Below are 245,081 nucleotides of genomic sequence, written 5' to 3'. Positions count from 1 at the left end.
AGAGCGCTGGGGCCCCCTGCGATCTCCTGTACGGAGCCCCTGTACTGTAGCACAGAAGTGCGTCATGACCCCCGCCCGAAGTGGAGGCCGCCACACCCCCTCCATTAAGCTCTATAGGAGAGCCGAAGGTTGCCGAATGGCTCTTCCATAGAACTATATGGGGGGGCGTGGAGACCTCCGCTTTGGGCGGGGGTCATGACGCACTTCTGTGCTACAGCACAGGGGCTCTGTACAGAAGATCGCAGGGGGCACCAGCACTCGAACTCCCTGCGATCTAAAACCTATCCCCTATCCTTCGAATAGGTGATAAGATTTTATGCATGAGACTTATTCTTTAAAGGACAAAGACAGTTTCATTTTTGCCTATTTTGTTTTTAACTCCTCACCTTCTAAAATCCATAACTTTTTTTTATTTTTCATCCACAGACCCATATAAAGGCTTGTTTGCTGCGTGACGCTGTTTACTGTATGGAATAATTACCTCTAGATTGTGATAGTTCGGACATTTATGCACGCGCTGACACCAAATATGTTTATTATTTTTTACGCTTTTTTTTTGTCAAATGGGGGAAAGGGGCTATTTAAAGGGGTACTCCGGTGAAAAACTTTTTTTTTTTTAAATCAACTGGTGCCAGAAAGTTAAGCAGATTTGTAAATTACTTCTATAAAAAAATCTTTATCCTTCCTGTACTTATTAGCTGCTGAATACTACAGCGGAAATTCTTTCCTTTTTGAAACACAGAGCTGTCTGCTGACATCATGAGCAAAGTGCTCTCTGCTGACATCTCTGTCCATTTTAGGAACCGTCAGGGCTGCCATCAGAAATTTCAGGGCCCCTCACACAGCTCAAGGCCTGCCCTCCCCGTTCCATGTAGAGATAAATGGAGGGGGTGTGCCGGCCGCAGCCTCCTGCGGGGTACAGACGTCAGCTTCCAGCAAACTGCCGGGACCTGTGCAGGAGATCACGGGGGGGGGGGGGTCCCAGCACTTGGACCCCCCTGCGATCTATAACTTATCCCCTAATCCTTGGATAGGGGATACGTTATTTTTCACCAGACTACTCCTTTAACAGAGGGGCCTACCCAAACTATATGGAAGCAACTATTAACAGAGGGGCCTACCTAAACTATATGGAAGCAACAATTAACAGAGGGGCCTACCCAAACTATATGGAAGCAACAATTAACAGAGGGGGCCTACCCAAACTATATGGAAGCAACAATTAACAGAGGGGCCTACCCAAACTATATATCGGACTCCATATAGTTTGCGTAGGCCCCTCTGTTAATAGTTGCCCCTATAGTTGTGGTAGGCCCCTCTGTTAATAGTTGCCCACATAGTTGTGGTAAGCCTGGGCCCCTCTCAGAGAGGCCTACAACTATATGAGGAGAAAACTATTAGCAAAGAGGGGCCTACAATAATTATATGGGCTGGGGCACAATTTGCCACTATATGGATGTTGCACGCTCCTTTCTGCTGTTAACCGTTGCCCCCAATGCTGTATCAATGCGCAGCGGCCGTGCTCAGGGGTGTAGCTAGAAACCACAGGGCCCCGATGCAAAAAGTAATAAGCAGCCCCTTTTTTTGGTGGGGGTCTGACAGCTGAGACCCCCACCGATCACCTCGGTCGGAGTGGTTCTCCAGCTGTTGGAAAGCTAAAACTCCCATCATTCTGGAGAGCCTCAGGCAATGGGAGTTGTAGTTTTGTAACAGCTGGAGAGACACAGATTGGACACAGTTTCACCCATCATCACTGCAGAACTTATAAGTGACTACAACTCTGATGGGACAGTCAGGAGAACACACAATGATACTGTATCAGTAACCTGAGTGACGTCTTCTGACTTGAGTGATTTCTTCTCTGTTATCTTTTCTTCTTCATCTGGTCCAGAGACCAGGTCTTCATCCAGCTCCATCTTCTCTGCAGAGTCTGATATCCAGACATCATTGGCTCCTCACTTTGTCAGCAGATCCTCATCCTCTACATGAAGACAGTTATCATTATAACCTTGCCAGAAAGTGTTCCCTAAATAAAATACAGCCCCACACTGTACCCTGAATATAATACTGCTATACACTGTACCCTAAATAAAATACTGCCCCACACTGTACCCTGAATATAATACTGCTATACACTGTACCCTGAATATAATCCTGCCACACACTGTACCCTGAATATAATACTGCCCCACACTGTACCCTAAATATAATACTGCTATACACTGTACCCACTAATTATAATCCTGCCACACACTGTAACCTGAATATAAAACTGCCACACACTGTACCCACTAAATATAATACTGCCACACACTGTACCCACTTAATATAATATTGCCATACACTGTACCCTGAATATAATACTGCTATACACTGTACCCGCTAAATATAATCCTGCCACACACTGTACCCGGAATATAATACTGCTATACACTGTACCCACTAAATATAATCCTGCCACATACTGTAACCTGAATGTAATACTGCCCCACACTGTACCTTGAATATAATACTGCCATACACTGTACCCTGAATATAATCCTGACACACACTGTACCCTCTGAATATAATACTGCCCCATACTGTACCCTGAATATAATACTGCCATACACTGTACCACGAATATAATCCTGCCACACACTGTACCCTCTGAATATAATACTGCCCCACATTGTACCCTGAATATAATACTGCTATACATTGTACCCACTAAATATAATACTGCCACACACTGTAACCTGAATATAATACTGCCACACACTGTATCCACTGAATATATTACTGCTATACACTGTACCCACTAAATATAATACTGACACAAACTGTACCCTGAATATAATACGGCTATACACTGTACCCACTAAATATAATACCGCCACACACTATACCCACTAAATATAATACTGCCACACACTGTATCCACTGAAGTTAATACTACCACACACTGTCCCTGAATATAATACTGCCACACACTGTACCCACTAAATATAATACTGCCACACACTGTAACTTGAATATAATACTGCCACACACTGTATCCACTGAATACTGCTATACACTATACCCACTAAATATAATACCACCACACACTGTACCCACTAAATATAATACTGCCACACACTGTATCCACTGAATATAATACTACCACACACTGTACCCTGAATATAATACTGCCACACACTGTACCCACTAAATATAATACTGCCACACACTGTAACCTGAATATAATACTGCTATACACTGTACCCTGAATATAACCCTGCCACACACTGTACCCACTAAATATAATACTGCCTCACTCTGTACCCTGAATATAATACTGCCATACATGCATACACATCATATATACATATACACTATCCTCTGTGTCCTCATCACTCCTCATCACCCCCATAAACCCCCTGCATCTCTCATCACCCCCATAACCCCTCCTGCACCTCTCATCACCCCCATAACCCCTCCTGCACCTCTCATCACCCCCATAACCCCTCCTGCACCTCTCATCACCCCCATAACCCCCCCTGCAACTCTCATCACCCCCATAGCCCCCCTGCACCTCTCATCACCCCCATAGCCCCCCTGCACCTCTTATCACCCCCATAACCCCCCCTGCACCTCTTATCACCCCCATGACCCCCCCCCTGCACCTTTCATCACCCCCATAACCCCCCCTGCACCTCTTAACACCCCCCCCTGCACCCCTCATCACCTTTATAACCCCCCACCACCTCTCATCACTCCCATAACCCCCCCTGCACCTCTAATCACCCCCATAACCCCCCTTCACCTCTCATCACCCCCATAACCCCCCCTGCACCATTCATCACCTCCATAACCCCCCACAACCTCTCATCACCCCCATAACCCCCCCTGCACCTCTCATCACCCCAAAAAAAACCTGCACCTCTCATCAACCCCATAACCCCCCTGCACCTCTCATCACCCCCATAACCCCCCTGCACCTCTCATCATCCCCAAAAAAAACCTGCACCTCTCATCACCCCCCACCACCACCACCACCACTCATCACCCCACCACTCATCCCCCCCCTGCACCACTCATCACCCCCCCCTGCACCACTCATCACCCCCCTTGCACCACTCATCACCCCCCTGCACCACTCATCACCCCCCCCTGCACCACTCATCACCCCCCCTGCACCACTCATCACCCCCCTGCACCACTCATCACCCCCCTGCACCACTCATACCCCTCTGCACCACTCATCACCCCCCTGCACCACCCATCACCCCCCCCCCCTGCACCACCCATCACCCCTCCGGACCACTCATCACCCCCCCCTGCACCACTCATCACCCCCCCCCCCATGCACCACTCATCACCCCCCCTGTACTACTCATCACCCCCCCTTGCACCACTCATCACCCCCCCCTGAACCACTCATCACCACCCCCTGCACCACTCATCACCCCCCCCCCCCCGGCACCACTCATCACCCCCCCACCCCCCCGCACCACTCATCACCTGTCATTCCCATAACACCACCCCTCCCCGGCACCACTCATCACCCATAACACCAACTAACCCCCCCCCCCCGCGCAAGTTCACCTACCTTGCCGGGGATTGGATAAACCACGTGAGGCTTCTGCTGCTCCTGGTGCTGGACGGGGGAGGATGAAGGAGATCATGCAGGGATGTTGACAGGTCAGGTGATTGGAGAAGACATGCGTGCCTGCGCAGGGCACGTGACGTCTGTACTCCAATCAGCCCTTGGCCTGTCCGGCTCTGCCATAATTGTTAAGGGGCCCGCACCCTAGAAATAAATGTGTGGGCCCCCCGGCCCGGTCATAGTCCTTGCGGGCACCCAGCGGTCAGTGAGTGACAGTCGCAGTCACTCACTGACAAGCAGGGCCACCATCAGGGGGGTGACAAGCCATAAAAAAAAAAGGTCCAGGGACGTCCGGGCCTCCTGAAGCTCCAGGCCCCATACAAGTGTATGGGTTGTACCCCCTGATGGCGGCCCTGGGAACTGTCCAGAACAGCATATGTTTGCTATGCGGATTTCCTTTTACTCTGGACAGTTCCTAAAATGGACAGAGATGTCAGCAGAGAGCACTGTGCTCATGATGTCAGCAGAGAGCTCTGTGTTTCAAACGGAAAATAATTTCCACTGTAGTATTCAGCAGCTAATAAGTACAGGAAGGATTAAGATTTTTTAATAGAAGTAATTTACAAATCTGTTTAACTTTCTGGCACCAGTTGATTTAAAAAAAAAAGTTTTTCACCGGAGTACCCCTTTAACCCCTTAAGGACCAGGCCATTTTACACCTTAGGACCAGAGCGTTTTTTGCACATCTGACCACTGTCACTTTAAACATTAATAACTCTGGGATGCTTTTAGTTATCAATCTGATTCCGAGATAGTTTTTTTGTAACATATTCTACTTTAACATAGTGGTAAAATTTTGTGGTAACTTGCATCCTTTCTTGGTGAAAAATCCCAAAATTTGATGAAAAATAAAAACATTTTGCATTTTTCTAACTTTGAAGCTTTCTGCTTGTAAGGAAAATGGATATTCAAAATTATTTTTTTTTTATTCACATTTCCAATATGTCTACTTTATGTTTGCATCATAAAATTGACGTGTTTTTACTTTTGGAAGACACCAGAGGGCTTCAAAGTTCAGCAGCAATTTTCCAATTTTTCACAAAATTTTGAACCTCGCTTTTTTTCAGAGACCAGTTCAGGTTTGAAGTGGATTTGAAGGGTCTTCACATTAGAAATACCCCACAAATGACCCTATTATAAAAACTACACCCCCCAAAGTATTCAAAATGACAATCAGTAAGTGTTTTAACCCTTTAGATGTTTCACAGGAATAGCAGCAAAGTGAAGGAGAAAATTCACAATCTTTATTTTTTACACTCGCATGTTCTTGTAAACCCAATTTTTGAATTTTTACAAGGGGTAAAAGGAGAAAATGTATACTTATATTTGTAGCCCAATTTCTCTCGAGTAAGCACATACCTCATATGTCTATGTAAAGTGTTCGGCGGGCGCAGTAGAGGGCTCAGAAGCGACAAGGGGATTTTGGAGATTACGTTTTTCAGAAATGGTTTTTGGGGGGCATGTTGCATTTAGGAAGCCCCTATGGTGCCAGAACAGCAAAAATAACCCACATGGCATACCATTTTGGAAACTAGACCCCTTGGGGAACGTAACAAGGAATAAAGTGAGCCTTAATACCCCACAGGTGTTTCACGACTTTTGCATATGTAAAAAAAAAAAAATGTTTTCACTAAAATGTGTGTTTCCCCCCAAATTTCACATTTTTGCAAGGGTTAATAGCAGAAAATACCCCCCAAAATTTGTAACCCCATCTCTTCTGAGTATGGAGGCACCCCATAAGTTGGCCTGAAGTGCATTACGGGCGAACTACAATGCTCAGAAGAGAAGGAGTGATATTTGACTTTTTGAGAGCAAATTTTGCTCGGGGGGCATGTCGCATTTAGGAAGCCCCTATGGTGCTAGAACAGCAAAAAAAAAAAACATCGCATACCATTTTGGAAACTAGACCCCTTGAGGAACGTAACAAGGAATAAAGTGAGCCTTAATACCCCACACGGGTTTCACGACTTTTGCATATGTAAAAAAAAAAAAAATGTTTTCACTAAAATGTGTGTTTCCCCCCAAATTTCACATTTTTGCAAGGGTTAATAGCAGAAAATACCCCCCAAAATTTGTAACCCCATCTCTTCTGAGTATGGAGGTACCCCATAAGTGGACCTGAAGTGCACTACGGGCGAACTTCAATGCTCAGAAGAGGAGGAGCACCATTGAGCTTTTGGAAAGAGAATTAGTTTGGAATGGTAGTCAGGGGCCATGTGCATTTACAAAGCCCCCCGTGGTGCCAGAACAGTGGACCCCCCCCCCACATGTGACCCTATTTTGGAAACTACACCCCTCACAGAATTTAATAAGTGGTGCAGTGAGCATTTACACCCCACTGGCGTTTGACAGATCTTTGGAACAGTGGGCTGTGCCCCTGTGGGGTGTAAATGCTCACTGTACCCCTTATTACATTACATGAGGGGTGTAGTTTCCAAAATGGGGTCACATTGGGGGGGGTCCATTGTTCTGGTACCATGGGGGCTTTGTAAACACAAGTGGCCTTCAATTCCGGACAAATTTTGTCTTCAAATTCCCAATGGCGCTCCTTCTCTTCTGAGCATTGTAGTGCACCCATAGAGCACTTTACATCCACATATGGGGTATGCTCTTACTCAGAAGAAATTGGGTTACAAATTTTTTATTTTTTTTTTATTTTCCCTTGTGAAAATGAAAAATTTAGGGTGACACCAGCATTTTTGTGAAAAAAATTTTTTTTTTCATTTTCCCATCCAACTTTAATGAAAATTTGTCAAACACCCCTTGTTACGTTCCGTGACGGGTGTCGTTTCCAAAATGGGGTCACATGTGGGTATTTATTTTTTGGGGTTTATGTCAGAACCGCTGTAAAATCAGCCACCCCTGTGCAAATCCCCAATTTAGGCCTCAAATGTACATGGTGCGCTCTCACTCCTGAGCCTTGCTGTACGTCCGCAGAGCATTTTACGCCTACATATGGGGTATTTCCGTACTCAGGAGAAATTGCGTTACAAATTTTGGGAGTCTTTTTTTCCTTTTACCTCCCGTGAAAATAAAAAGTAAAGGACAACACCAGCATGTTATTGTAAAAAAAAAAATTTTTTACACTAACAGGCTGGTGTAGACCCCAACTTTTCTTTTCATAAGGGGTAAAAGGAAAAAAAGCCCCCAAAATTAGTAGTGCAATTTCTCCCGAGTACGGAGATACCCCATATGTGGCACTAAACTGTTTCCTTGAAATACGACAGGGCTCTGAAGTGAGAGAGCGTCATGCGCATTTGAGGACTAAATTAGGGAATGCACAGGGGTTGACATAGGGGTATTCTACGCCAGTGATTCCCAAACAGGGTGCCTCCAGCTGTTGCTAAACTCCCAGCATGCCTGGACAGTTAGTGGCTGTCCGGAAATGCTGGGAGTTTTTGTTTTGCAACAGCTGGAGGCTCTGTTTTGGAAACACTGCCGTACAATACGTTTTTTATTTTTATTAGGGGGACAGTGTAAGGAGGTGTAAATGTAGTGTTTTACTCTTTATTATGTGTAAGTGTAGTGTAGTATAGTGTTTTTAGGGTACGTTCACACTGGCGGGTTTACAGTGAATTTACCGCTAGGAGTTTGCGCTGCGGTGAAAAATTTGCCGCAGCTCATACTTGAAGCAGAAAACTTACTGTAAACCCGCCCGTGTGAATGTACCCTGTACGTTCACATGGGGGGGCAAACCTCCAGCTGTTTCAAAACTACAACTCCCACCATGTACTGACAGACCGTGCATGCTGGGAGTTGTACTTTTGCAACAGCTGAAGGCACACTGGTTGGAAAACCTTCAGTTAGGTTCTGTTACCTAACTCAGTATTTTCCAACTAGTGTGCCTCCAGCTGTTGCAAAACTTCAACTCCCAGCATGTACTGATCGCCGAAAGGCATGTTGGGAGATGTAGTTATGCAACAGCTGGAGGGATCGCAACTACAACTCCCAGCATGCAGAGACAGCTGTTTGCTGTTTAGGCATGCTGGGAGTTGCAGTTTTGCAACATCTGGAGAGCTATAGTTTAGAGACCACTGCACAGTGGTCTCCAAACTGTGGACCTCCAGATGTTGCAAAACTACAACTCTCAGCATGCCCAGACAGCAAACCCTTTGCAGTGGTCTCAAACTGTAGACCTCCAGCTGTTGCAAAACTGCAACTCCCAGCAAGCCTAAACATCTCTCTGGGCATGCTGGGAGTTGTAGTTTTGCAACATCTGGAGGGTTACAGTTTAGAGACCACTATAGTGGTCTCAGACTGTAGCCCTCCAGATGTTGCTAAGTAACTCACCGGCTTCCGTTGGATCCAGAGAGCTGCGCCGCGGTCCTCTTCTTACGCCGATCGTCGCCCGCTGCCGTCGCCAATGGGTAAGTGGATCTTTGGCGCCGGTCCCTGTCGGTTTCCCCGTCCTGCCCCACCTATTGTGGGTGGGCAGAACAGGGAAACCGAAAGTAAACCCCTCCGCCCCCGATCTGCTATTGATGGTCGCGTCTAGACCACCAATAGCAGAGATAGGAGGGGTGGCAACCCTGCCACCTCACTCCTATCGCTACAGGGGGATCGTGGGTGTCTAGGACACCCGCGATCCCCCTTCTATTCCGGGTCACCGGGTCACCATAGACCCGTAATGACCCGAAATCAGCGCAAATCGCAAGTGTGAATTCACTTGCGATTTGCGCCGATCGCCGACATGGGGGGGTCTAATGACCCCCCTTGACATTTGCGCGGGGTGCCTGCTGATAGATATCAGCAGTCACCCCGGCCGGGTCCCCGCCCGGCACGCGGCGGGGACCGAAATTCCCACGGGAGTACAGGTACGCCCTTAGTCCTTAGGTACCAGGGAGAAAAGGCGTACCTGTACGCCCTTGGTCCTTAAGGGGTTAAAGTTTTATTGGAGGAGGGCTTTTTCACATTTTTTTAAACTTTTTTTCCCCCACATTTATTTTACACTTTTTATGTCCATATAGTGGACTATTTATAGCTATCATTATGTCCCTATAGAGGCCGTTTCAAAAATGAAAGAAGCGATCTGATTGGTTGCTATGGGTAACACAGCAACTTTACCTCTGGACAGGTTTTGATAAATCTCCCCCGTAGTTTTTACTGTTATGAGGTGGGATTGGTTAAGATGGGATTTTTTTAATCTCTTTCAATTTATTATTTCCTGAAATAATATAACCAAAAATCTGCAATTATGTATTTTATTATTTTGTTTTTACTTACATCATTCACCAAATGGAAATATGCGGCAATATCACATATGTTTATGTTTTTATAATTTTTTTTAAATAGGAAAGGGGGAGTGATTAGATTTTTTATTGGGGGTGTTTATTAAATTTTTTTTACACAGTTTACCTAACTTGCATAGACATTGATAGTAACTGAACAAACAGTGCAGCACTGCAAGTTAAAACAAGGTGAAAACCTTTTTTCTTTTAAATCAACTGGTGGCAGAAAGTTAAACGTATTTGTAAATTACTTCTATTAAAAAATCTTAATCCTTCCTGTACTTATTCGCTGCTGAATACTACAGAGGAAATTCTTTACTTTTTGGAATGCTCTCTGATGACATCACGAGCACAGTTCTTTCTGCTGATGTTATTATAATAATATTAACACTTTATTTATTGTTGTCCTTAGTGGGATTTGAACCCAAGTCCCCAGCACTGCAAGGCAGCAGTGCTAACCACTGAGCCACAATGCTGCCCTTAGCTTATGTCTGCTGTGCATGGTTGCTAAAATGGACAGTGATGTCAGCAGAGAGCACTGTGCTCGTGATGTCATGAGTGTTCCAAAAAGAAAGGAATTTCCTCTGTAGCATTCAGCTGCTAATAAGTACTGGAAGGATTAAGATTTTTTAATAGAAGTAATTTACAAATATGTTTAACTTTCTGCCACCAGTTGATATAAAGAAAAAAGGTTTTCACCAGAGTACCCATTTAAGCTGTTTTAGTATCATGGGCTTCCTTTTTTATTCAGACAATGTTTAATATACATTTTTGTTCAGATATTTTATAGAGAAGCCTAGTGAGAAGCCTATAGGAAAACACCTTAAAAAACGCCATACATAGTGCATGCTGTGTTTGGATAAAAACACCCATAAGATACAACAAAAGTGAAAAATAATGCATACAAAAAAGCATTTCCCTCAATTGTTTGCAAAGTGTTTGATGTGCTGACTGCATTGTGCATTTTTTTTTTTTTTTTTTTGTGAATGAGAAATAGTGAATTCCCCCCAGTGTTTGTAGTGTGTTTAATATTTTACTATTGACTTTTGTTTAACAATTGGCTACTGTAATTTTTTTGGGGAAAAAAAATCCATGAAAAAACTGCTGGAAAATATTGCTAATGTGGTAGCTTGGGGGTGTAGGGTAGGTAGTGTGTAGCTGTGCAGTGATGAAAGGGTGTTGGATTAACCCTTAACTGTCGTGACGCCAGGGTGCGGGTACCTCTCTGTATATATATATCCTACCGCCACCCGTCCCAGGAACGATAGGGAGGAATAAAGGATTGTCCACAACCGGAATCTTAGTAAACTGAAGATAACTTTACTGCCGATTTTATGCAGGTTAAACGTAGTAACAGTCTTTACAGAGGACCGGACTTTAGGTTCCTCACAGGTTTGGTTGGGACCGTATAGGGAATAAGCTTGAAGTAATTGCTTTACGCTGTTCCACTGGATTTAGGGGAATTGTTTAGGTCCAGCAGTCACGTAGGATTAGGATTGAGTTAGATTGAACTTACGGTTTTGTATTCGGCTGAAGTTAGCAGGCTTCAGGCCTAGATTTGTCTTGCACGTATACACAGAACTCCTCTCTCTCTACTAGTCCGGAACCCAAGAGAGAGATGATTGGGTGACAGCGCCCTTATATTTCAAGGGGCGGGCTTCAAGCTTATTGGTCCCCCAGACCTGTCAGTCCTAATACAAAGCAATGTGGTACAACATGTGACATGAGCACATGACCTGAAAGGTCCTTAACCTTAGCAGAACAATATAATTATTAATCACGTGACCTAAGGTCCTGGAAGCAATATTTACACTATACCATATATATATATATATATATATATATATATATATATATATATCACAAACACATACAATTAAAGAAGGAAGAGGTGACTAAGGGTTATCCCACTATGAGCATCCGATCAGTACGGAGGAAATCTGACTTTGTGGACTTAAACCACAAGGTACAGTATGTGTACAGTACCGGGACACCACACTAAAATCTCAGAATTTTGGTGGGAATAATTATCTAGGGCTACACTGTGACTTTCTGTAGTGCTTCTGGTTGACAGATAGAAGCTGAAGGGGACAAGATTGCAACTTAGTGTATTTCCTTAGACTGAAGTTTTAGATTGATAGAAAAAATCAATTACTAGCACTATAAAAAGTTGCAGTGTAGACCTGGCTTTACGTAGCGAGCAGTGAGCTCTTGAAGTTCATGCATTGGAAGCAGGAATACAAGTGTAATGCTTGCTGAGTTCACTTATGTTCGGTGTCATTCATAGGTGAGCTCAGCTTAAAGGAGTACTCTGCTGCTCAGGACAAAATATTCCGAAGGCTTAGAGCCGGTGGGGGGCTCATGACATCATGGCCCCGCCTCCTCAATGCATGTCTATGGAAGGGGGCGTGGCAGCATCACGAGGGGGCGGGGCTGAATTCTGAGCAGTGGAGTACCCCTTTAAATCCCCATGCAACTGATGCCACAACTGATGACAACATGCATCAGTTACATTAACCCATCAAGGACATGCGCTGTAAATATACGGCACTGCAGCGAGTAACTCTGCGCACAGCACCGTACATGTATGGCGCGGCTATGATGTGAGTGCAGGAGTTGCGCTCACTTCATGCGTGGCGGGTCCCAGCAGCTGTCAGCAGCCACGGAAATGCCGGTAATGGCGGACATCAGCAAACACACTGATGTCCGCCATTAACCCCTCAGATGCCATGATCAACACAGTTCACGGCATCTGCGGCAGTGTGGCATCTTTAACCCCTTAACCTGTTCAGGACCCATGACGTATGCATACGTCTTCACACCCTGGGTCTTAAGGACCCATGACGTATGCATGCGTCATGGCGTTTTCCGGTCTCTGCCGCTCGCCGGGCAGAGATCGGAACTGGATGCCTGCTGAAATCCTTCAGCAGGCATCCAGGGCAAACGCCGAGGGGGGCCATGTAGGCCCCCCATGTCGGCGATCGCCGCAAATCGCAAGGGAAATCGCCCTTGCAATCTGCGGCGATACCGGGCTGATCGGGTCTCTGGGACCCGACCGCCCGGTAATTTCGCATGATCCCGGCTGTCGCAGACAGCCAGGACCATGCTGGAGTATCGGAGCGAGGTGGCAAGCCGGCCACCTCCTCCGATCCCCTGCGATCTGTCGGTTAGTTAACCGACCAATCGCAGGAGGGGGGGCGGTTACTTCCTCCCGTCCTGCCCGGTGCATTGCCGTGGAATGAGATTTGCCATAGAATGAGATGGTCCGCCTCCATCACATCCTATTGGCTCTCTCTTGTCACGTGACATATTTAAACGTCACGCATCGATGCGCACAGCAGTGTCAGTTTGGCTATCACAGGGAGAGGATCTCCTCATCCTGTGATAGCTGAAGCTGTACGGAGCTCTCATGGCCTCTGTGGCCCGACAGAAGTTCACACATGTACGCAGCTCATACGGCTGCCTCATATACATTTACTGTTGATCCACAGCGCTATCGGGATCCCGATGCCCGATGCCGCTGTCATCAGTGTGCGTCCCCGCGAGCGCCCCACGCCCGCAGCCGTACTCCCCATCCCGTTCACGCTCAGGGAGCGGGGAACAGAAAGTAGAGCATCGGGCGCAGGTTAAGTTATTCGCGTAGTGCTGCGCATGCGCAGTACTACTTTACCTGCGCCCGATGCTCTACTTTCTGTTCCCCGCTCCCTGAGCGTTAACGGGATGGGGAGTAGAGCTGCGGGGGACGGGGAGTACAGCTGCGGGCGTGGGGCGCTCGCGGGGACGCACACTGATGACAGCGGCATCGGAATCCCCATAGCGCTGTGGATCGCTCCCTGAGCGTTAACAGGTGACGGGGAGTAGACCTACGGGGGACGGGGAGTAGAGCTACGGGCAACGGGGAGTACAGCTGCGGGGGACGGGGAGTAGAGCTGCGGGGGATGGGGAGTACAGCTGCGGGGGACGGGGAGTAGAGCTACGGGCGACGGGGAGTAGAGCTGCGGGGGACGGGGAGTAGAGCTACGGGTGACGGGGAGTAGAGCTGCGGGGGACGGGGAGTAGAGCTACGGGCGACGGGGAGTACAGCTGCGGGTATGGGGCGCTCGCGGGGACGCACACTGATGACAGCGCTATCGGGCATAGGGATCCCGATAGCGCTGTGGATCAACAGTAAATGTATATGAGGCAGCCGTATGAGCTGCGTACAAGTGTGAACTTCTGTCGGGCCACAGAGGCCATGAGAGCTCCGTACAGCTTCAGCTATCACAGGATGAGGAGATCCTCTCCCTGTGATAGCCAAACTGACACTGCTGTGCGCATCGATGCATGAAGTTTAAATATGTCACGTGACAAGAGAGAGCCAATAGGATGTGATGGAGGCGGATCATCTCATTCTATGGCAAATCTCATTCCACGGCAATGCACCGGCCCCTGAAAGTCCGGAGAGGACGGGAGGAAGACCGGAGGACGCGGCGGGGGACGGGGGAGTGCTGGGGACCGGCCCCGGTACTTACCTCGTCCCTGAAGACCCGGATCCAGACGATGAAGACGGCGGCGGCGACAGGTGAGTAGATCTTCAGCCGGGGTCGGGCCCTTTACAGCAATGCACGTCGCCGTAAAGCGACATGCATTGGTGTAATAGGACCCTGTAAACTACAACTCCCAGCATGCCCAGACAGCCCTTGGCATCTGGGCATGCTGGGAGTTGCAGTTTTGCAACATCTGGAGGTACACAGTTTGGAGACCACTGTGCCCTTCCAGATGTTGCAAAACTACACATCCTCAGCATGCCCTTACTGTCCAGGCATGCTGGGAGTTGTAGTTCTGTAACATCTGGCCCTTCAGATGTTGCAGAACTACAACTCCCAGCATGCCTGGACAGTTTTGGCATACTGGGAGTTGTAGTTTTGCAACATCTGGAAGGGCACAGATTGGGAACCACTGTATTAGTGGTCTGCAAACTGTAGTCCTCCAGATGTTGCAAAACTACAACTCCAAGCATGCTGGGAGTTGTAGTTCGGCAACATCTGGCTCTAAAGATGTTGCCGAACTACTACTCCCAGCATGCCTGAGAATGTTTGGGAGTTGTGGTTTTGCAACAGCTGGAGGCACACTGGTTGGGAAACATTGTTTCCTAACTCACTGTTTCCCAACCCGTGTGCCTCCAGCTGTTGCAAAACCACAACTCCCAAACATTCTCAGGCATGCTGGGAGTTGTAGTTTTGCAACAGCTGGAGGTCCCCCCCCTGTGAATGTACAGGGTACATTCACATGGGCAGGGGGCTTACAGTGAGTATCGGGCTGCAAGTTTGCGATGCAGCAAATTTTGTGCGGCAGCTCAAACTCGCTGTAATCCCCCCGCCCGTGTGACTGTACCCTAAAAACACTACACTAACACAAAATAAAATAAAAAGTAAAAAACACTACATATACACATACCCCTACACAGCCCCCCTCCCTCCCCAATAAAAATGAAAAACGTCTGGTACGCCACTCTTTCCAAAATGGAGCCTCCAGCTGTTGCAAAACAACAACTCCCAGTATTGCCAGACAGCCGTTGACTGTCCAGGCATGCTGGGAGTTTTACAACAGCTGGAGGCACCCTGTTTGGGAATCACTGGCGTAGAATACCCCTATGTCCACCCCTATGCAAATCCCTAATTCAGGCCTCAAATGCACATGGCGCTCTCACTTTGGAGCCCTGTCGTATTTCAGGGCAACAGTTTAGGGCCACATATGGGGTATCGCCGTACTCGGGAGAAATTGCCTTACAAATCTTGGGGGTCTTTTTCTCCTTTCACCCCTTATGAAAAGGTGAAGTTGGGGTCTACACCAGCATGTTAGTGTAAAAAAAATAAACTTTTTACACTAACATGCTGGTGTTGCCCTATACTTTTCATTTTGACAAGAGGTAAAGGGGAAAAAAGCCCCACAAAATTTGTAACACAATTTCTCCCGACTACGGAGATACCCCATATGTGGGCACAAAGTGCTCTGGGGGCGCACAACAAGGCCCAGAAGGGAGAGTGCACCATGTACATTTGAGGTGATTTGCACAGGGGTGGCTGATTGTTACAGCGGTTTCGACAAAAAAAAAAAAAAAAACCCACATGTGACCCCATTTCGGAAACTAGACCCCTCACGGAATGTAATGAGGTGTGCAGTGAGAATTTACACCCCACTGGTGTCTGACAGATCTTTGGAACAGTGGGCTGTGCAAATTAAAAATGTTGTACAGCCCACTGTTCCAAAGATTTGACAGACACCAGTGGGGGGTAAATGCTCATTTTATGCCTTGTTACGTTCCTCAAGGGGTCTAGTTTCCAAAATGGTATGCCATGTGGGGGTTATTTTGCTGTCCTGGCACCATATGGGCTTCCTAAATGCGACATGCCCCCCGAGCAAAATTTGCTCTCAAAAAGCCAAATATGACTCCTTCTCTTCTGAGCATTGTAGTTCGCCCGTAGTGCACTTCAGGTCAACTTATGGGGTACCTCCATACTCAGAAGAGATGTGGTTACAAATTTTGGGGGGTATTTTCTGCTATTAACCCTTGTAAAAATGTGAAATTTGGGGGGAAACACACATTTTAGTGATTTTTTTTATTTTTTTTTTACGTATGCAAAAGTCGTGAAACCCCTGTGGGGTATTAAGGCTCACTTTATTTCTTGTTACGTTCCACAAGGGGTCTAGTTTCCAAAATGGTATGCCATGTGTTTTTTTTTTGCTGTCCTGGCACCATAGGGGCTTCCTAAATGCGACATGCCCCCGAGCAAAATTTGCTCTCAAAAAGCCAAATATGACTCCTTCTCTTCTGAGCATTGTAGTTCACTCATAGTACACCTCAGGTCAACTTATGGGATACCTCCATACTCAGAAGAGATGGGGTTACAATGTTTGGGGGGTATTTTCTGCTATTAACCCTTGCAAAAATGTGAAATTTGGGGGGAAACACACATTTTAGTGAAATTTTATTTTTATTTTTTTACATATGCAAAAGTCGTGAAACCCCTGTGGGGTATTAAGGCTCACTTTATTCCTTGTTACGTACCTCAAGGGGTCTAGTTTCCAAAATGGTATGCCATGTGGGGGATTTTTGCTGTTCTGGCACCATAGGGGCTTCCTAAATGCAACATGCCTCCCAAAAACCATTTCAAAAAAACGTACTCTCCAAAATCCCCTTGTCGCTCCTTCGCTTCTGAGCCCTCTACTGCGCCCGCCGAACACTTTACATAGACATATGAGGTATGTGCTTACTCGAGGGAAATTGGGCTACAAATATAAGTATACATTTTCTCCTTTTTCCCCTTGTAAAAATTCAAAAATTGGGTCTACAAGAACATGCGAGTGTAAAAAATGGAGATTGTGAATTTTCTCCTTCACTTTGCTGTTATTCCTGTGAAACACCTAAAGGGTTAAAACGCGGACTGAATGTCATTTTGAATACTCTGGGGGGTGCAGTTTTTATAATGGGGTAATTTGTGGGGTATTTCTAATATGAAGACCCTTCAAATCCACTTCAAACCTGAACTGGTCCATGAAAAATTGTGAGTTTGGAAATTTTGTGAAAAATTGGAAAATTGCTGCTGAACTTTGAAGCCCTCTGGTGACTTCCAAAAGTAAAAACACGTAAATTTTATGATGCAAACATAAAATAGACATATTGTATATGTGAATAAAAAAAAAAATTATTTGGAATATCCATTTTCCTTACAAGCAGAGAGCTTCAAAGTTAAAAAAATGCAAAATTTTCAAATTTTTCATAAAATGTTGGGATTTTTCACCAAGAAAGGATGCAAGTTACCACAAAATTTTACCACTATGTTAAAGTAGAATATGTCACGAAAAAACAATCTCGGAATCAGAATGATAACTAAAAGCATTCCAGAGTTATTAATGTTTAAAGTGACAGTGGTCAGAATTGCAAAAAATGGCCGGGTCCTGAGGTGTAAAATGGCTGGGTCCTTAAGGGGTTAAGGACCGGGAGGGTTTCCGTTTTTACATTTTCGTTTTTTGCTCCTTGCCTTTAAAAAATCATAACTCTTTCAATTTTGCACCTAAAAAACCATATGCTGGCTTATTTTTTGCGCCACCAATTCTACTTTGTAATGACATCAGTCATTTTGCCCAAAAATCTACGGTGAAACGGAAAAAAAATCATTGTGCGACAAAATTGAAAAAAAAACGCAGTTTTGTAACTTTTGGGGGCTTCCGTTTCTACGTAGTACATTTTTCGGTAAAAATGACACCTTATCTTTATTCTGTAGGTCCATACGATTAAAATGATACCCTACTTATATAGGTTTGATTTTGTCGGACTTCTGGAAAAAATCATAACTACTGCAGGAAAATTAATACGTTTAAAATTGTCATCTTCTGACCCCTATAACTTTTTTTTTTCCGTGTATGGGGCGGTATGAGGGCTCATTTTTTGCGCCGTCATCTGAAGTTTTTAACGGTACCATTTTTACATTGATAGAACTTATTGATCGCTTTTTATTCATTTTTAAATTATATAAAAAGTGACCAAAAATGCACTGTTTTGGACTTTGGAATTTTTTTGCGCGCACGCCATTGACCGAGCGGTTTAATTAGTGATATATTTTTATAATTCGGACATTTCCGCACGCGGTGATACCATATATGTTTATTTTTATTTACACTGTGCTTTTTTTTTTATTGGAAAAGGGGGGTGATTCAAACTTTTAATAGGGGAGGAGTTAAATGATCTTTATTCACTTTTTTTTCACTTTATTTTGCAGTGTTATAGCTCCCATAGGGACCTATAACACTGCACACACTGATCTCTTACACAGATCACTGGTTTCTCATAAGAAACCAGTGATCAACGATTCTGCCGCATGACTGCTCATGCCTGGATCTCAGGCACTGAGCAGTCATTTGGCGATCGGACAGCGAGGTGGCAGGTAGGGGCCCTCCCGCTGTCCTGTCAGCTGTTCGGGATGCCGCGATTAGCCGCGGCTATCCCGAATAGCCCGACTGAGCTAGCCGGCAACTTTCACTTTCGCTTTTAGCCACGCGGCTCAGCTCTGAGCGCGCGGCTAAAGGGTTAATAGCACGTGGCGCCGCTATCGGCGTTGCGCGCTATTAGAGGCGGGTCCCGGCTTCACTATGACACCAGGCCCGCCGTGATATGACGCGGGGTTACTGGCTCATCTGATCCACGCGACACTGTTTCGGGGATCAGATCAGCCAAGATGGCGGACGGGGGTCCCCTCACCTGCCTCCACCGCTCTCCCTGGGTCTTCTTCTCTGATTGGCCTTCCTGCAGACCAAAGCAGAAGATCGGCAATAATACTGATCAGTGCTATTTTTGAAAAAATTTGAAAGAGCCCCTCCCCCAATAAAGATTTAAATCACCCCTTTTCCCCATTTTAATCAAAAAAGTGTAAAAAATGCTGAATAAATAATAAAGATATTTGGTATAGCCACGTGCATAATTGTCCGTACTATAAAAATATAATGTTAATGATCCTGTACGGTAAACGGCATAAACGTAAAAGAAAAGTCCAAAATTTCTGCTTTTTGGTTACATCACATTGCAAAAAAGTTAATAAAAAGCGGTCACAATGTCACATATACGGAAGTGGTATTTTAATGTCCCAGTACAGAACATGGTTTAGGCCCAGTCAGGTAGAGACCCTCAGTGACCTGGGGGGCTCCCCTGCACGGTCTCCCCCTGTTGTTTCCAGAATGTTGTGTATACTGCTTTAACCCCTTAAGGACGCAGGACGTAAATGTACGTCCTGGTGAGGTGGTACTTAACGCACCAGGACGTACATTTACGTCCTGTGCATAACCGCGGGCATCGGAGCGATGCCCGTGTCATGCGCGGCTGATCCCGGCTGCTGATCGCAGCCAGGGACCCACCGGCAATGGTCGACGCCCGCGATCTCGCGGGCGTCCGCCATTAACCCCTCAGGTGCCGGGATCAATACAGATCCCGGCATCTGCGGCAGTTCGCGATTTAAATGAACGATCGGATCGCCCGCAGCGCTGCTGCGGGGATCCGATCATTCATAACACCGCACGGAGGTCCCCTCACCTTCCTCCGTGCGGCTCCCGGCGTCTCCTGCTCTGGTCTGTGATCGAGCAGACCAGAGCAGGAGATGACCGATAATACTGATCTGTTCTATGTCCTATACATAGAACAGATCAGTATTAGCAATAATGGTATTGCTATGAATAGTCCCCTATGGGGACTATTCAAGTGTAAAAAAAAATGTAAAAAAATGTAAAAGTAAAAAAAAAGTGAAAAATCCCCTCCCCCAATAAAAAAGTAAAACGTCCGTTTTTTCCTATTTTACCCCCAAAAAGCGTAAAAAACATTTTTTATAGACATATTTGGTATCGACGCGTGCGTAAATGTCCGAACTATTAAAATAAAATGTTAATGATCCCGTACAGTGAACGGCGTGAACGAAAAAAAATTTAAAAAGTCCCAAATTTCTACTTTTTTAAAACATTTTATTAAAAAAAAAATTATAAAAAATGTATTAAAAGTTTTTTATATGCAAATGTGGTATCAAAAAAAAGTACAGATCATGGCGCAAAAAATGAGCCCCCATACCGCCACTTATACGGAAAAATAAAAAAGTTAGAGGTCATCAAAATAAAGGTATTATAAACGTACTAATTTGGTTAAAAAGTTTGTGATTTTTTTTAAGCGCAACAATAATATAAAAGTATATAATAATGGGTATCATTTTAATCATATTGACCCTCAGAATAAAGAACACATGTCATTTTTACCATAAATTGTACGGCGTGAAAACAAAACCTTCCAAAATTAGCAAAATTGCGTTTTTCGTTTTAATTTCCCCACAAAAATAGTGTTTTTTGGTTGCGCCATACATTTTATGATATAATGAGTGATGTCATTACAAAGGACAACTGGTCGCGCAAAAAACAAGCCCTCATACTAGTCTGTGGATGAAAATATAAAAGAGTTATGATTTTTAGAAGGCGAGGAGGAAAAAATGAAAACGTAAAAATGTAATTGTCTGAGTCCTTAAGGCCAAAATGGGCTGAGTCCTTAAGGGGTTAATATATAGACAGGATCCTAATGTATAGATAGAGCCTGTGAGAGGTTGTCTCAAGGACCTGTAAGTCTGTCACATGTTATGTTATGCAGTCACATGATTTGTTGTCACATGTTCTCCCAGAGAGCTTAACCTATTAGTCCATTACATTTCTTTACACAATTTTTTTTTGTCATTACAAAGTACAATTGGTTACACAAAAAAACAAGCCCTCGTATGAGTCTGTGAATGGAAAAATAAAAGAGTTATGGATTTTAGAAGGGGAGGAGGAAAAAACTAAAAACGCAAAAATAAAATTGGCCTGGTCCTTAAAGCGGTACTCCGGTGGAAAACTTTTTTTTTCTAAATGAACTGGTGCCAGAAATTTAAACAGATTTGTAATTTACTTCTAAAAATCTTAATCCTTTCAGTACTCTGTATGCTACAGAGGAAATTCTATTATTTTTTTATTTCTTTTTTGTCTTGTCCACAGTGCTCTCTACTGACACCTCTGTCCATGTCAGGAACTATCCAGAGCAGCATAGGTTTGCTGTGGGGATTTTCTCCTGCTCTGGACAGATCCTGACACGGGCATCAGGTGTCAGCAGAGAGCACTGTGGACAAGACAAAAAATAAATTGAAGAAGAAAATAATTTCCTCCGTAGAATACAGCTGCAATAAGTACTGGAAGGGTAAAGATTTTTTAATAGAAGTAATTTACAAATCTGTTTATCTTTCTGGCACCAGTTGATTTAAAAAAAAATAAAAGTTCCACCCGACTACCCCTTTAACCCCTTGGGGACCGAGCCCATTTTGACCCTAAGGACCAGAGCATTTTTTGCACATCTGACCACTGTCACTTTAAGCATTAATAACTCTGGGATGCTTTCACTTATGAATTTGATTCCGAGATTGTTTTTTCGTGACATATTCTACTTTATGATAGTGGTAAATTTTTTTAGATACTTGCATCATTTCTTGGTGAAAAATTCCAAAATTTCATGAAAAATTTTAACATTTTGCAATTTTATAACTTTGAAACTCTCTGCTTGTAAGGAAAATAGACATACCAAATAAATTATATATTGATTCACATAAACAATATGTCTACTTTATGTTGGTATCACAAAGTAGACATGTTTTTACTTTTTGAAGACATCAGAGGGCTTCAAGGTTTAGCAGCAAGTGAATTTGAGGGTCTTTATGTTAGAAATTCCCCATAATGGACCCAATCATGAATACTGCACCCCTCATTGTATTCAAAATGACATTCAGAAAGTTTGTTAACCCTTTAGGTGTTTCACAGGAATAGAAGAAAGTTTCAAAGAAGTATCTCATGCTTTGGGTTCAGCTCCACTATTTAGCGAGGACGATGTAATAGAGGACAGTCAGCAGCTAATTGGCAGCCAAGAATGTGTGGAGACATAAGTCCCTTGCTCCGCATGGCGGCCAAGTAGTGATGCGGAGAGTGACGTGGGAGGCGGTGTTTCAATTGCTCAGGGTCCTGAGGCAGACATTGTTGTGGAACACGAGGAGGACATCAGTGACGTGCAAACATCTTTTGATGATGATGAAGCCGATCGCAATTGGGAGCCGGGTGCAGAAGCCGGGGCTTTATCATCATCAGGAGAAGAGATTTGCTCTTTGTCTATGAGGCAGCAAGGCGGTAGCACGGTTGGCAATCAGCGTGGTGGTGGCAGTAGTGGAAATTCAGGAGCCAAACTTCCAGGGGAAGACCACCTGCTTCGCGGCAAGCAAAATCTGTCGGCAGAAGGTGAAGCGTTGCCAGGGTCCCAATCTCGGCACCACGGCCCTGCGTCAACACATGATTCGCCACCATAAAGCGGCCTGGGATAACCGTGGCTCCGAGGTAGTGGTCCAGCCTGCCGCATCACCCAGTGGCCATCCGCTCCCTCCGTCATCCAGCCAAGGCTCCACCCCCTCAGCCGAAGGGAGCATTGTGTCAAACCATCCTTCTTGCTCTCCTGCTTCCTCCGCTCGTAGTCAGCCATTCCGCCAACAATCGATCGGCGAAGCCATGTCCAAGAGACAACAGTATGCGCTCACTCATCCAACGGCGCAAAAGTTGAATGTGCTCCTGTCTAAGTTGCTGGTTTTGCAGTCCCTCCCTTTCCAACTGGTGGACTCTGCAGCTTTCAGGGAATTGATGGTTTGTGCCGAGCCGAGGTGGAGAGTCCCAAGCCGTCATTTCTTTGCGAAGAAGGCAGTACCAGCCCTGCATAAGTTTGTACAAGAGAAGGTGAGCCAGTCCTTGAGCCTGTCGGTGTGTTCAAAAGTGCACGGCAGCGCCGACGTGTGGAGCTGTAACTACGGGCAGGGACAATACTTGTCTTTTACGGCCCACTGGGTAAATGTTGTTCCTGCACAGCCACAGCAGCAACTTGGACAGATCACACCGCTTCCTCCTCCACGCTCTCGCTCCCAGGCAGTTGGTCCTTTTACAGTGTGCGCCTCCTCCTCCCCCGTGTCCTCGGTCTCCACTGCACATCCAAATCTCCGTGGCCCTTCATCGTACCACGTGTGTAGGTCACAGCGGTGTCAAGCCGTCCTTCACATGGTTTGCTTTGGCGAACGGAGTCTCACAGGGGAGGAACTGCTGAAGTTCATTAGGGAAGAAATCCGAGTATGGCTTACTCCACGAAATCTGGAAATGGGAACCATGGTGAAGAACATTGTGGCCGCGCTGCGACAAGGAAGTGTGAACCATTCGCCCTGCATGGCACAAGTGTTGAATCTGGTTGTCAAGAAGTTCATCAAGTCTTCACCCCATTTGCAAGACGTCCTGACAATGGCAACTGTGCATGCACTTCAGCCACTCGTACACCGCCAAGCACACTTTGCTTGAGCTGCAGCGTCAGAATGGTATCCCACAACATAGTCTCATTTGTGACGTTGCCACGCGTTGGAATTCCACCCTCCATATGTTGGACAGACTATACGAACAAAGAAAAGCCATCACAGATTTTTTTGATGATACAAGCAGATAGGAGTACTCCCCTGTGTAACTTCAATGTGAACGAGTGGCAGCTCATACGTGACACCTGCCATTTGCTGAGGCCCTTTGAGGAAGCCACATTTTTTGTTAGTCGCTCGAATTACGCCATGAACGACGTAATTCCACTCCTACATTTACTCCAAAAATTGATTGAAAACATGGCTGGTCACGGCAATGGAGATGTTGCGCCTACATCAGAAGGCTACATGAGGTCTGTGGGGGAGGAACTGGAGGAGGATGATGAGGGGCAGAGCGGAGCACAGTTTGCGGTGGATGAGATGGCCGGTGTTTCTGGTCATTGGACAGGAGAGGAGGAGCAGGAGCAGCCAGAGGAGCTGGAGGGTTATTACGAGGGAGGCGAGACAGAGGACCCAGACACCCCGTGGCAGTATGCAGTGGAGATGGAGGCAAAAACTTAGTCAACAGCGCTTTTAGGTCTGGTCGGGAAACCGTATACGGGGCAAAACGGAGCCAACCGGAGGCAGTGTTTCACTCCGGTCGCTCATTGAAATACATTAGATACGGGACCGCATACGGCAGCATGCGGTTGCCCCGCCCACGACTCTCCGCCCCCCTCTCCCCAGCCATATACGGTCCCGTATCTCAAGAAACGTAGTGTGCATGCACCCTTACCCCTTGTGAAAATGAAAAATTTGGAGTAACACCAGCATTTTAGTGAAAAAAAATCACATTTTTTATTTTCCTTTCCAACTTCAATGAAAATTCATCAAACACCTGTGGGGCGTTATGGCTCACTGTACCCCTTGGTACATTCCTTGAGAGGTGTAGTTTCCCAAATAGTATGCCATGTGTTTTTTTTTTTTTTTTTTGCTGTGCTGGCACCAGGGGGACTTCCTAATTGTGACATGCCCCCCAAAAACCATCAAAAACCATTTCAGCAAAATTCTGTCATAAAAATCCCAAAGTTGCTCCTTCCCTTCTGAGCCCTGTAGTGCACGCGCAGAGCGATTTACATCCACATATGAGACATTTCCATACTCAAGAGAAATTTGGTTACAAATTTTGGGGGGCTTTTTCTGCTTATACCCCTTGAAAAAATGGGAAAAAAATGGGGCTACAAGATCATGTTACTGCAAAAAATGTAGATTTTGAGTTTTCTCTTCCACTTTGCTGCTATTTCTGTGAAACACCTAAAGGGTTAACAAACTTTCTGAATGTAATTTTGAATATTTGAGGAGTTCAGTTTCTATAATGGGGTCATTTATGGGGGGATTTCTCACAGAAAGGCCCCTCAAATCCACTTCAAACTGAACTGGCCCCTGAAAAATTAAGATTTAGAAATTTTTTGAGAAAATTTTGAAAATTGCTGTTAGATTTTGAAGCCCTCTAATGTCTTCAAAAAGTAAAAACATTTCAACTTTATGATGCCAACATAAAGTAGACATATTGTATATGTGAATGAATATATAATTTATTTGTATAACACAAGTAGAGAAACATAGCCACTAGAGATGAGCGAACTTACAGTAAATTCGATTCGATTCGATTCAGTAATTGATGACTTATCCTGCATCAATTATTTCAGCTTTTAGGTGCTCCCGTGGGCTGGAAAAGGTGGATACTATCCTAGGAGAATCTTTCGTGGGACTGTATCCATCTTTTCCAGCCCTCCGGAGCACCTAAAAGCTGAACTAATTTATGCAGAATAAGTCATCAATTACCGCGCCGAGAAGTTTGTGACGAATCGAATTTACTGTAAGTTCGCTCATCTCTAATAGCCGCACATCCACCATTTGTATTTAGATCTACTTGCTTCTCAGCATAATTAAAAAAACTAACAGATTGTTAGTATACATCTTGGTCAAAAAGTACAAGCCCACTCGCCACGTCAAGGCCAACTAGTCAGAGTGGGTCCCTAACCTAACACTGGCGTAGCATCGGGCGGCGACCACTGCCTCCAAGACACCAAGCCCACAGGGGGAACGACCCAGTGGCCGGGCAGCCCCACTGCTGCCCGACCAAGCCCCCGGCCTTGGGCCGCATCACCCCACAGACAAAGCATCACAGAAACAATGGCCACCACAGAGAACCACACCAGTGTGAACACTTACCATGTGCTCCCTGCCAGGGGGCTGGGAAAATGTAAGAAGGAAACTCTTATGCAGTCTCCTGCTAATTAAAAACACCTGGGCCGAATGGGTGAAGTGGCGTGCTGGCCATGGAAGAAGGGAGAGACTACAAATGTACAACACAAATAGAGAAACATAGCCGCACATCCAATTTGTATTTTGATCTACTTGGTTCTCAGCCTAATTTAAAAAAAATATATATAATTTATTTGACATATCCATTTTGCATACAAGCAGAGTTTCAAAGTTAGAAAAATGCTAAATTTTCTACATTTTCATGAAATCTTGGTATTTTTCACCAAGAAATGATGCAAGTATCGACGAAAGGGTGAGACCATTGATATGAAGAGGGGAAGCTCATATTCCTGTTCATCAAATTTTAAGATAACAGGAAGCTTTTTCATTTCCAGTAGTTTCAGTCAAAACAGCCTCACAGCTGTCTTATCTTAGAAAGGTTCCGGCTCTCTCAAAAACTAATAAGCAGTAATTTCAGCTCCCCCTCTTTACATCAATGTTCTTATTGTGAGTAGACAGGAGGGAAGGGGGAAGCAGGTATAGGAGCACTGAAGTTGATGTGATGTCACAGCTACTAGGGATAGAGCAAAGCTGAAATGATTTGTGCAGTATGCTGTAGCTTTATTATACAGTGATCCCTCAACTTACAATGGCCTCAACATACAATAGTTTCAACATACAATGGTCTTTTCTGGACCATTGTAACTTGAAACCAGACTCAACATACAATGCTATGGAATCTACGAAATGTGTCAATGGTTTTAAGAACCGACCAATCAGAATGGGCATTTCACTGGTAAAACCCCTGTATTCCTGAAATGCATGCACTGACTGGTGTCTGGTAGCGCCCCCTACAGTACAGGGAGGTATTACATGTTCTGTACTCTTTACCTGTATTACTGAAGTGTATGCACTGACTGGTGTCTGGTAGCACCCCCTACAGTACAGGGAGGTATTACATGTTCTGTACTCTTTACCTGTATTGCTGAAGTGTATGCACTGACTGGTGTCTGGTAGTGCCCCCTACAGTACATGGAGGTATTACATGTTCTGTACTCTTTACCTGTATTACTGAAGTGTATGCACTGACTGGTGTCTGGTAGCGCCCCCTACAGTACATGGAGGTATTACATGTTCTGTACTCTTTACCTGTGCCAGGGTTAGCTGCTCCTTTGGACATCAGGTGAGGGCGGCTTCATTTTACTTTTTTTTTTTTTTTAGGACATTGCATGTACTGTATAAGACCCTGAAGAAGCTTCTATCCTGTACATAGACCAGTGTTTCCCAAAGAGAGTGCCTCCAGCTGTTTCAAAACTATAACTCCCAGCATGCCCGGACAGCCTTCGGCTGTCCAGGCATGCTGGGAGTTGTAGTTTTGCAACAGCTGTGGAGGCACCCTGGTTGGGTACTCCCGTAAAATTGCCAAGTTGGGCGATGATGCGAGGGCCTCAGTGTCAGAGATGGCAACCCTAGTGGATACTGTTCTCCCTAACAGCCGGGGGAACAGCTCAACTAGTAGTGTGGGGGATGGTAACGCAGGTAGGCCAAGACAGTTAGTTGTGGTAGGGGATTCTATAATCAGGAAGACGGATAGAATAATTTGTCGCCAAGACCACCTCAACCGAATGGTTTGCTGTCTCCCTGGTGCCAGGGTTCGGCATGTGGTGGAAAGGGTGGACAAATTACTAGGGGGGGCTGGGGATGACCCAGCTGTCGTGGTCCATGTGGGAACCAACGACAGAATACATGGTAGGTGGAGGTCCTTGAAGAATAATTACAAGGAACTAGGTGCCAAGCTGAAGGGAAGGACCTCTAAGGTTGTGTTCTCTGGAATACTTCCTGTGCCATGCGCATCGCAGGAAAGACAGCGGGAGCTTAGGGAGTTAAATGCATGGCTTAAGTCGTGGTGTGAGGGGGAAGGGTTTGGGTTTTTAGAGCACTGGGCTGACTTTTCATTAGGGTACAAACTCTATTCTACGGATAATTTGCACCTGAATGGAAGGGGGTCTGCTGTGCTGGGGGAGAGAATCCTGGAAGGGGTGGCTGAGTATTTAAACTAGGTGAGTGGGGGGAGGATAATAAAGCAAAGAAAGCAGACAGTGGGATGGATAGGTTAGAGAGGGGTCAGGACATAATGGCGGGTGGAGAGGAGTCCTGTGGGGGGAGGTTAAGAGCAGTGGATAAGGAGATTCATGCGTTACAAACCAGCTGTAAAAATAAATGTAGCCCGAAAAATTGTAATCCCAATAATTCAAAAAATTCCATTAGCCCCAATAACTCAATAACTACAATAAGCCCCATTAACTCAAAAAATAACGTTAGCCCCAATAACTTAAATAACAACGTTAGACGCAATAACGCAAAAAATCCCATTAGCCCCAATAACTTAAATAGTACAATTAGCCCTTATAACTCAAAAAATGACATTAACCCCAATAACTCTGAAAATCCCATTAGTGAAACTACATGTGTAAAACTTAATGGAAATGTAAAGTGTATGTTCACAAATGCCAGAAGCCTAGCAAATAAAATGGGGGAGCTTGAGGCCTTGATACTGGAGGAACATATTGATATAGTTGGGGTCACTGAGACATGGCTGGACTCCTCGCATGACTGGGCTGTCAATCTGCAGGGGTTTACATTGTTTCGCAAGGATAGAATGAACAGAAAAGGTGGTGGAGTCTGTCTGTATGTAAGAAGTGGTATGAAAGTCAATGTGAACGATGCCATAGTGTGTGATGATTCTGAGGATGTGGAATCATTGTGGGTAGAATTACAAAAGGAGGGAAATACTGAAAAAATAATATTTGGTGTAATCTACAGACCCCCTAATATCACTGAAGAGATAGAAGGTCGGCTGTATAAACAAATAGAGAGGGCCGCCCGGGCAGGTACAGTGGTAATAATGGGAGATTTTAACTATCCAGATATAGATTGGGGCCGGGGGTTGGCTAAAACTACAAAGGGGAGAAAATTCCTAAATTTATTGCAGGATAATTTTATGGGCCAGTTTGTGGAGGACCCAACAAGAAGTGATGCCTTGTTGGATCTGATCATTTCCAACAACGCAGAGCTGGTTGGTAATGTAACTGTGCGGGAAAACCTTGGTAATAGCGACCACAATATAGTTACTTTTGACTTAAAATGTAGAAAACAAAGACAGACGGGGAAAGCAAAAACATATAACTTTAAAAAGGCAAATTTCCCTGGGCTGAGGGCTGCACTACAGGACATAGACTGGGGGGAGGTGTTCTCAAATACTGATACAGAAGGTAAATGGGACATCTTTAAATCAACTCTAAATAACTATACAGCTAAATATATACCAAAGGGGAACAAATATAAACGATTAAAACTAAATCCTACATGGCTGACAAATGAGGTTAAAAGAGCAATAAACAACAAAAAAATAGCCTTCAAAAAATACAAATCTGATGGGTCAGCTATAACATTTAAACAGTACAAGGAGCTTAATAAAATCTGTAAAAATGTAATAAAAACAGCAAAAATTCAAAATGAGAGACAGGTGGCCGAAGAAAGCAAAACTAATCCTAAATATTTTTTTAGATATATAAATACAAAAAAACCAAGGACAGAGCATGTAGGACCCCTTAATAATGATAATGGGGAGGTTGTCACGGGCGATCAAGAGAAGGCGGAGCTACTGAATGGGTTCTTTAGTTCTGTATATACTATGGAAAAAGGAGCTGACATTGGCCAGGTCAGTGCTGGTAACACATCATATAATGTACTGAACTGGCTTAATGTAGAGATGGTACAAGGTAAGTTAAGTAAAGTAAATGTAAGCAAATCTCCAGGGCCGGATGGACTACACCCAAGAGTTCTTAGAGAGGTAAGTCCAGTAATATCTGTACCCTTGTTCATGATATTTAGAGATTCTCTGGTGTCTGGTATTGTGCCAAGGGACTGGCGCAAGGCTAATGTGGTACCAATCTTCAAGAAGGGCTCTAGGTCTTCGCCAGGCAATTATAGACCGGTAAGTCTAACGTGCATTGTGGGTAAATTGTTTGAAGGACTTATAAGGGATTACATACAGGAATACATAGGGGATAATAGTATTATAAGTGATAGCCAGCATGGGTTTACTAAGGATAGAAGTTGTCAAACCAATCTAATTTGCTTTTATGAAGAGGTGAGTAGAAGCCTTGACAGAGGAATGGCTGTGGATATAGTGTTTCTGGATTTTGCCAAAGCGTTTGATACTGTCCCTCACAGACGTCTGACAGGTAAGTTAAGGTCCTTGGGCTTGGAAACTTTAGTTTGTAACTGGATTGAACACTGGCTCATGGATCGTACCCAGAGAGTGGTGGTAAATGATTCGTACTCTGATTGGTCCCCGGTTATTAGTGGTGTACCCCAAGGTTCAGTACTGGGCCCGCTGCTGTTTAATTTATTTATCAATGATATAGAGGATGGTATTAACAGCTCTGTTTCTATCTTTGCAGATGACACCAAGCTTTGTAGCACGGTACAGTCTATAGAGGATGTGCATAAGTTACAAGATGACTTGGATAGACTAAGTGTCTGGGCATCCACTTGGCAAATGAGGTTCAATGTGGATAAATGTAAAGTTATGCATCTGGGTACTAATAACCTGCATGCGTCGTATGTCTTAGGGGGGATTAAACTGGCAGAGTCACTGGTAGAGAAGGATCTGGGTGTACTTGTAGATCACAGACTACAGAATAGCATGCAATGTCAGGCTGCTGCTTCCAAAGCCAGCAGGATATTGTCATGTATCAAAAGAGGCATGGACTCAAGGGACAGGGACGTAATACTCCCCCTTTATAAAGCATTGGTACGGCCTCACCTGGAATATGCTGTTCAGTTTTGGTCGCCTGTTCATAAAAGGGACACTGCAGAGTTGGAAAGGGTGCAGAGACGCGCGACCAAACTAATATGGGGCATGGAACATCTTAGCTATGAGGAGCGATTAAAGGAGTTACAATTGTTTAGTCTTGAGAAGAGACGTTTAAGGGGGGATATGATAAACGTATATAAGTATATTAATGGCCCATACAAAAAATATGGAGAAAAACTGTTCCTGGTTAAACCCCCCCAAAGGACGAGGGGGCACTCCCTCCGTCTGGAGAAGAAAAGGTTTAGTCTAAAGGGGCGGCACGCCTTCTTTACCGTGAGGACTGTGAATTTATGGAACGGTCTACCTCAGGAACTGGTCACAGCAGGAACAATTAACAGCTTTAAAACAGGGTTAGATACATTCCTGGAACAAAATAACATTAAAGCTTATGCAGAATTATAAAACTACATCCCTTTCCCTTATCCCCTTACATCCTTCCCTTCAATCCCCTGGTTGGACTTGATGGACGTATGTCTTTTTTCAACCATACTAACTATGTAACTATGTAACTATGTAACTATGTTGGGAAACACTGACATAGACAGTGATTTACAGATCCCAGCAGCTCTTTATTACTTTTATATGTAAGGATTTGCTTTATCTATATTAGTTATCTACTTATTTTTCTTTAATCCTCAGTTTTTCCTATTTGTGGATGACATTTTGGTGGCTTCAGAACAAATTACCAGGTTTCCATAGAGTTATGGTCTCAACATACAATGGTTTCAACATACAATGGTCGTCCTGGAACCAATTAATATTGTAACTTGAGGGACCACTGTACTTTTTTACACCTTACACATATATTTTTTTTTTTTACTGGGAAAACCCCTTTAAAGGGACATCGTACTTCAGAAAAAAATCATAACTACATGCAGGAAAATGTATATGTTAAAAATTCTCATCTTCTAACCCCTATAACTTTATTTTTCCATGTACGGGCCGGTATGATGACTCATTTTTTTTCGCCGTGTTCTGAAGTTTTTATCGGTACCATTTTTGTATTGATTGGACTTTTTGATCGCTTTTTATTCATTTTTTCATGATATAAAAAGTGACCAAAAATACACTATTTTGGACTTTGGAATTTTTTTGCGCGCACGCCATTGGCCGTGCAATTTAGTTAACAATATATTTTTAGAGTTCAGACATTTTCGCATGCGGCGATACCACATATGTTTATTTTTATTTACACAGTTTTTTTTTATGGGAAAAGGGGGGTGATTCAAACTTTTAATAGGGAAGGGGTTAAATGGCCTTTGTTAACTTTTTTTTTTCCACTTTTTTTTGCAGTGTTATAGCTCCCATAGGGACCTATAACACTGCACACACTGATCTCCTATGCTGATCCCTGTAAAGCCATAGCTTTGCAGGGATCAGTCAGATAGGGGCTCGATTGCTCAAGCCTGTAGCTCAGACTTGGAGCAATCAATCCCCGATCGGACGCCGCGGAGTCAGGTAAGGAGACCTCCGCCTGCTTCCCAGCTCATCGGAACATCGCCGATTTTATCGCGATGTCCCGATCAGCCCGACTGAGCTGCCGGGAACCGTTTACTTTCGTTTTCAGACGCGGCGATCAATTTTGATCGCCGCGTCTGAAGGGTTAACAGCGCGCGGCACAACGATCGGTGCCGCACGCTGTTAGCCCAGGGTCCCGGCTATCTTTAGCAGCCGGGACCGACTCAGTGTGATGCGGGGTCACTGCGTGACCCCGTTTTTCACACCGGGACCGGGCTTAGGGCGTACAGGTACGCCCTAAGTCCTTAAGAGGTTAAGCTGGGTTCACACACACAGTATTTTCATCAGAATTTGCAAAAACTAAGGCTCCTTTCACACTACCGTTTGTGCCCGGTAGGTGACGTCCGTTAGGAAGATAGCAGGAGAAAAATTTGTGCATGTCACGTCTTTTTCTTCTGCTAGCTTCGGCCGCAATAACGGGAGTTATAACAGACGTTAGAGAAATCCCATTCAAGTGAATGGGATCTTCTTTGTCAGTTATAACTCAGGCAGTCAAAGGCAAGGTACTGGCGGTGCAGGGGATGCTGATCAGTTTGATGCTTACTGGCTGGGCCTGGATCCACTTGGCTGTTCTGCCAGTATCTTCGTTTTTTCCCTATATGATAATGAAGTGCTAACTGGCACAGGCGCGTTAACTGGCACTCTGACGTCACCGCCGCCCAGCTCATCAATATTCCTTCCCTCCCTCCACTCCCCGCTCTGTAATGAAGAGGGAGAGGGGGCCGGAGGGGAGGAATATTGATGAGATGGGCGGCGCTGTGGCCGGCAGCGGTGATATCAAAGTGCCAGTTACCCTGCCTGTGCCAATTAGCACTTAATTAGCATATAGGGAAAAACGAAGATATCGTCAGAACGGCCAGGCCGAACCGGGCACAGTAAGCATCAAACTGATCAGAGTCCCCCGCACTATCAGCTAGTACCACTGGTTAGTGCAGGGGGAGCAAGCTGACAGTTTTCCTTTAACGTCCGTTTGTAACGGAGCCATTTTCACAGTGTGAAAGTAGCCTTAGAGTAGTACTGACATACTGGAGAACTATAATGGAAATATTTGCAGCTTTTTATTTGTATTTTGAACCCATTCTTGGTTTTGCCTAAAAATTGTGACCAAAATGTTATGTGTAAACCCAGCCTACGGGCACTCTTACATGTGGTTGTACCAGTCACGGTTGCTGTGTGCATTCCCTATTTGCAGGTGACACCTGGACTTACCCACAATTATCAGTGAATGGCAAGCGCTAGTGTCTAGCTGTTGCCACTAATACTTGTGATTCAGCACTAATTTTGGGTGCCAACTGAACTTTCACCTGTATAAGGCCTCAAGTCCAGATGCTGCCTGCAATTTCATATAGCACATGATAAGAGTGCCCTTAGATGGTTTTCAAATACATCAATGTGCTGACATTGCAATGCAAGGCTGGATCCTCCAAATTGGCAGACGCTATTGGTAACTGCTCTGCAAGAGAATAAAATAACTCACTTTAACCTAATAATATATTTGACAACGTATTTCCAAAGCCAGACAAACTTCTGCGCCACGTTCATCTTTAGTTTCATTACTTTTATTATGAATCTATAATAATAAATTGAAAATAATTTACACAATTTGGTACAGATTTGATTTCCTAAAGGGTTTCACCCATCCCCTGTCAGCCCCTAAAGAGCAATAAACACAATGTGACATGAGTAGACGTATGACTGCAGTCTTGTAACCTCCTTACTGAGCATGGTTGTATTCTCATTTTAGCTACTACAGTATGGTATATTTTTACATCAATAATATATTCAAATTATTTCTTAAACAGAAATAAGGCATCCTGTGAAATATATTAAACGTCACGCTAAGTCCGCAAAGAAAAAACGATTTACATGTGATGTTCATAGACGAGAGTGCCCCCCTCCTGCAACCACTACAGTTTCCCCGGTGATATATGAAGCATCAGGAGAGCAGAGGAAAGACACCGCCCCAGCACATTCTTCAGGTTCTCCAATTCTGAAGAAAAAAGAATACAAGAGTACATTACGTGATCATAAACTGCACACAGACGTAGAAATATGTATGGGTAGTGTGAATGGCTTGTGGTGTCAGCATCAGGCATGTAGAAAAGAAAAAATAAATAACATAAGTGCCAGTGGATTTAACATGGCTCCTATTTTTTAAAGGGAAACTGGCGGTCGGTTTATGCACACTAAAGGTTATAGTGCGGGTAAACTGGATTATGACAACGTATCACTCACCATGACTTCAGTCTTATGTCGGAGATACCCATTGTATGAGCCTTCATTGCTAATAGCTGGCTTTGCACAATGAAGGGCTAATACAAGTTCTTGGACAACCCTATATATTAAGATTATATATTAGATTTCTAACAATTAGTGAAATGATTATAAATCCATGTAAGAGGGTTTCAAATATTGTAGCCTTGTGATTAAAGGGGTATTTCCATCTCAAATAGTTATCCTCTTATCCTGTGATAATCGGAGGGCCCCCACCAAAGTGAAATTCACCCAAAAATAAGTAGAGTGTACTGTGTGTACTAACAAGCATTCCGTTTAATCTCTAGGGGGCTTCCAAACATTGGGATGTTGACCTTCAACCTCTATTGGTAATGCTGCGGGGGTGTCATGCTGACAGGCTGTTATGATATTGCAATTACCTTGACAGACACAGTCCTTACTTGCAAACTTAGAACACTTTATTCAGATGGTGCACTTCACTCTTGTGGATGCAGGAAACATATACATGTTATAAATTTTGGGCGATTCTCGTTCAGAGGCATACTCTGGAATAACAATTGTGGCTATAACAATGGTGGCCTGCAGGTTCTGTACAGCAAAGTCTCTGTACTCTGGGAGGTTTTCACAAAACGAGTTTCTTAGACTAGGCAGCCTAAGATTGCACCTAATTTTGACAGTGACTCAGGTTATTTGAAAATCGTGCCCATCTTACACTGTCTATTATATGCATGCACCACCTTTTAGGTGTTATAGTTAAAGAGTACATGTCATCAAACCATATTTTCTAAACTAACTCAGTTTATATTCCCCAACTACTCCTAACACCCCTCCTGCCCTTAAAAATGTTTCTGAGTTTTAAAAAGCTCTGTATCATACCTTTCCCCTTGCTCACATTGTCTAAGCTCCCGGCAGGAGAAAGTGGGCGTTCCCCAGCAGGCGTGTCATCACTGAAGCCTGCGAGAGCTGTGCCTCGCCATGCCCTACAGGCACTTCCTGAGTTTGGACTTCTGCAAGTCCGGGTGGAGACCAAACGAACTGCTTGACTTGTGGCAGGGAACAGAACAGAGCCACCTAGTGGACGTTTTTTCAATCACATTAAAAAATGTAAAGGTTGAGAATTTTAACAGCAAGTAAATAGCAAAGTGTCTTATAATAACATAAGGAACAAATATTAAAAGTTTAGTTGGTGAAGGGTACTCTTTAAGGCCAATAATTTTTTGGCACATTTTAACTGTTTGGTGCAATTTTAGCCCAACCACTTGAGTTTTTTATTTTTATTTATTTATATATATATTTTTTTTTAACAGGGGGTCATTTAATTGCCCATTTATAAATTTGGAGAATTTTTCACAAGTGTCAGTTTTTTTGGTTCTTTTTGCACATGCCTGAAAATGAGCACATAAACTACATCCGCAAAAAAGGGTCTTAAAAATTTTCTTGTCTTAGTGTGTCTTAAACATTAGACATTTCTTAGCCATGCATCTTTTGATGTTTAAAAAAATGACAACTAACGATTAAAAATGTCTACTGTGGTGCATTTTACTATTGTTTTTGGCACAAACTACAAAATAAATGTGTCAGCCAGTCAGTGCACTGTAATTTTGGTGGATGTGAAGCCAAAATTCTGGCACAACAGGAATTGTAAAATTGGGCCAATGTCTTAGTCCAGTACTAGCCCCAGCACTAAGAGGATGTTGTAGGGTTGAAGTGACAGATGATCTTGCTTTAGGCCCTTCGCTGCTCAATCTATGAGCCGATCCACTTAGGTGCTTTTGATGTAATGGATGGTATTTTACCAATCACAATTACACAGCAAGCTCTCCTTCTTAGCCCCACTAACTACCTAATGGCTTTATGGCATGGCAAACTACTCTAGATGCCAAACCCCCACAGATGACCTGCACATATGACACAACCATTAACCATAAGAAGTATACATAACATTAAACTGTACAGTATACATCAGAGAATATTCCTGCAATAAAAGGCACAAAGGGACAACTCAACAATCCATAATATCACAATACACTTTTTGTAGGGGCAACATGTATCAATCTAAAAGGGGTTCCTCAACAGTTTATTGACTCCCTACTGCACCCACCTTTCATGCAGATAGATATATTAACCCCTCAACGACCACGTACGTAAATGTACGTCCTGGTTTGGCGGAACTTCCCGCACCAGGACGTACATTTACGTCCTGTGTATGACCGCGAGCATCGGAACGGTGCTCGCGTCATACACGGCAGGTTCCGGCTGCTAGTAGCAGCCGGGGACCTGCTGGTAATGGCAGAGATCCGCGATCGCCATTAACCCCTCAGATACCGTGATCAATACAGATCACGGTATCTGCGGCACTTTGAATGGATGATCGGATCGCCCGCAACGCTGCCGCAGCAATCCTTTCATCCAGCATGGCAGCCGGAGGTCCCCTCACCTTGCTCCGGCCGTCTCCCGGGTTCTTCTGCTCTGGTCTGAGATCGAGCAGACCAGAGCAGAAGATGACCGATAATACTGAGCAGTGCTATGTCCTATACATAGCACTGCACAGTATTAGCAATCAAAGGATTGCTATAGATAGTCCCCTATGGGGACATAAAAAGTGTAAAATAAAAGGTTGAAAAATGTAAAAATAAAAAGTAAAAAAAAAGTGAAAAATCCCTTCCCCCAATAAAAATGAAAATTATCAGTTTTTCCCATTTTACCCCCAAAAAGCGTAATTTTTTTTAATATAAACATATTTGGTATCGCCGAGTGCGTAAATGTCCGTATTATCACAATATAATGTTAATTATCCCGTACGGTGAATGGCGTAAACGTAAAAAAAATTTAAAAAGTCCAAAAATGCAGCTTTTTTGTCACATTTTATTTAAAAAAAATTATAAAAAATTATCTAAAAGTTTTATATATGCAAATGTGGTATCAATAAAAAGTACAGATGACGGCGCAAAAAATTAGCCCTCATACAGCCCTATATATGGAAAAATAAAGTTATAGGTTGTCAAAATAGGGCGATTTTAGATTACTGATTTTGTACAAAAAAGTTTAGATTTTTTTATAAGCAGTACAAAAATATAAAAGTATCTAGCTATGGGTATAATTTTAATCGTATTGACCGACAGAATAAAGAACACATATCATTTTTACCGTAAAGTGTATAGTGTGAAAACAAAACGCTCCAAAATGTGCAAAATTGTGGTTTTCATTTAAATTTCCTCCCTAAAAAAAAATGTTTTTGTGTTCGCCGTACATTTTATGATAAAATTCGAGGTTTCTTTACAAAGTACAATTGGTCACGCAAAAAATAAGCCCTTATATGGGTCTGTAGATGGAAATATAAAGGAGTTATGGATTTTAGAAGGCGAGGAGGAAAAAACTAAAACGCAAAAATAAAATTGGCCTGGTCCTTAAGGTTAAAATGGGCTTGGTCCTTAAGGGGTTAAATACAATCACTGCCCAGTGGATAAAACTAGTCAGTGTGCTGTGAATACTTGAGTGTAGTAAGGTTGTGAATATTGTAAGCATTTTACAGAAGTTTTCCCACCAACAAATGCTTGATCGCTGAAGACTTAGAACCCCCTATTCTTCTTCACTTGCACAACCATGTTGCGGAGGATTTGTATGGAGTAGCGATGGAGCATTCATGCTGCTGTTCCATACAAACCCAATGGGTCTTACAGAAGCAGATGGGCGCAGCATCTGTAGTAATTCTGTATTTACTGTAAATACTGTAGATCAAAGACTTCCTCACCCCAGCCCTTACCTGGTAATGCCTAGTTTGATTTTTAGTTGATCCAAGACTGATTCATCCTTCCATAACTGTAACAAGAGAAAAAGGAAAGACATTTTTGAATATTTAATAAAAAATGTTAAAAAAAAAGGTCCCCTGAAAATCCACATACCTACTGGGACACTAACCAGTCCTGCATCAGCATCAGACTTGTCCATAAGTCATAGACAAGAGATGACTCATGGACAAGGCTGCATGAGCAGACGCACCAATCACCTTCCACCACTACAAGGGAGGGACACGCCCCCTTCCCCTGAGATGACTAACACTGTGAACTAATGAATAGAGGCATTTTTTATAATAAATATAGGGGATAGAGACATAGATGTACATGGTCAGGATTAGGTACTGAGTAACATAATAATTTTTTTTATTTTTTATGTGGGATCTGACGGACACACTTTAAGCAAAAACCTTCCTGCAAGGAGTAGTGTATGTTCTGAATAGTCAATAGCTGATGCACGATCTCAATCTCATTAGACATAGCATAGTGTCCTACACAAATAAATGCTGATGCAGAACCTCATTCCTTCAGGGCGGAGCACAATAATAGCTCAGTGGGAAAGTAATGATTGGCGTATGCACTAGTGTGAATATCAGTTTACATTATGTAATGGACTACAAAGTGTCCAGCTGATGCAGAACCTCTAACAGAGCAGGATGTTATGCAGAGACTACATGTCATGCAGAATCTCCAGTCCAGTGGCTTGTATGGTGTAGAAGCTTTATTTCATGCATAACAAATCTGTCATGTGCCCTTCCCCTATCAAATCACAGGCAAGCTATACTCCAGAAGATTTACTAGTGTGTTCAAATGGTTTCCCTGTCGTGAATCCATTCCTATTAGAGGTCTATTACTATATGAGGTCATTATTACTGTGTGGTGCAGTATAGATGCAGCGTTAGTATAGAGGTGAGGATTGTGCTGGAGCGAGGAGCCTAAAATGTGTGTCCAGCAGATTCTGCAGAGGCCCAGGAGAAGTCTATCCGGCTTAGAGTGCCATGAAGACACGAACAGGAACAAGTGAACGACTCCAATCAGAAAAGATGCTACTTGTGAGTCACTGAATGTAACTGCACTGTAATCACTTATTTGGTCTGTAGAGCCAAACATATAGCTGGTACTTACCACTGTATAATGGTTGCTTGCAAGAATATTGGTCTATGTATAGTGGATTTTATTCAATAACAATATAGTGGTATTGTGTGTCTAGCAAATATTGTGTGTCTAGAGCAGTGATTCCCAACCGGGGTGCCATTTTGTTAGTGCCTGGGGTGCCGCGAGCTCCGGAGGAGAAAACTTTTATTTATTTATTTATTTTGTATTTCCCTCCCGGCGGAAGCGTCAGCATCATGCGCTGAACCCTTCCACCAGATCCTGCATCGGGGCGCCGGGTGGGGATGCATCCACGTCACTGCAGCGACGATGCTTCCCTGGCATCCAGCGTACCTTACAGCGCACAGTCCAGTGCACAGGTGAGGCTTTGGGGAGTGGGATTTTTGATAAAAATGGCACAAGGGAAGGGGACTGAATGTAAGCAGGGGCAGGGACAGAAGCGGGGCACAGGGGTTTTTGAAAGCAGGGGCAGAAGCAAGGAGGGGGTTTGAACGAAAGCAGGGGCAGAAGCAGGGGGGGGTGTTTGAATGAAATCAGGGGCAGAAGCAAGGGGAGGGATTTGAATGAAATCAGGGGCAGAAGTGGGGAGGGGGGTTTGAATTAAAGGGGTTATCCAGGAAAAAACTTTTTTCTATATATCAACTGGCTCCAGAAAATTAAACAGATTTGTAAATTACTTCTATTAAACAATATTAATCCTTTCAGTACTTATGAGCTTCTGAAGTTAAAGTTTTCTTTTCTGTCTAAGTGCTCTCTGATGACACGTGTCTCAGGAACTGCCCAGTTTAGAAGCAAATCCCCATAGCAAAACTCTTCTAAACTGGGCGGTTCCCAAGACACGTGTCATCAGAGAGCACTTAGACAGAAAAGAACAACCTTAACTTCAGAAGCATATAAGTACTGAAAGGATTAAGATTTTTTAATAGAAGTAATTTACAAATCTGTTTAACTTTCTGGAGCCAGTTGATATATATATATATATATATATTTAAATTAAAAAAGTTTTTTCCTGGATAACCCCTTTAAAGCAGGGGCAGAAGCGGGGGGGGGGGGGTTGAATGAACTCAGGGGAAGAAGTGGGTAGGGGGGGTTGAATAAAACAGGGGCAGAAGCAGAGGGAGGGTTTGAATGAAATCTGGGGCAGAAGCGGGGTGGTTGAATTAAAACGAGGCAGAAGCAAGGGGGGTTTTGAATTAAAACAGGGGCAGGAGCGGTGGGGTGAATGGAAGCAGGGGCAGGAGCAGGGGGGTTGAATGGAAGCAGGTGCAGGAGCGGTGGGGTGAATGGAAGCAGGGGCAGGGGGTGAATGAAAGCAGGAGCAGCAGCGGTGGGGTGAATAGGGGCAGGGGTTGAATGGAAGCAGGAGCGGTGGGGTGAATGGAAGCAGGAGCAGGAGCAGTGGGGTGATTGGAAGCAGGAGCGGTGGGGTGAATGGAAGCAGGAGCAGGGGGCTGAATGGAAGGAGGGGCAGGAGAGGTAGGGTGAATGGTAGCATGGGCAAAAGCAGGGGGCTGAATGGAAGCAAGGGGCAGGAGCAGGAGGGTGAATGGAAGGAGGGGCAGGAAAGGTGGGGTGAATGGACAAAGGAGCGGTGGGGTGAATGGAAGCAGTGGCAGGGGTGGTGGGGTGAATGGAAGCAGGGACAGGAGTGGTGGGGTGAATAGAAGCAGGGACAGGAGTGGTGGGGTGAATGGAAGCAGGGGGCTGAATGGAAGCATGATTTTTAATGAAAACAGGTGCAAAGGAAGGGGGGAAGGATTTGAATGTATGCAGGGGAGGATTGAATGAAAGCAGGAGAGGTTTGAATGGAAGCAGGGGCAGGGGGGGTGAATGGAAGCAGGAGCAGGGGGAATGAAAGCAGTGGGGGTGAATGGAAGCAGTGGGGTGAATGGAAGCAGTGGGGTGAATGGAAGTAGGGGTGGGTGGTTGGGTGGCTGCGCGTGAATGGAATCAGTGGCAGGGTGGATGGAAACAGTGGGTGGCTGTGGGGTGAATGGAAGTAGTTGGTGGCTGGGGGGTTGAATGGAAGCAGTGGCAGGGTGGATGGGGGGTAAATGGAAGCAGTGGCAGGGTGGATGGGGGGGGTGAATGGAAGCAGTGACAGGGGAATGAAGTAAATGGTGCTGGGAGCAGGAGGCTGGAAGCAACGTTGGTGGGAGGCTGAAGGCAAAAGGTGTGTTTTCGTGGTTGGCTGGGAGTCTGGGGGCAATAGGGGAGTATGAAGGCAATAATGGTAGCTGGCTCGGAGTCTGGAGGCAATAGTGGTGGGTGGATGGGTGTCTGAAGCAATTGGGGTGGGTGAGAGGCTGGAGGCATTTGAAAGGTTGGAGGTATTTGTGTGTGAGAGAGGCTGGAGGCATTGTGTGTGAGAAGGAGACTGGAAATATTGTTTGTGGGTGGGGGAGAGAGGTTGGAGGTTTTTGGAGGGATGCTGGAGGTATTTTGTCTGAGGCGGCTGGAGGCACTGTGTGCATGTGTGAGGCGGCTGGAGGCACTGTGTGCATGTGTGAGGCTGCTGGGGGCACTGTGTGCATGTGCGAGGCTGCTGGGGGCACTGTGTGCATGTGCGAGGCTGCTGGGGGCACTGTGTGCATGTGCGAGGCTGCTGGGGGCACTGTGTGCATGTGCGAGGCTGCTGGGGGCACTGTGTGCATGTGCGAGGCTGCTGGGGGCACTGTGTGCATGTGCGAGGCTGCTGGGGGCACTGTGTGCATGTGCGAGGCTGCTGGAGGCACTGTGTGCATGTGCGAGGCTGCTGGAGGCACTTTGTCCATGTGTGAGGCTGCTGGAGGCAGTTTGTGTGTGTGTTTGACAAGCTGCTGGGGGCATTGTGTGCATGTTTGAGGCTGCTGGGGGCACTGTGTGCAAGGGGAGAGAGAGGGGGGGAGAGAGAAAGAGAGAGAGAGAGACTGACTGCTGGAGGCATTGTGTGTGGCTGCTGAAGGCATTGTGTGTGGCTGCTGGAGGCATTGTGTGTGTATGAGACTGGAGGCATTGTGTGTGTGAGATAAAGATAGGATGATGCTGGAAAAGTACGGACCTAATATGTTTTTCTTGTCTTTTTTTTAAGGTTCTGTGGTGAAGAGTTGTGACTGAAAGAAACCCTCATGATGGTCTGGGCCAGATGGAGAAGAAAAAGAAAAGTGAATGACTCCGATCAGAGAAGAAGCACTGTAATCTACATAGCTAACAGATATATAGGTGACGTGTATAGCTTCTTTTTAGCAATTTTTTGTCTCGCGTCGAATATTATCCTGTAGGGGCGCCCTGCGGAAATTTTTTTTTGCGAGGGGTGCCACTAGCCGAAAAAGGTTGGGAGCCACTGGTCTAGGGGGACATATGCCTTGTGGCTTGTGCCACTGATCTTTTAATAAACAAGCAACACTTATGGCATGCTGCCTCCAGAATAAACTAAATGTGACAGACTTACAATATTTCAGTTTTTGGGGCCCCAAGTTTGATTTTACGCAGTATATATGTGTGTGTGTCATGAAAAAACAATCTCTGAATCAAATTCATAAGTACAAGCACCCAAGAGTTATTAATGCTCTGGTCCTTAGGGTCCTTAGGGTCAAAATGGGCTCGATTCCCAAGGGGTTGAAGGGCTGGTGCACACAAGTCTGAAAGAGACGGCGTACTCAAATCTTCTTCACGCGTCTCCTACAGATGTACCCAGTCCTACTCCTGTTTGCCGAGGAGGTTTGACCTAACCTGAGGGTACCAACCAAAGTGCCTCGGCCTACTCCAACTGATGCGGAGGTTTGGCTGGACCAACAGTTCATCCCCCAGTGGCACAAGCTGCTGCTGTACAAGTGGTGGTCACTGAGAGCCCGATCATCACTGAATCCCATTTGTCCCATGTCTCATGGACCACACATGTCAACACCATGGAGGGGGTCCAGTCTTGTGGTCCTAGGTATATGCTACAGCCTAGAAAGCAGTTTGACCGACGAGGTTGGAGTGGAAGAGTACCTATGTGAAAAATGTTCTATTTGTGTACTCATGTACAGTAACTTCACTAGACTTGGTCGTATGACTAACTGACTTCTGTGTGCAAGCACAATTTTTGTTGTTACAGGTTTCTACAGCAACTTTTAAGCATAGTGTCTGGAGAACTAGTCAAGAAAGTTTTTGCAGTAACCAATCTCGTAAGTGTTGTGCCCGGCTACGGCTGTGATTCTCAGGAACCTGAACTCTATAGTGTATCTGGACTACTGAACGATACATGGACATTTGTGTAAATATGCCATAGTAATATATTTTGCTCACCGTTATGCACAAGGGAAATGTTTGCGGTCCTGCTCTATAATTGTTGTAGTGTAATAAAAATGTATATAATTTGTTGTACACCAAAAAGTCATAGTGTATCATATTTCTGATGTCTGGTAGTTTTCTTGTAGGGGTTGTCCTGAACTAATCAGGAGAAGCAACATTTCACCCCATCACCAACATCATGTACAGTCAACAGTAAAGTCATGTACTACACATAGTCATAAGTGCACATAAAGTCATGTACACATGTTTCATGTACAGTAGGACTGTAACACTCACAACCACACAGTCCATAAAAATGTCTAATATGTCTAAAATGTCAAATGTGATATTTCTTGTATCCATCAGGATACTTTGCTGGCCAGAAAATATTCCTGTTACCCACAAAAGCATGCAACAAAAAGTCAAAGGTAACAAAATGTAAAATGTTATCTAAAAAAATGTCTAGCATAAGAAAATGTCTAGCATAAAAATAATTCGTGTTCTGGGGAGAAGTGTGTAATGCCAAGGGACCTCGGTAGCCAAGGCATTGGGCAGAAAGCCTCCAGCAACCCAATCTGCCAGTGTTAAGTCTAGTAATGTATAAAAGTGTTGTTATGCATAGTCAAATGTCATAGTATGCATAACCATAGTCTAATGTTATGATATACATAGTCATAGTCCATAAGTCGTGTCATACCATAGTCATAGGTATGTTGTTAATATCATACATAATCCTTGTTCTCCAGTAATCCTTGTTCTCCGTTAATACAAAATCTACCAGAGCATGTATGGACATTGATACAGAAACTCTATTGCGTTATCAGTTCTTGTCAACAAAAACAGCCTGGAAATGGACATTGGATACAATGCTCCAGGACTGCATTTGGCCCCACGGCCGTTTCCCTCGCTCAAAGCTTTCCAGGACGGACGTCGAGGGTGACTTTAGTTAAGTAGGGGGGTTTGTTATGTCCCGGTACGGGATATGCATCTCACAGTCCTATCAGCTTGAGTCCCAGAACGTCCTCAGGGCTCATTTGCATTGTACCCATATAATCTGTATAATTGTATCTTATGTGTAAATGACCTTTGAAATGGTCACATGATTATTGATCACGATAATGATTGTCACGTGTTAAAGTCACATGTTTTGTTACCCAGAGAGCACAAGATAACCAAAGGACCTGCAGGTAGCCTATGGGCTCCTTACACAGCCCCCCCCCCCTTTATAAGGAAGGGAGGAGATGCAATCTGCCTCTTTTTCTTTTCCACCACACTTTCTGCTGAGGTCAAGTCCAGTCCAGACGTCTTAGAGCCAATGTCCAGCACATCTGGAGGCCTCAAGCCTAAATTCCAGCCACAAGTCAGTAAGTCAAGTCATCTCTGTCTTCTGTCACTACCTTCAGTCAAGTCAAGTCTTTTATAGTCAACATGGCTGTCCTAAAGTCTGTCAAAGTCCCTGCAATTCCCAGAAAGCTGTGAGGTCCCGTGTTACTGGTCACCTCTCTGGGATCCTGGCCTAGCTGTAAAGACCCACCATCTGTCTACCTCAGTAAAACCACCGTTAACCCTGACCTGGCCTTGGACACAGGCAGACTGCCCAGCATCTTATATGTTCACCCCACAAAGCACTGGCTTATATGTTCACCCCCCAGCATCATAAAGGCAGACCACATCATGAAAAAATATACTAGACATGATAAACATGAGATATTAGTTGATATTTTGGCCTAAATATTGTCAGGGGTCCTCTTGCGAGTCCTTACACTAACACAAAAAAAAAAAAATGAGTGTGAGTAAACAGCAGGCATTTAGAAGTTATGGCTCCAAGTAGCTGCATTGCTAAATGTCTTTTGTGCGCAATGGAGGAGGGGAGCTGGCTTGCCGAGCTTTCCCGCCTCTTTTCTATGCTGTGCATGCCTGCCCTTCGTACGCATGTTTAATTTTTCTGACTCACACCTCCCAGTGACGTGAGAACCTTCGGCCATGTGAGCGCTGTGCTATTGTGGCAAAGTGCAGGTACCGCTCCCTCGCTACAAGTTGATTTATTTAGATGTACATGGTTTTTATCATGCGAAATGGTCTTACCTATGTTAATGTTTACATATATATATATATATATATATATATATATTTTTTTTTTTTAATATATACATTTATCCTGTTGACTTCTAAGAGATAAAAATGGTAACATTACAGATCTCCTGGAACATGCTGCATAAAAAAATAAGAATAATAATTTACATTAAATGCAATAAATAAAAACTGAACTAAATAATTAAAAACTAAAATATTAAAGTGGGAATAAGCCTTAAAGGGGTACTCCCGTGGAAAACTTTCTTTTTTTTTTTTTTAAATCAACTGGTGACAGAAAGTTAAACAGATTTGTAAATCACTTCTATTAAAAAATCTTAATCCTTCCAGTACTTTTTAGGGGCTGTATACTAAAGAGTAATACAAAAAAGAAATGCATTTCCTGTGATGTCCTGACCACAGTGCCCTCTGCTGACCTCTGCTGTCCATTTTAGGAACTGTCCAGAGCTGCATATGTTTGCTATGGCAGTGTTTCCCAACCCAGTCCTCAAGGCACACCAACAGTCCAGGATTTAAATTTTTCCCCGTTCTATTCCAATGGAGTAACTAAAAAAAAAACGGAATGTTGGTGTGCCTTGAGGACTGGGTTGGGAAACACTGTGCTATGAGGATTTTTTCCTGTTCTGGACAGCTCCTAAAATGGACAACAGAGGTCAGCAGAGAGCACTGTGGTCATGACATCACAGAAAATGAATTTATTTTTTGTATTTCTCTTTAGTATACAGCCCCTAAAAAGTACTGGAAGGATTAAGATTGTTTTACCCCTTAAGGAAACAGACCATTTGAGCCTTAAGGACGCAGACAATTTTATTTTTACGTTTTCGTTTTTTCCTCCTCGCCTTCAAAAGATCATAACTCTTTTATATTTTCATCCACAGACTAGTATGAGGGCTTGATTTTTGCGTGACCAGTTGTCCGTTGTAATGCCATCACTCACTTTACCAGTAAATGTATGGCGCAACCAAAAAAATACTATTTGTGTGGGGAAATTAAAAAGAAAACAGCAATTTTGCTAATTTTGGAAGGTTTCGTTTTCACTCCGTACAATTTACGGTAAAAATGATATGTGTTCTTTATTCTTTGGGTCAATACGATTAAAATGATACCCATGATAACATACTTTTCTATTACTGTTGCGCTTAAAAAAAATCACAAACTTTTTAACCAAATTAGTGCGTTTAAAATCCCCCTATTTTGAAGACCTATAACTTTTTCCTTTTTCCATATGAACGGCGGTATGGGGCTCATTTTTTGCGCCGTGATCTGTACTTTTTATTGATACAATATTTGCTTATATAAAACTTTTAATTAATTTTTTATAATTTTTTGGGGAATAAAATGTTATAAAAAAGCAGCTATTTTGGATATTTTTATTTTTTTTACGTTCACGCCGTTCACCGCACGGTATCATTAACATTTTAATAGTTCAGATATTTACGCACGCGGCGATACCAAATATGTATATAAAATATTTTTTAACACTTTTTTGGGGTGAAATAGGGAAAATGGGACAATTTACGTTTTTATTGGGGGAGGGGTTTTTTCACATTTGTTTTACTTTATTTTTTTACTTTTATTTTTACACTTTAATAGTCCCCATAGGGGACTATTTATAGCAATCATTCGATTGCTAATCCTGTTCAGTGCTAGGTATAGGACACAGCACTGATCAGGTTTATCGGTCATCTTCTGCTCTGGTCTGCGGGAAGGCAGATCAGAACAGAAGACTCCCGGAAGACAGCGGAGGCAGGTGAGGGGACCTCCGGCTGCCGTGCTGGATGATCAGATCGCCGCGGCAATGCTGCGGGCGATCCGATCATCCATTTCAGTGACCGCGTTGCTGCAGATGCCGTGATCTGTATTGATCACGGCATCTGAGGGGTTAATGGCGGACATCCGCGGGATCGCGGGTGTCCGCCATTACTGGCGGGTCCCTGGCTGCGATCAACAGCCGGGACCTGCCGCGCACAATCCGGGCATCGCTCCGATGCCTGCGGTTATGCTTAGGACGTAAATGTACGTCCTGGTGCGTTAAGTACCACGTCACCAGGACGTACATTTACGTCCTTCGTCGTTAAGGGGTTAATATAAGTAATTTACAAATCTGTTTAACTTTCTGGCACCAGTTGATTAAAAAAAAAAAAAAAAGGTTTCCACGGGAGTACCCCTGGTTTGGGTTACTCATGGGAACATGGCCACCTACAAGTTGCTGTAAAATCATGGCATAACCACAGCTTTTTCCAAAGTAAAGTGACTTTGAGGCCATCACAATAAGTTCCTATGAAGCCTATGCCTACAACAGTGTTTCCAAACCAGCCAAAGGCTGTCCAAGCATGCTGGGAATTGTAGTTTTTTAACAGCTGGAGGCACTAACCTAAAATAAACATAAAAACACTTACAGCGGAGCTGAACTTGGTGCGGATGAGGCCAGGTGCAAGGCAGTTCACTCTGATGTTTAGGGGCATTAATTCTGGAGCAAGGGCCTTGGTTAGGCCCAACAATGCTGTTTTACTGACACTGTAGGGACCCAGAGCCTAAGAGGGAAATAACAAAGATGTCAAATTGAGCAGCTATGTAGGAACATCACATGTTCTGGACCTTTATACTGGAATCTCTCACGCAGCTTTTCACGCAGGTTTTAGAGCCAATGGAAGGAGTGGAGTACTCCAGTGAAAATTTATTTATCCCCTATCCACAGGACCGCTGGGGCCCCCCGAGATCACCAGGATGGGACCCTGGCACTCTCAGTGAGAGTGAGGAGCGCATGTCATCTACTGGTAGACAGCACAGGCTCCATTCATTTCTATGGGAGCATCGATGATGCCCGAGAGCTGTACTCTGTACTTCGACGTTACCGTAGGAATGAAAGCAGCGCGTGCCGGCTGCAGCATGTGCTCCTCACTGAGCGCTGAGTCCCGTCTTGGTGATTGCGGGGGGCCCCTGAGGATAGGGGATAAGTTGTTTTTCGTCAGAGATCTCCTTTAACAGGATGAGGAAGAATAAAGAAAATGAAGTATAAAGAAAGGGTTTTAGATGTTTCTTTCCTGTCAGATCAATTTCTGCATAAAACCTGCACCTCAAACTGCATAGGTAGTAACATTAAAAAGGATATTTACTTACTGGAAAAGGGGTAAACCCTCCAACAGAAGAGACAATCACAATACTGCCACCTCTGTGGAAACAGAAACAACATATATTTTGGCTGTAGAGCCAGGTAAATGGTGAAAATGAAATATCCACAACAGTTATGCATTACAAAGAAAAGGCTATCCATAATGTTACTAGATAAATAATGGCTAGACACCCCCCTATGGCTATGGCTCTACTTGAGTCAGTACTGATCTTTTCAGCTGAAATCATAGTACAGTAAATGCAGCTTGGATAAAATAGGCCATACTTGTTTGTCAGGTAAAGAAAACCCCTCCTCACACAACAAACGTCTTACCCTCTTTCCTGCATTTTGGGCACCACAAGTTTCACCAACAGGAATGTTGCTTTAACATTAATATCCAAAATCTAAGGAGAGAATAGTGAGCAGAGTTACTACGTGAGTAAGGCTATGAACAGACACTACTTTTGTTTGGCATTTTGTGGCCTAATAAAAAAAAAAAAAACACCACAAAAACTGCCCGCTCATCTTCAAGGACTGACACCCCCCTCCCCAAATATTAGTTGTATGTAACATTAGTCAACAGGAAACACATGCTGTGTACACTAGTGATTCACTACATGAATCATACTGTAATTACATATGACATAAGAAAAAGTGATATTACAACCATTCTTACCTTTTCCCACACTTCATCTGTAGAGTCCATCATGTTCCCAAAAAAGGGGTTAACAGCAGCATTAGAGACAAGGATATCAACTCCTCCAAACCTTTGCACGGCCTAGAAAATAGTTTAAAGTATAAGAGTGTATTCACATACACACTGGATCCACAATTGTGGATCTGTCCAGTTTGCTATGGATATTCTGTCTTGTCCCCCCCTCCTGTGTGGCATCAGAGAGAGTGTACAGCATGGCAAGTGAACAAGATTGTCTAGCAGCAACATGTTTGCTAATATGAATCAGGCATGGATCAGTGAGGAATTTATAACTCCTGTGCCAGATGCCCCTGATTAGACAGTACTATTACCACCCCTGCTGGTTACTACAACTCCCACCAGCCTGCCACTGCCAGCTGGCTACTACAATTCTCACCAGTCCACCACTGCCTGCTGTCCGCTGGCTACTACAATTTCCACCAGTCCACCACTGCCTGCTGTCCACTGGCTACTATAACTCCCACCAGTCTGCCACTGCCTCCTGTGCACTGGCTATTACAACTACTACCAGTCCACCACCCTCACTGTTGCTGCTGCTACCAGCCAGGCTCACACATGATGCCATAAAAATGGGCACATTTTTTGGCATTTTATACAAAAGCTAATTCTTCTTCACTATTTTGGGACACCAATCCTGTTGAAACTCCAAAAAGGAGCATTTTTGGAATGATTGGAAAAAGCCATTGTGTCTTCCGATACTTCTGAGTACATTTAAACACCAGTATCTTCCAACAAACAGGCATATTTTATGTTAAAAAGGATACAAAATCTACTAATGCAGTGTGTTTTCAATCAAGCTGTTAGTTACGGGTTACTGTTATGGGTTACTGCATGTCGCTGTAACTTTGTCATTAAAGGATAGGGGATAAGATGCCTGATCGCGGGGGTCCCGCCGCTGGGAATCTTGCACGCCCATGATCTTGCACGCAACACCCCATTACAATCAGTCCCCGGAGCATGTTCGCTCCCTCCCATAGGCTTGCATTGAGGGGGCGGAGCGTGACGTCACCCGGGGGCGGGGCCGTGACGTCACAATGCTCCGGCCCCGTGATCACCAGTAATCAGACCCGGAGCGAAAACGCTCTGTGAACTGATTGTAACGGGGTGCTGCGTGCAAGATCACGGGGGTCCCCAGCGGCAGGACCCCCGCGATCAGGCATCTTATCCCCTATCCTTTGGATAGGGGATAAGATGTGCTTAGCGCCGGAGTACCCCTTTAAAGGGGTACTCCCCTGGGAAACTTTATTTATTTATTTTTTTTAATGAACTGGTGCCAGAAAGTTAAACAGATTTGTAAATTACTTGTATATAAAAAAAATCTTTATCCTTCCAGTACTTATTAGCAGCTGTATGCTATAGAGGAAATTCTTAGCTTTTTGAATTACTTTTTTGTATTGTCCACAGTGCTCTCTGCTGACACCTCTGTCCGTGTCAGGAACTGTCCAGAGCAGCATAGGTTTGCTATGAGGATTTTCTCCTGCTCTGGACAGTTCCTGATATGGGCATCAGACCTCTTCATGGTCTTATAGGGGAAATACATTATCTATTCTTTCAGATTTACTGTATTACGTACTTACAGTATTCACTAGTTTTTCTCTGTCTTCATTCTTCCCCACATGACACACTGTCCCTTCTACATCCAGACCTTCTTTTTTGAGTTCTTGAACAGCCTTGTCCACATTTTGTTGCTTTCGGCTACTGATAAGAACTCGTGCTCCATCCCGAGCAAGTTGTCGTGCAATAGCTAAGCCGATCCTGTAACAGCATTTGATATTATGCAACTCAAAGTTCATTAATATACAGTCTAAAGTACTATGCACCTAAAGGGAATTGCTTGGCTAAGCGTGCATGCTCATTTCAACATGCCTGAGACACATCCTCTCCTTTGACACAGTGGTAATTCTAAAGCATACGATTTATCATTATAAAATCTAGTTTATAGTATGTGATGTTAGTAATGTGCAAATCTGTACTGGCTCAAATGCACACGTTTATATCAGGAGAAATAGAAAAAGCCTGGCTTTTGGTAAACTACAAAACTTACATAGTTACCTAGTTACATAGTATGGTTGAAAAAAGACATATGTCTATCAAGCGGATATACGTCAGTCAAGTTCAGAGAAAATTTTATAGGATATAATTTTTTTAGACCATTTGGAGCAATATTTTAACTAAGTGTTGCTGATAAAGTACAGACCGCTTTAAACAGAAATGTGCTTAAAGGGGTACTCCAATGGAAAACTTTTTTTTTTTTTTTAAATCAACTGGTGCCAGAAAGTTAAACAGATTTGTAAATTACTTCTATTAAAAAATCTTAATCCTTCCAGTACTTATTAGCTACTGAATACTATTTATTTCCTCTGCATGGTGGCTTTACATGTGCCTGCTCGGAGCAACAATACGCTGCTATGAGCAGACACATTGCTATGTGCGAGTCGCCTTATACTCGCACATCGCAGCTGCTCTCTGCCCAGCTCATGGAGCAGGGGGAGTGGCCGCGATGTGTGCAAGTACACCGCACATGTGCGGCGACTCGCACATCGCTTCAGTGTGTCTGCTCGTAGCGGCGTATTGCCGATCCGAGCAGGCACATGTAAAGCAACCATGCAGGGGTCCTTCAGCGGCAGATCCGCTGTGTAAAATACGCTGTGGGTCTGCTGATGTGAACGTACCCTTAGACTGGATTCACATCAGCTCTATTCAGAGGAGCTCCAACTCAGAGTCTGTTCCAGTAACAAACAATGGACCTGGATGGTCGGTTGCACAATAGTGCCCAGTGGGTCCTATTGACTTTATATGGGGTCTGTTGGGTGTTCATCTGATGTCTATTGTTTCACAGGAGTTGAGTAGTAAAAAAACAGACCTGCAGTATTTTCTGTCATTTGAACAGAGCTCCCCTATTCTTTCAGCGGACTCAAGAAACTGCCACGGAAATTCCACCGTGTGCACAGTACAGCAAAATCCCACTGAAATCAATGGGACCCTGCTGCACTGGAATTCCATGGCCTTACTATACGCCCAAGCTTTAGTCAAGAGGCCTGTACAGTGGTTACCTGCTCAACTATGACAGGTGTGAATGATAAAAGCTAAATGATGATAAACATTTACAAATCTCGCAGCTTTAAACACCAGTTAAACTGAAAACGGAGTGTCACGCCAAAAATATACATTACCCCTCTGATGATGCAGTCACCAGCGCCACTTTGCCTTCAAGTTTTCTTGGAGTTTGTATTCCTCTTACACTCTGCATTATGTAAGATCCTCCGCCAACAGGTGACACGGAGAACAAACGCTGGAGAGACAAGCGAAACATTGAAGAAGAGAGTGAACTGTGCACCTGCAGGAGAAAACAGATAGGAGGAGTGTCGCATAAAAGCTCAAAGTGCAGAACAGTTCATGAATCTGGATGGACAAAGGAGATTTATTTAACCCTTCAAGTGTAACTTAATAGTATGGAGAACTACAAAAATGTGTCCATTCTGGAGACATCCCTTTTTAAAACATGATCTTGAAATGTACAGACCTTAAAATATATCTTTCCACAATTTGTATATTAGAAGTCACTATATGATACAGACCCCCACCCATTAGGGGAAGGTTCACACTACAGAATCTCTCCCCTGAGATTCTGTCTACAGCCTGCACCACCTAAATCCATCAGTGCTCGGACTGCACAGACGTGTCTACAATACAGTCTGCACAGATTTCAAGAGTCCAGAATTTGAATTCCTGTAAGAAAAGTGTCTGTGGCAGAAATTCTGCAGTGTGCAATGTGCTGCAGAATGCCTTTGGACAAAATGGGAGGCTGCTTCATCGAAATTTCTAAACAGAATTCTCAGCTCGGAAAGTTACTGTACCCTAATATTTAAGTCCATTTAAACCTTTTTAGGCCCGGGTCAGAGTTTTTGTTTTTTTGTTTTGTTTGAGAGATGAGGCTTGACAGCTACGTAGACATGAATAGAGGGGGCGTGGCTTGACATCACAGACGCGGAAGCTCCAACTTTCCGTGTTCTGGACACTGACAGAACAGAGATCCCAGCAGCTCGACCCCCGTGATCAGACATCTTATCCCCTATCCTTTGCATAGGGGATAAGATGTTTTTTGGCCAAGTACCCATTTAAATAAAGCTACAACTTTGGATTCAGGAGAATAAAGATTTGGTCACTGTCCCTTTAATTAGTGCTTTTATAGCAGATTTGCTGGATTTAGTAATCTTTTGATCATTTTAGCACTTGTGTAGAGAAAAAGTGGTGCAGTTGCCCATAGCAACCAGATAACTTCCTTTCCGAAAAATTTAAGGACAATCTGATTAGTTGCTATGGACAACTGCACCACTCTTCTTTTAAACAGGTTTTGATCAATCTCCCCCATAATGTTTACTGCTCGGTGGAACTGGTACAGATTTACAACACAGATTCTGAAAAGCAAAACCTCAGACACTTACAATTCCCGTGGACGTACAATACCCGTGGATGCACACTGTTAGGAGCATGCTGTGGATTTCGCAATCCACGGCATGCTCGCTCTTTTGCAGAAACATGTGCAGAATTTGCTGTGAAATCACTGTGCATTCAGCAAGGATTCACACCTGCAGTTCTTTGGCGTCGATGCAGTTTTCTGAGCTAATCCCTCTTTCACACCACGTTTTGTACATGCGGGTGCCGGATCCGGCGGGGGGAGGGGCAAACCGGGCGCTACCGTACCCTGGCCGGATCAGCCCGTGACTCCATTTACTTTAATGGCCCGACCGGAGTCAAACGGTGACTCTGGTTGGCTCAGTTTTGACCCGTATGCGGTTTCCTGACCGGACCTAAAACCGTAGTACAAAACCGCATACGGGTCAAAACTGAGCCAACCGGAGTCACCATTTGACTCCGGTCGGGTCATTAAAGTAAATGGAGTCATGGGCTGATCCGGCCAAGGTACGGGAGCGCCCGGTTTGCCCCTCCACCCCGCCGGATCCGGCACCCGTATGTACAAAACGTGGTGTGAATGCACCCATAGATGTATGTAGGCTGCATTCACATGAATCACTGTAAAAAGTGCAACAAAATCTATTCAAATAGATTCATTCTTAGGGTACGTTCACACGTAAAGGATCTGTTGCACATTTTTGAAGCTGATTTTGCTACCCATGAAAGTTTGCAAAATCAGCTGCACAAAATATGCAGCAGATCCTGTACGGAATGGACCCTACACTATAAAAACCTCTGAGCATTCAGTATCCTTTTTTATTTTAGATAGATAGATACAACATTGGTCTCCAAGTGTAAGGGTTAAGGACCAGAAACCTAAAAACCAGGTGTTTCACCGCCAATAAACAATATAACAATAAATTGCAGCATTGTGTTTAGGAACTCAGTTCTATATATATATATATTTGAGCCCTTTATGCTAGAAAAAAAAACTGTGTATATATGCTATAGGCCAGTCTGTGTGCTGTGAACATCAGCGAATCAATCTTCCATAGACCCTGCATTCTCTGTATGAAGGTTAGAGGTAACAAACCTGCACCTAAACACCAATGTTATGTCCTCACGGAACTCTGCTGTCTTCTCTTCCTGTGCTAGGATAGACAGTCCCGCCTCCTCTGCAGACCTCTGTCTCCCTCTTCTGTCCAACAGCTGGTACTGCTGTGTCCCTTGACAGCTTGTTATTGCTGAAGGCTTGAGGAGCATACAATATGATGAGGACTGCAGTTATACATCAGTGGTCTCCAAACTGTGGACCTACAGATGTTGCAAAACTACAACTCCCAGCAGGCCCGGACAGCCATTGGCCGTTGGCCGGGCCTGCTGGGAGTTGTAGTTTTGAAACATCTGAAGTGCCAGAGTTTGGAGACCAATGTTGTAACTATCTATCTATCTAAAATAAAAATAAAAAAGGATACTGAATGCTCAGAGGTTTTTTTTTATAGTGTAGGGTCAATTCCAATGAGGTCACCTTATCATGGTGGGATGGTACACGCTATTTGGCCAAATGGTAAGCCAAGTACCTAAATTTTTCACTATAGCAATATAGCATTTCATATTTCATATATATCTTTGTGCTAGCAGTTTGCTGCTGTATTCTCCTGCTTATCTATCTATCTGTCTATCTATCTATCTTGATAGATGCACTGCAGCACTCCGGAGTAAAGTGATCAAATGGTGGCTTTTATTCAGAGAGGTGACCGAAACATCGCTACACTTTTGTGATTGAATAAAAGCCATCATTTGATCACTTTACTCCGGAGTGCTGCTGTGCATCTATCAATATATCCAGTGGGGACCCAGGACCAAGGTCTGACCTCAGCTTGCACCCGTTCACCTGCATACAGTGGGGATCAAAAGTTTGGGGACCCCATCTAAAAATTTGGATTAATGTGCATAAAGAAGCCAAGGAAAGATGGAAAAACTCCAAAAGGCATCAAATTACAGATTAGACATTCATATAATATGACAACAAAAGTTAGATTTTATTCCCATCATTTACACTTTCAAAATAACATAAAACAAAAAAATGACGTCTGCAAAAGTTTGGGCACTGTCACGATGCCGGCTGGCAGGTAGTGGATCCTCTGTGCCAGAGAGGGATTGGCATGGACCGTGCTAGTGGATCGGTTCTAAGTCACTACTGGTTTTCACCAGAGCCCGCCGCAAAGCGGGATGGTCTTGCTGCGGCGGTAGTGACCAGGTCGTATCCACTAGCAACGGCTCAACCTCTCTGACTGCTGAAGATAGGCGAGGTACAAGGGAGTAGACAGAAGCAAGGTCGGACGTAGCAGAAGGTCGGGGGCAGGCGGCAAGGTTCGTAGTCAGGGTGGATAGCAGAAGTACTGGTACACAGGCTTTAGACACACAAAACGCTTTCACTAGGCACAAGGGCAACAAGATCCGGCAAGGGAGTGCAAGGGAGGAGACCAGATATAGCCAGGGAGCAGGTGGAAGCCAATTAGCTAATTGGGCCAGGCACCAATCATTGGTGCACTGGCCCTTTAAGTCTCAGGGAGCTGGCGCGCGCGCGCCCTAGAGAGCGGAGCCGCGCGCGCCAGCACATGACAGCAGGAGACGGGAACGGGTAAGTGACCTGGGATGCGATTCGCGAGCGGGCGCGTCCCGCTGTGCGAATCGCATCCCCAACGGCCATGACAGGGCAGCGCTCCCGGTCAGCGGGGCCGACCGGGGCGCTGCGGAGAGAGAGACGCCGTACGCGCTCCGGGGAGGAGCGGGGACCCGGAGCGCTAGGCGTAACAGTACCCCCCCCCTTAGGTCTCCCCTTCTCTTTGTCCGGTAACTGCCTCCCCTGGGATGAGGGCACCGGGAAAGGATGGAGGGATTCCTCAACGGCAGGCAGAACAGCAGGAGTAGGAATGGGGAGGGAGGGCAGAGGGCGAGACTTGGCACGGGGCAGTGTGACACCAGGACGAGGGCCATGAGGGGACACAGAGGCTTGCCTGATGGAAGTGGGAGGGGGGGAGAGGCATTTCCTGTGGCAGGCAGAGTCCCTAACGACCTTAGGGGGACCGGGTACAGGAGGAACCACAGGGTCACGGCAGGGAGTACTGGGAACCGGTTTAAGGCAGTCCTTGGAACAAGAGGGACCCCAACTCTTGATCTCCCCAGTGGACCAATCCAGGGTTGGGGAATGGTGTTGAAGCCAGGGTAGTCCAAGGAGAATTTCGGAAGTGCAATTGGGAAGGACAAAAAATTCAATTTTCTCGTGGTGAGGTCCGATGCACATTAGGAGGGGCTCCGTGCAGTAACGCACGGTGCAATCCAACCTGGCTCCGTTGACCGCGGAAATGTGGAGTGGCTTGACAAGACGGGTCACCGGAATGCGGAATTTATTCACCAAGGACTCCCGAATAAAATTCCCAGAGGCACCAGAGTCCAGGCAGGCCACGGCTGAGAGGGAAGAGCTGGCTGAAGTAGAAATCCGTACAGGCACCGTGAGACGTGGAGAAGCCGACTTAGCATCAAGAGACGCCACACCCACGAGAGCTGGGTGCGAGCGTGCGTTTCCCAGACGTGGAGGACGGATTGGGCAATCCACCAAAAAATGTTCGGTACTGGCACAGTACAGACAAAGATTCTCTTCCTTACGGCGATTCCTCTCTTCCAGGGTCAGGCGAGACCGATCCACTTGCATGGCCTCCTCGGCGGGAGGCCTAGGCGCAGATTGCAATGGAGACTGTGGGAGAGGTGTCCAGAGATCTAAGTCTTTTTCCTGGCGGAGCTCTTGATGCCTCTCAGAAAAACGCATGTCAATGCGAGTGGCAAGATGAATGAGTTCATGCAGGTTAGCAGGAGTTTCTCCTGCGGCCAGAACATCTTTAATGTTGCTGGATAGGCCTTTTTTAAAGGTCGCGCAGAGGGCCTCATTATTCCAGGATAGTTCTGAAGCAAGAGTACGGAATTGTATGGCGTACTCGCCAACGGAAGAATTACCCTGGACCAGGTTCAACAGGGCAGTCTCAGCAGAAGAGGCTCGGGCAGGTTCCTCAAAGACACTTCGAATTTCCGAGAAGAAGGAGTGTACAGAGGCAGTGACGGGGTCATTGCGGTCCCAGAGCGGTGTGGCCCATGACAGGGCTTTTCCAGACAGGAGGCTGACTACGAAAGCCACCTTAGACCTTTCAGTAGGAAACTGGTCCGACATCATCTCCAAGTGCAGAGAACATTGCGAAAGAAAGCCACGGCAAAACTTAGAGTCCCCATTAAATTTGTCCGGCAAAGACAGGCGGAGGCTAGGAGTGGCCACTCGCTGCGGAAGGGGTGCAGGAGCTGGCGGAGGAGATGGTTGTTGCTGCTGTAGCTGAGACTGAACTTGCTGTAGCTGTGACTGTTGCTGCTGTAGCTGTGACTGTTGCTGCTGTAGCTGCGACTGGAGTTGCTGTGTCATGGTGGTCAAGTACGACAGCTGGTGCTCTTGTCGGGCGACCAATGTAGGGAGGTCGGCGGCAACTGGCAGAGGAACTTCAGCGGGATCCATGGCCGGATCTACTGTCACGATGCCGGCTGGCAGGTAGTGGATCCTCTGTGCCAGAGAGGGATTGGCGTGGACCGTGCTAGTGGATCGGTTCTAAGTCACTACTGGTTTTCACCAGAGCCCGCCGCAAAGCGGGATGGTCTTGCTGCGGCGGTAGTGACCAGGTCGTATCCACTAGCAACGGCTCAACCTCTCTGACTGCTGAAGATAGGCGCGGTACAAGGGAGTAGACAGAAGCAAGGTCGGACGTAGCAGAAGGTCGGGGGCAGGCGGCAAGGTTCGTAGTCAGGGTGGATAGCAGAAGTACTGGTACACAGGCTTTAGACACACAAAACGCTTTCACTAGGCACAAGGGCAACAAGATCCGGCAAGGGAGTGCAAGGGAGGAGACCAGATATAGCCAGGGAGCAGGTGGAAGCCAATTAGCTAATTGGGCCAGGCACCAATCATTGGTGCACTGGCCCTTTAAGTCTCAGGGAGCTGGCGCGCGCGCGCCCTAGAGAGCGGAGCCGCGCGCGCCAGCACATGACAGCAGGAGACGGGAACGGGTAAGTGACCTGGGATGCGATTCGCGAGCGGGCGCGTCCCGCTGTGCGAATCGCATCCCCAACGGCCATGACAGGGCAGCGCTCCCGGTCAGCGGGGCCGACCGGGGCGCTGCGGAGAGAGAGACGCCGTACGCGCTCCGGGGAGGAGCGGGGACCCGGAGCGCTAGGCGTAACAGGCACCCTGCAGAGTTAATATTTTGTACTGCCCCCTTTGGCAAGTATCACAGCTTGTAAACGCTTTTTGCAGCCAGCCAACAATTCTTGTTTGAGCTATCTTTGCCCATTCTTCCTTACAAAAGCCTTCCAGTTCTTTGAGATTTCTGGGCTCTCTGTCACGCACTGCTCTTTTAAGGTCTATCCATAGATTTTCAATTATTTTGAGGTCAGGAGATTGTGAAGGCCATTGCAAAACCTTCAGTTTACACCTCTTGATGTGATCCCCTGTGGATTTCGAGGTGTGTTTAAGATCATTATCCATTTGTAGAAGCCATCCTCTCTTTAAGTTCAGCTTTTTCACATATGGCATCAAGTTAGCATCCAAAATTTGCTGAAATTTTATTGAATCCATTTTTCCTTCTACTCGTGAGATGTTCCCTGTGCCACTGGCTGCAATACAACCCCAAAGCATGATTGATCCACCCCCATGCTTAACAGTTGGACAGAGGTTCTTTTCATTAAATTCTGTTCCCCTTCTTCTCCAAACGTACCTTTGCTCATTCCGGCCAAAAAGTAAAGTTTTAACCTCATCGGTCCACAGAACTTGTTTCCAAAATGCATCAGGCTTGTCTATATGTTCATTTGCAAAGTTCAAATGCTGATTTTTGTGGTGAGGATGTAGAAGAGGTTTTCTTATGATGACTCTTCCATGAAGACCATATTTGTACAAGTATCTCTTTATAGTGGAATAGTGGAATACCACAACTCCAGTGTCTGCCAGATCTTTCTGGAGGGATTGTGCAGTCAAACGTGGGTTTGGAATTGTTTTTCTCACAATCCTGCGAGCTGTTCTGTCTTATATTTTTCTTGGTCTTCCAGATCTTGCTTTAACTTCCACTGTTCCTGATGACTGCTATTTCTTAATTGCATTCCGGACAGGGGATATTGACATCTGAAAACGTTTTGCTATCTTCTTATAGCCTTCTCCAGCTTTGTGAGCGTCAACTATTTTCAGTTTCAGATTTCTAAACAACTACTTAGAAGAACCCATGGTGCTGATTGTTGGGACAAGGTCAGATGAGTTTGGGCATTTAAAACCTTTGAGATTTACATCACCTGGTATCCCAGATGATGATTGAGAACAATCCATGACACTGGCAGGTCTCAGCTTTGCAAAGGGGGCTTTTATTCAGACTTATAAAAATAACCAGATTTGTTAATTACTTCTATTTTATTGCCTTAATCCTTCCAGTACTTATCAGCTGCTGTATACTACAGAGGAAGTTGTATAGTTCTTTTTCTGTCTGACCACAGTGCTTTCTGCTGACACCTCTATATGTATCAGGAACTGTCCAAAGCAGCATATGTTTGCTATGGGAATTTGTTTCTGCTTCCAGACAGTTCCAGACATGGACAGAGGTGTCAGCAGAGAGCATTGTGGTCAGACTGTAAGGAACTACACAACTTCCTGTGAAGCATACAGCAGCTCATAAGTACTGGAAGGCTTAAGATTTTTAAATAGAAATAATTTACAAATCTGTTTAACTTTCTGCCACCAGATGATTTGAAAACAGGTTTTTCCTCTAGAGTACCCTTTTAATGCAGATACCAAAATGTAGTACTCACACACAATTTGATCAAACAAGAATCCAAGTTCTGGCAAAGTACACACATGAGGTATGATTTCTGTGTGGAAAGGGAGCGCAAGTGCTCAAGGTGCCGGGATGTACCACTAAAGGCTACTAGTTTTGTATTACCCGGGCGCTAGTTCTTGCCAGGTGGTCATCATCTCATAGTGGTACTTGCAGTCATGTGAAACAAATATGAGATAACTATAGTGATAACATTAAAGGAACCATAACAAAGACACATATTAAAAACTACTAGAAATGTGATTTAAAGAAAAGGGGACAGACCGTTGTGCTCATTTAGCCCTAATGAACCATTCAAAAAGCTTATTTACGAAGCAAAAATAATGCAGTATGAAATTAACTTGTTTACTAAAATATTGTGACCCCCAAGTGTAATGTCCCAGTACAGAACATGGTCCTGCACTACACTTAGGCCCTGTCAGGTTGAGTCCCTCAGTGACCTGGAGGCTATCCTGCAGTGTCTCCCCTGCTGTTATTATAAGTGTCCTTTATTGTCATAGGATTCTAGTCAGTGTCCTAATGTATAGCTAGTCTAAAGAACATGTGAGAGGTCTGAAGGACCTGTGGAGTGTCACATGTTATGTTCTGTTGTCACATGATGTTACCCAGAGAGCACCAGCTTAACTTATGACCCGCAGCTTGATCAATGGGCTTTAGTCCAGCCCCCCACTATATAAAGGGGCGGCCATTAAAATTCTCTCTCTTATCTCTTACCACCTGCTATTGAGCACAGCAAACACCAGAGATCTCAGTGCTAGTGACCAGCATCTGGAAGGCCGCAAAGCTACAGTCATTCCAGTAAGTCAAATGTCTGTTGTCACTACAAATAGTCAAGTCCTGCCTATAGTCAAGCCTGAAGTCAAATCTCTAAAGTCTATTACAAGTCTAATCAATCCCAGCAAGCTGCAAGGTCCTTCTGGGTTCCTGGCCACCTCTCTGGGAATCTGGCCTAGCTGTGAAAATAATACCATCTGTCTTAACTCAGTAAAGCCTCTGTTAAACCATAACTGGTTGTGGACACTCCTTTTACTAACTAGCCATTGGAATAGCGGAGATACCGTTCGTGTTGTTCCAGTACCCGAAAACCACTCTGGCCTCACGAACACTAGGGGTTAACAACATCTTGCCCCAGGGGTTAATACCATCTGGCCGCACCACCTACACCGCTACACCCCATGGTCCCGCCATACACCATAGGTCACCACACAAGGAAAAAAATGTTGTTTAGCTATATTGTATTTGCAGTTTCCAATTACAGTAATGCCAAGTGAACAGTACAGCATAGAGGGAGGTCAGGGGACAACTGTAGGGGGTGCAGTGACATTGCATGGTACCTCTGTTACTTAATAGAGCAACATTACTTTAAAAAACACTTAATAGTTAAGGGTCCTATTACAGATTTTACACAATTTACATTGACCTATTGTACTCTTTAGGCTAAAAATCTAACTAAAAACAGAGTGAAATATTTGATGCAATGGACCATGTTATTAGACTGTGTTACAATGAGTCTATGGTGTACTCTTTTAAGTGTTTTAGATTGTGTGCTCTTGTATTTGCATTTGTGATAAACCTCGGGGGGTGTAGGGTAGCTGGGGTGTTGCTGAGCAGGTATCAGGGGCTTATTAACCCTTGTCACTCGTGACGCCAGGGTAAGGGTTAAATGCTGAGGTAACGTTGGGCCTATCGCCACCCTTCCCAAGACCTATAGGTGAGTGCAGAATAACGGATTGTCCACCACCAGTGCTTAGCTGAAAACTTGTAGAAACTTTACTAAAGATTTTCTGTAACATGCAGCAGTAACAACAGTCCAGATAACAAAGTCTATATACAGCTGAAGCAGCGATTGACAGGTGGTTGGGACCTTGTAAGTTCTCTTTAGTTTAGGAGGATTTTGTAGCATAGATCAGCTGGATTTAGGGGTAGGTTTAGGTCCAGTGGTCTTGCGGAGATAGCGGGGAATGATAAGAACTCATAGTCTTTAGCGTAGGCTGAGGCCGCAAGGCTTTGGCCTAGTAATCGTCTTTGTAAGTTGCGGAGGTCCTACCTCATCCAGAGTCAGCAACCCAAGAGAGAGATTAATGGCTGCAGCTCCCTTATATGGGCTGGGGCTGAGCGGTTTTGGATTGGTCCATACAGCTATCACTCACCGTTACACTGCATTGTGGGCGTACACCTGACACAAGAACTACCAAAGGTCCTTCAACAAACCCTAGAGTTCTGAATACCGAGTCACATGACCTAAGGTCCTGCAACGCTAACAGGTAGGCATTTAAATATACTTATTTACATTTATATTTAGATGAATATTAACTAATTGAGGGTTGACAAGGGGCTAACTAGAAAAGAGGGACCCCACCGTTCCTAGGAACTCTGACTTTGGGGACCTCTACCAAGGTACGGTATGCAATACGGTACCGGGACACCACACATTAATAAACTAGTATTTCAGGTTTTGTAACACAATATATTGGGGTTGTTTTGTGTTGCTCATCCTGATTTCTTGTTTTGAGTAATCTCCTGAGCTCCCCTTTCTTTGTTCTCAATACAAATTACTTTAGCTGTGTCCATCCACTTGCTTCTCGAAGATTTCTAGACTAGAATGATGCCCTAAGAAGCTGACATACACACATACTTTCTTCTTTTATACAGCGCTGCACATATTTCAGATGGCCATGGGTCTGTTTACGTAGGTTATGTCTCTGTCTTCTGCTATCCCTCCTCTGCAGGGCATTTATGAATGCTGTAAAATAAGGAGCTCTGACTGTCCCATAGTGTTTACAAGAGCTATTTGGAATGACTGATCTTTAAAATCTCTTCTGCTGTATCTAGACTTTTGTTTAAAAATGGTTTGCTCTATTTTTTTGACATAGTTGACCATATATCCAGATGGATCTTTTATTTTAAAGACTTGCAGGCAAAGTTTAGTTTACCCCTTAGAGTTCACTATCTTCAAAGTACAGAATACGCTGTTATTGTCTTTCAGAGATATAAGGTTTCCATCCATCTAACATTGTAATGTTCATGTACATCTTGCAAAGTGCATGAAACTGTTTTACAAATGATGGAAATCACATTAAAATGTTATGAAATAAATGAAATAAAATGTATTGAAAATATGCATTTTCGCTATGTTTGCAGACTTTAGGGACACCATGTATAATAACTTGACTACCTCAAACCCTGACCAAATAGAGACCTAGCCCGATGCGGACACTTCAGCTAGTCCCCATTTGACCTGTTGAAGATGTGACCTCATATCTTTACTGAGATTGCTTTGGTCTCAAGTTAAGCTTCTCATCCATCACATCAGATTCTAGGCCATTAGACCTATTTCCTTAAAGGGGTACTCTGGTGGAAAACTTTTTTTATTTTTTTTTTATCAACTGGTGCCAAAAAGTTAAACAGATTTGTAAGTTACTTCAATAAAAAAAAATCTTAATCCTTCCAGTACTTATTAGCTGCTGTATACTACAGAGGAAATTCTTTTCTTTTTGGATTTCTTTTCTGTATGACCACAGTGCTCTCTGCTGACACCTCTGTCCATGTCAGGAACTGTCCAGAGCAGGAGAAAATCCCAATAGAAAATATATGTGGCTCTGGACAATTCCTAAAATGGTCAGAGGTGTCAGCAGAGAGCACTGTGGACAGACAGAAAAGAAAGCCAAAAAGAAAATAATTTCCTCTGTAGTATACAGAAGCTGATAAGTACTGGAAGGATAAGGATTTTTTAATAGAAGTAATTTACAAATCTTTTTGGCACCAGTTGATTTAAAAAAAAAAAAAAATATCCACCGGAGTACCCCTCTTTTCAACTCCAGTTGGGAAAAGACCTAAAAGGCTACTTCTGCATAACTGTCACGATGCCGGCTGGCAGGTAGTGGATCCTCTGTGCCAGAGAGGGATTGGCGAGGACCGCGCTAGTGGACCGGTTCTAAGTCACTACTGGTTTTCACCAGAGCCCGCCGCAAAGCGGGATGGTCTTGCTGCGGCGGTAGTGACCAGGTCGTATCCACTAGCAACGGCTCACCTCTCTGACTGCTGAAGATAGGCGAGGTACAAGGGAGTAGACAGAAGCAAGGTCGGACGTAGCAGAAGGTCGGGGGCAGGCGGCAAGGTTCGTAGTCAGGGTGGATAGCAGAAGTTCTGGTACACAGGCTTTAGACACACAAAACGCTTTCACTAGGCACAAGGGCAACAAGATCCGGCAAGGGAGTGCAAGGGAGGAGACCAGATATAGCCAGGGAGCAGGTGGAAGCCAATTAAGCTAATTGGGCCAGGCACCAATCATTGGTGCACTGGCCCTTTAAGTCTCAGGGAGCTGGCGCGCGCGCGCCCTAGAGAGCGGAGCCGCGCGCGCCAGCACATGACAGCAGGGGACGGGAACGGGTAAGTGACCTGGGATGCGATTCGCGAGCGGGCGCGTCCCGCTGTGCGAATCGCATCCCCAACGGCCATGACAGAGCAGCGCTCCCGGTCAGCGGGACTGACCGGGGAGCTGCAGGGAGAAAGACGCCGTGAGCGCTCCGGGGAGGAGCGGGGACCCGGAGCGCTAGGCGTAACAATAACTTTTGGATCACACATCATCTGTAGATATCTATCAGATGTTTCCTAATACTTTTTGTTTTTACTTATTGTCCATTTTGACAAACCATAATCAAATACAGTTAAAGAGTTCCTCCCATCCATAAGGTATGCCATAACTGTCTGGATGTCTGGTAGATGTGCCCCCCAACCCCAATCCCAACCAGTCAGAATGAGAGGTGGCAGCGAGAGTAAAAGAAAGCATCTGTGAAGGCTGTTCTATACCATTTCATAGACGTGAATAGGAGTTATAGAAACATTTGTAGCAAAGTAAGAATTACATGAATTACAGAAACTGCGTTTCTTGCTGTGCTACTCTATTCATATTTCCTGCCACCTCTGGCTACTGCTGGGTATTTCCATCTCACTCATGATTGTCTAAGGTGGGAATACACCTTTAAACAAAGAGTTTTGTTGTGAGGGAAAGATTCCCACAATAGAAGTATTATGGAGAATTCCTGTAGACAATACATGTCCTAGGCAACTAAATGTGAATGTATTATATTGTCCTGTATCTGCTATCCCTGTCCGGTTGTGTCCATGAAGTATACAAGCTGCTCTGCAAGTTTTGCCTCGGAGCACAAGGGAAGCACAGAGCTGTAAGAGCAGGTGTCACACTATCTTTCAGGAAGTAAGAAACTGGCACAAAGTGATCCAGGTGAGAAACAGGAAGGTAAGCTACACCGACAGGGAAACAGGTGCATAGGAGGACGCAGGAAGGCTGACACATCAAAGCTGACTGAACAGAGGTAAAGATTTAGTGGGGTCACAACTTGTCTGTAACTGTTTATCATGTCTCCTGTCCTGTGAGTGTACTCTTGTGCTTTCTTGTGTTAAAGTAGACAAGATGGGCCCTCCTTTGAGGCTGCACGAGCTGATCCGAGCCATTCGTAGTGTGAAGACACAGAATGAAGAGCGAGAGGTGATCCAGAGGGAGTGTGCTGAAATCCGATCTTCATTTCGGGATGAGGACTCAGTTTACCGTGGACGAAGTGTGGCTAAGCTCTTGTATGTGCACATGCTGGGGTACCCCGCACACTTTGGACAGGTAGGAAGTTTTCATAGAAGTCATTGTTCTGCATTAAGGTGCCTTATTTACCAGAGCTTTCCTGGTTGTCACTGTGAGGCAGTCTGTATGTGACTAACCAGAATACAGATATATACTGTAACAATCACTTAGGCTTCTATTATGGAGACCTGAATGCGTGTGGATGCCCCTTAAAAATGTGGGCTACTATGCTTTTTAGACCCACATTACAAGCTTGGTAACATATACATTTTTGTAGCATATTTGCCTATGTTTCTACCGTACATTATACGATCAGTTCCTTCTGTAGGGAATAAAAGATACAAATTACAAAAAATTAAGATCTGTGAAAAATATATTAAAAAATTACAGGGTAAAAATACTCCTCTGGTGTAGGGTGAAAACAAGATATGAACATAGCTTTGCGTACATACTTGCAAACCTTATCTGGTATGCTTAAAGGCGTTATCCCAAGATTACAACTTATCACCTATCCACAGTATAGGTTACAAGTATCTCATCGGTGGGGGGTCTAACTCCAAGCAATCATAAAAGCAGTGGTCCCTTGTTCCCCAGAAATTGGAGGGGTGCGTGTTGCTCCATTTACGTACTAAGGGACTGGTGAAGATAGCCTGGCACTGTATCTCTGCAGCATCTATATTAGTCCCAAAGAAAGTGAATATAGCGGTATAACCCCCTTTCTTTCCACACGGAAAACAATGAACCACCATTCCAGGGGATTGGTGGTTGTACCCGCACCAATCATATTGTTGTCACTAATCCTGTGGATAGGTCATAAGTCAGAATCTTGGTATAGGAACAGTTTAAAAACAATACTGGCTTGGAATAGGTCTAGGTCTTCAAACCTTGATGGCTGTGTATAGTAATCAGAACCTCTTAGGCCTCATTCACATTGCCATCAGACTCCGCTATTCGGATTTCCGTTGGCAATCCAGCCAGAAGGACGGGAGTTTAGCAGAAAAAAATAAATGGTGCAAGCACTCTTTTTTTCTCTGCTAAATTCCTGTAAAATTACCAGATCCCCGACAGACCCCAAGCAAGTGAATGGGGCCCGTTGGGACCCGATAGTAGCCTTTCGCATCCGACCCGTTTTAGGAACCAATCGGACCATTAACGGGTCGGATGCGAACAGCAATGTGAACCTAGCCTTACCTACTCTGTGAGACCTACGCAGAAAGAAAGAGAAACATTGTTTATATAATGTTGTGAATATTTTGCATGTTAAAGATGTATTTAAATAATGTGGCTCTTTGTATTTCAGATGGAGTGTTTGAAATTGATAGCCTCCCCCCGGTTTACAGACAAACGGGTTGGATACCTTGGTGCCATGATGTTGCTAGATGAAAGGCAGGATGCTCATCTATTGATAACCAACAGTATGAAGAGGTGAGATACTGAACAAAAAGTCTACAATAACACTAATGCATAATCAGATTAAACATTAGAATAGACCTCATTTACATGTCAGAGCCATATAGTGCTACATGTAAACAGCAGAGCAATGTGGTGGTCTCTGGTCCTCGATATATCCTTTAGAAGCAATACTGTTATTGTCTGACGGAATATGGCATTTTTTTCCCCTGATTTCTAAAAAAAATAAAATAAGATAGAAGTTGAACATACCCATAAGGCTATGAACTGATAGTTGATCTTAAAGGGGTACTCCTGTGGAAAACCTTTTTTTTTTTTTTTTATCAACTGGTGCCAGAAAGTTAAACAGATTGGTAAATTACTTCTATTAAAAAATCTTAATCTTTCCACTACTTATTAGCTACTGGATACTACAGAGGAAATGGTTTTCCTTTTGGAACACAGTGCTCTCTGCTGACCTCTGCTGTCCATTTTAAGAACTGTCCAGAGTAGGAGAAAATCCCCATAGCAAATATATGCTGCTCTTGACATTTCCCAAAATGGACAGAGATGTCAGCAGAGAGCACTGTGGTCATGATGTCAGCAGAGAGCTCTGTGTTCCAAAAAGAAAACCATTTGCTCTGTAGTATTCAGACCCTAAAAAGTACTGGAAAGATTAAGATTTTTTAATAGAAGTAATTTACAAATATGTTTAACTTTCTGGCACCAGTTGATTTAAAAAAAAAAAAGTTTTCCACGGGAGCACCCCTTTAATCTAATGTGTCACAGTGCATGACCAAATCGGACACAGAGATATGCATTTCACTTGTTGCACCTATATTCCTCAACAATATACTTTTAGCTCCAAAATTGTTCATTATCTGTTTCTTCTCCAGAGATTTGGAGCACAGCTCAGCAGTGGTGCAAGGTCTGGCTCTCTGTACTCTTGCATGTTTAGGATCTGTAGAGATGTGTCGGGACCTGGCTGGAGAAGTTGAACATCTTCTACAAACAGCGAATGGCCATGTGAAGAAAAAGGTGTTACATAACAAAATAATGCAAAGTGAAGGAGTCAGAAATTGTTATGATTGTTATGAAAAGTAAACTGGGGAAGGAGTAGGATAAAGGCAGAGGGAGGCAAGCAATAGGCTGACCGAGGAATATAGACTATTCTTTTTTATTTTTTTAACCTGCCGCCCATAATTTATTTATACATTAATAACCCTTCAGCCTCTTCTACTTGTTCCTCATACCTAGTCTCTGATCACTGATGCTCAGCCAAGCCTTGCATTGCCTCCCTTTTGCATTGCTTATCTTCAATTCCCATCCACAGGCCGTTTTGTGTGCCGTGCACATCATCAGGAAGGTCCCGGATTTAGTGGAAATGTTCATCCCAACCAGTGAAATGCTTCTTGCAGAAAAGAGGCATGGTAAGTTTATAGAGTCTATAGAAACTGGAAACATTCATTTTATGGCAGTTCTGAGCATGAATAGCATACATGACTGTCTGACTGAGATGAATGTAGGGTAGCGGATACTGGGCTGATAAATAATTGAGATATAAGTCATTTCTTAAATATGCAAGATTGATTATTTATTTTAGGTGTGTTCTATGGAGCTGTTCTTTTAGCGACAGAGATTTGCCAGCAACAACCTGCAGCCATTAAAGGTTTCCGCAAGGTGAGATTATGTGTAGCATAAAATGCTTGGTACCATTTAAACATTTTTTTATGTTGGGTCAGGTTCACATTACATTTGTGCCATTGTGGCATGGATACATCAACAAAATGTCAAAATGGCATGTCTGTCCATGCACGGACAGACACAAGTCCTATTGACAGGTCCAATTGATTTCACCAGTCTGAATGTAGTCAGCTAGTGACTACATTCTTGTAAATGTTTGAGCATATATATGTTTTGTATCAGACTTAAAATCATGGCTTGCTGCACTTTTGAGTCCAAGCAAAACGTATACATTTACAAATGACAAGAATGTAGTCACTAGCTGACTATGTTCAGACCATTGAACATCATCCTCTTTTGTTGATGTATCTGCGCTACAGAAGTGAACTAACCCTTAGATTTAGAGTTAGCCTTAATGCAATTATCAAATGATATCAGGTTTATTATAGTTTAACAATCGATAGTGAACAGATGTTACCGTATCCTTCGGTGTAGTATAAATTTATCAAGGATAGTTGCTGACAGTGAACAGTTTTTTTTTGTTTTGTTCTGTTTTTAAAGATATCATTTTTAAGTTTTAAATGGGTTGTCCAGTGAGAAATAACAGCATCTCTGTCACTCCCTTAGAAATGAATGGAGTGTGTGGCATCTACACTCTCTGAGAGCTAGGGCTCATTCTGCAGGGGTCATGCCATCAAAGCCCCACAATGGGATATTTATACCCCATCTTCTTCATAGAGGATAAGTTATTTTTCACCGGACAACCCTTTTAACACTGTTACTTATGTCTAAAGTCACATCAGGTTCACATGTGTTTGGCAATTTGACATAGCTGCCATCGTGCCTAGTTAAGCTAAATAAATACACTTGCAGCGTTTATCGATCTGGCACAACAACACCAAAGGGCATCTATTGGCATACCTATGGTATTAACGCTGTGTCCCACTTTAGTAATAGGGTGCCAGATGGAACGGTTGCATCCAGTGTTTCTGACCAGGGTGGCTACAGCTCTATGGACATATGTGAAGCCGGCCTTACTGATCATCGCATATCATATATCCAATTGGACCAACATTCCACTGTATATATCGATTTATCAGTTTAGCAAATATAAAGGGCAAAGCTTGTATAGCAGAGGTCTTAAACATTGTAAGGTGTATATTTATTTTTGTTATATAATTATGCATACATTTATTGCTAAAACTGTGATAGGGGGGCGACATTAACCATTCGTGAAAACCAAGATTAAAGTTGCAACATTCATTTAGATAATCATGTTTCTTTAATATATTACAAACTCAAACTGCAAGTAGAGTTGTTCTCCAGCTGAATAATTCCATTTTGCTTCGAGCCATTAATAAATGTCCACGGCAACATTGTTGTCGGTTAGGTAGAGGAACTAGTATAAAGCTGAACACAGAGATAGCAGTTCTGATTTAAAATAGACTAAGAAGTTATAATCATTATGTTCAATGTGCCTTATGCTGTGTTCACATCACAACTTTAGAACATTTTGACCTATACACAAGGGAAAGCTGGATGTATACCTCTGACAGAAGGCTGCAAAGTTTCACACTGTTTAGACTTATTGGGGAATACGTTGTCCATAGGATCCTATTATAAAAATAAAAAAATGTATACCATGCGGTCTGCTCAGGAGTGTAACTAGAAACCCCTAGAGCAACTTTTGCAGTGGAGCAGTGGAGCAGTGGATGTCAGAATGAGTGAGCAGCAGAACAGAGGGATTTGTGAGCCAAATACAGAAGCTAAGACATGTGCATCTGCCCAATACCACCTTTACAGTGAAACATGGTGGTGGCAGCATCATGATATAGGGTTTTTTCTGCAGCTGGGACTGGAAGACTGATCAGGGTTAAGGGAAAGCTGAATGGAGCAAAGTGCAAAGATATTGTTAATGAAAGCCTGATTCAGTGTGCTCTGGATTTCAGACTGAGCCGACAGTTGAAATAAGAAAGTGACCCTCAGCACACACCCAAGGCATCACAGGAGTCGCTTAGGGTCAACACTGTGAATGTCCTAAAGTGGCCCAGACAAAGCCCTGACATGAACCCAATTGAACATCTTTGGAGAGACCATGAAATGGATGTCCACTGACAGTCCCCATCCAAGACAACATATCTATATTACCAATTACCAAAAAATGCAAGGATACAAGGAGTAAATATTATGACCATATGAATTACCATCATACATGTTACCATTATACTGTACTGTTACTAGCCAACTAGTAAACCAAGACCAATATTACCACTATACAGGGGCTAATAATACCGCCACACCATAGCTACATATTACTGACACATAGGGGGAGATTTATCAAAACCTGTCCAGAGGAAAAGTTGCTGAGTTGCCCATAGCAACCAATCAGATCACTGCTTTTATTTCTCAGAGGCCTTTTCACAAAATGAAAGAAGTGATCTGATTGGTTGCTATGGGCAACTCAGCAACTTTTCCTGTGGACAAGTTTTGATAAATCTTCCCCATTGTGACTGAATAATGCCATCATACTGCTAATGAATAAAAATCACTGCACACAGACCAATATTACCACTACGCAAGGGACAATAATACAGGCACTCAAAGAATGCACTTCCATTATATAGTGTCTTAATAATTTTGCATAGTGTTACTGAATAAGACACATTATACACAGACCAATATACCATATAGTGGTATATACCAGAACTACATGGCATATAAGTGATAACTGTGCAGTTATATCTAGTGACTCTGATCAGAGAAGCTGTCTTTACTTTTTCTTCTTCATCCGACCCAGACCACCATGATGACTTCTTCTAGCTGTGACTTGTTTCTGCAGGATCTAACAGAAAAACATCTTAGGCTCCACACTTTTCCAACATCCATCTGTGGTGACCCATGGGTGTATGGTGGGACCACAGTTGTGAGTGGTGGGATCAGATGTTATTAACCCCGGGGGCAAGATGTTGTTAACCCCCAGTGAGGTTTTAGGGTTCCGGAACACCACACGCCCGGTTCCTCCGCTATCCCAGTTGCTAGTAGTGAAATGAAAGTCCACAACCAGTTATGGTCAAACGGAGGCTTTACAGAGTATAAGGCAGATGGAATCATCTTCAAAGCTAAGGCCATGTTTCCCAGAGAGTTGGCCAGAACCCAGAAGGACCTCACAGCTTACTGGACCAATATACTTGTAATTAACTTGACTCGAGATTGGACTTGACTATATGCAGGACTTGACTAGTTTCAGTGACAGCAGACATAGACTTGAGACTTACTGGAATGACTGTAGATTTTGGGGTCTTCCAGATGCTGATCACTTGCACTGAGATCTCTGGTGGTTGCTGTCTCAGTAAAGACTGATGGTACAAGAGAGTGAATTGTAATGACAGCCCCTTTATATAGTGGGGGGCTGGACTAAAGCCCATTGGTCAAGCTGCAGGTCATTGGTTAAGCTGGTGCTCTCTGGGAGAACATGTGACAACAAATCATGTGACTGCACAACATAACATGTGACAGACTTACACAGGTCCTTGAAACCTCCCACAGGTCCTTTGTACTGTCTATACATAAGGATACTGTCTAGGCATTAAAGTGATACACACAACATAATGAAACAACAGGGGGAGACCTTGCAGGGGAGCCCCCAGGTCACTTATGGTCTCAACTTGACAGGGCCTAAGGTTAGTGCAGGACCATGTCCTATACTGGGACATCACACATCCAACCTATATAAATAGTAATGGGAATAGTAATGGTAATACATGGTAATAATGCCCTATTTATGCTATCATGTCTGAGAAAGGTTTCTAGGATTCACAGCAGGACTTCTCAATAAAAAGCTGAGTAAGTCCTGACTGGACCAATGGAAGTCCTATTTACCCCACCCACAAAGGCTGATTGATCCTTCTATGTGAACACACTGATATAGACAAAAGCTGTCAATTATCTGGTATGGGCGGGTCAGCAGGACTTTAACTCTTTCTTTTAACCCCTTAACGACGCAGGACGTATATTTACGTCCTGCGCCGGCTCCCGCGATATGAAGCGGGATCGCGCCGCGATCCCGCATCATATCGCGTCGGTCCCGGCGCTAATCAACGGCCGGGACCCGCGGCTAATACCACACATCGCCGATCGCGGCGATGTGCGGTATTAACCCTTTAGAAGCGGCGGTCAAAGCTGACCGCCGCTTCTAAAGTGAAAGTGAAAGTGACCCGGCTGCTCAGTCGGGCTGTTCGGGACCGCCGCGGTGAAATCGCGGCGTCCCGAACAGCTGATCGGACACCGGGAGGGCTCTTACCTGCCTCCTTGGTGTCCGATCGACGAATGACTGCTCCGTGCCTGAGATCCAGGCAGGAGCAGTCAAGCGCCGATAATGCTGATCACAGGCGTGTTAATGCACGCCAGTGATCAGCATTAGAGATCAGTGTGTGCAGTGTTATAGGTCCCTATGGGACCTATAACACTGCAAAAAAAATGTAAAAAAAAAGTGTTAATAAAGGTCATTTAACCCCTTCCCTAATAAAAGTTTGAATCACCCCCCTTTTCCCATAAAAAAAATAAAACAGTGTAAAAAAAATAAAAAATAAACATATGTGGTATCGCCGCGTGCGTAAATGTCTGAACTATAAAAATATATTATTAATTAAGCCGTACGGTCAATGGCGTACGCGCAAAAAAATTCAAAAGTCCAAAAAAGCGTATTTTGGTCACTTTTTATATCATTAAAAAATGAATAAAAAGTGATCAAAAAGTCCAATCAAAACAAAAATCATACCGATAAAAACTTCAGATCACGGCGCAAAAAATGAGTCCTCATACCACCCCATACGTGGAAAAATAAAAAGTTATAGGGGTCAGAAGATGACATTTTTAAACGTATACATTTTCCTGCATGTAGTTATGATTTTTTCCAGAAGTGCGACAAAATCAAACTTATATAAGTAGGGTATCATTTTAACCGTATGGACCTACAGAATAATGATAAGGTGTAATTTTTTACCGAAATATGCACTGCGTAGAAACGAAAGCCCCCAAAAGTTACAAAATGGCGGGTTTTTTTCGATTTTGTCGCACAATGATTTTTTTTTCCGTTTCGCCGTGCATTTTTGGGTAAAATGACTAATGTCACTGCAAAGTAGAATTGGCGACGCAAAAAATAAGCCATAATATGGATTTTTAGGTGGAAAATTGAAAGGGTTATGATTTTTAAAAGGTAAGGAGGAAAAAACGAAAGTGCAAAAACGGAAAAACCCTGAGTCCTGTCTTTTCTAAAAATAAATCCTTCTTCAAATCTCATAGACCTATAGATAACAGCTCAGTATCTCTCCTTCAATTTTGCATTATTTTCAGATAAATCCCAATTAAAGTTTATTTGGCATTTTTTTAAAGTTATATATTGCTGGGGCCTCATAAAAAAAAAAACTATACTTACCTACCTCTGGTCTTCTGCTGGCCCCCACAGTTCCCATTCAACACAGGACCTGTCTGCTCAGCCTATCTTTGCCTGCAGGGATTTCCTTTATTTTTTTTTCAGTTGTGATACAAAGTTGTCAGTGCCTTTTTACTGTGTGCCTATTATTGCAATAAATATGCCAAATTGATGGTATGTTTATTGTTCTTCCCTTCAGATACTTCCACTGCTCCTACAGAAACTCAAGCAGATCATGTCTGGTTATTCCCCAGAACACGCAGTATCTGGTGTCACCGACCCCTTTTTACAGGTCTGTTTCCATAGTTTAAGTGATTTATTTAGTTTTACAATCTTAATCTGTAATATTTTGAGGTGCATTGGTCATTTAGTTGACATACCTTCTGCCATGCTTTTATGGTTTTTAACCTGTCTCTATATTTCTCCTCACTGTAACTGTGACTCCAGTACATACAATAATGTGGCTCAGCAGGCTACATATTATCGCTTTCACATTTTTCATATTTTCTAACCAACCTATTTAATCTCATATTTTTCCAACCAGGTCCGTATTTTACGACTATTGAGAGTGCTAGGACAAAATGATGAGAGTATCTGTGATGCAATGAGTGACTTGTTAGCCCAGGTAAGAGAAACTTTATGAGGAATGATATGAAGCTGAATTCTTCCTATTTCATGTTTTTAACATGATATGTAGGTTTATTTTTTTTATAAAGGTTTCCCCAAAAATGAACCTGTTTGACATAACATATAAGTAACTTGAGAGAAAACTCGCTAATTCGTATTTATTGATAGATAAATTATTTAATATACTATATCAGGTAATTTCTATGACAATTATATCATAACTATAAGTGAATAAATTTCTCACATTTTTGTAAGGCAAGAAACATTTGTCTTTGTACTTCTCAATTGGTTGCTGCCACACATGCCTCACACCATCTGAATCAAATACATTTATCTTGGTCTTATCGGACTAGAAGTCATGGTTCTAGTGATGCATTTCCCTATTCTGCTTCAGAAAACTGTTGGCAGGCTTTCTTGTGACCAATTGAATGCAGTATTCTGTGTAATGTTTAAGCACTGACAGACTGCCCCCTCCCCCCACCCCTTCAGCCTCTGCAGCATTGCTGGCAGCATTCACACAGCTATTTCCCAAAGGCAATCTCTGGATATGACGCTGAACATGTGCACATAAAGGGGAACTCTGGTGGAAAAAAAATGTTTTCAAATCAACTGGTACCATTAAAATATAAACAGATTTGTAAATTCTATAAAAAAAAAATCTTAACCCCTCTAGTAGTTATCAGCTGCTGTATACTACAGATATACTTCAGAGAAATTTGTGAAGTTCTTTCCAGTGCTCTCTGCTGACACCTCTGTCCGTGTCAGGAACTGTCCAGAGCAGGAGAAGTTTTCTATGGGGATTTGCTTCTAATCTGGACAGTTCATGACACGGACAGAGGTGTCAGCAGAGAACACTGTTGTTAGACTGGAAAGAATTTCACAAATTTCTCTGTAGTATACAACAGCTGATAAGTACTCGAAGGCTTTAGATTTTTAATTAGAAGTCATTTATAAATCTGCCAATTGAACGAAGTAGAAAAAAGTCGCACTCACCAACCAGGAGCAGTGTTCAGAGTCTATTCTTTATTCACGCCTCTGGTGGTGTGCCCCTGCATCTCGAGAGCGGCAGCTCTCGCTCCCCGCGTGTGTGACCGTCTTTTATTGTTCCACTGCCGGTGTGAATAAAGAATAGACTCTGAACACTGCTCCTGGTTGGTGAGTGCGACAATTTTCTACTTCGTTCAATTGGCTGATATTAGTTACCTTTATCTATCCGTCTGCACCTCCACGTAGCAAGATTGTTCATCACACAGTCACAGCAGCGTTATCCATCCCGGAAATCCTTACTGGCTGATTGGATATAGCAGTGACGGGTGCTACACCTGTTCTTGCAAACATTCTAATTTTTAAATCTGTTTAACTTTCTGGCCCCAGTTGAATTGAAAACACTTGTTTTCCACTTGTTTTCACCAAAGTTCCCCTTTAAATTTTCAGTCTACCATGGTAAGGCCTGTTCTGAATGGAACCTGTCCTGTGAAACCTCTGTATGGTCTTGCCCATTGTGCTACAGCTCAATTTCAGGGTCTTGGCAATCCTAGGATCCTAGGTCATCTGTAGAGCAACAAATATTTTTTCAGATACTTAGAGAGTCCTTTGCCACAAGGTGCCATGTTGACCATTGTTTGAGAGCGAGTACACCAACCTTAAAGGGGTACTCCCATGGAAAACTTTTTTTTTAAATCAACTGGTGCCAGAAAGTTAAACAGATTTGTAAATTACTTCTATTAAAAAATCTTAATCCTTCCAGTAATTTTAAGGGGCTAAATACTACAGTGGAAATGCTTTACTTTTTAGATTTCTCTTATGTCATGACCACAGTGCTCTCTGCTCACCTCTGCTGTCCATTTTAGGAACTGTCCAGAGAAGCATATGTTTGCAATGGGGATTTTATCCTGCCCTGGACAGTTCCTAAAATGGACAGCAGAGGTCAGCAGAGAGCACTGTGATCATGACTTCAGAGAAATCTAAAAAGTATCCTCTGTAGTATACAGCCCCTAAAAAGTACTGGAAGGAATAAGATTTTTTAATAGAAGTGATTTACAAATCTGTTTAACTTTCTGTCACCAGTTTATTTTTTTTATTTTTTTAAGTTTTCCATGGGAGTACCCCTTTAAGACACCTGCTTCCCCTATTCACACCTGACACATTGTAACACAAACGAGTTAGGGAAAATGGCTGATTGGACACAATTTGGACATTTTCACTTAGGGGTGTACTCATTTTTGTTGACAAGTTTTAGACATTAATGGCTGTGTGTTTTACTGTTATACAGGCTGCGTAATCACTACTTTACACTCCAACAAAGTATTTTTTTTAACTATGCCAAATGAAAGAATAGAATAAAATATTTACATATATGTTATCGGTCTACTAACTTATGTGAGATACTGTATGTTTACCAACTAACACTGGATGTCTGTACCCATACTGGGGGGGGGGGGGGGGGGCATTCCTTCCCAACTACAAATATGGTAATCAGAATGAATCCCAGGATCAACATTCTGTCCCTACCTATAAATCTACTACATCTGTTGAATATTTGCATGTATAAAGTAACCTTTTGTAATTGATAAGATGATACAAATCTAATTCAAATGTATGTAAAGCTGTGTTCCCATCACTTGTTCATCCATAAACTCTGGGTATATGATGTGGCAGCCTTTCAAAGAAGGTTGCTGACATATACCACGTCATATAGACAGTAGGACAGGTGAGTTTAATGGACCAAACATAGTCAACTAGTGATATGTTAAAGGGGTTATCCAGGAAAAAACTTTTTTTTATACATCAACTGGCTCCAGAAAGTTAAACAGATTTGTAAATGACTTCTATTAAAAAAAATCTTAATCTTTTCAGTACTTATGAGCTGCTTAAGTTGAGTTGTTCTTTTCTAAGTGCTCTCTGATGACATGTGTCTTGGGAACCGCCCAGTTTAGAAGCAAATCCCCATAGCAAACCTATTCTACTCTGTGCAGTTCCCGAGACAAGCAGAGATGTCAGCAGAGAGCTCTGTTGCCAGACAGAAAACAACAACTTCAGCAGCTGATAATTATTGAAAGGATTAAGATTTTTTAATAGAAGTAATTTACAGTAGTAATTTACCTTTCTGGAGCAAGTTGATATAAAAAAAAAAACAACCTTTTCTTGACAGGTAGACATTGTACTGTATTCCCTGAACTTTTGGAATAACATAATCAGAACAAATAGGCATGTATAAGGGTGTCCCACACTGATATGTGTGACTTCTGCACTGCACTTTGTTATGGTTTTACCTCAATAAATCATCTATTGCACCTACATTTCCTCTGCTGGACTTCATTTTCTACATCAGAACATAGTCTCATATATGTGTGTTTCATTTGCCTTTTTTAGTTACTATGGCTTACATTGTCTTGACAGTATACTGTATACACTGGTAACACATGTACCATAGGCTAACATAATCGCTCCTTTTTCCCTGTTAGGTTTCCACTTGTACAGAAACACAGACAAATGCTGGTAATGCGGTCTTGTATGAAACTGTGCTCACCATTGTGGAAACCAAGTCTGCAAGTGGCTTACGGGTGAGGTAACAAAGATGAAGCTATGTGCAATGGATCTGTCATCTACACATGTGTAACTATATCTACAATAGCCTTAGCAGCTAAGGGGGCTCACTTAGATGTAGGAATAGTGTTGCTTTTATAAATGGTAAAAACAAGATAGTGGTTTTCTGCTCCCTATCCTTAAAATGTTGTTCTCCTTTGTGATGCACCTATTGGTTGTTGCTCAAGTAAAATGCATTTTTTTCACAGTAATTGTAGTTAAGTTACTTCTGGGATAGCTGTCATTGTCCCCCAAAGGAGGAAAGTGAAACAGCACCACCTCCTCAATCCACTAAATCCCAACTCTGTAGTGCTCGCGCGGTTGTAAGGCCCCAACTTCATGGCCCCAGCACCATCTAGACAAAAGTAGTCAACTGCACCACTTGATTGTAGACGAAAAAGCTACATAGAGCTTATAAAAAGCTACATAGAGCTTAATTACCATATCAATACCATGACATTTTAGTGGAATAATGTCACCTTTATCAAGTCCTTTATCTTGTCATTGCACCCCCTCATTTCTGGCAGGCTCTGCCCAGTGTACCTTGGGTTGGCGAACACGCGCTATATGGATTAACAGAAAGCCTGAGACTTATTATGCATTTGTATACCGAAAGCTCACTTTTTAAAGGCAAGCCAATCCGAAACAGCTGACCTCGATTGAATAATACATAGGACATGTCACTATAAAAATATTTAAAAAAAAGCTAGCCTTTCTACTAGGTATTCCTGCACAATAGCTTAGATCTAATAGAGACTTTATATTTTTTTTTACCCATCATCCTGACCTGCTGCAAACAAATAATACTATTTTTATAATAAACCATTTCTTTAGTCACACCCATGTCAAGTACCTTGCAATGCAGCTCGTGCAACACACCATTCATTCTTCAGAAATCACCAAGGCTCACCACACCCAATGTGTATGCTCTGCATATACTGTATGCTAGGCAGATTTCTTGATATTTACCTTTAAAGTATCTATAGACTGGGCTTGTGCCAACAGGGTGTCTTTTGACATCCATCTGGTTGGTATAGGTTGGCAATGTTGAAAACCATATGCAATTTTACGGCATATAGTTGCCTACAGCTACAATATTTGTTCATTGTATATCTTGGGGATTATCCAATGTACACACTGTGGGGGAGATTTATCAAAACCTGTGCAGAGGAAAAGTGGTGCAGTTGCCCATAGCAACCAATCAGATTGCTTCTTTCATTTTCCACAGGCCTCTAAAGAGGCCTGTGGAAAATGAAAGAAGCGATCTGATTGGTTGCTATGGGCAACTGCACCACTCTTCCTCTGCACAGGTTTTGATAAATCTCCCCCTGTGGGTGCACACTGATGGTGGTGTAAATCTAAGTGAGGAATTAAAAAAAAAAAAAAAACACGGTTCAATGGTCACCATCACTGTTAACCCCTTCCTGACCAGGTACATTTCACATTTAGACCATGCAGGATTGTCAGGACATCTATAGGCTAATGAATATTATGATAGTGTCTAATATGTATAATCAGTCTCTTTGTCTTTACAACTTAGGTTCTGGCTGTTAACATCCTTGGCCGTTTCCTTCTAAGTAATGATAAAAACATCAGGTATGATTGTTTGGAGTATAATTTTGCACCCCTTGAACTTTGGAGGCTGTGGACACCCTTAGGGTCTATTCACACGTACAGTAGTCTGCACAGATTTGATGCACAGGATTTTCTGCTGCAGATTTCAATGTAAACTGAACACAGCTTCAAATCCTGCGCATCAAATCTGCGCAGAATACTGTATGTTTGAATAAACATTTTATTGATTCTTGATTTGTACTTATATTGCACAAAACACTTTCTCCATAAATCTTTAGCAACACTTTTGCTTTGTTTTGCCCTTACAGTTTGGTGTGTGTGAGCGCTATTCTCTTTCTATACTTGTGCACAGCAAATATGATTCTCCCCACTAGACTGCCTTGCATCTGCTTCCCCATCTCTCTTCAGCCTATGTGAGCTGGGCAACATGGTTTCATTGCTCTCTGTCCAGCTGGTTTGTAACCCCCATTCCTGCTGTTATCTTAGACAGTTGAAACTTCATCTGACAGACTTATCTTATAGTTTTCTTTAGTAGTAAACTTCTAATGAAAACTATTTAGAAAGTTGCTTCATTTTTCATTAAGGAAACAAATCAACAATAATATGGTTATATTTCTGAATCTGTATTAGAGCCCTAAGTCTCAACCTTGACAGCATCTTTGATCCGCAGAGCCGAAACATTTTCATTTTTTCATCTTACCTGTATGAAGGCTTACTTAGAGCAAGATGCATTGTATTTTTGAATGGCACTATTTTGGAAAAAGAACTGAAATTCTGCAATAGCTTGTTTCGCTGCACAAATCTATCATGCAAATATTTTTTTTTAGCCCATTAGGAAGCTTCACACTGTCATGTGATCACTAATACAATGCTTTAGTATGCTCAGTTTCAGTGTAATAGACATACAGCTGTGGCAGACGTAGGGTGTCAAACCACTCAGATGGTGTGACTATTGACCACAGCATATAATGGGTTAGAAGACTGGGATTGGGATTCTCTCAGATACTGGCCTTGGTCCGAGCTTTGCCTGCATGATCCCTTCATTACACCATCTCTTGGATGGCTTACTTTATACCAGTTTTTCCCAAAAAGTCTGCCTCCAGCTGTTGCACAACTACAACATCTGCTGGGAGTTGTAGTTTTGCAACAACTGGAGGCACAGTGTTTTGAAACAATGCTTTATACCAATACTTTTCTCAAAATGATGGTGCACAACATTAATAAATGTGGTGTATGTTGTAACTTCTTAGTCTTGCCGCTTCTTCTAAACATGCAAAAAAGTGTCTAAAAGGCATAATCCAGCACACATCATACAGTCCAGTTTTATAATGCATTTGGCTTAGTAAATCACCTCCAGTAAATGTATCATACTATCATACTTTATAAACTGAAGACTGGAAACAAAAAAGAAAAGCATTATACAGCACGATACAAAACACTAATAGGAACAGTGAAATGCACATTCTCACTTTTTCTTATGTTCTTTATAGATTTGTTGCCCTAACATCTCTCCAACGTTTGGTGCAGTCTGATCATGCAGCGGTACAGAGACATAGACAGACAATAGTGGAGTGTCTTAGACAGACAGACATATCTGTAAACAGGTACTAGTATGGAGAGAAGGGTTCTTCATATCTGTGAGCCATTGGTCCAAACCACGGTCATATTTGTATTATTGCATTGGTTTCCCACAGGAAGGCTCTGGACTTGTGTTTTGCACTTGTGAATGAAACAAACATTCGTGTGATGATGAAAGAATTTCAGAGGTTTCTGCAGTCCTGTGCACCAGAGCTGAAGGAACAGTGTACATCAGGAATATTCCTTTGTTCAGAAAAGTAAGATCATCTGGTAATAATGGAAAAAAATCGGCCACCTATAGGGAATCTGTCAGCTAAATTTGCTGCGGAGAGCTGCTGACACCATTGGATAGTGGGTATAAAAGCAAACTCTACCTGGAGCTGGATGGTTGCCAAACTTATAAAATCTCCTTTCTATTGCTTAGTCAAGTGTCAAAAGGTGGAGCCAGATAATCCACTGTGACAGACTGGCCCTGTACCTAAATCAAGGAGCGGCTGGGAGGTGAAGGTGAGTGAGGAGATGTGCCAGGTTGTGGCACTTAACCAGCTTGGCTCCACCTCCTTAACACTTGCTGCACAATCAAAAGGTGATTTTTTTTTTTTTATTGAGCTGATAAATTCCAATAAATTGCTGAGCAATATCAACCAAAGCATAGGCAGATCCTACTAAGGTTATGTTCACACTGTGGAATTTCCGCAGCAAATGTTTCTGGAAAACCTGATTTTAGCATCCATAAAAAGAATAGACTTGTCTATTGCCTTTCTGCAATTCCGCTCGGTCCTAGCATCTCCTGGATCATTCAAATGTGCAGAATGTTTGCCCATGGTGGACATTTTGCACATTTTCGGCTGTGTGAACCCAGTCTTGGGCACCTATTACATGGTAGGGGATTATTGGCTAAACAGGCCAATATAGCACTGTGCAATAGGCCCAACTATCTGATTGCATCATTTAAGCTGGTTCTTTATTTTAAGAATAGATACCGTATTTTTCGCCGTATAAGACGCACTTTTTCTTCCCCAAAACTGGGGGGAAAAAGTTGGTGCGTCTTATACGGCGAATACACACACCTATCGCGGCGGTCCCTGCGGCCATCAACGGCCGGGTCCCGCGGCTAATACTGATCGCTGTGAAGCCCTGTATTAACCCTTCAGACGCGGCGATCAAAGCTAACCACCGCGTCTGAAGGGAAAGGGACACTAACCCAGCTGCTCAGTCGGGCTGTTCGGGGCCGCCGCGGTGAAATCGCGGCATCCCCAACAGCCTACAGGACACCGGGAGGGACCTTACCTGCCTCCTCGGTGTCTGCTCCGTGCCGGGATCCCCTGTATGGCTGGTGCTCTCCTTCGAAGTCATCACGTTGTCGTGCACGCCATCCCGTCATCCAATAGTAGCGGCGTGCGTAGCGGCGTGATGACGGCGATGTGATGACGGCGACGGAGAGCATGGATCCCGGGGAAGAAGACGTCCGGAGCGTCGGGGACATCACGGGGACATGGCGACAGCGATGGAGTGACATTTAGGGCAGCGGTGATGGGTCCTGAGCGGCGGGGACACGTGAGTATTACCTCCTATCCAGTGGACTTCATCCTGCGGACCTCCAGATGTTGCAAAACTACAACTCCCAGCATGCCCAGACAGCCAACGGCTGTCCAGGCATGCTGGGAGTTGTAGTTTTGAAACATCTGTAGGTCCGCATGTTGAAGATCACTGTTGGGTTCAGAATCATTTTTTTTTCTAGATTTTGCACCTTTAAAATTGGGTGCGTCTTATATGCCGGTGCGTCCTATAGGGCAAAAAATACAGTATTTTGCTGCTGGTTTAGTTCCAGTAGTTCCAGCTGGAACAAAACAGTGACGTATGCTTGGCACAGGGTTACAAAGTTATGACGTATTAACAATGAATATTGAGCCAAGCCATAGCTAAAACACTGTTAATTATTCTATGGGCAAGAGATAAAAAGAAAATTAAGCTATTTTATAAAACTGGGTTTTTCTGCATATAATGCATCAACGGAAGTACCTGAGCCAAATCTAGCCCAGTTTTAGGCTATGTCCACTCGATGGAATTTCTGTGCAGAATTCTGCATTGGGATTCCACAGTGATATCAATGGGATTCTGCAGCACTGTTCACATAGCAGAATTTCCTCACCAGAAATTCAAATTCCGGTGTCCACAGAAAGAATAGACATCTGCGAGACTCCACACACAAATGCATTGCTCTCTGTGAGATGGACATTTCTGAGCGGTCCCGCTGTCGGGGAAATGTCCGTGCAGACATTCCCCCATGTGAACATAACCTAAGGCTTCACATTAATTTAGCCTATTAAGAGGCTACCATAGTTGTTGGTGAAAAGTCGACTAATTCTTTAGATAAGAGCTTGTTTATGCTAAGAATAAAAATAGAAGGTAACTTGTTGGGAGAAAGTTATCTCTTTCTCAATCTTCTCCTAGATATTCCCCATCCAAGCGTTGGCACATAGATACCATAATGGACACGCTGGTCACAGTGAGTTAAATATTTTTTTTTTCTTTGCATATAAAATCATATAAAAGCAGTCAGTTCAGAGATAATCTGGTTATACATGTTAGATTAAGTATTGGTCAGACCTTATGAATAATAGCTGTATATAAATTTAAACAACTTGAAAATGGAACAGGATTTGTTTTTGGTGGAAAAGTATGTTACTTTTCAGCGAAAGTAATGTACCACCTGCTTACATTTTATACTGTTTATTCTGTCTATTGTTTTGCAGGCGGGGGAGAGTGTTCGTGACGATGCAGTTTCACACCTTATTCAGCTGATCAGTGGGTCTTCAGAGCTGCATGGCTACATTGTTCAAAGACTCTACAAAGCAGTGAGAAAAGATATTATACAGGTATCAGTAACAGCATGACACAAAGATCAGAAAAAGTAGAGTTGGTGTAAAGTAAAGATGAGTACACTTTAAAAACACTGCCGACTGGAGAACCAAGTCTACACCCTGTTCCAAATTATTATGCAAATTCTATTTAAGTGTCACAAAGATTAAATATTTTGTTTTTCAGTTTAACTCATGGATGGCATTGTGTCTCAGGACGCTTTTTATCACTGAAAACAATCTCGGACACCTGTGATAATTAGATTGCCAGTTGAGCCGAATTTAAGGAAAAACTACTAAAGGGGGGTGTTCCACATTATTAAGCAGAGCACCATTTTCAAGCAATATGGTGAAGAAAAAGGATCTCTCTGCTGCCAAAAAGAATGAAATAGTTCAATGCCTTGGACGAGGTATGAAAACATTAGATACAGGGTTGGACTGACCGGCCAGTCCGATCAGACGTCATCCGAGGGCCTGGCCGTATAAAAGGGACCGCTGCTGAGGATCCATACAGGAGAAGGCGTCCCCTTTCTGTGAGCCGCAATTGCAGCTTACACAGAGGAGACGTGACCTCCGACTCCACACAGCGCAGGCGCCGATGACATCACTCATTGGCGCCTGCACTGTGGAGGAAGAAGGACGCGGGCCCCTGCTGCGCTCCGGAGGAGAAGATCCGGGACATCAGGTGGGAATTATTTTTTTCTTTTCTCATCCTGGGAAGGGGGAGGGGGAAAAACTCTTCTGCCTATACCTACTAGAAGGGGGGAGGGTGACACTTACTCTGCTGTCTACACCTACTGGGGGAGGAGAGGGGGGACTCTAACTCAGCAGTCTACACCTACTGGGGTGAACTCTAACCCTGCTGTCTGCACCTAGTGTGGGTGAACTCTAACTCTGCTGTCTACACCTACTGTAGGGGTACTCTAACTCTGCTGCCTACACCTATTGGGGGGACCCTAACTTTGCTCTCTACACCTACTGGGGGGATTCTAACTCTGCTGCCTACACCTACTAGGGGGGACTCTAACTCTGCTGCATACACATACTGGGGGGTACTCTAACTCTGCTGTCTACACCTACTGTGGGGGGGGGACTCTAACTCTGCTGACTACACCTACTAGGGGAGACTCTAACTCTGATGCCTGCACCTACTGGGGGGGGGACCTCAAACTCTGCTGTCTGCACCTACTGTGGGGGAACTCTGCTGCCTACACCTACCGTGGGGGAGAGACTCTAACTCTGCTGCCCACACCTACTGTGGGGGAACTCTGCTGCCTACACCTACTGTGGGGAACTCTGCTGCCTACACCTACTGTGGGGGAACTCTGCTGCCTACACCTACTGTGGGGGAACTCTGCTGCCTACACCTACTGTGGGGGAACTCTGCTGCCTACACCTACTGTGTGGGAACACTGCTGCCCACACCTACTGTAGGGGAACTCTGCTGCCCACACCTACTGTGGGAGAACTCTGCTGCCTATACCTACTATGGGGGAACTCTGCTGCCTATACCTACTATGGGGGAACTCTGCTGCCTACACCTACTATTGGGGAACTCTGCTGCCTACACCTACTGTGGGGGAACTCTGCTGCCTACACCTACTGTGGGGGAACTCTGCTGCCTACACCTACTGTGGGGGAGAGACTCTAACTCTGCTGCCTACACCTACTGTGGGGGAACTCTGCTGCCTACACCTACTGTAGGGGAACTCTGCTGCCTACACCTACTGTGGGGGAACTCTGCTGCCGACACCTACTGTGGGGGAACTCTGCTGCCTACACCTACTGTGGGGGAACTCTGCTGCCTACACCTACTGTGGGGGAACTCTGCTTCCCACACCTACTGTGGGGAACTCTTCTGCCTACACCTACTGTGGGGGAACTCTGCTGCCTAAACCTACTGTGGGGGAACTCTGCTGCCTACACCTACTGTGGGGGAACTCTGTTGCCTACACCTACTGTGGGGGAGAGACTCTAACTCTGCTGCCCACACCTACTGTGGGGGAACTCTGCTGCCTACACCTACTGGGGGGACTCTAATTTTGCTGCCTACACCTACTAGGGGGGACTCTAACTCTGCTGCCTACACCTACTGGGGGGTACTCTTACTCTGCTGTCTACGCCTACTGTGGGGGGACCCTAACTTTGCTCCCTACACCTACTGGGGGGACTCTAACTCTGCTGCCTACACCTACTGGGGGGTACTCTAACTCTGCTGTCTACACCTACTGTGGAGGGGACTCTAACTCTGCTGCCTACACCTACTGTGGGGGAACTCTGCTGCCTAAACCTACTGTGGGGGAACTCTGCTGCCTACACCTACTGTGGGGGAACTCTGCTGCCCACACCTACTGTGGGGAACTCTGCTGCCTACACCTACTGTGGGGGAACTCTGCTGCCTACACCTACTGTGGGGTAACTCTGCTGCCTACACCTACTGTGGGGAAACTCTGCTGCCCACACCTACTGTAGGGGTACTCTGCTGCCCACACCTACTGTAGGGGAACTCTGCTGCCCACACCTACTGTGGGAGAACTCTGCTGCCTATACCTACTATGGGGGAACTCTGCTGCCTATACCTACTATGGGGGAACTCTGCTGCCTACACCTACTATTGGGGAACTCTGCTGCCTACACCTACTGTGGGGGAACTCTGCTGCCTACACCTACTGTGGGGGAACTCTGCTGCCTACACCTACTGTGGGGGAGAGACTCTAACTCTGCTGCCCACACCTACTGTGGGGGAACTCTGCGGCCTACACCTACTGTGGGGGAGAGACTCTAACTCTGCTGCCTACACCTACTGTGGGGGAACTCTGCTGCCCACACCTACTGTGGGGTACTCTGCTGCCTACACCTACTGTGGGGGAACTCTGCTGCCTACACCTACTGTGGGGGAACTCTGCTGCCTACACCTACTATGGGGGAACTCTGCTGCCTACACCAACTGTGGGAGAACTCTGTTGCCTACACCTACTGTGGGGGAGAGACTCTAACTCTGCTGCCCACACCTACTGTGGGGGAACTCTGCTGCCTACATCTACTGGGGGGACTCTAACTTTGCTGCCTACACCTATTAGGGGGGACTCTAACTTTGCTCCCTACACCTACTGGGGGGACTGTAACTCTGCTGCCTACACCTACTGGGGGGTACTCTAACTCTGCTGTCTACACCTACTGTGGAGGGGACTCTAACTCTGCTGCCTACACCTACTGGGGGGGACTCTAACTCTGCTGACTACACCTAATAGGGGAGACTCTAACTCTGATGCCTGCACCTACTGGGGGGGAACTCTGCTGCCTACACCTACCGTGGGGGAGAGACTCTAACTCTGCTGCCCACACCTACTGTGGGGGAACTCTGCTGCCTACACCTACTGTGGGGCAACTCTGCTGCCTACGCCTACTGAGGGGGAACTTTGCTGCCCACACCTACTATAGTGGAACTCTGCTGCCCACACCTACTGTGGGGGAACTCTGCTGCCTACACCTACTGTGAGGGAACTCTGCTGCCTACACCTACTGTGGGGGAACTCTGCTGCCCACACCTACTGTAGGGGAACTCTGCTGCCCACACCTACTGTGGGGGATCTCTGCTGCCTACACCCACTATGGGGGAACTCTGCTGCCTATACCTACTATGGGAGAACTCTGCTGCCTACACCTACTATTGGGGAACTCTGCTGCCTACACCTTATGTGAGGGAACTCTGCTGCTTACACCAAATGTTAAGGACGATCTACTATTTTCTTGCCTAGCTAATATGGGGACAAGCTACTAAACTAATAGGAGGGCTACCTATTAACTACATAGGGTTTTTTCATAATGTCCCTCCCAAGACTAGACTCTGCATCCGCGACTGGGTGGAGGTGGTGCTAGCTACCTACTTGACTAACTCCCTGGCTACCTAACTTTGTACCTGGATGCCTAACTAATTACCTGCATACCTGGCTATCTAATTACCTACCTACATACCTGGATACCTATCTACCTACATACATATCTTGCTTCCTACCTATCTGACTACCTAACTATGTACATACCTGACCTTCAAACATGACTGCCTAACTACCTTGCTAGCAACCTACCTACCTACCTGGTTAGTCACCTACCTACATATATGGCTTTCTGATCTACTTAGCTAGTTAGCTATTTATCTTGCTACCTACCTACCCTTTTACTGTGCAGGACACCAAAGAGGGTTTATAACAGTTAGGGGCTTATAGATGGAAAGATTGTGTATAGGAGGGGACGGCACTGGAAAAATTTAGAGTCTAACATGTTTGTTCTGCAGATGTTTAGAGATTGGCATGGCTGTGTGATCCGGATGGAGAAGAAAAGGAAAGAGGACGCCGCCGATCAGAAAATACATAATTGTGAGTCCCTAGAGGTAAATGTAATCAGTTATATGGTGTACAGATCCCGTGTACAGCTGATATCTACCGCCATATGGTCCTGTATATTATCCCTTATATTGTATGCAGATCCTGTATAGTATACTGGTCTGTGTATAGTGGTTTTATTTAGTACAGTATGGCAGTATTATCCAATTATTGTGTGGTGTATATATTTACTCCTTGTATAATGGTATTATTGGTCAAATGATTTTACCAACCTTAAAGTGTTTCTTATATATAAAATGTTGTTTATATTGTGTGTAGGGCTGGTGGAGGGATTTGAGTAGAATAGTGGCAGAAGTGTGACCAGAGGCTGAGCATCGAATGGGGCCCTTACTTTTTTGGGTCCGGGGGCCCTGAGTGTTGTCAGTCCGCTCCTGATTAGATATTTCATGAAAACTTAAGCATGATGATTGCACTATTAAGAGATTTGTGCGCTGATTCACAGCACAGACAGTTCCTGCAAATAAAGGCAAATTGAGGAAGATTTCTGCCAGATCCATGCATCGGATGAAGAGGGCAGCTGCTAAAAAAAACATTACATAGCAGCAAACAGATATTTGAAGCTGATGGTGCCTCTGGAGTCCTATGGACATCAACGTGTAGAGTCCTCCAGAGTCTTGCAACTGTGCATAAACCTTCTATTCGGCCACCACTAACCAATGCCCACAAGCAGAAACAGCTGCGTTGGGCAGAAAAATACATGAAGACTAATTTTCAAACAGTCCTGTTCACTAATGAGTGCCGTGCAATCCTGGATGGTCCAGATGGATGGAGTAGTGGATGGTTGGCGGATGGCCACCCTGTTCCAACAAGGTTGCGATGTCAGCAAGGAGGTGGTGGAGTCATGTTTTGGGCCAGAATCATGGAAAGAGAGCTGGCTGGCCCCTTTAGGGTCCCTGAAGGTGTAAAGATGACCTCTGCAAAGTATATGGAGTTTCTGACTGACCACTTTCTTCCCTGGTACAGAAGGAAGAACTATGCTTTCTGTAATAAAATCATCTTCATGCATGACAATGCACCATCTCATGCTGCAAAAAATAATTCTGCATCAATGGTGGCTATGGGGATAAACGGAGAGTAAGTCATGGTGTGGCCTTCGTCCTCCCCTGACCTAAATCCTATTGAGAATCTTTGAAGCATCCTCAAGCAAAAGATCTATGAGGGTGGGAGGCAGTTTACATCAAAACAGCAGCTCTGGGAGGTTATTCTGACATCTTGCAAACATATTCAAGCAGAAACTGTCCAAAGTTCAATGGATGCAAGACTTGTGAAGTTGCTATCAAATAAGGGGTCCTATGTTAAAATGTAACGTGACCTGTTAAAAAAGTTAAAATGTTGTTAAAAGTTTGATTGAAATAGCTTTTGATTTCAGTAAATATGCTGCAAACACAACAAATGACAATTTTCAGTTCTTTACAACCTATAAAGTGTTTTGAAACTTACTGTGCACAATAATTTGGAACAGTGCATTGTAAGTTTTTTATGTAAAAAAAAATATTGTTATCATTTGGAGGTTTGTTCAATAAAATTGTACTCTTAATAGTTGATAACATGAGAATTATGCTGACTGTTATTTACATATTGTTATTTTCATATTATTTAGGTAAATGAAAAAAATATAATTTGGAACAGGGTGTATAATAAAGATATTGAAACCTGAGTAGATAATCAAATGACAAGAATTACAGTATTGGTACCAAACATTTTTCTCATCTTGTCATTAAGGTAACATATATTATTCTCCAGCAGTAAATGTATTTTTATAGTTGAAATCTACAACTTTCTTGTATTATGTGACAGTTCATTTGTTATAACCCAACGGTGTGGACCTGCTGTGCTACTCAACCATACTGGCACAGGCCACACTCAGGATCGGAGTCTAAGTGCCCTCTAGGACAGTTTTCACCCTTTATTCCACTTCAGCATGTGAAACTGGACTTCTGCTACCCAAGAGTGGTCCAGGTGTGGGTAGCAGGTGACCTGGCGGACTAGAAGACACCAGTGCAAGGCACCAAGGGGTTAGGCAGGGCAAGTCAGGATCCAGTTGTAGGTCATGGGGAGACAGCAGGACAGTGTAGTGAGCAATAAACAGAAGATTTCAGGCAGATAGCACAGGTTCTTAGTCAGCAATCCAGGTCAGGCACCGGAGAGTTGGCATGGTACATGTTAGTAAGGCAGAAGCAAATTTCAGGAGAAGTAGGCATAGGTCTTACACAGATATCAGGATCAGGTATACAGCATGTACACACCTTCACTATGGACACTAGAGAACCACAATATGGCACATGTGCTGGGCAGATATAGGTGGAGGACAAATTATAAGTGCCCCGCTGGTCCTTTTTAGAAGCAGCAAGAGAATGTATGCACATCTTACAGGCCAGACCAGGCATAGCAGCAATGCAGGGCACAGACCGGGAGCCAGAAGTGACAGGACACTAGCGGGTGCCGGATTGTGTTACACCATTATGGGCCCATATGTTATTTCCTTGAAGCTGTATGGAAATATTCATAGTCAAATTTCAAAAATTGCTGGGTTTATCTATGTAGTTTCAGTGCGAGCTGTGTACCTGAGATCTGCCTACACAAATATCTCTATGTACATAAATATATACCTGCTATATTAGCCCAGCAGAGGTGAGTGGATAGTTGAGTGTTAGGCTCAGAATTTGTGCTAGGTTCCCATCCTAAATGAGGCCACCTCCCCGTGGTGGATGGGGGACACGTTTTGATCAAAAAGTGTGCTAAGAGCCTCAATTTTTTTGACCAATGTGTGCTGCTGCAATCCTCTTTTTTTGTATACTCTGATGCCATGGCAGTGTGCACCCGTGTATTAGGCTGTTGTGCCGGCTATCTTTCTTTTTTCTTGTGTGTACCTGCTATATTAGTTGCAAAAAGTTTGCGCAGTGAAAAGGACAAATTCCTTTTAATAACACGAAAAGGACATTTTCTGAGACTTGGGTCAACTCTACCCATTTTAGCTAGTGTTTAAATGGTGTTTTTCTCAGCCTTTACCTCTGCCATGAATGGTTTAGCCCACTGTTGCCTAGGGTGCCTTCAGCTGTTGCAAAACTACAACTTCTAGCATGCCAAAGGCTGTCCGGGCATTCTGGGAGTTTTAGTTTTGCAACAGCTGGAGGCACCCTGGTTAGTAAACACTGGTTTAGCCAGTGCAAGGTACATATGAACACTGCACGTGGGGTGTGTAACATGAAGTCCTTACAATGCAGGTCTTTACAAGCCAATTCATTTACACATTACAATTTAAAGGTAGATTTAATATACATATAAATATGAGATGTCTGTTTTTGAAACACATAGGGGGAGATTTACCACTGCGTTGCTTTGTATATCATTTTAAAGTAAAACTTTTGTTGCTTTTTTTGGGGCGGACACGCACATAATTTAAGTCCACCAAAACTAACAAAATGACTTTGTAAAGTAGATTTCTATGGGGTTTTTTCAACCATTGCATTGTAGCTTTTCATATTTAAAAACAAAATCACAAATGATAAATTAATGAACACTGCATTTAAAGTAGCCTGCATAGACAAGACTTCAGAAATTACTTATACTGTAAGTAGAAAAGAAATGTGCAAAAAAAAAAAAAAAATATGCGAATCCAAAAAATCACAAAAAAAAACATAAATCTCCCCCATTTTTTTTACAGCAACCTTTAGTTCAAGTGGCAGCATGGTGCATCGGGGAGTATGGGGACCTCCTACTGCTTGGAGCTTGTGAAGAAGAGGAACCTATACAGGTGAATTTTAATGGATTACAGAATGCACACCAAATTACTATTCTAAAATACAAAATACAATGTCTGAATGTCTATGGTCGATGTTATTTGTAATATAGAAAACTATAAGGGGGAGATTTAACATTTGAGAGAAATAATTGTGCAATATTTCTTTGCATTTGTGAAGTTTTTTCTGGTGGGCTTTTTGGGCAGAAATGATGACGTGAGCGCAAACTGCAAAAAGTAGCTCAAAACTAAACAATCGTAAATGAGGCGCATGGTCTTTCAAGCTGGAAACCACTCAAAACATGCAAAACGTGCAAAAACCATGATAAATTTTCCCCATAGTGTCTTAAAGGGGTACTCCGGTGAAAACCTTTTTTCTTTTAAATCAACTGGTGCCAGAAAGTTAAACAGATTTGTAAATTACTTCTATTAAAAAATCTTAATCCTTCCTGTACTTATTAGCTGCTGAATACTACAGAGGAAATTCTTTTCTTTTTGGAATTCTCTCTGATGACATCACGAGCACAGTGCTCTTTGCTGACGTCATTATAATAATAATAATAACTCTTTATTTATTGCTGCCCTTAGAGGGATTTGAACCCAAGGCCCCAGCACTGCAAGGCAGCAATGCTAACCACTGAGCCACCATGCATGGTTGCTAAAATGGACAGAGATGTCAGCAGAGAGCACTGTGCTCGTGATGTCATCAGTGTTCCGAAAAGAAAGGAATTTCCTCTGTAGCATTCAGCAGCTAATAAGTAATGGAAGGATTAAGATTTTTTAATAGAAGTAATTTACAAATATGTTTAACTTTCTGGCACCAGTTGATTTAATAGAAAAAAGGTTTTCACGGGAGTACCCCTTTAAGGACAAATGGAAGGACCCCTAAAGGACATATGATGTAAATGCCCTGGTACTTAGTGCTTTACACCATGCACATGAAACGAGCACAAAAACAACAGCCATCGTGGAGTCAGAGGGGGCCCAGCGTGTTGCTTAAAGCCGCATGTTTATACCAATCCGTATGTCGAAATGATGTCAAAATGGCAACACAACAGCCTCAATTTGGGGCTCAGTATAGTGAGCTGATAAGAATTAGTTTGATACTGTCCTGTATCCAGCCTGTCAACCTCCTAAAAGGCTTTCAACTCCACTACATCTGCTACGGACGGCATGGTGGGCTGTATTCAGTCACATAGGAGCACACGTTTCGCCACCAGGAGAATGTAGAAATTTGGGAATGATAGGTGCTTCGCTGCGATAGATAGGTCCACAGACTGGAACAAAAGGGCCTGAGGAGTCGAGGGTACCAAAATTGTCCAGTATCTAGCAATGTATGCAACAATTGCACCCCAGAAGTCCTGAGACCTGGAGCAGGTCCAAATGCCATGATAGAAGACTGTACTAGGGTCACCATATTTCAGACAGCAAATAAGCCTGTCAGGGAAGTTAGCTGGGATATGTACTACCCCTTTAAGCAGGATCGAAATTAATGGAAGAGCTCAAAAACTAGTTTTGTTTTATTTTAACCACTTAGGGACCACGGGTGTACAGGTACACCCTCACTCCCTGTTACTTAAGGACCAAGGGCATACCTGTACGCCTGTTGGGAATTTCGGTCCCCGCTGTACACCGGGCGGGGACCGAACCGAGATGACTGCTGATATCTATCAGCAGGCATCCCATGCCAATGCCCAGGGGGGTCCTGACGCCCTCCCCCCATGTTGGCATTTCTGGGTTATACGGTAAATAAGGGGGATCGGGGTTGTCCAAGACACCCACGATCCCCATGAAAGAATAGGAGTGAGGTGGCAGGGCTGCCACCCCTCCTATCCCTGCTATTGGTCGGTCAGAAGCGAACGACCAATAGCAGATCGGGGGTGGGGGGGGGGTTAAATTTTGGTTCCCCCGTTCTGCCCACCCACAGTAGTCCGGACAGAACGGGGAACCGACGGTGACCGGCGCCGGAGGTCCATTTACCATCGGCAATTGGCGGCGGGCAGCAGAGGACGGCGATGCGGCTCCCTGGTGCAGCTCCCTGGTTCGGCAATCCTACGGAAGCCGGTGAGTAGTTGCCTAGCAACATCTAGAGGGCTACAGTTTTGAGACAACTATACAGTGGTCTCTAAACTGTAGCCCTCCAGATGTTGCAAAACTACAACTCCCGGCATGCCCAGAAATCTGTTTGCTGTCTGGGCATGGTGGGATTTGTAGTTTTGCAACATCTGGAGGGCTACAGTTTGGAGATCACTGTGCAGCGGTCTCTTAACTGTGGCCCTCTAGATCTTGCAAAACTACAACTTCCAGCATGCTCACATAGCAGTTTTCTGTCTGGGCATGCTGGGAATTGTAGTTTTGCAACATCTGGAGGGCAACAGTTTGGAGATCACTGTGCAGAGTTCTCTAAACTGTGGCCCTTCAGATCTTGCAAAACTACAACTCCCAGCATGCACAAACAGCAAACAGCTGTCTCGGCATGCTGGGAGTTGTAGTTGTAGAACGGGGGAACCGACGGTGACTGGTGCCGGAGGTCCATTTACCATCGGCAATTGGCGGCGGGCAGCAGAGGACGGCGATGCGGATGCCTGGTGCGCTCCCTGGTTCGGCAATCCTACGGAAGCCGGTGAGTAGTTGCCTAGCAGCATCTGGAGGGCTACAGTTTTGAGACCACTATACAGTGGTCTCTAAACTGTAGCCCTCCAGATGTTGCAAAACTACAACTCCCAGCATGCCCAGAAATCTGTTTGCTGTCTGGGCATGCTGGGATTTGTAGTTTTGCAACATCTGGAGGGCTACAGTTTGGAGATCACTGTGCAGCGGTCTCTTAACTGTGGCCCTCTTGATCTTGCAAAACTACAACTCCCAGCATGCACAAACAGCAAACAGCTGTCTCGGCATGCTGGGAGTTGTAGTTGCGTACCTCCAGCTGTTGCATAACTACATGCTTGCAACATCTGGAAGTGCACTGGTTGGAAAATACTGAGTTAGGTAACAGAACTCAACTGAAGGTTTTCCAACCAGTGTGCCTCCAGCTGTTGAAAAAGTACAACTCCCAGCATGCACAGTCTGTCAGTGCATGCTGTGCATGCTGGGAGTTGTAGTTTTGTAACAGCACTCACCATAAACCCCGGCTGTGCGAATGTACCCTAAAAACACTACTCTACACTAAACTAACACATAATAAAGGGTAAAACACTACATTTACACCCCCTTACATGGTCCCAACTGATATAAATGACAAAACGGGGCATCCAGCTGTTGCAAAACAAAAACTCCCAGCAAGCTGGGAGTTTAGCAACAGCTGGAGGCACCCTGTTTGGCAATCACTGGTGTAGAATACCCCTATGTCCACCCCTATGCAATCCCTATGCACATGGCGCTCTCTCACTTCGGAGCCCTGTCATATATCAAGGAAACAGTTTAGGGCCACATATGGGGTATTTCCGTACTCGGGAGTAATTGCACTACAAATTTTGGGGGGCTTTTTCTCCTTTTACCCCTTATGAAAAGGTAAAGTTGGGGTCTACACCAGCCTGTTAGTGTAAAAAAAGGAAAATGTTTACACTAACATGCTGGTGTTGCCCCATACTTTTTATTTCACAAAAGGTAGAAGGAAGAAAAGATCCCCAAAATTTGTAACGCAATTTCCCCTGAGTATGGAAATACCCCATATGTGGGCGTAAAATGCTCTGCGGACGCACAACAAGGCTCAGGAGTGAGAGCGCACTATGTACATTTGAGGCCTAAATTGGTGATTTGCACAGGGGTGGCTGATTTTACAGCGGTTCTGACATAAATGCAAAAAAATAAATACCCAAGTGTGACCCCATTTACGAAACTACACCCCTCACAGAATGTAACAAGGGGTATAGTGAGCCTTAACACCCCACAGTTGTTTGAGGAATTGTCGTTAAATTTGGATGGGAAAATGAAAAAAACAAAACAATTTCACTAAAATGCTGGTGGTACCCTAAATTTTTCATTTTCACAAGGGAAAATAGGAAAAAAGCCCCCCAAAATTTGTAACCCCATTTCTTCTGAGTAAGAACATACCCCATATGTGGATATAAAGTGCTCTGCGGGCAAACAAAAATGCTCAGAAGAGAAGGAGCGCCATAGTGCCACAACAATGGACCCCCCCACATGTGACCCCATTTTGGAAACTACACCCCTCATGTAATGTAATAAAGGGTACAGTGAGCATTTGCGCCCCACAGATGACTGACATATTTTTGGAGAAGTGGTCCGTGAAAATGAAAAATGTAATTTTTCATTTGCACAGCCCACTGTTCCAAAGATCTGTCAAACGCTAGTGGAGTGTAAATGCTCACTGCAACCCTTATTAAATTCTGTGAGGGGTGTAGTTTCCAAAATGGGGTCACATATGGGAGGGTCCACTGTTCTGGCACCAGGGGGGGGGGGCTTTCTAAACACACATGGCCCCTGACTTCCATTCCAAACAAATTCTCTCTCCAAAAGCTCAATGGCGCTCCATCTCTTCTGAGCATTGTAGTGAGCCAGTAGAGCACTTGACGTCCACACATGGGGTATTTCCATACTCAGAAGAAATGAGGTTACAAAATTTGGGGAGCATTTTCTCCTATTACCCCTTGTAAAAATGTAAAATTTGGGGGGAACTGCATTTTTGTGAAAAAATGATATTTTTTCATTTACACATCCGATTTTAACAAAAAGTCGGCAAACACCTGTGGGGTGTAAAGGCTCACTGTACCCCTTGTTGTGTTCCTTGAGGGGTGCAGTTTAGTAGGCCATGTGTTTTAGTTTTTTTTTGCTGTTTTGGGACCATAGGGGCTTCCTAAATGCGACATGCCCCCCAAAAACCATTTCAGCTAAATTTTATTTTCAAAAGCCAAATGTGACTCCTCTTCTGAGCATTGTAGTTCGCCCGCAGAGCATTTTATGTCCTAACATGGGGTATTTCCATACTCAGAAGAGATGGGGTAATAAATTTTGGGGGGAATTTTCTCCCATTACCCTTTGTAAAAATTGTAAATTTGGGGGGGAAAACTGAACTTTAGTGAATTTTTTTTTTTTGCATTTACACATCTGACTTTAACGAAAAGTCGTCAAACACCTGTGGGGTGTTAAGGCTCACTGCAACCCTTGTTACGTGCCTGGAGGGGTGTAGTTTCCAAAATAGTAGGCCATGTGTTTTTTTTTTATTGTTTTTTTTTTGCTGTTTTGGGACCATAGGGGCTTCCTAAATGCGACATGCCGCCCAAAAACCATTTCAGCTAAATTCACTCTCCAAAATCCCATTGTCGCTTCTTCCATTCTGAGCCCTCTACTGCGCCCACAGAACACTTGACATACACATATGAGGTATTTCCTTACTGGAGAGAAATTGGGTTACAAATTTGGTGTTTTTTTTCTCCTATTACCCCTTTTACAAATTCAAAAACTGGGTCTACAAGAACATGCGAGTGTAAAAAATTAATTAATTCACTTGCTGCTATTCCTGTGAAACACCTAAAGGGTTAACACACTTACTGAATGTCATTTTGAATACTTTGGGGGGTGCAGTTTTTATAATGGGGTAATTTATGGGGTATTTCTAATATGAAGGCCCTTCAAATCCACTTCAAACTGAACTGGTCCCTGAAAAATTCTGATTTAGAAAACTTTGTGAAAAATTTGAAAATTGCTGCTATACTTTGAAGCCCTCTGACATCTTCCAAAAGTAAAAACATGTCAACTTTATGATGCAAACATAAAGTAGACATATTGTATATGTGAATCAATATATCATTTATTTAGAATGTCTATTTTCCTGCAGAGAACTTCAAAGTTAGAAAAATGCAAAATTTTCAATTTTTTCATCAAATTTTGGAAGTTTTCACCAAGAAATGATGCATTTATCGACAAAAGTTTAGCACTAACATAAAGTAGAATATGTCACGAAAAAACATTCTCGGAATCAGAATGAAAAGTAAAAGCATCCCAGAGTTATTAATGCTTAAAGTGACTGATGTGCAAGAAACGCTCTGTTCCTTAAGGTGAAAATGGGCTTGGTCCTTAAGAGGTTAAAGAGGTGTTGTGCATGTTGGTGTCGCCACCCTAGCTGTGTAGTAAAAAATGGCCTAAAAAAATCTGTCCCAAAGCTGCCCAATTAACTTCTCAAAAAATGCCATGAAAAACTAACCAAAATAACGAAAGCCTCACAAAAACACAATAAAAAAATTTTTTTTTTTTTTTTTGGAGGAGTATTTCTAGGTAGATTTTGCACAAGTGGTTTTTGTCCATGTAAACATGCCCTTAGATAATTTTAGTAAATCTGGGCCGTTGTCTTAAAAAGATCACATATTGTTACTCATAGTATTATGTGCAGTGATTTTAGTATTGCATAGGTCACTTCTAATACAATCAATACTTCTAGGTGACAGAGGATGATGTTCTTGATGTACTGGAAGGTGTTTTACAGTCACATATTTCTCTGCCCAGCACGCGGGCCTACACCCTAACAGCAATCATGAAACTTAGCACACGCTTCAACAGCACCATAAAGTAAGTAGTCTATAGAATATTCTGCAGAAAATAGAAAATCATTTCTTTAAGCTGTCATGGAAAGTATGAATTGCCTATTTTCCCCTTGTTTTTCCAGTCGTATTCGTCGAGTGGTGTCTATATATGGATGTTGTCATGATGTGGAGTTACAGCAGAGAGCAGTAGAATACAATGCACTATTCAAGAAATATGATCACATGAGGTATAAATTGTTCTATGCCAGCCATATATATTGTACAGAAATATGCCTTGTATAAAAATGTCTCCCTTTATATAAAAGAAGGGTTTCCTGGCAAATTATGTATTGCATGTAAACAACAACAAAAACTATACTGATAAAACAACCAAAGCGTGCTTTTATAATAAGGCTATGTTCACTCAACCTTTTTGTCAGATTTTGGTGCAGAATACAGATATAATCCACACACAAATGGCATCTCATGGATTTCAATAGGAAATATGCACTGTAGTTTATATGGCATGCATTTGTATGCAGTCGATTTGAAATATGAACATCCGCAGCAGCTCAAACTTACAGCAGGAAACGCGCTTGTAACCCGCCCGTGTGAACGTTATGGAAATTCCAAGTGGACTCTCCACTCGCAGCAGCCTCCCATTGATTTCAATGGGAAACTGCTGCTCAACTCACAAGTCGGAATTCACAACTCATTAGTCTTTAGCATAAGTGCTGTGGTGGTCTACGTCTATGTTCACACGGTGGAATTTCTGTGCGGACATTCCACAGACAGCGGAGCGCCAACAGAGCATGCCGGTGCTATGACCGCTCGGAAATACGCTGTCTCATAGATGGCAATACATTTACAAGCAGAATTCGCAAAAACATTGAACAGGTTCATACACTGGAATCAGGATTTCCGCTGCATGTTTCACAGAGACGTTCTATTCTTAACATCACCGGCCAGCTGGGGAGCGGAGCTGCTTTATAAGTTAGGATCACAGCGGGTCTCAGGAGTGAGACCTGGTGCGATCTGTCCCTCTGCCCATGTAATACTATCCCCATGTGATGGGCGTAGTACCGCAGTGCTGCAGGAGTCCTGGGCGGCTGCGAAGTAAAGTTTAAAAAGCAGTATAGAACCGTGCACAAAACTGAGGTTGACCACAATTTTGTGCACAGGAAAAAAAACTCTAAGGCTATGTTCAGACTACGGAATTTCCGCCTGCAATTTTGCTTTGAAATTGCAGGCGGAAATTCCGCTTACTATAATGCATAGTGTAGTGAATGATTTTCCGTTCACAAATTCACACTTCAGAATTTGTGAAGCGGAATTTGTGACCGGACAATCCGCTTGGAAATTTCCGCCAGAAGAAAGGCGTTGCTCTTTCTTCAGGCGGAAATCCGCGCAGAATACATTGCAGTCTATTGGAGACTGCAGTGTCCGCGCGCTCCTAGCGCCGACTGATTCAGCCGGCGCTGGCCGCACTCGGAATCTCCGGGCGGAAATTTTCTGCCTGGAGATTCCGTAGTCTGAACCTAGCCTAAGAAACATACCTGTACAAAAAATTACACAACCGGAAACATCTAGTTGTAAGTTTTTGTATGGGTGGTCAATGACTATGGTTTGCTATACGGTTGCATACAGTTATCAAATAGAAAACGTATACAGCAACCGTATAGCAAAAACGTCATGTGAATACACCCTTATAGGAGCGTGAGCTGCTTGTCAATAAAAAAAGAAAAGCATGGGAATAAGGAGCTACTGCGAGAGGCTTAGCAGTGAGGGAGCACAATATGACAGGATTCCAGAGCAGGGAAATGCAGGGGGAGAACAACGTGGCATTTTTGTCAGCAATGCATGATGGGAACTGTAGTCTGCTACTCACATGGGCTGCTGCCCAAGCCATGTCTACTCTTGCCGCTTTGAGGAGCTCATAGGAGGCAAAAGTATAACAACAAAGGTAATGATACATTTTTAGGGTGTAGGATTACACATCAGTGTTTTTGTGTTCTATATGAGTAAAACGACAAAGAGACAGAAACACTGACATGAACTAATATCGTTGAAGTCATCGGGGTATTTTTGTAATCAGGTCATCTCACTTTGTTTCAATACTGATTAGAAACCATGGCATGCACAATTTTTTTTGTCTGGCCATGAAACCTGACTACAAACTGAGTAAAAGTCTTTGGGGCCAGAAAGGGATCAGTTTGCATCAATTTACATCAGTTTTTTTACTTCCGTATATTTTTTTTTTTCTACTAAACTCAGGTTTCAATCTAAATCAATGGGATCCATCGGGACTCAGAGGAGTCAGTGCGTTCCAATCAGTTTGCATCAGTTTATCATCCATTCAAAATATGATCCGTTCAACCATCCATGCCTGAATGCTCACAAACACTGATGTAAAACTAGCCTAATAATGTTGCTTTGTATGTAATGTCCCTCTAGCCCTCTAATAGGTTTTTCATCTGAACTATGAAATACCCTTTATGGGTACATTCAGCAGTCTTCCGCTGCAAGTTACGCTACCATTTATTTGTATGGGTCCGTGGACAGACCGCAAAAGTGACATGTAGCAAACTGCCAGCGGACCCATTGAAATAAATGGTAGTGAACTGGCAGCAGATTTTCCGCAGCAGGAAACCTGCTGCCAGTTACAAGCATGTAAATGTACCCTGAGGGTACAAATGCTGCAGATTTGATTCTGTGTTCAATCACTTTGTTTACATTGAAATCTGCAGCATAAAATCAGCAGTTTCAAATCTGCAGCATCAAATATGCGCAGGATACTGTATGTTTGAATACACCCTTAGGGTAGGGTCCCAGTTTCCTTATTTTGCAGTGTATTCTGTTGCCTATTTGGTGCTGTGTACTTTCCTACCCATCAAAGTCAACGGGTAGCGAAATCCAGATGCAGAAAATACACAGCAAAATACGGCACGTGTGACCCTACCCTTCAAGAATATATTCTTAAATATTACTCCCTTCAGCACAACTCAGTAATATTATTTGTCTCATATATCATGAAGGTGTTACATCCCATAGCAAACATGAACTATTGTGTCCTCTGTTTCCCATCAGGTCAGCTATTCTGGAGAAGATGCCATTGCCAGACAAGTCTACTTTGGCAGAAACTGAAACTTGTATTGGAGAAATCAAAGAAAACACTGAGAGCCAACCAAAAAGTATTTCCTCCGCAAGCCAGCCAGCTAGTTATGTAAGTAGACTTCTACAGTATTTCAGGTTCTCGTCAAACAGGTTTAAAAACACGTTACGTTATGGCTGTCTGATGGAATGTTGCACATTGTTGCATTGTACACTGTACAATAAGCTGCTGTACAAAGCTGGAAGGAGCCCAATGTATACTACTATGTAATTACCGTATTTATCGGCGTATAACACGCACTGGCGTAAAACACGAACCCCCATTTTAACAGGGAAATTTAAGTAAAAAATAAAATAAAAATGTAAAATAAATTACTTGGACTAAATGCCACATCATCCCCCCAACTTTGATTTCTTCTGCACCTCAGTTTGGTCCCGTCCCCTCCAGTGCCACATCATTGTTTCCCTTTTATTAGTCCCTGTGCCACATTTACCCCTCTTATCGCCACCCCCCATGTCTCATAATTTCCCCCTGTCATAGACCACCACTAGCCATACAGACATTAAGCCTTTAGTGCCTCCCCTCACCATAATTTCCCCCTGTCTCATCCTCCCCCACCCTGTCTCATCATGCCCCCCATCATTCCCCCCCCCCTCATCATTTCCCCCTGTCTCATCATCCCCCCATCATGTTCCTCCTATGCTATTCTTCCCCTCCCTCATCATTCCCCCTTTTCCCTGCTTTTTATAGTTTTTTTAATTTTCTTTACCTGGCTGCACTTCGGCAGGCCAGGTCAGGCAGGGGTCTTGTGGGCTGCGGTCAGTGAAGCAGATGAGTGACGTCCTCTCCCGGCTCCTCTGCGCGGCATCAGAGACGTCCCTTTTCATTTCCTGCAGCCGTTGCTAGTCAGAGTTCGGAGTGCGGCGACTGCAGGAAATGAAAAGTGACGTCTCTGATGCCGCACAGAGAAGCCAGGAGAGGATGTCACTCATCTGCATCACTGACCGCAGCCCACAAGACCCGCTGCCTGACCTGGCCTGCCGAAGCGCAGCCAGATAAGGAAAATAAAAAAACTATGAAAAGCAGGGAAAAGGGGGAATGATGAGGGAAGGGGAGGTAAGAAAAATTAAAAGCAGAGCGGGGAGGAGACGCCACTGGTCACTGATTTAAAGTGGCCGTGGCCGTACTGCTAATACTAAGCAAGCAGCCACTGCTGCGGCCGCTTTAAATCAGTGACCAGCAGATTTATCGGCGTATAACACGCAGGCAGGCTTTTTGCCTTAAATTCAAAGGAGTTATCCAGGAAAAAACTTTTTTTATATATATCAATTGGCTCCAGAAAGTTAAACAGATTTGTAAATAACTTCTATTAAAAAATCTTAATCCTTTCAGTACTTATGAGCTTCTGAAAATAAGGTTGTTCTTTTCTGTCTAAGTGCTCTCTGATGACACCTGTCTCAGGAAATGCCCAGTTTAGAAGCAAATCCCCATAGCAAACATCTTCCAAACTGGGCGGTTCCCGAGACACGTGTCATCAGAGAGCAGTTAGACAGAAAAGAAGAACCTTAAATTCAGAAGCTCATAAGTACTGAAAGGATTAAGATTTTTCAATAGAAGTAATTTACAAATCTGCTTAACTTTCTGGAGCCAGTTTATATATATATATATATATATATATATATAAAAGTTTTTTCCTGGAATACCCCTTTAAGTTTTAAAAGTGAGTGTTATACGCTGATAAATATGGTATGTTACTGTCATGGTGTGGCCTACGAGCTCACCTAGAGGAGTAGTTGTATTGCTGCAAGAACTTTTAACCCCTTAAAGGGGTACTCCACTGTCCCAGCGTTCGGAACCTTTTGTTCCAAGCGCTTGGAGCAGGCGGCAGGGGTTGTGACATCACAGCTAAGCCCCTCATGACACCACGCCCCCTCAATACAAGTCTATGGGAGGGGGCATGGCATCCACTGCCCCCTCCCATAGACTTGCATTGAGGGGGGCATGGCGTGGTGTGATGCCATGACGTCACGACCCCCGCAGCCCGTAACAAAGTGGAGTACCCCTTTAAGGACACTTTGGCCTTGAGGTCACAACCAATTAAAATTTTAGCATTTTTGTTTTTTTCCTCCTTGCCTTCTAAGAGCCATTACTCTTTTCATTTTCCATCCACAGACCCATATGAAAGTTTGGTTTTTGCATAACCAATTGTACTTTAAAATGACACCTTTTACCATAAAATGTACATCGCAACCATAAAGCTATTATTTGCAGGGAGAAATTGAAAAGAAAACCTCTACTTTTGCTAGTTTTGGGGATTTTCATTTTTACCCCGTGCACTTTACAGTAAACATGACATATTCTCTTTATTATGTGGATCAATAAAAATAAAATAATTCCCACGATAACATGTTGTCCTATTATTAGACTGTTTTTAAACTAAGTCCAACTTTTTTAACAAATTAATATATGTTAAAATTGCCCGATTCTAACCTCTTATAACTTTCTTATATTTCTGTATACGCGGCTGTATAAGGGCTCATTTTATGATCTATAGCTTTTATCCTTACCACTTTTGCAAATGTTTTGATAACTTTTTATTTCTTTTTTTTCTGGAATGTGATTTGACAAAAAATCAGAAATTTTGGACTTTGTTATTTCTTTTTAGAATTTGCTTACTTTGCACAGTATATCTGACAAATGTATTCTATAGGTTACAGACCTCTTGGGCTTGTTGGAAGAGAGTATAGATAGCACACCAGTGACCCCAGGGTTATCTTCCATAAGCCAGAACGTACCCAATGGAAGCTTGTTGGATCTTTTAGATGAAACTCCAAATCCAGGTATGTAAATGTATATATTTGAAAACTCGTTTAAGGGACTGCACCAATTTTGGGTAATTTGTTCTCAAATTAAGGCCTCCATATTAAAGCCACTATGGGGGCAGCGGTCATTCCCAATGAATGATGGTAACAGGTTTGTACCACATATTTCAATGTGGGAAAACCCAGAGGTAAAAAATTACCTTTAAAGGGTACCTGTTACGATGACCCCTTTAACCCTTTAATGAGGTGGCCTGTTTTGCCGTTAATAATGACTGGTCCCCATTTTCCAAATCTGACAGGTCTCTGTATGTGGTAATAACTTTGGAATAGTTTTACTGATCAAAGCGATTCTGAGATAGTTTTTTTGTGACATATTGGGGGAGATTTATCAAAACCTGTGCAGAGGAAAACTTGCCCAGTTGCCCATAGCAACCAATCAGCTTGCTTCTTTCATTTTTATGAAGGCCAGTGAAAAATGAAAGAAGTGATCTGATTGGTTGCTATGGGCAACTGGGCAAGTTTTCCTCTGCACAGGTTTTGATAAATCTCCCCCATTGTACTTTAAATTAGTGGTTTTTGTTGATATTAGTATTTATTGATACAGTGGTTATATTTATTCTGTGGGTCAATATGATTATGGCGATACCCAATATATATATATATATATATATATATATATATATATATATATATATATACAGTATATTGACCTCACAGGCTTCTGTACGTAGCAGACAGGAGGCCATCATCTGTCCTCTTGCTGCAATAGCAACCATCAGGACCCCGCAATTGTGTTGTGCTAATACTCTTACCTATTTTTCTTTACAGCAGCTGTTCCATCAATTGTTGCCTATAATAATAATGGAATTCAAGTAGAATTCTCCTTTATGCGTCCACCATCTAGCCCAGCCCTCCTAGTCCTCAATTCTTGTGCTACAAACTCCTCATCTAGTGATATCTCTGACTTCCAGCTACAGGCTGCAGTGCCCAAGGTGAGTCCTTTGAAACTTGTAGTAATGTTTTTGCTTATCATGTACCACAGCGCATAAATGGAAAATTACCCCCTCATCTAATATAGATGGGTTTCCTTGGCAGATCTTAAGGCATCTAATGGACTTCTTCCTCCATCTGTCATCAGTTTTGAACCCTTAAAACTGTTGACCGTTCAGAGGACAGGAAGAGGAGTTAAAGTGTCCTTGTCATTTAAAAAAAACGTTAAACACGTCACAGAGAGGTGTCAAAGGTTTTTGAGAGTGCTGAGAGCCCTACAAACCACTAAAACAACTGGGGAGATTCACATTTGGATTAATCTTTGTCCTGCGGACCCTTAATATTATAATGGCACCACAGGAGACCCTGGCCAATGAAAACTTGTCAGTCTATTTATTTTTTTAAATGACAGGAATATTTAAAAAATAACAACATTTCCATTTATGCAGATTGTATGATCGAAAAAATCATCTTGTAGTTTCCTAGACTCCGCTATAGAATGTACTCAGTTGGCAGATACTTTGAGTGCACTGAGCGCCCCTCTTCTTTGTTCTTAGTGACAGCTCTAGTGTCCACTGGAGACTGCTAGAGCTGTCACTAAGAGGTGGGCTGGGGAGTCAGCTCTGGGCATCTACCATAAAGGCTGCACATCCCGGCACTTGTGACAGCAGTGCCTGGCAAACTAACGATGTTCTTTTTCAGTCATGCAACCTGAGTGTCTAGATCTTTGGCTATATTTTAACTTCTCTTGCTATCCTTTATATGGAACTATCATTAGTTTTGATGGCTCAGAACTGCTGACACATTCCCTTTAGGGTAATTTTACATGCTTCTAACTAGCAGTGGGTTTCCCGCTGCGGGAAATCCTCTGCGAGTCACCTCACCATTCACTTGTATGGGCCAGCGGACAGTAGTGTTGGATTTACAGACTGCCAATGGATCCATTGAAATGAAGAGTAGCGTAACTCACAGCGGGAAACCTGCTGCTAGTTATAAGCGTGTGAACTCACCCTAAATCAGCATACTTCAGAATAGATTCTAGCGTAGTATATGTGTATATCTGTTAGGCTAGGTCAACACCCACATTTTAAGCAAAAAATAGGAGTGTGACCAATACAGAGGGTCTATATAATAGAAAGATTCTCACATTTTTCTGTTTAGGTCTCATTTCGGTTTTAAAAATACTGACCAATCCCAGCCTAAAGCTGCAAAATAAAAGAAATCTTCGTAATTGTTTTCCATTAGAAACAATTCAAACCAATCTGTCTTTTGAGGCTAGGTTCCCAATAAGGTTCCTATCTTTTAAGACTAGGTTACCAAAACTGTGACATGCGGGCCCATCTCCAAGCCTCACTGCACAAACAGGACTTCTGTTGAGTAGCCCCGTGTGTCCACTCATAGGAAAATATGCAGCGTATTTCCGGCTGCGCAGCATGCAATACACTACGCATACGCTACGTGGGACCGTGCCCTAAATGTACATTGGAGTTTAGTGGTGGTCTCCTTTCTGAATTTGGTGCATTTTCTCAGTATAAATTGGTCCCTGACCTGAGATATTCACTATGTGGTTATGCCCATATGGCAACCCTTATGACAACACATTTGCCATGTTTTGTGTAATATTTGAGCTGTTCTCAGTTCAGTTATGTTATTCTGCGTTTTCTATATTTCAGAGTGTTCAGATCCAACTCCAGGCTCCTAGTGGATCTTTACTTCCAGCTTCTGGTGGAGGATCAGTCACACAGTCTATTCGCATTTTGAACCCCCAAAAGGTACTTTGAAAATATTACTGTAATTGTTCACTTTCAAGTAAAAAATGACAATAAAAACAACTTGTTATGAGAGTAACAAAAAAACTAATACATCTACAGCCTAATTAAATTTATTAGTTTTTTGTATTTAGTATAAATACACCTTTCATTTTAAACTGCTATTGAAACTTCCTTATAATTTGTTGTCCCCTTTTAGGTTCCTTTACGTATGCGGCTACGTTTGTCTTTTACACATAATGGAAATCTAGTCCAGGATATGTGTGAAGTGAACAACTTTCCTGCAGAAACATGGCAGTGATATGATCTGTTTGTATAGACACTCACATGAAAAGGCAGAGACATTAAGGATTTTTTTCCTGAATGATGGAAAAGAAAAGAAACCGATCAGTGAGTTACATTCGGCAGATCTGTACTAATCGGATCCAAGGAAGGTGGCAGTTTCTATTTATGTGCAATGCTTACAGTATACACTATACACAGCAACAGCATACTACATGCACATGACATATCACCCAGATATTTAAGAATCTGAAAGACATTCTAATAAAATTGCATTGAAGACCAAACATGCCATTTTCCTCCTCTAGGTGGCAATCTTTTACCTTGACTTTTTTTTTTTTTTAACCTTGCTTCCCAATATTCCAATATTGCTAAATACTGTGCCAGTCTGTCTGTACACTACACTAAGGCACTCAAAACATGTATCATAGCAAATATGCAGACAGAAGAAATCCCATTAGGGCAACATAAAAATACAGAAATGGTTAACCCTTTCATTCGCCGTCTACAGATTTGCCAATTCCCTTTAGGCTGTTTGTGTTAATTAGGATTTGCGAGTATAATGAATTCTCCAGCTAATTAATGCTGTGTAGTGATGATGAGGGGGTTGCCTGAAATAGTGTGTAAGGGGGGAGCAGCCACATGATGGGGGGGGGGGGTTCATGTGAGTGGCACCGAGCCAGCCTCAGCCTGTACCTGCCCCCTTCAAGATGACAGACTGCAAGAGACAACAGGGAGAGAGAGCGCAGTGACGAAGGAGGGAGAGTGCGCAGAGTAGCAGATGCATCCGCCATCGAAAAATCAGCATTTCCTCTACCCTCCCACCAATATCCAATCATATATATTTCACCCCCACCAACTCACCCACTTCTGCTCCCTGAGGTGTGAGCTGGCAGCTGTGGGCACTGACCATCTGTGTGCGTGTTCATGCATTTGCATCTGTTTGTCTGTGCCCTGTGCGCGCATATCCGGGCAGAGAGCTTGGCAGAGAGAGTGTGTGGGGCAGAGAGATACACAGCCGGGGAGTAAGTCAGCTTGAGATATACATAGAAAGAGATGGGCAGAAAGAGGCAGATAGCGAGAGTTGGCAGAGCTACAGACGCTGGCGAGGAAGCTGGCACAGACGCGGCCCCCTCAGAGATGGCACCTGGTACTTATCATTGTGCCGTAAACAGTATGCATGAAACTGAGTGTAAAAGAGCGCGTGAGCGAGGATATGAAACAGGACATGGTACAAGAAAAGAAGAGGATGGCACGCCAATTCCTTACACTGATCTCACGAATGTTATTTGCTCATGCTCCTGGAGTGCCTGACGTTGGTACATATGAGTTGCGTGACATGCATATGTGCTGTTAGGTGCCTACATCTAGTCATGCCCTATTACATCCTAACGTTTCAACAACAATGGCTAAGCCAAAAGAAATTCTACCATGTCCAAGAAGACCAAGAGCTATTCAACAATGGCCATAATGGAAAATGACGGTGGAAGGATACCAGAGGCCTCCAGATAACGGTGAGACAGAAATGACTACAAAAAATAACAATGTATCATTATAACCACACGTAGAGAGGGAAAGGCTTGATATATTCTGAATCTATACCCATGTGGCTTGAAGGAGAGACAACATCCTGTTGTCGATTTATTGTAGACATAATGATTTACAAAACACGCAAACACCATATTGACATTTTAAGTTTAGATTTTTATATTTTTTTAACCATTTATACATCACTCTGAGGAAATCCTCAAACTCTTTGCATGCGACAATCCATGTTAGGTGAGCAGCTGGTCACTAGACAGGCTAAAAGATACAGGAAGAGCATGAGCTATGTCCTACACTGAGCTGGCATGATGTGCTCTTTAAAGGTCAGATTTACGGCTTTGGTGCTAGTTAGTCTGTTTGGTTAGTAAAGCAATCCTGGTCATGTTAAATGATATGACTTGCAGGATCTATGAAAGGTAATGAGCAAGTCCAAGGCCCAATCTGTGCCACTCTTTGTGTATCCTGTAGTGTAATAACCTTCATATCTAACAGTTTGATTTGGGGGAAAAAGAAAAGCAAACAACAAAAAGGAAGACAAAGAGCAAGTAAGATGGATAGTAGGTCAATGGATGCTTATTTGTTTTACTGCTTTTGATATGAAAGAATCAGTTATACGTTCTAGGGGGAAGACGAGTCTAAGGATAATCTTTAGAAATAAACTGTACGCATCTGCCATCTATGTAAAATATTATTATTATTTATTTGATGCATCGGCATAATACTTAAAGTTTGTCAGATATGCTAGGCAAGGAAGTTTATGTTTAAGAGCATCATATTCAGCCCCAAAAAATGTAATGCATGCACACAGCAAGTGAAAACCACAAAAATGTTTCAGAATTTTCACTTAACGGGGGTGTCCACTAAATTTTAAGAAACATTTTAAAAAGAGAAAAAGTTACTTTATAAAGCCATTGAAATATTCCGTAATGTGGCAGTGTGCAGCAAATAGCCTCTGCTTAGTAATACATAAGCCAAATATCAAATAATTCAAGGAAACGTTTGGAAATCAAATACTTCCACCATGATCTGTGGTTTTGAAATTCAATATGTTCACTTATTAGTCTATAATAATAATAAATAATAACAATGATGAACTGGATGGTTTCCTAATGTATTGGTGTTGAAGGTTAAATTTGAAAATTATACTTGTGCATTCACATTCGTAAGAAATAGGGACTTGAGAAGTGCACTGAAAAATATTCAAGCCATGAGCAGCTGGGAATGTTCACATTGCATGAGCAGTCTACTGCAGGCTTTGCGCATTGTCAGAGATCCTCTTGTGTCCTGTGCTTTGTTTAGGCTGATAGCAACCTTGTCATTATTGGATAACGTGACTTGTTTTTCAATAACCATAACATGGATATAAATCAGGAAATCTTGTATCTTAGAAGACTACGCTGTGTAAATATATTTATTTGTTATTGGTGGATATCACAGCTGGCATTTGGTTGTTTATAGGCCATTAAGGACAACTAGCTGAATTGGGTGGATATATGACCAATCAAAGACATTCTAGGTTATGAGTAATATGGACAATTCATTGTAAACCAAGGAACTGAGAAGGAACATACTCATTTATTATGTTAGAGTGTCTACATTTTATGTGAGCGGTAGGGGACAGTATAAGCCATATTGATATATTTGCAAGGAGTCTCCACAGAACAAGTATAGCTAGATAAGCTATTGATAAGAGTTAAACGAATGGCTATGGAAGGGTATGTAAAAGAGGAAAGTGATACAAAGGGCAAGCAATTCCATTAAATTTAAAAAGGTAAAAAATGTGGCAAGCAGGAAATGTAAAGGACATGTGATAAATGAAGGGCATTGTGAATTGGGTGAAGATATGTAACATCCAATGAGTATGTAGAATAGAATGCACCCTGTGGATCTACAGCTGTGGCACACCTTGAGATTTGGTTTTATAACTAAAGAATGCAAGTTCATGGCAGAAATTTTTCATTTCAATATTTTCTTTGTTTCTTGCATATCTTTATCTTATGGGGAAGGGGGTATGCTTATTCTTTGTTAATGTACACTTGCCTTACATCATGTCCATATAATTTATTTTTGAATAATAGGTTACGTATATTTTAATGACTTGAGGTTTTGCAGCACACATTGGATAAATACACAGTGAAGGTGCCATAAAACTAATATACCTTATCTGACATATCATTGTCCATATAATTTATATTAGTTGCTGGCTGAACACACATTTGGTTATTCCCAGGACCCTGGATATGTTTTTAGAGGGAAAAGGGGAATAAGTCACTGCCAGACTCCTCCAGCAACAGCTTTTTCCCCACAGAAACAAAGGATCAGGCATTTTGAAAAGTAACATGTCTAAATCCTCTTTTCTATCCACTATACATACAAAAGTGTGTCAGTCCTGTTAACATTGGCAGGTATGGCCAACTTTCATCTTATTTGTACTGGTACCTATATCAGTCCAAAACAGCTGTAGTTCTACAGGTTGCTTTAACGCTGTACTCAGAGAAAGAGATAGTAATGGAATTATACACAATACAAAAGAAAGGAAGACTTGGGATAAATGAGGGGAATGTAAGAAAATCTATATAGATGTTCTTCCAGAATAGGTGTTAGCAACCCAAGCTAGACTGTTCAGATAACAGAAGAGTCCATACCAAACACATGCCTGTTTATGTACACCTATGTAGAGTCCATGCTGCTCTGAGTGATGAACTAAGTGTAGTCACACAGCATTCTTCTGTAACTCATAATACAAATCATTGTCCATTTCCAATGCCAATCTTCCTTTTCATTTTTTCTTTCTCTCTTTTTTTTCTTTTTTTGGTGTGAAGGTGTTCTTTGTTTTTATGTAACTTTGGATTCAAAAGGTTGTATTTATTTTTTTGTGTTCAGTATTTTTACTTGTGTTACCTTGTTTGGTGGTTAACTTTCCCAATCCCTTCCCTCCCACCCCAAAATAAACCCAAAACCCCCAAGCTTAAAACATTGAGAGTGAGGTATGGGGAGAGCAAAACAGGGGAGCAAGGGAGTGAAAAATTGTCCCTCCCCAGAGAGATAAAGCCCTTCCCTTGTCCCCTCCACAAATGGTTAAAGCATCACAGCGAGAGTTCATGGAGTGCTGTTAACACTCCCAAGTATTACAAAGTTCAAGTCACTGGTTGAGAGGTGCTGTATTCCATATTTGAAATAAAACTCCCAAAATCTCTATGTACACACATGTGTACATGCATGTGTGACAGGAGAGCAGGCATTGCCTCTTGTTTGGTTCCATAAGTCTTGGAACTTTTGGTTATATTTTGTTTTTCCCCTCCCCCTGTTCATTGGTTTATTGTTTAATCATTCCCTCTCCCTAAGTTAGGAAGTTTGGGTTAAAAGTTCATAGACAGGGGGAGGGTTCACTCTTGTTTTGGCACCAGGTTCAGGAAATGCAGAAAAGCTTTGGGTTCTCAGTATTTATATGCAGAGGTTTAAGGGTTTTTCATTTTCTTTTTGGCCTGTGTTTTGATGTTCTTTGTGTATACTTCCCTGCTGGAGAGACACATGTATAAGCTAGGGAGACAGTCATGAGAGCATGGAAGTGTACCTCCAGCAGGTTAAGGGGCGAGGAAGCATTCTTGAGTGAGGGAATGCTTCTTTTGTAACAGACAAACAAATAGGGAGACAACCACATAAAAGGGAACAGACACAAACACTCTAGAAGGTAAATGAAACATACACAAGAAGTGAAATAAAATAGAGAGACAGCCTCAAAGCTGAAGGGTGAGACAGCAATAGTGTCTCTATAAAGCCATGAGCACAGAGGTAGCAGCACTCTTTGGCCTGAGTTGAGGTATTGCAGAAGATGCTCCATCACTGCATGCACTTTGTGCACGGTGCTGCTGTGACCTCAGATGTTGGCTTCGAGCTGCGGGACCCTGCAGTAGTACTTGGCAGGAGAGGCAGTGATAGGTACAGACCCTCACTCTAAGAGGAGGTGGATGTGGAGGAGGGGTAGTGTAACAACCTGCACGTTGATGAGCCTCTGCTTCTCCTTCTTCATCATAAGAGGTCTTGCAGCGTTGGCACTGGTACCTAATTGCCACATCCACCATTGGAATATCTTCATCTTCTAATTCCTCATCACGCTCTACACTTTCTTCATCTCCCACCGTAGGTTCCTGATTTCCACCACTTTCACTTGTAGCTTTCATCTGTGAAGGCTCTGGCTTGCGGGATGATGATGTCTCAGGAGCCAGTTTGAGGGGTGCTGGAAGCAGCCCTAGAAGTGTGTGAGGAATCACAGGGTTAATTGGAAATAGACGCTTTTTTAATCCATACAGCTGTTGAAAGTATGGGCCCTGTATTTGGGGGGTGAACAAGGGAGTGGCAGCTGGAGCAAGTGAAAAAGGCATGAAAGGTGCTCCCATCAGAGGAGCAGCCTTTAAAGCTGAGGGACCTGTGGTTTCGGGGGTCAATGCAGGTTGTGAGGAGTCCTTAGTGGTATCACTGGTAGTGTGAGAAGAAGTGGGGGCAGATGGTGCTGCACGAGGAAGGAGAGCTGGAGGTACAGAGGAAGTCATCCCAATGAGACTGGGAGGAGGGCCTAAGAATAGAAACAAAAACAAAGTTGGAGAAATTACAGCCTTGTAGCTTAAACCTATTCCATGCCAAAAGACTGAACATAATCGATAATTGGAGATAGTAAAATATTTCCGATTAAAGCCCAAATCAATTTTGTGCATATGTTGGAAAACTAGTCAACCTGGATGATATCAGACATAAAACTACCTATTCACATATGATAAATTTAGCCATTTTCATCAACCATCGTTTGAAAACTACACTGCCATCTGCAGACTATTGTCTGACAATAATTTCATCTGTCAGGCTGGATTTATTTTGGCTACGGTCAGCCAAAAATGTAAGTGTAAGAATGATCAGCCAAATTTGTCTGAGCATCTGCCAATTTATCCAAGGCTACTTTGTGTTCAGTGCTAAGCTGTTTTCTTAATCTGTGATTAGATTCACTTGTTGCTATGGAGTTGGCCATTCACATGTGTATGACTTTGCAAATGCAATTTTTATGTTGAGTAGAATTATTTTCAAAATGTCAATGGAATCACCTTTTTGTACATTAGTGACATAATGGTCTCGAAACGGAATAGCGACAAACATCTCAACACTGCAAATGAAATCTGTAGTGTGAGCTGGCTGTACACTGACACGTTCTACCACAAACAGTACTATTATCATGTATCCGATTTATTTATTAAAATATTCAATTTTTTGTTAACCTTTAATATATGTTAGAGTATTTTGCTTGCAGCAATGAAAGCTTATTTTTTGTATAGAGGGAACATTGAATTGTTCAATAAGTGGACAATTGTCTATACTAGCACCAAGGGAATGGGTGAAAAGTAACAGCTTCCATGAGCACATTAGTTGTCAGAGATGCTGCCTGTGTATTATTGTTGATGATGCAGAAATACACCTTTGTATTAGGGATGTAAGAAAAAATCGATTCTCGCGATAATCGCGATTTTTCATTTGCCGATACAGAATCGATTCAAAATATTTTTGAATCGATTCTTTTAGGGATGTGGAATTTTTAATAAAACGCACTTTATCTTACCTGCCAACGAGCCCCCGGAGCTCCGGTACAGGTGTTCGGTCCCCGGGCTGTATTCTTCTTACTTCCTGTTAGTCCGGCACGTCACATGGAGCTTCAGCCTATCACTGGCCGCAGCGATGTCCCGCCTCCGCTGGTGATAGGCTGAAGCTCCATGTGACGTGCCGGACGGGATAACATGAGAAAAGTGAGCACCGGAGTACTAGATCGCCGCTGTCAAAGCTGACAGCGACGTCTATTGGGATCTATGAATGCTCCCAGGTGGGCGATATATCGCGATGTATCGTCACCTAGACGGTATCGCGATATATCGGGATATATCGAATCGCCACACTGGTATCGCGATTCGAATCGAATCGCCAAATTCTTGGCGATTCACACCCCTACTTTGTATAAGAAATCATTTCTGACAGTAATTGCACAATAATGGCTAGTAAAATAATTGTCTTTATTGTGCTTTGTTGTTTCATTGGAGCCAATCAGAGCACTAACATATATACAGCTTATACCAAATATAATAGTCCACTGATAGGCGTGACAAACAAGAAACCCAGGAATCTTAGCTCTATCATTACAATAAAAATGGCAACTTGGTAATATTATATGTATCCATCAGGTGACAGGGTAGCACTAGCAGTTAAAAGTCACATTTATTCAGTTGAATGCCATCTTTTATGTTAATTTTATAAACTATATCAATTACAATGATAACTATTTCTATGTATTATAAAACAGTATTTCACATGAGTACACACTTTGTAAATATTTTATTATATTTTTCATGTGACAACACTGAAGAAATGATACTTCTGCTACAATGTAAAATAGTGAGACACAGCCTGTATAACAGTGTTTATTGTTATGTCCCCTGATAATAACACAACTCACAGCCATTAATGTCTAAAGTGGAAATGTCCGGATTGGGCTTAATTAGCCATTTTTCCTCCCCGCTGTCATGTGACTTGTTAGTGTTACAATGTGTCAGGTGTGAATGGGGAGCAGGTGTCTTAAATTTGGTGTTATCACTCTCACTCTCTCTAATACTGGTCACTGAGAGTTCAACATAGCACCTCATGGCAAAGAACTCTCTGAGGATCCGAAAAAAAGAATTGTTGCTCTACATAAAGATGGCATAGGCTATAAGGAGATTGCCAAGACTGTAAAACCATTATGTTGGAAAAGATCATATAGCAGTTTCACAGGACAGGTTCCACTCAGAACAGGCCTCGCCATGATTGACCAAAAATGGTGAGTTCACATGCTCAGCGTCATATCCATATCCAAAGGCTAAAGGGGGGGGGGGGGGGGCAGCCTGTCATTGATCATACCATGCGCCACACATGGAACAAAACTTGGTCAACATTGCTGTTGTCCCAGAAGGAAGCTTCTTCTAAAGATGAATCCCCTGAAAGCTTCCTGAAGAAAAGCAAACTAGGGATATGCATTACTTGAACCATGTCATGTGGTCTGATGATGAGCTTTGAGCCGAATTTGGACATTACCACTTAGGGGTGTACTAACTTTTGTTGTGGCCGTGTGTTGAGGTATTTTAAGGGGACACAACATTAAACACTGTTATACAGGCTGCGCACTCACTACTTTACATTGTAACAGAAAGTCATTTCTTCAGTGTTGTCACTTGAAAAGATGAAATATAATATTTACAATAATGTGGGGGGGGGGGCTCACTTATGTGACATACTGTATATGTCTAGAGAACAGAACATGTTTTAGAGTAAAATTTAGCATTTTACTGTTTGAATAGACTACATAATGTATGTTCACTATCCAATCTTTTTATAGTGGTAGTGTTGTCTTTTTGTCTATACAAAAGCTTACTGTGAGTAAATTGTGTCTATTAATAAAAGTGTGGCATTTGGCCTGCTATGGGTAATTTTGCATTGGTAGGTTTGCTCTAAAATCAGCGCAGTTTTCTAACATTGTAATTGATACATTTTGGAATATTGTTGACTGCAGCCTTCTCAGTGAACCCCATCTACCTTCCACAGCACTTTTCTAAACAACAAAGCGTGCCAAAAAAGATGACACTTTTTGCACAAATATCAATAACTTTTGTATAAAAAAAACAGTTGTAAAGTAAGTGCTAAATACCCCTCTTTAAGACTTCTGTAGCATTCACTTCCTAAGCCAGAAATAAGCATGAACTGTTAACCATGTAAGAACCTATGGAGCTGCTTTTTCAGTCAAGACAGAGGTTTGAAATGCAACATGTCCAATTTCTGTATACCCTAATGGCAGACCGTGGTGGCCATCTGCTGACCTGAAAATGTGGGTGTGTTTTTTTCTTTTTAACATGTTGCAAAACAACATGTTTGCTTGTATAGTTCATGGTGCCATTGCTGCGGTAGGCATGTCTCATCAGCCTGTTTTTATTACAATAAAGTAAATTACCGTAAATACTTGAGTATAAGCCGAGTTTTTCAGCACGATTTTTCATGCTGAAAATGCCCCCCTCGGCTTATACTCGAGTAAACAAAAACAAAGAAAAAAAAGCTCCTGGCATAGCTGTGAGGGGATGGGCCAGGCCATCCATCTTCGGCCATCTATGCTGCAGGGACCTTCCGGTGGGGAGGGTTAGTCATTCCGGGCTGTCCATCTTCACCGGGAGGCCCTCTTCTTCGCTCCGGGCCGGCCCCGAACTAGACCCTGCATTGACGCCACTGTGCAGGGACGTTCATGCGCAGGGATGCCCCGGACATCACGGACGTCTGCTGCGCATGGACGTCCCTGTGCATCGTCGTCAATGCAACGTTACTAGTCTGTGGCCGGCCCAGAGCGGAGAAGAGGGCCTCCCGGTGAAGATGGATGGCCTGGACCAGCTCACCCTTCCTTCCCACCAAGAAAGCAACAACTGGGGAGGTGAGTAGAAAGCAAATGGGGGGGTCTGGATGATGATGATGGAATTGACAGGCAGCGATGATGAAGGGGGGGTATGATGACGAGGGGGATGATGACAAGGGGGATGATGACGAGGGTGATAATGACAGGGTTATGATGACGAGGGTGATGATGACGAGGGTGATAATGACAGGGTGATAATGATGGGGGTGTTAATGATGGGGGTGTTAATGACGGGGGTCTGGATGATGACAGGGGGGGATGATGTACTTCCCACCCTAGGCTTATAGTTGAGTCAATAACTTTTCCTAGGTTTTTGGTGTGAATTTAAGGGCCTCAGCTTATATTCGGAATGGCTAATAATTGAGTATATACGGTAGCAGACCTGCAGCTCTGGCAGACCCCAGCAAATGGCTGATATAGTCTGGAATGGCTCATAATGGAAACCACCTCTACATCCTCTAACAGAGCATATGGACAGGGGCTGTCCTAAAAAAGTGTTCCACTATCTGCAGCTCAGGAGCCTAATATATTGCTCCTAGCCCTATACATGTGGTTCCCCAATTGTTGACAGCCTCTTGTGCACCAGTGAACCATTACTGGAACCTGGTAGTACAATTAAACTATATCTATACCACTAGGAAATATCTCTAATATACTATTGTCTAATAAAAACTGAACAGAATGTATCAATGTGTTTGAACAATTATACAGAATACAGTTGTATACACATAATTTTTGCTTGTTTCCTCTAGATACCATAATACAAGGGTCTGTTTCTGCATCATCATACTAGAAGAACAATTGCTCTGTACATGACTACGTTATGGTGAGTAATATTGACAATTACAATTCTATGGAGAGAAAAAACAAGAGACATGGACGCATATCTACATATTATATAATATTGCTAACAGACTTAGTATACACGGCATACTGATGTGGCAACTGGCACACGCGTCCGACAGCTTGTGTAGTTTCCCCCTAAAGGTAATACCTAGTTTCTCTCAGTAAGCTGACTGGGAGCATTAGAGATCTTTTCACATTTTGAAGTTCTGTGCAGTGGCCATTACTGCTGTGGCACTCTTTCTGTGGGATGGTGTGGGGCTTGGTCTGGCAGCAGTCGGGGTGCTGGTGTTATGGCAGTGGAAGTCCCTAGCCAGCCCCCTGTGTCTTAGGTTAGGGACCCACTTGAATGAAGCTGCCATGAAGTAGCAAGTGGGCTTATATAATCTGATCAAAATGTATGTTAACAACTGATGTATAATGTTTGGATATTTTGTTTTACCTCAATAGAAATACAAACAAAATGTTTTTTTGATTGAAGTTGCATGCAAAATAAAAATACCTCAGAAACGCCAAGGACAGTTGGGGTTATTTATCAATAATGGTCTTGGCTAGATCATTTTTGTTGTTTGTCTAGATGCTGTTTTTTTTGCGCTGCTGTTCCAAATTTATCATATTGTAGCAGTGACCATGATAAATTTTGCGCAGATCTGCACCAAGATCATTTTCTACCACCGTTTTCAGATCATGTCTACCCTGCTTGGAGCTTGTTTGTCTGTGTGTTTGGCTTTATTTGTTTTAGTTTTAATTTTAAGGCAAATTTTTTAATATCTAAAAGAAGGTCTGCAAAGAGAGTCTCCTTCACATTTGAATAGTGGTTTACCTTGCCACAGGCCAGGAAAAAAAACTACTTTATTGTTCAAGAGACGGTTTTAGGTTTTAGTTGAACAGGTTTTTGTTTTTTTTTGTTTTGTTTTTTATCACTTTGTCCGATATTTTTTTTAAACTTGGGCACATGAAATTGTGAGATGTTGGCCATTGCTAACAATATTATTGTTTCTTACATCTTCATTATTCCTTTTTTGTACCTTAAAAAATATATCTGCACATTTTTTAAATGTTTAACTTTTTATGTCTTTAAAGGGGTACTCCACTGGAAAACATTTTTTTTTATCAACTGGTGCCAGAAAGTTAAACAGAATTGTAAATTACTTCTATTAAAAAATCTTAATCTTTCTAGTACTTATAAGCTTCTGTATGTTCCACAGGAAGTGCTTTTATTTTTGAATTTCCTTTCTGTCTGACCACAATGCTCTCTGCTGACACCTCTGTCCATGTAAGGAACTGTCCAGAGCAGGAAAGGTTTGCTATGGGGATTTGCTTCTACTCTGGACAGTTCCTAAAATGGACAGAGGTGTCAGCAGCACTGTGATCAGACAGAAAGGAAATCCAAAAAGAAAAGAACTTCTTGTGGAGCATAAAGCAGCTGATAAATACTGGAAAGATTAAGATTTTTCAATAGAATTCAACTTTCTAGCACCAGTTGATTTAAAAAAAATCCAGTGGAGTACCCCTTTAAACATTCTCATTCTCTCTCTCTCTCTCTCTCTTTTTGCGCCAGTTGCGACAAAATTTGTGCAAAAAATCAAAAACACGCAGATAATTCGTGACCACTGCATCCGAAACTTCAAAAAATGGTCCAGCAACACCAAAAAGGTCAAAATTACAGATTTTATAATTTTGAAAAAAAAAAAACTCAAACCCAAACCCCCCCTCCCCCACCCCCCGCAATTAGCGCAAAAAATAAAAGAAATTCGCAAATGTACACCAAAAAGAAAAAAACAATAGAACACAATGATAAATATCCCACAGTGTATGCCACAGTATGCATGGTTCATGAATGCTGTATATTGTTATGATTCCTAACACTGCCTCATTAAAGAGTTAATATCTTGTTATGGATTTTTTTTTAGAAGTATGGCACGTTACCTGAATGCAAGGAAGCTATAATATCAGCATCATTCATTCACAGTGAATGATTAACTATACAACTGGTTAAAAGAGAAAAGTCCATTCGCATGATATGTAATAATTTGGGTGCAGCTGGACTACTTACAATACATTAAATGGGCACTGTCACCAAACTTTTTTTTTATATGTTGTAGTACTTATGTACTATAACATATCTCTAATAGAAATCCATAAAAAAATGTTTTTCATTAAAATAGTTTATTTTCATTTTGAAAACCGGCCACTAGGGGTCTCCCTTCTAGTGGACGGCTGCAGCCTGGCGTGACGTCACGCTTGAATTCGGACCGATGCAGGCTGGGCAATTGGTCCTAATTAATTCAGCCTGTGCTCGCTCCCTGTCTGTCAATCAGACAGGCGGGAGCGAGCATTGGCTCCCTGGCCTCACATGTTGGCCCTGCCTTCCGGCATATACGCGCCGCTGCTGCTGCTCTGCACTCGGGTATGGCTTTTGTGGAGGGGGGTTCGGGGTAGCGCTGCGGCTATAACAAAGCTATTGTTTTTAACAGGGGGGGGGGAGAGCGGGGTTCAGGGTAGTGCTGTGGCTACAACAAAGCTATTGTTTTCAACAGAGGGGGAGAGCGGGGTTCGGGGTAGCGCCGCAGCCATGGCCCTAACAAAGTTATTGTTTTCAACACAGGGTGTCTCCAGTTGTTTCACCACTACAACTCCCAGCATGCCCTGACAGCCAATAGATGTCAGGGCAAGCTGGGAGTTGTAGTAGTGAAACAGCTGGAGGCACCCTGTACTAAGGGCGGAAGTCGACCCCGCCCCCCCCCCCAGCAGGCATCAGTGACGTTGCGCCTGCTGGGAAAGTCTGCCTGGTAAGTGAGCACACTACCAGGCACACAAAAAGTTATTTCTAGGATGGTAAAAAAAAAAAAAAAAATGTAAAGGCAGGGGGTTAGGGATAGATGGGAAATAGGCAGGGACAGAAGAAAAAAAAAAGGATTGTGGGAGCTACTCTTTAACCCCTTAAGGACCGGCGTTTTTCCATTTTTATTTTTTCCTCCTTACATTTAAAAAATCATAACTCTTTCAATTTTACACCTAAAAATCCATATGAGGGCTTAATTTTTGCGCCACCAATTCTACTTTGTAATGATGTCAGTCATTTTACCCAAAAATCTACAGCAAAACAGAAAAAAAAATTATTGTGAGACAAAATTGAGAAAAAAAACACCATTTTGTAAATTGTGGGGGCTTCTGTTTCTACGCCGTACGTATTTCAGTAAAAATGACACCTTCTCTTTATTCTGTAGGTCGCGATTAAAATGATACCCTACTTATGTAGGTTTGATTTTGTCGTACTTCTGGAAAAAATCATGACTACTTACAGAAAAATGTATAATTTTCATCTTCTGACCCCTATAACTTTTTTATTTTTCCGCGTATGGGGCGGTATGAGGACTCATTTTTTGCTCCGTGATCTGAAAATTTTAGCGGTACCATTTGATCGCTTTTTATTCATTTTTTCATGATATAAAAAGTGACCAAAAATACACTATTTTGGACTTTGGAATTATTTTGCATGTACGCCGTTGACCGTGCAGTTTAATTAATGATATATTTTTATAACTCGGACATTTCCGCACGCGGCGATACCACATATGTTTATTTTTATTTACAGTTTTTTTTTTTGGTAAATGGGAAAAGGGGGGTGATTCAAACTTTTATTAGGGAAGGTGTCACGCCCCCTCCCATAGGGTTGCATTGTGGGGGCAGAGACGAGCAGGCATCTTATCCCCTATCCTTTAGATAGGGGATAAGATGTCTTAGCGCCGGAGTACCCCTTTAAGGCTAGATCATCACTTCAGTGCAGTATCATGGTGAAGTAATATGGAATATGGCAGCCAATAAGCACTTCTATGCTGTTTGGCCGCCACGTTTTAGCCACATGCAGCCCAGAGCGCTTTTGTTTTCACCCTCAAACAGCTTGAATTGAAGCCAATTTGGAAACCATGCTGACTTGCATGTTTTGGATGCACTTGGCTGCCTTGTGTGAATTCAACCTAAACCTTAACTCCACTTTAGTTTACTGAGTAGTACATATCCTTCAGCTCTATGCCATATACCTGGAATATTATTATTTTTTTTTATCTAAACCCTTCTTGTCCCTACCATTGGTGGCTTTTTTCCTGTCTCTATTTTGAGAAATCCTCTGTACTGCTAGAGTAACTAGAAGTGACCACAGATCCTGTATGGACAGAAGGTCACTGACACAAGGACATATGGGAAGAAGCAGACATCAGAGAATCTACAGGAAAGATTTCAGAGGAAATGCACAGTAGCCTGTCACAGGCTTGTAATAGAAAAGAGGGCTTGCAAGTAGAGGAAGAACTGCAGTAGTTCTACATTCTTCATTAGGGAAAACTAGTGAGAAATAGGTGGCACAGTTTATCATATACTATACTAAATCAGAACCTAGTACTCCTGGTAGTTATAGTAATTAAAGTTATAGTTTAAAAAGGCCTTCCAAAAATGAAAGAAGCAATCTGATTGGTTGCTATGAGAAACTGCACCACTTTTCCTCTACACACGTTTTGATAAACCCCCCCATGGTTTTTACCTATCGGTATATATAAAATAATGCAGGAGTACTTCCAGTGATCACAAATGTATCCCTGGATCAATAAATCCTTCAATGTATTATCCAGTAACATTACAATGGTACACTTCAGAAACCAGTTGCACGGGTATAATGTAATGTTATTTTTCAGTTTGGTACGCTATCTGCACTGATTTTTTTTTTTAAATGTATGTTTCTATAGACTGTGAAAACTATTTTTCAGGATGTCACGAGGCAACATTAAGATCTTAACATTCTACTATACTATGACCAAGGCCATTTTTACTATATTCACTGTTCCTAAACTGTATTTTACCTGTATTGAAAGTTGCCAATCCACTGATTGGTGCAGGAATGCCCTGACCAGGCATTAGCAAGGGTGTGAGCCTCTGGATTTGAGGGGTCATAGTAGCAGGACTCTGAAAGTTGAGAATCTGTGAGGCTGGTTTGCTTTCAGGAACAGATGCTGCCCCTCCACTTGGGTGAGCATCCCGGTATCGACTTTCTTCCTTTAGTTGCTGTTGTATTGATACTCTCAGTCTTGCAATATGCTGCCGAGAGAATATGTGGGCACGACATGGGATGGTAGGCCCATATTTTACATTGCAGTGTGTACATTCTGTAGGTTGAGGGCCTTCATTTGTAGAGGTTGTACCAACCAAACCCTGTAATTTGGCTTTCTTTTCTTTGGCTCTTGCATTCTGGAACCAAACTTGCACAACTCTCTTCTGCAACCCAATTTGTCCCCCAAGGCAGTCACATTCTTGCATGCTTGGAGTACGATATTCAGCGTAACAGGCCTTTAGTATCCGTAACTGCAAGCTACTCATTTGGGTACGATAACGTCTTGCTCCAGAGGAACCCAACAATCCTTCAGAATTATAAGCTCCTTTACCAGGACTAGAAGGTCCGGGATCTGAGCTTGATGAATCACTTATGTCTCCTCCTTGTGGACTGTGCATAAGGGATTCCATGTTTTTTGTGGCTCCCTTCTCATCTAAACATTTCTGGCTGTTGGTACCTTGGTTCTCTACAGTTTGGTTCTCAGTAGTTTGCTGCTCTGAATTTATGACTTTAGAAGAATCAGTAGTATCAGGAAATGGTGGAGTTGACGTTTTTTCTGGCTCAGAAGCCTGCCCTCCTGATGTCTGGGCAGAAACTTGCTGACTAGCTGAGGAATGCAACTTAACTTCTGCAGCTGAAGACAATAAAATTGGTGGTGCAGGCTTAGCTGTGAATGAAGCCAACAGTAAACCTTGTGAAGGTTGTGAAGTGCTAACAAGGCTGGAGAGTACTTGGGCTGGATTAACAAGGCCAGTAAATGTTTGGTTTGGGTTCACTAAACCAGATAAAGCTTGAGGTGGGTTGACAAGACCAGGCAGAGCCTGAGAATTGGTAAGATTAGTTAAAGCTTGTGAAGGATTAACTAGACTAGGTAAAACTTGTGTGGCACTAAGTAATCCTGAAAGTGCTTGGGTTGGATTGACCAGAGGTTTTGTGACTGAAGTTATTGTACCACTACAAGAAGCTGGAGGTTTTGGCAATATTGAAGAACACGTAGCTTGCACAGTTGATGAACTCGATTTTGCAGGTAACTGGGGCACAAGTTGGTTTGAAGAAGCACTATAATAGTAATTTACTGCCTCTCGTTTGGATGCTTCATTTGGAGTATCATCTTGCTGCTTGGGACCTGAGACAGATGATGGTACCCCCCCTCGGTATTGACCTTTACGCTCACGGGCTCTTGTGTTTTGAAACCAAACTTGAACTACTCTCTTCTTTAATCCTACTTCAAGAGATATGCGCTCTAGAGTGCTTCTTGTGGGGTTAGAGTCTTGCAGATACCATCGATGTAAAATATCAAGTTGTTCTGGTAATATGGTGGTCCTTAAACGCTTGTCTCTAGGAGGTTCATCTCCACCTTCACTACCAGTTGGGGACAGGCTTTCTTCCTCATGTTTTCGTTTTCTTTGACAGGTCACATCACCAGACCCAACAGGGATAAGGAGAGAGAGATCCATCAGTGGTGCTGACAGATGAGTACTACCTAGTATTGATTTGCTTTGGTTCTGATCAGCTGAATTTGTAAGGTTGGATGGTTCATTCTGTTCTGCTGGTTGATCAATTTGATCAGGTTGTTGTATATTTTCTTCACTCACTTTAGGTGAATCAATATTTCCTTTAGTGACAGGAGCCACGGGTTCTTGTTCTTCACTATTATTACTTTGCTCATTTTCTTGCTTTTCTTGCTCACTTTTGATTGCTTTCTCTTGGTGGTCAATAGGGTCAGGCAAAGGCTCTGGTTTTGTTTTAGTTTTATCACATTCTTCTTCCTTTTCTTGTACTTCAGTTGTTTCTTCAGTGTGATCATAATAGCAGATTTTCAGATGACGGATTAGTTGAAATATACAAGGTAGAGTAATACCACATTTACGACAAGGTGGTATTTTACTATTGGCAACAGGACGCTCACCTGGTTGACCAAGATGAAGAGGAGGTGAAGGAGAGGTCCCGGATTCTGCAGCATGTTTTCGGGCTTTCTGGCGAGCATTTTGAAACCATACAACCACCACTCTTCCAGAAAGACCCAACAACTCTGACAACTGTTCAACTTCACTATCTCTAGGGTAAGCGCTGGATTCAAAAAAGCTGTTCAGGGCTTGGGTTTGAAATTCAGAGAATTTTGTTCGTGAGAAACGACGATGACCCAAGCGATCAAGGCGTGAGCTTTCATCTGTTTCTTCATCCTGATTTTCTTGAAGAATATTCTCTTTTTGTTTGTACCAGTGTCTGATAGTTGCGGGTGACAGCCCAGTTTTATCAGATACCCACATGATTTGTTCTTCAAGCAAAGGCCCTGGAAAATCAAATAGACTTTGCAGGAAACTGAGCTGTTCAATTGTAACACCATGCTCAAGTATAACTTCTTGTTGCTCCAACTCTTTAGAAGCATGAGAATGCTGAGAAGTGACAGAAAAGTCCAGTGGAGTAACTGGTATATCGGAATTAGCTCCTGAAGGGTTATGACTATCATAGCTACGACGAAAGTTGGCAGCATAACGGCTCAAAGCTTCAAAAGGAAGTAAACGCTGGTGCATGTGCTCTTCATGTGTTTTAAGGATCAATCTGTTTGAGAAAATTTTACCACAAGTACCACATTGTAGTTTCTCAGTGGAAGAAGCAGTAGTTAATGTATCAAGCGGAGGAGCAGGAGGCCGTGGCTGAGGCTGAGCCTGGGAAGTCACTGGCTGCCTTCCCTCATTGTATTGTGTGACCAACTCAAAGCCAAATTTTTCTAGCAAAGCTCGTGCTGCAGACCCTGTTGGGTCTCCAGAAACCTTGGAAGAAGAATCTGGATTTTGTGACGCACTTGTCTCTCCAGTTGCCGCATCACGCTCATCTGGCACTTTTTCATCCTTCTCACTTGCTTGTCTAGGAGTTGCACTGGGCTGATCTCCTTCGTCTTTGACAGGTGGAGGCTGCTGGGCACCCCCAAATGGCAGTAAAGGAGCTGAATTCCCATCTCCATTGACTTTAAGTTCTTGAAGGTAGAATGGAAGAAGAAGTTGCTGCTGTTGACGCTGGAGTTTCAAAAGGGTTTCAGGTATCAGTGGAAATGAGGGAAGTAATGATGGTGCAAAAAGTGGAGAAGGCTGAACGAGAGGTGGTGGCCTAGACAAATCCATTGAAAGTGGCATTGGTGGAGGAGCAACAGTAGTAGGTAAAAGCGGAACTCCCATGCATGGTCCAAGTTGCTGTTGTCTCTTTTTTGTAACATCAATTCCTTGTGTATCTGCTGTTTCTCCTCTAGTATCGGTAATAGTCTCACTTTTAATTCCAGAGTCTCTTTGAGGCTTTTCAGATGAAGTCTTGGAAGGATCCTGCTTTGAGCTTCTGGACCGGGTCTGGTGCAAAACAGAACGCATGTGAATTTCTAATGTTGAGCTTTGGTTGTATGATACATGGCACACTGTGCACTTGTAAGGTTTGTCTTGCCCTGTCTGTACACCATGGCCTGTGGTTCCTACTCCTGACTCGTTTCTGGTAGAAAGGGAAGGGTCAAGTGAGGCTTTACGCACTTTGTGCAAGTGAGATACTGAATTGTAATGTACAAGCAGAATATTTTTTTGGGTAAAGGACTCTTTGCACACTACACATTTATGAGGCCTTGAAGGATCCATAAACTTATCCATAGCAAAATTGGCAGTTTTTCGATACGTAGATTGTTGAGGTTGAGCAGGTGTGTTTTCTTGAGAGCCCTTTCTATCCTCCTGCTCCACAGTATCTACTTCTCGGCCTCGACTTTCACATGCTTGCTGAATCTCAGATTGACTGAGCTCCGGATGATCCTTCTCTAAGTGTGTTCTTAAGTCTTGTGAATTTTCAGAAGTCACCGGACACAAGGGGCAGGAAGTTTCATCTTGTGCTTTCTCACTATCTGTTACAATGTCAGCAGCCTCAGCAGGGTTTGTAGAAATATCACCAGGGGATTCTGGAGGGGAACATTCAACTTCACCTGTGCAAGGTAACAAAAGATGCAGTTCAAGAACAGCTAGCATTATCTATGTTTCAATCAACAAAATATCTAAGCACAAAGAATGGGGGTGGGGGTATTTAGAATGGCATTTTATACATTGTCCAAATACAAAGATACAGTGAAGTAAGGTGTAAGAAGTGAATGCCTCTTAAAAAAAATTGGCTCATCTTTGACTATACCACACTGCAATAATTTAGCAATTTTTTTTAGTAAATGTGTTAGGTTTCGGGAGGATGTTCCCCCACCACCTGCCCACCTTTCAAAAACCCAGACAGATGCACATTCATGCATGAATGAGGCTTGAGCAAAAATATGCAACTTTTGCACAACAAAAAACTGGTGTACAAGGCAAAGTAAACTTCCTCTATGAGATGTGGAATCAAAACAGCAAGGAAATTAGCACAATAAAGAAAATATAAAACAGACTCCACTTAGTGGCTATGGGAAACAATACCATATTTCTGTTTAGAGAATTTTGACAAGAAAAATACAAAATGATGCAGCATTATTCTTAATGGATAAGAGTTCAATATGTGCATGAAACTCACTAGAAGGTGTGTTCTCTGTGACAGGCTGGTCGGGTTCCTCTATTATTCTCACAGGAATAATTCTGGTCCTAAAAGTTATGTTAACTTTCTGTGCCTGAAAAACATGATATAAAGTAACATAACTACCACAAGCATAACTTTAATCTCCTGAGCTGTAATGCAAAATAATGCAAATATAACAACCCCTTCATGTGCCATTTATAATACTGGTGTCTTTTCATGTGGCCAACTAAGGCACCAGGATCTTTAGCCCCCTCAGTAGCTATGTCTTTAATAAGTTAAAAACAAATTTGTACACAGCGGGGGAGATTTATCAAAACCTGTCTAGAAGAAAAATTGAGTTGCCCATAGCAACCAAACAGATCACTTCTTTCATTTTTCATAGGCCTTTTTTAAAATGAAAGAAGCAATCTGATTGGTTGCTATGAGCAACTCAGCAACTTTTCCTCTGGACAGGTTTTGATTGGTTACCAATCAGATTGCTTCTTTCATTTCTGAAAGGCCTGTGAAAAATGAAAGAAGCAATCTGATTGGTTGCTATGGACAACTCAGCCACTTTGGACAGGTTTTGATAAATCTCCCTCATATTCTCCATTATATACCATTTGATGGAACAAACTAAACTTTATGCCATATTGTCAGGTTGCTAACCAGTTTTTTTTTTACTATATCCTACAAGTTATGAAGGTTAAAATATTGCAACTTAAACCTTCAATTTTATGACTCTGTTTTAGTAAAATACTTACCACCTGTAACAACTTTTCTACACATTCAGACACTACATTGTGTCCATGTCCCAGGTGCCCTCTCAGATTTCCAGTTCCTGTTAACTGTTCCTGGCACAATGGGCAGCGAAAAGTAGGCTGAAGGGCATGCTGAGACACAGCATGACTGTGGACCTGTTCTTCAGAGGGGCTAACATAAGCACAGAATGGACAGCAAAAAACCTGAGGTGGGGGGGAAACATGTACAGAAGTTATATGTTTTTTTAAATACACGAAGATACAGACAAGACAAATCAAACAAATTAAAAATGGATAATATGTTTGTATTTACCTATATTTCTTTTTAAATGCATGCAAAAAAAATCATATATACCTTAAAGGGGTAAAACTATTTATTTTAAATCAACTGGTGCCAGAAAGTTAAACAGATTCATAAATTACTTCTATTAAAAAATCTTAATCCTTCCAGTACTTATCAGCTGCTGTTTACTACAGAGAAAGTTATTTTCTTTTTGAATTTCTTTCCTGTCTGTCCACAGTGCTCTCTGCTGACACCTCTTTCTGTGTTAGGAACTGTCCAGAGCAGGATAAGTTTTCTATGGGGATTTTCTCCTGCTCTGGACAGTTCCTGACATGGCAGAGGTGTCAGCAGAGAGCACTGTGGACAGACAGGAAAGAAATTCAAAAAGAAAAGAACTTTCTCTGTAGTATACAGCAGCTGACAAGTACTGGAAGGATTAAGATTTTTTTAAATAGAAGTAATTTACAAATCTTTATAACTTTTTGGGACCAGTTGATTTAAAATAAATTGTTTTCCACTGAAGTAACCCTTTACAGGGACGATAACACAAACAGTCCATCCAAACATGCATTATCAATATCAGGTCAGTGGGGGGGGGGGGGGGGGGGGGCTTGAGGTTCTCTATTTATCAGCTGACTGAATGAATGGCGTTGCTCCACCGTCCTTCATAATGTACCATACGTAGCTCTTTAGTCTTGGTAGGGAATGTGCTTGGTACTTTACATTCAGGTGTATGGGACTGAGCTGCCCCTTCAGTCAGCTGACAAGTTCCAGGAGTCAATCTTCCATTAACTTAATATTAACGGTGGACTAGTCTAAGGATAGCCATCAATATTAAAACCCAACAAGTGGGAGAAGGAGTTGAACTCTGAGGTCCCAACCCACCTTTATCCCATATATTGTTCTCGTTCATGACCAGGTCAAGACTCAGTAAGTACGATAAATAAATAAAATAACCATAGTGCATATAATAACCTTAAACTGTTTAAAATATGGTAATAAAATACAACAACTACAGTGAAATTATCAATAAAAATGTATTAAAAAATGTGATTTAATTTCCCTAAATTGATGCGTGTGGTAGAAAATCAATAAAAATGTCCCCACCATGAGTGACTTTCCTCATCACTAAAATGCCAACTGACTATGTACAAGCTCGTGTGCTCATTGAAAGGACATTTTAGAAGGACCAGTGGTCAGGCATGAACATCCACATAAGCCATCATTGGATCCTTTATGCGGCCATTTTCATTATTGTTGGCAGCACATCCTGGGTTTTACACTGGATAGTGTCAACTAAACTATGAGATCAGCCAATAAAAGTTTACATATGACAAAAATCGTCCCACTCAGCCTTTCACCCCATGTTAAAGGCTTAAGGCCTACAATAGATGGCCAGCTTTCCATACATATCATTTTAAGTATAAATCCTTATTTTATATTTCCCATTCCTTTTGACTACAATTCCGGCTTTGGCTCAAAAACTGCAGTGGTTGTTTTCCAAAAAAACACCAGAAAAAAATACTCAAAAATGTCAGTTTGTTTTGCAATTGAATTGTTCATGTTATAGTTTATATTAAGGGTAAGGTCACATGTGGCCTATTTTGCTGCATATTTGCTGTTGTGTATTTTTCTACCTGGGTAGCAAAATTATCTGCAGAAAATATGCAGCAAAATACGACACGTGTGACCCTACCCACAGGCGTAGCTTGTAGATTCTGGGCAATGTTAATTTACTGCAAGCAGCGCTTTTCCTGTGAATGAAGCTACTTCTGAGCTTGTAAGAGTTTATTGTGCGGAGGGGCAGAGCGGTGACATTTTCTTAGGTGTGTTTACAGCCAGGAGAACAGTGACTACCTGAGGATGCCGCACCACTCCAGGTTCTAAAAACAGGAGAGAAGGCGCTCCATAGGGTAATACCACCGGAGATGGGGGGAGGGGAGAGTAAAAGCTAATTTTAAACTGCTCACCCTGGGTGGTTGTGTAGCCTCATACACAACAATGGAAATCCTGGTGTGGATTCCACAACGTATAGGTACAAGACAAGGCTTCAGTATAGGGTGCAGGAGTACATCGGCGCTGAACGGACCCAGGACACAGCAGGTAAGAAAGTAAAATCCAATTTATTTGATGCAACGCGTTTCGCTGCGCAAGCACAGATTCATCCTGCACCCTATACTGAAGCCTTGTCTTGTACCTGCACCACTCCAGGGACTATTTACAGCTTATAAGCATATGGCACAGGACAACTTTGAAACCTTTTTGTCACTATCGCTGCCAACCCTGAGGACATAGAGACATAGTAAGCAAGATGATTTCAACCTATATAACCTGTTGTAGGGTAAAATCTGCGGATCCCTTTTGACAAAAATACAACAAAAACATTCTGGCAAACTCTGCTGAATGCTTTATTATGAAAGTATACTTATGTAGACACATTGGCCCACATTTATCATTGAAGGTGTAAGTGAAGCATTTTTCTACACCTTTTTTTTATATGCCGGTCACAGAGCATTTGGTACATTTTGTGCAAGTCACATTTTCTGAAATTTCTCTCTTCACATACACCAAAAAGCTAAGCTAAGTCTGAGCTGGTGTCGTTCTAGAGACTTTTCTGCGGCTTTGCGCCCTTTTTGCTCCTTTTCACAAAAAGGCGCAGTTGATAAAACCCTTCCATATCAGTGGATTGCCAAAATCAGCAAAAATGTGTAAACCAAAAGTGAAAAAAAGGCGCAAAAAACCCTGCTTGCTCCTTTTTTGCCCCCTTTTTAGACACAAAAAATGATAAATGTCGGCCATTGCTTCTAGGGGAGAATGGCTCCTTACATATAGAGACTAGAGATGAGCGAACTTACAGTAAATTTGATTCGTTATGAACTTCTCGGCTCGGCAGTTGATGACTTTTCCTGCATAAATTAGTTCAGCTTTCAGGTGCTCCCGTGGGCTGGAAAAGGTGGATACAGTCCTAGGAGACTCTTTCCTAGGAATGTATCCACCTTTTCCAGCCCACCGGAGAACCTGAAGACTGAACTAATTTATGCAGGAAAAGTCATCGACTGCCGAGCCGAGAAGTTCGTGACGAATCGAATTTACTGTAAGTTCGCTCATCTCTAATAGAGACCTTAGAGAAAATTCATATGGGATGAAAGTGAAGATTTATTCTTAGGATTTGTGCTGCACATATCCACAGCAGTAGACAGTCACAGGCAAGTGGACGAATATTTAACACATCCATTGTCTGTTGCCAATTTGTTGCAGATTTTCCCTGTTGAATTCCCAGGGTCCTAATAGTTTCATGTGAAGTAGGACATACATTTTTCCTGCAATAATTTTATGTTCACACATGTAAACACCACAGCAAAGCTGGGTAGTACATATGTAAAGCTCTACCTCAGTTTCTATGAGGGAGAATTATCAAAACCTGTGCAGAGGAAAAAGTTGCCCAGTTGCCCATAGCAACCAATCAGATCGCTTCTTTCATTTTGCAGAGGCCTTGTTAAAAATTAAAGCAGCAAGCTGATTGGTTGCTATGGGCAACTGGGCAACTTTTCCTCTGGACAGGTTGTGATAAATCTCCCCCTATATGTTGGTCCTATACATTGGTTTCTATAAGTTAATGGGGGAGATTTATCAAAACCTGTCCAGAGGAAAAGTTGCCAAGTTGCCCATAGCAACCAATCAGATTGCCTCTTTCATTTTTAACAAGGCCTCTGCAAAATGAAAGAAGCGATCTGATTGGTTGCTATGGGCAACTCAGCAACTTTTCCTCTGGACAGGTTTTGATAAATCTCCCTCATTGTGGTGTTTCACACAGGTAGCTCTAAGTCAGTGGTCTTCAACCTGCGGACCTCCAGATGTTGCCAAACTACAACTCCCAGCATGCCCGGACAGCCAACGGCTGTCCGGGCATGCTGGGAGTTGTAGTTTGGCAACATCTGGAGGTCCGCAGGTTGAAGACCACTGCTCTAAGTGATTCTAGACCTGCTCCTATAGACATCTGTAAAGATGCACAGAAACATTTTTAAAAAAAATGTGACTGTATCTTTAACAAGCAGCTTTATCTTGCAGTTTTCCCCATGGACTACAATGTATGATTTTTACTGCGCCAAAATTCACACAATTTGGTGCAGAATTTCTGCTGCAGAAACACTGCAGATTTTTTACGTGTACATTTTGCGGCAACATCTGCATAGAAAACCTGTTACAGTTTCCACAATTTAAGCCCATGTTGACATGTTCAGGATTTGCAACAGGGAAAATAGTCTGAATTTTCAGTGACTAAGGGGGAGATTTATCAAAACCTGTCCACAGGAAAAGTTGGCTAGTTGCCCATAGCAACCAATCAGCTCGCTTCTTTCATTTCAAACAAGGTCTCTGCAAAATGAAAGAAGTGATCTGATTGGTTGCTATGGGCAACTGGGCAACTTTTCCTGTGGACAGGTTTTGATAAATCTCCCCCTAAGAGTGGATTTGCACTTATTGACAGCTTTTCAGCGTGAAATCTGTATGAATGATTAACTATCCATGGTATGGCTGATATTTTCTGGGGTACGTCAATGGGGCATAAAAAAACTGCATTCACCGGCACTGCTGGCAGATCTAAGCATACATTCCTGCTATTACATGTATTGTACTGTTATCTGTCAGCCATAAATCCAACACATCTGAATGTGACAACAAGTCTAAATCACGCTAGATTTGACTCCCCTTTTTGACAATGATCATACGAAAAATGCTACAACAACAGCAATTTGAGCACCTTGAGATTTCGATGCTAAAGATATGAGTGCAAATAAATTGCATGCAATGTTGTACAGCCAAAGGAATTGGTGATGTCAGGCTACACATGGGCCAAAGACTAAGGCCTCATTCACATGGGTCAGCACTGATGCAATTATTAACAGGAGGGGACCCAAAAAAGGTGAAACAATTAAACACTTAAAGGGGTACTCCGGTGAAAAACTTTTTTTTTTTTTAAATCAACTGGTGCCAGGAAGTTAAACAGATTTGTAAATTACTTCTATTAAAAAAAATCTTAATCCTTCCAGTACTTATTAGCTGCTGAATACTACAGTGGAAATTCTTTTCCGTTTGAAACACAGAGCTGTCTGCTGACATCATGAGCACAGTGCTCTCTGCTGACATCTCTGTCCATTTTAGGAACTGTCCTGAGTAAAAGGAAATCCCCATAGCAAACATATGCTGTTCTGGACAGTTCCTAAAATGGACAGAGATGTCAGCAGAGAGCACTGTGCTCGTGATGTCAGCAGACAGCTCTGTGTTCCAAAAAGAAAATAATTTCTGCTGTAGTATTCAGCAGCTAATAAGTACAGGAAGGATTAAGATTTTTTTTTTTTATAGAAGTAATTTACAAATCTGTTTAACTTTCTGGCACCAGTTGATTTAAAAAAAATAAGTTTTTCACCGGAGTACCCCTTTAAGCTTCCCACATTGGCTGAAGGACAGCTTTGTCTGGCTGACACCTGTTTCTCTGAGCCATGTGTGTATGTTTTTTTTCAGTGGGGTGAGATGAGTAAGATTTTGCCAGTTGCCTCTGTCAGCAGCTTATCTCCTGCATGAACAAAGTATCGGGATGGTTGAAATCCAAGGTGCCCAAATTTTCTTCTCCCAACATCAGTCATTGGAGGCCAGTCAACCCCCACAGACATTATAGGGTTAAGGGCCTCTTACGCAAAGCACATTTTTGCTAAATGGTCCTATATCGAATGACTGCTGAGGCTGAGCAGCCCTAAAGATCTTTAACAGTCAGCCACATATCTCCCGATGTAAGCAGGCATATATACAGCCGGCAATGATGTAAGGAGTATATAAGCAATACAGTTATTGTTTGTGCAGCCCTACAATGATAGAGGTTCCCTTAACAACAGCGCTTGTATCGGCCACCTAAGAGGACCCGTAGGCACATTAGATCAAAGATAATACTTCAAATTTGCACTGTGTAAACTTGGCCTCACAAGCAAACTGGTACAATATGTTCAAAAAACATAAGCTGGTATCTGGAAGATGAGGAATTGGTTTCTTAGTTAAAACACAATACCAAGTGGAACAGTCTAAATGACACTATTTTACTGAAAAGCATTAGGCTAAGTCTCCACTTGGTTTTTTGCACTGCGTTTTTAGGGATTAAAGAAACGCCTGAAAAATCACCAGTGCAAGTGATGTCAACATGCGTTTTTTCTCGCGTTTTTTTTTTGCGTTTTTTCTCGCGTTTTTTTCATTTGTGTGGAAATTGCACCTTGGCGTTTTTTTTTTTAGTACCCAAAATTTCTTGGGTACCAAAAAAAAAAAGGATGCAGCAGTGATGGAAATTTTTTTATTAAACACAATGTATTTATTTTATAACCCAATTTTTATTATTTTTTAATAAAGTGTGTGTTTCACTTTTTTTTTTAAATACATTTTTAACATTTTTTATGTAGTACTACTACTCCCAGCATGGAACAGACTGTTCCATGCTGGGAGTGATAGTACCTGTACTATAGACATATATCGTCCATAATATAGCAGAGAAGCGAGCGGGTCTATACATCGCACGCCTCTCTGCACTATACTCCGGCCACTGATGTCAACAGAAATTCATATTTCCCACCCAGAGCTGTGATTGGCCGGATGGTTTCAGCCAATCACAGCTCTGAGGAAAAGATGAATGAATGAGTGGCCAGCCCGGAGTATAGTGCAGAGCAGGGATGCGAGCGATGTATACAGTCGCTCCATCTCTGCTATAGACAGGAAGGTCACAGAGGGTGTCAGTAGTGACATCCACTGTGATGTGTCCTTAAGCAGGCACTACTACTCCCAACATGGAGCACACTCTGCTCCATGCTGGGAGCTGTAGTACCTGTATTAATAGACAGATCGCAGCAAGTGTAACTTCTGACACCCGCTGCGATCTGTCTATTAATGCAGGTACTACAGCTCCCAGCATGAGGCAGAGTGTACTCCATGTTGGGAGTAGTATTACCTGCAGTTATGGAAAGATCACGGCAGGTATCACTCCTGACACCCACTGTGATCCTCTTGTATAATGTATAGATGCAACGGCCGCTCTCCTATGGTCCCCTGCACGGCCGTATATATACACATGTTCCTATTTCTCACAGAGAGCTGTGATTGGCTGGAACCATCTGGCCAATCACAGCTCTGCGGGAAATATGAATAAGTGTAAATATACGTCAGGGCAGGGGACCATAGAAGAGCGGCCGCCGCATCTATATATTATACAGAAAAATCGCAGCGGGCGATCTGTCTATTAGTACAGGTAGTACTACTCCCATCATGGAACAGTGTGTTCCATGCTGGGAGTAGTAGAAGTAACTAAAAAAAATGTAAAAAATAAACCAAAAAAGTGAAAAACACACACACAATACATTTTTATAATTGTTGGCTACATTTTTATTTCCCCGCACACATAAATTGGTCCCTGTTTAAAAAGTAATAGTTTTTGTTTTTTTTCAATAATATACATTTCGTTAGATACAATTTTTTCCTTCACTACTGTATATTTTTGAAAAAAAATTTTTAATGGTACCCTACGAAATTTTATTAAAGACAGCTATCTACTTCACTTTTTTGGAACGCTAAAGTACAAAAAAGATTAAAAACCGCCTGCAAAAACACCAAAGTTAAAATCCACATAGCGTTTTTCTTGGTGTTTTCTCACTCCCATAGACTTCTATTGGAGCAAAACGCCACGATTTTGACAAAAAACGCCGGTTTGAGGGAACTACAGCGTTTTTGTCAAAATGCCAAAGAGCGGAAAAAAACGCAGAAAAAGTGAAAAAACGCCAAAAGGATTTAAAAAACGCCAAAGTGAAAAAACGCAAAGTGGAATTCGAAATTTGCGATTTCTCATTGACTTACAGCTAACATCTGGCCGCAGCGTTTTTTGACAAAAAAAATGCCATGCGGCAGAATTGGCGTTTTTCTTTGCGTTTTGCAAAAAAAAAAAACAAGTGGAAACTTAGCCTTAGTTGATGGATATAAGAAACTTTCCAAGACCATAAATAGCTTTAAAAGACAACAAAAACAGCAATCCTGTTTAGGGCAGTGAGTGAGTGACTGTGCACGGGCAGAAATCTTATGACAATTTTGAAGGGCTGGCAAACTGATAAGATGCACACTAATGGATCTAGAAATAGCTTACTGCCGTGCTTTTCAGCTAAGGGTCAGGGCCTCTGTAGTAGCATGGCAGTATAACCAAGAAGATAGAAGGGGAAGAAGACTGATTCAAACCCCAACAGGACAGATTATTTGCAACATCAATAGTGACACATGGAAGGCAATGCTGAAAAGTGATTTTTTATGCTAGAAACATAAAAAATAAAGTTATTAACAGCTTTTGGTATACATATGATTAGTAGGATGTACTGTTTATACTTGAGTATAAGCCAACCCGAATATAAGCCGGGGCCCCTAATTTCACCCCAAAAACCCAGGAAAGATTATTGACTCGACTATAAGCCTAGGGTGGGAAAATACATCATCCCCCCATGTAATCATCCAGACCCCCGTCATCATCCAGACCCCCGTCATTAACACCCCCGTCATCATCATCCTGTCATCATCCAGACCCCCGTCATTAACACCCCCGTCATCATCACCCTGTCATCATTCCCCCCTTCATCATCACCGCCTGTCATCATCACCGCCTGTCATCATCCCCCCCTGTCATCATCCAGACCACTGTCATCATTCCCCCCCTTCATCATCACCGCCTGTCAATCCCTTCATAAGTGGTCTTAAACCTGCAGACCTCCAGATGTTGCAAAACTACAACTCTCAGCATGGGAGTTGTAGTTTTGAAACAGCTGGAGGTCCGCAGGTTGAAGACCACTGCGGCCTTGGTCATCATCCAGACCCCCCCCCCCCCCCCTTAGTTTTCTACTCACCTCCCCTCTGTGGGAAGGAAGGGTGAGCTGTTCCGGGCCATCTATGCTGCAGGGACCATCCGGTGAGGAGGGTTAGTCGTTCTGGGCTGTCCATCTTCACCGGGAGGCCCTCTTCTCCGCTCCGGCCTCGGCCCCGGACTAGTGACGTTGTCGCACAGGGACGTTCATGCCCAGGGACGGACGTCGTCAAGGCAACGTCACTAACCCTCCCCACCGGACGGTCCCTGCAGCATAGATGGCCCAGAACAGCTCACCCTTCCTACCCACCGAGGGGAGATGAGTAGAAAACCAAAGGTGGGAGGGGGGTCTGGATGATGACGAAGGCCGCAATGGTCTTCAACCTGCGGACCTCCAGGTGTTTCAAAACTACAACTCCTAGCATGCTGGGAGTTGTAGTTTTTCAACATCTGGAGGTCCGCAGGTTGAAGACCACTGAGAAGGGATTGGCAGGCGGAGAGTTCACTCAAGTATAAGCCGGGGGGGCGTTTTCAGCACGAAAAATCATGCTGAAAAACTCGGCTTATACTCGAGTATATACGGTAATAAGATACCTATGTATGTCTGAGTTGGTAAAAAAAAATGTACCAAAAATTGTGGCATGCATTATTACATGCTGTATTATGGAGGTATTCTCCCTTAGAAGTATTGCCTCTCCAACCTGATCCACACAGATTGTTGCTGCTAAAGGCACATCTAGTCAATACTGAGGTGGAGAAGACTTGTGTAGTTGATCATTTTGTAATAAATGCAGATCAACTTAGTTTTAGCTACAACAATTTTATAGATTATAGAGTTTTTTTTATGTTGATCAGTGTGAATAAATCTGATGGGGAGTGGCTGCAGGACCTTTACAGAGGATCTTTCACCTCCAACTCTTCCCACACACACCCCAGATTACAGAAACCAGATCAAAAGAAACCGATTCCAAATCTGTGTTTTTTTTTATTTCTATTTACTCACTTGCATCCCATTGCTCTGAACCAGGAACAGGACATGTACATTTGTACAGAATCACTAGGGACAGCCTCAGATTTCTGATGCAGATCCTTTAACAAAAATACATGCCACATTTGCCTATGGCAAATCCTGAAGGCCTGAACGTACCCTTACTGAAGATGAACAGTTAATTTTTTTTTGGAGGAAGATTTTTGTGTTTTGTTGGATTTTTTTTTTTTTTTTTTTTACAGAAGGCCTAGTAAAGACTATGTAAATCATGGTTCTGCCAAATGCTTCAGAGACAGAACCCCTCTGTGCAGGAGCAGTTGTGACTAATAGAGGGGCATCTACTCCTATGATGTCCATAGTGCACGTATTGCTGGGTTATTTCTAATTCAAAATCATAAAATATTGTAAAAATTTGTGGTGGTCAGACTTCTGGGACCCTTCTGGCCCTGAGAATAAAAGGGCAGAAACGCTGCTTTTGCTACCCTATTTTACCCCACATATCGGTGCTGCCAACAACTGCCTGTGCAGAGTACTGCAGCATTGTCCCTTTCAAGTGAATAGGGCTATGCTACAGTCTCCTGTGAAGAGTGTGGGTGGGCGCAGTGGAGAATTACAGTATTTTTCGCCATATAAGACGCACCCAATTTTAAAGGATGAAAATGTAAAAAAAAAAAAAGATTCTGAACCTTCAACCTGCGGACCTCCAGATGTTGCAAAACTACAACTCCCAGCATGCCCGGACAGCCGTTGGCTGTCCGGGCATGCCAGGAGTTTTAGTTTTGCAAGTTCTGGAGGTCTGCAGGTTGAAGACCACTGGTATAGGAGGTAATACTCACGTGTCCCCACCGCTTTGGACTCGTCACCGCTGTCCTGGATGTCGCCCTCCATCGCTATCACTGCGTCCCCGGGTGTCCCCGTCGCTCCAGAACGTCTCTTCTGCCCGGTATCCTTGCTCTCCGTCGCCGCCATCACATCGCTACGCACCCCGCTCCTATTGGATGACGGGACGGCGTACGCGACGATGTGATGACGACGGAGAGCGACAGCCATGCAGGGGATCCCAGCACGGAGCAGACACCGAGGAGGCAGGTAAGGTCCCTCCCGGTGTCCTGTAAGCTGTTCGGGACACCGCGATTTCACCGTGGCGGTCCCGAACAGCCCGACTGAACAGCCGGGTTAGTGTCACTCTCGCTTCAGAGGCAGCGGTCAGCTTTGATCGCTTCGTCTGAAGGGTTAATACAGGGCATCACTGCGATCGGTGATGTCCTGTATTAGCTGCGGGTCCCGGCCGTTGATGGCCGCAGGTACCGCCGCGATAGGACAGGTTTTAATGTGTATTTGCCATATAAGACGCACCAACTTTCCCCCCCCAGTTTTGGGGAAGAAAAAGTGCGTCTTATACGGCGAAAAATACGGTATAAATGGGCCACTGGGCAGAAAAGCTTTTAGGGGTTCACAGGACTAAAACTGTGCTGTGAACCACTTCATTCTGAGGATCCCAGAGGTTAGATCTACACCTATCACGAACCCTAGGGATATGCCATGACTTTATGATATGAGAATTATCCTTTATTGTTGATGTTTCTATGTGACATACTGTATAAAAGACAAAGTTTTCACCAGGCTTTAGTTTTCCTCCTTGCCGATTTACTACAGATTGCTAAAAATGTCTAAAGCTTGCTGAGGGGATCTACTAGCAACCAAGGAGAAAGGGTCATAGAGGCATTTGTGATGGGCATCAGATGAGCCATCACGAAAACTCAGGTCATGTTACCTTATATTTTACTGACTGAATTTACAGGGCAGCATTTGGGAAACTGGCTCAAATCCCACTTGCCAACAGGATGATTCTTATATAACAGTGTATCGAGGAATTGCTCAATAGATAAGTTAAATATAATGGCTAAAGTGACTTCCTCCTCCTGCAGGTATTGGAAAGCATTTTTTTCTAAACAGTGAGGCAGTGGGTGGGGAGGCGTAGGATTATCATACACACAGACCTTTCTTTGACTGCAACTATATAATTGACTCCTGTGCTTATTTCATTGTTAGAATGGTTCCTGCTGAGAAATGAAATCTTATTTAGTTTTTAATTTTGCCATGGACGTCGACCCCGCGTGAAGACTAGGGGTCACCATATTCTTGCTGGTGCAGTATAGGATGCCCATAAAACACAAACAAAACCTCAAATACTGTCAAGTACAGTGTGTAACTGATTATCCTCCTATAAAGAGAGAGAAAAACCATGGACCTGGACAATGTGCCTGTCATTGCTGAAAATGTAATGCTGTATAAGGCTGGGTTAACACCACATTTTTCAAATACAGTTACCGTATACGGTTTTCCGCTAAAAACGTATGGCAAAAACCGTATGCAACCATATACAACCGTATGACTCCAAATTAAAACGTATACGGTTTTTCCCCGTATACGGTTCCAAAACGTAAGTACGGTTCTATCCGTTTCCATCAGTTTTTGCCAACGGTTTTGCTATTTTGTTGGAATAAGTTTTCCAGCAATTTAATAAAGTTACTAATGTTCTATTGAAACTCCAATCTGCACATGTGTCAACTCCAAAAACGGATTAGAAAAATCGTGTGCAACCGTATTCTGAAATTCTGTGTACGGTTCTCATAGACAACAATGTGAAAAGAACCGCATACGGTTCGCATACGGTTTTCCAACCGGAGGCAAAAACGTGGTCGACAGCGTTTTTACCTACGGTTGAAAAATCGGCAAAACCGTATCCGAGGCAAAACGGATGCAACCGTACACGACATTTGGAATACGGTTTACAATGCATTCTCTATGCATATGGTTTTGGATACGGTCGTATACGTTTTTTTGCGGAAAACCGTATACGGTTACCGTATTTGAAAAACGTGCTGTGAACCCAGCCTAACATAGCTTTGACAGTCTGTCCCCAGGAAAAATTATCTGTTTCTCATTTGCATGCAGGACAGTGGACTTGTTGGCAAGAGGACACACAAACTTGGATTTTTGCATATTGTGCTTTCATTCTTATATATAATCTACTTAATTGTAATTAACTGACTGAACCAGCCCATGAGATCAGTAGTTGTAGTCTTATGTATTCGGCTCCCTTTCATAATACATACGCAGTCCGGGAAGTTGTTAATGTCAATGTTTAATCTGTAATTGGACTTCAAACTAATAGCTGTAACACAAAAGACACAAAAGACACCACAGCCTCAAATCTCTATAAAAAGATAGCAGAAAAAGCGCACATTACATGCAGTTTTGTTCTCATTATTTAAAACGAACAGCTCTAGGAAAAGTTCCAGAAACTAATTTTATGACCCAGTTCATACTATGCCTCATACACAGTTGGCACATTAGGCCAGAAGTTCTCCAGATATATATGCTGATGTGTCTGTAGTTGGGCCTGTTGGTATATCTGGACATCATACGTCAGTATCCTGCGGCTCCAACTTTCAGAACAATAGTATTAAAGCATATTGCGTTCTTTTAGGAGATGTATGCAACTGTATTGGACAGATCAAAGTGGCCCCACCAAACGTGATGTCAATGAAGCCTATAGAAATGTGATTGGAGTACAATTCTGTCCACTGAATTGAATGGGGAATACAATAAAGTGTCACTTTGTTACTGATCGCTGACAACATGACAGTTGTCATGACAGCTGAAAATCATGCTGTGCTAACTAGGACACCACAATAGCCGTCCAAGCGTCTTGTTCTATTGATGTGTACTGCATTCTGGGAATTTACTGTTATGCTCTGTAAGTTTTCTAAAATATACTGTAAAGGCCACCTCTGCCATACGGGAATACACATGACGTATTTCACTAATTTCCCATCTCAACATCTGCACTGCATACAGTTCAGTGAATATCCTGCAATGTTTCTGGTGACCATCCCACGCTCCCCCTCCCTCCTTTCTACACTTGGTTTAGAAAACTTACCTTTCTGAGTAGAAAATAACCATCTTCCATATCCATCCGGGTGAAGCTGAGGCCAACACCTAGCGTTCTCTCCTCAGTGTTATACTGTCACCTCTCTCCCCCCGGTTTCCACTTTTGTGCCCTTGTGACTCTCACAGCCGAGTTGCACTTGTGCCTGACTCCTGTGCACACTGCTTCTTACACTAGTCACCAATATCTGTGTAATCTGACTTTCTGGCTTTAGTTTTCCCTTCTGCAAACAATGTCTTTCCCCCACCCTTCAATTACCTCTGTCACCCCTCATGCCCACTTTCTCACTCCCCCACCCTACTTGTCCACTATTCCTTCTGTACTGAAATAAAGCACAATGCTAAGATTGTTTCCCTAAAACTAACTCCTAAGGTACTTTCTGTACTCCTCACTTCTCTATTGTCTGCTGCTTCTTCAGTCTTTTAATTTTCTTTATCTCTCTTTCTCGTTCTTTCCTTCTTTCGGCCTAGCTGGTAAACAAATCCTCTCCCCCTCCTATCTCCTCCCCTGCTGGGTGTTACAGACTTGGGCCTGCGTTTAACCCTCCGATGCCCGCCCCCCTCCCTGGGAAAGATGTCTGATCACTTCCTGCTGCTCCTGGGTAATGCAGACCATGTGACAGATGTAAAGACAGGGCATGCTGGAACTAGTGACTGCATTTCCCTGCTATTACAAGTTGAATCAATCTCTGCTTGTGATCACTAACTGCTTTGTTGCTATTTTTCTACAGAACTAGATGAGCACAGTCATCCTGTAGTCACATAATAGATATGGAAGGAAACAACTTCAGAAGCTTTTTTAGATTTTTCTATGTACAAATCAATGTTTTCAGAGCACAAGAAATGTGTATACTAATACTTGTGATTTATTCACTCACACAAATGTCATTTTCAATAATACAACTTAAAAAGAGGATATGTAATGCATATTAAGTAAGTATAAGGACTATAGCCACCAGGGAAAGTGAGAGTGATATATTTATTTGGTCACCAGATCAGTTCTTTATAGATGCGCCTATATATATATATATATATATATATATATATATATATATATATATATACATTTATGAAGCAATGCCCCTCCAGCCATGGTTTCTGAAACTAGTAGTCGGGGATAAAGTATTGTGGGCAGATTTACTAATACTGTATCATTCATAAGGTGCCCAAACACCAACAGTCAGCAGAACCTGCCCACTCTGTAAAGTGTAAGGGGGGCCTCCCGGACAGATGAAGTATCAGGCATGTTGGATTTCAACTGTCCGACCCTTTTGTTGTCAGAGAGATAAGCCGCTGCCAGAGCTGTCCAAAGATAAATAACCAAAGCAATAAACATTACTTTGTCAAAGAGTTCCTTGTGGCTGTTGGGAGTTTAACTGTCCATTGAACACATGAGGACTGAGAGCACATGAACTCAGGCGAGCCAAATGTCTACATGTAGGGGGAAGATGGGGTAACAGCTGTTGAAGGTATATTGCTACCATAAGGCAGTGGAACCTTAATTTAGACAGTCTAAAAATGCACCAGATCTCTTACAGTGATTCGAGATATTTTGTTAAATTGAATGCGTCTTTAGACTGTCTAATCTAAAGCCCCATGTACACGTGTTATTCATACCTGAAAATGTTGTATGGGGCCTTCTGACTCTTCCCCATCATCATCTGTAGGAGGCGAGTCAGGTATGTAGAATTTGAACTGCCCAATCATTTTGTTCTTTAAGAGTCTAACAGAGGCTTACCCCCACCCTCCGTTCAGAACACGTGTGTATGGAGATATCAGGAGAGAGAGGCCAACAGCTATCGTACATCTACGGACAGCTTAAATGGCCACTGTCAATATGACATTTTTTTGACATGTTGTTGTGACATGTCAAAAGTTTTGCTCAGCAGGGGTCTGGGTGTTCAAACCTCCGCCGATCAGGAGATCGAGCCAGAAGAAGATTGCTCCGTGTCACATGATTAAGACAAACTCACCATGTAAGTCTATGAGAGTGTCTCGATCACATGACACAGGCAGGGGGAAGGTGGGAGAGGAGCACGCAGCAGCTCAGACTTGTCCATCCTTGTACTCCTGATCTGCGGAGGTCCAAACGCTCAGACCCCCGCCGATCAAAACTTTTTACATGATGCCAGGACATGTCATGTCAAAAGCTTTTCATAATGATAGGTACATTTTAAAGGAAAACTGTCAGCTTGCTCCCCTTGCACTAACCAGTGGTACTGGCTGGTAGTGGGGGGGGGCGCTGATCAGTTTGATGCTCACCATGCCCGGATCCGCCCCGCCGTTCAGCCGTAATATTCTATTTACGGTATATGCTAATTAGGTGCTAAATTGCACCGGCCGGGCTAACTGGCACTCTGACGTCAGCGTTTCTGGTCGCAGCGCTGCCCAACTCATCAATATTCCTCCCCTCCCTCCGCCTCTCCCTCTTCTCCCCACTCTGTAATGAAGTGGACCATACTGAATTTGCATATTTGAATTCGCGATATTTTGCAAATATATGGACGAATATTCGTCCTATGTTCGTGAAATTCGATGTTCACTATGTTCGTTTTTTTCCATGCGAAAATTTGCATGAAATTCGCATAGTGCGCATGGGCGATTTATATCTCACCTAAAAACAGGAGGGATCAGTGTCCTCTGACTGGAAGTGCCGATATTTGCATATTTGAGAATATTTGCATATTCACATAAATTTGCATATTTGCATAAATTCACATAAAAAAAAAGGAATATTCATAATTACGAATATATATATCCAGGGCTCAAGTCCAGCAGGAATGCGTGGGAAGTGAGTTACTGCACTTTTTCCACAGCAAGATCACTGTTCTCATTAGCAGGAGTCCTGCCGGACCAGCCCTTGAGTGGAAATCTTGAGTTCCCACACTTTTTTTTCCCCAAGACTTGACCCCTATATATATCACTATATTCTAAATATTCGCGAAATTGCGAAAATTCCGATATTCGCGGTAAAAATTAGCATTTTGAATATTCGCGCTCAACACTAATAAAAGTAATGATAAATGTCAGCGTAGCCCCTCTTAAGACACATGCCTGTAGCTTATGTGCACTGGTGCTCGGACTGAGCTGTGGCCATATCCCATGTAGTTAATTGTGATGGGAGGAAAATCCCTCAGTGGTAAGGTACAGCACACTGTACAACAAAACTGTAAAATTCATCCATCTTTATTAAAGGGAACATGTCCCCAGTTTTCTCTGCATTTTGGCTAAGATCAAGTGTAGTATCTGTTCCTATCAGGTAGCAGGGGTATCGGGGCATTCCGGGGCTGGTGCCACAGAAGCAGCTTAATGGCTGCTCTGTTTCCTGCAGATCTGGCCATGAGGTTGGGGGTGTAGAGCCGATGTACATTTGTGCCTTGGGGAGTGGTGACCCTGAGGTGCCTAAACTCACTGGATGCACTCCCCATTAAGTTGAAGAACTGCACCCATAACTCTTCACCTTTGGCACTCACCCTTGGCATCCCAGCCTTCTGGCTAGGATCAGGGAAATTTTTTTATGACCGGGCAGTATATCTGCACTCATCCACTTATTTTTGTTGTCACTGTGCCACTTTTTTGTGTTGTTTGTACACAGGATTTTTCAGGATGCGGTAGCCCTTCTGGGTGTCCTTCCTGGCGGTCTAGGGGAGGTGTGTGTGGCCATTTGGTTCCTCACCTCCCTGCAACCCCTGGGCATCTTGGCTTCGGTCGAGATGCCATCAGTATATGGCTCCTTGGCTGATACCTTGGTTAACACCTTGGTTGAAGCCAGGCGCACTTGTGGCCCCTTAGTAGCTTTGGTAAAAAGGGGCATCGAACCTGGATCCTTACATGTGCTTTTTGGCCCGGAGGTGAAGGGTAGGTTTGTTGTGGGGCCTCTCTCCTTTTGGGGAAGGGCTTTGCGAAAGACCGCATCCTTTGTGCACTTTTTTTTAGTGTGACACGTTTGCACATTTTCTTGCACTTTGGGTGATAGAGAGCACTTGCCTCGGCTCTTAAAAAATGTCACCAGTTTTCTGATACCCAAACTGCAGTGCGATCATGACAAACTATGATTTACTCTGAAACGCCTGGTCCTGGCATCTACTCTCTGCCCTGCCAGTGCTGAGTGATGAGTCTCTCCCTATATTTGTATGGTAAATCTGTGTATTGGGGGGGGGGGTGCTTCTGGTGACTACTCCCACCCTGTCAGTAATGAGTGTTGTATCTCTCCCTCTCTATAAATGTGTATAGAGAGAGATGCATCACTCACACTTGCAGGGTGGAAAGCAACCACAAGTCCCAATAACTACTTACTCGGGTCCCAGTGGCTCGAGCGTTTCAGAGTAAATCATAGTGTGTGAGATCACGCTGACCACACAGTTTTATGGTGCCTGCTGTCTGGGTGACTGATGACAGGTTCCCTTTAAACGAATTGTAAAAAGGCAACAACACTTTAAAACGTTTAAAATCCAATTATTTAAAGAGTACCCATCATGATCTTGTTGAATTTTACAATCCTCCCAGTTCTCTTCCCCCCATCATGATAAACTACTATCTGCCTTCATTTTTTATTATTTTTTAGTTTTCTACCTTAACCTCTTAAGGACGCAGGGCGTATGGATACGCCCTGCATCCCGAGTCCTTAAGGACACAGGGCGTATTCATACGCCCGTGGGAATTCCGGTCCCCACCGCTAGCCGGTTGGGGACCGGAGCCGGATGCCTGCTGAAATCATTCAGCAGGCATCCCTGCATTTCGCCCAGGGGGGTCATTATGCCCCCCCATGTCGGCGATGGCCGCAGATCGCTGGACAATTCAGTCCAGCGATCTGCGGCGATTCCGGGTAAATCGGGTCTCCAGTGACCCGGTGACCCGGAATTACTGGCTGTTCGGGGCCGTCTCTGACGGCCCTGAACAGCCAGAGCCTGCAGGGGTGAGGTGGCACTGGTGCCACCTCACGATCGCCCTGATTCGTCGGCCAGATTACCGGCCGACCAATCAGGGCGCCTGCTGCGGGTGTCACTCCCGCACCCGCTCCGCCCCTCTTCCGGAGGACGTGAGCGGGTGCGGGAAGACGACCTCGGGTGCTGGGGACCCCGATCCCCGGCGTCCATGTTGGGATCGGGGCCCCAGTAGCGGCGGCGAGGGACAATCCTGCGACGGAGCAGCAGCAGGAGGTGAGTTACAGCCTCCTGCTGTTGCTTAGCAACAGCTCCCAGCATGCAAAAAGGGCATGCTGGGAGCTGTAGTTATGCAACAGCAGGAGGAAGACCACCACAACTCCCAGCATTCCCATAAGGGCATGCTGGGACTTATGGTTTTGCAACAGCTCGAGGCACATTTTTTCTATGGAAAAGTGTACCTTCAGCTGTTGTATAACTACAACTCCCAGCTTGCACAAACAGCTAAAGTGCATGCTGGGAGTTGTAGTGGTGCATCTGCTGGTTGCATAACTACAACTCCCAGCATGCCCATTGGCTGTCGGTGTCTGCTGAGAGTTGTAGTTTTGCAACAGCTGAAGGCACACTGGTTGTGAAACTCAGTTTTTTTTTTTACCTAACTCAGTGTTTCAAAACCGGTGTGCCTCCAGCTGTTGCAAACTACAACTCCCAGCAGTCACCTTACACCACGCACCATACATGCTGGGAGTTGTAGTTTTGCAACAGCTGGAGGCACACTGGTTTTGAAACACTGAGTAAGGTCACAAACTCAGTGATACATAACCAGTGTGCCTACAGCTGTTGCAAAACTAAAACTCTCAGCTTGTACAGTCTGTCAGCGCATGCTGGGAGTTGTAGTTTTGCAACAGCTGGATGTCCCCCCCCCCCCCCCAATGTGAATGTACAGGGTACACTCAATGGGCGGAGGATTACAGTAAGTATCGGGCTGCAAGTTTGAGCTGCGGCAAATTTTCTGCAACAGCTCAAACTTCCAGCGAGAAACTACTGTGAACCCCCGCCCGTGCGACTGTACCCTAAAAACACTACACTACACTACCACAAAAAATAAAATAAAAAGTAAAAAACACTACATATACACATACCCCTACACAGCCCCCCTCCCCAATAAAAATGAAAAACGTCTGGTACGCCACGGTTTCCAAAACGGAGCCTCCAGCTGTTGCAAAACAACTACTCCCAGTATTGCCAGACAGCCACTGACTGTCCAGGCATGCTGGGAGTTTTACAACAGCTGGAGGCACCCTGTTTGGGAATCACTGGCGTAGAATTCCCCTATGTCCATCCCTATGCAATCCCTAATTTAGGCCTCAAATGCGCATGGCGCTCTCACTTCGGAGCCCTGACGTATTTCAAGGCAACAGTTTAGGGTCACATATGGGGTATCGCCGTACTCAGGAGAAATTGTGTTACAAATTTTGGGGGGTATTTTCTGCTTTTACCCTTTTTAAAAAAATTTTTTTTTTTACATATGCAATAGTCGTGAAACGCCTGTGGGGTATTAAGGTTCAATTAACCCCTTGTTACATTCCCCGAGGGCTCTAGTTTCCAAAATGGTATGTCATGTGTTTTTTTTTTTGCTGTCCTGGCACCATAGGGGCTTCCTAAATGCGGCATGCCCCCAGAGCAAAATTTGCTTTCAAAAAGCCAAATGTGACTCCTTCTCTTCTGAGACCTGTAGTGCGCCAGCAGAGCACTTTTCACCCCCATATGGGGTGTTTTCTGAATCGGGAGAAATTGGGCTTCAAATTTTGGGGGGTATTTTCTGCTTTAACCCTTTGTAAAAATGTAAATCTTTTTGGAAACCAAGCATTTTAGGTAAATATTTTTTTTTTTACATATGCAAAAGTCGTGAAACACCTGTAGGGTATTAAGGTTCACTTTACCCCTTGTTACGTTCCCCGAGGGGTCTAGTTTCCAAAATGGTATGCCATGTGTTTTTTTTTTTTTGCTGTTCTGGCACCATAGGGGCTTCCTAAAGGTGACATGTCCCCCAAAAACCATTTGACGCTCCTTCCCTTCTGAGCCCTCTACTGCGCCCGCCGAACAATTAACATAGACATATGAGGTATGTGCTTACTCGAGAGAAATTGGGTTTCCAATACAAGTAAAAAATTTCTCCTTTTTACCCCTTGCAAAAATTCTAAAATTGGGTCTACAAGAACATGCGAGTGTAAAAAATGAAGATTGTGAATTTTCTCCTTCACTTTGCTGCTATTCCTGTGAAACCCCTAAAGGGTTAAAGCGCTTACTGAATGTCATTTTGAATACTTTGGGGGTGCAGTTTTTATAATGGGGTCATTTATGGGGTATTTCTAATATGAAGACCCTTCAAATCCACTTCAAACCTGGTCCCTGAAAAAAAGCGAGTTTCAAAATTTTGTGAAAAATTGGACAATTACTGCGGAACTTTGAAGCCCTCTGGTGTCTTCCAAAAGTAAAAAATCATCAATTTTATGATGTAAACATAAAGTAGACATATTGTATATGTGAATAAAAAAAAAATATTTGGAATATCCATTTTCCTTACAAGCAGAGAGCTGCAAAGTTAGAAAAATGCAAAATTTTCAAATTTTTCGTCAAATTTTGGGATTTTTCACCAAGAAAGGATGCAAGTTACCATAAAAATGTTACCACTATGTTAAAGTAGAATATGTCACGAAAAAACAATCTTGGAATCAGAATGATAACTAAAAGCATTCCAGAGTTATTAATGTTTAAAGTGACAGTGGTCAGATTTGCAAAAAATGGCCGAGTCCTTAAGGAGTTAATATTGCTCTGTATTTTCTGCTCTGTATCAGTCAGATTCACAGACTGGGTAGGGGCGTTACCCAGCAGGTGTGACATCATCTGAAGCCATACAGGGGAGAACTTCCTCCCTCACTCTGTTACACACAGCACAGACCAGTTCAGTGTAAGATGAGCTATAATTGGCTAAGGCTGCACCCCCCCCCCCCCTCAGCACTCCAGACTGCATTTCCTGTGCAAGAGATAGGGGGAAATGTGCTCTGGACAAGTAGGGAGACACCTAGTGGCAGCTTTTATAAACACAAAACATAGAAAACTTCATTTTTTTTAAACAAAGTACATTAATAGAAATATTTTTTTATTTACCATAAGGAGTGCAAAAGCAAAAATTTGTTTTAATGACAGTGCCCATTTAATAAAGAGGGGAAAAAAATTAAGTTTAGCTATACTGGAGCGCTGGACCTTCTCCACCCATCACTAGCTCCATGTCACTTTCAAGCCACTCCCCTTGAATATGTGTTGCAAGTCATGTAATCCAGTTTTTGGCACAAATTGTGCAACAGTAAGTCTGCCTCAAGTGTATCCTTTTTTTAATTTTTTATTCAGGACATAGACATTTCATTTTAGTCATTACATTCTGCTGAACTTGATGGGACTTATCAACAATTGAACATTTCCAGGTCTCCCCATATGGTCATTAGTAGCAAATGATGACGGTTGGATCTGTATCTTCCTGATCCTTTAGCTCTCAGATACAGATAAGCAGCATCAGAGGTTTCTGACTAGCTGCTTGTACATTTCCATCTATAGAAATAACATGTGCATCCAGCTAGGTCAATCGTGAATATTAGAAGGAGAGTCAGGAGCGAGTGCTGGGGAATGAACAGTTAAGTGTATTATAAACATATAGGGGCTGATACTGATGTTGATGGTGCAATATGTACAACGCTGCATAGTAACTCAGTTATTTAGGGAATTTCCAAAGTACAACAGATTCATGATGACTGGTCATGCTGACTGGTTTAGTATACATAGAGGAATTGAAAAATGAAAAGCAACACTGTTGTAGTCATTCAGTGCAGCTGGTCACAGAGCCCAAGACCAGCCCAGCTCGAAGGCTTTAACCAGGATTCAGTGACACCTAAATGAACTAGAGAACACATACCGTAGTCCCTTCGGCAGCTTTTTCACATTCAGCCCTCGATGTCTCTTCCTGTACAGAAGCTGAATCGGGAGATCAGGGGTCAGGAAGGGATAAACAACTAACAGAAAAGGGTTAAGGTTTCTGGTCCTACACATGCAGAATAAGAGGTTCACTGTTGTCACTGGTAAATGTTTTTGGCTACTTATACACGGAAGTTTGCATGCATGGTTTATAGGGGTAAACTTAGCTGTCTAGTTCACGTATACAATAGAGTGCCAGTGAAGGTCAACTGATGCAGATATATTAATCAATAAAGGTGTTCTGCAGGACACTGTAAATAAAGTTTATTGAACAGAGCATTGAGCACAAAAAGTGTCTGTGTTGCATGTAGCAACCAATTATTTTACCATTTAATTTTTATTAAAAAATTTTTACCAGACCCAGGGAAATTTACATAAGGCAGTATGTAAGCCTATTCCTTCTTGTACAGAATTAGGGGGATCTAAAGGGGAACTCCGGTGGAAACAAGTAGAAAATTAATGTTTTGAAATGATTTGGTGCCTGAAAGGTAAACAGGTAGCTGCTGTATAAAGCAAAGAAATTTGTGAATTTCTTTCCAGTCTGACCACGGTGCTCTCTGCTGACAACCCTGTCCATGTCATGAACTGTCCAGATTAGAATCATATTCCCATAGAAAACTTCTCCTGCTCTGGACAGTTCCTGACATGGACAGAGGTGTTAGCAGAGAGCACTGTGGTCAGACTGGAAAGAAATTCACAAATTTCTCTGTAGTATATCTGTAGTATACAGCATCTGATACGTACAGGAAGGGTTAAGATTTTTAAATAGAAATGATTTCCAAATCTGTTTAACTTTCTTGCATCAGTTGATTTGAAAACATTTTTTTTCCACCTTTAGAGTTCCCCTTTAAGGACTGAGGCACAAACAGCCAGATTAAGGAGTCAGTGAAATCAAAATGGTGTATGTGGCATAATACTACTTGGTTGGTATGATAGAAACTTTATGGGATGTGTACAAAGCAAATGGTGTGGTATAGTTCAGGATCCCAGGAGAACAGGATGCCGCCATTTACTACAGCATGTCCTATGATAGATCCAAGCTTGTCAATGTGCCAAACATAGTCTAAAAGTGAATAATGTGGTGCAGCCTTATGGTACACACACAATGGGGGAGATTTATCAAAACCTTTCCAAAGAAAAAGTTGACCAGTTGCCCATAGCAACCAATCAGATCTCTTCTTTCATTTTTCAGAGGCCTTGTTAAAAATGAAAGAAGCGATCTGATTGGTTGCTATGGGCAACTGGGCAACTTTTCCTCTGCACAGGTTTTGATAAATCTCCCCCAATAATTTTAGTTTGCTCCAAAAATGGTACACTTCTCAAATACATTAGGCACACATTATGACTTTTAGGCTATGTTTCCACAATTTTAGCTGTTTCTTAAAGGGGTACTCTGGTGGAAAAAAATGGAGCCAGAAAGTTAAACAGATTTGTAAATTACTTCTATTTAACAATCTTACTGCTTTCAGTACTTATCAGCTGCTGTATACTACAGAGAAAGTTTAGTTTTTTTCCAGTCTGACCACAGTGCTCTCTGCTGACTCCTCTGTCCATGTCAGGAACTGTCTAGAGCAGGAGAGGTTTGCTTTGGGGATTTGCTTCTACTCTGGACAGTTCCTGACACGGACAGAGGTGTCAGCAGAGAGCACTGTGGTCAGATTGGAACTAAACCGTTTTCTATGTAGTATACAGCAGCTGATAAGTACTGGAAGGCTAAAGATTGCTAAATAGAAGTAATTTACAAATCTGTTTAACTTTCTGGCATCAGTTTATTTGAAAACATTTGTTTTCCACCGGAGTACCTTTTTAAGCCTCATTTTGGTCAGTATTTTTACCAAAACCAGAAGTGGGACCAACATAGAGAAAACCTATAATGGAAAGATTTGCATCTTTTTCTGTGTTTTGAAATGCATTAAACATCTCAATAAACTAAGTAGGTACATAGCCTGCCGTGTCCTTTTACATAGGTGGGTGAATTGCCCATATGGGGCAGTGATCAGAAATATAAGAAGTTGATCAGCACTTGTTTGCATATATTTTTATGTGCCAATTAGAAGGAGGGGCTTAAACAAATTATAATTCTTGCCACCATTAATTCAAACCTCTACACATACATGGGTTGTCAGCAGGCCATTCTCTGTTTCCACAGGGAGATGTGCTGCCAACAAACAGTGATTTTCATTTTGACATAAAAGATGTGATCATCCAACAAATAAGCATATGCTCAAATGCAAATCCTGTTCAAAATACTGAGCAGTGTTCAATAAATGTTATATACTGCGTTCCAGAGAACATCTTTAGTCGCTATGGGAGTCACAGTTACAGAGAGCTCTGTAGAAGGCTGCAAGTCTGTTTTAAATAAACCTAAAGGCATAAGGTGGTACAAAAGAGAATAAAAAAAAAAAGATCAAATGAGAAATTTCTCATTTAAATAGCAACTTGTTCTAAACTTTAGAATCATCTTGGGGAAAATGTAGGGAACTGTCACAGAACAAAAATCCCTTGTCTCACCTTGGGCAGTGTTAGTATTTTCCCCTCCTGGGTCAGGATTTGATGGTATCTCTGGGTTCATCGGGACTTTACCTGAAATAACAATATACAATGTATATAATATAGTTCTATGGAGAGAAAAAATAGACATACAGTTATACACCTCCCCTGAGGCTGTGTTCACACGTTGCATTTCTTGCTGTTTTTTCCATGAATTTCCCTAAGTTGCAGAAAAAAAGGTGCTATTTTACCACATCTGAGAAAGTCAATGTAATAATATGTTGTTTTTACAGCGATTTTGGAAAATCACACGGGAAACAGCCAAAATGCTGTAAAAACGAGAAAAATGCAGTAAGAATTTAACATGCCAACACAGCCTAAAGGCTTCAGATATTCATAAAACACCTAAATTGTCATTATAGGTGAAATCACTTGCCCCTTATGGTAATATTTCCCTAAAAAACACACTTTGAAAAAGAAAACGCATCAAAACTCAACATGGTGACAACCCGTTTATAAGCCTAAACTCTAGCAGCCTGAGGACCAGGTGATCAAACTCCACATCATCTCTCCCTCTGCAATCCCAGAGGATTCTGGGAAATGTAGACAGCAATAGGAATTAATTTCAGTCGTAGAACTCATGCATGTCACATCAGCAAATGGAAGTAAGCACAAGACATACACAAGAACCTCTACATTATTCTCTCATAATAGTCTAGGCTGACCTATATAAGCAAAAAACAAAAAAACAGTGCTTCTGTTTGTAGCTTATTCTATCAGAGGATAGTAAAAAAAAAAAAAAATAACATATGATCTTCAATAAGTGGAACAAATGTGTATTACAGTATTTTACAAGCACTGAAGTTGATCAGTATATGAAGCTTGACATTCAGCTTTTATTATATTATTTTTTTTTTTTACAGAATAGGTTGTTTGGCCAAGGGAGTGAATTTACAGCCTAAATTCTGGATGAGGTACTAAAAACGTGCGGGAAAGAATACACAGGCAGGCAGAGAGAGATGAGAGGACAGGCACAGTGTCACCAGATAAACGATTATACTGAAAATTGACAGTTGTGGGGAATTTATTCCTGTTTCAGCTAATTAAAGTGTTAAAGTTCTTTAACACCATTCAACCGCCGCCAAAATCATAAAATATTGATCCGGAGATGGGCCCGGAGCCAGGAGGAAAGGAGGGGTGGCAAGGGGGCAGAGTAATACTGTGCGAGATAGACTCGACCACAAAAGAAGAAAAGATAGCTAAACGAATGTAAGACATAATGAATAGTATTAAGACAGCAAAAAAAAAGAAAAAATGTACCATTTCAAAACAACAATTGCTCCTGTTTTTGTATAATCTATAAGGTGGTTTATTAAAAACTGGTATATCCATTTCACAGATCTTTACATGATTTATATAGGCATAGCAGCTTAGATCTCAACCATACAGTATATTCTCTGTTTACAGCTTATGTATGAAAGCTAGAAGACTAGCATATTTTAATGTCATTCACAAGTATTGCTGCTTTCTCTCATATATTACAGTGACTTAAAGGAATTATCCCACAATTGGATATCCATAGGAGAAGAGATAATTGGCTGATCGGTAGGGGCCCAACCCCAAGGAGCCCCAGCAATCACAAGTATGAATCAATGGAGCACTGGCAAGGCATGTTCATTCGGAGTCACCAATTTGATTTCAATGGCCAATCCTAAGGATAGGCCATCAACACTGTGATCTCGAAGAACTACAAGGGAGGGCAATTGCTAGAAGAAATTATTTATTAAGGAGCTTTCCAATTTACTAATGAACTAAATTTTGGATGAGAGGTTTGCTATGGTGAAGCTTAAAAGGGTACTCCGCCCAAATACATCCTATCCCCTATCCAAAGGATAGGAGATAAGTTGTCTGATCGCAGGGGTCCAGCCACTGGGACCCCCATGATCTCTGTCCAGCACCTGTGCCTCACCCGGCATTCTAAACAACATATTTAGAACATTGGGTTTCTGCTGCCAGAGATATGACGTCACGCCACCTTGTGAAGTCACATCCCCTCGTGATGTCATGTCTCCCGCCACGGGAACCCAGCATTCTAAACATACTGTTCTGAATGGCTGGTGTGGCCCAGGTGCTGCGTGGAATGGATAGGGGATAAGCTGTATGTGGGTGGAGTACCCCTTTAAAGGAACTGTATAGTCAGTAAGTCCAATTCTTATGTTAGACACATTTTTTTAAAATGTTTATGTTTTTTCTTTTTTTTCTTCGAATCTGCCTATGTCTTTACCCATATTAAGAAATAATTTTGAAATCCTGCAGGTTTTTTACACTGGCCACTGAGCCTCTGAATAGGCTGACACATTCTGTTCTGTAAAGACCTCTTTTAAGAAGTCATCTTATTATCACAGACAGGATTAAGATAAAAGGTAACACCTCTATTATAAAGATAGAGGCAAGTACCACAGGGTCACAGCATAGACAAAAGATGATGGTCACATCTTCCCTCCTCCCCCTTCCTGCACAGTGCACTGACCTCTGCATAGGCCACAGAGCATAACTAGAACACTCTCCTATAGAAGTCAATGAGTCATCTTCAGACACCATGCGGATGCGTTAAAGCAGTTTTCTAAACTATTGTTAACAAAGCAGAATACCAGCTTAAGAAAAATGGTTGCCCCATGTATGTACAAGACAGAATAAAAACAGTAAGAATAAGATCAGATTTGAAGAAGGAAATATGGGTCACTATCCAGTTTTAATAAGTAAAGAAAATGTTGTCATGCACTATACAGTGGTTACTTTTAGCACAGGACAATTTTCTATCACAATCACTTTAATAACTGTGCTCTCCCTGGATTATTGTTATTAGCAGGTTGGGGACAAGGAACATTAGTCTAAAGCTAACTAGGCTATACTACAGCATTGACAGAAGCTAAAATAGTAAAAATAGATTAAAAACAATTTAACAACTATAATGCTGGATGGAAATCCAAAGACGAAAGCATAGAGGGGACATCTGATACATGGGACAATGTTTTCATGGACACCTAGCTTGCTACTTGTTGACTTATCTTTCCTAGTAATTTGGCTTACAGCTTATCGTATAAAGGCCTAGGCCCATTACAGTTTCCTTTTCACTGAATTTACATAATATTACAAAATATAGTATATTGAATATGAAAAGACTATGCCCCAGATTTATCAAACTGTGTGAGAGAAAATATAAAGAGATTTTCCCACAGCAGCCAATCACAGCTCAGGTTTCACTTTACCTCAGCTTGTTAACTGAGCTGTGATTGGCTGCTGTGGGAAAATCTCTCTATATTTTCTCTCACACAGTTTGATAAATCTGGGCCTATGAATTTAAGGAATAGGTAAATTTACACTTGGTTAATGGTGAAAATATATTTTTCAAATAAATAATACATCTTTATAACCTGTGACTGTCTATTCAAGCTACGGTCGGTAAATAAGTGCTGAGTAAACAATGGCTCCTTTGTATTATATTGTCTGGTAGTTCTAGCAGAGCAATTCTAAGATAGCATATACATGGCCTGCAGTATAGTCCATGATGATATTCATTATATTGGCCCCCTGCTTACACTTTTATGTTTGACATTGTATGAACATGCAGATACAAAGTAGGATCAGCTTCCAGTGGATTCTGGAGCATTAAAGGGGTATTCCAGGAATAAAATAAAAAAAACAAGGCATTTTTTCTTTCAAAGACAGCGCCCTCATTGTCTCCACTTTGGGTGTGGTATTACAACTTGGCTCCATTCACTTCAATGGAACTGAGCTGCAGAACCACACCCAACCTGGAGACAAACAGCAAAAGGTCTTTGAAAGAAAAAAAAAAAAGGCCTGTTTTTTGATTCCTGGAATACCCCTTTTAAGAAAATCCAAGCATGTACCAATAGAAAAAGAAAGCTATGTATTGCCTTGAACAGGCATTAATCTGAATACCACATTCTACAGAAATTAAGGTGGATGGCAAAGACCACATAGTACCATGCTGTGGTATAAATTCACGATATAAACACATTTTGTTATTTGGCCTTTTATTGATACCAACTATATAATTGATATGAATCAATAATGCTAAAAGAAAAAAGAAGGCTTACTGGGTTCCTGTTGGCTCCTGCAGACAGTTACAATTCTTTCAAGTACAGCTTCACCGTTCATCAACCTCCACTGTGTAAGATTTTGATGGTGACTTGTAGAACGTAGATGTGACATCATACCAAGACGAGATCCCGTGGTGCTGTCACATGGGGCACAGCGAAAACACACATCACTTCCACCAATGCCTTCGATGGCCTGCAAAAACTTCATACAGACATATACATAGAAAGAATTCATTAAGACGAACTATCCACATCTGTAAATTACCAGTCGTAATCTCATCCTAACAGATTTACTTTATCGTGGCTGCAATTTACCTAAATTATTTGGTAATATTACAGTAAGTTTGTCTACACTGGAAACCAATGGTTAGGGCCAATGACCTGTTTATGTTTTTTTCCTTTATTTAACCATAATAGCAAGCACGGTTGACACCCACAACAGTTACTGCATTCTTCTAAAAAGATACTGAAACACATTACCTATTAACAGCATGTCATAAAAACATATATTATTCTTTATAGCTATCTTAGTGCAAAACTATTAATCTGGTGTATCTAGTATACTTGTACCTCTTACAATATGAATACTGTGCATGACTGAAACGTTAAGAAAGGCTATGACAAATGTTTTTGTTGAAAAATAATGGCTCCTTCTGCCCAATAAGAATTTCAAGTATTTCCTGTAGGGGGCTCTACCAGCAAGGCTATATTTTAGACTGTAAGCTCCAATGAACAGGGCCATCTCAGTTTTATTGTGCTCCATGTCTTGCTTATGTGTGCAGTTTTTGCTATGGATTATACCCATCCTCCAATTTAAAAAAAAGTGTAAAAATTTCTAGAAAAGAGGTAACTAGTTGGATTTCTGTTCTCTAGTAAAGGATTTAATAAATCCATGTCAATAGAAGCAGCATATAGGTTTAGAAAAAAACAGATCACTGGTGAAAGAGAGAAAGAAGGCTAGAAATATGATGTTCACAGCCGTAAGGCTATGTTCACATCCGTATTACCCATGCAGCCGGACAGTGTACTTTTCCTTTACCAGAGGCCACTGTCATACCACTGTACTGTGAACAAGGTCCAAGAGCTTTGAAAAGTAGGGGACAAGCTATAATATTGTTTTACATATACTTCAGGTTCATTACCATTACTAATATGAACCTTTTAGTTTGATGCAAGTTTGACTGATCAAAAAAAGTTTCTAACAATTTCAATTCCTGATGTTTTACCATGGTTATTGTCACATATTGGTTACGGACAACCGGTCCTTCCACTGAGCACCAGATTTCAACCAGTGTGCAGAACCATATGACTAACAAATGTATATCAGAAGCTTTGTTAGGAGTTTTTTTTAGCAGATTCCATCACAATTGATTAAAAAAAAACTGTAGTAAATTCCGGTGAAATAGGTGATGCCATTATATGTCAGTGGGATAAATTTAGTGCCATTGGTATCTGTTGTGTGACGGATCTACGTGATGAATCAATGCAGCTGTGAACTTATCATGGGAAAATTGAAACTTGTTACCCTCTCCCTCACAACTAGTTGGAAAAGACATATTGGGTCATTTACTATTGGATCATGGGAAGCCTAAATCCACTTAAAGCCTAAAAATTCAGGTGGGACTGCAGTGAGGGGTGTATCTTCCATTCACAAAAAGTGTTCCTGGAAGCTGAGATTTATGAAGCTGTCTAGTGAAGTCCTAGTTTAGGTGTCCATGTGTCTGCGTGTGACATGGTAAACATGCCCTGTGATACTCTTCCCTAACAAAGCAAATAATATCACAGTTCCTAGCACCACGTCACAAAAATAACTAAAGTGCATGAGCTTAACTACAGTGATAGCTTTCATAGCAGGGGGGCCTCTGAGGTGTAAGGACAATAGGGGAGATTTATCAAAACCTGTGCAGAGGAAAAGTTGCCCAGTTGCCCATAGCAACCAATCAGCTCGCTTCTTTAATTTTTTAACAAGGCCTCTGCAAAATGAAAGAAGCAATCTGATTGGTTGCTATGGGCAACTGGGCAACTTTTCCTCTGCACAGGTTTTGATAAATTTCCCCCATTGTTCCTTTTAGTTGGGAATAACAGGTTAGTGTGGGTTGATATACTATGTGTGTTCTGTATTACATGGTGCTATTATCCATGCCTTTAAAGGGAATTTGTCTACAGTATCATGTTGGTACAGGCATGTCCTGTGAGTTACACTGATAAAAATCATACTTACCGATCCTTGCTTTGTGCCTCCCCTGCGCTGAGTCTATGCAGAGTGGAGCTCTGTTCTGCAGCAGAAAAGGCTCAGCACAGGGGAGGAGGCATTACTATAAAAATGCCAGCCAGATGCCACCATGCACCAGGGGCTTGGGAACGCCCCCTGTGCACCAAGCCCCACATTTGCATATACCAAAGACTAGGGATTACCGAAGACTGGAGGCACGGAGTAAGGAGTGGTATGTATGAATTTCATCAGTGCCACCTGCACTACATGCCTGTCCCAACAGGTAAGTGCAGGTGATACTGATAACAGATTCTCTTAAGTTATTACTCCCTATAATAATGTTTCAGATTTCTGTCACCAGGTAATGGGGGGACATCCAGTGTGAGGATGTAATCAAACAGCTCCCCATATCTCAGCTTTTTGAACCCTTATGATTGTGATGGAAGGGTAGGGGGATATAGAGGTTAATTGTAGTCACACCTTCAGGATTCAGAACTCATAGAAGTCATAAAATACTCAACATGGGAATAAAAAAGGTTCTCAACACTTTATATGATACACAAATACTAATATATTCTAATCCTAAAATCCTGTGTATACTTCACCTTGTAGACACGCAGGCTCTCTTCGTGCCCTCCTCCTTGCACATGCAGCTGTATTTTCTCTCTGCTGTTGCTTTCATATCCACACAAGTTACATCTCAGGTGCAAAGGAGGGAAAGAAGAGGCCTGGCTATATCCGCTGATGGGCAGCTCTGCAGCTGAAGCTTGAGCAGTGGCCAAAGCTGCACCTCCCTCTCTCATATGGGCCGCTAACTGATATTTCTGTGCGTGTTTGTCGGTTTTCAGGTGCAGTTGGAAGTTAGCTTTAAGTTGGGTGCTGTAAGAGCAAAGACGGCAACAATGCAAGTCTCCCCGGACTTCTCTCCATTCCCTCTCAGGTAGAGACCGGCCTCTACTGGCATGAGAAAGTAATCCTTCCAGACTGTCAGTGGTAAAACAACGGCAAACCAAACAGCGGAATACCCCAGGTAACAGTTCTTCATCAGGGCTTGGAGATGACTCTGGTAAGGATGGAGGTGGAGGAATGGCCATTCCAGAAGGGTTTACGGTATTCACTTGTGAATTTGGTTGGTGATCTGGAGTAAGAAGGTTACAAGCTGCAGAGTAAAAGGGGAAAACACTTTACAATGTATGTATGGTAAAGCATGCAGGTATAAAATAACATAAACATGAGATCAAAATAGTTCTGGACTCAGCACCTTGCCTGTAATGGCACTAACACTACATTAAAGGGGTACAGTTTGTTCCAAACGCTGAGCAGTGGAGTACCCCTTTAACAATATCTTAAGTCTAGGCTAGATTTTAATCTATAGTGAAGTATTTTTGTTTTACATATAGAATGTTTATATCCAGAATATTTTCTGGAGGTATTAAGAAAACCAATGGCAATGATGAGATTTTTGCATTCCTTAAATTAAATAATAACAATTTCCTATCAGACCTATTGACATTGGCTACTGTTTATAGCACTAATGGCCAAAATTTGTAAATTGCACAATGTTATTAAATACAAATATTACATTCATGTTGTAAAGCTTGTTTGTTACCAATGCATGTCCTCACCTTGAGTGCCAGCCGAGCTGAAGTGCATGGGATTGAAAAGAAGTGGATGCTCCAGTCCCTGCTCTGGCGCAAGTGGGGTTCCATAGAATGGAAAGTTGTCTTGGCCCATTCCCAGGCCTTGGTGCAGCAGTAGTACATTCTGCATGTGCTTCTCACTGGTCATATGTATACGTAAGTTGCGGGAAATGTTAGTTTCATAATTGCACACTTTACAGTGCCATGATGCCTTTTGCTTAAGTTGACGGTCAGTGGGTGATGTTTGACTTCCTTCTCCTTGTCCTGTGTTCACTGTTGGTGCTGCTACGGGTGGAAGTGATGTATTGGCTGCAGGACCTGAACCTTGGTAGCCTTGGAGATTGGCCAAGTGTTTGTCAGACTGCATGTGTATGGTGAGGTTTCCTTTAGTGGTTGTGGAATAATTGCAAGCCTCACAACGATATGGCTTATAGCCACAGTTGTAGCTTTCACCTCGTGCCAAGCGTGGATGCTGCTGGCCACTGTGGCAATAAGAACAATGGCTGTGACTTTCGGGATGTTTTTCCTTCATGTGAACATCTAGTGTCTGTTGGTACTTATAATGCCAGTTACATTTGGGACATTTGAGAGTTTTGCATGAATTGCGAGAATGTAGCAGAGAAAGCTGGCCTTGAAGAGACATACTTTGGAATGATTGGGGGCCTGAGGATGGTGTGCATTCGTCAAAGACCAAAGGCCCACGATCTGCATCTGTTTGGTTACCCCCTTTGTCAGAGCCATGAAGAGCTCCCATTTGTAACAAGGAATTTGTCATCATTGGACCATAGAAGCTTTGGTTTGCAAGTAGCTGCTCATTTATATCTGAGGTCTGTGCGGCAGAGGGGTTGCTTTCCAGCATATCCTCTACCTCTCCCTCAACATCTTCACCCAGTGCCTCTGTTCCTGCCGAGCACCAGTTCTCTGCACTGTTCTTTTCATCTTTGTTGGCCTTTGAATCTTTGGCTTCAGTTGAATGGGATGTTCCTGTGGATTCACATTTGTGATAACTTAAAGGTGAATTGGGCACCAGGCCCATAGAAAGTTTAGGACTTTCTGGTTTCCCTTGAAAAGCCACATGACTTTTGGTATCGTGTTTTGTGTCTTTCACTACATCTTCTAATGTTCCAGACTGTTCAGTTGCACTTTGGATTACATCTAAGAGTGGGGTGTCTTGAACATCAGAAAGGGCAACATTCTCTGGCTCCTGGCCAGCATCTAACACAATGTGGCTTTTTTTTGGTTCTAAAAGGCTGAGAAAAACTTGCCCACTTGATCTATGAATGATACCAGAGGTATCACCTGATGCCAACTCATCTTGATATGGGTGATCTAACCCATGGAAGTGGGAAGCATGCAATCCCAGCTGCTTTCCACTTCGGAAATTAAGCTGGCAAGGGTGACAAATCCATGTACCATCCACTCTTTGTGTCCTTATGGTCTCCCCTGTTGATTTGTGACTAAAATCATCTTCCCCTTTATGCCCTTCTATTTCTTTTTCTTTGGGTTGGTCTTGTTTTCTGGGCGAGTTGCCAGGCGCCGGTTGAGTAAGTTCGGCTGCCTCAGCTGAGGTATGTAGGGATATTTGGTTAGAGCGAAAGCCTTGGTAGGTGGCGGTGAGACGAAAAGAGGTGAGTGGAGGATGTGACGACAATGTGCTTTTAGGGGAGTCCCGTGGTGAAGCTGGGGAAGGAAGAGCTCCTTCCTCCTCTTCCTCACCTTTCAGGAGGTAGACAGTTCCATCACTAGAAAAAAGCACATGTCCCACCAGGGCCTCCCCTCTGTCCTCATTTTCCTCCTTGTAGTTTGGCTGTACAGGAGATGAAAGCTTTGGCAGAAAATTTGGGTGTGGAGAACTGGGAGTCACAGGTGGCTGCAACAAGGAGGATGTCGGGCTGACATCTTGACATCCTCCTCCAGCAGCAGATACAGAGGAGGAGGCCGAGGAGGACAATTCTGGAGATGGGTTAGGAGGGGGGAGAGGGGTTTCTTTGGTGGCTGTTGGGCAAAGGGGTAAATTGAGGTCCAGAGGCCAGGAGCTTCTTTCATCCTGCCCAGAAGTGGCAAGGAAGCTTTCATCAGCATCCATAGCTGCACGGTTGATATGCAAGAATCATCTCAGACACAGCCCTGTGTACAAAAGAAGAATATTTATGAGAAAAAAAAATAACAAACAAGGGTAAGCTAAACTGATAGTAAATCACTATGCTTTTCAGGGTATAAATCAATAATAATAACAGTGTTGTTTTTCTGCATGCTCTGTCAAATAGGTTCTAATTCAATGAATGCACTACACATGAAAAGCATTATCCACTGCATGCGTGCCTTGTGTTATCACAAGAGCTAATTTATGTACAATTTGCCTGAGGCTGTATGCAGTATGGGGAACAATCACCTGCCTCTCTGGCTTGAAAGAATTTGGCCAATCTAATCTTTGACAAGGAATATGTTATGACAAGGTAAGGGTTAATTGCTGTTCTACTGGTCTCTCTCCTCCCCCCTCCCTGGAGTCCTTATAATTCTGTTCCCTACAGAGTCTGATGTTGAGGTGATTAAAGAGCTGTGAGCCTGAGCACATTAGCATGTTAATGAGTATGGAAATTATTAACTAAAGAGTTTTATTCTACAGCTTGAAAGAGGGGGGGAGTTTAATATAGGGTGGGGGTGGGGTGAAGCACTGGTGCAAGAATGGGGGGGTGAAATTGTTGAGGAAAAGAATAAAAAATAATGACAGCACGAGCATTGCTATTGTAATCACACCAGGAAGCTACCATATATCAAGATATATGCGTATGTAGCCACCAACATCAATAAATGCCTCCGCAAGAGCTCAATATGGAGCTGTCCTCATTATCGATAATCACTTTAATTGTTTATACTCCTCTTCATAATCAGAACCCAGGCCGGCCTCAACTAGCCAATTTATGCAGCCATCACCAGCCGGCATAGTAATGAGGAGCTAGTGTAGGGGCAACCAAGTAATACTGCCTAACACCCAAGAATAGATCATCTAAAAAACAAGCAACTGTACCGGGTTTTCTTACATTATATTTATGACTACTTATCCCACCGTATGACACAAAACTCATCCACAGCATTCTGTGCTTATTAAAGATCAATGCATTTGCTACATTATGTTTATACAACTGTTTATTACAATAATTTAACATATAGTAATGTATGCCCCTTTTACTTAACTGAAGTGGCCAGAAAAATATGCTTTTCTTTTAATTATTGCAGCATACTGGTATCGGTCAGTCAGCTATCACGCCCCCTCCCATAGACTTGCATTGAGGGGAGGAGTGTGACATCACACGGGGGCGGGGGCGGGACGTCACACGCCGCCCGCCCTGTAGTCGCCGGTAATCAGTCCCGGAGCGAACGCGCTCCGGGGACTGATTACAAATGGGGTGCCACGTGCATGATCCCGGGGGTCCCCAGTGGCGGGACTCCCGCGATCAGGCATCTTATCCCCTATCCTTTCGATAGGGGATAAGATGTTTAAGCACCGGAGTACCCCTTTAAGAACAACAGATGAATTAGTCAATATTGATTAAATGTTTTTGGGTAATTTTAGGCTTCGTTTCTATTTGCGTTATTGGTTCTGTATGTAACAGCTATATGTACATAACTATACTGGAGCCATTTTCAAATAAATCATGTGGATACAATTTACCTATGCTAGCTTCCTGTTGGGGTTCCTTTATCTTGATGGTAAGTATAGTCATGCAGGCGATGCTATTCTTGCCAATTGCTGTAAAAAATACTGTATATTAGAGCCCCTAAAACAAATACTAATGGTTCTTATATAGTTTCATATGATAACTATCCAGTTAAATTAAAACCCTTCTACAAAAAGTTCCAGAAACAAATAGGCACAATGAAGGACCTGTCCTTGCCTTATGAAAGGGATGCTCCAACTTCAAAGGGCCAAACTCACAGTGCAATGTAACATTTTTTTTTTTTTAAGTTTCATAAAGTTTTCACTTTATTTATAGTGCAGATAAATACTATAATGAAAATAAAGTGTCAGATGTCGACACAAGGCAAATGTAAAAACAATGGTATTGGTGAAGTTTCGTTTCCATTCCACTCTACAAATTTTTTTTTCCATGTCTCCTGATACATTGTATGATAAATTAAATGGTACCAATAAAAATATTACTTGTCCTGTATCCTTTATGGCTGTGTTAATGAAAACATTAAAAAAGTTATTGCTCTTGGAAGTCAAGGGTGAAAAAATAAACATGGAAAAAAGAAGAAAATTATCTTCTAAGGCTAGATTCACACGGCCATTTGCATCTGACCCGTTAAGATCGTTTTTTTCTTTTCTTTTTGGGCCGATCAGACCCTGAAATGCGTTGGATGCAAATGACTACTACCTACTATTACCTACTACTACTACTACTACACTTGCATGGGGTCCGTGACCTGGTAATTTTACAGGATTTTAGCAGAGAAAAAGATAGTGCTTGCACTATTTTTCTTCTTCAATAAACTCCCATCCTTCTGGACGGATTGCTGATGGAACTCCGAATAGCGGAGTCCGACAACAATGTGAACGAGCCCTTACTTAAAAGGTTAAGATATTTTAAATTTTCTAGAGATAATACATCGCCAACATATGAGGAGTCACAACACCAGTGGCCTACAGTAGTGTAGTGTTCCTACATTAATAGTGGCTCTGATCTAAATTCAAAGTCTAAAAAAGAGAAATGTTCAGGGGGGAAATACTTGTTTACAATACAGTTGTTCTGTTCTCAATTTATATGTCTTGAAAGATAAAAAAAAAATAATAATCATCATGTAATGATACACTAAATCACCTACACCAAGCTCATATTTATGGGAAGAAAAATACATTGGAGCACTGCAGTAGTTAGATGAAAATCATAAAAATGTGTAAGCTACACGTCATGCATACAGCAGTTTGTCAATAAAAAACATAGGCAGAAAATTCCTGATCATTGTTTACAGCTTTTGGTTAATTTAATGTCTATTTCTATTTTCTTCAGTCTACTGAAAATTTCCTGTTAGGGCTAGACAAGTATGCAAAAAGTGAAAGTCAATTCTAATAAACTATTATTGTCAGGCAGGTGCCAAACTTTTGAAGGAAAACTAACCGTGAAACTGACAAATTAGTCTATCAATAAACAATCAAAGCAAATAAATGTAGCCAATTTAGAAGAGAAAAAGCAAAGGTTTTTAATATCAGGTAAACTGTGCTAATTTGAAAAGTACTACAGTACTACAATTCAATAAGATAGACTCTGGTCAGAAAAATATACAACATATGCAAAAGATGAGAAAGTACATTGCTTGTATATACGGATGTACCATAACATTAAAACTATTGACAAAGTTAATAACATTGACTTTCTCAAGACGATGGCTCCTGGCAAGAGATGTATCTCCAAAACAGCAGGTCCTGTGGGGTGTTCCTGGTATCCAGGGGTTAATACTTATCAAATGAGATTAAAGGAAGGACAAGGAAGACCAAGGTTCATTTACTCACATGGGGAACAAAGGCTAGCCTGTTTGGACCAACTCCAAGTTAGAGCTACCAGTGGCATTGATGCACCGGATGTGCGTGTGTGGGAGGGGGGGGGGTGCTTGACGAACGCAAGTTCATCTGTGTGTGCATCTTTAATACTACAGGGGGAACAGAGGGGAGCCTAATAATATGTGGGACAGAATAGGGGCCTAATACTATGTGGGGGCACAGAGGGGGGCCTAATACTTTGTGAAGCTGTATGGGGGCCTAATTATATATAGGGGCAGTATGGGAGTCTGATACTACAGGGGGCCTAATACTATGTGGAACAGTATAGGGGAATAGTGGGGCACTTATACTATATGGGGGAAGTATAAGGGCCTACCTTCTATATGGGGGCACAAAGGGGGGTCTAAATACTATGTGGGGGCACAGAGGGGGCTTAGGCATGTTGCATAGTATACTATGCAACTTGTATAAGGGAAATAGTGAAAATCTTCAATGCTGCCCCAGCTTCCTCCTAGCCGTCTTGTTGGCCTACCACAGTGGATTTGAATGCTGCTTTCAGCAGACTAATGTGTCCTGCCACACTAAAAAATTTGTTAAGGAATAATTTATGAAACATGACATGAGAGCTCAGGATGTTGGCTTGGCCTTCACAACAATGTATCCTGGTGAACTCGGAGTGGACTCCCTTTGTGCTAGTGTCCACAACACTTTTTTCTTCCACAATAAAAGCACATTATGCATTGAATTTCTTGCTCATTACATTTTTTGTACTTATTGAACTATACTTCAGTGTGCTTTCAACCCACAATGTATCATTAACCATAGCTTTAATGTTTCCCTTTGTGTACTGCAATAAAATTATTACAAAACAATTGTTATTTTGTTGCTATTTTCTGCTATAAAATGGGTCATTTTATTGGTTTTGTAATCTGGTTAAAGATTAACTATATAATCTTTAAGGGTTTGAATGACCATAGATAACAAATCCCTGCAGGACTGGACCCCAAGGCCTGAGAATAGTAGCAGATTCCCTGCTAAAGCTAGCCTCCGCTAGCAAAATAATTTGTAGAAATGTAGCATTTGTTTGTAATGAGTGTCCATACCCCCTGCATTACATTCATATACCCTAATATGGAATATGAACATGAATATGAGGGATTGTTTGGTTTACAAGACCTATTTTTAAATACTTTAAATAGATCCGTTGTTTATCAATAAGGCCTTGTTCACATCACATTTTCACTGGCCATTGCAGGTATATGTAGAAATACATAAAAAAAAAAAAAGTATTCAAACATATATTGTGGCTTACTAACAGTATAACCATAGGCTTTGATTGACTAAATGTAGTCTACTTGTAATGTATGGTCTGTTTTACACTGACATACAACAGATCAGAGGATTTTACAACTAAACTACTTTTGGTCTATTTTTGGTTATTCAGATTAGTAAAATGTAACCCCTGATTTAACGTCCGATCACGGGAGGTCGGACTTCTGGGCCCCCCACCCTGGGATGTTCTCCTGCGCAATGCCCCAGCCCTCCCTGTGTATCTCTATGGGAAAGCAGAAGTGCTGTACTCTTGTATCCCTGGCTCTCCCATAGAGATATATAGAGGGGGTGTGTTGACCACCGCTTTGTGCAGTGGTCGACACAGCTCTGTGCATGGCGAGAGTTGGGGTGCTGGGCAGATCCCCTGCAATCAGACACTTATCCCCTATTCTTTACATAGGGGTACATTTTACTAAACTGGACTACAGCTTTAAAGCCTATAGGTTCGAGGCGGTATATTTTTTAAAACCTTTTTGATGGGGTATGGCCTACATGGAGAGCTGAGCGGTCGCACATTGCTGTGCTCCCGCTAGCGCAGCTCTTATTATCCTGAGAAATGATGTCTTTGGGCTCCAATTCTCTCCTTCTGGTGCTCCGGTGGTGTGGGAAGTTCTGCAGGTGCCTCTGGTGACGTCCTGGACCGCCGGGAGTGAGGAGAGTGTCGTGGCGGGAATTCTTCTGCTGCGGCCCTAGCTGAGGTCGGGGATCCCTGAGGAGCTGCCGGTCACCAGCAGACAGCTGAGGAGTGCTTTGGCAGAAGAGGCTGCTGTGCAGCTGGCAGGTGAAGGGGACAGCGTGGAGGCCCTGATAGTGGGGTGTGGTCAGCCATTACTTGTCCTTAATGGGCGGAGCCAGCTGTTACCTGGGTAACTCCCATGCCCGGGAAGTGAGGAGAATGAGTGTGGATGTGGGTAGTTGACAGCTGCTGCTGGTGGAAAAACAAACATGCGGTAGAGGTTGCCAGACAGTCTACAGAAGATGAGGTCTCCTCTGATGAGGGTCCTCCGCCTGCCGGTGACCTTGCTAGACGTGATTCCTGTGCTCCTACTCCTCTGGTCTCTAAGGTCTCTGCAAATGCTACTAGATCTGGTGCTCCGGTGGTGTGGGAAGTTCTGCAGGTGCCTCTGGTGACGTCCTGGACCCCGCTGGGAGTGAGGAGAGTGTCGCGGCGGGACGTCTTCTGCTGCGGCCCTAGCTGATGTCGGGGATCCCTGAGGAGCTGCCGGTCGCCAGCAGACAGCCGAGGAGTGCTTTGGCAGAGGAGGCTGCTGTGCAGCTGGCAGGTGAAGGGGACAGCGTGGAGGTCCTGATAGTGGGGTGCGGTCCACCATTACTTGTCCTTCATGGGCGGAGCCAGCTGTTACCTGGGTAACTCCCATGCCCGGGAAGTGAGGAGAGTGAGTGTGGATGTGGGTAATTGACAGCTGCTGCTGCTGCTGGTAGAGACAGTGGGGAGAAATTAACCCTTGGTGTCCTCTACTGTGCCTGGAAAGCATTATAAGCAGCTACACCTGGGGGAGCTTAGTGGCTAGCTGTCCGGCCTCGGATCCTGTCGGGAGGAGGTGGTGTCGTGGACCCCGTTACTCGGAGCCTGTGAGAGTGTGAGCTGCCCTGTGCATAATACTGTGGGGCTGAGAGCTGACCCAGCCGGGTTCTCCTGTATTCTGCTGATAGTGCCCTGTTGTACTGGACTCTGTGAATCTACTTTGAATCTACTGTTTCCTGACCATTCTTTCTCCGAGTCATTAGTCCTCTGATTGCCTGGCTCCTGTCCTATTGAAAGTCTGTGGTGTCGACTTGCTGGACTTTGTGGTGTTATTGCTATTGGTGGCCATGGGAGGTCAGAGAAGCCGGTCTAAGAAAAACAAACATGCTGTAGAGGTTGCCAGACAGTCTACAGAGGATGAGGTCTCCTCTGATGAGGGTCCTCTGCCTGACGGTGACCTTGCTAGACGTGATTCCTGTGCTCCTACTCCTCTGGTCTCTAAGGTCTCTGCAAATGCTACTAGAACTCTCAGTCAATTTACGCGGCCCCCGGGGGCGGAGGAGAGCTTGTCTCCTGCTCCTTCTCCTCCTATGTTTCCCAGCTCTCCTGGCTCTGAGAGAGGTTGCTCGCCTCATCATTCTGCTTGTCCTGCTGATTCAGTGGATCAGAAGTTTACGCAACTTTCAGCAGCATTCACATTCTGTCAAACAATGATGGTTTCCAAGGTGGATGAACTCTGTCAAGAATTTGTGATACTCCCTCATGAGACTCAAAAGCTTAATGAACACACTGGCGAGGTTGAGCATAGGATCTTCACTGTTGAGGACACTTTACAACCTATCCCGGCAAAATTTATGTCCATGCAGGGACAAATTAAGTCTGTACTTGACAGGGCGGACGACATGGAGAATAGGCTGGGGCGGAATAATATCCACTTGGTGGGCCTGCCCAAAAAAGCGGAAGGTTCAGATCCAGTAGCCTTTCTGGAGACATGGCTCAAGGAACTGTTACCATCTGATACCTTTTCACCCTACTTTACAGTGGAGAGGGTCCATCGGGTCTTGGCTCGGCCTCCCCCCCGGGGGCCCCTCCTAGAGCGTTCCTGGCGAAGCTTCTACATTATAAAGACAGAGACGCTACCCTTAGAGCTGTGCGCATTAAAGGAGAAGTATGCTTTAATGATAGCAGGGTGGCCTTCTATCTGGATTTCTCTGTGGAGCTACGTAACCAGAAGAACAAGTTTACTGAAGTTCGTCGCCTCCTCCATTCCAAGGGCTACCACTATGCCATGCTGTTCCCAGCCTGTCTTTGGGTGGTGGATTGGACTAATACCCAATTTTTCACGCCCCCGACTGAGGCTTTGCAGTGGGTGGATATGGCTCCTGCTGCTGCCCCTCCGGACTGACCAGTTGAACAGATCCTTGGTCTTGCCTCATTATCTGCCTTACTGTGTTAGTTAGCTAGAGTAGGGGGTTTGGATGTCTCCTTGAGTCCCCTTCGTGGGTCCCTTAGTGAGTTGGCCCTAGTCTTTTTTTTTTATTATTAATTTTTTTATTATAATAATAAAATTTACAAAACTACAGTATACGATTCAGATATACATAACAGCACCAGTCAAAAGAGGCCATATAGCCAACTTGTACTTGTTTACATCTAAGAAGTATACATAATCATTATTTACACCCCACCCCCACCCCGCTCCCACCTTCTGGCACAGAGGGAAGGAGAGAAAAAAAAAAATTTTAATTAGTTGGGGCTGGGTTGGTGGGAGGGTGTGGGACTGTTTGGGACACTAGGACTTTTGCTATCTCTGATAGGTGAGTGTTTCAGGGTCTAGGTCTACACAAGTTTATAATGTTAGACAGGGTATTGTTGGGGATGTATTTGTTATGTTTTGCATTTGTTTTTGTGTTTGATTTTCTGTTTGTCTGTCCGTCCGCCTGTGGTTTTCAAGGTGTGTGTTCCCGGAGTCCCTCGGGTGGTGGTGTTGTATCCCAGGTGCGCCTTTAGCTCTGTTTCATTCCTTTGGTGGGGAGGTGGGGTTCCCTGTCAGGTTGTATATATACTTATACAATACATACATATAATATACAATCATGAGTTGGAATGTTAGAGGCCTTAACTCCAAATTCTGTGGAATGGCTGTATCTGCGGAATGGCTGTATCTGTGGGGTGTTTTGGGGGTCCTAAGATATGGTCCACGGTTTTGGGCATGGGTACAGTTGTTATATGATAGCCCTAGGGCTAGGGTGCGCACTAATCTGGAGGTCTCAGTCATTTCAGCTGGGTAGGGGGACGAGGCAGATGTGCCCCCTGTCTCCCTTCTTGTTTACCCTGGCAGTTGAGCCCCTGGCTGAGGCCATCCGAGCGTCTACCTGTATTCATGGGGTCCGTAGAGGTTCCTTGGTAGAAAAAGTGTCATGTATGCAGATGATACTTTGGTTTACTTAGCAGATGTCCATGATTCCCTAATGGCCCTATTCACTCTCCTAGATGATTTTAGTTCCTTTTCCGGTCTCAGAGTTAATTGGGCTAAGTCTTCCTTGATGCCTTTGTCTGTGACGGCGGACCATGTTCCATCACTTCCTCATGGGTTGCAGGTGGTCACTCAATTTAAATATTTGGGAGTGGAGATTTCTGCTTGTGTGAAAGATTATGTACAGTTGAATTTAGATCCAGAGTTGTTGTCTGTGATAGCTAAATTGCAGGCCTGGTCACCTCTGCCCCTGTCTCTGGCTGGCAGGATTAATATATTAAAAATGATTCATCTACCATCTACCATATCTTTTTCATCTTTCTCCTGTGATTCTTTACAAGGCTGAGTGGCACTTTGAGGTCCTTCTACTGCAGTGGTTCTCACCCTGGGGTACAAGTACCCCCAGGGGTACTTAGCAGTTCTCCAGGGTGTACTTGAAAAAAAAATCAGTAATGGCAGCCACAGCCACTGGTTACTGGTCTGGACCACTTTGAAAGAAATGGTAGGCTGATGTCACTGCACCGCGGAGCAGGAGGACAGCAAAGGGGAAGCACAGGCACTGGGCTGCTGTGGGTAGTAACTACCATCAGCTTTGTTGCTCCACTGCCCCTGCAGACCGGGGACCTACTGCTATGAGCAAAAAGCAATAGGACCACAGACCCAGACCACAGGAGCAGTGGGACACCAAAGCGGGACAGTATGGTGGCCTACAACTATATATGGGGGCAGTTTGGGGGCCTACAGCTATATTTGGGGGCACAGCCTAACAACAACTTTATGGGGGCGCAAAGCGTGTACTATTACTGTGTGTGACAATAAACATGCAGAGTTTGTAAATAGGTGGATATTGTACTGCCGAAAAAAGCCTAAAATGTTTGTTTGGCTGATTCTGTGGAGAAGTCTTGTATGGGAGAAGTCTTAATGGCGGTCTAGGCCAGATAGTGAAGAAAAGAAAAGTAAACAACTCCGGTTAGAGAAGACATCACCTGTAAATTGGGGGACTGGGGAGATAAGGAGAGGAAAGGGGCCTGTTATAGAGGAAAGTAAAGCATATGAATTATACAATAATCATTACAAAATGTCTTTAATATGGGGGTAAATTTTTTGGGGAATGGGCTGTCAAGAGCTACTCAGGCAAAAAAGGTTGAGAATCACTGTTCTACTGGCAGAACAAACCTCCATGACTGGTTCAGGCGCTGCTCCAGGCGTCCAAACAGGGGGGTGGATTAGCTGCTCCTAACATGCATAATTACTTCCTAGTGTCTCAACTGGTGTATGCTGCCTGGTGGATCGACCTGGATCTGGCAAACGCTTCTACTGCTCTAGCGGGAGCTCTCATGGGTTCATATGAAGCATTGACCAATACCCTGTATAGATATACTCCTACTTCTTGGTTGTCGACCCCTATTAGAACTATGGCCGCGGTGTGGTCGGTGGTTTCTAGATGCTTTCCATCACCGGTAATGTCTGATAGGGCACCTCTGTGGGGGAATACTCTTTTTGAACACCTGCTGGAGTTGGAGGCTATGGAGCGTTCACGGAGTCAAGTTCGCGGAGTTAGGTTCACGGAGTCAAGTTCGTTTGGGAAGTTTCCTCCTCTCCCCTCATTCCAAGAAATGTGTGACCGCTTTCATCTCCCTCAGAGTGGCCAGTTTAGGTACTTCCAGTTGAGACATGCGGTGGTGGGGCAATTTGGATCTCTTGACGTGACCCCAGCCTTTTCTGAAGTGGAGTTGCTTCTGGGTACCACTGACCTCACTAAACCTTTGACTCAGGCTTATGCATTACTGCAATCAGCGGGTCCAGATCCATTTGAGTTGACTTTTGTAAAGTGGGCGGAAGATCTTCCTGATTTGACGGTTGATCAGTGGAGGGAAGTTTCTAAGACCTACTACCCCAGGGTGGTTAATGCTATGGATCTGCTTATTCAGATTCAGCTCATCCTTCGTTTATATTACACTCCGGTTAGGCTGTTCCGTATTGGTGTATCTTCCTCAGATGTTTGTTTTCGGTGTCTTGCGGATGTGGGCTCTCTTATACATGCTATGTGGAGTTGCCCTTGTGTAGAACCCTTGACTGACCCCTTAGAATTCCCCTATGTGTTCTCCCCTGTTGTTTGTCTGTTGGGTGTTATTAATGACTTAGCATTGGGCTCTCATAGGTGCCTACTTATTAGGTTTCTTTTGTTCTTTGCACAGAAAGTTCTGATTATGGCCTGGAAGGATACTTCCCCTCCTCCCATTGCACTGTGGTTTAACTTTGTTAACAAATATGTACCGTTTTACAGGACGTTGTACATTAGTTGCAAATGTCCTAAGAAATTTGACAAAGTCTGGATGCCCTGGCTGCTTATAGGAGAGTCGGTTGTACCCCCACAACGGGTCGGTTCTCCTGGGTAGACTGGTTGTTTCTATCCTGGTCTAGGAAGTGGAGGGTTACTCTGGGAGTGTGAGCGAGTGTGTCTGTTGTCTATGTTCTGTTTAGTATCTTGATGTTGGCTGGGGTGGATTTTTTGTGTTGCAAAAAACATGAAAGTTATAAATAAATACTTAAAAAAACAACAACTTTTTGATGGTATACTAATGTATAATTTCAATGGACAATAAAAAAATATAAATTAGGCCTTAGCTAGGCCGCCTACTGATTTCAAATGGCATCTGTGCAATGCTTTTTTCCAGTGTTCTTGCTGTGGAAAAGCTGAGCACTTGATGCTGGGTTCTACCACAGATTACCACTAAATGCTGGCAGTCTAAGCAGACTGTGAACAACAGGGAATCCTTCTAACAAAAAGTGATTATTAAAATTGGATAACACCTTTTATGAACACCAGCTTCTCATTGGTCAGAGACATCTGTAATGATTCTACCTGCACTAAAACCAATGCACAGGGTTATAGTGTGGGTGAACTGGATTTAAATCATGTAATACTTACCCGAATCGGTGCTGCCGTTTCAGGGATATACAATGTATTAGCCTCCATTGTTAATATGTTAATCGCCGGTTTTGCGCAATAGAGGCGGAAGCTAGCATCCCCGACTCCTTTCTCTCTTTTCTGATATGGCCTCCCACCTTGCACTCAAATGGGCAAAAGGGGTCTCATGAAGAAGGCAGCTATTGCTTCCATTGCGCGAAACATATTAGCATTGATGGCTAATACACTGAATTTTTCTAGAATGGCAGCACTGATCCGGATGAGTAAAACATGATTTTAATCTGTACTATAACCCTATGTATTGGGTTTTGTGTGGGTGAACCAGCTATCAGTTTTCCTTTAAAAGCCATGATTATTTATTTAAATAATAGTATGAATGACCCAAACTGTCAGTGGTCAGCTTTCCATAAAATAGGCCATTTGCTGTGCATGTGTATAATATATAAATCTGGATTTTGACCGATTAATATAGGTGTGGATATATTTATATATCCAGCACTGTAGAGAATAGTTATACAATTGTTGGATAGTAATTTCCTGATACAATGTAAAGAAATTAATGGATAATAATATTCATGATATAGGACTTGTTTTCTATGAAGATTTTAGTATGCCTAGAGGCATAGCCTGCTATTCACTTGAGCTTGGACTTCTATGCCTTAATCACATGTCACCTTTCAAAGCCCTCCTGTCAATCTTATTGATGTGTGATAATCAACTCAACAACAGCTTGGGGCATTGTCTAGTGCCACATCTCCAGTCCTTGGGGACATGGCATGATGCAACTGTGGAAGGAAAATGAGCTTGGAGAGCCTAAAAATTACAATGCTGCCAGAGGAGGGGTTCATCATATCCTACAGAGAGGGATAATGCAAAGCTTCTGGATTTCATGGAATAAGGATCAATTAACAAAAAGTGTGCCTATTGTACCTTTAAATTAATGAAAGAAATACCAAGTAATGCACCAGATAAAGAGTAATGGCAATAAATCAATACAAACATAACAAGAAAACGGACAACTACAGCTGTATCTATCCAATATCCTGATAAGAAAAGAATCGAAACACAACACTGTTAATCTAATTACACATTGACAATACAAACATAGACAGCCAATAGCTTCTAAACAAAGTAAGAAAAACCAATCTAACTCGTATGACTTCACTGTTACAAAGTAATAAGGAAAACATTGAATATCCAGCAACAAAAAAACTCAACTGTATGAAAACAGAGGAAATGTATTCTACCAGATTGTCTATATTTGATACTGATAAAAACTCAGGCTTCTTTTACATCTTTTAGCATCATGGATTAGATTGATAACAGGAGCCATGGCATTGTCACCAGTCTATTAGAGATGTACTACACTGACATTGATGGGATATTTTGGTATTCTTGTATTTTTGACACACTGCACTATCCTACACATAAAAAGTACTGGAATGACCAATGAAACCACCAACAGAGGATCCATGTTCATTGAGCCTAAAATCAACTGAATTGAAATAAATTCTGTTGGCGCAATGATCCTGGATGTGAAGCCAGCTTGTCACTGATATACAATAATTGTTGGCCAAAACTTTTGTTGGATGAAAATCCAAATGATGAATCTTCTATTAACAAGCCTGCTGATTCTATGGAGGCACTGGGATATCAGACTCCACCAGACTGTTAAGGAAATGGTAGTCCTTAAAACCATTAGACCCCTACTAAAACAAATGGGATTGGTCAACACAAACTTTATGTGTAAGGTCATCTTCAGTTTAATTGAGGTAATGTATGGTATTACAGTTTTTAACATTGTTTATAGGTGTTATCAATATAAGCACTTATCAACTGGGCACGGAGACGATGCCCAGGGTGTTTCGTGCATGAGCTCTAATAAGAAATAATGGACCCGTGCATGAAATCTGATGGGCAATGTACAATTGTCAACTGTTCCATCTACCTGGACAATTGTCTGTACAAAGTCCAGGAAATAACATAATTAGATATATAGTCAGCCAGAGAGATCCTTGAAAGGGACAACAAAGAGTGATAAGATACTCAAGGCAGCCAAAAGAAGCACTAGGCCTTACAAAAAACAATAGTGAATGAGCACCAAGGACATGCAGAATGAGAGGGGAGCACGCAGGGTGAGACAGAAGTCTCTTTGGGTGACATAGATATAAAGTTAGAGCAGAGAAGAAAACTCAGTTTATGACAGCAAATAGAAGGAGACAGTACATGTGAGTAGAGACAGTACAAGGAATAAGCAGCTGGAGAGGATGTTGAGATAGAGACAGCACAAGGATATTCAGAGAGACATCCGAAGAGGGAGGGTGAAGAAGGATGGAAAAATCAATACAATTACTTTCTAACGGTGTGTTAAGAGAGTGAGGTGTCGACACACTGTCTGTGTGTGAAAATATGAGCTCCTTATATACACTGGCAGGGTCTAGCAGCTATCAGATCAGCCTTCTCACTGCCGGAATACAGTCTAAGAATGTTTTTTCATGAAGCACAACATATGCTCATTATCACGTTTACACACTGATGTATATGCATTGTGACAGTATGTTTCATTCAGAAGATATTACGTGTTATCAGTTGTGTCCAGCATGCTAATGTCTCTGTATGTTATCAAAGGAGCACATGGTCCATTAACATAGCATATAAATGACAAAAAAAAAAATGAGTGCACCCCCCACAGATAAGCCATTAACCCTGAAAAGACCACAAACATGAAATACGGTAAACAAACCCCTCATGGTGGTTACCCTTGCTAATGAGCAGCCCCCTTGTGAGATGCAAAGAGAATTCATTAACCCTTTCAACTTTCAAACCCAGCAATCTATTCTCAAGTAGTATTAATGGTTTAGCTTAGAAGAATAAGGTGTTATTAACCTAATCCTATCAAGGAGAATTGGAATTTAGTAGCAAATGTTTCCACCAAAAGACTGTCGTTTTGCCATCAGGGGAAAAAAAAAAGACAGAAATTAAAAAAACAAGATACAGACGCTTTTGTAAAGTCAGCAACAATTTAGCAGTTCATCTATCTTTAATATACGTTCTTAACAGCAATAATCTCTTATATGGAGGTGTGTAGATGTAAGTATTTCATGCGCAGACAACAAAGAATGTATGTAAAATACCAAACAGAGCCAGGTGAATTAGTATGAAGATTCTATAGGGAAATAAACATGGACCCAGGGAGAGAAGGAGAACAGAAGCATAAGCCGGAGAGAGGGGAAGACAAAAGCAGAGTGACAAAATATGCCCAAGATGGTTGGGGGCGGAGAGAAATGCAGAAGACAGCAGAGAGACAAAGAGAGCGGAGGAAAGATGAGAGACGAATAAAGAGGCTGCAAACAGCTTTATGACGCACAAATATCATTACTGTGCGAGAAGCTGATAGATGTACCTGCTCAGTATGTAAGACTTCTCAGCTCTGCAACATATAGTCTCTAAGACAATGCACTGTATGCATTACACACAGTAGTATTATAAACATATGTGCTAGAAATTCAAAGCAGGTAAATCTCAGAGAACCAGATGTGTTCACGATAGCTGAATGCTTCATGCTGCTGGGTCTATGAATCTATTCATAAAAGTAAATAAGATACATATCAACATAAATTCTTAAGCCATAACAATATTTAGCAAAGATTCTGCTGCTCTGATTCAAAATATTGCAATATATGTGCTTCCCATCTTTTGACTATAATTTGTGAGCTTCTTAGGCTAGGTTCACATTGCCATTTGAATCCGACCCATTAAGGATCCGATCAGCTTTTTTTTTTTTTTTTGAGCCGATAGGACCCTAAAACGGTTCGGCTGCAAACAGCTGCTCACTTGCATGGGGTCCGTCGGGGATCCGGTAATTATACAGGAAATTAGGGGAGAAAAAAAAAGTGCTTGCACTATTTTTTTCTCCGCTAAACTCCTGTCCTTCTGCCCAAATTGTCGACGGAACTTCGAATAGTGGAGTCTGACTGCAATGTAAACGAGGCCTTAGTATCGAGCATATCGAACCTGGATGGTACAATAAAGGTGGAATAAAACAAAGCCAAGAAATGTTCATGTGTAAATTGAATTCTATGACTGGGATTACAGCTACAGTGCACCATAAATATGACCACTATCTACATGATTATCTGGATATTGGTCTGAGCTCCGCATTTAAATACAGAAATATTTTGAAAGGCTGAGTAATGCAAAATAGTTCCTACGCTAAAAGAAGAACTACTACTCACAATGATGAGGTGCTTCTAGCAAACCATATAGACTACAATTATAAAAAAAATTCACAGATTACGTAAACCGGATAATCCAGTAAATTAAATCAGAATGAACATTTATAAAACAAAACAGTTCAAATAAGATATTTATTTGCATCTCAGGTAATATGAGAATAAACCTAACAGCTTTGCTATGGCCTTAGTACATCTATGTACAGCTTGCAAGATGTAAAGGGCCAAAATAGGGCACCCAAAGACTTATTTGTGGATGTTATTTTTCTCTGTATGCCTCTAATTTTATACAAAGACATCACAAAAGGAAGTAGAGCCGACAAAGGACTCTGTCCATCCTGCAAGTGACTAATACGGATGCCAATCTGCCTAGAAATCCACAATATACAGTGAGATCACAGCTGCGATCTTGCTTTATATTGCTATTTTATAGAGAGGCATACAGAGTTTATACCTCTGTAGGTTTCAGAATAAATCAGACATTGCATGCCATATCAGGACAGTAGTCTTCCCTAGAATAATAGCTTAAACTGATGCTGTACTGGGCTCCATACAACAGCAAAAAAGTGGCACAAGTGCCTCCATACACCCTCCCATACATAGCTCTGTGGTTACTGATTTTAGTTCATGTTGCACCACATAAAAAAATGAAACCTGGCCCAAATTCTTTTCTACTCTAAAAAACGTCTTCATCTTCTGTAAACCGTTCTTTGCAGTCTAACCTTCAAAGGTTCTTATTTCTCTAAAGGGAGCGGAGACTCCTTCCTGTATTACTCTGTAGAGCAAAGTCCCCTCAGTGTTTGATGAATAAATCCTATAGAGTAACATAGGAAGTAGAAGTTCCCCAACAACCCTTTTGATGAATTAACCTGTAATTATTTTAAGCCCTTTGTATTTTATATTTCTTCTCTCTTATGCCACCCCCTTTTCTTTATGTATTTCTGCTTTCAGCATTGTAGATATCTCAGTATATTTATATTATTTAGCAAGAGAGGAAAAAGGACCAGGCTTGATGTGTAAACCTTTACTGTTCTTTCCTATTTTTGTATAGGTTTTGATACAATTGTGCAGCTTATCTTCAGAACATATAAATCTAAAATAAAGTAAATTTTTCTCTTTTTGCCAGATTGTATGGTATGCGGAAAACTGTACCTAGATATGTAAAGTATCAGTAATATCCAGTTGTGATTTTTGGGCACCTTGTTCCATCTACAGCAATACATTTATGGACACTCCCCGAAAATAAGACATACCCATAAAATAAGCCGTAGCAGAATTTCTAAGCATTGGCGTAACATAAGCCATACCCTGAAAATAAGACCTAGTGGTAGGCGTGGCTAAGCTTACCGGCACGGAGCAGTAAAGAAGACTGGCAACCCTTCTCATCTGCCCCATCATGACAGCTGCTATTTTGGTGATGACCGGAGAAGTGCCGGCAGCCCCATTAACAAGGTTGGCTCCCCCTGACAGGGCCCGGTCCTTCTGTTCGTGCTGCCAGCCGCGGCATAGAGGGAGACAGAAAGTGAAAGTAAAAGTCTCCTCAGTAAAGTGAGGAACAGAAAGTTCTGCTTTGTGGGTCTTCAGGGGGAAGAATAAAGCTGTGGCTGCCGTTTTACTCAGCACTGTGGGTCTCTCTCTCCAGGACCAACCAGCAACAGTATGTGGGTTTCTGTATTGTTGTATCATACTTAATAAAAATAAGACATCCCCTGCAAAATAAGCCATAGTGTGTCTTCTTGAGGAAAAATAAATATAAGACAGTGTCTTATTTTAGGGAATATTATATAAAAGCTACTCTTAAATGGGTTAAAAAGTACCCTTTGCTTGCATTGAAATTGTTTGTCCAATAGGTATAATAAGAGTTTCCAATAAGTCTACTCTTCCATTTCATTATAAAATTAAATTTTATTATAAAATGGGTAAAAATGACATATATGTGGCTCCATATGTGAGTGGGACAGTCAATATTCCATGATTCTAGTGCTTAGGTGCAGTGTATTAACAACCATATTTTTTCAAACGTAATCAGCCCCAGAATGAAGAAAATGGTTGCAGACGTCCATATGGAAAATAATAAAACAAAACTGTATAAACAAATTGATATTATTTCACGCTATTATTGCTAACATTCAGGCTGTATATCCAATGAATTAGATATGAATCAGATGAAAAAAAAGGAATGTTGACATATAGCGCAGTTTACCAATCCAGTTCAATGGACCAAATGTAATATACTAGTAACTACACTGCTCAAAAAGTAAAGGGAACACTAAGATAACACATCCTAGATCTGAATGAATGAACTTAACATATGAAATACTTTTATCTTTACATAGTTGAATGTGCTGACAACAAAATAACAGAAAAATTATCAATGGAAATCAAATTTATCAACCCATGGAGGTCTGGATATGGAGTCACACTCAAAATCAAAGTGGAAAACCACACTACAGGCTGATCCAACTTTATGTAATGTCCTTAAAACAAGTCAAAATGAGGCTTAGTAGTGTGTGTGGCCTCCACGTTCCCGTATGACCTCCCTACAATGCCTGGGCATTCTCCTGATGGTGGTCTCCTGAGGGATGTCCTCCCAGACCTGGACTAAAGCATCCGCCAACTCCTGGACAGTCTGTGGTGTAACGTGGCATTGGTGGATGGAGTGAGACATGATGTCCCTGATGTGCTTACGGGCCAGTCCATAGCATCAATGCCTTCCTTTTGCAGGAACTGCGAACACACTCCAGCCACATGAGGTCTAGCATTGTCTTGCATTAGGAGGAACCCAGGGCCAACCGCACCAGCATATGGTCTCTCGAGGGGTCTGAGGATCTCATCAAGGTACCTAATAGCCCTCAGGCTACCTCTGGCAAGCACATGGAGGGCTGTGCGGCCCACAAAGAAATGCCACTCCACACCATTACTGACCCACCGCCAAACCGGTCATGCTGCACAACATTCTCCATGGCGTCTCCAGACTGTCATGTCTGTCACATGTGCCTAGTGGGAACCTGCTTTCATCTGGGAAGAGCACAGGGCGCCAGTGGCAAATTTGCCAATCTTGGTGTTCTCTGGCAAATGCCAAACATCCTGCACAGTGTTGGGCTGTAAGCACAACCCCCACCTGTGGACGTCGGGCCCTCATACCATCTCATGGAGTCTGATTCTGACCATTTGAGTGGACACATGCACATTTGTGGCCTGCTGGAGGTCATTTTGCAGGGCTCTGACAGTGCACTTCCTGCTCTTCCTTGCACAAAGGTGGAGGTAGCGGTCCTGCTGCTGGGTTGTTGCCCTCCTACGGCCTCCTCCATGTCTCCTGATGTACTGGCCTGTCTCCTGGTAGCACCTCCATGCTCTGGACACTACGCTGACAGACACAGCAAACCTTCTTGCCACAGCTCGCACTGATGTGCCATCCTGGATGAGCTGCACTACCTGAGCCACTTGTGGGTTGTAGACTCTGTCTCATGCTACCACTAGAGTGAAAGCACCGCCAGCATTCAAAAGTGACCAAAACATCAGCCAGGAAGCATTAGAACTGAGAAGTGGCCTGTGGTCACCACCTGCAGAAGCACTCCTTTATTGGGGGTGTCTTGCTAATTGCCTATAATTTCCACCTGTTGTCTGTTCCATTTGCACAACAGCATGTGAAATTGATTGTCAATCAGTGTTGCTTCCTGAGTGGACAGTGTGATTTCACAGAAGTCTGATTTGACTTGGAGTTACATTGTGTTGTTTAAGTGTTCTCTTTATTTTTTTTGAGCAGTGTATGTTCGGTCTATTTCTTCAGGATATATTCTACTTTGATTTTGGGGGACTGAAAAATATAGTAGACCATGTTTTTTGAGTCCTAAAATAGAAGAATGCGTTTGGGAAAAAGGCAAAGTGTCAATATGCCGGCTGCTGTTGGAACATGGCATGTGTCGTAATACTTGCTGCATATCTCAGATGTACAGCCCGTGTGAATGGGGCCAAAGATCATTCCCAAAAAATGATCAACATCAACACTAAAATGTCAACATTTCATTAAAATGTAATGGATAATTCAAACAGGTCTAAGATAAATCCACATCCCCATAATATATTTCCTTCAGTATTATAGATACTGACAGGAGCTGTTAGGACAACAGAATGTGTCCAGCTGAGACTTGGTGGTGCTGCTGACTCACTATGGCATAAAGATGCTATAAACATGACCATTTTTCTATTATGTCTCCTTTAAAAATATAAGGTGTAAGGTTTATAGATGATAATGAAGAATAATGGATGGGGGCAACTATTCAAAGTACATGTTAAATGCATGTAATTTATTTGCTGATGCAGAATAAAACCATATAACCTGTGCACTGTGAATAGGGGCATTTATTAATAAATGTCAGTGTACAATGCAGGCTAACATTTAAGTTCAATTATAGGCCCCAATAACTTTAGATTACCAATTCCATATGATGCATGACACTATATAAGTGGAAAATAGCTCAGAAAACCTGAAAATGGTGGGACTGCAGTAAATCTACCCATACACCATGTCACACTTACAAAGGTTCCAGGAAGCATACATACGGTATAGGGATTTGTTAAGCAGAACTCCCACACAGCCAAAATAAGAAAATCACCAATGGGCACCAGTTCTTGGAATAAGTTCCTAATCTTTCTGAGAATATCTAAGTAAAATAGACAGTGCCAGACAGTGTAGATATACCACCCAACTTAAATAACAAAGAAAAAAAATGTTTCAGACTTTTTTAATGAGGACGCCAAGTATTTACTAAAACAGGCATGTCAGGAGACCCCTGGTCCATTTTAAGGCTAAGTTTCTACTTGTTTTTTTTTTGTGTGTGTGTGTTTTTTTTACCCCAAAAACGCCAAAACGTCCCCCATGGTGTTTTTTCATTGAAAAAGCGCTGCGGACAGATGTTAGCTATAAATCAATGAGAAATCGCTAAATTCTTTTTCCAATTTGCATTTTTCAGTTTGCCGTTTTTTTTAAATCTATTTAGCATTTGTTCACTCTTTTTTGGCATTTTCAGCTCCTTGGTGGTTTTTCAAAGTCACAGCATGTTGAGTCTATGGCGTTTTTTCCCCCTGAAATCATGGAAAGTCTATGGGAGTAAAAAAAAAAGCACCAAGAAAACGACATGTGGGTTTTAACTTTGGCGTTTTTGCAGGCGGTTTTTAAAAGATACAGCAGTGATGGAAAAAATTGTATCTAACAAAATTTATCTTTTTTATAACAAAATTTTTAAAACAGGGATCAATTTATGTGTATAGATGCGGTCAGACGCTCTTCTATGGTCCCCTGCACTGCCGTATATATACACCTATTCCTATTTCCCACAGAGAGCTGTGATTGGCCAGATGGTTAGAGCCAATCCCAACTCTCTGTGAGAAATATGAATAGGTGTATATATACGGCAGTGCAGGAGACCATAGAAGAGCGGCCGACCGCATCTATACTTTATACAGGAGGATCACATCGGATGTCAGGGGTGACATCTACTGTGATCTTTCCTTAACTGCAGGTATTACTACTCCCAACATAAAGCACACTCTGCTCAATGCTGGGAGCTGTAGTACGTGCATTAATAGAGAGATCGCAACAGGTGTCAGACGTTACACTCGCTGTGATCTGTCTATTAATGCAGGTACTACAGCTCCCAGCATGGAGCAGAGTGTGCTCCATGTTGGGAGAAGTAGTACCTGCAGTTAAGGACAGATACAGCAGGTGTCACTCCTGACACCCGATGCTATTGTCCTATCTATTGCAGAGATGTGGAGCGGCTGTATACAGCGCTCGCATCTCTGCACTATAATCCGGCCAGTGATATGAATTAATTTTTTTATTTATTTATTATATTTACAAATTCATATCAAAACACAAAAAACATCACTCATTCATATTTCCCTCTGAGAGCTGTGATTGGCTGCAACCATCCGGCCAATCCCCACTCTGGGCGGAAAATATGAATGAGTGATGTTCTATTCATATCACTGGCCAGATGTTGTATAGTGCAGAGATGGGAGCGCTGTATAGAGCCGCTCCGCATCTCTGCTATATTATGGATGATCGCATCTCGTGTCAGGAGTGACACCCGGGGCGATATGTCTCTTAGTACAGGTACTACTACTCCCATCATGGAACAGTAATGGAACAGTAGTTCTGCCTAAAAAATGTAAAAAATAGAGAAAAAAAAGTGAAACACACACACACACACTTTATTAAAAATTAATTAAAATGTAGTTATAAAAAATATAAATTTCGTTAAATACATTTTTTTTTACCACTACTGCATCCTTTTTTTTTTTCGTACCCAACAAATGCACAAATGCCAAAAATGCATTCAAAGGCAAAAAACACCAGAAAAAACACCAAACACAGGAAAATGCTGTGGCATATTTTTCTGGCGTTTTTTGGGCCACAAAAAAAAACAAGTAGAAACTTAGCCTAAAGGTGTTTTCGGGAAAAATGGAGTAACAGCTTATTAATAGCTGATCAGCAGGGTGCCAACACCTGCCATCTTTGCCTTTTAGCACAGCCGCAGCAACCGGATGTAAACAATGTGTGGCCCTGGAGGTAGGAGGCCATGTACATTTGGGGAGGATACATTAAAAAAAGTTTATAATTCTTAGCTTAGAATAGACATTCTACCAACACTCCAGTTTTCTTTTAGAAATGGTGCAAAGATCTGGTTCATCGGGGGGGGGAATTTTAATACTGAATTCACTCTTTTTTTTCGCAATTTGCCCCAGATTGCATGAAAAAGTGTCTTGCGGCAAATTTTTTAATGAATTTCACCTTGTTACTCCATGTGCGCCAATTTTTTCGAGGATTGTGCCCTTAAATAAAAGAGGCAGGCAAGTGAAGGTGCAAACTTAGAATGCATAGTCTAAGTAATACTTAGTAAGGTAGTAAGGCAGTTTTTGAAAATCTCCCTCTCTAGTTTTTGTTTGTACTGTCTTTATTGTCTTAGTGTATGGGCGTATTTGTTTGCACAATTCTGGCATTTTCAGCTCATTTAAGCCATTGAAGCTTTATCACTGGGTTACTACAGCACAGCTTCCATTGAAGTGACTGTATACATTACATGTAATTTGAATGAGATCGAATTTTAATGCACAGATGATTATTTTTGCCAATCTTTTTTTTTGATCAATCTTCGCATTTACTCTGGACAATTATCGTTAAGAACCCTCATGATCTCCAAGATTTTTATTAGAATTGCTATGTGGAAATGGACCTTTACATACAACACAGAATGAAGCAATAGGCAAGGATTTAGAGCAATGTGAGATTAAGGTGTCAATATCAGTTCTGGTTGAAGGGTAGATATCTATTTTATTTTGGTGCAACACGAAATCAACAATAAGACAATTTAAGTGTTGAGGAGACTAACCAACTATTCTTTTATTATTAAATAAAAAATTGAGATGATATTTTTCAGCTGGAAAGATCTTCTGTCAGTAGACTACCATTGGTGCTGGTGTATCACTAATCCCTCTTGACATCACTAATGGAAATATATTGCCTGTTTTGATCATATGGCAGCTAGTATTCATGGAAACAAGCATTCTTTGTGATTAACTATCTGGCTGGAAGTAGTCTTACTGTGGGTCAGGCTGAAGCTCCACAACAGCTCATGATAATCTCTGCATAGAACCCTTTAAAAATGCTGTTGAAACATAGGGACTGGTCAAAAGATCACTAAGGGTTTGTTCTCACATGACAGCTGCATAGACTTTGATCAACCAGAAAGCAGCCGATCAATCATTCAGTCACACAGCGGCAAATGATGAGCCAATCTTGCCATATACGTCTGTTTTTAGCTGACCACATGGTGGATAACATTTTTGGCAAGAACAATTGGCTGATCATTGAACACTTTAAGCAACTTTTGCCAATTTATTCTGACATATGGCTGGTAGGGTTATACGTAAATACAATAGCCCTATGTGTAACACCAGCTTCATTTTGATCTTTTGGGAAAGGCACATAATGGATAAAAGTAAAAGTATATGGACATTAAAACATCACTTCCACATCTAGGAGATGAAGTGTTATTGGATCCTCTATGCTGTAGATAAACAATTTACAATTCAATGAATACTCAATGAACAGCTATTGCACTTATTTTGCTCCAAAACGTATCGGGGATTACTACCGAAGATAATTCTTTTTTGTTAATTGGGGGGGGGGGGGGGGATCAAGGAGCGCCTCTAGCACCTTGGGGTTCCATACTGGGAGCTTGTGTGACTACAATACACATAACACATGCTCTTGTACTGCATGCCCACCTTAGCTAATGCTCTTTAGGTACTACTGATGTCTTTTTGTTCACTAAGGTGGTAATACCTTTTTCACACAGGAGACGTGCTACAAATCATTAAAATGTTACTATCATTCAAATGTTCAAAAGTTTTGTTCAGGCAGGGTCTCAGGGTTGAGACCCCCCTCTGATTGCTGTCACGCCCCCTCCCGTAGGCTTGCATTGAGGGGCGGAGCGTGACGTCACACGGGGTGTCGGAGGCGTGACGTCCCACGCCGCCGGCCTTGTGGTCGCCTGATTACAAACGGGGTGACTCATGCATGATCCCGGGTGTCCCCAGTGGCGGGACTCCCGCTATCAGGCATCTTATCCCCTATCCTTTGGATAGGGGATAAGATGTGTAAGCACCGGAGAACCCCTTTAAGTTATTAAAAAGCCTATTATTACAACGATCTTAAATAGTTCCCCCCTTGTGTTGTCAAATAGCAGCCTTTAAATGGGTACTCCGGTGGAAAACTGGAGGACTACTGTTTTCATAAGGTATCTGCAACAATGTTTAGGTAGGTGATGAATGTGAAAGTAGCACCCAAGTAGATACAATGTTCCAAGGTTTTCCAGAAGAACCTGACAATGGCTCCACCAGCTTGCCTTCTTCGCAGAGATATAGTTCCTCGTACCATCTATTTCCCAGACCAACATACCTTCTCCCATCACTCCATGGTAAAGTTGTAATGCTGACGAATCTACTGTAGGCGCTTTTGGCAGCGGACAGCATAGGCCCATTGGCCCACATTTATGATTGTAGGTGTAAGTGGAGCATTTTTTTACACCTTTTTTTTTGTGTGCTGATAATGTGTAGGAGCACCAAATTTATTAAATGGTAAAAGAGCTTTGATAAATTTTGTGCAGGTCCACATTTTCTGAAATTTCTGTCTTCACATACACTATAAAGCTACACCATGTCTGGGCTGGTGTAGTTTTAGAGACTTTTCAGTGGCTTTGCGCCTTTATCATGTGTATTGCCAAAATCAGTGGATTGCAACTCAAAATCAGCAGAAATGTGTAAACAGAAAGGGGCAAAAAAAGGCGCAAAAAAACCCTGCTTGCATCTTTTTTGCCCCTTTTTAGACACAAAAAACAGTCTAAAGACAATGATAAATGTGGGCCATTGAATGGCTTTGCATTACCATATACATCAAGCTGTCACCTTTCTATTATAGCCTGCATTAACTTTTTAAGTAATTTATACTATAGTAGGTGTTCTGTGTTGGGCTAGCCTTCCACACTCATCAGCATTTGAGGGTGTACAGTCCATTATATTGGTACACTTCTGTGTGGCTGGAATAATATATATCCAAATTTCAAAAATACAGAAAAACATTTTAATCAAAAATTTCAAAATCGGAAATTTTATACATTTCAGATGAATGTAGGTCTACCAGCTTGCAGCCAAAATGATATTATGAAAAAAAACATAATACAAAATGGCATGGTGCTATCTTAATACCACTGCCATTTTGCTTTAGTGACTGGCAGAAGTGTCAAGTGGAAAACGATGACAAGTCCTAGCAATATGATCATTACTAAGAGGACTACACATTCTAAACATACAAGACATGATGGGGGAGATTTATAAGAACCTGCCCAGAGGAAAAGTTGACCAGTTGCCCATAGCAACCAATCAGATCGCTTCTTTCACTTTTCAGAGGCCTTTTCAAAAATGAAAGAAGGAATCTGATTGGTTGCTATGGGTGAATCGGCAACTTTTCTTCTGGACAGGTTTTTATAAATCTCCCTAGATATCTTTCGTTCTTTAAAAACGGGAAAAAAAATTAAGTCTGTACTAACCATGAAACATTTCGAGTCTATCTGTCATTCTTATTGGAAGATACTAGATCTGGTATCCTATAAAAATATTTCATCTTGGCCACTTCCTACACATCATATGTGACATAACAATTGAGACTAAATATAGGTAACATAATCTAAATGACACATTTTCAATGGTACTATTTCCTTTTAGGCAGCTGTGGGACATCCTAAAAAAAACAAAGCTTGTAAAAATAGCTGAGAATATCTGTAGCACATTTATATGTAAATTATACAGAAGGTTTTTGAAACTGATGATCTGTGCGATAAACTATGCACTATCTTCTAGTAACCCTATTAAAGCCCTGGAATGGCTGCTTACACTGAACAATGGTTCTCATTTAACTGCTCAACAAATGTAGATGAGATGTACAATAATGCCTTTTGCATGGAACAATCTTTTAAATCGCCAATGAACAATTGGTTTAAAAAAATTGTTTCAAAAGTTTGATGGATATTTTCTATCTGTACATTCAGGGGGAAAGCATTCCCCTTCCCAACAGTAAGGCAATGTTCACACTGTGGAAATTCTGTGATTCCGTTCAAATTTCATTCTACATAGCTTGCTGCAGAAGTTTTAGCAGTTTTGCAGAATTTGAGTGCAATTTCTGGTGGTCAAAACTGAATTCTTTGGAAATGTAAAGCCCCGTTGACTATAATGGGATTCTTCTCAGAATTCTGCAAAATGTAAAGATACGTACAAGGTTTTTGCAAAATCCGGAAAGCAGAATTTTTGAAGCAGAATCCCCATTCAACACAATGTACAGAGTTTCCTAGCAGAATTTTTACAGCAGATTCTGCTAGGAAATTCTGCTGTGTGAACATAGCCTTAGTGTCATTGTTTCCTGGCAACAGCTCTCCAACACTTTGGGTTGACAGTAAAATGTTGTTACAAGCAACATTTACCAATACCATTGCCAGTATTTAACTTTTTGTGGATTCATGATGGAGAATTAACATTAAGCATTCCCCGAAAATAAACCCTACCCCGAAAGTAAGCCCTAGCAGGATTATCAGGGTAAGCTGCAATATAAGCCCTACCCCGAAAATAAGACCTAGGCCAGGGGTAATCAACTGGCGGACCGCGGTCTAGATCCGGACCACGGCCGCCAGTAATGCCCGCAGACACACACGGCCCCCCCCCCCCGACCGGTCCCGCGGCAAGTTACCGTAATTGAGCTGGGACAGGGACGTTGACGCTTTAAAACGTCCGCGCGTATGCACGGCCGACGTCACGAACGTGTCCCTTCCCCCGGCTGCTAAGCAACAGAAGGAGATCCCGCCGCCGCCGAGAGCTGCAGCTTCCGTACAGTACAAGTTGCGGACGCTATTGTATGAAGGTAGGGAAGTGCTGGTCTCCGCTGGGGATGAAATGTGTACCGTAGTTTATTATGGCAGAGAGGTGGGGGACACTGTAGGAGTGTGGAGGATGACGGGGGAAGGGGAGAATGAGGGGCTATAGCAGTGTGGAGGATGGGGGGCTGTAGGAGTGTGGAGGATGGGGGGCTGTAGCAGTGTGGAGGATGGGGGCTGTAGCAGTGTGGAGGATGGGGCTGCAGGAGTGTGGAGGATGGGGGCTTCGGGAGTGTGGAGGATCGGGGCTGCAGGAGTGTGGAGGATGGGGGGCTGTGGGAGGCTGCAGCAGTGTGGAAGATGGGGGGGTGCGGCATCCTCCACACAGCTACAAACCCCTATCCTCCACACTGCTACAGCCCCCCATCCTCCACACTGCTAAAGCCCCCCATCGTCCACACTGCTACAGCCCCCCATGTTTTTAAAGGTACATACCGTAAATAAATAAGCCCTACCCTGAAAATAAGCCCTAGTGTGTTTTTTGTGACTAAAATTAATATAAGACCAGGTCTTATTTTCGGAGAAACACGGTATTTGATAACTTTAGCACCAATGTGCCTAATCAAGTCCTGGTGGTAACTGACCACACAAACTGATCATCCTAGTCAATGACCTTATGAGGCAGTTGAAATCTGGCGAAACACGTAGGGGATGTTGAGCATGATTACATGGGCTTTGTGGTAGGATCAGGGATTGTTCTTCACTCAACATACCGCTGTTAGGGTTGAATTTGAGTTCACTTGCCATTACTAATGGCTGACGAGAAAGTATGACAACATCCAGATGTCAGATGCAAAAGTTATTTGAACAACCATATTCCCTGCTCTTTGTTTCCACTAGGAGTTACTATTAGTGACTGCAGGTGTAGGTATTTCTACTTTTTGTACACAAAACCACTACAAACTATGGCTATGCACAGTTAATATAAGTATCATGTGAAAATAGATATTCAAAAATAGAATTTTTGTAAGCACTGGTTGTACAAGTTCAGGTTATGAACAACTACAGGCCAACTAACCTAATATGACAGGTGAATGTATAAAAGTTTTCAGTTATCATCACATGTCTTTTGCATAAAGGAATGTAAATTGGTATAAACATCTAAGATCAGCCATTTTGACTATTGTATATGAAATATTGATGGTCAGCTAAGCTTTGTGATTCTTCCCATCCAAATGAAAAAATAAATAAAAAAGAAACATTTGTATATTATGATATCGAAGATATTCCTAGACAGGTTCCTAATATGAATGATATATCTGTATCACATGGATGCACAAGATGCTGGACACTAACTCAGCTTCTCTGCCTGGGCCTAGGCCATACCACAAAGCTGGACATCTATAACCCTCCCACAGTACACTTGTGCTTATTTTCATTATGCAAACAAATGTAATCATTAGATTCAACCATACAGTCCATAAACTATAAATCGTAATGTTGTAGTCAGTCAATGTAATATTAGATGTACGCATTTAGCTTATGACCTTGTAGCACATATATATTATGATGTCACACATTTTATACATGTGGAAACACCAATAATAACCACACTTTGGGTTATATGTCTGCATCACCAACTGCTTATTCCAATGAATATTTCCATCTTTCTTCATTTGATATTTTTAGATGTACATCCTAATGTCTTTGTATCCCTGTAGCTCTCCATGGCCTCCTTCTCTGTCACTGACTATACACATGTGAACCTCCCACAATATTCTTTCCAAGCACATATGAACCATCTCTCAATGTTACTCTATGGAAACCTGATCTTAAATACTGTGACATCTTTACGTTGGTCTGTACCTTTAGAAGTCTCTTATAATGCTTTAATGTATACACATAAGCCATAGGCAGTCCTTTCTCTCTCTGAGTCTAGCTGAATCTATAAGCAATGATGTGTTTATAGCAGAATAACCAGTCGGCCTTTCTCTGTTTATATGGAAATTGTGCTTGGGCCTCCATCACTGCGCCTGCCTGTGTCAATACCGGAACCTTCTTCTATATCTCTATTTCTATGTATGTCTCAATCTCTTTTCATGTCTTTTTGTCTCAGTGCAATTGTTCCAGGATATGAGCTCCCTGTGCTCAGCATATGGCTGTGTATATCTGAATGCATACAAGGTCAGGCCATGTTTATCATAACCTCCCGTGGCTTGTCAGTGTGGACAAATAAGCCTCCTTTATTATGCAGACATCTCTGCATATATATTGACCACCCCCTTCTTCTTATGTATAGCCTTTGTGTATACGTAAACCTCTCAAATGATCCGTCTATCTGTGTGGAGATACATGCACATATATAAACACACACACACACATATATATATATACACATGTATTTTTCTAAACCCCGCATTGATTATATTTGCACCTTATTCAGCATCCCACTGCTTGGGTCTCTATCTGATCCCTCCCACAGTATCCTTTTATTCCGTATTGCTGGTCCTCTTCGGGTACAATCCACTCTCCATACCCTTTTACCATACAGCAGCTTGTATATGGGCATTGTCTATTTAATAATCCTATGCTGCTCCTCTAGTGCTTTATATACTAAAAATCTGCCTCTCCATGGTCTATGTCACCCCCATTGTAAAGGCACTTATTCAAGTAATGTGATGAGGCCATCAGTCAATCACAGACATACAGCGGTTGTGATGTCACAGGACAGGTGTGAAGGACTGTCAGGCCGCTGCTGGTCTCATTTGGAGAGTCTCTTCCTCCTTGCTCCCCTGGCTCTGTCCTGGGTTTACCTACAAATATCTGCCAAAATTCAATATAACTAGAGCTGCTATAAGAAATCTTGGCGTGCCTATATGTGCTTTATTATGTGTACAGCTCACGTAATATGTATATAGCAATATAATATACCCCTGACAACCCAACAAAAGTATTCATATATGTGTGTGTGTATATATATATATATATATATATATATATTATTTTTCTTTAGATAAGTTTCTACACACATACATACAGATGACATATCAATGATGGTATGACATATATGTCTGTATATTTCCATATAAACAGGGAAACATATTGAAATGCATACTGTGTGCATAAATAAATAAAACCATGGCCAATAAGTATACAAATATACTGCTATTCATTATAAATTATTTGCGCCATATTTACATAATGCTAACATAACGGTGTAAATAAAATGTAAGTTACTGCACAATAGTACAATAGTACACATATAACACAGGCTTTAATGGATATATGGACATGCACACATACATGCAAATGTGTGTGTACATATAGGTGTGTATATATATATATATATATATATATATATATATATATATATATATATAGTTTGGTTCATTATATACCTATGTTTTTGTAATTGCAGATAGAGATGCTGCTGCATGTAACTGTAAACTGTAAATGGGTGGAATTATATATATGTCAATTTCTATACATCCATCTACTCCCCTCAATCAATTGCCTTCTGACCCACAAGCCACAAAATGAGAGAAAGAGGGAGAGAGATGGAGGGAGAGAGACGAAAAGAGAGAGAGGAAAAAAAACAGGAATAGATTGTAAAATCAATGCTACTTACAGCTTAGCTGGTGCGAGAGGATAAAGCTGTGTCTGAGGGATGCTGAGGAGGCGGTCTCTCCCTCTCTCTCTCTCCCTCTCTCTTTCTCGCTCTCTCTCTCGGGCTTTCTTGCTCCCCCCTTTACAGAAGGAAGATGAAGACTAGGAAAAAATAAATCAATGTCTTTGTGGTGTGAGGTACTTTCTCTGTGTGGACAGGGCTTTTCCTATTGATTTACAGTCTCCGAGACACCTCTACCTCTCCCCCTCTCTCTCCCAGATCCATTCACAGACAGCTCCTCTCTCTCCCCAGCACAATGGAATAATCAATACGCACAGACACACACACACACACACACAACACAGCGCTGGGAGACTGAGCAGGTGCAAACAGAAGCAGCCTGTGAGAGACACTGTTTCCTACCTCTGGACATGAAGGGGTGGTGGCAGAGGGGCACTGGAAAGGACAGCAGAGGTGTAAAACTGGCAATTTTGCTTAAAAATGGGAAATGTCTAAAGTAACCCTTTAAAAAAAATGGGTGATTACCTGCGCCAAGAGACAACAGCACAGAATATGGAATACAGGAGAAAAAGGAGATATTTCCATAAGAAAACCATTATCTCAATAACAGCAATGTATTCCGCTACAAAAAATGCTACTTTTTAGTCTTCAAATTATTAGATGAATTCAATAAAAAGGAAAATGGACACAAAGCCACGGTCCATGAAAAAACCCTAAGCATTATGGCAGTACAATAATAGTAATAATGAGTGCAAGGGGCAGACTCACCAAAGGATCCCTCATGAAGCCCAGGCATTGAGATGATTGGTCCTAAGCCCAAAGAGGACATGAGGTCTACTAATGGACAAGACCACCAGAAGTTCACTCCACAGCCTGAAAAACACTGTCAAAAAGATGTTTTACACACAGCATCTTTATAGAGATGTCCAAAAGGAGACGTATCTGTAGAAAAGTTACACAATGTGGAGCACATATCAAAGTACACATGATTGCAAGGAAAATAGAATTCACAGAAACTGGCATGTACTAACCAATGGAAGCATTTTTTTTTACAACAGAAATACAGTGAAACCTTTTTGAGAATAACCACCAAACATTGCATTAAAAAGTGGCCTTTTCAAAGGAAATAGCTACAATGCATAATATATAGTGGACTGAACAATTTGTCACACAAAACTGGCCTGGATAAGGGGGTAGTCTGAAGAGGTTTTACCATTTTGTTTTATTTAGAGTAAATAGGAATAATAATGAAGGAATTACAGCATCTGTAATGAATTGGAGAGGGTTAAATTCAGTTAACAGTATTGTGGTGGTCAAGAAATGATGTCCATAAATCAATCAAGAACCTGCTGTAAAACCAGTTCAGACATGTAGCTGACAGCGCCAATTGTGGTTGAGCTCTGTGTTTAGGCACAAAGCAAACTGAGATGCCAAATCCTAGCTTGGAAAATAGGAAACGGAAACCCCAGTTTTAAAATAAAGACGTAATAACTGTAGAATATATCTTAGACTCTCTTCGTACTGCACTGGAGTCCAGACACTGATACCTATTCTTTTATTTTAATTTGTTTTATTTTCAGATTATATATTTTTTAAATTCCATTTTCTGTACGTGATTATGGAGGCAACTGTGTTGCCTGGGCTTCTATTGGGAAATGCTGGAGCCATCTTAAGAACTCTTCCTCTAGAGCTGCCTTAGGCTAGGTTTCCACTTGGTTTTTTTTCCGGCAGTTTTTGGAGTACTGCCACTGCAGTTTTTGAGCCAAAGTCAGAAGTGGATCCATAAGGGAGGAGAAGTATAAGTCTTTCCTATATATGTCCTATTCCTTTTGAATACACTTCTGGTTTTGGCTCAAAAACTGCAGTGGCAGTATTCCAAAAACTGCCAGAAAAAAAAACAAGTGGAAACCTAGCCTTAAAGGGAAACTGACAGGCTGTTCACGCACACCAAACCTAGTATACTGGATTATAGTGCAGGCGAACAGGAGTAAAATTATGTCTCACTTAGGCCCCTTTCACACTGCCATTGCGACTCGTCAAGAACAGCTGTTAAAGTCTCTTTTTTTTGTGCCTTTAACGGCCGTTCTCATGACGGGGCACAACGGGCAACAATGGGTCCTGATGGCTCCCATTTACTATTGTGGGGTTCATCAGGCACCGTTGTTTTTTTCATGGGAATAGCCGGGGGAAAAAGACGACGCAAGCAGTATTTTTTCTCCCGCTGTTCTCCCGGCTCCCCGATGGACATAACACTGCCGTGTCCTAATGGCAGTGTGAAAGAAGCCATACAGAAATTGGTCCAGTAGGTAAGGAGTTATGGCCCTCCATTGCTGTATTGCGACAGCTCTTCTGTGTGCAATGGAGGCGGGGAGCTGACTTGCCAAGCTTCATTTTTGTCACTCTCATGTCCTAGTGACAGCCTGCAGTCACATGAGCGCTCTGCTATTGTAGCAGAGGGAGCAGGCACTGCCCCCTCGCTACAACTGGAAGAGCGGTGCCTGCGCTCTACTACAATAGCAAAGCGCCGACATGACCGCAGGCTATCCCGTACATAGGATGCGGGAGTGAAGAAAAATGAATATTCATTTGAAGGGGCATAGCGGAGCATAGAGATGTGGCATGGAAGCTTGAAAGCTGCAACCCCCCCCCCTGTCCACAAAAGAGCTGTAGCAAAACAGCAACGGAGGCCATAACTTCTCGCTTACTGGACCAATTTCTGAAAGTCAGACATCGTTTTACTCCTGTTCTCCTGCACTATAACCCAGTGTATTGGATTTAATGTGGATGAACAACCTGTCAGTTTCCCTTGTAAGGAATTTACAACCCCTCTCCCTTCTTTTTAGGTCACACAAGGCTCAGTCTACAGTCTTACAGTAGCTTCCTGCAGACGGGATGGAGGGGGGGGGGGGGGGGGGACATGTCTGCAGACACATAGGGGCTTCCAGCCTGACCTCTGACACCTATGGAGCACAATGGCAAAGTGAACCTAGCCTTATTCTCTATTCATAGGATAGATAGCTGATTTGTGGGACCCCTGCCAATCATGAGAACATAGGTGAAATGTTCCCTGAGTGCATCGTGCATGTGTGACATTTTCTATGGGGCTTCTGAACACTGTAGTGTACTGGACGTTGCCATTCACTTCTATGAGAGTTACAAAAATAGTGTAGAACAACATGCTTGGATGTTTCTGTATTCCCGGCCACCACTGGTCAGTCAATTCCGATTAATATTCCAATTTCTGCCAAGACTGTCTGAGATGGGAATACTCCTTTAAACAGAAATTCATTTTCTGATTAATCTTTCCCTTTAAATGCCAAACCTCTATCATCATAGGGTGTTACTAACACCTAGCTTAAAAGGAAGATACCCTGGCACTGTTGCCAGGTGTTTGTGTTCTTTTAACACCAGGAATCATAAAATTCAATAATATCAACATTTTCGGTGCTCTAGGGTACCCCTGAGTTTAACCACTCTCTGGCAACATAGACTTATTAGAGTTGATACATTTTAAGTGTAACATGATATTATTATACACTATAAATTCATTTACTCTCTCATTATAAAAAAAAAAAAAAAAAAAAAGGAAATCCTAATATGTTGAAACTAAGATAGTTTTAAATGCCAATGTATACCTTTAAGGGGTTGTCCAGTGTGAATAAAATTCCAAGGAATAAGAGTGTCTCCCGAAATTTGTCAGACACCAGTCTGCCAACGGGGTGGCCCGACACCAGAGACCTGCAGGGACCCAGTAAGGTATCTATAAGCGGTTTTTATTTTAAGAGCAAGCCTTTGTCGATAGGTGAAATTGTATTCACACTGGCCAACCCCTTTAAAAAACATATATTACGTTCCCAATCATTCTAGCTTTTCTGCTGCCGAAAATTTTAATGACACTATATGTGCAGAAAACCTGCGGTGCTGAAACCAACATTATAATACTGCCACTCCATGAGCACATATTACCACCCCAAAGTGACCAAATATTATCACCATACTGTTACTGCATGAAACCCAGAATACAAAGGCCAATATTAGCAATAATAGCACTATACAATTAATAAATTATACCGCAATACCCTAACCACATATTACCTCTGCCTAATGACTGAATAATATCACAATACTGTTATTGAATTAAAACAACTATACATAGACCAACATTACCCCAATACAGTTACCACAGTATGTAGGTATTTGCAGTCCAGTCACTTGCAATGACTGAGATTTATCAACAATTGCAATTGCACATAGCAACCTATCAGATTGCTTCTTTCATTTTTATAAAGGCCTCTGAAAAATGAAAAAAGCTATCTGATAGGTTGCTATGGGCAACTGCACCATTATTCCTCTACACAGGTTTTGATAAATCTCCCTCAACATTGTCTTTGACCTGAGTCGTCCTCTTCCCTTTTCTTTGCTATCCTGCCCAGACCGTCATGATGATTTTTTCCAGCCATGACTAGTCTCTTAGAATATGTAAATAGTCGCCACTTTCAGTAAGTAGAGAGATGTCCCCCTTTAGCGTCTCCTTGTAAGTAATTGTCTCCCCACTAGGTAAAAAAAAATGTCCATAGTAAGTAGTTGCCTGACTAGGTAGATAGGGGTGCCCTTACAAAATATATATGTACTTACCTGCTCTCTGCTCCCACTCTAATAGGGCCCTTTTTCCACTTGGAGGCTGCGGACGCAAGCACTGCAGATGACATAATCATTGAGCGTGCCCTGCACTGCTCATGTCTACAGCCTCTAATAGAGGAAGGAAAACTGTCAGACTAATATTCAGGGTAGGGTAACGCTTACCTGTGTGTCCTACGTTGTCTGCTCGTAACAGAAATCTGCCGCTACGAGCAGACACACAGGGATCTGCGAATCGTGTGCACATGCACAGTTTACTCACAGACATTGCGGTCGCTCTTGGCCTACCTCAGGGAGCAGCTGCGATGTCCGTGAGTATACTGCGCGTGCGCACGCAATATGCATATCCCTGTGAGTCTGATAGTAGTGGATTTCTTCTATGAGGAGACAATGTAGGACACACAGGCAAAGCAGGAGGCTCACTCTAGGGAACGTCAAATACGTTGAGGATGCACTACGTGTGACCCTATCATCAGACAGATTTTCTTTTCCCTGCCTCCACCCGCAGTCCCTTACAGAGGACAGTGGTAGTAGTGGCACAGCAATGACAGTTACAGTCAGGGCGGGTAGTAAGGATAAGCAGTATAGAAATAGCACTGTAAACCCTGCTGCCACTCCCGTAGGGACCCAGCAACCTGCCTCCTGCCTTCTTCAGTACTTTACTACTTTCTAGTTTACCAGATTTGATGTTGATGCTATTAGCCTAGATTTAAAATTTTCCATATACTATATCTATTCCTAATAAATAAAATGTGATGCCACTACCTAAGTTTTAAGCCAACAGGTAGTAATAATAATAATATATATTATTTATATAGTGCACACAGATTCTGCAGCGCTGTACACCTAAATTGGTTCCTGTATGTTTAGGAGCATGGGAGAAAAATGGGAATACCCAGAAGAAACATATGCAAACAAGGGGAGAACATACATACAGTATGTATGTATATATATATATATATATATATATATATATATGGTGAGGAACTTTGTGGAAAGCCTTGTGGGGTGTAGGTCAGTTGGGGTGTTGCTGTTCTAGATACTGAAAGGGCGCTGTTAATCCTTGTCACTCGTGATGCCAGGGTGAGGGTTAAAACTCTGTAGTGATGCTGGGCCTATCGCCACCCTTCCCAAGAGCGATAGGTGAGTGTGAAATAAATAGATTGTCCACAGCAGTGCTGAACTTAAAACTTGCGGAATCTTTACTGAAGATTTTCTGTATTTGCAATAATGGTAACAGTCCAGATAACTTAGGACCGGAAAGTTCTCTTTAGCTTTAGGGGATTGTATTTGCATAGATCCGCCGGATTTAGGGGTTTGATTAGGTCCGGAGATCTTGCTGAGGTAGCAGGGAATTGTATGAACTATCCGTCTCTAGCGCAGGCTTAGGCCTAGTAATTTGTCTTGTACGCTGCGGAGGTCCTACCTCGTCCAGAGTCTGCAACCCAAGAGAGCGATCAAGATGGCGCAGCTCCCTTATATGGGCAGGGGCTGGCCGTTTTGGATTGGTCCAATCAGCTGTCACTCACCGTTACACTGCATTGTGGGTGATCACATGTCATGAGAACCACCAAAGGTCCTTCAGCCAGGCCTGTCTCTACAGGACAGGCAAACCAAGCAATTGCTTGGGGCCCCGAGCTGGCTGGGGGGCCCCCGAGCAGAGCCAGTGCTTGCCCATCCTGTAGAGATGGGGCAATTCCACCCATCACCAGGGCCGGACAAATGCCTGACATTTTTTTAAAATAAACTCACTTGCAGCTTTGGAGTTCTTCTCACCTCACCACAATCACGCTCCCCCCACCCCGCTGCACTTGGTATCTTCCCTCAGCCCCGGACTCTTCTCTCAGCCTTCAGCTGTCTGAGCAGGAGGAGGGGAAGGGGGGAGGAGAGAGCTGTGAGGAGACCGCAGAGGCTGTACAACATGGGGCCTGACTACAGTAGGTGTCCCTGCCTGTATATATATGTGTATAAGTGTGTGTGTGTGTGGATATATAGATATATATGTGTAGAAGCAGGTGTGTGGATATATATATATATATATATATGTGTGTGTGTGTGTGTACATATGTGTATGCCTGTGTACTGTGCCTGTGTGTGTGTTACTTCTGTGGATGACTATATGTAAAGTGCATGTGTGTATCTATACCAGTGTTTCCCAACCAGGGTGCCTCCAGTTGTTGCAAAACTACAACTCCCAGCATGCCCGGACAGCCAAAGGCTGTAGTTTTGCAACCTCTGTAGGCATCCTGGTTTGGAAACACTGATCTATTCTATCTGTGTGTGTATGATTCATGTACAGTATGTAATGTGTACAGTGTGTGTGTATGATGCATGTACAGTATGTAATGTGTACAGTGTGTGTGTATGATGCATGTACAGTATGTAATGTGTACAGTGTGTGTGTATGATGCATGTACAGTATGTAATGTGTACTGTGTGTGTGTATGAAGCATGTACAGTATGTAATGTGTACAGTATGTGTGTGTATATAATGCATGTACAGTATGTAATGTGTACAGTATGTGTGTATGAAGCATGCATGTACAGTATGTAATGTGTACAGTATGTGTGTGTGTTTGTGTGATGCATGTACAGTATGTAATGTGTACAGTATGTGTGTGTGTGTGATGCATGTACAGTATGTAATGTGTACAGTGTGTGTGTGTGTTTGATGCATGTACAGTATGTAATGTGTACAGTGTGTGTGTGATGCATGTACAGTATGTAATGTGTTAAGTATGTGTGTATGAAGCATGCATGTACAGTATGTAATGTGTACAGTGTGTTGTGTGTATGAAGCATGCATGTATAGTATGTAATGTGTACAGTATGTGTATGATGCATGTATAGTATGTAATGTATACAGTATCTGTGTGTATGATGCATGTACAGTATGTAATGTGTACAGTATGTTGTGTGTATGATGCATGTACAGTATGTAATGTGTACAGTATGTTGTGTGTGATGCATGTACAGTATGTAATATGTACAGTGTGTGTATGTGTATGATGCATGTACAGTATGTAATGTGTATAGCATGTGTGTGTATGATGCATGTACAGTATGTAATGTGTACAGTATGTTGTGTGTATGATGCATGTACAGTATGTAATGTGTACAGTATGTTGTGTGTGATGCATGTACAGTATGTAATATGTAGTGTGTGTATGTGTATGATGCATGTACAGTATGTAATGTGTATAGCATGTGTGTATGTATGAAGCATGCATGTAGTAAGTAATGTGTACAGTATCTGTGTGTGTGTATGATGCATGTACAGTATGTAATGTGTACAGTATATGTGTGTATGAAGCATGCATGTACAGTATGTAATGTGTACAGTATGTTGTGTGTGTGATGCATGTACAGTATGTAATATGTACAGTGTGTTGTGTGTGTATGATGCATGTACAGTATGTAATGGGTACAGTGTGTGTGTGTGTGTGTGTGTATGATGCATGTACAGTATGTAATGTGTACAGTATGTTGTGTCTGTGTGTTGCATGTACAGTATGTAATGTGTACAGTGTGTTGTGTGTATGATGCATGTACAGTATGTAATATGTACAGTGTGTGTGTGTATGATGCATGTACAGTATGTAATGTGTACAGTATGTGTGTGTATGATGCATGTACAGTATATAATGTGTACAGTGTGTCGTGTGTGTGTGATGCATGTACAGTATGTAATATGTACAGTGTGTGTGCATGATGCATGTACAGTATGTATTATGTACAGTATGTGTGTGTGTGTGTGTGTGTGTGTGAAGCATGCATGTACAGTATGTAATGTGTACAGTATGTTGTGTGTGTGATGCATGTACAGTATGTAATATGTACAGTGTGTGTGTGTGTATGATGCATGTACAGTATGTAATGTGTACAGTATGTGTGTATGACGCATGCATGTAGTAAGTAATGTGTACAGTATCTGTGTGTGTATGATGCATGTACAGTATGTAATGTGTACAGTATGTGTGTATGAAGCATGCATGTACAGTATGTAATGTGTACAGTATGTTGTGTGTGTGTGATGCATGTACAGTATGTAATATGTACAGTGTGTTGTGTGTGCATGATGCATGTACAGTATGTAATGTGTACAGTATGTTGTGTGTGTGTGATGCATGTACAGTATGTAATGTGTACAGTTTGTTGTGTGTATGATGCATGTACTGTATGTAATATGTACAGTGTGTGTATGATGCATGTACAGTATGTAATGTGTACAGTATGTGTGTGTATGATGTATGTTTAGTATGTAATGTGTACAGTGTGTCGTGTGTGTGATGCATGTACAGTATGTAATATGTACAGTGTGTGTGCATGATGCATGTACAGTATGTATTGTGTACAGTATGTGTGTATGAAGCATGCATGTACAGTATGTAATGTGTACAGTGTGTTGTGTGTGTATATAATGCATGCAGTCCCGTGCGTGCGCCCATTGGAAAGCAACGCGGAGGAGCGGAGCAGCGAACAGGACATGCGCTGGCCAGCATGGTAAGTGACCAGCGGCACATCAGCTTCAGTGGTCCGACCACCGCTCCTCCAGTCCCGGGACCTACTGCTATGGTGACCGAACCAGAGGAGCAGTGGTCGGAGCACTAAAGTAGGGGAGTAAACAGGCATACAGCCTCCAGCCATACACTGTATGGCTGGAGGCTGTATGTCTGTGGGGGAACATACTACACCTAATGTTGGGGAACTATACTGCACATAATGTGGGGTAAACTATACTGCCAACCTAATGTGGAGAACTATACTGTCAACCTAATGTGGAGAACTACACTGCACCTAATGTGGGGTAAACTATACTGCCAACCTAATGTGGAGAACTATACTGCACCTAATGTGGAGAACTATACTGCACCTAATGTGGGGGAACTATACTGCACCTAATGTGGGGTGAACTATACTGCACCTAATGTGGGGTAACTATACTGCACCTAATGTGGGGTGAACTATACTGCACCTAATGTGGAGAACTATACTGCACCTAATGTTGGGGGACTATACTGCACCTAATGTGGGGGAACTATAGCCTAATGTGGGGAGAACTATACTGCACCTAATGTGGAGAACTATACTGCAACCTAATGTGGGGAGAACTATATTGCACCTAATGTGGAGAACTATACTGCACCTAATGTGGGGAACTATACTGCACCTAATGTGGAGAGCTATACTGCAACCTAATGTGGGGAGAACTATACTGCACCTAATGTGGAGAACTATACTGCACCTAATGTGGGGAACTATACTGCACCTAATGTGGGGAACTATACTGCACCAAATGTGGAGAGCTATACTGCAACCTAATGTGGGGAGAACTATACTGCACATAATGTGGAGAACTATACTGCACCTAATGTGGGGAACTATACTGCACTTAATGTGGGGGAACTATACTGCACCTAATGTGGGGGAACACTGCTAGCCTAATGTGGGGAGAACTCTGCTGCACCTAATGTGGGGGGAACTCTGCTGCACCTAATGTGGGGGGGGAACTCTGCTGCACCAAAAATGGGGGGAACTGTGCCGCACCAAACGTTGGGGGAACTGTGCCGCACCTAACGTGGGGGGAACTGTTCCGCACCTAATGTGGGGGGGACTGTGCCGCACCTAACGTGGGGGGAACTGTGCTGCACCTAACGTGGGGGGGAACTGTGCTGCACCTAATGTGGAGGCCTTGTATTGACATTCGCTCACGTCGCCCTCCCAGAATTCAAGGGTCGGCGTTACTACGTCCTGACGCCAGCCCTAGAGCTTGACGTGTGTGAACATCAAGGGGGGGGGGGCCTCCATGTTCATTTTGCTTTGGGCCCCCAAATTCCTTCAAACGGCCCTGCCTGCCTTCAGCAAACCATAGAGTTCTGAACTAAGTCACATGACCCGCAGGTCCTGCGACGCAAACAAGGTAGGAATCTTTAATAGACATATTTACATATTTATTTACATAAATATTAACTAACTAAGGGGTGACGAGGTTCTAGCTAAGGTAGAGGACCCCCACTGTTCCTAGGGACTCTGTCTTTGGGGACCTCACCACAAGGTAATGTATGAAATACGGTACCAGGACACCACATATATATATACATATAGATAGATATATAGTAGTATTTTTATCTGTCTTTGTACTTATGTTCATGTGTATTATACATTTTTTTAAGCTGAGTGTGTTTTTCAATTTACTCAGCTGGGTGTGACGTAGAGTTACGTGGTGCTTTTCACACTATGCTTGGTGTGATGTAGACTCATGTGATGCTTTTCATTGATTTTAAGTCAGCTGGTAGTAGGTTTGAATCAGATCTATGACTAGGGTCCAAGTGACCGAAACGCGATCCGGTGTTAATGTTACCTCTACATGCTGGATAAATATATATATTATGCTACAATAATAAAGTTGAGGTTTTATCTAGAAGCCGCCTGCTGGAATATTGGCTTTTTGCAACAGGGAAAAAATATTGGATCATGTCAGCATAGACCCAGAAGTGGAGCCGGGGAAGCAGGAAGTAAGGTAATACCTTTTTCAATCCCAGGACAACCTCTTTAAATCTGATTCCTTGAGGGTTGGAAAAACAAGAGATTCACACCTCAGGCAATGGCAATAAGCAGTTCTGGGGATGGAGTTGCAGCCAATTATCAAATAAAAAGTTAAAACAGCCTAGTATTCTGACATATGTTAACATAGACAGTACATGCTTAACATTCCAACAACTATAGCCACTCACAAGTTCAAGCCCATGAGCCAATTAGAAGCCATTCCCAAAGCCTTTCTGACGGCACCTGGTATTTTCCTGAGGTCTCTTAGTCAAGCACTGTCCAAGCCAGCCCTGCTTTGCTTTTGAGAACAGAGAATAATGGGCATATTCAGAGTGGTGTGGCCATAAGGCTGTTCATTACTAGAGAGGAACTTAAAGCGGTACTCCACTGCCCCAGCGTTCAGAACAGCTGCCAAGCCCCCTCCCATAGACTTCCAATGAGGGGGTGTGAGGTGATGTCACGAGGGGGCGGAGCCGTGACATCACTATACTCTGTCCCCTGCACCGCCCGTCATTAGCCACAGATTAATAACGGGAGTGCTGCAGGAGAGATCGAAGGGATAAGATGTTTAACGCTAGAGTACCCCTTTAAATGATTAATGGCCTCTGCCCAGAATAGGCCAGCAATTGCTGAAAATTGGGGTGCCAACACCCAGCACCCCTGCCGATCAGCTGTTTAGGAAAGCTGCAACACCTTGTATTATACAGGTTATGGCAGCTAAACTCCCATTGACGTCAGTGGGAGCTGAGTTGCGGTTATCTGGCATCACTACACAATGAAAGGTGCACAGTTCCATGTCTCTCCAGCAGGGTTGCATGTCTCTCCAAAACAGATGATCAGAAGGAGTGCCACGTGTCGCCAACCTACCAATTAGCGAAAGATGGCCTGTCCTTAGGATAGGCTGACAATCATATACATAAAGGGAATCAACACAATAAAGGAGAGAATATTTAAAAGAAGAAAAACTACCACAAAAGGATATGGATATAAATTAGAGGGGCTAAGGTTTAAAAGTAATATCAGGAATGCTTTCTCTCAGGCTCAAGGCAACAAAGATCTGGCAGGAAACTGCCCTATGGGACGGGGACACACGTGCCGAAGCAGAGGCGGAGGCAGGAGAAACACCCGGAGAGTGACGGACTGCCTAGTTTCCTTCAGATATTCAGATTTGGACTTAGAATTTTGTCCAAAAACTTTAGTCTAGGTTTCACTGAAACATAGAATGTGTAAGCAGATAAGAACCATTTGGTCCATCTAATCTGCCCAATATTCGGAAAACTATGAATATTCCCTGGCCCTATCTTATATGAAGAATAGCCTTATGCTTATCCCATGCATGTTTAAACTCCTTCACTGTATTTGCAGCGACCACTTCTACAGGAAGGCTATTCCATGCATCCACTACTCTCAGTAAAGTAATACTTCCTGTTATTGCCTTGTATCTGATCTCTTGCTTTGGGACTCGACCTTGCTCCTCTGCCACCTGCCTACTGACCTCCTGCTACGTCTAGACTACGCTACTGTGCCGCCTGCCCTGACCTTCTGCTATCCTGACTACGAGTTGCCTTATCCCTCCTGTGCCTCGCATCTCCTCAGCATCCTGTGTGGTCGAGCCGTGCCAAAACCAGCGGCACCTTAGACTCCGCTCCCTGGTACGGTCCAAGTCATCTGCCACACATGCCCAGCAGATCCACCGGGGTTCCTGTCTTCAGAAACGCCAAATACCATCCCTATAGTGCTGGGCTGTGCTTTCTATCCAAGAACCCAAATTACTCACTTTCAACTTTCTCCTTAGGCCTAAAGTGCAGGTGCCTATCAGTAATGCTGATCCCATTTACTTCCACATTTCCTCTTCATCACTCCCATTTTTGAGCCAGTAACTGAGGATAAAGTCTCCAGACTCCTCTCTCCCTCTTGCCTTACTACCTGCACTAGCAACCCTATTCCCTTATACCTTGTCCAGTCTCTCTCCCCCCCACTGTCACAAGTCACTTTACCAAAATTGTTAAAGAGTACCTATAACCAAACTAAACGTTTAACCCCTTAAGAACACAGCCCATTTTAGCCTTCAGGACACAGCCAAATTTATTTTGGCGTTTTTGTTTTTCCTCCCTGCCTTCTAAAATCCATAACTCTTTTACATTTCCATTCACAGACCCATAGGAGGGCATGTTTTTGTGTGATCAGATGTATTTTGTAATGGCATCAATCATTTTATACTAAAATGTTTAGTAAACCCCCGAAAAAATGTTTTTGTGTCAGGAAATGTAAACAAAAATCACAATTTAGCAAATTTGGGGGGGAGGGGGGGGGGGGGGGGTTAGTTTTCCCGATATACATTTTTACGGTAAAAATGACATGTTTTCTTTATTCTATGGGTCAATACGATTAAAATTATACCCATGGTTACATACTTTTCTATTATTTCTACTATTTTGACCACCTCTACTTTCCTATTTTTCCGTATTCAGGGATGTGTGGGGCTCATATTTTGCGCCATGATCTATAGTTTGTTTTAGTAGCACTTTTGCGTATATGTGACTTTTTGATCGCTTTTTGGACCTTTTTTTTTTTGCAGTGTGTGGTACAAACATAACACGCCACCCAGGTCCAGCCTTTCCACTGGTTACCTATTCAGTCCAGAATACAACATTAACTCCACATTCTCACTCACAAAGCATCACACCAGTCCTGCGGTATTCTCCAGTATTACAACTGGGCTTGATTCACTTTAACAGAACTGAGCTGCAATACCAAAAACAAACTAAGCACAAGAGTGGAGCTGTTTCTGGGAGAAAGCAACTATGTTTTTCTAGTCCTGCATAACTCCTTGGGATGTTCAAAGCAAGTGATCTGAAATGCATGTCCTCTTCTGCACCTTGTTTTCTTGATTCTCTTGGGGAAAATTCCAGGGATCTGACCCCTACCTAATACTGACATTCTTTATATGTTATAAACTTGTACAGTATAACTATACGTGATCCAATAGTGGGAAAATTTATAATGAGTGCAAACTATTTTGTTGACATTTTTTATTTTTTACTCATGATTGGTATCTAAGTAGTAACAATAGGAAAACCTTTTTGTTTTCAATTCAAACAAGTGATATGATATACTAGTCATTTTATTGTATTGCACCACCCATAGCGCCGATACACATTTTCCCTTACAATAGGAAAACCTTATCAACCATTCCTGCATGTTATTTGTCACAATATTTTTTTTTTTTTAAAAGACCTGCAATAGACAAATTGTTTGCTAAGCATCTTCCTTATTTCCCCATATCAAGTACGTGTGTATGCCTTTAAACTGATCCCAGTCTGACTTGCACTAATTGTTAGCAGGTTCCTTTAAAAAAAGGAAACACAGACTTCTGGAACCTGTAGTTTTCCTCTCCAGCACAGCCTGCTTACGTCTTGTTGGGAAACAACTACAAATCCCATCAAACACTGCACAGCAGGGAAGTCTCTGATTGACTCAGCCAACTAGAGCAGAGCGACTCCATATTCCCTCCCCCGCAACTGAACACACTGCTGTATTCTTCGTGGACAATGTGCTTTGGCTGCAGATTTCCTGCATTATGAATTCAGGTTTGATTTGTGAATTTACAGAAGCAAAAACAAACAAAAAAAAAAAAAAACAACTACTGTATCTGGGGGGTGCACAGACATGCGTAATGTGTTCCCATTTTTTTTTATATTCAGGGTCTAGTAATATGGTTGCATTTAATATGCATTATAAGAACACTATGTTGGTTGATAAAATACAATGGACAACCTGCACATATTGTATGATTATGACATAATCCAGAGGTAATCCTATAATAGGTGTTATTTACAAATAGGAAATGCCACCATTTCTTCTTTTTCCTTGCATTTACAGGTACTTGTCCAACCAGTCAAATGTTGCATTGTTTAGGAGAATTTCTTCCCCAAACACACACCGTCACTGATACATTTGCTGCCTTTTAGACAAGACTAGACTAGCTGAAACCAGACGATGGGAATGGGTTATATCTGCAATATGCTTAGTCCAAATATTCCACCCATTAGTGTATGTGCTTCCAATGTGACATTGACAAGACCTGTCATCAGCTCCTATATTATTTGCTTCACTATCTAGTGGATTACGTGTTATGTAAAAGGAAAGAAATAGGTGGTGGGGGAGAGCTAGACATATCTCCCCAGAGATAGCAATTTGTCTACAGCATTTGCTTACTTGAAGGCAGGCAACCGATATGCACTGCAGGAATATTCAGGGAAAACGTCTGCTCAGCATTGAGCATAACTCCATCAACCTACCACCTATGGCCAATTTCACACAAGCTTAACACAGGGGTATTTCTGCACCCACATTACGACCACAAATCCCGACTGCAGGTCTAATGACCTGACCTAACTGCTTCATAAATCCCTATAATGCTATTCGTTCAGGTCATTAGAAAAGCTATTACTCTTCTGTGAAAATGGCCTTAAATGGAGGACTCTTTCTGATGAAAAGGCTTTTTGCACACATGGTTCTGCTGCACTCACTTCTAGTTTGTGCAATACGGTTCCGTATCCAGTTTCAGTGAAAAAAACGTATAGAAACATATTGCAAATGAATAGACATTTCATAGAAAACGGTATGCCAACCGTAGCATCTGGTTGTGTACGTTTTGCATCATTTATGGTTTTATCTGTTTTTTTCCCGTCTCCAAAACTGTAGTCTACTACGGTTTTATGTTCGGGTGAAAAACCGGATACAACCCGTATACATTTTTTTTTTTTTTTTTTTTAAATGGTGGTCTATGGGAACTGTACTAAACCGTATGTGCGTACAGTTCCATCCAGTTTGCACAATACGGTTTTGAAGTTTGCACATGCGCAGTGCACACCGAAAGTTCTTCCCACAAATAGAACAAAAACGTTATTTAATTAAGGACAAACATAAAACCATATCCAATTTTTTTTCTTTCTAAAAACGTATTAAACCCAATGCAACCGGACATCCGTATGCAACTGTAGAGAGGTCTATACAGTTGTACACGGTTCACTACGGTTTTGAGACATGTTTTTTTTTTACAAAAAAACTGACACGGGAACTGTATTGCAAAAACGAGATGTGAATGCAGCCTTACTTGGTGTGCTTCTATCATCAAGTAAATATTATAGTGAGCACATACTATACATCTTTACTTATGTGTTATGTAGTAAAAACCTTCTGAAAATGATGTCTTTACTAATTGGTTATTGGTCTAGGAATAGGTAAAAAGGCCACCATTTATTTGTAGTGTTAGACCCATATAAAACGTTTAGCCATGCCAAGTGACATTTTTCTATTTGGGATTAGTCCTGACTAGAGTAAATGTAGTATTACAAATGCTGAGATCAAAGCACAAAATTGTTAAGTGTGGCAAGATGGTACCATTCCCAAAAGTAAAAAAGAGATTGCTACAGATATGATCCTGGTTTTGAATCGATCTAAAAGAAACATGGTCTTTCTTGCCCATACCAACCAGAATACAGCTTTAATTTTAGGAACTGGAGAAAATCCCCATAGCAAATATATGCTTCTCTGGACAGTTCCTAAAAAGGACAGCAGAGGTCAGCAGAGAGCACTGTGGTCAGGAAATCACAGGAAATGCATTTCTTTTTGGATTTCTCTTTAGTATACAGCCCCTAAAAAGTACAGGAAGGATTAAGATTTTTTTAATAGAAGGGATTTACAAATCTGTTTAACTTTCTGGCGCCAGTTGATTTAAAAAAAAAAAAAAGTTTTCCACGGGAGTACCCCTTTAACCCCTTAATGATCAAGCCCATTTTCACCTTAAGGACCAGGCCAATTTTATTTTTGCGTTTTCGTTTTTTCCTCCTCGCCTTCTAAAATCCATAACTCTTTTATTTTTCCATCTACAGACCCATATAAGGGCTTGTTTTTTGCGTGACTAATTGTACTTTGTAATGAAACCTCTCATTTTACCATAAAATGTACGGCAAACCCCCCCAAAAAAATTTTTAGGGAGGAAATATAAATGAAAACCAAAATTTTGCACATTTTGGAGGGTTTTGTTTTCACACTGTACACTTTACGGTAAAAATGACATGTGTTCTTTATTCTGTGGGTCAATACGATTAAAATGATACCCATAGCTAGATACTTTTATATTTTTGTACCGCTTAAAAAAAATCTAAAACTTTTTGTACAAAATCAGTTGTCACGATGCCGGCTGGCAGGTAGTGGATCCTCTGTGCCAGAGAGGGATTGGCGTGGACCGTGCTAGTGGACCGGTTCTAAGCCACTACTGGTATTCACCAGAGCCCGCCGCAAAGCGGGATGGTCTTGCTGCGGCGGTAGTGACCAGGTCGTATCCACTAGCAACGGCTCACCTCTCTGGCTGCTGAAGATAGGCGCGGTACAAGGGAGTAGGCAGAAGCAAGGTCGGACGTAGCAGAAGGTCGGGGCAGGCAGCAAGGATCGTAGTCAGGGGCAACGGCAGGAGGTCTGGAAACACAGGCAAGGAACACACAAGGAACGCTTTCACTGGCACTAAGGCAACAAGATCCGGCAAGGGAGTGCAAGGGAAGTGAGGCAATATAGGGAAGTGCACAGGTGATTACCCTAATTGGAACCACTGCGCCAATCAGCGGCGCAGTGGCCCTTTAAATCGCAGAGACCCGGCGCGCGCGCGCCCTAGGGAGCGGGGCCGCGCGCGCCGGGACAGAACAGACGGGGAGCGAGTCAGGTAGGAGAGCCGGGGTGCGCATCGCGAGCGGGCGCTACCCGCATCGCGAATCGCATCCCGGCTGGCAGCGGGATCGCAGCGCCCCGGGTCAGAGGACGTGACCGGAGCGCTGCAGCGGAGAGAGTGAAGCGAGCGCTCCGGGGAGGAGCGGGGACCCGGAGCGCTCGGCGTAACAGTACCCCCCCCCTTGGGTCTCCCCCTCTTCTTGGGGCCTGAGAACCTGAGGAGCAGACCTTTGTCAAGGATGTTGTCCTCAGGTTCCCAGGATCTCTCTTCAGGGCCACAACCCTCCCAGTCTACTAAAAAAAAATTTTTCCCTCTGACCTTTTTGGCAGCCAAAATTTCCTTGACCGAGAAGACGTCCGAGGAGCCGGAAACAGGAGTGGGAGGAACAGATTTGGGAGAAAAACGGTTGAGGATGAGTGGTTTGAGAAGAGAGACGTGAAAGGCATTAGGGATACGAAGAGAAGGAGGAAGAAGAAGTTTATAAGAGACAGGATTAATTTGACACAAAATTTTGAAAGGACCAAGATAGCGTGGTCCCAACTTGTAGCTAGGGACACGGAAGCGGACATATTTAGCGGAGAGCCATACCTTGTCTCCAGGGGAAAAAACGGGGGGAGCTCTTCTCTTCTTATCCGCGAACCTCTTCATGCGTGAAGAAGCCTGTAAGAGAGAATTTTGGGTCTCTCTCCATATAATGGAAAGGTCACGAGAAATTTCATCCACAGCGGGCAGACCAGAGGGCAAGGGGGTAGGGAGGGGGGGAAGAGGGTGACGGCCGTACACCACGAAAAATGGGGATTTGGAGGAAGATTCAGAGACCCTGAAGTTATACGAGAATTCGGCCCATGGAAGGAGATCTGCCCAGTCATCCTGGCGGGAGGAAACAAAATGTCGCAAATAATCACCCAAGATCTGGTTAATTCTTTCTACTTGTCCATTGGACTGGGGATGATATGCAGAGGAAAAATTTAATTTAATCTTGAGTTGTTTACAGAGAGCCCTCCAGAATTTAGACACGAATTGGACACCTCTATCCGAGACAATCTGCGTAGGCAACCCGTGAAGACGAAAAATGTGTACAAAAAATTGTTTCGCCAACTGAGGCGCAGAAGGAAGACCAGGAAGAGGGATGAAATGTGCCATTTTGGAGAATCGATCAACGACCACCCAAATAACAGTGTTGCCACGGGAAGGGGGTAAATCAGTAATAAAATCCATACCAATCAGAGACCAAGGCTGTTCGGGGACAGGCAGAGGATGAAGAAAACCAGCGGGCTTCTGGCGAGGAGTCTTATCCCGGGCACAGATAGTGCAGGCTCGCACAAAGTCCCCAACATCCGTCTCCAGAGTCGGCCACCAATAGAAGCGGGAGATGAGTTGCACAGATTTCTTGATGCCCGCATGACCTGCGAGATGGGAGGAGTGACCCCATTTGAGGATTCCGAGGCGTTGGCGTGGAGAAACAAAGGTCTTTCCTGGAGGAGTCTGCCTGATGGAGGCAGGAGAAGTGGAGATCAGGCAGTCAGGTGGAATGATGTGTTGCGGAGGGAGATCAACTTCTGAGGCCTCCGAGGAACGAGAGAGAGCATCGGCCCTAATGTTCTTATCGGCAGGACGAAAGTGAATCTCAAAATTAAATCGGGCAAAGAACAGAGACCACCGGGCCTGGCGAGGATTCAGCCGTTGGGCAGACTGGAGGTAGGAGAGGTTCTTGTGGTCGGTGTAGATAATAACAGGAAATCTTGATCCCTCCAGCAGATGCCTCCATTCCTCAAGTGCTAATTTAATGGCTAGAAGCTCTCGATCCCCGATGGAGTAGTTCCTCTCCGCTGGAGAGAAGGTCCTAGAGAAAAAACCACAAGTGACAGCATGCCCGGAAGAATTTTTTTGTAGAAGAACAGCTCCAGCTCCCACTGAGGAGGCATCAACCTCCAATAGGAAGGGTTTGGAAGGGTCAGGTCTGGAGAGCACGGGAGCCGAAGAAAAGGCAGACTTGAGTCGTTTAAAGGCGTCTTCTGCTTGAGGAGGCCAGGACTTGGGATCAGCATTTTTTTTGGTTAAAGCCACGATAGGAGCCACAATGGTAGAAAAATGTGGAATAAATTGCCTGTAATAATTGGCGAACCCCAAAAAGCGTTGGATAGCACGGAGTCCGGAGGGGCGTGGCCAATCTAAGACGGCAGAGAGTTTGTCTGGATCCATCTGTAGTCCCTGGCCAGAGACCAAATATCCTAGAAAAGGAAGAGATTGGCATTCAAACAGACATTTCTCAATTTTGGCATAGAGTTGGTTGTCACGAAGTCTCTGAAGAACCATACGGACATGCTGGCGGTGTTCTTCTAGATTGGCAGAAAAAATTAGGATATCGTCCAGATATACAACAACACAGGAGTATAACAGATCACGAAAAATTTCATTGACAAAGTCTTGGAAGACGGCAGGGGCATTGCACAGTCCAAAGGGCATGACCAGATACTCAAAGTGTCCATCTCTGGTGTTAAATGCCGTTTTCCACTCGTCCCCCTCTCTGATGCGGATGAGGTTATAGGCGCCTCTTAAGTCCAATTTAGTGAAGATGTGGGCACCTTGGAGGCGATCAAAGAGTTCAGAGATGAGGGGTAAGGGGTAGCGGTTCTTAACCGTGATTTTATTAAGACCGCGGTAGTCAATGCAAGGACGTAGGGAGCCATCTTTTTTGGACACAAAGAAAAATCCAGCTCCGGCAGGAGAGGAGGATTTACGGATAAAGCCCTTTTTTAGATTCTCCTGGACGTATTCGGACATGGCAAGAGTCTCTGGGGCAGAGAGAGGATAAATTCTGCCCCGGGGTGGAGTAGTGCCCGGGAGGAGGTCGATAGGGCAATCATAAGGCCTGTGAGGAGGTAGAGTCTCAGCTTGTTTTTTGCAGAAAACATCCGCGAAGTCCATATAGGCCTTAGGGAGACCGGTTACTGGAGGAACCACAGAGTTACGGCAAGGGTTACTGGGAACCGGTTTTAGACAGTTCTTGGAACAAGAGGACCCCCAACTCTTGATCTCCCCAGTGGACCAATCCAGGGTTGGGGAATGAAGTTGAAGCCAGGGAAGTCCAAGGAGAATTTCTGAGGTGCAATTGGGGAGGACCAAAAGTTCAATCCTCTCATGATGAGATCCGATGCTCATAAGAAGGGGCTCCGTGCGGAAACGTATGGTACAGTCCAATCTTTCATTATTTACACAATTGATGTAGAGGGGTCTGGCGAGACTGGTCACCGGGATGTTGAACCTGTAGACGAGAGAGGCCAAAATAAAATTTCCTGCAGATCCAGAGTCCAAGAAGGCCACCGTAGAGAAGAAGGCAGAGGCAGACATCCGCACAGGCACCGTAAGACGTGGAGAAGCAGAGTAGACATCAAGGACTGTCTCACCATTGTGCGGAGTCAGCGTACGTCTTTCCAGGCGGGGAGGACGGATAGGACAATCCCTCAGGAAGTGTTCGGTACTAGCACAGTACAGGCAGAGGTTCTCCATACGGCGTCGTGTCCTCTCTTGAGGTGTCAGGCGAGACCGGTCGACCTGCATAGCCTCCACGGCGGGAGGCACAGGAACAGATTGCAGGGGACCAGAGGAGAGAGGAGCCGAGGAGACGAAACGCCTCGTGCGAACAGAGTCCATATCTTGGCGGAGTTCCTGACGCCTTTCAGAAAAACGCATGTCAATGCGAGTGGCTAGGTGAATAAGTTCATGTAGATTAGCAGGAATTTCTCGTGCGGCCAGAACATCTTTAATGTTGCTGGATAGGCCTTTTTTGAAGGTCGCGCAGAGGGCCTCATTATTCCAGGACAATTCTGAAGCAAGAGTACGGAACTGAACGGCATACTCGCCAACGGAAGAATCACCCTGGACCAGGTTCAACAGGGCAGTCTCAGCAGAAGAGGCTCGGGAAGGTTCCTCAAAGACACTTCGGATTTCCGAGAAGAAGGAGTGTACAGAGGCAGTGACGGGGTCATTGCGGTCCCAGAGTGGTGTGGCCCATGACAGGGCTTTTCCGGACAGAAGACTGACTACGAAAGCCACCTTAGACCTTTCAGTGGGAAACAGGTCCGACATCATCTCCAGATGCAGGGAACATTGGGAAAGAAAGCCACGGCAAAACTTAGAGTCCCCATCAAATTTATCCGGCAAGGATAAGCGTATCCCAGGAGCGGCCACTCGCTGCGGAGGAGGTGCAGGAGCTGGCGGAGGAGATGACTGCAGAAGCTGTGGTAGTAACTGTTGTAGCATAACGGTCAGTTGAGACAGCTGTTGGCCTTGTTGCGCTATCTGTTGTGACTGCTGGGCGACCACCGTGGTGAGGTCAGCGACAACTGGCAGAGGAACTTCAGCGGGATCCATGGCCGGATCTACTGTCACGATGCCGGCTGGCAGGTAGTGGATCCTCTGTGCCAGAGAGGGATTGGCGTGGACCGTGCTAGTGGACCGGTTCTAAGCCACTACTGGTATTCACCAGAGCCCGCCGCAAAGCGGGATGGTCTTGCTGCGGCGGTAGTGACCAGGTCGTATCCACTAGCAACGGCTCACCTCTCTGGCTGCTGAAGATAGGCGCGGTACAAGGGAGTAGGCAGAAGCAAGGTCGGACGTAGCAGAAGGTCGGGGCAGGCAGCAAGGATCGTAGTCAGGGGCAACGGCAGGAGGTCTGGAAACACAGGCAAGGAACACACAAGGAACGCTTTCACTGGCACTAAGGCAACAAGATCCGGCAAGGGAGTGCAAGGGAAGTGAGGCAATATAGGGAAGTGCACAGGTGATTACCCTAATTGGAACCACTGCGCCAATCAGCGGCTCAGTGGCCCTTTAAATCGCAGAGACCCGGCGCGCGCGCGCCCTAGGGAGCGGGGCCGCGCGCGCCGGGACAGAACAGACGGGGAGCGAGTCAGGTAGGAGAGCCGGGGTGCGCATCGCGAGCGGGCGCTACCCGCATCGCGAATCGCATCCCGGCTGGCAGCGGGATCGCAGCGCCCCGGGTCAGAGGACGTGACCGGAGCGCTGCAGCGGAGAGAGTGAAGCGAGCGCTCCGGGGAGGAGCGGGGACCCGGAGCGCTCGGCGTAACATCAGTTATCTAAAATCTATTTTGACTACCTATAACTTTTTAATTTTTCCGTATATAGGGCGGTATGAGGGCTCATTTTTTGCGCCGTCATCTGTACTTTTTTTTAGATACCACATTTGTATATATAAAACTTTTAGATCATTTTTTATTAATTTTTTTTAAATAAAATGTGACAAAAAAGCAGCCTTTTTGGACTTTTTACATTTTTTACGTTTACGCCATTCACCGTACGGGATCATTAACATTATATTTTGATAGTTCGGACATGTACGCACGCGGCGATAACAAATATGTCTATTAAAAAAAATGTTTACGCTTATTGGGGGTAAAATGGGAAAAACGGCCAATTTTCATTTTTATTGGGGGAGGGGATTTTTCACTTTTTTTTCACTTTTTATTTTTACATTTTTCAACTTTTTTTTTTTTTTTTTTACACTTTTTATGTCCCCATAGGGGACTATCTATAGCAATCCTTTGATTGCTAATACTGTGCAGTGCTATGTATAGGACACAGCTCTGCTCAGTATTATCAGTGATCATTTGCTCTGGTCTGCTCGATCGCAGGCCAGAGCAGAAGACCCCGGGAGACGGCCGGAGCTAGGTAAGGGGACCTCCGGCTGTCATGCTGGATGATCGGATCCCCGCGGCAGCGCTTCGGGCGATCCGATCATCCAATCAAAGTGCCGCAATGCCGCAGATGCCGTGATCTGTATTGATCACAGCATCGGATGGGTTAATAGCCGACATCCGGGGGATCGCGGATGTCGGCCATTACGGGTGGGTCCCCGGCTGCTGCTAGCAGCCGGAACCTGCCGTGTATGACACGAACACCCTTCCGATGCTCGCGGTCATACACAGGACGTATATGCACGTCCTGGTGCGGGAAGTCCCGCCAAACCAGGACGTACATTTTCGTATTTTCCTGCTTGCATTTTAATAGCCATAACTCTTATTTTTTTCATTTACACCCCCATATGTGAGTTTGTTTTTTGCAGGACCAATTGTACTTTGTAATGCCTTCCTTCATGACATAAAAACATATTTGTGAGGTGAAATTGAAAGAAAAAAGCAATTTAGCAAATTTACCTTGCAGTCAAACTGACATATTATCTTGATTCTTTAGGTCTATGTGATTTAAAAAATATCCAATCTGTACAGTTTTATTGGTACCATTTTGGTATTGATCAGGGTTTTTGATCGCTTTTCATCAAACTTTTTTTTTATCTTAGTCATGGCTGTAAATGTTGGCAACCCTGAAATATTTCTCACAGAAAAGGATTGCAGTAACACATGTTTTGCTATACACATGTTTATTCCCTTTGTGTGTATTGGAACTAAACCAAAAAAAGCAAATTGGACATAATGTCACATCAAACTCTTTGCAAACTGCTCCAGGTCTCTCTTATTGGAAGGGGGCGCCTTTTCCCAACAGCAACTTTAAGATCTCTCCACAGGTGTTCAATGGGATTTAGATCTGGACTCATTGCTGGCCACTTAAGAACTTGCCATCCATTTCTGGGTGCTTTTTGACATATGTTTGGGGTCATTGTCCTCCTGGAAAACCCAAGATCTTGAACGCAAACCCAGCTTTCTGACACTGGGCTGTACAGTGCGACCCAAAATCCATTGGTAATCCTCAGATTTCATGATGCCTTGCACACATTCAAGGCACCCAGTGCCAGAGGCAGCAAAACAACCTCAAAACATCATTAAACCTCCACCATATCTCACTGTAGGTACTGTATTCTTTTCTTTGTAGGCCTCATTCAGTTTTCAGTAAACAGTAGAATAATGTGCTTTACCAAAAAGCTCTATCTTGGTCTCATCTGTCCACAAGATGTTTTCCCAGAAGGATTTTGGCTTACTAAAGTTCAATTTGGGAAAATGTAGTCTTGTTTTTTTTTTTTTATCTCTCTGTGTCTGCAGTGGGGTCCTCATGGGTCTCCTGCCATAGCGTTATATTTCATTTAAATGTTAACAAATATTCAAGCTGTCCTGCAGGCTCCGGGAGCATCAGTGTCAGCGTGAACTATCTTTGGAACTTGTTTGGGGCTGCTTATCCACCATCCGGACTATCCTACGTTGACACCTTTCATCAATTTTTCTCTTCCGTCCACACCCAGGGAGATTAGCTACAGTGCCATTGGTTGCATACTTCTTGATAATGTTGTGCGCTGTGGACAAAGGCAAATCTAGATCTCTGGAGATGGACTTGTAACCTTGAGATTGTTGATATTTTTCCAAAATTTTGGTTCTCAAGTCCTCACAGTTCTCTTCTCCTCTTTCTATATCTGTAAAGACTAAGTGAACTTCTCTTGTTTTTATCTGCTTTCAGGTGTGATTTCTATATTGCCCACACCTGTTACTTGCCCCAGGTAAGTTTAACCTGTTGGGGACGGAGGGTGTATGGATACTCCCTTGCGTCCCAGTAATAAAGGACGGAGGGCGTACCTGTACGCCCTCCGCATTTCCGATCACCACCGCTCGCCGTGTGGTGATCGGACCGAAATGACTGCTGATATCTATCAGCAGGCATCCCGTGGACATGCCTAGGGGGTCCTGAGAACCCCCACCCCCCCCCCCCCATGTCGGCAATTGCAGCAAATCGCCGGTCAAGTCAGACCGGCGATTTGCCGCGATCCAGGCCAGTAATCGCCCGGAAAATAAGAATGATCGGAGCAGTGTTGCCACTCCCTCCTATCCCTTGCCATTGGTCGATCAGGTTTGACGACCAATGGCAGTTGGGGGAGGGGGGTTAAAGTTAATTTCCCTCGCTCTGCCCACCGATCGATGTCGAGGCAGAGCAGGGGGGGGGGGGGGCACAGGCGGCGAGGTGGGGAGCATGGCCCGGCTTACCGGACCGACGGAGGCGGCATCCTGGAGCAGCGGGGGGCAGCAGGAGGAGCAGCGGCCGGAAAGTGCGGCGTGGAGAAGGCTGCAGTGAAGATCGCGGTAAGTGATCTTCTCTGTGGCCTTCTAAAAGCTGCAAAACTACAACTCCCAGCATGCCCGCACAGCCAAAGGCTGTCTGGGCATGCTGGGAGTTGTAGTTTTGAAACATCTGGAGGGTCACAGTTTGGAGACCACTGTGCAGTGGTCTCTAAACTGTGGTCCTCCAGATGTTGCAAAACTACAACTTTCAGCATGCACTGACTGTATGGGCATGCTGGGAGTTGTAGTTATGCAACATCTGAAGTGGCACAGTTTGGAGACCACTATACAGTGGTCTCCAAACTGTAGCCCTCCAGATGTTGCAAAACTACAATTCCAAGCATGCCCAGACAGTCAGGGATGCTGGGCGTGTAGTTCTGCAATATCTGGCCCTTCAGATGTTGCAGAACTACAACTCCCAGCATGCCTGGACAGTCTGGGCATGCTTGGAGTTATAGTTTTGCAACATCTGGAGGGCTACAGTTTGGAGACCACTACTTAACGGCCTCCAAACTGTTCTTCCCCAGTTGTTGCATAACTACAGCTCCTAGCATGCCCAGCTTGAGGCACACAGGTTGGAATCACTGAGTTAGAAAACAGACTCTAGCACAGGGTTTCCCAACCAATGTGCCTACAGCTGTTGAAAAACTACAATTTACAGCATGGCCAGACAGTCAGGGATGCTGGGCATGTAGTTCTTCAATATCTGGCCCTTCAGATGTTGCAGAACTACAACTCCCAGCATGACACCCACAATCCCCCTGAAGGGATAGAAGTGAGGTGACAGGGGTGCCACCCCTCCTATCCCTGCTATTGGTGGTCTAGACGCGACCACCAATAGCAGATCGGGAGCGCGGGGGGGGTTAAAGTTCGTTTTCCCCGTCCTGCCCACCCATAATAGGCGGGGCAGGACGGGGAAACCCGACAGGGACCGGCGCCGAAGATCCACTTACCGATCCGGAGGCTGCGGGTGACGGAGATCGGCAAGCGGCGACGTCGTGCGGTTGGATCCTACGGAAGCCGGTGAGTTGACTAGCGACATCTGGAGGGTACAGTCTGAGACCACTAGATAGTGGTCTCTAACTGTAGCACTCCAGATGTTGCAAAACTACAACTCCCAGCATGCCCAGACAGCTGTTTGGGCATGCTGGAATATGTAGTTTTGCAACAGCTGGAGGGCTACAGTTTGAGACCACTATCTAGTGGTCTCTAAACTGTATCCCTCCAGATCTTGCAAAACTACAACTCCTAGCATGCCCAAACAGCTGTTTGCTGTTTTGCAACAGCTGGAGGACCACAGTTTGGAGATCCCTTTGCAGTGGTCTCTAAAACTGTAGCCCTCCAGATGTTGCAAAACTGCAAATCCCAGCATCCCCAAACAGCTGTCTTGGCATGCTGGGAGTTGTAGTTGCGTACCTGCAGCTGTTGCATAACTACATCTCCCAGCATGCCCTTTGGTGATCAGTACATGCTGGGAGTTTTAGTTTTGCAACAGCTGGAGGCACACTGGTTGGAAAATACTGAGTTAGATACCAGAACCTAACTGAAGGTTTTCCAACCAGTGTGCCTCCAGCTGTTGCAAAACTACAACTCCCAGCATGCACGGTCTGTCAGTACATGCTGGGAGTTGTAGTTTTGAAACAGCTGGAGGTTTGCCCCCCCCCCCATGTGAATGTACAGGGTACATTCACACGGGCAGGTTTACAGTAAGTTTCTTGCTTCAAGTTTGGGCTGCGGCAAATTTTTTGCCGCAGCGCAAACTCCTAGCGGGAAACTCACTGTAACACACCAGTGTAAATGTACCCTAAAAACACAACACTACACTAACACATAATAAAGAGTAAAACACTACATATACACCCCCTTACACTGTCACCACCAATAAAAATGTAAAACGTATTGTACAGCAGTGTTTCCAAAACGGAGCCTCCAGCTGTTGCAAAACAACAACTCCCAGCATTTCTGGACAGCCACTGACTGTCCAGGCATGCTGGGAGTTTAGCAACAGCTGGAGGCACCCTGTTTGGGAATCACTGGCGTAGAATACTCCTATGTCCACCACTATGCAATCCCTAATTTAGTCCTCAAATGCGCATGGCGCTCTCTCACTTCAGAGCCCTGTTGTATTTCAAGGAAACAGTTTAGGGCCACATATGGGGTATCTCCGTACTCGGGAGAAATTGCACTACAAATTTTGGGGGGCTTTTTCTCCTTTTACCCCTTATGAAAAGGAAAAGTTGGGGGCTACACCAGCTTGTTAGTGTAAAAAAAAAATAAAAAGATTTACACTAACATGCTGGTGTTGCCCCATACTTTTTATTTTCACAAGCGTTAAATGGAAAAAAAGACCCCCAAAATTTGTAACGCAATTTCTCTTGAGTACAGAAATACCTCATATGTGGTCGTAAAATGCTCTGCGGGCGCACAACAAGGTTGAGGAGTGTGAGCGCACCATGTACATTTGAGGCCTAAATTGGTGATTTGCACAGGGGTGGTCGATTTTACAGCGGTTCTGACATAAACTCAAAAAAAATACCCACATGTGACCCCATTTTGGAGACTACACCCCTCAAGGAATGTAATAAGGGGTACAGTGAGCATTTACACCCCACAGGTGTCTGACAGATTTTTGGAACAGTGGTACGTGAAAATGAACAATGTAATTTTTAATTTGCACAGCCCACTGTTCCAAAGATCTGTCAAGCACCAGTGGGGTGTAAAAACTCACTGCACCCCTTATTAAATTCTGTGAGGGGTGTAGTTTGCAAAATAGGGTCACATGTGGGGGGGTCCACTGTTCTGGCACAACGGGGGGCTTTGTAAACGCACATGGCCTCTGACTTCCATTCCAAACAATTTTTTTCCCAAAAGCTCAATGGCGCTCCTTCTCTTCGGAGCATTGTAGTGCGCCAGCAGAGCACTTGACGTCCACGCATGGGGTATTTCCATACACAGAAGAGATGGGGTTTCAAATTTTGGGGGGCATTTTGTCCTATTACCCCTTGTAAAAATTTTACATTTGAGGGAAAACTAGCATTTTAGTTAAAAAATAAATAAATAAAATTTTCCCATCCAACTTTAACCTCTTAAGGACGCAGGGCGTATGGATACGCCCTGCATTCCGAGTTCAGCAGGCACCCTGGCACATCGTCCAGGGGGGTCCTGAGACCCCCCCCCCCATGTCGGTGATCGGAGAAAATGGCATGTCAATTCAGACATGCGATTTTCTCCAATTCCGGGCTGATCGGGTCTCTGGTGACCCGATCACCCGGAAAATAGGGCTGATCGGAGTTGTCAGCAACAACCCCGATCAGCCTAAAGGATTGGAGTGAGATCGCAAAGCTGCGATCTACTCCTATCCCCTGCCATTACTCAGAACGGAGTTCTGACCAATGGCAGCGCAGGACAGGGGGTTGCCATGGCAACCCCCCGTTCTGCCCGGCCCTGGATGTCGAGGGGCTCTGGGAAGAAGATGGAGGCCGTACCTGCAGGAGAAGATGCCTGGGGACCTGGGATCTTCGCTGGAGCCTGCAGGATCCTGATCAGGTAGGGAATCAACAGTGGGGGGGGGGGGGGGGGAATTGAAAGTGAAAGTAAATCGATCTTTACTGTGGCAACCACTAGGGGGGCCAAACTGCAACTCCCAGCATGCCCAGAGAGCCAAAGGCTGTCTAGGCATGCTGGGAGTTGTAGTTTTGCAACATCTGGAGGGTCACAGTTTGGAGACCACTGTTACAGTGGTGCCCAAACAGTAGCCCTCCAGATGTTGCCAAACTACAACTCTCAGCATGCCTCGACTGCCCAGGCATGCTGGGAGTTGTAGTTCTGTAACATCTGTCCCTTCAGATTTAGCAATTTTCATGACATTTTTGAAAATTGCTGCTCTACTTTGAAGCCCTCTAATTTTTTCAAAAAGCAAAAGTATGTCCATTTTATGATGCCAACATAAAGTGGACATATTGTATTTGTGAAGAAAAATAAAATTTATTTGGAATATCCATTTTCCTTACAAGCAGAGAGCTTCAAAGTTAGAAAAATGCAAAATTTTCAAAATTTTCATGAAATTTTGGGATTTTTCACCAAAAAAGGATGCAATTAACGCCGAAAATGTACCACCAAAATAAAGTAGAATATGTCACGAAAAAACAATCTCAGAATCAGAATATTCGGTAAAAGCGTTTTCGCATTATTAATTTGTAAAGTGACGGTGGTCAGAATTGCGAAAAAGGGCTCAGTCCTTAAGGTGAAAAAGGGCTGCGTCCTTAAGGGGTTAACGAAAAGTCGTCAAACACCTGTGGGGTGTTAAGGCTCACTGGACCCCTTGTTACGTGCCTTGAGGGGTGTAGTTTCCAAAATAATATGCCATGTGGGTTTTTTTTTTTTTGCTGTTCTGGCACCATAGGGGCTTCCTAAATGTGACATGCCCCCCAAAAACCATTTCAGAAAAACTCACTCTCCAAAATCCTACTGTCGCTCCTTCCCTTTTGAGCCCTCTACTGCGCCCGCCGAATACTGCGCCCCACTTGACATACACATATGAGGTATTTTCTTACCCCAAAGAAATTGGGTTACACATTTAAGGAAGATTTCTCTCCTTTTACCCCTTGTAAAAATTCAATAACTGGGTCTACAAGAACACGCGAGTGTAAAAAATGAAGATTTTGAATTCTCTCCTTCAATTTGCTGCTATTTCTGTGAAACACCTAAAGGGTTAACAAACCATTTGAATGTCATTTTGAATACTTTGAGGGGTCATTTGTGGGGTATTTCTAATAAGAAGGCCCTTCAAATCCACTTCAAAACAGAACTGGTCCCTGAAAAATTTCGATTTTGAAAATTTTGAGAAAAATCTGAAAATTGCTGCTATACTTTGAAGCCCTCTGATGTCTTCCAAAAGTAAAAACATGTCAACTTTATGATGGAAACATAACGTAGACATATTGTATATGTGAATCAATATATAATTTATTTGGAATATTAATTTTCCTTATAAGCAGAGAGCTTCAAAGTAAAAAAAAATGCTACATTTTCAATTTTTTCATCAAATTTTGGAATTTTTCACCAAGAAATTATGCAAGTATTGACAAAATTTTACCACTAACATAAAGTAGAATATGTCACGAAAAAACAGTCTCGGAATCAGAATGAAAGGTAATTGCATCCCAGAGTTATTAATGTTTAAAGTGACAGTGGTCAGATTTGCAAAAAATGGCCGGGTCCTACAGTGAAAATTGGCAGGGTCATTAAGGGGTTAAAGTGACAGTGGTCAAAATTTAAAAAAATGCTCCCGTCCTTAGGGTTATAATGGTCTCTGTCCTCAAGAGGTCAAAGGAGCATCACATACTTGAAACAATCTTATTTATCCACAATTTTACAAGGGTGCCAATAATTTCGTCCAGCCCATTTTTGGAGTTTGGTGTGACATTATGTCAAATTGGCTTTTTTTTTCTTCCCTTTTTTGGTTTGGTTCCAATACACACAAAGGGAATAAACATGTGTATAGCAAAACATTTGTTACTACAATCCTTTTCTGTGAGACATACTTCATTTTCTTGAAATATTTCAGGGGTGCCAACATTTACGGCCATGACTGTATGTGATAATCTCAACAAAAAAAACAATTTTGGTGTTTTATTTTTTTATGTTTATGCCATTCACTGTTTGGTTCTGTTAATATTATAGTTAAAGGGGTATTCCGCCCCTAGACATCTTATCCTCTATCCAAAGGATAGGGGATAAGATGTCAGATTGCCGCGGTCCCGCTGCTGGGGACCCCTGGGATCCCCGCTGCGGCACGCTGCTATCATTACAGCACAGAGCGAGTTCGCTCTGCACATAATGATGGACGGTACAGGGGCCGGAGCATCGTTACGTCACGGCTCCGCCCCTTGTGATGTCACGGTCCGCCCCTTTCAATACAAGTCTATGGGAGGGGGCGTGGCGGTTGTCACGCCCCCTCCCATAGACTTGCATTAAGGGGACGGGCCGTGATGTCACGAGGGGCGGCGCCATGACGTCACGCTGCTCCGTCCCCCGTATCGCCCGTCATTACGCACAGAGCGGGGCGGAATACCCCTTTAACTATAATATTAACAACCAAACAGTGAATGGCATAAACATAAAAAAATAAAACACCAGTTCGAGTTCGCTCTGTGCGTAATGACGGGCGATACGGGGGACGGAGTAGAGTGACGTCATGGCGCCGCCCCCCGTGACATCACAAGGGGCGGAGCCGTGATGTAACGATGCTCCGGCCCCTGTACCGCCCATCATTATGTGCAGAGCGAACTCGCTCTGTGCTATAATGATAGCACGGTGCCGCAGCGGGACCGCGGCCATCTGACATCTTATCCCCTATCCTTTGGATAGGGGATAAGATGTCTAGGGGCGGAATACCCCTTTAAATAGTTTGGACATTTCCGCTCTCTCTCTCACCAGGTATGGAGTGAGCTCAAGTCAGGATCCCACTTCATACAACCTTAGAGACACCCTGATGAATTAGAACCATCATAAGTCAGCAAGGGCTTAAAGGGGTACTCTGGTGGAAGACTTTTTTTTTTTTTCTTTAAATCAATTGGTGCCAGTTAAACAGATGTGTAAATTACTTCTATTAAAAAATCTTAATCCTTCCAGTACTTATTAGCTGCTAAATAATACAGAGGAAATTATTTTCTTTTTGGAACACAGTGCTCACTGCTGACATCACGAGCACAATGCTCTCTGCTCGGTCCATTTTAGGAACTGTCCAGAGTAGCATATGTTTGCTCTGGGGATTTTCTCCTACTCTGGACAGTTCTTAAAATGGACAGAGATGTCAGCAGAGAGCACTGTGCTCGTGATATCAGCAGAGAGCTCTGTGTTACAAAAAGAAAATGTATTACTTAGCATTATAGTATTATTTAGCAGCTAATAAGTACTGGAAGGATTAAGATTTTTTAATAGAAGTCATTTACAAATATGTTTAACTTTCTGGCACCAGTAGATAAAAAAAATAAAATAAAAGAGTTTTCCACCGGAGTACTCCTTTAAGCTTTAGATCTACAAAGACATGACTAAGGACTGTAATAATGTAGTATGTGTTACCACATTTTTCTTTCATCAGACATACAACTGTGTTCAAATCTGTCAAAACTAGCAATGGAGTATAAATTTTTATATATATGATAGAAGAAACCCTAATCTGGTTTACAGAGGCTGACCTCAGAACCACCTTTGCACTACAGTAATCAATATATTGCTTAATCAATGCAGAGGCCAAATCTGTAATATTTATTTTCTATGCACTTGATTCATTTAACATACAGGGGGAATAGAAGTGAGTAGAAAGAGAAAGCTTTCAGATTCTAAAAGGAAAAATGTACGGTATATATCTAATAATATAAAACCAGACAGTTCTGTCAACTAAAGCAAAAGTATTAATGGTCCCATAAACCACTTTGGAAAGTTTTTAAACAAATGTTTCTTGGTGCTACTAGATTCATGGTAATGACTCAATCCTTAATAGCAGGAAATTGATTATCTGGTACAAATATACCATGAAAAATAATGTACTGTTCAGTGTATATCACTCCGTTTATGGAATGAAATAAGAACAAAGTAAAGATTGTAAAAGGATTTTTTTTTTTTTTTTACTTTGATCTAAGTTTAAAAAAAAGACAATGAATTAAACTTCACAGCTCATATATAGATTTGTCTAGTTATAGAACATGTTGTACAGACCTTGTGATCCTGTTCCTTTCAATATAAATGCTTTCTTGTGCCTCCACACAGTTGTATTTTTCTCATCTATTGCTCGTCCATTCATTTTGGTAGTTAGACATCACTGTAAATTTATTTTCTCAGACATGTCGCCCCCATCGCATTTACCTGGGCCCATCGAGGTGGAACGCAAGTTTGTCCCAGGGCCAGATGTCGAAAAAAACCTTTGTGCACTTGGAGCTAAGCTGCTTGAAGAGATCACTTTTAGAGATTCTTACTATGATAGCCCTGACCTGGGCCTTACGCTGAATGATATGTGGCTGCGAAGGAGAGGAGACAGTTGGGAATTAAAGCACCCACCACAACGGGGAGCAAGAGGCCATAAAGGAGCTTCCACACAATACATGGAGCTTACTTCTGAAGATGATATACTTTGCAGAGTGAGTGAAGAGCTGGGTGTCCCCTGTCCACTAAACATTGAGTCTTTTGGACTAAATGAATTTGCTACCTTTGTGACACGCAGGCGCAGGTTCCAGTTGCCACTTACTGAAAACTCTAATACCAAAGTTGTTGTAGATCTTGATGAGGCAGATTTTGGTTTTGCAATAGGTGAAGTGGAAGTCCTCGTAAAAACACAGGAAGAAGTTGGGAATGCGCTCAAGAAAGTGGAAGAAATCTGTAAACAACTAGGTAAGAGAAATCGGAGACACTGAAATACAAATTTATATGACTCGCCTCAAAAAAAACCTCTAAACTAAAGCCATCAGTAAATAGGTTAAAACATGCGGATTCTGAATTAGTATCTTTACCTTTCTACTCACTTGCATTTCCCTGATGATGGCCCTTAAACACGGGAGGAGTCTAGGTCTCCATTATATTGCTGAACTTTGTTGTTCTCTCTATACATCACGATGCCCCATTTGCAGGCATACAGAGGGCAGAGTAGAAAGATAATGATTAGATTTATTATCAGCATTGCTAACCTATATACTGATTTCTGTAATAGAAACATAGAATGTGTCGGCAGATAAGAACCATTTGGCCCATCTTCTATGCCCAATAATCTGAATAGTATGAATAGTCCCTGGCCCTATCTTATATGAAGGATAGCCTTATGCCTATCCCTACCTTATATGAAGGATAGCCTTATACCTATCTCTATCTTATATGAAGGATAGCCTTATGCCTATCTCTATCTTATCTGAAGGATGGCCTTATGCTTATCCCTATCTTATATGAAGGATAGCCTTATGCGTATCCCTATCTTGTATGAAGGATAGCCTTATGCGTATCCCTATCTTATATGAAGGATAGCCTTATGCCTTTCTCTATCTTATATGAAGGATAGCCTTATGCTTATCTCTTTCTTATATGAAGGATAGCTTTATGCCTATATCTATCTTATATAAAGGATAGCCTTATACCTATCTCTATCTTATATAAAGGATAGCCTTATACCTATCTCTATCTTATATGAAGAATAGCCTTATGCCTATCCCTATCTCATATGAAGCATAGCCTTATGCCTATCTCTATCTTATATGAAGGATAGCCTTATACCTATCTCTATCTTATATAAAGGATAGCCTTATACCTATCTCTATCTTATATGAAGAATAGCCTTATGCCTATCCCTATCTCATATGAAGCATAGCCTTATGCCTATCTCTATCTTATATGAAGGATAGACTTATACTTATCCCTATCTTATATGAAGGATAGACTTATACTTATCCCTATCTTATATGAAGGATAGCCTTATACTTATCCCTATCTTATATGAAGGATAGCCTTATGCTTATCCCTATCTTATATGAAGGATAGCCTTATGCTTATCCCTATCTTATATGAAGGATAGCCTTATACCTATCTTATATGAAGGATAGCCTTATGCTTATTCCTATCTTATATGAAGGATAGCCTTATGCTTATCCCTATCTTATATGAAGGATAGCCTTATGCTTATCTCTATCTTATAGGAAGGATAGCCTTATGCCTATCTCTATCTTATATGAAGGATAGCCTTATGCCTATCTCTATCTTATATGAAGGATAGCCTTATGCTTATCCCTATCTTATATGAAGGATAGCCTTATACCTATCTTATATGAAGGATAGCCTTATGCTTATTCCTATCTTATATGAAGGATAGCCTTATGCTTATCTCTATCTTATATGAAGGATAGCCTTATGCCTATCCAATGCATGCTTAAACCCCTTCACTGTATTTGCAGCGACCACTTCTGCAGGAAGGTTATTCCATGCATCCACTACTCTCTCAGTAAAGTAATACTTCCTGATATTACTGCAGAAACCTTTGCCCCTCTAATTTAAAACTATGTCCTCTTGTGGTAGTTTTTCTTCTTTTAAATATACTCTCCTCCTTTACCGTGTTGATTTTCTTTGTGTACTTAAAAGGGGTGTAATTGGAGGTATCGGAGTCCTTTTTGGGTACTGCACTACAATGAGGTGGGGTCTAGATTCTTTAAATCACACTATACTGTATAGAGAAAACAACACTTGGGTCTTAAAATATAGCTTTTATTTATACCAAGTAAAACGTGTTTCAAACTTAAACAAAAAAGCGATAACCAAAGTATGTATACATAGATACCAATTAATTATCGGATTTATGCTGTTTCAGCAGAAAAATGGCTACAAGGACACCTGGATGTAAGTGTGTAGCCTAAAAATTCCTAAATCCATCTATACTTCCTACCTATTACTGCATGGTAGCCTCCTAATGAGGACTAGCATGCAGCCGGAACCTCCTATCTTATGGTAATATAAGGTCTGTACCTCTGTATGGTGGGGGGGATACGGATAGGCAAAAGTAACTAATATTGATAAATGGTAAAAATACCCTCCACATTATACTCAGTAAGTATCTCTTGTGTCAGGGCTATGGTTATAGCACCATAGTCCCGAATATTTCGGACTACACACTTTTTAGGCTACACACTTACATCCAGGTGTCCTTGTAGCAATTTTTCTGCTGAAACAGCCTAAATCCGATAATTATTCGGTACCTATATGTATATATACTTTGGTTATCGTTTTTTTGTTTAAGTTTGATATACGTGTAACTTAGTATAATTTTAAATGCAGAGAAAGTGTTGTTTTCTCTATACAATATTCCATGTGAACACTGGTCTACTAATCTATTCAATATCAAATTGGGTGTCTATGCTAATTTAAATTTCACTAGGAACTAGGAGAACATTTAGTCCCTGGGTTGAAAATAAGGCTCATTTACATATAATAAGTACCCAGGATAAACATGCAAAATGATACATTTAAACCCAATGTTCATTATATGGTAACATTTGCCAAATCTATATGGAATGAATTGGCAGTTGATTCATTTAGTCTTGGAAAAAGCTGTATCACTTTCCAAGTGTTCTGATTCCCCAGAAAGGTCTGGTCTGAGGTCTCCTAAGACTGTCTCATGCCAAAACCAAACACTTGGAAAGCGGATTACTTTTTCTAAGACTAAACAAATTTACAGCTGATTCATTATTCAGTAAATCTTACTGTAGATTCACTAATCTCTATGGGTGAGAATGGTCTATATACAGTATAAAAATGATCATTGTGGAGGTTTCTGTTTATTTTCTGTGTCTGCATTCCTTTGGGATGGTTTATGAGAACCGATATGTTCTTTACTTTTACTACACTGCTTTCAGTAGTCGGCATTGTTGCAAAACTTTAAAGCCCAGCATATCTGGACAGCCATTGGCTGTCCAGGCATGCTGGGAGTTGAAGTTTTGCAACATCTGGAGGGCCACAGTTTAAGACCACTGGTAGATAGGAAGCTTAAATGCCTAGCAGCAATCCCAGTCTTCCTGACAGCAGGCACTAGACTGTATACCTCCCTGGGAACAAAAATAGGCACGTACATTTTAGACTAAGCAGCCCATTTTAGTCATGGGTGTGGCGGTGTATGGTTGGAGCCACAAAAGGGAGTGGCCAAATTTTATCATAGGCGGGTATAAGGGGTATCTTCTCTATCCAGCCTAGACCGTGATGATGATTTCTTCCAGCCACAACTTAGAACAGACAAACCGCACCTAATATTGCCCCCCTTGGTGTCCCACAAAGTTGAGGGGGAAGATGTGTGTTGAGGAAGAGTAGGCAGCACCCTAATTGGGTAGTTATGATGCTTCAGTAGGTTTCCTGTGCAAATAGATGCCACATGTAGGTAAGTCCCTGTGTAGATAGTTGCCCCCCATAAGTAGTAATATTTGTCGCCTGTTGGTAGGTTTTCCTGTAGATAGTAGCCTATGTGTCACGATGCCGGCTGGCAGGAGGTGGATCCTCTGTGCCAGAGAGGGATAGCGAGGACCGTGCTAGTGGACCGGTTCTAAGACACTACAGGTTTTCACCAGAGCCCGCCGCAAAGCGGGATGGTCTTGCTGCGGCGGTAGTGACCAGGTCGTATCCACTAGCAACGGCTCACCTCTCTGGCTGCTGAAGATAGGCGAGGTACAAGGGAGTAGGCAGAAGCAAAGTCGGACGTAGCAGAAGGTCGGGGGCAGGCGGCAAGGTTCGTAGTCAGGGGAGATAGCAAAGTTCTGGTACACAGGGTATAAACACACAAAAACGCTTTCACTAGGCTCTAGGGCAACAAGATCCGGCAAGGAAGTGCAAGGGAGGAGACTAGATATAGCCAGGAAACAGATGGGAACCAATTAAGCTAATTGGGCCAGGCACCAATCATTGGTGCACTGGCCCTTTAAGTCTCAGGGAGCTGGCGCGCGCGCGCCCTAGAGAGCGGAGCCGCGCGCGCCAGCACATGACCGCAGGAGACGGGAACGGGTAAGTGACCTGGGATGCGATTCGCGAGCGGGCGCGTCCCGCTGTGCGAATCGCATCCCCAACGGCCATGACAGGGCAGCGCTCCCGGTCAGCGCTGACCGGGGAGCTGCAGGGAGAAAGGCGCCGTGAGCGCTCCGGGGAGGAGCGGGGACCCGGAGCGCTAGGCGTAACAGTACCCCCCCCCTTAGGTCTCCCCTTCTCTTTATCGGGTAACTGCCTCCCCTGGGATGAGGACACCGGGAAAGGAAGGAGGGATTCCTCAACGGCAGGCAGAACCGCAGGAGTAGGAATGGGGAGAGAGGGCAGAGGGCGAGACCTGGCACGGGGCAGTGTGACACCAGGACGAGGGCCATGAGGGGACACAGAAGCTTGCCTGGGAGGGGGGGAGGGGCATTTCCTGTGGCAGGCAGAGTCCTTAATGACCTTAGGGGGACCGGATACAGGAGGAACCACAGAGTTACGGCAAGGGTTACTGGGAACCGGTTTTAGACAGTTCTTGGCACAAGAGGACCCCCAACTCTTGATCTCCCCAGTGGACCAATCCAGGGTTGGGGAATGAAGTTGAAGCCAGGGAAGTCCAAGGAGAATTTCCGAGGTGCAATTGGGGAGGACCAAAAGTTCAATCCTCTCGTGATGAGATCCGATGCTCATAAGAAGGGGCTCCGTGCGGAAACGTATGGTACAGTCCAACCTGGCTCCGTTGACCGCGGAGATGCGGAGTGGCTTGACAAGACGGGTCACCGGAATATGGAATTTATTCACAAAGGACTCCCGAATAAAATTCCCAGAAGCTCCAGAGTCCAGACAGGCCACGGCTGAGAGGGGAGAGCTGGCTGAAGTGGAAATCCGAACAGGTACCTTGAGACGTGGAGAAGCCGACTTGGCATCAAGAGACGCCACACCCACGAGAGCTGAGTGTGAGCGTGCGTTTCCCAGACGTGGAGGACGGATTGGGCAATCCACCAGAAAATGTTCAGTACTGGCACAGTACAAACAAAGATTCTCTTCCTTACGGCGATTCCTCTCTTCCAGGGTCAGGCGAGACCGATCCACTTGCATGGCCTCCTCGGCGGGAGGCCTAGGCGCAGATTGCAGTGGAGACTGTGGGAGAGGTGGCCAGAGATCTAAGTCTTTTTCCTGGCGGAGCTCTTGATGCCTCTCAGAAAAACGCATGTCAATGCGAGTGGCTAGATGAATGAGTTCATGCAGGCTAGCAGGAGTCTCTCGTGCGGCCAGAACATCTTTAATGTTGCTGGATAGGCCTTTTTTAAAGGTCGCGCAGAGAGCCTCATTATTCCAGGAAAGTTCAGAAGCAAGAGTACGGAATTGTATGGCGTACTCGCCAACGGAGGAATTACCCTGGACAAGGTTCAGCAGGGCAGTCTCAGCAGAAGAGGCTCGGGCAGGTTCCTCAAAGACACTTCGAATTTCCGAGAAGAAGGAGTGTACAGAGGCAGTGACGGGGTCATTGCGGTCCCAGAGCGGTGTGGCCCATGACAGGGCTTTTCCAGACAGGAGGCTGACTACGAAAGCCACCTTAGACCTTTCAGTGGGAAACTGATCCGACATCATCTCCAGATGCAGGGAACATTGGGAAAGAAAGCCACGGCAAAACTTAGAGTCCCCATTAAATTTGTCCGGCAAAGACAGGCGGAGGCTAGGAGTGGCCACTCGCTGCGGAAGAGGTGCAGGAGCTGGCGGAGGAGATGGTTGCTGCTGCTGTAGCTGAGACTGAATCTGCTGTAGCTGCGACTGGAGTTGCTGAGTCATGGTGGTCAAGTACGACAGCTGGTGATCTTGTTGGGCAATCTGTCGGGCTTGCTGGGCGACCAGTGTGGGGAGGTCGGCGACAACAGGCAGAGGAACTTCAGCGGGATCCATGGCCGGATCTACTGTCACGATGCCGGCTGGCAGGAGGTGGATCCTCTGTGCCAGAGAGGGATAGCGAGGACCGTGCTAGTGGACCGGTTCTAAGACACTACAGGTTTTCACCAGAGCCCGCCGCAAAGCGGGATGGTCTTGCTGCGGCGGTAGTGACCAGGTCGTATCCACTAGCAACGGCTCACCTCTCTGGCTGCTGAAGATAGGCGAGGTACAAGGGAGTAGGCAGAAGCAAAGTCGGACGTAGCAGAAGGTCGGGGGCAGGCGGCAAGGTTCGTAGTCAGGGGAGATAGCAAAGTTCTGGTACACAGGGTATAAACACACAAAAACGCTTTCACTAGGCTCTAGGGCAACAAGATCCGGCAAGGAAGTGCAAGGGAGGAGACTAGATATAGCCAGGAAACAGATGGGAACCAATTAAGCTAATTGGGCCAGGCACCAATCATTGGTGCACTGGCCCTTTAAGTCTCAGGGAGCTGGCGCGCGCGCGCCCTAGAGAGCGGAGCCGCGCGCGCCAGCACATGACCGCAGGAGACGGGAACGGGTAAGTGACCTGGGATGCGATTCGCGAGCGGGCGCGTCCCGCTGTGCGAATCGCATCCCCAACGGCCATGACAGGGCAGCGCTCCCGGTCAGCGCTGACCGGGGAGCTGCAGGGAGAAAGGCGCCGTGAGCGCTCCGGGGAGGAGCGGGGACCCGGAGCGCTAGGCGTAACACTATGTAGGCAGTCACAGTCCCCTAAATGTAGTAGTTTTCCCTCTGTAGGTAGAAGCAGCCTCCTAGATGTAGTAGATTGTTGTACCCTGTAGCTAGGTCCCCCTGAAGGCAGTAGCAGCCTCTCTTTAGGCAATAGTAGCATCCCCCTTTAGGTGACAGTAACAGCCCTCCCTTAAGGTTATAGTAGTAGCCCCCCACCCCTTTAGGTGATAGTAGCAGTGACTCCCCTGTTGTTGATCCTGAGAGCTCCTATCATGGTGCACAGTTATTATTAATTATCTTCTTTTTTAGTAGTAAACATACATGGACTTCCTTTTCCTTACTTCCCTGGCAAATCACAGTTATTAATAATTATTAATTAAGTTATTTCAGCGGGCAGGACCAGAGCTTTGCTGTTTGCTAGTGCACATACATGACTTCTTCTCTGGCCAATCACAGCACAGCACATATTTCTCTCTGCAAAACCATTACATAAAGTGATCCAGTACACTGGTCTGAATAGGCTGGCCATATGCTGAGTTGATGATTTACACAGGACAGTACTGGATGGCATGGGGGGGGGGGGGGAATGGTTACTGATATACTGTGTTTGCAAGGTGTTATTTTAACATAAATTATGGAAACAGCAACAGCAGGATCGCAGCAAGAAAAACTTTACACTGAGCAGTGAACTGCTACTGTTGTTATCTTGCTGCCAAGCTAAACAGAGGGAGGAGACTATACTGTAGAACTGTGGAAATACAGCACTCAATGTTTTTTGTACAATAGACAGCTGCCCACAGTTTTATGGATGGTCAGAGATAAGAGGGAAGCCTTGATTTACTTTTTAGGAATTGTGGATAATCTTCAGCAGACAAACAGGTTCAGCTTGCAGGTATACAGCCCAGGCTCTTGCGTCTACTCTTACACATAGCACATGGTCACAATCCCAGGCCCCTCCCGTCTTCAGTGCCAGTTATCCTACTAGAGACGGATTATCCCTGACAACAGACAGTGGTCAGCAGATTGCAAAGAAGTATAGGCCAAGACTTTATAGCTGTTTTTTTTGTGTTAATAAAGTGATTTACATTTATGTTAGGAATCACACAGGGGTGGTATTTGAAATGAGAGTGCCAATTTAAAGGGACTTATGTGCTCTGAAAGCTTGTAGATATCATATAATCATCAACATATCTAAACTATTTTTAAACTGTTTACCTTTTAAAAAACTTGTGTAATCGCATCTGTAACTTTACGTGCTAGTTCTTAGTTTACTACTATTCATCGGGTAGCTCAGCTTTCACTTTACCAGAGCTCGTTACCTGAGCTGTGATTGGTTGCTGTGGTAAAAATCTCTCCACTTTTTCTCTCTCTTTGAAAAATGTGTCTTTTTCTATTGCAGGAGTGTTCCGAGAGACACCAGTCCAAGGTAAAGTGTCAACATTTCTTCAGATAAACCGTGCTGATCACTACAGGAAGCTTCTTGAAGCCCATGTCATTTGACCCCTGTACAGACTCAACAGTCTACTGAACACTCCATTGTACTATAATGAATAAAGTTGTGTGCAGTTTAGAATAAATTTATGCCAAGCAAGTTAACTATTTTTTTACCAAAACTCCATTGTCCATTTTCCTTCACTGTCATGAAACAAATAACACAAATAATTTGCCAACCTGTATCCTATGTTGCATCTAGTAAAGATGATAAAATCTCTTAGCCACATTTGCCATTTTAAAACATGTTTTACATAAATAAATTCAACTATTAGTTTTACATAACAAGTGAATCTCAATATTTCATTTACGTTCTTAAATAATAATTGGCAAACTGCAAACTTAAAGCAGACCTGTCAGCAGAAATACATGGGTGTAAATAAGCACATAGCTAGAAAAGGGCAGAGGCCAGGAAAGTCCAGCCCATGCCCACTTGCATCTGCCTACCTGTTTGACTGACAGCCACTAGCTAAAGAGGACAAAGGCTGGACTTATCTAGGCTCTTGCTGGGTTTAGAAAGGACCCCTGGGCTTTTGAGCCCTATTTGCTTAAAGGGTTTATCCACCATAAGATGATTTTAGAACGTACCTGCCAGGCAGTAATGGACATGCTTAGGAAGGATCTGTTAATGTCTTGGGGCTATATGGCTATATTGTGAGATTACCATAACGCTGTAGCTATCTTTTTTGTGAACTGGATATTTCCTGATGGAGTTCATTCCCTCAAACTACAAATCCCATAGTTCCTTGATTGTAAGTGTGAGGTCTCTTTTTCCCTCCCACACATCAGCCACCCCACCCATTGAAACACAAATGAGCTGCATTCCATGCAAAAGACCAGTGTTTCTAACCAGGGTGTCTCCAGCTGTTGAAAAAATACAATATGTTGCAGAATGATCTCACCCAGCAGTCGCTCCACGAATTAAAGCAGGACAGGCTCCCTTTGTACACCTGGCTAGTGATGTCATGTCTCGGATGCACTGCAACCTGTAATTTTGTATGCTATTTAAAATAAATAATGGGGTGAAAATCACAGAAGAATTGCAAGAGCACCATCACACACAGGTACAGACACTATCTTGTGAACTACAGGGTGGGTCATTTATATGGATACACCTTAATAAAATGGGAATGGTTGGTGATATTAACTTCCTGTTTGTGGCACATTAGTACATGTGAGGGGGGAAACTTTTCAAGATGGGTGGTGACCATGGCGGCCATTTTGAAGTCGGCCATTTTGAATCCAACTTTTGTTTTTTCAATAGGAAGAGGGTCATGTGACACATTAAACTGATTGGGAATTTCACAAGAAAAACAATGATGTGCTTGGTTTTAACGTAACTTTATTCTTTCATGAGTTATTTACAAGTTATTGACCACTTATAAAATGTGTTCAATGTGCTGCCCATTGTGTTGGATTGTCAATGCAACCCTCTTCTCCCACTCTTCACACACTGATGGCAACACCGCAGGAGAAATGCTAGCACAGGCTTCCAGTATCCGTAGTTTCAGGGGCTGCACATTTCGTATCTTCACAGCATAGACAATTGCCTTCAGATTGTCACGATTCGGCAGGCTGGAGGTGGATCCTCTGTGCCAGAGAGGGATAGGCGTGGACCGTGCTAGTGGACCGGTTCTAAGCTGCTACTGGTATTCACCAGAGCCCGCCGCAAAGCGGGATGGTCTTGCAGCGGCGGTAGCAACCAGGTCGTATCCACTAGCAACGGCTCAACCTCTCTGACTGCTGAAGATAGGCGCGGTACAAGGGAGTAGACAAGAGCAAGGTCGGACGTAGCAGAAGGTCGGGGCAGGCAGCAAGAATCGTAGTCAATATGGCAATAGCAGGAGGTCAAGTACACAGTATGGACAAACACAGTAAACGCTTTAACTAGGCACTAAGGCAACAAGATCCGGCAAGGGAGTGCAGGGGCAGTGAGCAAATATAGTCTGGGAGCAGGTGGGAGCCAATTAAGCTAATTGGGCCAGGCACCAATCATTGGTGCACTGGCCCTTTAAGTCTCAGAGAGCTGGCGCGCGCGCGCCCTAGAGAGCGGAGCCGCGCGCGCCAGCACAAGACAGCAGGGGACCGGGACGGGTAAGTGACCTGGGATGCGATTCGCGAGCGGGCGCGTCCCGCTGTGCGAATCGCATCCCCGACGGCCATGACAGTGCAGCGCTCCCGGTCAGCGGGACTGACCGGGGCGCTGCGGGGAGAGAGACGCCGTGAGCGCTCCGGGGAGGAGCGGGGACCCGGAGCGCTAGGCGTAACACAGATAACCCCAAAGATAAAAGTCTAAGGGGGTCAGATCGGGAGACCTTGGGGGGGCATTCAACTGGCCCATGACAACCAATCCACTTTCCAGGAAACTGTTCATCTAGGAATGCTCGGACCTGAAACCCATAATGTGGTGGTGCACCATCTTGCTGGAAAAACTCAGGGAACGTGCCAGCTTCAGTTCATAAAGAGGAAAACACATCATCATCTAGCAATTTTGCATATCCAGTGGCCTTGAGGTTTCCATTGATGAAGAATGGCCCCACTATCTTTGTACCCCATATACCACACCATACCATCAATTTTTGTGTTCCAACAGTCTTGGAGGGATCTATACAATGTGGGTTTGTGTCAGACCAATAGCAGTGGTTTTGTTTGTTAACTTCACCATTAACATAAAAGTTTGCCTCATCACTGAACAAAATCTTCTGCGAAAACTGAGGGTCCTGTTCCAATTTTTGTTTTGCCCATTCTGCAGCACCTGAAACTACGAATATTGGAAGCCTGTGCTAGCATTTCTCCTGCGGTGTTGCTATCAGTGTGTGAAGAGTGGGAGAAGAGGGTTGCATTGACAATCCAACACAATGAGCAGCACATTGAACACATTTTATGAGTGGTCAGAAACTTGTAAATAACTCATGAAAGAATAAAGTTACGTTAAAACCACATCATTGTTTTTCTTGTGAAATTCCCAATAAGTTTGATGTATCACATGAACCTCTTACTATTGAAAAAACAAAAGTTGGATTCAAAATGGCCGCCATGGTCACCACCCATCTTGAAAAGTTTCCCCCCTCACATATACTAATGTGCCACAAACAGGAAGTTAATATCACCAACGATTCCCATTTTATTAAGGTGTATCCATATAAATGGCCCACCCTGTACACTAAGTTTACAGCCCCTGTAGCATAGTCAAATAAAGCAGGATAGGTTTGCTATGGGGATTTGTTTCTGCACTGAACAGTTCCTGACATGGACAGAGGTGTCAGCAGAGAGCACTGTGGTCAGACAGAAAATAAATTAAAAAAGAAAAGAACTTCCTGTGGAGCATACAGCAGCTGATAAGTACTGGAAGGATTAAGATTATTATATAAAAGTAATTTACAAATCTATTTAACTTTCTGGCACCAGTTGATTAAAAAAAAAAAAAAAGCAGTTTTCCACCAAAGTACCCCTTTAACCCCTTAATGACAATGGACGTAAATGTACATCATGGTGCCGTGGTACTTGGCTCACAATGACGTACATTTACGCTCTGTAATGACCGCGAGCACCGGACCGGTGTTCGCGTCATATACGGCAGGTCCTGTGTATTACTGCAGTCGTAAATGTCTGAAATATTAAAATATAATGTTAACCTGTTCAGGACCCATGTCGTATCGGTACGTCATGGGACCCTGGTAGTTGAGGAGCATGACGTACATGTACGTCCGTGGGAATTTCGGTCCCCGCCGGGTGGGGACCGGACCGGGGGTGACTGCAAATGCCCGGGGGTCATCAGACCCCCCCCCCCACCATGTCGGCGATCGCCACAAATCGCCGGTGAATTCAAATCGCCGATTTGTGCAATTCCGGGTCATATGGGTCTATGGTGACCCCGGAAAATAAGGGGGATCGGGGTTGTCCAAGACACCCACGATCCCCCTGAAGGGATAGGGGTGCCACTCCTCCTATCCCTGCTATTGGTCGTATAGAAGCGACGACGAATAGCAGATTGGGGGAGGGGGGTTTACTTTCGGTTTCCCCGTTCTGCCCACCCACAATAGGCGGGGCAGTACGGGGAAACTCGGTGCCAAAGTCCACTTACCAATCGGCGGCGACGATCGACGGTGGAGATCAGCTGTAGCAGAGGACGGCGATGCGGCTCCCTGGATCCTTCGGAAGCCAGTGAGTTGCCTAGCAACATCTGGAGGGCTACAGTTTGAGAACACTATACAGTGGTCTCTAAACTGTAGCCCTCCAGATGTTGCAAAACTACAACTCCCAGCATTTCTGGACAGCAACTGACTGTCCAGGCATGCTGGGAGTTTAGCAACAGCTGGAGGCACCCTGTTTGGGAATCACTGGCGTAGAATACCTCTATGTCCACCCCTGTGCAATCCCTAATTTAGTCCTCAAATGCGCATGGCGCTCTCTTACTTCGGAGCCCTGTCGTATTTCAAGGAAACAGTTTAGGGCCACATATGGGGTATTTCCGTACTCTGGAGAAATTGCACTACAAATTTTGGGGGGCTTTTTCTCCCTTTACCCCTTATGAAAAGGAAAAATTGGGGGCTACACCAGCCTGTTAGTTTAAAAAATAAAATTTTTACTCTGACATGATGGTGTTGCCCCATATTTTTTTATTTTCACAAACGGTTAAAGGAAAAAAAGACCCCCAAAATCTGTAATGCAATTTCTCCTGAGTACGGAAATACCCCATATGTGGGCGTAAAATGCTCTGCGGACGCACAACAAGGCTCAGGAGTGAGAGCGCACTATATACATTTGAGGCCTAAATTGGTGATTTGCACAGGGGTGGCTGATTTTACAGCGGTTCTGACATAAACGCAAAAACATAAATTCCCACATGTGACCCCATTTTGGAAACTACACCCCTCACGGAATGTAACAAGGGGTATAGTGAGCCTCAACAACCCACAGGTGTTTGACAAATTTTCGTTAAAGTTGGATGGGAAAATGAAAAAAAAAATTTCACAAAAATGCTGGTGTTACCCTAAATTTTTCATTTTCCCAAGGGAAAATAGGGAAAAAGCACCCCAAAATTTGTAACCCCATATGTGGATGTAAAGGGCTCTGCGGGTGCACTACAATGCTCAGAAGAGAGGGAGCGCCATTGGGCTTTTGAAGAGAAAATTTGTCCGGAATTGAAGGCCATGTGTGTTTACAAAGCAAATAGTAAATATGAAGGCACAAGACAGAACCAGCTCACCCTTCCAATTGATAGGGGTTTAGCGGCAGCAGCGGGAGTAGATGTGGAAGCTCGGATGGAAACACTAGAGCCGGGACTCCAGGTGCAGAAACTCCAAGGATAAAGAGGATGGATATCCGGCTCCCAGGCAGTTAAAATGGCCATGATTAAGACTTGTTGACAGGTCGAAACGCGTTGGCGTTTCGTTTGTGCTTTTACTTTTTGTTTTTTCTCACTATTTTTTTCCACCTGTTGATTTTAATATGAGTTTGCATTAAAGTATGAAATTTTAACTGCCTGGGAGCCGGATATCCGTCCTCTTTATCCTTGTGTTTACAAAGCCCCCATAGTGCCAGAACAATGGACCCCCCCACATGTGACCACATTTTGGAAACTACACCCCTCATGTAATGTAATAAGGGGTACAGTGAGCATTTATGCCCCACAGGTGTCTGACAGATTTTTGGAACAGAGGTCCGTGAAAATGAAAAATGTAATTTTTCATTTGCACAGCCCACTGTTCCAAAGATCTGTCAAACGCCAATGGGGTATAAATACTCACTGCACCCCTTGTTAAATTCTGTGAGGGGTGTCGTTTCCAAAATGGGGTCACATGTGGGGGGGGTCCACTGTTCTAACACCACGGGGGGCTTTGTAAACGCACATGGCCCCTGACTTCCATTCCAAACAAATTCACTC

The 245,081-nt window shown here is 43.1% G+C and overlaps 4 protein-coding genes across 11 annotated transcripts; 2 read left to right on the top strand and 2 right to left on the bottom strand.

Annotated features, from left to right (window-relative positions):
* Positions 1–34,121: 34,121 nt before the first annotated feature.
* LOC130276735 (dehydrogenase/reductase SDR family member 4-like) lies at positions 34,122–109,953 on the bottom strand. Of its 3 annotated transcripts, none has more exons than XM_056526538.1 (9): positions 109,842–109,953; positions 52,906–53,069; positions 51,310–51,487; positions 49,694–49,795; positions 49,351–49,421; positions 49,026–49,077; positions 48,305–48,439; positions 38,417–38,472; positions 34,122–34,408 (listed from the first exon to the last, which is right to left on the bottom strand). In XM_056526538.1, the coding sequence occupies exons 1-9, from the start codon at positions 109,941–109,943 to the stop codon at positions 34,294–34,296; spliced, it is 975 nt and encodes a 324-aa protein (XP_056382513.1). In that variant the 5' UTR covers positions 109,944–109,953; the 3' UTR covers positions 34,122–34,293. The 3 variants fall into 3 exon arrangements, with proteins under 3 accessions (XP_056382513.1, XP_056382518.1, XP_056382529.1); XM_056526543.1 differs by lacking the exon at positions 109,842–109,953 and adding an exon at positions 55,242–55,328; XM_056526554.1 differs by lacking the exon at positions 109,842–109,953 and adding an exon at positions 55,248–55,316.
* On the top strand, positions 42,503–109,808 carry AP1G2 (adaptor related protein complex 1 subunit gamma 2). 3 transcript variants are annotated; one of them, XM_056526517.1, is made up of 25 exons: positions 42,503–42,761; positions 43,639–43,708; positions 44,181–44,242; positions 66,272–66,392; positions 66,486–66,691; positions 67,953–68,077; positions 68,938–69,079; positions 69,375–69,471; positions 69,645–69,721; positions 75,355–75,447; positions 75,700–75,780; positions 79,247–79,345; positions 80,908–80,963; positions 82,433–82,546; positions 82,637–82,777; positions 84,975–85,029; positions 85,277–85,399; positions 93,449–93,538; positions 99,921–100,048; positions 100,146–100,250; positions 103,090–103,225; positions 105,825–105,954; positions 106,765–106,928; positions 108,600–108,698; positions 108,895–109,808. In XM_056526517.1, the coding sequence occupies exons 5-25, from the start codon at positions 66,491–66,493 to the stop codon at positions 108,994–108,996; spliced, it is 2,358 nt and encodes a 785-aa protein (XP_056382492.1). In that variant the 5' UTR covers positions 42,503–42,761; positions 43,639–43,708; positions 44,181–44,242; positions 66,272–66,392; positions 66,486–66,490; the 3' UTR covers positions 108,997–109,808. The 3 variants fall into 3 exon arrangements, with proteins under 3 accessions (XP_056382492.1, XP_056382501.1, XP_056382481.1); XM_056526526.1 differs by having other exon boundaries at positions 66,483–66,691; positions 106,768–106,928; XM_056526506.1 differs by having other exon boundaries at positions 66,483–66,691; positions 108,895–109,807.
* Positions 109,954–110,563: 610 nt separating the features above from the next.
* Positions 110,564–197,555, bottom strand: ZFHX2 (zinc finger homeobox 2). 2 transcript variants are annotated; one of them, XM_056526436.1, is made up of 10 exons: positions 197,441–197,555; positions 163,646–165,787; positions 162,626–163,179; positions 159,806–160,010; positions 155,706–155,777; positions 153,136–153,194; positions 130,195–130,395; positions 129,449–129,542; positions 124,680–128,879; positions 110,564–115,095 (listed from the first exon to the last, which is right to left on the bottom strand). In XM_056526436.1, the coding sequence occupies exons 2-10, from the start codon at positions 165,744–165,746 to the stop codon at positions 114,293–114,295; spliced, it is 8,289 nt and encodes a 2,762-aa protein (XP_056382411.1). In that variant the 5' UTR covers positions 165,747–165,787; positions 197,441–197,555; the 3' UTR covers positions 110,564–114,292. The 2 variants fall into 2 exon arrangements, with proteins under 2 accessions (XP_056382411.1, XP_056382403.1); XM_056526428.1 differs by lacking the exon at positions 197,441–197,555 and adding an exon at positions 196,673–196,970 and having other exon boundaries at positions 110,565–115,095.
* THTPA (thiamine triphosphatase) lies at positions 157,363–239,970 on the top strand. 3 transcript variants are annotated; one of them, XM_056526590.1, is made up of 4 exons: positions 157,363–157,883; positions 162,869–163,050; positions 230,450–230,995; positions 239,103–239,970. In XM_056526590.1, the coding sequence occupies exons 3-4, from the start codon at positions 230,452–230,454 to the stop codon at positions 239,201–239,203; spliced, it is 645 nt and encodes a 214-aa protein (XP_056382565.1). In that variant the 5' UTR covers positions 157,363–157,883; positions 162,869–163,050; positions 230,450–230,451; the 3' UTR covers positions 239,204–239,970. The 3 variants fall into 3 exon arrangements, with proteins under 3 accessions (XP_056382565.1, XP_056382557.1, XP_056382573.1); XM_056526582.1 differs by lacking the exons at positions 157,363–157,883; positions 162,869–163,050 and adding an exon at positions 211,329–211,446 and having other exon boundaries at positions 239,103–239,968; XM_056526598.1 differs by lacking the exons at positions 157,363–157,883; positions 162,869–163,050 and adding an exon at positions 226,131–226,153.
* The last annotated feature ends 5,111 nt before the right edge of the window (positions 239,971–245,081 follow it).

Source organism: Hyla sarda, chromosome 1 (assembly GCF_029499605.1).
Source record: "Hyla sarda isolate aHylSar1 chromosome 1, aHylSar1.hap1, whole genome shotgun sequence".
Classification (NCBI taxonomy): Eukaryota; Metazoa; Chordata; class Amphibia; order Anura; family Hylidae; genus Hyla; species Hyla sarda.
Note: the sequence above shows the minus strand (reverse complement) of the source record. Positions and strands in the feature narration are given on the sequence as shown.

Bases quoted from the DNA above. Each gene is read 5' to 3' on its own strand.
- AP1G2 (XM_056526517.1), top strand. From the start codon at position 66,491: ATGGGCCCTCCTTTGAGGCTGCACGAGCTGATCCGAGCCATTCGTAGT. The intron at 69,472-69,644 runs GTAAGTTTATAG...TATTTATTTTAG, and splicing joins TCTTGCAGAAAAGAGGCATG to GTGTGTTCTATGGAGCTGTT. The intron at 85,400-93,448 runs GTATCAGTAACA...TTTTTTTTACAG, and splicing joins TGAGAAAAGATATTATACAG to CAACCTTTAGTTCAAGTGGC.
- LOC130276735 (XM_056526538.1), bottom strand. From the start codon at position 109,943: ATGCGCGCACAGGGCACAGACAAACAGATGCAAATGCATGAACACGCA. The intron at 38,473-48,304 runs GTAAGTGTTTTT...CTCTTGTTACAG, and splicing joins GCACCAAGTTCAGCTCCGCT to TTATGGAAGGATGAATCAGT. The intron at 34,409-38,416 runs GTAAGGGCTGGG...TTTTTTCTTCAG, and splicing joins ATCAAACTAGGCATTACCAG to AATTGGAGAACCTGAAGAAT.
- ZFHX2 (XM_056526436.1), bottom strand. From the start codon at position 165,746: ATGGATGCTGATGAAAGCTTCCTTGCCACTTCTGGGCAGGATGAAAGA. The intron at 129,543-130,194 runs GTAAGTATTTTA...CATGTTTTTCAG, and splicing joins TAGAAAAGTTGTTACAGGTG to GCACAGAAAGTTAACATAAC. The intron at 115,096-124,679 runs GTAAAATACAGT...TTCTATTCTTAG, and splicing joins ATTGGCAACTTTCAATACAG to GCCCTCCTCCCAGTCTCATT.
- THTPA (XM_056526582.1), top strand. The intron at 230,996-239,102 runs GTAAGAGAAATC...TTTCTATTGCAG, and splicing joins AGAAATCTGTAAACAACTAG to GAGTGTTCCGAGAGACACCA.